Source organism: Engystomops pustulosus, chromosome 7 (assembly GCF_040894005.1).
Source record: "Engystomops pustulosus chromosome 7, aEngPut4.maternal, whole genome shotgun sequence".
Classification (NCBI taxonomy): domain Eukaryota; kingdom Metazoa; phylum Chordata; class Amphibia; order Anura; family Leptodactylidae; genus Engystomops; species Engystomops pustulosus.
The window spans coordinates 160,127,332-160,415,689 of NC_092417.1; the positions used below are offsets into that span (position 1 = coordinate 160,127,332).

General features: G+C 43.4%; 2 protein-coding genes and 1 long non-coding RNA gene across 5 annotated transcripts in view; 1 reads left to right on the forward strand and 2 right to left on the reverse strand.

Moving 5' to 3' along the window:
* KIF18A (kinesin family member 18A) overlaps window positions 1–8,841 on the reverse strand; it is a 56,772-nt gene extending 47,931 nt beyond the window's left edge. For both annotated transcript variants that reach the window (XM_072118563.1, XM_072118564.1), the window contains exons 1-5: window positions 8,484–8,841; window positions 7,185–7,342; window positions 4,458–4,562; window positions 3,765–3,875; window positions 2,497–2,694 (exon numbers count right to left, since the gene is read on the reverse strand). In XM_072118563.1, coding sequence (XP_071974664.1) covers window positions 2,497–2,694; window positions 3,765–3,875; window positions 4,458–4,562; window positions 7,185–7,342; window positions 8,484–8,808 — 897 coding nt within the window. In that variant the 5' untranslated portion in view covers window positions 8,809–8,841. The remainder of the gene's footprint in view (window positions 1–2,496; window positions 2,695–3,764; window positions 3,876–4,457; window positions 4,563–7,184; window positions 7,343–8,483) is intronic.
* A 14,394-nt stretch (window positions 8,842–23,235) lies between these two features.
* On the forward strand, window positions 23,236–170,718 carry METTL15 (methyltransferase 15, mitochondrial 12S rRNA N4-cytidine). 2 transcript variants are annotated; one of them, XM_072118566.1, is made up of 6 exons: window positions 23,236–23,462; window positions 32,798–32,972; window positions 93,820–93,956; window positions 138,532–138,723; window positions 143,686–143,765; window positions 170,130–170,718. In XM_072118566.1, exons 1-6 carry the CDS (start codon window positions 23,332–23,334, stop codon window positions 170,567–170,569), a joined length of 1,155 nt encoding a protein of 384 aa, XP_071974667.1. In that variant the 5' UTR covers window positions 23,236–23,331; the 3' UTR covers window positions 170,570–170,718. The 2 variants fall into 2 exon arrangements, with proteins under 2 accessions (XP_071974667.1, XP_071974666.1); XM_072118565.1 differs by having other exon boundaries at window positions 23,243–23,462; window positions 143,642–143,820; window positions 170,130–170,716.
* A 96,446-nt stretch (window positions 170,719–267,164) lies between these two features.
* On the reverse strand, window positions 267,165–267,866 carry LOC140069035 (uncharacterized). The gene is made up of 3 exons (XR_011848688.1): window positions 267,776–267,866; window positions 267,639–267,701; window positions 267,165–267,255 (listed from the first exon to the last, which is right to left on the reverse strand). It is a non-coding gene; the product is annotated as an uncharacterized lncRNA (long non-coding RNA).
* Window positions 267,867–288,358: the final 20,492 nt, after the last annotated feature.

Here is a 288,358-nt window from a genome sequence, read left to right on the forward strand (position 1 = left end):
GACCAGGGATATAACTAGCAGTGCACCTGTGTGACATCACATGACCAGCGATATAACGATTCTTGCACCCGTGTGACATTATATGACCAGGGATATAATGAGCCGTGCACCTGTGTGACATCATATGACAGGACGTAAACAACGAAGCAAGCAGAGATCTAGAAAACCATGATGATTTATTTCATAAAATATATTGGAAAAGTGCAGAACTTTTCATTACACAAACAATATTAATTATTTGCTGAAAGTGAACAAACTATTTAAGACAGTAAAGAAGTAGCATTACAATGAAGAACAGACACTCCGGCTCCATACGTTTCCCTCTTTGCAGCGCTGAAGTCTGACAAGCGCAGCCAGTGCTGGGCGAGTACAAACATCAGGAAAGCAGAGGGACGTGTAATGACAGCGGCGGAGACATTTACTGACAGACTAAAGGCAGTAAGTGGACACTTTGTGAGTGGGAATAACTACGTTCAGTGACTCCGCCGGGTCTTTGTTTCCGCTTCCCTATAAGATGCACGAACGTTGTCATACCCAGAACTTATCCTCCCGAATACATCTACAGGGACATCAAAGATCTTATATGTCATCATGTGGTCCATGGAAGCCCCTCTGACGTCACACAACTACATCTTATAATTATTCATTACTGAGAATACAATAAAAAAAAAAAAACTTCACAACAGGGAAAAGCCTCAATCACATGTATACAGCAAACGCCAACAGTGAGGGAAAGAGCGGGTGATTTTCATTTTCAATTTTGATGTCATCTATTGTCAGCAGTGATGTAATGATGGGTCAGTGTTATCTATATAGAGGTCATTGTACAGGGAGGGGAGGAGATAAGCTGTGACATCATCTATTGTCAGTAGTGATGTAATAATGGGTCAGTGTTATCTATATAGAGGTCATTGTACAGGGAGGGGGAGGAGATAAGCTGTGACATCATCTATTGTCAGTAGTGATGTAATGATGGGTCAGTGTTATCTATATAGAGGTCATTGTACAGGGAGGGGGAGGAGATAAGCTGTGACATCATCTATTGTCAGTAGTGATGTAATGATGGGTCAGTGTTATCTATATAGAGGTCATTGTACAGGGAGGGGGAGGAGATAAGCTGTGACATCATCTATTGTCAGTAGTGATGTAATGATGGGTCACTGTTATCTATATAGAGGTCATTGTACAGGAAGGAGGAGGAGATAAGCTGTGACATCATCTATTGTCAGTAGTGATGTAATGATGGGTCAGTGTTATCTATATAGATGTCATTGTACAGGGAGGGGGAGGAGATAAGCTGTGACATCATCTATTGTTAGTAGTGATGTAATGATGGGTCAGTGTTATCTATATAGAGGTCATTGTACAGGGAGGGGGAGGAGATAAGCTGTGACATCATCTATTGTCAGTAGTGATGTAATGAGGGGTCAGTGTTATCTATATAGAGGTCATTGTACAGGGAGGGGGAGGAGATAAGCTGTGACATCATCTATTGTCAGTAGTGATGTAATGATGGGTCAGTGTTATCTATATAGAGGTCATTGTACAGGGAGGAGGAGGAGATAAGCTGTGACATCATCCATTGTCAGTAGTGATGTAATGATGGGTCAGTGTTATCTATATACAGGTCATTGTACAGGGAGGGGAGGAGATAAGCTGTGACATCATCTATTGTCAGTAGTGATGTAATGATGGGTCAGTGTTATCTATATAGAGGTCATTGTACAGGGAGGGGTAGAATGTGACATCATATTGGCAAAAGTGCAAATTAGGTTTCGCCTTTAAGAATCATTAGCCATTTGCTGGCGGCCCCTTCCTTTAGATTGCAAACAAGCCACATCCTCCCTGCACTCACTACCGGCTCCTGACAGAAAGGACACAGAAGACCCTAGTCATAACTGTAGTAGTCAATGGTCAACCACCACTTGGAAACCTTCACCGAATTCCCAAGTTAAATTAATACTGACACTTGTATGCCATCATTTTCTGCAGTGAATTGTCTCAATGATGGATCTCCTGGCCCTGTAAAGGGACAAGCGGTACTGCAGCCCTCTTAGGACCTTTCATACACAGATGCCACCATCTACAAATACATTAGACCTAGGGGGTTGACATCAGACGCGGGTCACAATGTACCATAGAATGGGAAGGAGCAGGGGAGAAAATCCACCCTAGAGACCGACCATCCACTGAGATGGGCCATGGAGCAGCTCCCAGGAGTAGAGGAAATCGCCCAGATGTGAGAAAAGACATTACAGAGTCTATGCACATGCAGAGGAGTCTACATATCTGTGAAGATGGATACTCCATAGGATTTGCTTGTGATTTTTGAAAAGCTCGATGGAGAGAGGAGGGGAATAGTCACAGCATCCGGGTCTCCTACCTCCCCAGCTCAGCACCCAATGCAAATCCCTTGAACAGGTTTCTATTCTGTTGGTTGCATGTGGCCACAACAAAATATCTACTATTACTACAGCAGCAAGTCTATCTGCTCACCTTTGGATCCGCCAGAGCGTTAATGACGTTCCCCAGGGCCAGTAAGGAGCGGTTTATGTTTGTGCCTTCTCGTAGCCGCTCCCCTTTCGCGTTGGTGGCGCTCGCCCGCTCTGAACCCGCCAGATCGATGAGGCTCATCTTGGCGATTCGGACGTTTTGATTAATACTGGCGCTCTTATCTTTCTGTCTTAAGTAGATCTTAAAAAAAAAAAAAATAATCTTAAGTAATTAAAAGCTAATTTTTTTTTTAACTTTCTGATTGTATATTTGTTTTTGTATTTTCTTTATATGTTCTAGGGCGGCAGCCATATTGCCTGAGCTGCTGTTTGCAGCTTCTAGAGATCCGCTTTACAGCTGGGTATGGACATGCCCCATTCAAAGAACAAACTTTACCAGTGTAGGTACAAGACACAAATAGGGTCACCCATATTGTACTTACACTGGTAAAGTAGTCATCATCTGCAACGTTCTGTGTCCTGCTGCCTTCCGGGGGATGGAGGAAGCCGTGCCGTCATTACTCTGTGGAAACCCCCTCCATAATAATCACTCCTGCATCAGTGTTAGGAGGGGCATGGTTGGAGGGACATCTACACACCCCTCAGTCATAACCTCTGGTTATCAGGGAGGGGGCTTGCAGACAGTAATGATTGCACGACCTCCTCCATATGCTGGAGGTCGGCAGGACACACAAACTGACGGCGACTCTAATGAAACATTACCATTGTAAGAATTACACGAGTTACCCCAATACTGTGTTTTAGTTACCCTGGTAAAATTTGGTCTGCAGTCTTGCTGCCTTCCGGCGGATGGAGGAGGCAAGGCGGTAATTACTATCTGCACACTCGCTCTCCATCATGACCACTCCTATATAAGTGGTTAGGGGTTTGTGCATCAGCAGGCCCTTCCATCATAACTAGAGATGAGTGCGGGTTTGGGTAATCGTTGGGGGCATCAATTTGTCAAATTGGCTGTTCAGCCACCAATCTGGCAATATGTGGGGGTCAGGCTGTTAGACCTGAATGACGGCCTCGACCATCAAGTCGGATCACCACGAGTCATAACCACAGGTATGGAAGTTATGTTATTTTACTTACCTTGGTAAAGTTTGTTATTAGTGGCCAACCCCTTTAACGGGGGAATTGGAAAAATGAGATGTTATAACAAACAAAATGCCATAATGAATAATCAATCTTGAATATTCCGGTTTTATTCAATACATTGGTATTTAGAAAATCAGACGTGGTGAGGAGGCGATAAAATCATCTCACCTGAAATACAGCGTGTGATCGGGAAGAGGATGCGTTCATATCGGTGGGGTGCTGGGTCCGGTTCTTATTCCCGTAGTCAAGCAGTTGCAGAATGTTCTCGGCGGATTTCGGCTGTGGGCATTGAAAGGAGAATATATTTTAATTAAAAAAGGAAAAACAATATTCAAAATGAAAAAAAAAAAAAAAAAAAAAGAAGAAGAAGACTTCAAACAGGAATCCATCCATTTACTACAAACATTCCTAATCAATAGTTACTAATAATAATAATTCCATTATTAGCGCACACAGATTAAGCAGCGCTGCACAGAGCTTGCCAAATCAGTCGGCAATATTAAAAATTGATATATATATTTTTTTAATTAACTAAAACAAGACAAAGAACATTTTGTTTTGTATCAGTTCTATTTGTCCGTTTGTTGCAGCAGTTCAGACATCTCTTTACAGCAATCACATGCTTCACAGCTACCTGTGCTTTGGAGACGACTCATTGGCTTCTATGAGAGCTTTGTGGGCATGCTCTGTGACCTATTCAGAAGGAGATGCCATCCGCTAAGCATCCCTGCCACATGTGCATTCATTACAGTGCGATACTTTTTTTTATTTTTTGGCTGAGCATTGACGATCATCAATTGTCATTCATTGTCAGCCATAAACAACCTTGTCAGGTTTGACCCCGTCTCAGTAGACTCGTACCTCGTGCAGTGTCAGTCCCTGAACTACTACTCCTTTCTGAGAGTCTTCGCGAACAGCAAGAGGACCGGAATTTGCTAGGAGGTCACGGATTTGCTCATTGTACACCTATGAAAATGAAGGTTATTTCTGGAGGATAGATGCGTGTATATATTAATGTAGAACAATATGAACATTTCTGCTTAATTATAGTATGTACAGGTAGTCCCTGCAATACGTACAAGACATACAAGGTTCTGTAGGTTTGTTCTTAAGTTGAATTTGTATGCAAGTCGGAACTAAATATATTATAATTGCAACCTCAGACAAAGTTTTTTTAGTCTCTGTGACAACTGAATTATTAAAAATGTTGGGTTGTCATAAGAACCAGGATTAACAATAAAACTTCATTACAGACACCTGTGATAACTGTTATAGCTGTTTATTGTAGCCTAGGGCTAAAGTACAATAATTACCAACATACAGAGGTCCGTTTGTAACCAAATGTATCTGTAAGTCGGGTGTTCTTAAGTAGGGGACCTTCCTTAAAGTACTGTATATACTGAAGGATAAGTCGAAGTACCTCATTTTACCCCAAAATACTGGGAAAACTTGTTGACTGGAATATAAGCCTAGGATGGTAAATGTATTGATCATATTCGTCCGTCACAAAATGCCCCATGCAGCCCTGCCCCGGTAATGAAATGCCCCATGCAGCCCTCCCCCGGTAATGAAATGCCCCATGCAGCCCTCCCCCGGTAAGGAAATGCCCCATGCAGCCCTCCCCCGGTAAGGAAATGCCCCATGCAGCCCTCCCCCGGTAAGGAAATGCCCCATGCAGCCCTCCCCCGGTAAGGAAATGCCCCATGCAGCCCTCCCCCGGTAAGGAAATGCCCCATGCAGCCCTCCCCCGGTAAGGAAATGCCCCATGCAGCCCTCCCCCGGTAAGGAAATGCCCCATGCAGCCCTCCCCCGGTAAGGAAATGCCCCATGCAGCCCACCCCCGGTAAGGAAATGCCCCATGCAGCCCTCCCCCGGTAAGGAAATGCCCCATGCAGCCCTCCCCCGGTAAGGAAATGCCCCATGCAGCCCTCCCCCGGTAATGAAATGCCCCATGCAGCCCTCCCCCGGTAAGGAAATGCCCCATGCAGCCCTCCCCCGGTAAGGAAATGCCCCATGCAGCCCTCCCCCGGTAAGGAAATGCCCCATGCAGCCCTCCCCCGGTAAGGAAATGCCCCATGCAGCCCTCCCCCGGTAAGGAAATGCCCCATGCAGCCCTCCCCCGGTAAGGAAATGCCCCATGCAGCCCTCCCCTGGTAAGGAAATGCCCCATGCAGCCCTCCCCAGGTAAGGAAATGCCCCATGCAGCCCTCCCCTGGTAAGGAAATGCCCCATGCAGCCCTCCCCTGGTAAGGAAATGCCCCATGCAGCCCTCCCCTGGTAAGGAAATGCCCCATGCAGCCTTCCCCTGGTAATGAAATGCCCCATGCAGCCCTCCCCTGGTAATGAAATGCCCCATGCAGCCCTCCCCTGGTAATGAAATGCCCCATGCAGCCCTCCCCTGGTAATGAAATGCCCCATGCAGCCCTCCCCTGGTAATGAAATGCCCCATGCAGCCCTCCCCTGGTAATGAAATGCCCCATGCAGCCCTCCCCTGGTAATGAAATGCCCCATGCAGCCCTCCCCTGGTAATGAAATGCCCCATGCAGCCCTCCCCTAGTAATGAAATGCCCCATGCAGCCTTCCACTAGTAATGAAATGCCCAATGCAGCCCTCCGCTAGTAATGAAATGCCCCATGGAGCCCTCCCCTGGTAATGAAATGCCCCATGCAGCCCTCCCCTAGTAATGAAATGCCCCATGCAGCCTTCCACTAGTAATGAAATGCCCAATGCAGCCCTCCGCTAGTAATGAAATGCCCCATGGAGCCCTCCCCTAGTAATGAAATGCCCCATGCAGCCTTCCGCTAGTAATGAAATGCCCAATGCAGCCCTCCGCTAGTAATGAAATGCCCCATGGAGCCCTCCCCTAATAATGAAATGCCCCATGCACCCCTCCCCTAGTAATGAAATGCCCCATGCACCACTCCCCTAGTAATGAAATGCCCCATGCACCACTCCCCTAGTAATGAAATGCCCCATGCAGCCCTCCCTCAGAAATGAAATGTCCCATGCAGTCCTCCCCCACTAATGTAATGTTCTGGAGCCTCCCCCAGTAATAAAATGTTCTGCAGCCCCTCCTTGTATAAAAAAAAGAAAAGAAAATAACTTGTATCATTACCTTAAGGCACTCCCAGAAGCTGTTCAAACCACACAATGCTGATGGCCTTACTTTAGGATAAACCAATAAATCAATGGGGGTCTGGTGCAACAACCCCCCCCCCAAAAAAAGACCATAAGCTAGTCTTATACTTCTGACATAGTGGCAGTAAAATAAATAAGAGCAAAAAACTAAGAAGCCATCAAAACTGCACAGTCTCCACTCCAGAAACCTGCTGCTTGTGCCTATAGAGGCTTGAGAAATCGATTTGATGTAAATGACGCGCTCTTAGAGATTACTGCTACGGAGAAGGGGCCGACTATCACATTTCTCTCCATCAAAGGCCTTTCCAGCCAGGGACGTCTCATCCACAGACAGGCAGAGACGGGATCCTCTGAAACCCTTGCAGGTCCAAACAAGACCAGTATGAACACAACCATAGGCTGCGCCATTCAAATAGGGATCACAGCGGGAGCGTGATAGAATGTACAAACCTCCAGGTAAGAGACGGCCACGTTGCACACTTTTTCCTCTTTCATGCTCTCTATCCGGTTGTAGAGGTCCATCATTGTGAGATACATCACCCCAGGGTGCCCGGGAGAGCCCAGCATGGTGTGCGTCTTGCCTGCCCCCGTCGCTCCATAGGCCAAGACTAAACAAGAGAATAAAAACCAATATGTTATACAGGAAAACATCAGTGCATATTGCCAGTGGTATAGGTCAATGTGATACAAGGGTCCGAGGAGCACCTCCGCTGCGCTACGAATACACTACCGGACCAAGTCTGGCGCTGTACGTTACATAGACGCCATGACAATAGATATCTTTAAGGGGCATCAGAAATGTGAGTACTAAGCTTATTATTTTTATGTGCTCGGCATACTGGGGGCAGGGAACTGGCAGGCTATATACTGGGGGGCAGGGGGTTGGCAGGCTATATAGTGGGAGCTGGCTATATACTAGGGGGTTAGCATCCTATATAGTGGGAGCTGGCTATATACTAGGGGGAAGGGGTTGGCAGGCTATATACTGGGAGCTGGCTATATACTGGGGGGCTGGGGGTTGGCAGGCTATATACTGGGAGCTGGATATATACTAGGGGCAGGGGGTTGGCAGGCTATATACTGGGGACAGGGGGTTGGCAGGCTATATACTGGGAGCAGGCTATATACTGGGGACAGGGGGTTGGCAGGCTATATACTGGGAGCAGGCTATATACTAGGGGGCAGGGGTTGGCAGACTACATACTGGGGGGCTGGAGGTTGGCAGGCTATATACTGGGGGGTAGAGGGATAGTCAGGGCTTGCTAGCTATATTTTGGGGGGCGGGATGGATGGCTATATACTGGAGAAAAGTCATTTGCAAATTAGCATAAAAGAACCATTTATTGCCTGTGAGGAGTCAATATGAGAGGTTGGAGGGGGAGCTTTACTTCGGATGCTCCCCGGAAACAAGTACCTATATCTGCGGTGACTTTAATCATTCAAATCTGTCACAAGTCTGATGTGAACAGAGATTCTAATATTTAATATGACATCAGGCACGTTTCAGGGTGCTATGTAACCGAAAATAGGGGCGGCCGACTCTAAAAGGGACTCATTTTAAGCAAACATTACTCTTCTCTGCTCATTACCATGTGCCTTTGGAGGAGTTTTTTTTTGTGTGCGTTAAATAGATCAGAGTTCACATAAAAGAGGGACATTTCATCCCCTACCAGAGGGGACTGCTAGTTTAGTGGGGTACCTTTTATCACCAGTCTCGTGGGGTCTTGATGTTAGACGTGGGGCACCTACCAGTGCAGTTGTATCCGTTCAGGACACCGTCCAGTACAACCCGCGTGGTCTGCTCATACACTTCCTGCTGAGTCGAGTTATCGTCGAAGACGCTGTCGAACACAAACTTCAGGTCTTTGTTCTTCCTTTTGGTTATGTCCCGGTTGGCGCCGCTCCTGCCATGAAAGAAGTTGACTTCTTCGATTTTCGGGTCAAACACCAGGATGTGTTTATCCACCACTTGGACGACGCTGGTGAAATTGGCAAGTTTCTCTTTTTCATTTGGAGGACGGACTCTGACTACCACTCGTACATGGCTGCAGACGTCAGACTCATGGGCAGCCATGCCTTCATCCGAGGTGACCCAGGGAGGGGGGGGGGGGGGGGGCGGTCTGTTCTGTAAAATAATGAGAAACATCAATTAAAAATAACATCATCCTCTGCTGTGTTCATAGCATTTAATGATTTGCTTTACTGCAGCCTCATAGCCATAGACAGCAAAAGTCTGGAGCTATAAGACATCTATACATGCAGGGAGAGAGCAGGAGGAGCTGAGCAGATTGTATATAGCGTCCTATCTGCAGGCAGCATGTTATAGAGCAGGAGGAGCTGAGCAAATTTTACATAGCGTCCTATCTGCAGGCTGCATGTTATAGAGAAGGAGGAGCTGAGCATATTGTACATAGTGTCCTATCTGCATGGAGCATATTATAGAGCAGGAGGAGCTGAGCAGAATATACACAGTGTCTTATCTGCAGACAGCATGTTATAGAGCAGGAGAAGCTGAGCAGATTGTATATAGTGTCCTATCTGCAGGCAGCATGTTATAGAGCAGGAGGAGCTGAGCAGATTGTACATAGTGTCCTATCTGCAGGCAGCATGTTATAGAGCAGGAGGAGCTGAGCAGATTGTACATAGTGTCCTATCTGCAGGCCGCATGTTATAGAGCCGGAGGAGCTGAGCAAATTTTACATAGCGTCCTATCTGCAGGCTGCATGTTATAGAGAAGGAGGAGCTGAGCATATTGTACATAGTGTCCTATCTGCATGGAGCATATTATAGAGCAGGAGGAGCTGAGCAGAATATACACAGTGTCTTATCTGCAGACAGCATGTTATAGAGCAGGAGAAGCTGAGCAGATTGTATATAGTGTCCTATCTGCAGGCAGCATGTTATAGAGCAGGAGAAGCTGAGCAGATTGTATATAGTGTCCTATCTGCAGGCAGCATGTTATAGAGCAGGAGGAGCTGAGCAGATAGACATAGTGTCCTATCTGCAGACAGCATGTTATAGAGCAGGAGAAGCTGCACAGATTGTACATAGTGTCCTATCTGCAGGCCGCATGTTATAGAGCAGGAGGAGCTGAGCAGATTGTACAGTGTACAAGTAAAAGGCAGCGGTGCAAGAACTGGTTAATCTAAAAACACGTGTTGCTAAGACATAAATTTTGCCACTATAAATACTCGGAAACCCCCATTCTCTGGATCGGAGGGAGTCACACTCCCAGTCGCCTTCAATCTATCAGCAATGAGTCTTGGAAACTGATAACCAGAGAATGGAACAGAAAGCAGACAGCGCCAATCTCCGTGTAGTGGTCAAACCACGTAACTGCAGATTAGCTCCCATTCTTTTGGAAGGGCTCGATGTGTGATCTCCACCAATCTGATATCAAAATCATATTCTATAAATAGGTTTATCCTTTCTGTAACTAAACTGCTGTTGTGGTTTCATATTCCTTAAAACAATCAATAAACCAACAATTTGAATAATAATACGGTAACTGCAATACTTTATTATATGCAATAAAAAAGGGACATATTGGGATTTTCATATAAATACAACCCCCCCCCCCCCCCCCCCCCATGTGCCCTCGGGGAATATGGGGATTAGTAATGAGACTAGGAGCAGATTACAAAGGAAACAGCACAAAAAAAAAACAAACACAAAATATATTAAAAATGATAAAGGAGATAAGAACAGGGTTCATTGCCAAGAAGTTTCTTAGATGCCCGAGAGCTACAACCTTGACCAGAAATTGTGTGTAGCGTCAGCCCTGAACACATTCAACATTATTAGACACAAGCAGAATCCATAAATAAAAACATCGAAAATCCCCCAAAAAACAAGGAAATAAAAACAAAACAAAAGGTACAGACAGTAAAATGTTTCTTCCTTGTTAGATTCATGATATGGAGTGTAAAAACATTTTAGTTTGGGGTTGCTAGCTGATTGGGGAGTGTTTGAATGCTGGGAATATTCACTGATCACTGGAACAGGACCCCTAGAAATTCAGAGAATGGGGGGTCGTTTTCTCAATAATGGGTGGAGCTTGGGTCCTGTTGTTTTACAGGAATGTCAGAAATTGGCATTCGGATATCGCCGTCACTCTCATAGACAGTGAATGATAGTTCTGGAGATACCCCAGCGCTGTGCTCCGCAACTTCTGACACTTCCAAAGTACTGAACCTGGCGCTGCACCCATGTGATCAGTGGGGATTCCAGCAGCCAGACCTGCACTGATCATCCTGTGGGTAGAGGATAACTACCTAACTTGACACAGAGACTATAAAAACCAGAGGAATGAGCAGGTCTGGGCAAAATACACTTATGTCCTATCCATAGGTTGGTAAAAAAAAACTCATAGTGTCTGCTGTGATAGAAAATTTCCTAGCCGGTTGTGCTAGCTATCTGCATACGAATTCTTATGTGGAGCTTAAGTACATTCATGTTGCTGTACTAAAGAGATCCAGCACCCTCAGTCACCACTGCAGACAAACAGTGTGTGTGCACACCAATCTGGGCATGAGTCACTCAGGAACTCGTGATGCTTGGCTGTGACTAGGAAGGAAGCATCAATACATCATACGAGAGGGCTGGAATCATTTTGCTGTACTAAAGAGATCCAGCACCCTCAGTCATCGCTGTCATGCGCACACCGATCCGGGCATGCGCCGTTCAGCAGTTTCTGGGACCACGTACTGCCCTGACCCAGATGACATAATGCATTGATGCTCTGACTTTCAAGTGGAGAGGAATCAGAGCCCTCACATTCATGCAGACTGACGGCAGGATATCAGCGCAGGTACCAAGGCCCCATCTATCTATATTGCAGATTGAGTTACCATTACTTCAGTTGCCCCAAAAATCTTTTAATTTTTGTTATTTGTACTGATATATTGCCTGCCTAGTAGAGAAGTGAGGGCCTCCGGACGCACAGCACACACCAGTAGATGGGGGAATGTAAACTATTACTTGCTGGACCGAAACAACCCCTGAAAGAAGGGAAGCCAAAACATGTGGAGCCTAAACCCCAGCAAACACATTGTGAAATACCTGACTGCCTTCTAACCTCTCTCTTCCCTACATCACAGGTCTTTCTCCTACCGGTGTTTGCTTTGGATTAGCGGCCATATGTTTTAGGTTTGTTTTTCCTACGCTTGGTAATTCCTCTTGTGAGTTTGTAGGAGGATATTAAAAAAAAAAAAAAAAAAAAAAGGTATTATACTGCGTATCTTTAGTCTAGGCATCTGTAATAGAGATTAAAGGTAAAGCGCCAAGTACCGTTAATTACTGTGTGTGGGCGGGGTAATCAGGACTCTCCCTGTCAATCACTGTGTGTGGGCGGGGTAATCAGGACTCTCCCTGTCAATCATTGTGTGTGGGCGGGGTAATTAGGACTCTCCCTGTCAATCACTGTGTGTGGGCGGGGTAATCAGGACTCTCCCTGTCAATCATTGTGTGTGGGCGGGGTAATCAGGACTCTCCCTGTCAATCATTGTGTGTGGGCGGGGTAATCAGGACTCTCCCTGTCAATCACTGTGTGTGGGCGGGGTAATCAGGACTCTCCCTGTCAATCATTGTGTGTGGGCGGGGTAATTAGGACTCTCCCTGCCAATCACTGTGTGTGGGCGGGGTAATTAGGACTCTCCCTGTCAATCACTGTGTGGGTGGGGTAATCAGGACTCTCCCTGCCAATCACTGTGTGTGGGCGGGGTAATTAGGACTCTCCCTGTCAATCATTGTGTGTGGGGTATTTAGGGCTCACATCTAGGAGTCCTGGCATGAGTTACTATTCTTGTTTTCTTTTTTTTTTTGCCCCAAACCCTATAACTATTTATGAACCAGCTCATAACATTCCCTCCATCATCCCCTACCCTCAGACAATGTAGCAGAAATGACCTTAATCGGTTAATTAAAACGTAGACTAGAATACACACAATGCAATGTGTCCCGGGTCGCAGGCACACCTGTGCACCTCCATGACCGGCAGCATGGCTGCGGCAGGCTGACTTACCCCTCCACGCTCCAGCGACGGCTAATTGGCACTTGCCGTCCGCTGGCCTAATAAATAGCCGTCCTCTTCCTGTAACCCCTGCCGGATCTTGCCTGGTTACCACTGAAAAAGCATTTCTGACGTTCTGCATATTATCCATTGTGACCTCCTGCTACGTTCCTGATCTTGGTTCTCTGCCGCCTGTCTTCACCTTTTGCTACGACTCCGGTCCCGTGTCGCCTGTCCTGACCTTCTGCCTGACCACGATTCTGCCTGCCGACTCTGTACCTTGCCTTGGCCACCACCGCTGGCAAAGTCGCCCCTGTGGAGCAACCTGGTGGTATTCTGCCGCAGCAAGCTTTGCGGTGGGCTCTGATGAATACCGGGTGCCACTTACATTGTGCTCCCAGGTGTCGGCTTACATCATCGCTCACGGTGGTTCAGCGAGTCCACAGCCGCCAACACAAAAAGAAAACTGACCAGCAATCTGGAACAGTAGAAGAGGGTTTAGTCCATCTACACACAAACTTTTTTAGAAAGTTCTAATACATCTGCCCCCGGTATCTGCAGACAGGAAGTCAGTTTCTCTCTTCACTTCTATTGGAGCCTTGATGCTAGGTGACTTCCTGTCTACACAGGAGACGCTGTGGGAGAGAATCAGTGTCACATGACAAAGCTCAGGACCAGCGCTATCAGATATCTTACAAGTACAACTTACTTTACCAAGATCGACAGAGCTGAGAATAACAAAGGCTTATGCATAGCACGTAGTATATACACACTACAACGTCCCGGCAGGTAGTAACCAAGCAGACAACGAACCTGGAGGGTGCTGTAGGCAGGTGTGAGCTCAGAGCTACAAAGAAATCTGCTTTTTCACTGCATCTTTCAATGCGAATGAACATAATGCATCTCGAGTAACGTAAACCGCGACAAAACACCTATAGAGATTACGGCCATACGGAATATGTCGTTGGGAGGTAATGCTGCGCTATCAGAGAGGTGTTGGGACTGGCGGCGGTTCCACTTGATCGCTTTAATGAATTGGTTTTAAGTCTCCAGCTGCGAGTCTTTCCGCTGGGAGATGGAAGAGTCAGGAGAGAGGAGGCAAATGAAGAAGCCTCCCACACAGATCAGGGAAGTTGGCGTGTAAGCTGTAACGCTACGCGCCGTTGTGTACAATCGTCTTTGTGAAGTTTCGGGAAAAAACAACAACTGTGCTACTGCATGATGGGAGACTGCTGCTTACAGGAGCCATCCTGGCAAATCTTATGCTCTGTGCCATGGGTGGTGTAGGTCTAAGGCATTGGAATTCTGGGCATCAATAGTGAGGTCCAGAGGGGTAGTGGATGCTGCACAGCCTACTGCAGAGACTTCAGAATTAAAGGACATTACCACCAGGATGAAGTATTGTAAACCCAGCACACTGACCTGCAGGATCTGCTCTTCTTTTAGCGCCTTATGCCCTTGTTTTTATTAAAAAAGGCTTTCAAAATTATGCAAATAACCCCAAGGGGCACTGGTCTCAAATGACATCTATGGAGCCTGGAGCCCCTCAGGCTCCTTTGCATCATTTTTAAAGCTTTAAAAAAACAAACAAACATGGAGCTAAAAGAAGAGCAGATCCTGCCAGACGGGGCACACACCAGTATGTCATTGTGCTTAGTTTACAATCCTTCATCCTGGTGGTAGATGTCCTTTAAAGGGACTGAATATAAGTTAAAGCTGCACTACTACAAATGTCACTTTATAAAAAGTTTTTCCGTAGGCAGCCTGGTACAGCTGATCAGTGCGGGGGTATGGATAGGCAATTGGTAGCAAAGCCGGCAAAAGGGAATATCCCTTTAAAATAAATCAACTGTGTGAAATGCACTTAGTGGATCCTGATAATAGATCCCCCAAATATCCCTATACAGCTTTTACCATTTTCTAAAAAGTAATATGTTTTAAAACTTTATTTCATTTATATGCCAATAAGCTGCAGAGATGGAGTAGCCTCTGTAAGCTCCAGGCCTAAGGTTACTCCATGCTGTGAGCAGCCTCTGCAGAGCTGCCCCCTGTGGACCAGATGGCACAGCCCGCGCAGGCGCAATGGCTCCCAACGCCAGAGAGGTGCTCTGCGCAGGCGTGGGCCATGCCGCTGCGGCTCTGCGGATGCTACTCAGAGCCCTTATCCCCGGGCTCACAGAGGCTACTCCGCCCCCCTGGCAGCCTCTGCAGCTAAATAGCATATAATGGAAAACAGAAACATTTTAGGAAATAGTAAAAGGGTTATTTGGGGAATCTCACTTCAGGGTCTAATAATCAAGATTCCTGATTGTAGATTTCCTTTCTGCTAAACCCCACACCAAGAGCGGACTGTCTTTATCAAGATGTAGCAAAAATCACAAACCAAAGTTTTTTAACCTTATATTTATAGAACTTATATCACCTCTGCAGGGATATTCAGGGGTAAATTGGCTGTGAGTGCGATCAGCCTCGGACGCTTGCGCAGTGCACCTGGTGATGCCACCTGCATTACCGCGTATGCAGGTGATTGGGCAGTAAAGTGAGAGGTACTGCCCTCCACCTCACCAGATGCAATGCGCATGCGCTGGAGGCTCATCGGGCTCACCTTTATTTCTCTGCATAAGAGCAATGGCCAGAGGAAAGCTGAATATTTTTGGGATCCTAAACCCCAGCTGTACAGAGACATCAATTTTCAGACACTTTTTTTTTACTTCAGTACAACAACAGAGGTGTGGCTTTGGAAAAGGGAGTGGTTGCGAGTGAAAAGGGCCCTAAAAAAAAAAAAAATGTATGCATGGGCTTCTCCAGTCATAGCAAGTTAGGCTCTTTCCACAAGACAGGGCCTAACTTTCTGATGAATGGGGGTCTCAGTAATGATGCCGTGCCTGCTCTATTCATCTCTCCATTACACTGAGCCAACTAATAATAGGTGGAAAGTGACCAAGGTGTTTTCCCATCTAAACCATTTATCCCAAGGTTACATAATAAATAGATGAGAGTCCTTCCCCTGGGAGCCACATCTATCACAGAAAGAGGGGTCCGCTGACCACCTTCCCGCAGCCGGGGTGAACGGAGACTTTGCTGCCACCACTCGCCACGTGGGAGCATGGAACGTATAACCTCAGCGATGAATGGAGAATGATATAGGTTTCAGAGGTGGGACCGGCATCTATCATCCATTTATGACAAATCCTGTAATCCTGTCTTGATTTGGGATACCCCTTTAACGCAACACTAAATTTATCATCCGGGAATCGGGTGTAGACTGTCTAGTTTAAAGGGGTTTTCCCACGAACACCTGTGGATAGGGCCTAACTTGCTGATCAGTGGGGGTCTCAGTGCTGAGACACCCACAGATCACGAAAACGAGGAGTCCAATGGGGTCCCATGTACCTCCGTCAAACCCTTGTTGCTCCGTCAGACTAATGGAGCAGACGGCCGCACATGACCCTTCTCCTCCATTAATCTCTATGGAGCTGACGGATATTGCCGAGACCCCCACCAATCAGCAAGTTAGGCCCCATCCTTTTGTTCGTGGGAAAAACCCCTTTAAAGGAAACCTACCACTTGAAGTGGCAGGTTTCAGATGGAAATACTCAGGGTGAGCTGGTGCCGGAGCTTATTTTTGTTAGTGTTTTAAACCGCGGTATCGTGGTTTAAAACACTTTTTAAACTTTATAGCCGGCGCAGGGAGGTACGCGCTCGGCGCTTACCATGCGCGCGGCTACATAGGAAGTGAAGGAGAGCCGCACGCATGGAAAGCGCCGAGCGCGTACCTGCCTGCGCCGGCTATAAAGTTTAAAAAGTGTTTTAAACCACGATACCGCGGTTTAAAACACTAACAAAAATAAGCTCCGGCACCAGCTCAGCCTGAGCTGGTGCCCGGTATTTCCATCAGAAACCTGCCACTACAAGTGGTAGGTTTCCTTTAAGTTTTAGACACTTGATAAACTTGCACAAAGTTAAAAAAGAATTAAAACTTTATGGACATTTCCGTTCTGAATTTGGATTCTGTAGAATCGGGTTATACGTTCTTTGCTATTGGGATCATAATCCGCGTGGATATTAGATGGCGGCACGAATGGGAGCAGCCGCCATTACTAAGCGTCTGTGATGTATCCACAGGAGGAGCATCATCCCATGACTTAGCACGCGAGGCTCGGATACACGGCGTATCCGGGAAATGTTTTGATGTAGACAACCTCCTCCAGGTGCGGGGCCGCATCTCAATGCCGTCTCCATAAATATATCACCTAAAAAAAAAAAAAACCCAGGCGCTTGGCAAAGGACGGAGAGGAAACCTCGCGAAAAACACATCAATAATGCATGAAGAAGAAGAAGAAGGGAGATGCATCTGTAAATAGATCTATTATCTGCAGATCCCTCCGTCCGCCGATATTACTGCGATGGGGGAATCCATATTTCCCCGTAGGCTGTGACATTATTTTTAGCCGATATATTAATGGCACGAGGAAGAAATGTGCGGATAGGGGAAGGGATATCCCCAAATATTGCAATGTAAAAGGTGCATTGAAGCTGCTGTGTGAGGAGCGCGGTGTGGGCTGGTGACAGATACCACCCGTACATCCCGGGGGAGCAGCGGCGGGGGACGAAACCAGGGGCTTTTATAATGCAAATCTCTCCCTCCTAGAAGGGACTCATCAGGGATATCCCTGAAGAGAGAAAAATAAAGTGATTAATGGATGTGTACACGGGATCACAATCCATTTTCCAGACCCGATTAACCTGTGCCCTGCCGTTGGTGCGCGTCTAGTAAAAATACATTCTAATGGGGATGCCGAATAAATTGGATTGCTATAGCGCTGAATATCAGGGGCGCGCACTAAATGCCACTTTACAGCACAAAATGCACCCAACAAATTACACATACCACAGCACAAACCTATATACCACCCCAGAAACCAGATACTGCATTCACTACTGCATGCCCCCAGACCACGCAATAAATATGAAACCCTAGAGCAGACAAGTAATAATACTAGAGATATCCCTTCATGGCAGATGGTGGTGAAATACTGGAGACCCTTTCCCCAGAGCAGGCATCAAAATACTAGAGACAACCTAATTAACACCACTGACCCATCATTACATCACTACTGACAATAGATGATGTCACAGCTTATCTCCTCCCCCTCCTGTACAATGACCTCAATATAGATAACACTGACCCATCATTACATCACTACTGACAATAGATGATGTCACAGCTTATCTCCTCCCCCCTGTACAATGTCCTCTATATAGATAACACTGACCCATCATTACATCACTACTGACAATAGATGATGTCACAGCTTATCTCCTCCCCCTCCCTGTACAATGACCTCTATATAGATAACACTGACCCATCATTACATCACTACTGATAATAGATAATGTCACAGCTTATCTGCTCCCCCTCCCTGTACAATGACCTCTATATAGATAACACTGACCCATCATTACATCACTACTGACAATAGATGATGTCACAGCTTATCTCCTCCCCCTCCCTGTACAATGTCTTCTATATAGATAACACTGACCCATCACTACATCACTACTGACAATAGATGATGTCACAGCTTATCCCCTCCCCCTCCCTGTACAATGACCTCTATATAGATAACACTGACCCATCATTACATCACTACTGACAATAGATGATGTCACAGCTTATCCCCTCCCCCTCCCTGTACAATGACCTCTATATAGATAACACTGACCCATCATTACATCACTACTGACAATAGATGATGTCACAGCTTATCCCCTCCCCCTTCCTGTACAATGACCTCTATATAGATAACACTGACCCATCATTACATCACTACTGACAATAGATGATGTCACAGCTTATCTCCTCCCCCTCCCTGTACAATGTCCTCTATATAGATAACACTGACCCATCATTACATCACTACTGACAATAGATGATGTCACAGCTTATCCCCTCCCCCTCCCTGTACAATGACCTCTATATAGATAACACTGACCCATCATTACATCACTACTGACAATAGATGATGTCACAGCTTATCTCCTCCCCCTCCCTGTACAATGTCCTCTATATAGATAACACTGCCCCATCATTACATCACTACTGACAATAGATGATGTCACAGCTTATCCCCTCCCCCTTCCTGTACAATGACCTCTATATAGATAACACTGACCCATCATTACATCACTACTGACAATAGATGATGTCACAGCTTATCTCCTCCCCCTCCCTGTACAATGACCTCTATATAGATAACACTGACCCATCATTACATCACTACTGACAATAGATGATGTCACAGCTTATCTCCTCCTCCTCCCTGTACAATGACCTCTATATAGATAACACTGACCCATCATTACATCACTACTGACAATAGATGATGTCGCAGCTTATCTCCTCCTCCTCCCTGTACAATGACCTCTATATAGATAACACTGACCCACCATTACATCACTACTGACAATGCACACAACATATAACATAATATGACTAACACCACTGAAATGGGATGACATGATCCATATAATAACAATATGAAAAAGCAATGTATATGCATCTGCACAGATCACTGAAAAAAAACTACAGATGCACCATAGAACCAGTGGATCAGCGCTTGACGCAAGCAACGAGCTTATAGAGAAGCCATGCGACTCTGGCATTCTGGCATCCAGGGACAGTACTTGAGCTTTGAGTGGTCAGCTTTGAGAAAATAAGACTTTTCCTCACTCACAGCAAGCAGAGTTCTAGAACCCCAAGTTAGGGGCATTAGGAACTGACACTCCTCCTGCAACCATTAAAGAGTCACATTTGCCTGACTTTGGGGGAGATATTATTTATAGGTAAACGTGTGAAATTTCACATAAAAGAGGGAATTTTGCTATTGTTGCTATGGCAGCCCTGAGGTCCGACCAGGACCCCAGGGCTGTCCGCAGGCAGTGCCATTAATATGGTGTATATGACGTTGTGTTAAAGGCACAGTGCCGGCCTCTGCATGTGCAAAGGCGGACACTGCTAATACCCTGCAATACATCAGTATTGCAGAGTATTATCATGAACACGCAGTCAGATGATTGCTTGTTCATGTCCCATAGTGGAAGAAATAAAAATGTAAGTAAAAAAAAATTGTATTTAATAAATTAATAAAAAAGCCCATAAGCCCCAAAACATATAAAGAGACATATAATGCACAAAAAAAAGTCTAAATCACACAAACACCACATATATAGTATCACCACGTCCGTAATAACCCATAGAAAAAAGTAAATACCATGAACGCTGTAAAAAATAAACTAAAAACCCAACAAAAATGATTTTTACCTATTTAATCCCACAAAAATGCAATTAAAATGTGATAAAAAAAAAACATATGTACTCCAAAATGATATTGGTGCAAAGTAGAATATGTCCCGCAAAAAACAAGCCATCAACCAGCTCTGTAGTTAAAAAAAGTAAAAATGTTATGAAACTTGGGAGACGGCAATGAACAAATGATAGATTTTTTCCCCACATTAGGGTTTTATTTGGCAAATTTAGTAAAACTTAAGAAAAAATGTTAAAGTCTGGTATCCCCGTAATTGTATCGACCCATAGAATAAAGATAACAGGATTATTAGGCTATAAGGTGAACATCAACAAAAAAAAAAAAAAAAAAATCCAGTACAGAATTGATGCTTTTCTACTCCTGACCTAAAAACAAAGTTCAGAAATTTTCAACAATAGGTGATACCAACCCCAAAATGGTAACACTGGAAAAAGCATCTCGCCCCGCAAAAAAAATGCCGTCACATGGCCCAAATAACGGAAAAGTGAAAATTTTATAGCCTACAAAAAGGGCCAATGAGGAAACTAAAATCCTGGCAGCTGCAGGGTGCTCCTTCCCTTCTGCGCCTCGCTGTGCCCCCATAAAACATTGCAGAACAAATTGAATGGTGGGTTTTCTCTTTTTAACTTTTGGAAATGTGTAACGTTTTGGGCCAAATAAACTTATAACTGACAAAATTTGACCATTCTAAATTTCACCTACATTTCGATTTAATTACTATGAAGATCTCAATGGGTTAACAATCTCCCTAAAAACTGTTACGGATAGTTTGAGGGGTGCAGATTTGAAAATTGGTTGAAATAGGGTTTTTTTTTTTAATTAAAATATTCAAAATTTCAATAAAAACAGTATTTATCCCCAAAATAGTCAATTCTGAAAATACGGAAAAAAAAATCTATATTCTATTTGTAAGCCGTGCGACAACAAAATAAATTATCCAGACGTTTCAAAAATGATGAAAATGTAAAGTAGACAAATGGGAAATGTTATTCAGCAACTTATTTAGGTGGTAAATCGATCTGCCTGAAAACGCAATGATTTCAAAATTCGAAAATGGCAAATTTTTCCAAAAATTCATCAATTCTTCTTTTTTTTGTAAATAAACTCAAAACTTATCATCCAACATTTACCACTGAAATGAAGCACAACATGTGGGAAAAAAAACCCCTCAGAATCGCTTTTATACGTAACAGAGTTATAACCATATAAAGCGACACAGGTCAGAATACAAAAAATGGGGCTGCGGCTTAAAGGGAACCTACCGCCACCGCATGTATGGGACGTGAGGATAGCTCTTTTTTAGATCTGATCCTCACGTCTCCGCTATGTTTTAGAAAACTTTATTGCCCTAATATGTAAATTTTGTAAATCGGCTACTGGGGGGGTGGAGTAGCTGGACATGAGGCTACACATCGCGGCTACTCCACGCCCCCAGTAGGCTCTTTACTCCTCCTACCCTGACATCTTCGGTGCGCAGCTCCTCGTAGCTGCGCGCCCTGGTCCGAGAAGCCGGAGTTCTACACATCCCCAGTAGCCGCGGCCCCGGAGCTGTGGCCGCGCATGCGCAGAACGCCGGCTTCTCGGGTGATCTAAGGGTAGGAGGAGTAAAGAGGCTGCTAGGTTCCCTTTAAAGGAGTATTCTCGTCTGGGCATTTACATTCAGTTTCACTAATCTGCCATATATAAACATTTCTTTAATTACATGTTTTTTAAAAAAAATGTTCCTGTGTGAAGATAATTTCCCATAAATGTAGTCATATGGTCCCTTAGAAACGAGATGGCTTCCTCGGTTACGACCACCTCACATTTTGGCAGCGGTGGCCAGACATGTGCTATTGAGCCCTGCCTGACCTCCTGTTTTGGACCACGTGCCTGGCGAACTAACTTATCAGTCACTAGACATACACATATCTATATACATACAGCAGACCAGGTAACTAGGAGAGACAGGGCCCCAAAGCAGACCTCTACCCATATATATATATACACATATTTCTTTACTCACTCATGTAACAATCAAACCCAGTACATACACACATAGCTTACACCGGTCTCATAGACGGTCAGGGCCCTCACTGCTATTGTTTTTATATGACTGTTAATACTCTGTAATGTCCTATTTTATTTGTATATGTTCCTCAGAATATGTAAAGCGCTACAGAATATGATGGCGCTATATATATATAAAGATTATTAAACATACAGCATATAAAGCTATGCATCATACAGCGCCATATACAGTATACACACACACACACACGCGGCGCCATATACAATATATACGCACGCACGCGGCGCCATATACAATATATACGCACGCACGCGGCGCCATATACAATATATACGCACGCACGCGGCGCCATATACAATATATACGCACGCACGCGGCGCCATATACAATATATACGCACGCACGCGGCGCCATATACAATATATACGCACGCACGCGGCGCCATATACAATATATACGCACGCACGCGGCGCCATATACAATATATACGCACGCATGCGGCGCCATATACAATATATACGCACGCATGCGGCGCCATATACAATATATACGCACGCATGCGGCGCCATATACAATATATACGCATGCATACGGCGCCATATACAGTATATACACAGGCAAAAACGCAGAGTTCTGGTGCCCCCTGACACTGCGGGCCCCATAGCAGACTTTCTATGACATCCTTATGCAGAACCCATGTACATGCATTCAGATGAACAGAAGAGGTTTGTATTTAGCAGAGGAAATCTCTGCTGTGTGTGAACATTGCCATAAATAATGGTTCTTGCTTCTTATTCATGCAGTGTCGTTACAGCGTCTCCAAATATTTGTCCTTTTATTTCAGTGTCACTTCATATAACTCATATGTATCTATATACACCCAGCAGTAGTGGAGATAGCAGTGTACACAGCTCCCCTGCACAGCACTGCCCTCACAACTCCTGCCCCCTGCAGTGGGGCCACAGCCGAGGCCTCTCCTGCCCCTCACATCACACACACCCGTGTATCTTCTCACCCGTCTCTTCTTACGCCGCCGCCCGTTATAGCTTTCAAATCCGGCGCCCTTAGACGTTACAGCCGCGTCCTCCAGTAAGCGGCCGCCGTGACGTCACACAATGGGCGGGGCCTCCTTCCTTCATACGTCACCCTACCTAAAAATATTTTTTTACCTACGTGACTGCCCTCGGTACGTGCCCGGGATTGCGAAATCCCCGGTTATGTCATAAAATTCGATAAAAACAATATATAATGTTTTGCTTTCCGAGGCGGATCTGTGTAGTCCAATGCTTTGTTGCTTGGGGGAACTATTACGAGAGTGCACCGGCTGCGGTCCCATGTGTTAGCGACTTCCGGTCTGTTCTTCATCGTCTATTATTATAGTAAGTGTAGATTGGGACTGCATAGGGCGCGTTAACAGCAGGGTCTTGTTTACATGGTGCGGTTCTCTCTGTGCATGTTTTAATGCGGGGTTAAAGGGTCATTGTGCTAAAGACCTATTCACACACGCGTTTTTTTTCTTGTTTTGTTCAAAAATGATACTGAGTACACTATACTTTTTTGCAGCGTGTTCCAACTTTCCAGTAACAATTCATTGATAGGGGGTTGAAAGTGGACAGTTGTGTCTATTGTTTGCTGTTATCAGCCATTTAGTTTGAGGGAGCGTTCACACGTTGCGTTTTGTTTGCGTTAAAGCATGCGTCATAACAGCTCAGAAGAGGAGATTTGCCTAAACACATGATTTAACATCGCGTTGACGCATGAGTTTTGTAAATGCAATATTGACAGCAATGTAATACGGCAAATTCCTTAATCTCAGCTGCTCTGATGCGTTTGAAAACCCATGTGTTAACTGAACTTATGAATGCAGCCTCAAGGGGTGCGCTGAAAACTTTTAAAACCTAGAATAATGGTCAAATATTGTAAACGGCTCAATTGCTGGGTTGTTAACTTACACCTTCCGTCTACAGGGTCCGACCAGATGATTAACGTGTGACCTATAGAAATGACCTGATGGTCAGGTTTGACCTCCTGACCCAGACATTTTGGTAGCCAATCTGGCAAATTTACTCTCCTAGCAACTAGCATTGGCTTTTATTGGCCAGCCAATTGGAGGAAATATCTGGGTCAGGTGGCCGAACCCGACCAAAACACAACGCACCCTTAGGACGCGTTCACACGTGGCGCTTTGGTTGTGTTTTCATTGTGTTTAAAACGCATTACAACTGCTAAGGATAGGTGATTTGCCTAATTACATTACTATTTGCATTTGTAAACACACTGTTAACACATGTGTTAACACATTATCAACATATGTGTTAACATTGTGTTTACAATGTGTTTTGTAAACAGATCTCCTCTCCTCAGCTGTTGTACTGCGATTTAACTCGCAATGAAAATGCAACCAAAGCGCAACGTGTGAATGCGCCCTGATAGATATTGTTCTGTACCTAACTTTTTTCCTTTAGCCCCTTTGTTTCCAATAAATCAGTTCTCTTATTCTGAATTCACAGGCTGTTTATGTAAACACAATGTTAACACATTGTAATCAGGCCGAGCTCCTCCCCGCATACATTGAAATGCATTTCGAAACCCAATACAAACGCTGCGAGGGAACCTGGAAAAAGTTTCAGCAATACGCTGAATGGGTTCTCTACTTTTGGGTCCTGGACTGAAAAAGCGTAGTTAGCTGGAACATTAGGGGTCCGGATTAGAAACAAAATCATGTACAACCTGTGGAAATGGACAGGAATGGTTGCACAGATCCCACATGATGGGAGTTCTTGCATCATATTTAAGTTTGATGCAAGAACTCCCATCCTGTGTGATATATATGGGGTAAACATTCCACCCTCTCTGGTGCCCGAATAGCAGCTCCGGCACTGTGAGCTGTTGAATTACCAGCGCCTTATTCATCTGCTTTGTAGCGGAGGAGCTTCACTACTGAGCATGCACATAAATTGCAGCCACATTCATCTCAACTAAAATCCTGGAAGAATATTTGTAACCTGTCCCGGCCAACCACATGCAGGGTGCTTCCTGGACCCTACTGACAGTCGGAGTCCATTGAACTCTTCCATAACTAAAGGTGCAGCTTAGAAGTCCTCACTGCTCCCGATTCCTCTCCTGCTGCTCCATTCTGTGTTCTGACTCCTGGTGTTGGTTGAAAGTGAATCCAGGAAAGGAGTGTAATTATTTATTGTTTTGTCTGCTCTAGGGGGCCTCCAGTATTATTGTCAACTATGGGGTCTATCTATTAGTATATTATGTGCTCTGGGGTTTCTGTTATTATTGTATGCTCTAGGGGTTTTCACTGCTATTATATTCTCTGGGGTCTCTATTATTATTGTCTGCTCTGAACGCAGTATTTAGTATCTTGGGTGGTATTTATATTTTCTGGGGTGGCATTTTGTCCTGTACTATGGTTTTTGGGGCATCTAGGGTGCTGATTACTGATGCACCCTTTAAAGGGATCCTGTCACCAGGGACCTCATTTCCACTAAAGTCAGGTTGCAGAAGCTTATTACGCCTGCAGTGCACATCTGCCTTTCTGCCTTTTCTAAGCATTTGCATTAAAATATAATTGTGTGTTATATCTTACCTTGCACCCTGACAAAATCCTGGGGTAGTCCCAGGGGCTGGGCTTTGGTTTGGATGCATTTCAAAAAACAACGTGCCTTGTCTGTGCTGCTGACTCCTCAGCTCTCAGCCCCCACCTTTGTGCTCATGTACAGCTCCTCCTCCTTCTCAGAGGGTACAGCCTGGTGAGGTGACATCAGTGGGGGAGGGACATGATGCACAGAGCACAAAGATGGAGGCATCCTGCAACTCAGACAAGTCACATGTTTTTTGAAATGCATCCAAACCAAACGCCAGCCCCTGGTACTACCCCAGGATTTTGTCAGGGTGCAAGGTAAGTTATAACACACAATTATATAGTAATACAAATGCTTAGAAAATGCAGAGAGGCATTTTTGCACTACAGGTGTCATGGGTTTATATAATCTGTCTTTAGTGAAAATGAGGTCCCTGGTGACAGGTTCCCTTTAAAGTAAATCTACCACCAGATTACTGGTGGTAGAGTGTCCTAAATAGGCTGCTCGTTACGTTTAGGGGTTGGGGGGAGCTGAGTTTTACATATATTATGGCTTCTTTAGTGCCAAAATAATAACTTTGTAAAAGTGCTGAAGGCGGTCAGACTGACAGCGCCCAAGCGCCTCTCTGCTTCCCCGGACTTTAATATAGACACGTCCCTGTTGCAAACCTCCTTCTGCTGTTGGCTGGGAACTAAGAGAGAGCACATGCTGCACTCTCTCCACGCCACGTCTCTGACGTCACTGGCTAGCGGCAGGAGGAGGCTTGCAGCAGGGTTGTGCATAAATTTAAAGTCTGTGGAAGCCGAGAGGTTGGGCGCCGTCAAAATGAAGATGGCTCTTGGGATGCTGGAGGCAAACACTGCCCACATTAGCATGTCTGCCGCCTATCCTTCTGGCATTCAATTCCGACTGGACGAGCTGTTGAACGAGGTCAGCCACGGATGCATTGCCGCAGCAGCCATTGCTGCACTCCAGGGCAGTGTGCACAGTTTGTTCTAAGACTGCCACACACATTTATGGAGCCTGGGACAGATTTTGGTCCCAGTGACATAAAATGGTCTCGGCACTAGAAATATATCTGCACAGCTCCACAATATTAAATATGTTTCTCCTTTTCGAGAGCAAGTCAGTAACCAAGCCATTGCAAACCGAGACACTTTATGTAAATGTCCCCAATTCTCCAATTTACTGTTATTAACAAAAATGCTGAATTTCACAGATGAGATTCAAACCTGTCTCTATCAGTTCTGGTATACACAATTTGGTTGCCCTGGATCCAGTTGTAAATCTTCTGACTATGGCGGGATTCTTATTGTGAGTAGCTTCTCTTGTCTCCAGGATGCAGTGCTCTCTGCCTCTTTCCACTCCCCCCTGCATTACATGACCAGCTCAGACAGGCACTTCCTGTGTGCAGAGTTTACTCTACAAACTGCAGATGAAATAAGGTCTTTATCCAGGGAAGGGAGGCATATAGCAGAGCTGATTCTGTGTGTGTTATAGCTGAGATTTACTAGAGCCGATGTGTCATTGTGTTTTATTTCCATCTCATGGATCTCACCTTTTATCTCTGATCTGTCTCTTCTCTCTTTTTCTATATGTCAGATACTAGTGAATGATCAGAAATTAAATAAAAGTCTAAACAAACCTGTACCCTGATAATCTAAGCACATTGTCAGCACACAGCATCTCACAGCACTAGAGGGATCATGAAGTGTCTGCTTAGAGAGTCCGTGCTCACACTCTGGAATATTATATCTGACCATCACTGAGTAATAGGAGCTAAACAGCAATAAAGCTGTAAAGTAAAATTGTAAAGTAAGGGGTTAAAAACCGCACAAGATCGACCATATCACATCAAACATGCTACAAATTAGGCAAGTTTACACATACATTCAGCAGATTTTGCTATACATTATGTTACTAATAACATTGAATATGAATCACGTGAAATGTGTGCATATAAATCGTTGTTTATTAGGTCAATTTCTGCTGACGGGTTCTCTTTAAAGGAAATCTACCTTCAAAATCCATCAGGTTTAATCTGGGACACTTACCCATAGATCCAGGTACCGTGACTGTAGTAATTTTCTTATATTTATTATCCATGGCTTTCTTCCTTCCAAAATCAACTTTTAAAAGTATCCTAATAAGCCTAGAGGGCTCTGTGGGTGTTACCATAGCCCCTCTGTGCTGCAGATTCATAGGCTCTTACACTGTCCCCGTCCCCCCAAGAGTGAAGTGCTGATGGTGCAGCGTGAGGGGGAGACAGTATAACGGCCTGCGACACTACAGCAGAGAGGGGCTCTCGTAAAGCCCCCAGACTGACTCATAAGCATAATTTTAGAAGTTCATTTTAGAAGTCAGGAGGTCATGGATAACAAATATAAGAAGATTACCCCAGTCACGGTGCCTGGGTTTATGAATAAGTGTCCCAGGTTTATCATAGTTGTCCCACAAATCAGCTGTATAAAGACTAGGCAAGTGCTAGGGCTTTTTCACAGTCTACCAAGCACTGCGCCATGCATTGCATGGTGGCTTCTCTTGGTATTGAAGTTTATCACCGTTCATTTGAGTATACATGTCACCAATGGACATGACATCACCGGTCTGGATGCTACGACTGCTCCAGCTGATCGGTGGTTGGTCCAGTTGTCTTGACCCCCTTGATTCAGATGCTGATCTATTCTAATAAAGTTCAGGAACACCCCTTTAACACTAAAATCCTACTGATCATGAAGTAGAAGTTGTCTTTTTGAAGAACCACAATGTTTATTTTGATCTACCTGGGAGGGACTGTAGAACAGTTCAACGGTTTGTCCACTTTCAGCAAATAATTGAATATTGTTTGTGTAATGAAATGTTATACAATTTTCCAATATACTTTCTTTGTATCAGTTTTCTTGATCCCTGCTTGCTGTCATTCTATAGGAAGCTCCAGTGTTTACTTCCTGTGTATAAAACTTGTCCATGGTCATGTGATGTCACACAGGTGCACGGCTCGTTATATCCCTGGTCATGTGATCTCAAACAGGTGCACGGCTCGTTATATCCCTGGTCATGTGATGTCACACAGGTGCATGGTTTGTTATATCCCTGGTCATGTGATGTCATACAGGTGCACGGCTCATTATATATCTGGTCATATGATGTCACACAGATGCATGGCTCGTTATATCCCTGGTCATGTGATGTCACACAGGTGGACGGCTCATTATATACCTGATCATGTGATGTCACACAGGTGCACGGCTCGTTATATATCTGGTCATATGTTGTCACACAGGTGCACGGCTCGTTATATCCCTGATCATGTGATGTCACACAGGTGCACGGCTCGTGATAACACACTCTGATTACTGTAACATGCCCTTCACCTGTATAAGATCACATGACCAGGGATATACCGAGGCGTGCACCTGTGTGACATCACATGACCAAGTACAATTTTTTATCAATTAGTTTCTGAAAGGGGACAAGCTCTTTGACCACATTCATTAGAGGTAGGTTGGGGTCACCCTTTATTTATTCATCTGCATATATATCCATAGACACCAGTATTTGTTACACATACATGATGACAATGTGATACAGGGTGATGTGGTAGTGGTTTTCGGGGTCCCTATCCTAATGGTGATCCAGCAGAGCCGAGGACGGCAAACAGCACAAAGCACTTGGCAATAGCAGCTAATGAAATGTAGTAATTGCTTGTGCTGCAGTAAGTAGGAGGTGGAGGTGAGGCTACAAGATGCTGCTGCCGCTGCCGTAATGAGAGGAAGTTTGGTGTTTGAGCTATAAATGAGATGTGGGGGTGGTATATACAGTATATAGCGCTGCACATAATAGCTCCCAATGGACACATCAATTTCCTGGCACGTTTGGCTTCACTGTCAACAAGTCCAGTGTTGTCCTCACTTTCGACTTAAATTTTCCAGAAGAAATGAGCTACTTCTGATACCCCTGCCCTGTTTGTACCTGGGTGTAGTGCTCAGGAGGGTGCCGGGTGCAGGAGGGATGGTGGGTGAGCAGCCGCTGGGCTTCCTGTGCTGAGGGGTGGGGTGACTAGTGCCCACCCACGTCTTGCACCCGTATGTATGCCATTCCCAGCTATGGCCACATGGCTCTGACACAGTATGGTGGGGTATACACTAATTGTAATAGAACTCAACTCAAAAGGCTGAGCTCATATCACGATGCCTGCATGGTGGCCACAAGAGTACTCCACGTGGCACAAGCCTTTGGGAATGCGCTCGGACAAGCTGCAGGGGAGCAGTAGTCTGGTTTTCCATCCTTTTTTTGCAGTCAGGAGCAGCAGGGATAGTAGATGGTTTAGTGTCTAGCATCTTTTGGTCTCTGAGGCCTCCAGGTCAACGTTGGGTCTCCACAACCTCCAAGTCCTCTCTAAGTCACTGCAATCTCTCATTCCCCTCTAGGTCACTGCGGTCTCTTGGTTCCTTCTAGGTCACTGCAGTCTCTTGGTCTCCTCTAGGTCACTGCAGTCTCTTGGTCTCCTCTAGGTCACTGCAGTCTCTTGGTCTCCTCTAGGTCACTGCAGTCTCTTGGTCTCCACTAGGTCACTGCGGTCTCTTGGTCTCCTCTAGGTCACTGCGGTCTCTTGGTCTCCACTAGGTCACTGCATTCTCTTGGTCTCCTCTAGGTCACTGCAGCCTCTTGGTCTCCTCTAGGTCACTGCAGCCTCTTGGTCTCCACTAGGTCACTGCAGCCTCTTGGTCTCCACTAGGTCACTGCATTCTCTTGGTCTCCTCTAGGTCACTGCAGCCTCTTGGTCTCCTCTAGGTCACTGCAGCCTCTTGGTCTCCACTAGGTCACTGCAGCCTCTTGGTCTCCACTAGGTCACTGCATTCTCTTGGTCTCCTCTAGGTCACTGCAGCCTCTTGGTCTCCTCTAGGTCACTGCAGCCTCTTGGTCTCCTCTAGGTCACTGCAGTCTCTTGTTCCCCTCTAGGTCACTGCAGTCTCTTGTTCCCCTCTAGGTCACTGCAGTCTCTTGGTCTCCTCTAGGTCACTGCGGTCTCTTTGTCTCCTCTAGGTCACTGCGGTCTCTTTGTCTCCTCTAGGTCACTGCAGCCTCTTGGTCTCCTCTAGGTCACTGCAGCCTCTTGGTCTCCTCTAGGTCACTGCAGCCTCTTGGTCTCCTCTAGGTCTCTTGGACCCCCCAAGGTCTCTGCCCTCTAGGTTACAGCAACCTCTTCATCCCCTCTATGTCTCTGCAGTCTTTTGGTTCCCTCTTAGTCCCTGTGGAAGAACATTATAGAGGGACTCTCACTCTGGTTCCCCTTTTCTCAGATGAAACCATTAGCATACACACGCCCATATAATAGTGCTATACATTATATTACATTGGGCATGCCCCGGATACTTTGTGATCTATGGCCATATATTTAGCTGTGGGGTGAGAAGATCTCCTCCTGCCCCCTACCCCGGGCACAGCTTAGCCCCAGCCTGGGAGTTATGGTAATTCTCCTGTATTGCTGGTGTTGTATCTGCATATCCCCCAGTCACATCGTCTAGAATGAAAGAGAAGGATGACTCACGCTCCGCTCTTATATTCTAATTGTATATGTATAATTGAATTTCTGCTGTTAACTTTTCTCTGGTAATTTAATTTATTTAGCTTATTTGTATGTCATTTATTTTAACCTATTCTGTATCAGTGGGAAGTTGTAAAATAATAACTTTGTATTATTTTTGTTTAAAAGGAACTCGTGAATCTGAAACCCATTCTGCAGACAGCTTTTAAGGGGGCAGCCAGGATGTAGTCCTGCAGGCAGCATGTTATAGAGCAGGAGGAGCTGGGCACATTGTACATAGTGTCCTATCTGCAGGCAGAATGTTATAGAGCAGGAGGAGCTGAGTACATTGTACATAGTGTCCTATCTGCAGGCAGCATGTTATAGAGCAGGAGGAGCTGAGCAGATTGTACATAGTGTTCTATCTGCAGGCAGCATGTTATAGAGCAGGAGGAGCTGGGCACATTGTACATAGTGTCCTATCTGCAGGCACCATGTTATAGAACAGGAGGAGCTCAGCAGATTGTACATAGTGTCCTACCTGCAGGCAGCATGTTATAGAGCAGGAGGAGCTGAGCAGATTGTACATAGTGTCCTATCTGCAGGCAGCATGTTATAGAGCAGGAGGAGCTGAGCAGATTGTATATAGTGTCCTATCTGCAGGCAGGATGTTATAGAGCAGGAGGAGCTGAGCAGATTATACATAGTGTCCTATCTGCAGGCAGCATGTTATAGAGCAGGAGGAGCTGAGCAGATTGTATACAGTGTCCTATTTGCAGGCAGCATGTTATAGAACAGGGGAAACTGAACAGATTTTACGATGTGATCTAACTGAAGGCAGCATGTTATAGAGCAGGCGCTGCACACAATGTGCATGCAGATAGCATGTTATAAACTGCCAGATGTTGAGCAGATTGGGGGTCATTTACTAAGGGCCCGATTCGCGTTTTCCCGACGTGTTACCCGAATATTTCCGATTTGCGCCGATCGGATATTGGCGCTGGCATGCACGCGACGGAAATCGGGGGGCGTGGCCGAACTAAAACCCGACGGATTCGGAAAAACCGCCGCATTTAAAAATGGAAAATGTGTCGCTTGGGAAGCGCTTACCTTCACCTGGTCCAGCTCGGTGTATTCCGGTGCGTTCAGATGATTTTCAGCGCAGCAGCGCCACCTGGTGGACGGCGGAGGAACTACCTTCATAAATCCCGTCCGGACCTGAATCCTGTTCAGAGAACGCGCCGCTGGATCGCGAACGGGCCGGGTAAGTAAATCTGCCCCATTGACTCCTTATTGCATAGTGGCCGTGTTTGATATTGCAGCTTAACGTACAAAGTTGCAGTTATGGGGCACTGCTGACACTGCAAACAGTTGGACACGGAGGTGCCATATCCTGGACCCCTGTCGGTTTTATATTGACCTGTCCTAATGATGGGTCACCCAAATGTGGGTCCCAGGCAGAATGATCCGTCCATAATTTTTATTCAGGGATATTATTGTTCCACTTCTTTTTTTCATTGCAATAACTGCTATTTTTTGTTGTTTCTTATACAGTCAGATTCACATTGTGTTCTTGTTTTGCTTTTGTCTGCAGTGAGATGCATCCTTCAGTCAGACGGGCGGTGTGTGGAGTACTCAGCAGATTGCACAGCGCTCCGGTGCCGCCGAGCAGGAGGTTCTGCCAGACAGACGCATCTACAAGACAAGTTCTGCACCAGCCGGTGATGGTGAATGAAGTCATCAGCTGCCTGAGTCCACAGGAAGGCCAGGTGAGTGTCCCCTTAGTTCATACAAAACATGTTGGATGGGCGAACTTTAAGGGGTTTTACAAACTTCGATTGTTATCACCAATCTAGAGGATAGGGGATAACAATCTGATCTGACTGCTGGGAACAAACTTCCACCGATCCCGAGAATGGACCCCAAGCCCCGTTCTCACTAACTGATGGAGAAGCAGGTTGAGCATGTGTCCTCTGCCTCTCCATTCAGTACAATAGGAGTGTCTGAACCTGTGCTGAAGAATATTCTGAACTCTCATAGACACTGAACAGGAATTGCTGGAGAGAACGGAGCGCTGTGCTCAGCAATTTTCAGCAATCCCATAGTCTTGATTGTAGCGGTAGAGCAAATGCTCAAACTACCACTCCGTCAATTAATTGAGAATGGACCCCCTGTTCTCTAGATAAGTGGAGCTTATAACAGTTGTACCCCCATGATCAGATGTGGAAAAAGGATAGCAATCAAAATTTGTAAAACCCCTTTTTTTTAAGAAAAAACTTGTTTATTGAGCAAAAAACTTAGAATTGGCACTTACAAGCGTTACATCAAAATTTGCCCACGTATCAAAATATAAATCACAGAGTAATAACGGGTGAGAGGTAAATTATACATTGGAAATGCACAAAGTGCAGGTCACAAAAGGGCATCAAGCGAGGAGGACATGGCCGAAGCAGAGTAGACTTTTCATATGATACTATTCCGTTAACAAGGGTTTTCCATTGGGAACACCTAGGAGGGGCAGGGGTCCATCCAACGGAGTGCTACTGCTTTTCGGGCCATGAACAACGCCTCGCGAAGGAAGATCCTAGTATTAAGTCCACAGCCTCCAGGGGGAAGCCCATCAGGCCCATTCCCTTGGCTATGCTGGTGAGAGCCTCCTGCAGCTCCTCTAATGTAATAGGGGCGTCCAAAAGTTCCCGCTGCTCAGCGTCCAGTGTCCCACAAGGGAGATCCGCCAGGTATTCATCTATCTGTTGCGCGGAACGATCAACCTTGGAGCCATATAAATCCCTGTAGAAGGAGGGGAATACAGATAATATATCTTTAGTCGTGTTCACCAGCTCTCCAGAGTAATTTCTTATTTTAAGGATGGCTGGGGACGCCGTGTTACGGTAGATCAGTGTACCAGGAGACGACTGGACTGATTGCCCTCTTCAAAATGTTTTTTGGTTTGTAATAAAACATGTGACGCTTACTTTTCTCATACAGGTGGTGAATATACTTTCTCCCTGGTGTAGCCAAGCACTCTATTTTCTTCCATGGGGGCAGCTATGACCGCAGCTTCTAATGAACTGCAGCCCCGAGCCAACTCCTCCTCCTCCCCTCTAGCTGTGTCCGCCTAATATATGACATGGCCGACTGCAGGCTACCTCTCACATATGATTTGAGTGCTTCCCAATAATATGTGTAATTGTTGTATGGGATATAAGTGTCAGGTAGTGCAGGAGTGTGATCTTGGTCGCCCATTAGGCTCCGCCAAAATGGATGTATTTTACGTTTAGAGCCCCCTGTTGGTGGATCTTCCATCTGGAATATTGCTAAAATTCTAGAACTGGGGAATGGTCTGATGGGCCTGAGAGCTGGCCCTGTCATAGCCACATATATAATCTATACGGGACAGAGACTCTCTCCCTGGGGTGTAGCATGTAAATTCCCTAGGCATCTCCCCGAGGAATCGCGCCAGTAACAGGTGGTGGCTCACTGGTACCATGAAATTTGTCAATAGAACGAGTACAGTGTTCCAGCCCCCCATGCAAATAGTTAAGGAGTTAGGGAAGCCTGATACGAAGCGTGCCGCTTCATACAAAAGGGCCAGACCTGATGATGGTGGGATGTATAAGCATAAAATGACGTATGATTTACAGTTTATCCAGGGATGGGTGAGCACAAATCTTCCTTCGGGGTCTATAAGTACGGATCCCACTCCCCACCTAACCACTGTATGAACTAGCAAGGATTCTCCATGGGCGAGTGTGGGAAGTGTTGCATGTGCCGACCACTGAACCCAAGGACGGTACAGTCCATCTCTTAGGCCAGGGGACATGTGAGTCTCCAGCCGGCATTAATGAAAGAACCATGTTGCGTTTTCGCGCTTCCCTCATGTCTCTGACGTTCCGTGTTAGGACAGATAGTAACATAACGTGACATGATTAAACAGTAACGTTAAGCTTTTGGGCCTGTAGGGCATATCCAGCCTGGGATACTGGCGGTCCAGCATGCACCAATCAAACCCCGCGCCGCTATGAGGTGGCAGCGGTACTCACCGGACCGAGGGCGCACAGTTTTCCCAAGGGGAGGATATTACACGCCACATTGCTTCCCGGTCCATGCTACACATTAGGCGGACTAAGAAAGGACGAGCTCTGGCACCAGGTGGTGGTGGTTTGGCGGGAACACAATGTGCCCTTTCGCGTATGCGGGCGATAGTGCAGCGTTAGGAAACGCTGACTAGGTCGTTCCCCTCCGCCTGTTCTGGAAGTCCCAGTATGAGCACGTTATTGTGACGGAGCCGGTTTTCAAGGTCGTCTGATTTGAGGGCCCATAGAGTCGCCGCCATTTCCAGGGACCGCAGGCGTTCCGGCATGGGGGCCGTCAGGTCTTCCACCTGGGATATACAGGTCTCCGTTTCTTTGACCCTGTCCCTGAGCTTTTGCGGGTCCTGGCGGATCAGGCCCACATCTACTCGTACCTCGTCTATTTTAGAGGTGAGGGACGTGGTGGAGGTTTGGATGACCATCAAGAGCTGGCAGCATACCTCTTTGAGTACTTGAGGCGCAGGAGGAATGGCGGGAGCTGCTGGCTGTAAGGGGCCACCACCATCTTGTGAGCCCTTCCATGTATATTCTCTGAGCTTTGCAGCGGCTCCAGAGGCTCTGGTCTAGCTCATTCTCCGTGGGTAACGGCCGAGGCCATGTTTAGCTCTGCTGCCCGGCATTTTGACAGCAGGTTATCAGCAGGATTATCCGGTTATCGCTGGGTAAGTACGGAGCTCTCAGTCTTTGATACACCTGTGTGAGATCACATGACCAGGCATATAAGGAAATGTGCACCTGTGTGAGATCACATGACCAGGCATATAAGGAAATGTGCACCTGTGTGAGATCACATGACCAGGGATATAATGAGTTGTGCACCTGTGTGAGATCACATGACCAGGCATATAAGGAAATGTGCACCTGTGTGAGATCACATGACCAGGGATATAATGAGTTGTGCACCTGTGTGAGATCACATGACCAGGCATATAAGGAAATGTGCACCTGTGTGACATCACATGACCAGGGATATAACGAGCCATGCACCTATGTGCCATCACATGACCAGGGATATAACGAGCCGTGCACCTGTGTGACATCACATGACCAGGGATATAACGAGCCGTGCACCTGTGTGACATCACATGACCAGGGATATAACGAGCCATGCACCTGTGTGACATCACATGACCAGGGATATAACGAGCCATGCACCTGTGTGACATCACATGACCAGGGATATAACGAGCCATGCACCTGTGTGACATCACATGACCAGGGATATAACGAGCCATGCACCTATGTGCCATCACATGACCAGGGATATAACGAGCCATGCACCTGTGTGACATCACATGACCAGGGATATAACGAGCCATGCACCTATGTGCCATCACATGACCAGGGATATAACGAGCCGTGCACCTGTGTTACATCACATGACCAGGGATATAATGCGCTGTGCACCTGTGTGACATCACATGACCAGGGATATAACGAGCCATGCACCTATGTGCCATCACATGACCAGGGATATAACGAGCCGTGCACCTGTGTGACATCACATGACCAGGGATATAACGAGCCGTGCACCTGTGTGACATCACATGACCAGGGATATAACGAGCCATGCACCTGTGTGACATCACATGACCAGGGATATAACGAGCCATGCACATATGTGCCATCACATGACCAGGGATATAACGAGCCGTGCACCTGTGTTACATCACATGACCAGGGATATAATGCGCTGTGCACCTGTGTGACATCACATGACCAGGGATATAACGAGCCGTGCACCTGTGTGCCATCACATGACCAGGGATATAACGAGCCGTGCACCTGTGTGCCATCACATGACCAGGGATATAACGAGCCATGCACCTGTGTGCCATCACATGACCAGGGATATAATGAGCCATGCACCTATTTGACATCACATGACCAGGGATATAACAAGCCAGGGTCAGTCTTGACTCTCTTTCACTTGAGCTGACATGCAATTACAAAGCACAGCCATTATACAGAGAGGGGCGCTGTGTGCTCTATGTTTCATTCTCTGTTTACCATTGGCTGACAGCAGATGATCTGTGGGAGGGTTAGATGTTTGACCCCCACCAGTTTAATATTGATGACCTGAGAATAGGACACCCCCTTACTGCAAGAAATGTGAATTTGGGGGGAAAAATCTGTGCGCTGTAGCACTAAGGAGCCTTGTGTAGGGATGGGGGGCTTTTATTAACCCTTTCATACACCTACGCGTCCCACTTCTCACATTCCCACACTGTGTGTAGACCAGAGGAACAGTTTTATAAAGTTTAGCGCAGGAGTGTGGGCTGCCTTCACACATCTCATGGATATCAGAGCCAAACAAATTCATCATGAGATGCCAAAAGATGTAGGAAATTGATAGAATAAAAATATTTTCAGGGAATCTACAAGCAGTTGTGACCGCTGTAGATGGTTTTAGGTATTGGGCCCTGGAGGTCTGTGTAATCACACCTGTGTTTGTGTTGTTAGTCGCAAATTCCAGGATTGTAGCTGCTCTCTGGTGTACTGGTGTATGGGATTTTTTTTCCCTGTACACAGCTACTCCCCTCCCTCTGACTAAGTGCTGTAGTATTCAAACAGAAGCTGCTACAGCAGTGACTCAGAGCAAACTGATGGTTCTGTGCTGTTCTCCCGAAGGGGATCTCCCCACAGTGCTCCACGGGTCTACGGGTGTTGTACTGTATTTTGGAAGAAAGCAGCCATCTTTTCCTAATCCCAGACAACCTGGGCATATGAAGGCCATGTTAAATTAAAATAAATAAAAAAAAATCTAAAATAATATAATGTATTTTTAGGACTGTAAGACACACCGATTAAGGGTTCATTTAGACCAGAGCGCTCTTTGCTCCTCCTCCCTCCGTAGGCAGATCCTAGATTTTGCAATACAGGCGCACACTCACACCCAGCTCTGCAACATCCGCACACTCACACCGTGCTCTGCAACATCCGCACACTCACACCTAGCTCTGCAACATCCGCACACTCACACCCAGCTCTGCAACATCCGCACACTCACACCCAGCTCTGCAACATCCGCACACTCACACCCAGCTCTGCCACATCCGCACACTCACACCCAGCTCTGCAACATCCGCACACCCACACCCAGCTCTGCAACATCCGCACACTCACACCCAGCTCTGCAACATCCGCACACTCACACCCAGCTCTGCAACATCCGCACACTCACACCCAGCCCTGCTACATCTGTACACTCACACCCAGTTCTGCAACATCCGCACACTCACACCCAGCTCTGCAACATCCGCACACTCACACCCAGCTCTGCCACATCTGTACACTCACACCCAGCCCTGCCACATCTGTACACTCACACCCAGCCCTGCCACATCTGTACACTCACACCCAGCTCTGCCACATCTGTACACTCACACCCAGCTCTGCCACATCTGTACACTCACACCCAGCTCTGCCACATCCACACACTCACACCCAGCTCTGCCACATCCACACACTCACACCCAGCTCTGCCACATCCACACACTCACACCCAGCTCTGCCACATCCACACACTCACACCCAGCTCTGCCACATCTGTACACTCACACCCAGCTCTGCCACATCCACACACTCACACCCAGCTCTGCCACATCTGTACACTCACACCCAGCTCTGCCACATCCACACACTCACACCCAGCTCTGCCACATCTGTACACTCACACCCAGCTCTGCCACATCTGTACACTCACACCCAGCTCTGCCACATCTGTACACTCACACCCAGCTCTGCCACATCCGTACACTCACACCCAGCTCTGCCACATCTGTACACTCACACCCAGCTCTGCCACATCCGCACACTCACACCCAGCTCTGCCACATCTGTACACTCACACCCAGCTCTGCAACATCCGCACACTCACACCCAGCTCTGCCACATCTGTACACTCACACCCAGCTCTGCCACATCCGCACACTCACACCCAGCTCTGCCACATCTGTACACTCACACCCAGCTCTGCAACATCCGCACACTCACACCCAGCTCTGCCACATCTGTACACTCACACCCAGCCCTGCTACATCTGTACACTCACACCCAGCTCTGCCACATCTGTACACTCACACCCAGCTCTGCAACATCCGCACACTCACACCCAGCTCTGCCACATCTGTACACTCACACCCAGCTCTGCAACATCCGCACACTCACACCCAGCTCTGCCACATCTGTACACTCACACCCAGCTCTGCAACATCCGCACACTCACACCCAGCTCTGCCACATCTGTACACTCACACCCAGCTCTGCAACATCCGCACACTCACACCCAGCTCTGCCACATCTGTACACTCACACCCAGCCCTGCTACATCTGTACACTCACACCCAGCTCTGCCACATCTGTACATGCAACTCAATTTAAGGTTCTAACCAAGGGGAATATAGACTTTGCCGATTTTCTTACATGGATTCCTTACCCTCAACAGTGGTTTTCTTTCTTTACTGGACAGTCCCACTCCTGATTGATCCGCCATACACCTTTTTTCCTATATTATTATACACAATATTGTCTTCACGATTTGACACTTCACTGCATGCTTCACGAGTGGCACTGATTCACTTCACCGCACCTTGTTTTTATCATAGACTATGTAATATAATATTTTATATTTTATATATTTGTATTCATTGTTATTTGTGTACCTATTTTGCACATAAATTATTGCAATTCTTGTACCTATTTTGCACATTTCCTTTTATAAGTACTCCTGTATTATTGCACTTGTCACTTTTACTACAGGTCATTCCTGGTACAACTGTATATGTGGTTGCATAATATTTGATGTATGGCTTAATACTGTTATATTGCTATATGGGTCTTGTCCCATTCTAAAGACTCTTTAATACATCTTTTTATATTTAACATTTAATGGATGTGCACATGCATGAATTTAGTATTTATTCGGCATATAGCCCAATGTTTAGGCGCCCCCACTATTTAGGCATATATTTGTTAGTGTGTATATTTCACATTTTGTTGGATGTCCTTTTGCACTGTTTCTGCCCCGAGTTTGTACGCAAGCGCACTATACCCTTACCTTAATTGCGGCTCCCGTGCGCACATTTGCGATGTTTCGCGCATGCGCAATTATTATTACACGTGGCACTAGTTCAGTGGTGATTGGACAAGGCAGCTATTCTCCCCCCCTTCCTGTGATGTCATATATTCCCCTGTTATTTTGGATTTACTTAATTGATCCCCTAAGCTCATTGGCTGATAGAGATTTATAATCATTAGTGCACTTGTACCTGACACTCCCCTTGAGAAAGCCAGTCGGCGAAACACGTGTCGGGGTCACACAGTGTATTCCTCTCTCCACGGTATGGTAATTTGACTATGGCTGTCTTTTGAACTCCCTGCTTACATGCTCATATTTGCACATGGTTGCATTATGTCAGTTGTACTTACCATGTCTTCCATACCGGTTCCCAGTGTCTGCTTCTGATACTCTCCCTAAATCTTTTTGGTAATACACTGTTTTTAATACTTGGTGTCCATTTTATTGCTACCTCTCTATTTCTTTGTAATAACTATTGCTTTATGTGATGAATTAATAAAATACCTTTTTGAATACTTAGAAATTATTTGCGTACGTAAAAAATTTTTTTGGATAAGAAATACTTTGAGCATTGGATTATATAAGTGACACACGCACTGGTGTCCCTATCCTCAGCTCTCTCTCTGTTTGACTTCACACCCAGCTCTGCTACATCCGCACACTCACACCCAGCTCTGCAACATCCGCACACTCACACCCAGCTCTGCCACATCCGCACACTCACACCCAGCTCTGCAACATCCGCACACTCACACCCAGCTCTGCCACATCCACACACTCACACCCAGCTCTGCCACATCTGTACACTTAAACACACTTCTGACTACACTCACTCTCTCTGCTCTGCTACACATTCACTCACATGAACACGCTCAGTACTGCTACATGCATTCACTTCAACTTTGTATTATGTGCAAGATTTTTTTTTCTTGCTAAAAAGTGCGTCTTATTAGTCCCAAAAAATACAGGTACATTTATTTTTTATAACATAAATTTTTTTTTATAAAAAATGACAACAAATAAAAACAAATTCCTCTTTGCGTTGAATCTCTATAAGAAATGTGACGTATAATATTAGTAATATTTACTACTCTCCGGGAAGCCATCGCAGGGCTCTGTATACTGTGTGTATATACTAGCAGCCCCCTCCCCAGTACAGGGAAACATCTGCACTTCTCGCCCCATTTATTTTAATGACATAAATTGGAAGGATAAAACATCTCTGGCCCTTTCCAGCAGTTGTGACATATGGGCGTGCGAGGGGCTTCGAAACGTAAATGCGTCAAACGCATCGATTAAGCTTAATTACACATGAATCAAAGTGAAGGTCCCCCTGCTGTCATCCTGTCTTACCGACCCCCTTCCTGATGCACTGGAAACCCCCCAACCCCCCTAATAACGAGTAAGTTGTAGATTAGCGCGGTTTTCTATGTATAGTATGATATTATGTGTGTATATATTACGTTATTATATGTTATAGATGTTAGGTGTTTGTATAAATGGTATGTAGCTTCCTGTTATCCCCTGAGGAAGGCGCATACATGTAGCGAAACGCGTCGGGTCCACACGGACATGACCCTTTGTGCCCCCTATAGCCAAGCCTGTATGTTTTATGTCTTATGTATTGTGTTCTACCTATGGCACTGACTATTAATTACCTACATGCACTGTCCATAGGAGACTCTTCTTCTCCCCTTTACTTCCCTTCTGACCTCTCTGGATTATGTTTCTATTACAGTTATGCTAATGAACCCCAGAGCCCATCCATGTTGTAGCTTCAAAGGCTATTACACTGTGCAGGAGAACTTCCTCCCCTCCCACTGTGCGAGATTACATTAGAGGGAGGGGGACGTTCATAAACATATAGAAAGACTATTCAGCTTTCCCATCCCAGATGCCAATTACTGCTTTTGCATGGAAAAGCTGAGTCGGAATCAGACAAACAATGCAGAAACATTTCCAGCAAAGTCCTTTAGGAAAATATGAAGTGGGTTATAAAAAACACTTTATGCCATAAATATAAAAAATCTAATCATGAGAAAAAAAAAAAAGATGTGTTTTAAATCTAAACGATTCTTAGTTGTAGTCTGAGGGAGCTAGGGAGAGGTGGAGACCGTGTAATAGCCTGTGAAGCTGCAGCATGGAGGGGCTCTGGTAACACACCCATAGTCTCATTAGCAGCATTTAAAAAGTTGATTTTAGAAGGAGAAGGAGGCCATGGATAAGAAATATAAGAAGAGTAACATAGTCCCGGTGCCTGGATCTATGAGTAAGTGTCCCTGGTTTATCATGATCGAGTTTGATGGTAGATTTCCTTTAAAGTCAATGCCGTTACACCATAATTGAAAGTGGCCAGGAGGTCCAAAATTGCCGAATGTGTCAGCCTGGGGTCTTACAGCCCCCAATGGGCGGTGTGGGTTGGGATCATATATACAGTATTTTTCGGACTATAAGGCGCACCGGAGTATAAGGCGCACCATCAATAAATCCCTGCTAAAACATCTAGGTTCATATATGAGGCGCACCGGAGTATAAGGCGCACCATCAATAAATCCCTGCTAAACCCTCTAGGTTCATATATAAGGCGCACCGGAGTATAAGGCGCACCTGATTATAAGGGTGAATGACCAGCAGGTGGCAGACCTGTGCACAGTACAAGGCAGCTGTTGTCTGTAAGTACGGTTCATATATAAGGCGCAGTGGACTATAAGGCGCACCTTTGATTTCTGAGAAAATCAAAGGATTTTTAGTGCGCCTTATAGTCTGAAAAATATGGTACTTGTGTAACTTTGCTGTTACCACCTTGATCATTACTTACATGTATTTATCTATGTTTTCCTGATATGTAGCATTTGTGCTCCTATTTTTAATGCTGATAAGGATGTCCTTTCACAGATGACAGTAAAGAAGCAGTAATTATGAGTAAGCCCGACAATGAGTCTGTCCCTGTGGGACTAATCTAAGTGTAATGGTGTATTAAATACCTTCCTAATTGTCAGCCACGTCCCAAGGGTCCAGTTCATTGACCTTTAGACAAACGTGTGAATTTCCATTTTAATTTAGCGCTGCCCTGAAAAGAGTCAGCACAAACAAGTGTTCGGAGCATAGCAAGGGGTCTCTGACATGACTAGAAACGCGCTAACCTCATGGATAGACTGTTTCTACACCAAGTACACATATACACATGGGTGTGTCTCCTAATACCGGATCTTCTTGCTTCTAATATTTTAGTTTTTTGAGAAAAACAGGGTTTAATATGATGTAAATGAGCCTCAGGGGTACCTGTGTACATCACAGAAGCCCCTGAGGCTCAGTCATCTAATAATTATTCACGCCTTTATTCATCACTTCTTCCTGCCTCTTCCTTCCCTGAATGGACTTGTGAATAATTAGTGGGTGACAATGTCAGAAGGGGCTTCTGTGACATAGGCAAGAGCCCCTGGGGCAGAGAACGGCGATAGAGGAATTGAGCACAAAAGGTTAAAAATGTGTATATAAAGGACCAAACAGCTAAGGTTTTGGAAAGAAGAAATGTGTCCAGAGGATGAGAGGAGGAACTGGAGGCTTGTAAAGAAAAAAGAAAAAAGGGGTTGGACATGTGCCTTAACTATGGCCTTAACTAAGGCCTTAGACCTTAACTAAGTTGCCCATGTGCCTTATCTGCTAAGTGGATAATACCTGCATGCTAAATGAGTGATTATAATGCCTGCTATCTACTTTTGTACTGTGTGCGGACTCTCCGTGGATCTTTGTTAACATGTCTGAGCTCAGCTGAAGAGTAGGAGCTGTAGCAGGATAGTTATGACTAATCCTGCTCCCCTCTCCCATTCATAGTGTGGATGGAATGTCAGAGAGAGAGAGACACAAAGAGGCAGCGAATGGTATCAGCGCACACTCGCAGTCTCGGCTCTGAAGCCGGAGCTACTGTGCATGCGCAGAACCCAGCTTCGCAGATGAGTGCGCGCAGCTCCTTGTAGCTGTTTGCTGAAGATGAGTTGGTAGGGGGAACGCAAGAGGCTACTGGGGCGTGGAGTAGCCGTGCCATGTAGCCTCAGCTCTGGCTACTCCACGCCCCAGTAGGCTCTTTAGGAAAATTTGCATATTGGGAGAATTAAAATTTATAAAAGTTCTGGGCCACGAAAGAATTACCCCTAAAAAGGGCTATACTACTCTACATTAGAGGAACCTGCCGCCGGATCTACCTTATTAGGATGCTAAAAGGTGAATGTGGTGACATTTTTAGTCTTTTTTTTCATCTATTACTAGGTTGACTCTGTATTGGATGTATATTATTATACATTATGTAGATATATGGATAATATGCATTTTGTTATGTATCTCTATACATTACTAGAGTAAATAATAGACGCATAATACAAACATGTGTGTGTTTCTGCTCCATGAAGTGATTGTTATCATAAGTGGGTGACTCACTACTTGCCGTGCGCCGGTTGTTGGTGGAGATGTGAATCAGTGTTTGGTTTGCTGAGGTGTTCGGTAAATGCTCTCGAGAGCCCTTGTCCTGAACGCATGTGATTAAGGATCAAGCAAGTTGCTCATCGTCAGTTGGTCATGTACAAAAGTGAGCGAGAGGCGATGAACTAGTCGGGTGCAGACATATGAGGTATGTCGTATAAATGTTTTTTTTTTTTTTTAAATCAGGTGACCGGTTCCGAAAGCCTGTGCTATGCTGATTTTAAAAATGCTTTCCCGCATACTGCCACTACTTTCTAAAAACTTTTTATCTGTGGCCTTAATGCAGAGAAATCGTCACTGTTTTTCCTGTATAAATTAGGGACTTAGGTACACAATGGGCGCGGTTGCACAATGGGCGCGGTTGCACAATGGGCGCGGTTGCACAATGGGCGTGGTTGCACAATGGGCGTGGTTGCACAATGGGCGTGGTTGCACAATGGGCGTGGTTGCACAATGGGCGTGGTTGCACAATAGGCGTGGTTGCACAATAGGCGTGGTTGCTCAGTCTTGATCTACTGTGCTCTGCTCTACCTTTGATAGAGGCAGCAGGCCTACAATGCTCTTTTCTACATGCGCAGTAAAGCGAGGAGTACTGATCTCAGTTACAGCATGCACAGTGAAGAGAGGTCTACTGATCTTGGCACCAAACACACACAGTTCACATGCATACTGAAGCAAAGAGTACTGATTTCTGATCCGCCACACACACAGTGTGCATGTACAGTAAAGTGAGATTACCGATCTTGGCTATGGCGCACACACACAGTGCGCATGCGTAGTGAAGAGGCAAACTTCCCTTGGCTATGCCACACGCAATGCGCATGTGCACTGAACTACCGTGTACTGATATTGGCTCCAACACACACAGTGTGCATGCACAGAGAAGCGAGATTTACTGAGCTCAGCCACAAAGACAGTGCGCATGCAGTGAAGTGTGGTGAACTGACCACAGCTCAGCCACCAACATAGTGCGCATGCACAGTAAAGCGAGGTATACTGGTTTCAGCTAAGCCACACACATAGTGCACATGCACATTAAAGCGATGTATACTGGTTTCAGCTAAGCCACCCGCATAGTGCGCATGCACAGTAAAGTGAGGTATACTGATTTCGGCTCAGCCACCAACATAGTGTGCATGCACAGTAAAGCGATGTATACTGGTTTCAGCTAAGCCACCCGCATAGTGCGCATGCACAGTAAAGTGAGGTATACTGATTTCGGCTCAGCCACCCACATAGTGCGCATGCACAGTAAAGCGATGTATACTGGTTTCAGCTAAGCCACCCGCATAGTGCGCATGCACAGTAAAGTGAGGTATACTGATTTCGGCTCAGCCACCAACATAGTGCGCATGCACAGTAAAGCGAGGTATACTGGTTTCAGCTAAGCCACCCACATAGTGTGCATGCACAGTAAAGCGATGTATACTGATTTCAGCTCAGCCACCAACATAGTGTGCATGCACAGTAAAGCGATGTATACTGATTTCAGCTCAGCCACCAACATAGTGTGCATGCACAGTAAAGCGATGTATACTGATTTCAGCTTAGCCACCCACATAGGGCGCATGCACTGTAAAGCGATGTATACTGATTTCAGCTCAGCCACCCACATAGGGCGCATGCACAGTAAAGCGAGGTATACTGGTTTCAGCTAAGCCACCCACATAGTGCGCATGCACAGTAAAGCGAGGTATACTGCTTTCAGCTCAGCCACCCACATAGTGCGCATGCTCAGTAAAGCGATGTATACTGCTTTCAGCTCAGCCACCCACATAGTGCGCATGCACAGTAAAGCGAGGTATACTGGTTTCAGCTCAGCCACCAACATAGGGTGCATGCACAGTAAAGCGAGGTATACTGCTTTCAGCTCAGCCACCCACATAGTGCGCATGCTCAGTAAAGCGATGTATACTGCTTTCAGCTCAGCCACCCACATAGTGCGCATGCACAGTAAAGCGAGGTATACTGGTTTCAGCTCAGCCACCAACATAGGGTGCATGCACAGTAAAGCAAAGTCTACTGATCGCAGCTCCTCCGCACACTCGGCGCAGTGAAGTTAGGTGTACAATTCTCAGCTACACCGGAGGTCTACTGGCCTTGGCTTCACTACGCACTTGATTTATGGATCCGAAGCGGACTCCAGATCCCCAGTGCCTTCTTGAGAAATGACTAATACCTGTTGTTAGTTGATGTGAGGAAGATTTAATAAGAAAATATGATTATGAGATTGCCGAGAACAAATGACACTTTTGGAAGTTGCAAATTGCATACAAAGCACCGGATGACTCATTCACAATGGGGACAATAGGGAGAAGCAGAGGAGATGGGGCCTGAGATGAAAAACAAGTTGTTACACTGCACCCGGTGCTCCCTACATCTGTGTGTGAAGCCTCGGAGCCCGGCTTCAGCTGCTGGTAAGTCTTGGCGTCTCTCTGACAGCTCGCTCACCTTTCTGTTCAGACTGTACGTCACTCGGCGCGGAGATGGGACTGACTTTCAAGTACGGCTTTGAGTGGGCTGGATACGCAGTAGTAAAACAGACTTTCTTCCAGATGTGGCTTTCCCTCGGTTTAGACAGAAATTTTTATTTTATAAATTTTTTTCGGTGCTGTGTGTGGGCGACTACGTGGAGGAGAGATATTTTCCTCCGCTTTTGTGTCTGGGTTTTATTTGGAAGCAAAAAATTTGTGCTAGTGCTGTCTATAATCAGAATCTAATGAATAATATCATTATAAAATGTAGCGTTTATATAAGAGATCTATATTATATAATTGTGCGTGTTAAAGGACATCTGCCACCAGGATGAAGGGTTGTAAACCAAGCACACTTACATGTGTGCCCCCTCTGCATTTAGCTTCTTTTTTTACCAAAAAATATGCTTTTAAAATTATGCAAATGAGCCTGAACGGCTCCAGGCTCCATAGGTGTTAAAGGGAACCTGTCGTCAGGAGCCCTTTTTCTTGGCTCCCCCATTTTTCCACTAGAGAATAGTGTACACGTTGCCGAAGAGACTGTATAGTAAAGCTGTTTTTTTCAGAAAAAAAGATAAGTTAGAAAAGTTTACCTTTCTCTGTGCAGAGCTGTGTCCCTAGTCCCCTGGGATTGGCCAGTGAGGACATGTATGATGTCCTAAGGGGGGAAGTGAGGGGTGATATGGGTGAAAACGGGATGTTTTTTAAAATTTGAAATTGATGCCCCAATGTAATGGGGCTATGCCTGGTGTGATGAACAGGCCCGTCTGCACACCTCATCTGTGGTCCACCTGCCAGCCGCCTGCCAACACACCAAAAATGCAAGTCCCTATACACACACATGCGCGGCCGTCTGCTCCATTCATCTCTGGGAGCGTCGAGGGGTCCAATGGATGTACCTCAGACCCCATCGCACTTCCCGTTCTTGCGATCCGTTGGGGTCTCATCACAACCTATGAGCATGTTAGGCCCTAACATGTGGATAGGGCCTGACTTGTTTGGTGGGAAAAACCCTAGTACCTTGGGCAAATGTGTGCATGTCAGAATCCCTGTGTTTTGAACCTGGTCCTGTATCCATATCTGCCTGTCCCAATCTTGGACTCACTTTGATTATCCCAGGTCTGAGCCAGCACTACCCAACACAGAGAATACTCGGAGAGGTAGTGGCCAGATCCTTGACAAAGACACTTTGATATCTCCCTTGGGATTAGCCCAAAGGTAATCTGGGTGAAACACTGGGGCACATGTACTAAGGGCCGTGCGCCGGTTTTCTGACGGACTTTGCACGTTCTTTCTAGTGTAAACGGCTTGCACAGGTATTTAAGAAGTGTCCCTGCCAATATTGGGGCACATTTACTTACCTGGTCCCTGCGCGATCCCCGAGGTGCGTTGTCCGCCAGAATCCACATCTGCCGCAATTCATGAAGATCGTGCGCCCGACTTCCTGCATGTTAAATGATAAATCTCCCCCCTTCACTGTATCTTCTCTCCCCGACTCAGTTTGATTGACATGTCACGCCAAATTTGTGTTTTATGGTGTGTGTGCTAGTAATTTTTCATGAGGTTGCCTCGTGTTCCCCATGGTTAAGGGTAAAAAACTGATGATGATTTTCCTTTTATTTTTACATTCCATTTGTGCTTGACTCCGGACAAGGGAAAAATTCCCAGCAAGTAAAACATCCATTTTCGTGCCAGATTGTATTTGCACAGAGTAGCTGTCAACAAAGACACTTGAAAGAATCTTATTTAAATTGTTCAATTTTGAGAGTGACCTCTTGTGGTGGTGACCTGTGAATCCCATTCACGGAGGGAGAAGCGGAGGGTAATAGAGAGTCTTGTATGTAATAACTTTAAGGTTAGAGGTGTACAACTTCTTCAACTCAACTTTCTTCCCGAGAGGAGGTTTAGTTAATGGTGCAGGACTCATGTACACTGCTCGCATTCATAAGATAGAACATTCACTCCTACTTATCCGGGACCACAATGTCCTGAATATGTTATAAGGGTCATCCTACCTCCTAAGTAGTAATACACTGTGCACATAGAAGATGTATATAGTGACAGCCCAGTAGCTTCCACCACATGGAGGAGCAGGGAACATGTAATAAATGGTAGGAATCATAAGTAAACTAGTTACATGCAGTCTATAGCCTGTGCTTTGTGAGCACTAAGGGTTAATAGCTTATCTGGACAGAGCTGATACAGCCGATGACAAGTTGGGGGGAGGGGGCAGTGAGAAGAGCGGGGACAGAAAAACATCTGTAGAATCACACACTGGGATGGAGGGACTGATATGGAACAGGGAGATCTTGTACCTCACTATTTATGCAGGAGACATCTGCATACACATCCATCTGTGCTGCATTCACTGAAACATGACCTCTTCCCCTGTAAGCAGGGAGCAGCAGATCCTCCCCTCCTCCCAGGAAACCGATAGAAACAAAGTGTAAATAAAATACGGATTGATAAGGCTTATCAGCACATGGAGAGGAGGCAACCATTACAGCAATGAGGTAATCTGAGGGCTATAGCAAGTAAACTACTGCATAGAGGTAATAAAGATAATAGGCAAAGTAATTTTACATCCCAAGAGTTATTGATTATTGAAAAAATAAAAAACCTTTACAGTTACTCTTTAAAGAGAGCCAATAAGTCATGTCCCTGAACACAGGACCATCAATCACATCAGAGCTCCCTTGTGAGGCAAAGAGAGCTTGACTTCAGTGCTGAGCTCTCTACCCTTTTGACTATATACAGCCAACTCACTTTAATCGTGGTTTAGTGGGATCCATGGCCAAGACAAAACAATTTTTCATAGCATTGGTGATCTGACGTTCTCCATATAAAAGAAACTTCAACTAATCTTCAATTTCCTGTAGTGCAAGATGAAGATATTATTAAATATATCTAATACTGCTTTGTCACACCTTCTTCTACTCTACTTATGTAAACCTGGGAGCCAATAAGTCATGTCCATGAACACAGGTCGATCAATCACATCAGAGCTCTCCCGTGAGGTGAGGAGAGCTTGACTTCAGTGATGAGCTCTCCACCCCTTTGACTTTATACAACCAGATAATAACTCGGTAGATTTATTGGTTGACGTCACCACACTGGGTCATGAAATAAACATGATCTCGGAGCTACTTTTCAACACAACAGTCAACTTCTGCTGACAGGTTTCCTTTAATCACTATCTAATATCTAGGAATGTTAATGTTGTTGATGCATGGAATGTTCCTACCATGCCAGTCACTTCTGTAGGACTAATCTACGGCATACCTGCCATGCCTGCATAAGGAGTGGGAGGCATATACCTTTCTTCATACTGTTTCCCAGCTGCCTCCTTCTACTTGTTGAACAGAATACATTGAATTTAATCCTATGGCCCGAAAGTGTTTTTCTGTATGTGATTATCACGTGGGATGCAGAGTGTTTTCTATGAGTCATCTGGGTCGATTACAGTTAAAGGTTTGTTTTCATGCTCGGAGGATTGACGGAGAGAATAACACCTCCTGCCGCGGTTGAGTGGGACCCATGGCCAATACAAAACAATTTTTATCGGTGTTGGTAAACTAAAGTTCTCCATAGAAAAGAAACTTCAACTAATATTCAACTTCCTGTAGTGTAAAATGAAGATATCATTAAAAATATCTACTGCTACTTGGTCACACCTACTTCTAATCTACTGATGTGAACGTGTCAGCTAATTCTTAGCACCAAGTGATAGTGCAGTGTTGAACACTGTGATACTGTGTATAGGATTATATGACTTAGGGACATACAGTAGGTTTGTTCTTAAGTTGAATTTGTATGTAGGTCGGAACTGTATATTTTATCATTGTAATCCCAGCCAGAACTTTTTTGGTCTCTGTGACAATTGGATTTTAAAAATGTTGGGTTGTCATAAGAATCAATATTAACACTAAAGCTTCATTACAGACACCTGTGATAACTGTTATAGCTGATCATTGTAGCCTAGGACTAAAGTACAAGAAATTACCAATATCCAGAGGTCCGTTTGTAACTAGGGGTCGTCTGTAAGTCGAGTGTTCTTAAGTAGGGGACCGCCTGTATTCCTGAATTAAAGGTTAATTAGATTTTGATGTGATAGTCCTGATTAGCCAACCCACACACAGTGATTGACAGTGACAGTCCTGATTACTCCACCCACACACAGTGATTGTCAGTGACAGTCCTGATTACTCAACCCACACATAGTGATTGACAGTGAGAGTCATGATTACTCCACCCACACACAGTGATTGGCAGTGAGAGTCCTGATTAGTCTGCCCACACACAGTGATTGGCAGTGAGAGTCCTGATTAGTCTGCCCACACACAGTGATTGGCAGTGAGAGTCCTGATTAGTCTGCCCACACACAGTGATTGGCAGTGAGAGTCCTGATTAGTCTGCCCACACACAGTGATTGACCGTGAGAGTCCTGATTAGTCTGCCCACACACAGTGATTGACCGTGAGAGTCCTAACTACCCTGCCCAGACACAATGATTGACAGTGAGCGTCCTGATTACCCCTCCCACACATAGTGATTGACCGTGAGAGTCCTGATCACTCCACTCACAAACAGTGATTGACAGTGAGAGTCCTGATTACCCCGCCCACACACAGTGATTGGCAGTGAGAGTCCTGATTACCCTGCCCAGACACAATGATTGACAGTGAGTGTCCTGATTACCCCTCCCACACATAGTGATTGACCGTGAGAGTCCTGATCACTCCACCCACAAACAGTGATTGACAGTGAGAGTCCTGATTACCCCACCCACACACAGTGATTGACAGTGAGAGACCAGCCTGCCCACACAATGATTGACAGCTCAGAAAAGAGCTGCCCAGAATTCCCTTTCTATATTATATTATTTTCATAGCTTTTGAGCAAATGAAAGTGACTAGAGTGTCAGCTCACAATGGCTATTATATCTGCTAAGTACTTCTAATAGGTCTCAATTTATACTACAATACAATCTATATTTGGCAAAATAGCAATTACCTGCCACCTCCCAAAAATGGTATAAAGAATGATCAGAAATCAGTGTATTTGAAACCTATACCAATGGAAATTTTAGGCTATCTTGCAAAAAACAAACCCTCACATAGTTCTGATGAGATGCTCATCATCCAAAATGTGAAATAGCAATGTATTTTCCCCAGATAAAAACTAAATAATAAACTGTAGCTATGAAAACAAGCCCATAGAAAAATGAAAAAAAAAATTACATCACAGATCCCTACTTCTTGTAGAAACCAAATAGAACCAATACAGTGGAGCAGCAGGCACAATGGTAAATCATCTCCTAAAACCAAAAATGCCTCCAACAAAGTATGACATGTGCAGTATGAGGGGTCGTGTTGTCTCAGTATCTGTGCATGCCATTATATGGCAGTTTATGACTTAAAGGGGCGGTCAGGTCATAAGTTTTTTTCCTATACACTACAACTTGCTGATCGGTCATTTTTTGGTAACACCTTCCCTTTAAAATAGGTGTAGGATAGTATACAGCTAGATATTATGAGGGAGCATTTGTTCCATCATACAAGGCGTGACAACCCTTACAATAGTCCATTTGACCGGCGCCAGAACATTACATTCCTTTTTTTTTTTCTGTGGTCATTCTGGCTTTTTTCTTGCAGAAGGAGTCTATTTTTTTTTAAATAACTGCAATTTATTATTTAACTTTTTGGGGTAAGAAGAAAAATCCAAAAATAACAGCAATTCTTTCATTGCTATATTATTGTATTACAGGTTGCGAGCGGCTCAATAAGAGCTTGTGTGAGGGTTTGTTTTTTGTGGGATTGATAAAAGTTTTTTTTTGATGGTATCCTTTTGACATACCCTGACAATTCTTGCCAATGTATTGTACAATGATTTGTAGTACCGTATTTTTCGGACTATAAGCCACACAAAAAATCCTTTGACGTTCTCAGAAATAAAAGGTGCGCCTTATAGTCAAGTGCGCCTTATATGTGAACCCTACTTACAGACAACAGCTGCCTTGAACTGGGCACAGGTCTGCCACCTGCTGGTCATTCATCCTTATTATCAGATGCGCCTTATAATCCGGTGCACCTTATAGTCAGAAAAATACTGTATATTAACCCTTTAATATACAACATTACTGGGATTTTAGCCTTCATAGATTCTTTGGCAATTGTTACAAGCGTATTGAGCCTTTTTCTTCTTTTTTTTTTTTGATATTCCTTACCGTGCGAGAGTCCACTCTGCGACACTCATAACAATCGTCATGTTACACGTAAACCACCTGAGCGTTCTCTGTTGAAAATGTGAACTTACCTTTTAAAACTTTTTACCTTTCCATTCACTCTTTATGGGCATCTAAAAATAGCAAAAAGCCTTTTTTTTGCTTAGAAGGTCACTGAACTTAGCTTCTTTTTGATATTGCATCTACGCCAGTTCTTGGATATTTCTTTTTTTTTTTTTTTTCCGGTTATTACAAAAAAAAAAAAAGTCCTCTGTGCCGAATGAGTCAGCTCACTGAGTCATAGACAGCATGAAGCCTGTATTGCTCTAGACTAACTAATTGGAAACAGTCTCAAATTTAATTAAAGCGCAGTTGTCAGTTTCACCATTTCTGACTGACATCCTCCCGAAGTATTTTGTCTCGGGCAGAGTTGTATAATTGTTGTTTGCTGTTTACTATGTTGCGTTTAGATCATTGTCTGCAGCGATGAGGATAATCATCATCTGTAACCATAATGGTTTGCGTCGGCAGCTCCAGTCATCTATGATGTTCCAAGTCTTGAGAAATGAACTGTTATGTTTATTGTGAATCTTTTTTAACAACTCTGGGTCCATTAAAAGTGGAAACTCTACTTAGAGCTTCCAGACGCAACAGGGGACGTATCGCGAAGTAATGGTTGCTCGGTGGCCTGTGTCTACACGGTGCCATACCGTAAATCGGTGGTGGTGGTGGTGACTGGTTGCCGGCCTATCATCACAAGAGGCCATCATTCAGTAATTCTTGGCAAACCGGTTCTAAGGAGTTATCACAATAACACCCACATACCCCTATGACTCCACCACTACTCAGGTATCTTCTGACCCAACTCCAATCAGCTTGTGGTAATGTGTGCATATGGACATCCTAGGTGTAGTAAGCCACCTCCTCCTTTGGATTGTGCTCTCCTACTTGGGATATGGAATCATTTGCCTGGTCTTTGTCCCAACTGGTTGATCCTCTGGATATATATTTATTTCCCACCCCACTAGTTTCCTTGAGAAAAGGGCCTTGACACCCCAGGTCTTTGTCCCAATATTTCGGTTGATTGCCTACAGAGGTTATGCTTATTGCCCTCCTGAAACGATAGTAGCTTCCTTCAGAAAAAGGGCCTTGACACACCAGGACTTTGGTTAATTTCTGTGAAGGTTTATATAGATATCGACCTCCTGAAATAACCGATTCTTTGAGAAAAGGGTCGGAATGCTCTTCTGGCAAATCAATATCAATCAAAAACCTTTGCTAGTATCTTTAGTGTCAGCATTCTGGTAAGGACAGGAAGTGGACAGGGAGAGGACTTCCTGTCTGCTCAGGCCGAGATTTGAAGGGACACTGAGCAGCCTGGAGAAACTGTGACTCTTCCCTGCAGAAGTTGACTCATGTCTACTCATCCACATATCAGAAAAACAGCTGGAATTAAGATACAGAGCCTCAGTGGCAGATCATTTTAGGTGATGGAGAGGTCTTTTTAACCCTTTACCAGCAAGTATTACCGGTGTGATGGGTAAGATTTTGGTGACCTTCTTTAAAGTTATATTTACGTCCAAAACATGATCACAGTTTTTACTTTGATATATCATATATCTAACACCCACTCATAATGAGAAGGGGGAGTCAAATTCTCACTAATTGGTGAAGTTGAAGGACGAGATTGTGCCCTTTTCCTTTATCCAATACAATTGGAGTGTCGGAAATGGTCAAGCGCCGCCCTCGGCACCTCTGCCACTCTTTTAGACAGTGAATGAGACTACAGGAAAGGGGCGAGACCTGTGCTCCGGATTTTACAACACTCCCATAGTGTGTGAAATCTCATCCTAAAACTCCATCTACACCTGTGGAGTCGGAATAAAATCGACCGACTCCACAAATAGAAAATAAATTATTTCAATTAGTTCACTGCAGTATGTGCTGGTTTTTTTCATCAGAATAGGAATACCCTATAAATGTCTATTTTATTCCTGATTTAGGATGTAGTCTTGTAGTTGAGATGAATGTCTGCACCAATCTTAGAACTGCTAGAGTGACCAGGAAAACTGGATTAACGCAGGATTGGCCAGTGTATGTTGTCTCTATATACTGCTTTATGTTTTAGTTAGCTTTTCCTCATGTTCATGTTTGTAGAGGCTAGCTGCTCTAATGGATTGTATGCACTATACATAGAATATGTGGGGGGAAACAGTTTTATAACATCCCAAATGCAAAAATGCAGAAACACGTGAAAAAGTACTAAATGTATAGAAGCCAAATAGACTTATTACTATAAATGAATGAATCAGTTAAAGGAAATCAACCACTGAAAATAACAAAAAAAGGCTACAAATACTCAACCCCTCTCCACTTCATCTTGAAAACAATCTTATAAATAGCAGCATGCGGACAAGATGTCCGGCGCTCCGGACTGCTAATTATGCACACCCTCGTACCTCCCTCTCCCATGCCTCTCACGTGACTTCATCTCGCTCTCCCATGCTCCCAGCATGGGAGAGTGAGGTGCGGGGGAGTGCATAATTAGCAGTCTGGAGTGCCGGACATCTTGTCCCCATGCTGCTATTTATAAGATTGTTTTCTAGGTGATTCCAGCGTGTCAAGACTAGTGATGCACAGCTCCGGGATCAAGGTGAAGAGGAGGGGAGGTGAGTATTTGTAGCCTTTTTGTTCTTTTAAGTGGTTGATTTTTTTGTAAACACGCCCCATAAGGAGCTGAGCAGATTGTACATGGTGTCCCATCTGCAGGCAGAATATTATAGAGCAGCAAGAGCTGAGCAGATTGTACATAGTACACTATCTGCAGGCAGCATGTTATAGTGCAGGAGGAGAGACCAGGTTATACATAGTGTCCTATCTGTAGGCAGCATGTTATAGAGCTAGAGGTGCTGAGCTGTTTATACATTGGGGCTTATTTACAAAGGGTCCGCGGATTTAACTGGGGATTGTGTTGCATGCGATTGGATTGTGGCGCAATTGCGTTGGCTTTCATGCGACAGAAATCATCGGGCGTGCTGTTGGACGATCCGACTGATCCGGACTGAGCGCGGGATTTATTATTCAAATTGTGTCGCAAAACAATGCATTTACATACACCAGGAAGAAGAAGGTGAACTCCGGCGGACCTGAGCGGGGAAGCGACACATGCAGGATATCGGGCGCACAATGTTAGTGAATTGCGACATAGTGCGTTGACGTCGAACAATACACTTCGGGTGAACTTTGTCGGCCGGGTAAGTAAAAGTGCCGCATAGTGTCCCGTTTGCAGGCAGCATGTTATAGAGCAGGAGGAGCTGAGCAGATTGTACATAGTGTCCTATCTGCAGGCAGCATGTTATAGAGCAGGAGGAGCTGAGCAGATTGTACATAGTGTCCTATCTGCAGGCATCATGTTATAGAGCAGGAGGAGCTGAGCAGATTGTACAAAGTGTCCTATCTGCAGGCGGCATGTTATAGAGCAGGAGGAGCTGAGTGGATTGTACATAGTGTCCTATCTGCAGGCAGCATGTTATAGAGCAGGAGGAGCTGAGCAGATTGTACATAGTGTCCTATCTGCAGGCAGCATGTTATAGAGCAGGAGGAGCTGAGTGGATTGTACATAGTGTCCTATCTGCAGGCAGCATGTTATAGAGCAGGGGGAGCTGAGTGGATTGTACATAGTGTCCTATCTGCAGGCAGCATGTTATAGAGCAGGAGGAGCTGAGCAGATTGTACAGAGTGTCCGATCTGCAGGCAGCATGTTATAGAGCAGGAAGAGCAGATTGTACATAGTGTCTTATCAGCAGGCAGCATGTTATAGAGCAGGAGATGCTGAGCAGACTGTACATAGTGTCCTATCTGCAGGCAGCATGTTATAGAGCAGGAGGAGCTGAGTGGATTGTACATAGTGTCCTATCTGCAGGCATCATGTTATAGAGCAGGAGGAGCTGAGCAGATTGTACAAAGTGTCCTATCTGCAGGCGGCATGTTATAGAGCAGGAGGAGCTGAGTGGATTGTACATAGTGTCCTATCTGCAGGCATCATGTTATAGAGCAGGAGGAGCTGAGCAGATTGTACAAAGTGTCCTATCTGCAGGCGGCATGTTATAGAGCAGGAGGAGCTGAGCAGATTGTACATAGTGTCCTATCTGCAGGCACATTTAATAGAGCAGGAGGAGCTGAGTGGATTGTACATAGTGTCCTATCTGCAGGCATCATGTTATAGATCAGGAGGAGCTGAGCAGATTGTACAAAGTGTCCTATCTGCAGGCGGCATGTTATAGAGCAGGAGGAGCTGAGTGGATTGTACATAGTGTCCTATCTGCAGGCAGCATGTTATAGAGCAGGAGGAGCTGAGTGGATTGTACATGGTGTCCTATCTGCAGGCAGTATGTTATAGAGCAAGGAAGAGCTGAGCAGATTGTACATATTGTCCTATCTGCAGGCGGCATGTTATAGAGCAGGAGGAGCTGAGCAGATTGTACATAGTGTCCTATCTGCATGTAGTCAGCATGTTACAGTCAGTGTATGCCACCTGACAGATGTGTATGTTGCCCCACATGCTACAGCTTGTGTTACTAAGCAACATCTGGAGCCTATAAGCCAACGACACATCCCGATAATTATTCAGCAGGGAATATAATTTGCCATAACATACAACATTTTTCTTCGCCCCCCCCCCCCCCCCCTTCACGTAGCCGTCTAGCTTTCATAGCAGTGCACTTGAACTCCCACCATTTGGGTCAGCCGATCCTTTTATCCGCCACGCAAATGATATCAAAACCGCATCCTGACTGAGCGCTTGCGTGCGCCTCGAATAAAAATGTTAATTTGGCGCAAGCAAACAAAGGTTACGAAATTACTTGGAAGATTGACAGTAATTGCAGAGTGAGTGCGGCGAATGGAAATTACCATTCATTTACAAATTAGGTAATAGCGGCGCGATTGAGAAATATTTCCGATAAACAGTCTTTGTGATGACTAATGAAATTGGGGCATCATTAGACGGCGTGAATAGGAATCTTCAATGATATTTGACAAGCTAAAATGTTGCCTTTAAAGAGCCGCTGACAGGCGGGAGCGGCGTAATGCCTATCGCTCGCTGTTACAGCAATATATAACGGATAGGAACGCCGCCCGAGATGTGATTACAGCGAGATAAGACTGATGTACAACCACACACAGCATGGGCCCCACAATGAATGAGTTCATGGATTGCCGTCTGTTTGTCACAAAATAATTTAGTCAGAGTCGGGGATGTAACTCCTTGTATTAGAGATTTTACAATTTTTTCCTGTTCTATTGAAAAGGCGATCCAGTCTGCAGATAGCATGTTATAGAGCAGAAGTAGGGTAATGCATACAATGTGCTCAGCTATCTGCAGGCAGCATGTTATAGAGCAGGAGGAGCTGAGCAGATTGTACATAGTGTCCTATCTGCAGGCAGCATGTTATAGAGCAGGAGGAGCTGAGCAGATTGTACATAGTGTCCTATCTGCAGGCAGCATGTTATAGAGCAGGAGGTGCTGAACAGATTGTACATAGTGTCCTAGCTGCAGGCCAGGGGCGTAACAATCGAGGTCACAGGGGTTGCGACTGAGACGGGCCCATTGCCAGTCAGAGGCCCGCACCTGACCCCTGCGCTGCGCTGATAACTCCGCGCAGCACAGCGAGCAGATGTTTTAAATTGTGACAACTGCGGGCATTCCCGTTACAGCGCACGGACTGTTCTGCATCTGGTCCGTGCACTAGATCCGGGGGGCCCGGAGCTGTCACAATTCAAAATAAGAACAGGCCCCCGATCCGCCCACCGTCCCCACCCACCTCATGGATCACGTAGGCCGATGCAGGCTTAATGATGTATCTGCCTGCGCTGGGCCTGCTGAGGTCTATGACCCGGCACTTGTCCTGGAAGACGCGTCATCAGCCGTCGCCTGCGCCGGATCTCCAGATGAGAGAGCGCAAAGAGGAGCGGAATATGGTAAGAATTCTATTTTTTATTTTGCTTAAACATATGGGGCCCTGTTTCTATTTGGGGGGATATCACCTATGGGGGACATTTATTATAGCTACTGGTGGATGGGGGGGACATTAATTATGGCTACTGTTGGGGGGGGGGGACAATAATTATGGTTACTGATGGGGGGGGGATTAGTTATAGCTACTGGTGGCGGGGGACGTTAATCATGGCTACTGGTGGCAGGGGGACATTAATCATGGCTACTGGTGGCGGGGGGACATTAATCATGGCTACTGGTGGCGGGGGGACATTAATCATGGCTACTGGTGGCGGGGGGACATTAATTATGGCTACTGGTGGCGGGGGGACATTAATCATGGCTACTGGTGGCGGGGGGACATTAATCATGGCTACTGGTGGCGGGGGGACATTAATCATGGCTACTGGTGGCGGGGGGACATTAATTATGGCTACTGGTGGGGGGAGATTAGTTATAGCTACTGGTGGGGGGGACATTAATTATGGCTACTGGTGGCGGGGGGACATTAATCATGGCTACTGGTGGCGGGGGGACATTAATCATGGCTACTGGTGGCGGGGGGACATTAATCATGGCTACTGGTGAGGGGGGGCATTAATTATGACTACTGGTGGGGGGGGATTAGTTATAGCTACTGGTGGGGGGGACATTAATTATGGCTACTGGTGGGGGGGACATTAATTATGGCTACTGGTGGGGGGGGCATTAATTATGGCTACTGGTGGGGGGGACATTAATTATGGCTACTGGTGGGGGGGGGGCATTAATTATGGCTACTGGTGGATGGTGTTCAATGTTTTTATGCATACCGGGGGAGGGGGGGTTGTTAGAAATTTGGCCCTGGGGCCCAGAGGACTCTAGTTACGCCACTGCTGCAGGCAGCATGTTATAGAGCAGGAGGAGCTGAGCAGATTGTACATAGTGTCCTATCTGCAGGCAGCATGTTATAGAGCAGGAGGAGCTGAGCAGATTGTACAGAGTGTCCGATCTGCAGGCAGCATGTTATAGAGCAGGAAGAGCAGATTGTACATAGAGTCCTATCTGCAGGCAGCATGTTATAGAGCAGGAGATGCTGAGCAGACTGTACATAGTGTCCTATCTGCAGGCAGCATGTTATAGAGCAGGAGGAGCTGGGCAGATTGTACATAGTGTCCTATCTGCAGGCAGCATGTTATCGAGCAGGAAGAGCAGATTGTACATAGTGTCTTATCTGCAGGCAGCATGTTATAGAGCAGGAGAGGCTGAGCAGATTGTACAGAGTGTCCGATCTGCAGGCAGCATGTTATAGAGCAGGAAGAGCAGATTGTACATAGTGTCTTATCAGCAGGCAGCATGTTATGGAGCAGGAGGAGCTGAGCAGATTGTACATAGTGTCCTATCTGCAGGCAGCATGTTATAGAGCAGGAGATGCTGAGCAGACTGTACATAGTGTTGAAATAACAATTGAAATTTCAGCATTGATTGGTACTGTAACAAATGGATAAAAACGCTTCATTTCTACATCGTTGGAGTGCTGTAGGCGGTTCTAAACAATGACTGACTGTAAAGGGAAAACTATAAAGTAATAGCTAGGAGAGACTTATTATTTGTTGATGTCTGAAATAGATTTTATCAATTAATTTAAAATCACACTTTATGATGGGTCAGTGTTATCTATATAGAGGTCATTGTACAGGGAGGGGGAGGAGATAAGCTGTGACATCATCTATTGTCAGTAGTGATGTAATGATGGGTCAGTGTTATCTATATAGAGGTCATTGTACAGGGAGGGGGAGGAGATAAGCTGTGACATCATCTATTGTCAGTAGTGATGTAATGATGGGTCAATGTTATCTATATAGAGGTCATTGTACAGGGAGGAGGAGATAAGCTGTGACATCATCTATTGTCAGTAGTGATGTAATGATGGGTCAGTGTTATCTATATAGAGGCCATTGTACAGGGAGGGGGAGAAGATAAGCTGTGACATCATCTATTGTCAGTAGTGATGTAATGATGGGTCAGTGGTATCTATATAGAGGTCATTGTACAGGGAGGGGGAGGAGATAAGCTGTGACATCATCTATTGTCAGTAGTGATGTAATGATGGGTCAGTGTTATCTATATAGAGGTCATTGTACAGGGAGGGGAGGAGATAAGCTGTGACATCATCTATTGTCAGTAGTGATGTAATGATGAGTCAGTGTTATCTATATAGAGGTCACTGTACAGGGAGGGGAGGAGATAAGCTGTGACATCATCTATTGTCAGTAGTGATGTAATGATGGGTCAGTGTTATCTATATAGAGGACATTGTACAGGGAGGGGGGGGAGATCAGCTGTGACATCTATTGTCAGCAGTGATGTAATGATGGGTCAGTGTTATCTATATAGAGGTCATTGTACAGGGGGGGAGGAGATAAGCTGTGACATCATCTATTGTCAGTAGTGATGTAATGATGGGTCAGTGTTATCTATATAGAGGTCATTGTACAGGGAGGGGGAGGAGATAAGCTGTGACATCATCTATTGTCAGTAGTGATGTAATGATGGGTCAGTGTTATCTATATAGAGGTCATTGTACAGGGAAGGGGAGGAGATAAGCTGTGACATCATCTATTGTCAGTAGTGATGTAATGATGGGTCAGTGTTATCTATATAGAGGACATTGTACAGGGAGGAGGAGGAGATAAGCTGTGACATCATCTATTGTCAGTAGTGATGTAATGATGGGTCAGTGTTATCTATATAGAGGTCATTGTACAGGGAGGGGGAGGAGATAAGCTGTGACATCATCTATTGTCAGTAGTGATGTAATGATGTCAATGACAGTGTCAATGACACTTCAGTATAGAAAGGCAGAGGAGAATACAAGGGGCTAATAGAGTAATATTATCTTGAGAAGACAATGAATGTTGCAGACGAGAGTGGAAAGGGGCTCCCCAGCTATGGTTCTGCTATACTTTAGGCACAACTCTCTTTAACACCTTATTACGATACCATTCACAATTGATTGTCAGGGTGCAGTCTCTGGATCACAATGGAAAAGGGTAGGGATTGTATCGATTGGCGCACACAGGTATTCAGGTAGGAAACATGGGTATGTGGTCTATAACAGTTTTATCTCTGTCTCACTTGCACAATGGGGCTCATTTACTAACTAATCACTTTTGTCGGACTGCTCCACTTTTTCGGGATTTGTACGGCTTTGACAGGTATTTAACAGGGGTTTGTGCTGGGGATTGTGACCCACACTATCGGATTTTGGCACAGCTGCACTGCTTTCATGCAACACAAGTCAGGGGCGGGCCGTCGGACGATCCAACGGATTCGGACTGAGCGCGGGATTTAAGTTTCGAATTGGGGCGCATGACAATGCACTTACATGCACCGGGAAGAAGAAGGTGAACTCCAGCGGACCTGAGTGAGGAAGCGACACATGCAGGATATCGGCCGCACAATCTTAGGGAATCGCGGCACAGTGCATTATCGTCGGACAATGCACTTACCGGGTAAGTAAATTTGCCCCAATGTGTTTGTGGTCACAAGTGACCCCTTTCTCAGGTGTAAGAGACTGAGGCTTGGGTGAATATGGGGTAGACTCGAAGCCACCCCTTGTTCACCCAAGTATTTGTGAACCTGAAACGCTTTTCAATATTGAGACATCAATAAAAGTGTTTTAGACCACATACCCCCGTTTCCTCCTGACTACCGGTGTGCGCCAATCAATACAATCACATATTGTGACTTGCCCAGTTATGAATTAACACTCATTGAGAATCAATTTCTCCTGCTGTCGTGCAAATGGACCAGACTACAGGTACAAATGATCTGCAATTAGCAAGACGACCCATATGGAGAAGTCTTTCTGTAAGTGGTGTCCATAGACCATTTGTCTGTTCACATCTTTATTGGCTATTGTCACTTTTGTATTTTGTCATTGCTCTCCCCCCTAGAGGAAGCCTGAGTCAGTGACTACAAACAACAGGAGTTGATCAGGTAGTGCAGCTCATTTCTTTGGAGATCCACTTAGCCCTACATGCGGTAGCCAAAGGTACCCTGACTGCCATTAGGTATCAGGATGAGATCCTCAGACCCATTGTCAAATCACATGCAGATGCAGTGGGCTCTGGGTTCCCTGCTAGGCCTCATGTGGCTCTGGTGTGTCATCAGTTCTTGCATGATGAAGGTAGTGATGCTATTGACTTGTCTACCCGTTGCCCATGCCTGAATCCAATCGAGTACTCAGGCTGCCTTAGGGATGACTGATCCAGAGTTTATCTAGGTTTGGGAGGACATCCCTCCAGAGATCTCTCGCCTTATCAGGGAAATGCCCAGGCATGTAGGGAGATCATACAGGCACGAGGAGGCCACACTCTACTGTGTTACGTAAGGGGCATGCCCACACTTTGTAAGGAGGTCATACAGGCACGAGGTTGCCACACACTTCTGAACCTCATAAGGAGTATGCCCAGGCACGTAGGGAGATCATACAGGCACCAGAAGGCCACACACTACTGTGCTATGTAAGGGGCATGCCCACGCATTGTAAGGAGGTCATACAGGCACGAGGCTGCCACACACTACTGAACCTCATGAGGAGTATGCCCAGGCACGTATGGAGATCATACAGGCACAAGGCAGCCACACACTACTGTGCTATGTAAGAAGCATGCCCAGGCATTGTAAAGAGGTCATACAGGCACGAGGCTGCCACACACTACTGAACCTCATAAGAAGTATTCCCAGGCATATAGGGCAGTCATACAGGCATGAGGCGGCCACACACTACCGAACCTCATGAGGAGTATGCCCAGGCACGTAGGGAGATCATACAGACACCAAGAGGCCACACACTACTGTGTTACGTAAGGGGCATGCCCACGCTTTGTAAGGAGGTCATACAGGCACGAGGCTGCCACACACTACTGAACCTCATGAGGAGTATGCCCAGGCACGTATGGAGATCATACAGGCACAAGGCAGCCACACACTACTGTGCTATGTAAGAAGCATGCCCAGGCATTGTAAAGAGGTCATACAGGCACGAGGCTGCCACACACTACTGAACCTCATAAGAAGTATTCCCAGGCATATAGGGCAGTCATACAGGCATGAGGCGGCCACACACTACCGAACCTCATGAGGAGTATGCCCAGGCACGTATGGAGATCATACAGGCACGAGGCAGCCACACACTACTGTGCTATGTAAGGAGCATTCCCAGGCATTGTAAAGAGGTCATACAGGCACGAGGAGGCCACACACTTCTAAGCCTCATAAGAAGTATGCCCAGGCATATAGGGAGGTCATACAGGCATGAGGCGGCCACACACTACTGAACCTCATAAGGAGTACGCCCAGGCACGTAGGGAGATCATACAGGCACAAGGCAGCCACACACTGCTGAACCTCATAAGGAGTATGCCCAGGCATATAGGGAGATCATACAGGCACCAGGAGGCCACACACTACTGCGTTATGTAAGGGGCGTGCCCAGGCATTGTAAAGAGGTTACAGGCATGAGGCAGCCACACACTACTGAACCTCCTAAGGCAGTGATGGCGAACCTATGACACGCGTGTCAGCACTGACACGCGTAGTCATTTTTGCTGACACGCGGCCGCCCAGCGCCCGCTGTCCGCCCCCCTCCCTGTGTAATGTGCTACCCTTATGTTAATGTCCCGCCCCCGTCCTTGTGTTTCTGTCCCTGTGCAATGTGCTCCCCCTGTGTTAATGTCCCTGTGTAATGTGCTCCCCCTGTGTAATGTCCCGCCCCCCTCCCTGTGTAATGTGCTGCCCCTGTGTAATTGCTACCCCTGTGTTAATGTCCCGCCCCCGTCCCTGTGTTTCTGCCCCCTGCTTACCTGTCCGGCGCCGCTTTGGTCCGCCCACCTTCTGCAACTCCTCCGGCTCCTCCAGGCTGCAATGCGCGCTGCTCGTCACGTGACTGAGGCGACCTGACGTCAGGTCACGTCAGTCACGTGACCCGAGGCGTGCGGTGCAACCTGGAGGAGCCGAGCTGCCTGCAGTAAAGCTACAGGGAAGAAGACATCACTGGGTAAGTATGTAAGTTTATTATTATATTATATTTAAAGGGAGGGTGCTAGGGGTAATTTAGTAGTAAAGGGAGGCATCTAGGGGTAATTTAGTAGTAAAGGGAGGCATCTAGGGGTAATTTAGTAGTAAAGGGAGGGTGCTAGGGGTAATTTAGTAGTAAAGGGAGGGTGCTAGGGGTATTTTAGTAGTAAAGGGAGGGTGCTAGGGGTAATTTAGTAGTAAAGGGAGGGTGCTAGGGGTATTTTAGTAGTAAAGGGAGGGTGCTAGGGGTATTTTAGTAGTAAAGGGAGGGTGCTAGGGGTATTTTAGTAGTAAAGGGAGGGTGCTAGGGGTAATTTAGTAGTAAAGGGAGGGTGCTAGGGGTATTTTAGTAGTAAAGGGAGGGTGCTAGGGGTATTTTAGTAGTAAAGGGAGGGTGCTAGGGGTAATTTAGTAGTAAAGGGAGGCATCTAGGGGTATTTTAGTAGTAAAGGGAGGGTGCTAGGGGTAATTTAGTAGTAAAGGGAGGGTGCTAGTGGTAATTTAGTAGTAAAGGGAGGGTGCTAGGGGTATTTTAGTAGTAAAGGGAGGGTGCTAGGGGTATTTTAGTAGTAAAGGGAGGGTGCTAGGGGTAATTTAGTAGTAAAGGGAGGGTGCTAGGGGTATTTTAATAGTAAAGGGAGGCCGCTAGGGGTATTTTAATAGTAAAGGGAGGCCGCTAGGGGTATTTTAATAGTAAAGGGAGGCCGCTAGGGGTATTTTAATAGTAAAGGGAGGCCGCTAGGGGTATTTTAGTAGTAAAGGGAGGCCGCTAGGGGTATTTTAATAGTAAAGGGAGGCCGCTAGGGGTATTTTAGTAGTAAAGGGAGGCCGCTAGGGGTATTTTAGTAGTAAAGGGAGGCCGCTAGGGGTATTTTAGTAGTGAAGGGAGGGTGCTAGGGGTATTTTAATAGTAAAGGGAGGCCGCTAGGGGTATTTTAATAGTAAAGGGAGGCCGCTAGGGGTATTTTAGTAGTAAAGGGAGGCCGCTAGGGGTATTTTAGTAGTAAAAGGAGGCCGCTAGGGGTATTTTAGTAGTAAAGGGAGGCTGCTAGGGGTATTTTAGTAGTAAAGGGAGGCCGCTAGGGGTATTTTAGTAGTAAAGGGAGGCCGCTGCAGGACATGTTATTAATAAGGGGAGGCCGCTGCTGGACATGTTATTACAAAATTAGGTTTTTCCTAAAGGTGATACAGCATCCGAGTTATGCTCGTTTTTTTGGCGAATTTTGACACACCAAGCTTAAAAGGTTGCCCATCACTGTCCTAAGGAGTATGCCCAGGCATGCAGGGAGATCATACAGGCACCAGGAGGCCACACACTACTGAAGCTCATAAGGATCATGCCCAGGCATTGTATGGAGATCATACAGGCACCAGGAGGCCACACACTACTGAACCTCCTAAGGAGTATGCCCAGGCACGTAGGGAGATCATACAGACACCAAGAGGCCACACACTACTGCGTTACGTAAGGGGCATGCCCAGGCATTGTAAGGAGGGTCATACAGGCACAAGGCGGCCACACACTACTAAACCTCATAAGGTGTATGTCCAGGCACGTAGGGAGATCATACAGGCACAAGGCAGCCACACACTACTGTGCTATGTAAGGAGCATGCCCAGGCATTGTAAGGAGGGTCATACAGGCACAAGGCGGCCACACACTACTGAACCTCATAAGGAGTATGCCCAGGCACGTAGGGAGATCATACAGGCACCAGGAGGCCACACACTACTGAACCTCCTAAGGAGTATGCCCAGGCATGTAGGGAGATCATACAGACACCAAGAGGCCACACACTACTGCGTTATGTAAGGGGCATGCCCAGGCATTATAAGGAGGGTCATACAGGCACAAGGCGGCCACACACTACTAAACCTCATAAGGTGTATGTCCAGGGATGTAGGGAGTTCAGACAAAATATGGAGCCTCATTTTCTTGCCTTAAGGAATTTCCACTGACATTGGATCGGCCTAAAATTTTGAGTTTTCCCTTTTGATTTTGAGGATCATTCCAAATACAGTCCTCCACTGAATATTAATTTTGATTTTCCTTGATTAATTTTTATTGTTCCCAAAGCCCTCTTCTATATAATGAATAAAGAATAACAAGTAGAATATTTATTCATTGAGCTCTAGGATGCAGTATTTTAGTGTCCCTTTTATCGGACAATGGACTGGGGAACCTCTTTCCTTCTCTCTAATATTCGAGAAGAAGCCCATTTATTGAGCTGCCACCTTTATTATAAATGACATTTTTTGTTCCATATTTCTGTGTATATTTTTCATGTTCGACTAATCCAGCCACATAATTTATAAAATGGAGCCCTATTATTATTATTTTGTCTTGGTGAAGCAAAGCCGGCTCTTCATTATGTAATTGGATACCAAAGATAATAGCGCTGGAACAAAAGGCGCTGTCAAGAAGTAAGAGCCTGTGTGTTGAGGCCTTTGTTCTGTGATGGGGAGCACAATGGCGCGCTCGGTATTATCATGTTAACACGGTTAAATGTTTAATAGTATTTGTGGTACACAATGTTATGAAACTTCTGGAGAAATCCTGAATGGAACAGCCTAGAACCTATATGCAGGCAGTCCTCGGATTATGTACAAGATAGGTTCTGGAGGTTTGTTCTTAAGTTGAATTTGTATGCAAGTCAGAACTGTATAATTTATAATTGTAACCCCAGACTAAATTTTGACAATTGGATTTTAAAAATGTCGGGTTGTCATCAGAAGCAGGATTAACAGTAAAGCTTAATTGTAGACACCGTTAATGTGGCACGGTGGCTCAATGGTAGGCACTACAGCAGTGCAGCGCTAGGGTCCTGTGTACAAATCCCACCCAGGTCAACATCTGCAAAGAGTTTATATATTCTCTCCGTGTTTGCGTGGGTTTCCTCCAGGTCCTCCGGTTTCCTCCCACATTCCAAAAAAATACATACTGTTGGGTTGTTTAGATTGTGAGCCCCAATTTGGCATGCTTTATGCAGCGCTGCGTAATCTGTAGGCGCTGTACAAATAAAGAATTATTATTATTATAACTGTTACAGCTGATTATTGTAGCCTAAGGCTAAAGTACAGGAAATTACCAACATCCAGAGGTCCATTTGTAACTAGGGGTCGTCTGTAAGTCGGGTGTTCTTAACCCCTTAACGCTCTGCGTCGTAGCTCTACGGCACAGAGGTATAAGGAGTCTATGAAGTGGGCTCACGGGCTGAGGCCTCTTCATACAAGGGTGGGGGTTGTTGCACTTTGCAGAAAACCCCCACCGCTAATAACCGCGGACGGTGCTTGCACCGATCGTGGCTATTAACCCTGTCATTGCCGCCGGCAAAGTCGCCAGCAGCGTTTAAAAGCCGCCATCTTTTTTACGATCGCCATGGTAGCCTCGGGTCTTCTTTTGACACGAGGCTACATGGCTACTGGAGATTCGTTACAATGAGCCAGTGGCTCATTGTAATGAATGACCTGCAAAAATGCCATATATTGCAATACAGAAGTATTGCAGTATATGGTAGGAGTGATATGACCATCTAGGGTTAATGTACCCTAGATGGTCTAAGAAATAGTGGGGGAAAAAAAGGAAAAAAAAATAAAAAAAATTAATAAAATATAAAAAATTCAAATCACCCCCCTTTCCCTAGAACTGATATAAAACATAATAAACAGTAAAAATCACAGACATATTAGGTATCGCCGCATCCCAAAATGCCCGATCTATCAAAATATAAAAACGGTTACGGCCGGCGGTGACCTCTGAGGCGGGAAATGGCGCACAAATGTCCGAAATGCGACTTTTACACCTTTTTACATCACATAAAAAATGAAATAAAAAATGATCAAAATGTCGCACAGACCTCAAAATGGTAGCAATGCAAACGTCGGCTCATTTCGCAAAAAATGACACCTCACACATCTCCGTGCGCCAAAGTATGAAAAAGTTATTAGTTTCAGAAGATGGCAAAAAAACATTTTCTTTTTTGTACACATTCATTTAATTTTTGAAAATGTATTAAAACACAATAAAACCTGTATAAATTTGGTATCACCGCGATCGCACCGAACCAAAGAATAAAGCTGAGGTGCTGAGGTTATTTTGAGTGCACAGTCAAAGTCGAAAAAAACTGAGCCCACAAGAACGTGACGCACGTGCGTTTTTTTTTTCAATTTTTCCACATTTGGAATTATTTTTCAGCTTCGCAGTACACGACATATTAAAATAAATAACAATACGGGAAAGTAAAATTTGTTACGCACAAAATAAGCCCTCACACAGGTCTGTACACGGAAAAATGAAAAAGTTATGGATTTTTGAAGTTGGAGAGCGAGAAATGAGCGGAAAAACCCTCCGTCCTTAAGGGGTTAAGTAGGAGAACGTCTCTACTGACTCTTCTAGAAAGAACATAAAATAATGACAAAGACCTGAAGGCAACAAAGTGGCAACTGGAAGAGTCCCTGGGGCAGATTTGTCAAAAACTTTGGAAAGGAAGACAAAGTAGGGAATATAAAAACTCTGCTGAGCGATTTTATTGACCACATTTTTTTTTACCCCTTTTTGCTATTTGTGGGACCTGGATGCAGTGCCTTTACTATGCCTTGCAATGGTGCTCCAGGTCACATGATCTCCCCTTCTCAAGATTTGGAGTGAATATGGAGCATGTGACCTTGGGATGGATTTATGCTGCTATACTGAAGTCATCTGGCACCTTTAGTCACAGAAGATGGCGCATATGTATAGAGAGGCGCATGTGTTTGGCAAGTCAGTCCATCCTACAGTGACTGAGGGGGATGGATGCCTTCAGTTCAGCAAAAGGAATCCAGCCACTGGTCATTTGATACAAATATGCTACAAATCTAGGGAAGAACACCGTTACCTGTGAGTGGGAGCATAATTGCATAACAACATAAAGGTATTGCTTTCTGGTCCCTTGGACCAAAAAAAATTGTTTGAAAAAGCTGCAACGGGAAAGGGGGAAAAAGGTTGGTAAATGAAATCACTCCACAGTCAATGGATGAGACCACTTGGCCCAGTCATGATAATTCGCCCCCTATGGTTACAGAACACCAAAAGATTTTATTCGGACCAGGATCGGCTCCAGGTTTCAGTAGGCCCCTGGGCGACAGAGCCTCAGTGGGCCCCTTTACAGTGAACTCACATGGCAGCATTAAAAATTCAGAAACTAAAACCGTTCTCCTGTTCCCTAAAATATTCCCTAGGTTATAATCCCAAACAGCCCCCTGGTGGTTGTTTTATATACAGCCCCCTCATGGTTATTCTATATACAGCCCCTTCATGGTTATTCTATATACAGCCCCTTCATGGTTATTCTATATACAGCCCCCTCATGGTTATTCTATATACAGCCCCTTCATGGTTATTATATATACAGCCCCCTCATGGTGATTCTATACACAGCCCCTTCATGGTTATTCTATATACAGCCCCCTCATGGTTATTCTATATACAGCCCCTTCATGGTTATTCTATATACAGCCCCCTCATGGTTATTCTATATACAGCCCCTTCATGGTTATTCTATATACAGCCCCCTCATGGTTATTCTATATACAGCCCCTTCATGGTTATTCTATATACAGCCCCCTCATGGTTATTTTATATACAGCCCACTCATGGTCATTCTATATTCAGCCCCCTCATGGTCATTCTATATACAGCCCCCTCATGGTCATTCTATATACAGCCCCCTCATGGTTATTATATATACAGCCCCCTCATGGTCATTCTATATACAGCCCCCTCATGGTTATTCTATTTGCAGCCCCTTCATGATTATTCTATATACAGTCCCCTCATGGTTATTCTATTTGCAGCCCCTTCATGATTATTCTATATACAGTCCCCTCATGGTTATTCTATATACAGCCCCCTCATGGCTATTCTATATACAGCCCCCTCATGGTTATTCTATTTGCAGCCCCTTCATGATTATTCTATATACAGTCCCCTCATGGTTATTCTATTTGCAGCCCCTTCATGGTTATTCTATATACAGCTCCTTCATGGTTATTCTATATACAGCCCCTTCATGGTTATTCTATATACAGGCCCCTCATGGTTATTTTATATACAGCCCCTTCATGGTTATTCTATATACAGCCCCCTCATGGTTATTCTATATACAGCCCCCTCATGGTTATTCTATATACAGCCCCCTCATGGTTATTTTATATACAGCCCCCTCATGGTTATTTTATATACAGCCCCCTCATGGTTATTTTATATACAGCCCCCTCATGGTTATTTTATATACAGCCCCCTCATGGTTATTTTATATACAGCCCCCTCATGGTTATTCTATATACAGCCCCTTCATGGTTATTTTACATACAGCCCCCTCTCATCCTATGGATTCCTTATGTATAGCCTTATGTGGGCCCCCCCAGCAGCTCTGGGCCCAAGCACTTGCCCAGGTATGCCCAGCGCTGGCGCCGACCCTATATAAACTTGAATCTGAATAGAAATGTATGGTTGCTATATACACCGTGACCTCTCTACATTGCCTTTTGTACACAACTACAATACACTAGACTCCCCGTTAGGCCTGAATAATCCATAAAGTGACAGCTCCTATTTAGCAACCCCATAAAATCTACCGAGATGGGGAAGTACTAAATACTACCGCCATATACTTTACTGCCCATTTACTAGGGAATAAACGCAGCCTATAAATTAGTATATCTATTTTTTTTATTTTAAGCCGTTTAACATTCAGCGGAGAGATCCTTCTGCGTAACGCGCCGCGCCGTGTAGTATTAATATGCCGAGTCGTTACTTTAGTGGGTGTTGGATGGCAATACATTTTCAGTGCGCTCATAATAGGGGAACAGCTGTGAGATTTATACGGTGGAAGATCACTAAACAACTTGTAAGCTGAATCCAGCCATGAACTTCAGGTGACAGGAAAAAGACCCCCTACTGTATGTTTAACCAAATGAAAGTGATCCTGCTGCCATCAATCTCATTTTCATAGGCCGTTTGTTACCATAATAAGCTCCTCCAGAAAAACCTGTCCCCGGCTCCGTGAAATTGTTCTGTGTAATCGAGCTGGTGTAAACTAACTTTGTCCCAGGCTGCGGGATCGTAACATAAGTGGGAGTATTTAGCCGGGAATAGTGGACGCGAAACTTCTAAAGTTCCATAATGCGGAATAAGTAATAAGCAGATTGGGCTCATTAGTGTAATGTTCTCCTCTCCATTGTGATAGACTAGCTAATGCTTCCAGATGAATAGGTTTTAGCACTTGGCGACACAGAAGTCACAGAAAACTTCCCCGAATGGAAGAAATAACTAGAAAATGCAGAAAACGTTCCCTTTATTCATACAAAGTGTCGTTTTTTTTTTTGGATTACTTTATTGGTTTATGTAAAGGGACTAAATAAATTCGATTTTAATTTTATAAATTTTTGTAGATTTAAGTTGCTGAAGAGTCAAAAAGTAGAGTGTTAAGGAAAAATAGAAAAAAAAATAATTACAGGCAGTAATGTGCAAGATAGGTAGGTTTTTTTAGGTTTGTTCTTAAGTTGAATTTGTATGTAAGTCGGAACAGGTATATTTTATAATTGTAGCTCCGCCTGGCTTTATTAAATGCAGTGTGCATTCACTGGAGGCTTATGTGGACTCATCGGAGCTATGGATGCTTCCATAAATATAAGTATATCCCATTAAATATATTCAGGATAAAAAAAATCACACATTCTCTAATTAAATGGCTCACATTTACTAAGAACAGTTCATTCTGTACTATGTGCAGTTTGCCTGTGTAGTGTGCAGAGGGCGCCAGATTCAGGATTTCTGTGTTGCGCCGCATTTATCAGGGGTTTTTGGCGCACGCGATCAGATTTTGGCGCATTTGGGGCGACTTTCATCCGACGCAAAACAGGGGGTGTGCCTGTCGGACTATGTGTGGGATTTAAAATTCGAATTGTGTCACAAGACACGCACTTACAAGCACCGGGAAGAAGATGGTGAACTCTGGCGCACCTTGGTGGGAAAGCGACAGATGCAGGAAATCGGGCGCACAGCTACGTGAATCGTGCTGGACTTCATCTTCGTTGGACCGTCCGGATCGGGGATCGCGACAGGACCGGGTAAGTAAATTTGCCCCTATGTGTTTTATATCCATCTCATGGATCTCATAATTTCTGATGTCTTTCTCAGGTATTTGAAGAATCTTCAGAAGATAAATGAAAGTGCAGATACACCCTGTACCCTGATAAGCTAAGCACATTGCCAGCACACAGCATATCATAGCACAGAGGAATCTAAACCCCTGAACGCTGAGGCACTTTTTTCGTTTTTGTGGGGGTTTTTTCACTCCCCACCATCAAAAATCTATAACTTTTTTTATTTTCCATGTAATGAGCTGTGTGAGGGCTTGTTGTCCACATAATAAATTGCACTTCATAGCGAAGGTATTTAATATTCCATGGGAACTGGGATGCAGGGAAAAAAAATTAAAATGCAGTTTAATTGGAAAAAAATGCATTTGCACCATTTATTGTGGGCTTGGATTTTACGGCTTTCACTGTGCACCCCAAATGACAGGTCTACTTTATTCTTTTGGTCGGTATGATAACGGGGATACCGTTTTTTGTAGGTTTTATAATCTTTTCATACATTTACAAAAAAAATTAAAACCTCCTGTACGTTTTCAATGTTACCAGGACCAATGTTTTAAGGGCCTTTTGATCACTTTTTACTACTTTTTTTACATTTTTCAAAATGCCAAAAAAGCTGCATTTTCGACTTTTGGGCACTGTTTTCCGTTACGGATTAAACGCCAGGAAAAAACGTTATTATATTTTGATTGAATATTTTGGGACTCAGCCATACCTAAACATGAATATGATTTTAACAGTTTTTTTATCTTTATATCAGTTCTAGAGAAAGGGGTGATTTGAATTTTTAGGTTTTTTAATTAATTTTATTATTTTTTTATTATTTTTATTATTTTTCAGACCCCCCCTCCCCCCTAGGGTATTTTAACCCTAGGTTGTCTGATTGAACCTACCATATACTGTAGTATGGCAGTATATGGGGATTTTACACAGCATATCCAGGCCGGGTTACATGCAAGATAGGGTCCAGAGGTTTGTTCTTAAGTTGAATTTGTATGTAAGTCGAAACTGTATATTTTATAATTGTAGATCCAGGCAAAAACATTTTTGGCCCCATTGACAATTGGAGTTTAAACATTTTTTGCTGTAACGGGACCAAGGATTATCAATAAAGCTTCATTACAGACACTTTACAGTTGATTATTGCAATCTGGGACTATAGTAAAGCATTCAGAGAGCTTCACCAGAGGTGAAGTGTGGTGTCCTTAAGTAGGGGATCGCCTGTATGGCTATAATAGTAACACTTAATATCCCATTAGGCCTGAAAATAGAGGAGCTAGATCAGTGATGGCAAACCTTTTAGACACCGAGTGCCCAAACTACAATCAAAACCCACATATTTTTCGCAAAAGTGCCAAAGCCACAATTTAAGCAGTAACTCATTACTCCCTGGTCTGACACAGGTTTAAATTGTATAGGCATCTGAGGACACCAATACAGTAGAAAGAAGGAGAAGAAGTTTGGATCATCATTGTAGCTTCCTTCTAGGGTTCTAGGCTGCCTGTGACCTCAAGAGGCCTTGAGTCCTGTCTGGCAAACCCTACTCTGGGGTGATGGGAAAGGTGCCCATATAGAGGGCTCTGAGTGCCACCTCTGGCACCCGTGCCATAGGTTCGCCACCACTGAGCTAGATGATGGTCTTGTCTAGAATGTGTGGTCTTGATAGAATCTCTCAAATCTTGAGTTCGCCCAACAAGATTTACCAATCTCTGGGGCTCCAGGAGTAAGCCCCCTGCCATCTGTTACCTTTTCTCTATTTTGTGCATAGGGTAAATATTACAATGGTTGGACAATCCCTTTAAATCTCATAGACCGAACCTCACATCCTGTGACTTAAACCTATGGTCCAGTTGTGTGTCTGCAGAATTACCATTACAGATGGTAGTAAAGTTTTTGAGTTTTTCTGCTTCCTCTGCACTCGTGAAGCACGGAGCTACACTTCACCACCCATGACCTTTTGTTTTCCTTATTATCTTTTGCTTTTCAGAAGGAGCGGGCCTGAGCTTCAGTCAGACACCGCCAAATGAAATGTGTCCACTAATATTCTGTGGGTGATAAACACGGCATTCTGCAAAGTAATATATGATTTTAGCCAACATAATGACCTGTGGAAAATGAGATTCTTTTGTAGGCCTTGTTATGGGTTCATTCCTGACGACATCTGGAGAGATGATCTATTCATTTTGAAAGGCAGGTAACAATCTCGACGCCTAAATCTCATTCTGGCGGAACATGGGATTGTTATGTTCTTCTGTCCGGGCTACTGTTACTGAAAATGACAACTGATCTTACAATTCTGTGAATCCAATCTACAAGGTATCAAAGAGAAAACTTTGATGTCTGAGATATGAGAGAGTAATGTGCGTTGTGAAAGGGACTAGCGAAAAGTTCCAATCAACGCTGTCTTCTTCTCAACTCAACATATCATGAGATGCGTGACCTAAGACGACCAGCTTTGGGTGGGGTTTGTGATTATGAAAAGTCGGAGTCCTTTACCAATCCAAAAGGGCGGACACATCTGTGCTAGAATGTTCTTCTGGGTCCTTCATTTTCATAACCTAGTAATGATGACCTAGTCGAAGACCAGTAGAGGTTCACCACTAGACAAACCCAAAGTTCAGTTTTTCATGCTACGTCCACAGCTCTGTTCTTTGTGTCATGGCATTCCCCAGGATTGTTAGATGAGTGCTTGGTGTTGGAGAGGTTACACCCTGAATATGTCAGCACAGTTCTGTTTCGCTAAAATAGCGATACTATCACAAAAGAAGAAGTCTCATTTGCACCCCAGATATGTTGGATGCTCACATTTTGATACATACTCACATACTGCCCAATGATCCGCTTGGCTCCTCTATCCCGCTTTCTTTGCTTGTAACAACAGTCAGAGACGTGTCCATCCGTTTTGCCCGCAGGCTGACACTATTATGCGTCGGTTTCACAGTTGATGACGTCAAAGTGTGCGCTGACGGGCAGAGTGCATGTACACGCCTCTTTCTGCTGTTTCATGCATAGAAAAGAAGATAGAAGCCGCGCGGAGCACAGAAAGGTGAGTATGTAAGTTTATTTTTTATGTGCTGAGGGGCAGCAGGGTATTTCACTAGTATGGGGGAGGTGGCTTCAGGGGGCATTACATCAGTTGGCAGCTGGAGGAGGCTGGCTGCATGGAGCATTTCATCAGGTGGGAGGCTGGCTGCATGGGGCACTATTATGCGTCGGTTTCACAGTTGATGACGTCAAAGTGTGCGCTGACGGGCAGAGCGCATGGACGTGCCTCTTTCTGCTGTTACACGCATAGAAAAGAAGATATAGGAGCCGCGCGGAGCACAGAAAGGTGAGTATGGAAGTTTATTTTTTATGTGCTGAGGGGCTGCAGGGCATTAGTCATTAGTGGGGGGTGGCTTCATGCAGCATTACATCAGGTGAGGGGCTGGCTGCATGAAGCATTTCATCAGGTGAGAGGCTGGCTGCATGGGGCATTTCCTGAGGTGGGGGGCTGGCTGCATGGGGCATTTAATGAGGTGGGGGGCTGGCTGCATGGGGCATTTCATGAGGTGGGGGGCTGGCTGCATGGGGCATTTCATGAGGTGGGGGGCTGGCTGCATGGGGCATTTCATGAGGTGGGGGGCTGGCTGCATGGGGCATTTCATGAGGTGGGGGGCTGGCTGCATAGGGCATTTCATCAGGTGGGGGGCTGGCTGCATAGGGCATTTCATTAGGTGGGGGGGCTGGCTGCATAGAGCATTTCATAACTGGCAGGGGTGCTGGCTGCATGGGGCATAACTGGTTGGGGGGCTAGCTGAGTGGGGCATTTCATCAACGGTTGAGCTAGCTGCATGGGCAGTGTCATTACTGGGGGAGACTGAGACCAATGCATTTCCCACCCTAGACTTATACTCAAGTCAATGGTGCTTATTTACTAAGGGTCCGCAGATCGGGGATTCGGGGATTGCACGGTCGTGACAGGTATGTAGAAGGGGATTGTGGTGCAGCGGCGCCGGCTTTCATGTGACAGAAATTGGGGGACGGGCCATCGGATGATTTGACTGATCCGGACTGAGCTCGGGATTTAATATTAAAATTGTGTCGCATCCAATGCACTTACATGCACCAGGAAGAAGGTGAAGTCTGGCGGACCTGAGCGGAGAAGCGACACATGCAGGATATCGGGCGCACGATCTTTGTGAATCGCGGCACAGTGCATTGTCGTCGGACAATGCACTTTGGGTGAACTCAGGCGGCCGGGTAAGTAAATGTGCCCCAATATGTTTTCCCAGTTATTTGTGGCAAAATTAGGGACCTCGGCTTATAGTTTGGTTGACTTATACTCAAGTATATAGGGTAAAATGTGTAGTGGTCGAAAGGCTCACCTGAGCAACGCCATATGTTCAAATAGCATTCATCTCTGTGGGGTATTGCCGGAGCCTGTCTGTGCTACAGCTTCACTGATGTAACACTGTCTCCCCCTGCTCCCTCCCCACTATCACACAATGGGATATCTCCTGCACAGTGTAACAACCTGTGCAGCTTCAACACAGAGGGGCTCTGGTTATGAACCGTGCTAATGTGCCCGGGAATAACCGTTTTTTTGTTGGAATGCCCCTTTGATTAACTGGATACATTTTACGATAATAACTCTCGGAGACAGGTAACCCATTGACATCAAGCAGAAAATGGAAGTAGATTATTTTCTGGTAACTTATACATTTTGTGTATGTGACATTATTTATGCGCTCCTGCGTATTTACACACCACAAATGACCTCCCTGTTATTCACGCATCGCTACAGAACAGATCATCCTCATAAAAAAGAGCAGATTCCTGTCATTTGCTAAATAAATTCAGACTCTTCGAGTTTCCATTCATAAAGCAAGTAGCCGTCAGGAGGCCGTTACTGATGTCTCTAACATGGAACGAAATTGTAATGGAAAACATCAAATCCATCAGCAAAGTAATTGGAGAAAGATGGATTTTATGCCTTAAATATTGTTCTAATAACACTAAACAGGACTTTAAAGGGAAATTCATTAAAAGTTTCTTACATCTTTTTTTATACTTAAAGTGGATTTCCAGCTAAAACTATTCCAAATATGTGTCCAGGAACAGTAAAATTATGGGGTTTATTCTTAAAGGGATCCTCCAGTTTTGTGAAATCCGGGTTTGTTGATCTGTATGATGCTAAGAATTACAAATCAATGGAATACCTATGGAAATTTTAATGCTGACGGTTTTTCCCCTTTTTATTCAGGAGGATAGTATTAGGTGACCCTCACACCAGCAACGTTCCTTTATCCTGCTACGCAACGATTTGCACCTGTATTGCATCCTACATCTCTGCTTTCTGTCGTTGTGTAGGAAGCTTCATTGTTTGCTTCCTGTGTATGGAAAGCAGTTCCTGGTCATATTACGAGTCGTGTCACACAGTTGCACGGCTCGTAATATCCCTAGTCATGTGATGTCACACTGGTGCATGGCTCGTAATATCCCTAGTCATGTGATGTCACACTGGTGCATGGCTCGTAATATCCCTAGTCATGTGATGTCACACTGGTGCATGGCTCGTAATATCCCTAGTCATGTGATGTCACACAGGTGCATGGCTCGTAATATCCCTAGTCATGTGATGTCACACTGGTGCATGGCTCGTAATATCCCTAGTCATGTGATGTCACACAGGTGCATGGCTCGTAATATCCCTAGTCATGTGATGTCACACAGGTGCACGGCTCGTTATATCCCTGGTCATGTGATGTCACACAGGTGTACGGCTAGTTATATCCCTGGTCATGTGATGTCACACAGGTGTACGGCTCGTTATATCCCTGGTCATGTGATGTCACACAGGTGCACGGCTCTTTATATTCCTGTTTATTTCATGTCACACAGTTGCATGGCTCCGTTCTATACCTGGTCGTGTCAAGCATATATCTTTGGTCATGTGATGTCACACAGGTCCATGGCTCAAGATATCACAGAGAGCAATCAGAACTTTCTGTTATAACGAGCCGTGCACCTGTGTGACATCACATGATCACTGAACAGGAAGTAAACAATGAAACGTAATGTTGAATGATAGCAGGTAGATAACTAGAAAACAGTAAAGAATTGAATCAAAAAGTTTATTGGAAACATTAACCCAAACATTACCTAGACAACGAGCAGAACTATAAAGGAAAAAATGTCAGTAGGAACAGATACAATTGAGGTGTATGGAGAAAATCCACGGTGGGATGCAACTATACACTGGTGGACTTGGAGACGAGAAGATCTCATGGAGGACGGGTGAGGCAACAGGAAGAAGAATATTACAGATACAGGTGATGATAAACACAACATGGCAGCTAGACGCCCAAAGATTCATGCAGAACGTGCGCCAGAAATCCTGAATCTGGCGCCAAAGAAAACCCTGCAAAAATATATACAAGTAATGTGCAGTAAAGTAAAAATGTGCAAAAAAAAAAAAAAAACCACCCAAAATAAAGATAAATTTTTCCCCTGTAGTAGCAATGGACGCACATACTCCACCTCCTATGTTTTGTAGTTTTAGCGATTAAATTTGCGTTCTTTTAAAAATTCGCAGTTGATAAATCTGGTGTTGCACACTCACGTAAGTTGATATATGCCTGTATGGTGTATTTTTTCCACCATTGCATTTTTTTCTTACTAAAAAAAAACCTGCAAAAATGATGTTTGCGCAAAAATTTGCAAGAATTATATGCCAAGAAGCTACATGAGACCAATGATAAATCTCCCCCAAGTTATTGAAGTGGCACCAAGGCCAGGTTGTAGTGGAACACAGAGGATCAAGAAAGCAGGGAGGATCCAGTTAAACCGATTGAGGAATATTGTTGCGCTCTTCGAAGGACCAATCATTTGTCCAACCTCTGCTTAGTAACTTTTCTAGAAGAACTTGCTGAGACAAGGGGAATTGAGTAATCACAAGCTGGCAGAACAAATCTCAAATCAAGTTGTTCCCAGACAAGATTGTTTCAGTAAACTAAGACACAATCTATGTTTCTGGCTGTTACCCTTGGAATAATTCATAGGCAAACTGCAGAAATGTATCACGTTGAGAAATAGATGGCTGTCACAATATCGGATGGAATTGCTCGGAAGCGGTTACGGGTTACATATGATGGATGGGGTGCAGACACATAAGAGAGTGAGGGGACGATAATTATTATTATTATTTCCCTTTCCTACAGAGCGATTACAATGGGATTAGTATTGAGCCGACGCTCGGGGCCATATTTATGCTGTTCAATGTAGTGATGACAAAAGAATTTTTGACGATAAAAAAAAAAAATCTACCGTATATACTCGAGTATAAGCCGAGGCTGCTAATTTTACTACAAAAACCTGGGAAAACATATTGATTCGAGTATAAGCCGAGGGTGGGAAATGCATTGGTCACAGCCTCCCCATTATATAGCCTGCCGGACCCTGCCCCATAGTATATAGCCAGCACCTGGCCCCCAGTATATAGCCTGCCAGCCCATATCCCCCAGTATATAGCCAGCCGCCTGCCCCAGTATATATCCAGCCCCCTGCCCCAGTATGTAGCCAGCAGCGGGGGAAGGTGAATTTTGATATATTATTTTTACTTGAGTATAAGCTGAGTTTGGGTTTTCAGCACATTTGTTTTGTGCTGAAAAACAAGGCTTATACTCAAGTATTTATGGTAATTGGTGACTTGAAAGCTTTACTATCCGGCACAAGAAAAGTGGTTGTACAGGATTTTATGTCTTCAGTATGAGCCACCAATATCTGGTCATGGACGATCAGTTGTTTTGGCTCCTGCACAAAATCAGTAGAGGACTCCATGCTCGGTGTTGTGGTCTTGCATGGTTACAGTAGAGTTGACTTCTCCGATTTTTATAGAAACCAAACCTGCAGTTGCAATGCACGGCCGCCACACAGGGCAAGAAGAAATCTGTGTTGCGCTGGGCTGGAATAGCTAATGGGTGGGAGAGCAGGGTGTCAGCCCCTTCTCAAGTATCACATTCTAATTGCCTATGACTCTTTTGAGATTGTATCATCTAAACAATAACTATTTCAAATGTTCCAACATCACAAGTAAAACCCTTAGGAGCAACAGAAAATGTGAGCCAGAAGTTGAGTGGCTTGCCTGGTTATGAAACCTAGCCATGGATGTCCAGGTAGCACAAACCTGGTGTAGGCCTCTTCAACACCCCTCAGGGCCAATGGGGTGAATCAAGAAGAGGGGAGACCATGTGATAAGATCTCCTCTGGGACACTTCCGGCATGTGTAATGTCTTCTAGGAGTTGTATCGGCTCTTGTGCGTCAGCAGAGCAATTGAGCCGTATGTTCTGTGGGAACAACAAACCAGAACTTAGCCTATACTTAGACTCAGCCTCTTGAAACTTCCAATGGACCAACCAATTAAACAGCAGGTATTACACCATGTGATTTATAACGTAAACATAATTAGAAGGCATAATTAATACATTGCACAAATCACACACCTACTTGGACTACTAGGTGGTGCTTTTTCTAGATATGCAGCCTAAATATGGATATGGGCTTCACCGCAACAGGTCTACAAGGTTGATACCTCTCAAAGCTATCCCATTATATAGGTGGCTAGTGATTCAGGCAGGTCTAGAGACTCCAATGCAATGCAATGGTCACAAACATGCTGAGGTCAGGGCAAGTGGAATTCTTTCACAGACCAAATGCCCGTAAGTAAAGACCGGCAGCACAAATTATCGGTCTAAGACTAGTCGAAGTCATCTTGAATCGGAATAGAGGAGCAGAGTCAAACATGGAGGTATCACAGTAACGGGCACCTTTTGCAGGATACACAGTAGGACCTGAAGCTTCAGCACCTTCTGTTGAGGATCTACTTCTGGCGATAGTTAGTCATAGTAGGTTTAAGGACTACACAGGATAAAGTTGAGGTTTGAAGTTAAGAAGATTATAGAAAGTTTCAGAAAGTTTGTAGCTTAAAATCCTCGAAAGCTGAAATTTGAGATGTTTGCACTTGGTGTTGAACATTCTCCAACCTCAGCTTCTTACATCATCCTTCTGTGGCTTTCCTGTTAGTTGCTCTTCAAGTCACAAATAATTAAGTAATCAGCTACATCTTACTTAGGAAACATTTTGGAAGTGTCATAAACCCAACCTTCTTTGCAAAGTAGATTCATCTGAGCTCCGATTCTTGAAGTCTCCTCTTTACTCCAAAACTTCTCTTTTATTGTTTTATAGAAACGGTGGAATTATTTTTTCTTTAATTAGCATAATTAGCATTTTGAATAAATCTTCTTTTGTTCAAATTTGAATAGTCATAGACTGACTTGGGTTATAACTTTAAAATGTGTGTCACTATGGCAATTGCATATCCCCGTGTGCAATATTTTCCAGAAATGACTCCAGTATTTATGTACCAGAACATAAAAAAGATTCCTCAGTAGACTTTAGCTATAACTACCTTGGTATATCCGTACTTCTAGGTTAGGTGGGGGTCTAGAGAGTGAGACCTCTGTACACTTATTCCACCTGAATACAAATCACCAACGTCTTCTGAGATGATGGTAGTTTCCTTCTCCGTGTCTGACCTCTGACTTGTGCACCGGAACAATGAACAGCAACACACATAAGAAATGTAGATTTAAGATTTGCATGTAAATATGTGATATAGAAAATATGAAGGAATAAAAAAATGTTTTAATATGAGCTACAATAGGATCAGTTCAAATATCCACTTTAAGAGTCTTCAAAAATTTCAACTTCAAAATGTATTTAATTCAAAAAATGAGAACCTCCCCATTCATAGACTTTTGTGTTTTCAGATTAGTTAATGTGTTTAATCGGATTTTCTATAGCAAGATGGAATTCAGGAGTTTTCAGAGTGAAACTCATTTTATCTGGAAGTTTGATTTCCTCACTGTCCTGATGGGTGGAGTCTGCTTTGACTTATCCTTCATATACATCTCCATGAAGCCTCCCTGGCTGCCATTGACTAGCATTATGCATGGTCACGGTGCATGCAATGAACATACTGGGTCTTCTTTACTAAGGGTCCCGCGGATCGCACTTTCATCAGTTTTTAGAAATTTTCGGGATTTGCGCTGCTGGGACAGGTAATAAGGGGATTGTGTCTCGAATTTTGGCGTGACAGTCATGCAACAGAAATCGGGGGATGGGTCAACGGACGATCCGACGGATTCGGACTGTGCGCAGGACTTAACTTTTAAAAGGAAGAAGATGGTGAACTTCGGCGGACCTGAGCGGGGAAGCGACAGTTGCAGGAAATTAGGCTCACGATCTTTGTGAATCGCGGCACACTGCATTGTCACCGGACAACGCACAGCGGGGTTCGCGCCAGGCAAAGCCTCCCAGCTCCTTAGGGAGAGGTAAGCAGCACTCACCCCTCCCATCTTCAAATCTTATCAGAGAAAAGTGTTTCCTTCTCCACCTACTTTGGCTCTTCTCATCCTCCCTCCATCCTTTCTAACCCGCCTTCCATTCAATTTGTGTTGCATTTCATGTTACATCGCTAGAAAACACGTAAGAAGTTCTTCAAAGCGGTGCTCACCCGCTGATGAAAGACAGGCCGTAAACAAGGGATCACAACCCCCAATTTGCAGTCCGAAAACGCCACATGTTTGTGTGGATGAAAATAATAGCATATATTTAGTTGATAGTATATAATCGACCTCTAGCATGATATACAGTAACGATCTATATTGTATTGTAATGCCTCCCTATTACATTCCATGACCTATGCTTAATGTGCTTTTGACTTATTGCCAAGGTGAAATTGGTGGCTTGAGAAAAAGGCCTCCTTAATTCTTTGATTAAATCCCGTAGTCCATCTATTCACAGGGGCCAGCTCATTGTCAGGTCAAAGAACAAGGTAAGGAACTAAACACATGCTGGCACATTTGCTTTAAGATATATATAATTCTATCGGAAGATAAAAAGGAGACTCTGCATAAAACTAAGCGTCAGTTCTTAAATCATGCTGACGTAGGGTGTTAGTGATTTTACCTGGGTACTCAGCATGGTTCCTTTAACTAGACTACAGCTGGAAGACACACGGCCAGGAGCCGGGCTTTGTACCAGTGATAATTTTCTGAATAAGGGAAGGGCTATCTATAAATAAAATTTCCGATTTTTTTTTTTTTCGGTACTGTGGTAGGGTTCTTGGAAATTTATCCATTGATTGATCACAGCAATAAACGAAGTACAGCTTTGTTTAAAGGCAAACTGTCCCCTATCTACAACAAAGATGACCTGGTTTCAGGTCAGAAATCCAGTGACGTAACCTTCTGAATCACAGGAAGCTTGAAAAGGACATGAACCGTGATCAGGATCAAAAGGTGGTGGCATAAGGACATGCTCAAAGGCCACCATGGAGCCTGAGAGAGATGAACACCAAGCACTAAATCACTATCTGTGTGGACCAGCTGCTCTCACCCATGTGTGAGTCTGTGAACCCGGTGGGTCCTGTAGATGTCCATGCTGGCCCCACCGGATGTGACAGCAGGAGAGTTGCAGCTAGTAGAAGAATGTATAAACCCAAGGAGATGGAAGTGTCGGCGCTCACATAGGAATATTGTTTCATCATTATTTCTTCTTAAAATTACCATTAATTTGATAATAAAAGTAGTAAAAACAATGGCAGCACATTTCGGCCCCATACTGGAGCCTTCATCAGGCATATCCAGGGGCTGAAACTCGTGTGGAGCATGTGGTGAGTACCACGGGAGGGGGCCGCTGCAGCCTGTGTGCGCCTATATCTACTCATTTATTCTTCCTCTCCTCCACACCATCCTTCCCCTGCCTGCTCAATGCACGTGCCAGGAGTGGGGGAGGGAGCTAGATGACTGTGTAGGGAGGAGGCTGAGACACAGGCACACATAGCCTGCCTCAACCTCAGGACTCACCACATACTGTTGGCAGGGAGCCATGTAATACATATCAAACTATTATAATCTACTGAAATGATTGAGAATGCTGACTAAAGCATTTTTAACATCCGCACAGCATAGACTCTAGGAACCTGTCATCAGCTAAAAAATGAAATTCCTGCTGACTGGTTTGATTTAAGTTCTTTCTAAACTAATGGGAGGTGTGAAGTAGTGATTTACAACTTTTACTTTTAGTACAGAGATTAAATTTACTGAATAGAACTGTCTAGAATGAGCCGGGATTTCAACTTATAAGTTACATTTTTCCAAAGTATGTATGAATCCGCTCTTCCTGTTCTTCGTCAGGCTTTCGGAAGGTCAGACAACATGTCAAATGTGTCATAATTTCTTTAACGATGAAGATCATTTTTCAATTCATCCTAAAAGAAGCTGACCTGATACAAATAAGTTATGAGAAGCCAAATTAAAATTTATAGTAACATTAAAGTCATGATTTTCAAACTGCCTTCATCGGAATGACTTTATAGTATTTATGTGCTTTAAAAAATTTCATGATTCATCACCATATTTTTATTATAGCAAAGTTTATTTACTCCCCCACAAAGACTTTTCGTTTTTGGGCAGGTGGTAAAACCACATGAGTTTCTTTTTTTACACCATTAATCATGTAAATCTGTTTTGTGGGCCTATGTAAACAACATCAAATAAGCTGTTAAAATTAAAAGTTGTCAGAATCTGTAGTTAAAGTTTAGCATTTCTGGTGTGTTACAGAGAACTAAAAAAGCTTTTACTTGTCACAACGATGTTATGTAATTTTATTTTTTTTTTTGTTTTTTTTTGGTCATAAAAAAATTGTTTTTAATGCCCATTATTAACCCAACAAATTCTGAAGCCTGTTAAGATTTTTTGGAAGGCACATTTAAGGCTTCGGGCTATTCATTTTCTCAGAACTCAACACTGGTTGGTTGCTTTGATGCTCTGAAAATAATAAAACATTTTTAGTTGTGTTTATTCAAAGTTTTCAAATATATAGTAAAATTCAACATTAATTCATCAAACCCTACCAAGAAGAAGAGAATTGAAAGATGTACGTAGCAATAACCGGCAATAATGACGGTACATATCGATTGTTCAAGTTGCTTCTAGAGAACTAGTATTCTCGAAAACTCAACATCAGATCTACTCGGCCTCAAAAAGGTTTTGCCTGATTTCTTCCATCTTCTTCCAAACTTCATGAGAACATATAAGGAAAGCTCATCCAAACCAGCAAAAGACAAAAGGTCTGAATTGTGCCACTGGAAGAAAAAAAAAAAAAAAAAAAGTAGATACCGGTAGATCACACCACCAGTTGATTGAAAACTTTTATCTTGTTGACTCGTACACCTAAACCCTTTTTTGGTGTCAAGTGGTCAATCTAAAACATTGAGATTTGGGAGCTATGACAAAAAAACTAAGTATGCTGTAATCCTTTAAAGGGGTTGGCCACTTTTCAATAAATATGTTCCAATTATGTTCATATGTAGACATGTCTCTCAATGTATATGTATATGAACCTTTGCCTCTTTTGAGAGTTTCAGCGATTTCCTGTTCTCACTATGCCTCGCTCTGCTCATAAACACAACTTCCAGTTTTTCTCTCTTTCAGTCTGTTCTAATGGCGTCACCCACTGTGCCTCTTTCTCTCACAGTCCATCTCACTGACACTGGGAGGAGTCATTACTCTCCTCTAATAGGTGAGAAAGTAAAGTGACCTCTTGCACAGATGTTTTGGCTGTATAGAGACCTGTAGGACTTCCTTCTGATCTATCAATACTGCAAGGTGTAAAAACTTTCTGCTACCTCCATCTACATGTAGAGGGGTCCATCCAGCCAAACATTACCCAATGAAGGATGAAATTGGCAAAGGAATGACTCGGCTTCTATCCAAAACCTTACTGAGCATGATTACTGAGCATGAACATACAAAAAATAAGGTCCTTTAGATGTATACTGGACAAGCCTGGGATTGGGGGTAGGGGGTAGTCAAACCACTTGAAAAAGGTATTGGAAAACAATGAAACTCGTTGTGTACTATGACTTATAAAGAATTTAAATCTCCAACCCATGTGTTGTTTATTATTTGAAGAACACCCAACCCTCATCACTACTCTACGCAAAGTTACACATCAACATAAAGGTGATCATAGTTTAAAACAGGCCCATAAGAAGCCCTCTATGGGTGGACACAAGACCTATGCAACATCTGTAGAGTCATCAGGGGTATTTTGGCATGTATCAAAAACATCTCAAAAACATTCCATGAATCCGTCGTTTCTTTACCATGGAAACCTCTTAAACTCGAATTGTGGCACTGATACTCTCTTGTCTCGACTACTATAACTCCCTATTAATTGGTCTTCAACTTACTAAACTCTATCCTCTTCAATTCATTCTTAACACCGCAGCCAGAATGGTCTATCAGTCCCACTCATTGCAGTGGAAGTGTCTTGATCGCTCTGCAGACATTGGGGCAGATTTACTTACCCGGTCCATTCGCGATCCAGCAGCGCCTTCTCTGTGGAGGATTCGGGTCTTCCGGCGATTCACTAAGGTAGTGCGCCCAATGTCCACCAGGTGTCGCTGCTGCGCTGAATTCCGTTAGAGTTCACTGAAGTTCACCAAGCCAGGCTGGGTGCAGGTAAGCGCGTGTCAAGCGACACTTTTTTTTTTTTTTTTTTTAAATACAGTGATTTCTCCGAATCCGACGGGTTTTCCGCCCCCCCCCCCATTTCTGTCGTGTGCATGCCGGCGCTGATGCGCCACAATCCGATCGTGTGCGGCAAAATCTTGGGGCAATTCAGGGAAAATCGGCGCAAATCGGTAAAATTCGGGTAACACCAAGGAAAAACGCGATTCGGGCCCTTAGTGAATGACCCCCATTGTTCCTTGTCTCTTCATCTCTTCTCTTCAATATGGCTCCATAGTCTCTAATAATATAGCTTTCCCTTAGAAACGAAGGGGTGAGTTTGGGGAACCTTGACTGCTGAGAGACTAGAAGACTCTTTTTGCAAAGTTCTGGGTCATGCCACTAGAAGGACTATCCACAGAAGGACTATCCACTTATAGTAGGTACTCATGTCACCTACTTAGCACTGTTGGTAGTATCAAGGATACATAGCTATAGAGATAATAGGAAAACTTCCTTATTGGCCATGAGATTTGTCCTAATATTGTTGATAGAATATTGTGATTTCTTGGATGAAGGCCTCCGAGGTACAGATTCTCCCAGGTTCTTCTTATACCTAATTCTTCAGGTTTTTTGAGACCTCAGAACTTCATCCAATACCTTAATAATTTGTATATTATAATAAATAGTTGACATAATTTTGGATGGCAAGTAAGTAACGTTATGTCACCATAGCTGCCACACTAGTATATTTTTTGGTTAATAATATGAAATGTAAAATAAATCTTCATAATGGGTGTAAAACTACAGCTTACAATCCAGGCACTCGCTACAAATTAGATTTGGCTCTTCTAATTTCGAGAATCACTTTTCTTTGACAAAGTGCCCCAAAGCCTTCAATGCCAAAAACAACTAGGGAAAGTTCAATACTATTAAAATCAGGGTTGAAAATGTTCTTTGCTTCTTGATTGCAAACTGTATACTGTATACTAATTTTTTAAGGTTTTATATAAAAAAAAAATTTGCCTTTAATAATTGAAAATGTATAGAAAATCTACCATTAAAATCCATTATGATAAACCATGGACTCTTACTCATAGATCTAGCACTGTGACTCTGGTAATCGTCTTATATTTGGTTTCCATGACCTCCTTCCTTCTAAACTCAACTTTGAAAATTATGCTAATGAGCCCAAAGGGCTCTGGGGGGCGTTACCAGAGCCTCTCCCTGTTATAGCTTCACAGACTGATAAACAGAGAATGGAACTGGAAGCAAGCAGCTCTGCTCTTTGTCTAATGTTCAGACCAGCTTACTGCAAATCATCTCCTATTCATCTGAATAAGATCTGAGCTATATGACTCGCTTCCATCACTTCTCTGAGAATGAAGCTGTGTGGTTTGTATCCTAGTTTCTATAGGGGTGGTGGGTGCTGAACCTTTACCAAACTGATATTGAGGACCTATTCTATGGATATTTTGTAGCAATCTTGTAGCATCTCCCACCACAAACACTAAAACCTTTTACATTTCAAAACACCAACACGTCATATAAACGACCATTGTGGCGGCCATGGCCTTGCTGCAAAATTTGTAGGCAGATTACGGCCCCCATACTGGTGTATGGCACCGAACACAGTGAAACAAGTCTGAATTTCTATGGAGAGGGGAGGAGTGAGGACTACTCACCCCTCCTACCGGCTGTGTGCTCACGGGCGTCTGTATGAGGTCTTAAAGGAGCTTTCTAGTGATTTGGAAAAGGTAGGGGTATAAAACAACATAATGGGGCAGATTTACTTACCCGGTCTATTCGCAATCCAGCGGCGCGTTCTCTGCGCTGGATTCGGGTGCGGCCGGGATTTATTAAGGTAGTTCCTCCGCCGTCCACCAGGTGGCGCTGAAAAGCATCGGAACGCGCTGGAGTTCACCGGCTCGGGCTGAGTGAAGGTAAGTGCAAGCTCCGCAACAGATTTTTTGTTTTAAATGCAGCGGTTTTTTCCGAATCCGTCAGGTTTTCGTTCGGCCACGCCCCCCGATTTCCGTTGCGTGCATGCCAGCGCCGATGCACCACAATCCGATCGCGGGGCAATTCAGGGAGAATCGGCGCAAATCGGAAATATTCGGGTAACACGTCGGGAAAACGCGAATCGGGCCCTTAGTAAATGACCCCCATTACCTCTTTACAACTCCTGGCTCCTTTGTCTTTCTAGACGGTTCAGCAGTCATGGGACCTGCTTTAGCCAATGAGTGGAAAAACTTTCTTGCCATTTGAAGAACTTGAAAAAAAAAACCCTTACATCGTAAGATTTTTTAATTTTTTAAATAAACAGTGCTTTTTCTATGTATATTTAGTTCTATCGGATTGAGGTCTTGTATTTTACCCAGAATTGGAGGAGAAAGACCCAGTTGAGTACCTTGGTTCATGTAAGTAAGATCTCACCCCTCCATTCACACTGTGTATCAGTGTTTTTTTTTTGAGCCACTCTACTACACATGGCACCTATTTTTCATGTGCTACGAAATCAGCCATAACCCGATAAGTTCTCCTTACCGCTCTCGAAATTGTTTGACTTGGTTTGTTTGAGGTTTCCATATTTTACCTGCTATAAATTTTAAGTTAAATAGCTGAACTCGGAAGGTAACTGGGAATATCTTTTTTTTGTTATTCACCCTCTTAAATGGATTCTAAAATTCCTCTGGGTAAATCTGTCAGAAAGTCATAACTTAACTAAAGGAGGGTGAGTCATGCTATATAGAACCATTGTGACATTCAATTCTGTTATTTGCAGGGACATGGAGAAATAATGTGATTTTGTTATATCTTATTAAAAAGAATTGAACTTGATCGTGAGGCAACATTTTCAGAAGTCGTGTTTCGGATTGTTTGAAGCAATGTGGGAGTTTTTCAGGTTTTTTTTTTTTTTTTTGTTCTCAATAATTTTTTGTTACGTGCAGTTTTTTACAATTGGAAACTTTATTTTTGAACTTCAATTTCAGTTTTTTGCCACGTGGTTTAATCCTAACGATAAATATCATCATCCGAAACACCAACGCCAATTGTCCAAAGCATCTTGGTCTTCGTTGAGATACCACGACTCTTTATTAGAATGAATTTCTTGAGTTGTTTGAGCTTGTGGTGTAGATGTGAGAAGATCAGGTCTACAGCACCAGGCAGCTAAAAGAGAAGACCTTTGGCCATATACACCTTCAACTCCAGCTCTTAACAACCTTTAATAGACATTGCTGCACTGATTTCGATGAATTTAGAAATTGTTTGTTTGTAGATTCATTCCAAAACTATCAGTGCAGTTTAGTTAAGCAGTCAATGGGGCAGATTTACTTACCCGGTCCATTCGCGATCCAGCAGCGCGTTCTCTGCGGAGGATTCGGGTCTTCCGGCGATTCACTAAGGCAGTTCCTCCGACATCCACCAGGTGTCGCTGCTGCGCTGAGGTCCACCGTAGTTCACGATCCATTGCTGGGTGAAGGTAAGGGCGTGTCCAGCAACACTTTTTTTTTTTTTTATGCGGCGGTTTATCCGAATCCGTCGGGTTTTGTGTTCTGCCACGCCCCCCCCGATTTTCCACGTGCATGCCAGCGCCGAAGTGCCACAATCCGAACGCGTGCGCCAAAAACCTGTGGCAATTCAGGGGAAATCGGTGCAAAACGGAAAAATTCGGGTAACCCGCCATAAAAACGTGATTCGAGCCCTTTGTAAATTACCCACAATATGTTCATTTGGATCTATACTGTACAGAGGCTGATCCTGGCCTGGGACAAGGCCAAGAGACCACTCCACCTAAGACAAAGGTGTCTACATATTGCGCAACAAAATTAAAGACAAAGGCCCAGATCTATCAACCCCTCTGCGAGTAAGGGAAATTGGTGTCTAATGTCCAGGTCAATTTTTGCCATTCTGTTATGGGCTTCTTTAAATGACTATATTTTTGGAAACACTTGGCATATCAAAACAATTTTTACTTTGGTTTTTCATGACATGTGAGCCCAAACCTTTAGTGACCACCCATATGGGTTTTTACGTTAGTGACTTAGGGGCCTAGCCTAAGTTCTGCATAGGTCCCTCTTGCAGGAAAGAGCAGTGACTGTCATAAGACAGCCAGTCCCCTGCTCTTAAAGTCGGGATCGGATGTCATTCTGTTACGAATGTTGATATGTTAACCCGTTACGACTCATGATCACAGCATTGACCCTGGGATCTACATACCTGGCTAGGGAAGGGGGCTCCCTCCCTCCTTGCCCCAGCACCCTGTGGTCGTCTTCTCTAATGGACACCCGGGGGCCTAATGAAGGACCCTGGGTCTGTCCTCTGCATAGGCTGAAACTAATGCACTGCAATAGATGGTTATTGTTGTGCATTAATATGGACAAGTGATCAGGTGATATATAGGGACATACTGTATATACGGCCGCAAAAGTTTTTATTTCCTGCATTTGTAATGCGAGGCCGAGGGGGTTTCTATAAAAATAAATATAAAAACTCTGTCCCTTGTAAAAAAAAAACAATGCAAAGTCAACATATGAATCCCCCACTGCTTCCAGTGACTGTTGCAATGTAATAAGGTTAAGGGGCATGATTAGGGTAAGGGTTATTAAGTTTGGGGATAGGCTAGTGTAAGGGCTAATAGGGTTGAGGTTAGTGAGTTAGGAGGTTATTAGGGTTGGAGTTAGGGGGTTAGGTAGGGTATAGAAGGGTTGGGATGAAGCACATTTTCCTTTATTGGGAACAACAAGTTTTTAGGGCTGTAGATGTAACAGTTGTAAAAAAAATCATAATCATAAAATTATGTAAAATTATATGAAACTCTGGATAGCAATTTCAGTTTTTATAGATTTATCCTATACATCTTAAACATTAGGCCACAAAGAGCCAATGGATTTAATGTTAAATTCTTCCTCCAGCTGAAAATTGGTTTCTGCCCTCATCTGGATCAAGTATTAAAGGTTGAACTTGTTGGAGGTATAAGTTAGTGGGTTGGAAAGAACTACTACCACCAAACACACCTACGGGTGCCAGTACTAAATCTGTAAGTCCAGAAGATTTTTGAGCTTACATATTAAAGGGGTTGTCCCAAGTTAGGCCCTATATTCAGGATAGAGCTTAACTTGCTAATCGGTGGGGGTCTCGGTAATGAGACCCCCCCACACATCATGAGGGGTCTGATGGGGTCCAAGGTAACTCAGTCTGACCCCTCGTCACTCCCGAAATTAATGGAGCAGACGGGCGCGCATGACCGTTCTGCTCCATTCATCTCTATGGAGCTGACAGAGATCGCCGAGCGTGGCATTCTCGTGATCTGTGAGGGTCACATCACTGAGACTCCCACTGAACAGCAAGTTAGCGAAACATGGTTCGTGGGACAACACCTTTAATTCTGTATACAAAACTCAGACCAATTTGACTCTTATCCCAGATGCAAATTAATACTGTTGGTACAAGTTGTAGCAAACACGTGCATTATACTTTTCATTCATTCATTTTTTTCTTTCCTGGTCTAGACTATATTGGACATGACTTTTGGGGCAGGAGGCCACACCACATCAATTCTGAAGCAGGCTCCCAATATCAAAGTATTAGCGCTAGACAGAGATCCCGCTGCGTATTCAATAGCTCAGCGTTTGTCCTGCTGTGCTGGGTAAGTACAGTTTTTGAGAAGTCGCACTTTTTACGTGAAGTATACCAAATACCAAATATTTCTATGCCTTTAGTTTTGTTTTATGTCATGATTACCAAATACTGTTTAGCTTTCATGTTGTATACATAAAGTTTATAGGAACCAAGTAGAAAACACAAGACTTTCTTAATTTGGGATCTACATATTTGGACACAATGCAAAACAATATGGGCTAGAAGGCCAAAGAAATTAAAGGGCATCTACCACCAAGATGAAGGACTGTATGCAAATGAGCCTGAGGGGCTCCAAGCTCCATAGGTATTAATGAATTTTTGAGCCCCTCAGACTCATTTGCATACAGTCTTTCATCCTGGTGGTAGATGTCCTTTAACCCTTTCACGACCCGTGACGTAATAGCACGTCACGGGTCGGCCGCGGGTGCATGGAGAGGGCTCACGCGCTGAGCCCTCTCCATAGCCGGTAAGTCTTTGCTGCATATTGCAGCAAAGGCTTACCGGTAACACCCGCGATCGGTGCTAGCACCGATCGCGGGTGTTTTCACCTCGATCGCCGCCGGCAATGCTGCCGGCGGCTTCAAAAGCATGGCGGCGCGTGGGCGCCGCCATCTTTTCTGGGATCGCCGCTCCCCGTGACGTCATCGGGGAGCGGCGATCCGTCGCCATGGTAACCTCGGGTCTCGCGAAGACCCGAGGCTACTTCTGGTTAACCCATGCATTACAATGTGCTATCAGCACATTGTAATGTATGAGGAGTAAAATCCCCATATACTGCCATACTGTAGTATGGCAGTATATGATAGGATCGTGCAGACCCCCTAGGGTTAAAGTACCCTAGGGAGTCTGAAAAGTACTAAAAATAAAAATAAAAAAAAGTTAAAAGAAAAAAAATTATAATAAAAAACCCTAAAAACTCAAATCACCCCCCTTTCCCTAGAACTGATATAAATATAAATAAACAGTAAAAATCATAAACACATTAGGTATCGCCGCGTCCGAAAATGCCCGATCTATCAAAATATGATAACGGTTTTTCACTGTGTTTAATCCCGTAACGGAAAATCGCGCCCAAATTCGAAAATGGCACTTTTTTTGTCATTTAAAAAAATTAAAAAATTCTATAAAAAGTGATCACAAGGTCGTACAGTCCTAAAATTGATAACATTGTAAACGTCATCAAAATCCGCAAAAAACGACACCACTCACAGCTCAGTACACCAAAGTATTAAAAAGTTATTAGCGCCAGAAGATGGCAAAATCCCCAAAAAATTTTTTGTACAGGAGGTTTTAATTTTTTTAAATGTATGAAAACATTATAAAACCTATACAAATTTGGTATCCCCGTAATCGTACCGACCCAAAGAATAAAGTAGACATGTCATTTGGGGCGCACAGTGAAATCCGTAACATCCAAGCCCACAAGAAGGCGGCACAAATGCGTTTTTTTACCAATTTCACTGCATTTGGAATTTTTTTCCCGCTTCCTAGTACACGGCATGGAATATTCAATACCATCTCTATGAAGTGCAATTTGTTACGCAGAAAATAAGCCGTCACACAGCTCTGTACATGGAAAAATAAAAAAGTTATGGATTTTTGATCATGGGGAGTAAAAAATGAAAATGAAAAAACAAAAAAGGGCCAGGTCCTGAAAGGGTTAATACATCTTTTGAAGACCAAAAATTAGGCCAAAATAGAAAAGTCATGCTGGAAAACGATATACAGGCAGTCAATACAAGATAGGTTCCATAGGTTTGTTCTTAAGTTGAATTTGTATGTAAGTCGAAACTGTATGTTTTATAATTGTAGCTCCAGACTAATTTTTTTTTGCCCCGTTGACAATTGGAGTTTCGCATTTTTTTTGCTGTAATGGGACCAAGGATTATCAATAAATCTTCATTACAGACACCTTACAGCTGATCATTGCAGTCTGGGACTATAGTAACATCCAGAGAGCTTCACCAGAGGTCACAGTGGGCAGAGGGGTCCGTCTGTAACTAGGGGTCGTCTGTAAGTCGGGTGTCCTTAAGTAGGGGACCTCCTGTACCCCCTCCCTCATAAATTAGTAGCTTGAAGAACCAATAGTTCTGTGTTGAAATTATGTTAAAAGTTTGATAAAGTATTTGCTGTACCCTCTTTCAATAGTTGCCCTTCACTCCACCGGCCGAGTTGTCAGCTGTAGTTTGAACCTTCTGTTCCACCCGAGCATCTGGAATGATATTGTCACAATATTTTCATATAGTTTTCCCACCAACCTTTTAGTCCTCTCAGGCTTCCATAGTTTGGTTACTGCTGAATGAACCTTGAACCTATTGTACATAAATATATATTTATTTATTAAAATAAAAATACAATACATAAATACAAATATATTTATCATTGAATATTATACATTTTTATTTAACAGCCCTTTATTAACTACTGAAACATTTTTATATAATTTTAATAATTTTTTTTTCGTGTATATATCTGTATATCATTGTCCGAAAAGAAATTAGTCTTTTCAGAAGTATTCCGGAAGTCTGTGCAGATGCAGCTTTCCGAAAATGACACGTAACGTTTTCGTTTCACTGGGTATATTTTAAATAAAAAGCACTTTAACCATATTTTCCTGAGAATTTAAGGATAAAGTGGTTGTCCACTTTAGAAAATAATTGATGTTGTGTAATGAAAAGTCATACAATTTTCCAATATTCTTTGTGTATCAATTCCTCATTTTTTTTACATATCTCCTTGCTGTCATTCTATAGGAAGCTTCATTGTTTACTTCCTGTGGATAAAAACAGCTCGTTATATATCCCCGGTCATGTGATGTCACACAGGTGCACAGCTCTAATTACTCTCTGAGATATAGCGAGCTGTGCACCAGTGTGACATCACATGACCAGGGATATAATGAGCCGTGCACCTGTGTGACATCACATGACCAGGGATATAACAAGCTGTGCACCTGTGTGACATAACATGACCAGTGATATAACGAGTCGTGCACCAGTGTGACATCACATGACCAGGGATATAACGAGATGTGCACCTGTGTGACATAACATGACCAGGGATATAACAAGCTGTGCACCTGTGTGACATAACATGACCAGTGATATAACGAGTCGTGCACCAGTGTGACATCACATGACCAGGGATATAACGAGATGTGCACCTGTGTGACATAACATGACCAGGGATATAACAAGCTGTGCACCTGTGTGACATAACATGACCAGTGATATAACGAGTCGTGCACCAGTGTGACATCACATGACCAGGGATATAACGAGATGTGCACCTGTATGATATCACATGACCAGAGATATAACGAGTCATGCATCCGCATGACATCACATGACTATTTTCATACATGTAGCAAAAATAAACCCTGTATATCGTTCTCAGAGAGTTGGCTCCACACCATTCCTTCCAGTGGTTGCCCTGCATGACATTACTAGATTGCAGCCAAGATGGCAGACCCCATAATTATCGATATAAAGTAGAAAAATTTTCAAACTGAAAGTACAAAACAATTTAACGAGAAAATTTGGTTTTAATCGGCAACAAAAAACGGCAACACATTCACTTCAAGAAATGATACCGTATACATTTTAGAAAGAGACTTTCACTATTTTTTGCACTGTACATAGAATCTCATGTGTACAGTTGCTTTGTGAATTTAAACATTCTGCCACTTTTTAAAAAATAAAATAAAAATATGAAATACTCAAAACTGCAGACTGCTAACGGTTTCATATAATGGCATTGTATACTCTTTCATGATACTCCTGCTTTTCTGTGTCCTCTTCATTTCTCCTGGGAACACCAGTAAGACTTGGGGCACACACAAAAAATGCACATTTTGTTAAACTTTTAAGGTTTATAAATTCATGCAATATTTAAAACCAACACAAACTCCATATTATGAACATTGAAGACTGATAAGTAGAGATGAGCCGTTCCGAACTTCCCACTCGGATTTGAGGTTCAACGTGGACGTATTGCCGAATTGACTTCCAAACAGCCAATCTGGCATATTAACTCCCCTAGCAACTAGTCATGACTATGTTTGGCAAGGGGCGATAATTTGCCGGATTGCCAGTTCGGCAGCCAATTCGGCAATATGTACAGGTCATCCAGGGCGCACACAAACTCGACAGGGAAGTTCAGGTCTGTTCATCTCTACTGATCAGAAATATGAAATTGTAGGGAGATTTCTTTAGAATTCCTTTTGTTTAGTTCTGGTTTCCATCTTTATCAATAAAGTTTTAAAGGAAATCTACCATCACAATCAAACATGGAGATACCTGGGACCCTTAGTCCTAGATTCAGGCACAGATAAGATAATCTTCTTATATTTGTTATCTATGGCCTCCTTCTTTCTAAAATCAGCTTTTACAATTATGTTAATGAAGCATACTGTCTCTACCAGAGCCCCTCCATGTTGCTTCACAGGCTGTTACATTGTCTCACTTTTACCCTCAAGCCTTCCCCCTCCTTCTGATTTCTGTAATCTCATGACTCTCATGAGTGCTCCTGCACAGTGCAATAATCTGGGAAGCCAGGAACTTTGGACTCATTAGCATAATTCTAAAAGTTGATTTTTAGAAGGAATGGGGCCATGGGTAACAAATATAAGAAGATTGTCACAGTCACGTTGCCTGGATCTATGAGTAAGTGTCCTTGGTTTTTCATGATGGATTTTGATGGTAGATTTCCTTCAACAGAGATGAATATTTCATGAGTCCCTTCACACTCTATTAGCAGTGTACATCTAAGGTTTCCCAAAGGAACCATTGGTTATCGAAATGGGTATCCATCCACTAGAGATGGGACCAAAACATGGCCCAAGACTGAACAAAAAGTGTTCCATAACCTCTATTAATATATAAAACTCGAGATCTAATTCTCCAATAATCTCGTCTCGGGGAAGAGCTCGGTAAGGCGCGGTGACATTGCTATTTTCGGAGAGCAAAGGCTTTTCTTTGTACATATGTTTATTTGTTTCGGGCCACTGAAGCATTCACTGAGCTTTTATTGCGAGTCTTGAATTTAACACCATTTGCAGAACTATAAAGTACATTCTTGTTAGTGTGAGCATTTACCCCGTTGTGTGAGATTTGTGTGACATTTGACTGGAGGCTGATAAAGGATTTGCAGCAAATAACACTTTGTACTCAACAATGAGGTCCATTACTCCCGGCTTGTCTGTGTTCTCTTACTCTAGCATTTGTCCTGTAAGCCATGCACTCTCCAAACCAATGTGCCACGGCTGGATCTGACTGACATGCTGGTCTCCAGATGCTTAGGTGGATGTCATGTCCAACTACTTATAATGGATATTTGGTGCTAGGACCCTCAATCCTAGCTTTAAGGGTGTGGCGTCCAAGAGTTCCAAAAAATTAGTCGGGCTGAGGTGGGCTTTTTAAGTGGGCTACTGCCGATGTTCCGCGGTCTGTCTGACCCGGAACATCGGAAGGGCCACGGAAGCTGTGCTCGGGGAGCCTCCGGATGACCTAGATGACCTTTACCATATCCCAGCGCCTGATACAGTGCTGAGAGATAGGGACCGGTTGGGGTGGTCGGCCACCCGGAAGCTCCCTGAGCATAGCTTCTGTGGCCCTATAAACCAACAAGGGGCACAGATCACACGGACCGTAATGCAGAACATCGTAGGTGACAGAGGAGGTGAGTACACGTTTTAAAAAGCCTGCCCCAGCCCAGCTCTTAATTTTTTGGAGCTCTTGGACAACCCCTTTAATTATCCAAAATTGGGGACAAAATTATTGTTCCTTATACATACACCCATTATTACAAAATTACAACATACTGAGATATTGGGGCTCATTTACTAAGGCTCGTGGATCGCACTTTCGCCGGACTGTTCGCCGGTTTCACGATTTGCGCAGCTTTGACAGGTATTTAACAGGTGTCTGCGACGTGATTGGTTTTTGGCACATTGGCTTCCATGCGTCAGAAACGGGGGGCATGCCTTCGAACAATCCGACTGATTCGGACTGAGCGCAGGATTTAACTTTCAAATTGTGCCGCAAGACCAAGCACTTACATGCACCAGGAAGAAGATGGGGAACTCCTGTGGACCTGAGCGGGGAAGCGACACATGCAGGATATCGGGCGCACAATCTTAGTGAAGGCACAGTGCATTATTGTTGGACAATGCACTTTCGGGGAACTCCAGCGGCCGCGTAAGTAAATGAGCCCCATTGACTTAAAGGATTAATAAACACAAATAAATGGAAATTTGCCCAGCGCTCAATTCACTTCTTTAAGGCCTCTTCCACACTAGCGTTGCGTTTCACGTCAGGGTGCAATGCGTGAAAAACTGACGTTTTTGGCTGCATTTTTGTTCAATTTTTCCTTGGAGTAATTAGCGTTTTTGCGTTTTTCACGCGCGTGTTGTTAGCGTTTTTTTTGCGTTTTCGGCGCATTTTTCATGCGCGATTCAATGGGAGACTCGAGCATTTTTCAAAGGGACCATGGTTTGGGATTAAAATGTGTTATTTAATTGAAAAATAATGTCTTCTGATAAATTGCAAACATCTGCGATCTATTCTTCACTGTTCCGCGTGTATATTATCTCCCGACAATTTAGCAGATGTGAAGAACAGTGAAGAATAGAATAAAATCATTGTACACAGTGAACACAGTGAACACAGGATCATTTAAGATAAAAACACAGTGCAGAACACAGTGCAGAATAGATTACAGATGTTCGGCACATCTGCTTACTTGTCGGGAGATACGCGCAGAACGGCCCGAACAAAATAGCATGTGAAGAACAATATATATGTGTGAAGAACACATTGCAGATGTTTAAATACATCTGCAATGTGTTCTTCACACATATATATTGTTCTTCACATGCTATTTTGTTCGCACCGTTCCGCGCGTATCTCCCGACAAGTAAGCAGATGTGCCGAACATCTGTAATCTATTCTGCACTGTGTTCTGCACTGTGTTTTTATCTTAAATGATCCTGTGTTCACTGGTTTTATTCTATTCTTCACTGTTCTTCACTGTGTTTTTTTAATTAAATGATCGTTCGCGAGCAGGGGAAATAATGTTATTCTGGTAACCTAGCAACCCTTACGTTTAAAACGCATTGCACTCGCATTGCACTTGCAATGATTGCGAGTGCAATGCGTTCTTGATGCATCTCCATAGACTTGAATGGGGCGTGAAAATTGCGCGTGACTCGCAAAAATAGAGCATGCTGCGATTTTGACGCGCGTGCAAACGAACGCAAGCACGCGCGTCAAAAACAACGCTAATGGAGAAAGACCCATTGAATACAATGGGACAGAGTGCAATGCAAGTTCTGCGCGTCAAATGCACGCGCAGAACTCGCGCGTGAAAAACGCCAGTGTAGAAGGGGCTTAACAGTGGTGGATAGATTTCAAAGAAGGGCCGATATAAATAAATGTACTGGTGGTTGACGTTTGCACCAGAGCTTCATTGATCACTGGATTTACCAAAAGACCATACATTTTTCCTTTATTCTGTGGATACGGGATAAGTCGGGTTCAACAGGGGTCTGCAAGTGTCTCAAGTGCTTTATATGAAAGGAAAATTGACCATGTCTTTATAAACTGTGCTGTCCCAGAAGGTCGATAGACGTGAATGGAAACTGTTCAAGAATTTTTACCAGCTCTTGAGTCATATGAAACATTTGGGGCACTTTCCAGCTCCCAAAAGACTCGATCTGTTTTGTGGATACAGAACTTAATGGGGTTGGCCACTTTTCAATAAATTCCTTCCATTTCACATGTTTCTGCATGTATATGTACCTGTGTATTTGCCTCCTTCAAGAGCTTTCAACCTTTCCCTGTTCTCACCAAGCTGCCTTCTTCATATAATCACAGCTTCCTCTATCTCACTCCTTCATAGCGTCCCCCACTGTGGGTCACTTTTTACTGTCCGTCCTCATTGACAGATAGTGGACAGATACTGTAAGGAGGGGGGTCATTACTCCTCTTATTTATCAGAGCTCAGACATGTAAACAAAGAATCACAGCAAGTCTGCACACAGAACTCGCAAGTAAGTAGCATAGGTGTTAATAAAGCTCAGAGCCCCTAAGGCCTTTTTTTCTTAAAAGGGCATAACAAGATAAGAAAGCAGATCCTGCAGGAGAGGCATGCACCAGTATGTCAGTGGGCTTGGTTTACAATCCTTCTTCCTGGTGGTAGATGTCCTTTAAAAAAAAGACCTGTCACCATTTTTTACCCCACTAAACTAGCAGCCCCATCATGGGTATGAAGTGTCATTTCTAGAATTCTCTCTTTTATGTGGAATCTCATACATTTACCTATAAAAAAAAAATCTCCCCCAAAGTCAGGCAAATGTGACTCTTCTTATCCCATTTTCACATGAGATGAGTGGATGCAGGGGGAGGGTCACTTCAGACGCCCCTATCTTTGCTTCTGAAGCACCTAGAAACAAGCTGTGTGTCATATTAAAGATAAGAATCTCATCTTTCAGATCACATCAGGTTTATGGCTCTGTGATCTACAAAACCCGGAGATACAGGCAATTAAAAAAGGCATGAACTGGAACTTTATTTGCAGCTCACATTTCAAACTATGTCTCTAGCTGCCTGTAACTCTGGTTCTGTAGCTTAAAAACCCATAAGCCTGATGCAAACTGAAAGGTGAGATCGTTATCTTTAATATGACACTAGCAACTTGTTTCCAGGTGCTATGAAGGAGCTTCTGCAGTGACACTACCCCTGCAACCACTAATCTTGACTCATCCCGTGGGATATTAGTTGAGAGGAGTCAGATTTCTCTGCCTTTGGGCAAGAATTTTTATAGGCAGAGATTTCAAATAAAAGAGGGAATTCCACAAAGGAAATGCCATACCCTTCCTGGTATTTTTCAGTGTTTAAAACAACTTTTGAATTCCCAAACATCTTTTCAAAAGTCGATGGTCGTTTTACGCCGGGTAGTAGAGAAGCAAGATTTAAAGGAAACCTACCATTTAGAATGGCAGGGGTAAGCAGTAAGTACCGAGCACCAGCTCAGGGTGCGCTGGTGCCGGTACTTACTTTTGTTAGTGTTATAAACCGCGGTATCGCGGTTTTAGCACTTTTTAAACTGTAGAGCAGAAGGGGCTTCGGCGCTGCGCGCGACCGTGCGCGCGCAACATCTCCGCTATTTCCTATGTAGGCGTGCGCACGATCGTGCGCACGCAGCGCCGAAGCCTCTGCTGCTCTAAAGTTTAAAAAGTGTTAAAACCGCGATACCGCAGTTTATAACACTAACGAAAGTAAGTACCGGCACCAGCTCACCCTGAGATGGTGCTCGGTACTTACAGCCTACCCCTACCATTCTAAATTGTAGGTTTCCTTTAATACTGGGCCCGTCATGCTCCAGCATCATCCCCTCCATTTTCCGATGTTCTTTTTTGCTCGAAGCTCCATGGCCCCACTCACCCCTGCCATCCGGGGGAGACCTGGGACCTATTGGCTCATCAGAGCTCTGGTTGGCGGCCGCGGCATGTGCCTGCTCTAGCTGATAAGGCCCAGCTTTGGGTGAGGGAGGGCATCCTTCATTCATGGGCTCACAGGAGGCGCTGTAGACCGGAAACCAATCTTCATACATAGGATCACTATACGTGGAAGCCCAGATCTCCTTGCAAGTCCCTGCCCCCTAGTATATAGCCAGTGGCTGTCCCTCAGTATATAGCCAGTGCCTGCCCCCTAGTATATAGCTAGTCCCTGCCCCCTAGTATAAAGCCAGTGGCTGTCCCCCAGTATATAGCCAGTGCCTGCCCCCTAGTATATAGCCAGTCTATGCACCCTTAGTATTTAGCCAGTGCCTGTCCCCTTATTATATAGCCAGTGCCTGCCCCCCTTGTATATTGCCAGTGCCTGTCCCCTTAGCATATAGCCAGTACTTGCACCCACAGTCTATAGCCAGTGGCTGTCCCCCAGTATATAGCCAGTGCCTGCCCCCTAGTATATAGCTAGTCCCTGCCCCTATTATATAGCCAGTGGCTGTCCCCCAGTATATAGCCAGTGTCTGCCCCCTAGTATATAGCCAGTGTATGCACCCTTAGTATTTAGCCAGTGCCTGTCCCCTTATTATATAGCCAGTGCCTGCCCCCCTTGTATATAGCCAGTGCCTGCCCCCTTAGCATATAGCCAGTGCTTGCACCCTCAGTCTATAGCCAGGGCCTGCACCCTAGTATATAGCCCTCAGCCCCCTATGCCCAGCCTTACTGACGCCCCCGCAGGTCCTCTTCTGTCTTCTGAAGCTCCGCCTTGGGGTCCACCCACACTGCCTTCGCTTATATCATGACGTCATTGGTAGTTGGTAAAAATCCTTAATTTAGTTTTTTAATCCAAGTCTTAGTCACCATATGGCTACACACACAGATCCAATGTGCAGCAACTAGCTCACCAGATCCCAGTTTCTTTTAAAATAAAAAAACATTTTAGTTACATTTTAGGTTAATTTATCAAGATTTTTTTTTGTTTTGAGGTTTTGGATGAATTGTTTTCATGTGACACTCATAGGGTCTTCACACATTTGGTAGATGAACCTACAGGCAGAGCCTTGGTGCTGTCCATGTAAAGCGTTTAGATTGACATTGATGTACATTTTAATGTGGTGTAGGGGGCGGGCGCGCACCCCTGTCTGCACACACCACACCGCTTCATCACAACAGATCACATCAAGCTGGCGCGTTCATCGTGATTAATCATGTGCCGGAGCACGTTACAGCCAAGTCACGGCTTTGAGGTTGAATGTGATGTCATCCATCAAGATGGGAAACCCTATTGATTTCAGAAAATGGCTTACGGGGTCAAACTCATTTTGTTCTGATTTACAGGGGTTTTTTTTTTTTTTTCTCCTTAATTAAATACTTTGAATTTAGCATATACAGCTCGTTGTCACACATTATCGAAGGTTTCTGATTTACTATCCCTTGTGTCGTCCAAGTATTCCTTGGAAAGGTTCCTATAATTTATATTGTGGCGCTGGATGGTAGGAAAGATTGTGATATTACAGTGTGAATCTGTCTTACCACTCATTTTAAAGGGGTTGGCCACTTTACCATGTTTTCTGTAATGTGTAAGTGCAGGGGGCAGGGTATTAGGTAATTTACTAGTATACATCTATTAATAGTTCTGCTCTGCTTTCTTGATATGTAAAGTGAAGCCCCTGTCTTTTACCTCATCAGACAGACATTCCTGACTATAAAATGGCCGCAGATGGAGGGTCATGTGATCTCTTACTGTCCATGAACAATCGCCCTGTATCTATGAGGAAGTGTCCCTGGTTTATCATGATGGATTTGATGGTAGATTTCCTTCAACACTCTCTGCAAAGGGGATATAGAAAAATGAGTCACAGCAGCTAGGTCTCCTCTTACCACCATGGACAGGACAGCAGATTGTAGCAATAAATGAAGATCACAAATCACCTGCTGACTAGAAATAAAGATTGTTGAAGGCTTGCTTAGTATTCTATGGAGACCTAAAGATGACGTCTTATCAGTATTACCTCAATTTATTTAAAGGGGTTTTTGTCATCTGGGTGTTCACATTTAATTTAATTTCATCATATGCCATATATATATATATATATAAATATATATATATATATATATATATATATATATATATATATATATTTCTTCAATTGGTTATTATTAATAAAAATGTACCTGCGTGAAGATAATTTCAGATAAATATAGCAATGTTTTCCCTTAGACATGAAATATGCCCTTGGATTTGACCACCCTTGCCCTCTGGCAGCAGTGGCTTTAGGCGCCTGAGCACCTGGTCTTCCAAACCACATGACGGCAGAAACTCCTGGATATTTCATATGCAAAAAAACAATATGTTTATTTGTGCAATCACTGCAGCAGCGTAGGTCGTATCCAAGGTCAACCATCTTGTTCTCAGGGACAACACGGCTACATTTATGAGAAATGATCTTCACACAGGTAAATTTTTTTAATAACATGCAAGAGAAGAAATGTATGTGTGTGTGTGTATATATGTATATTGTAGACGGCTCAAATTAAATGTCAATTTCAAGATGAAAATACCCAATTGATGGTAAAAAAAAATAAATAAAAGCCCATTCATTATGAGACTATGTGTTCTGCAGCACCTGTATGTAATATCTGCCTGGGATATTGTGTCTACCTTCTTGTCTCTTTCTCTTCCTCGTTCTTCCGCTATCCACCACCCACGTAGGACTGGGGCACCTCGACCATCAGCTCTCCTGCTCTGCGTATTTCTTTGTGTCTGCAGAGAACCTCTTTCTTGAAAGTGTTACTTTCCTGAGCTATTTCTGTTTTGCTGTCCTAAGCAATGAGCTCCTTTCTGCATACATAAAATAGTAAGGGGTCATGGAAAACGATGTATTGCCACCGGCACTTGAGAACTAGACATTGTTATCTTAAGACTATATGTATTTCCTGTGCAGTGTTAGGAGATGCCTACATTACCCCCAGCCAAATGTCAATCTAATTAAAGCAGATCAATCATATAGCAGAAGAATATATCGGGATTGGTGAGAACGTCGTTGCGTGTTTGTTGCTGGAAGAATATATTTACTAGGCCTGCAGTGCTATGAATAAGTGTGTGCTGTCACCTGTCTTGTGTTATCGCCATTTAAAGGGGTTTTCTGGGGCATAGAAAAATTGGCGTCATATACCGTATTTTCCGGGCCATTAGGCGCACCGGAATATAAGGCGCATCAGTCTGATGTGCCTTATATATGGAATTTATCCATATATAAGGCGCATCGGACTATAAGGCGCAGGGTGGCCGGGGGCGTGGCGGAGTTCCGGGGGCGTGGCAGAGTTCCGGGGGCGTGGCAGAGCGGAGACGGAGCGACCGGAGAGGTGAGCGGGGAAGGGGGTCCTTTCAGGGGGGAGGATGGCAGCGGACCATACTTACATGGGTCCCCGCTACCAGAGACAGCAGATCTCCTGCGGGAACTGCAGACCGATGCGGCAGAAGTTGTTCGTGCCGCGTGGTCTGCAGTTCCCGCTGGAGATCTGCTGTCTCCGGTCTCCGGTAGCGGGGACCTATGTAAGTAGGGTCCGCTGCCCTGCTCCATACATAGGGCGCACCGGACTATAAGGCGCACTTTGGATTTCTAAGGAAATCCTAGGCTTTTATGTGCGCCTTATAGTCCGGAAAATACGGTACTTTATATTATACTAGCCTCACCACTCCACTACAGTTCCAGAGTTTCCACTGCATACCGGAAGTACACTTGGGGGGGTGGGGGGTAGTATTTAGTCATCCACCAATTGCCCAAGTTCTCCCACTTAAAAGATGAGCGTGGCCTGTAATTGACATCATAGGTAGAACCTCAGCTATGAGAGACAAAATGTGAAAAAAAAATCCAAAAAATCACATTTTATAGGATTTATTTGCAAATTATGGTGGAACGTAAGTATTTTATCAATAACAAGAATTCATTTCAAAGGTTTTTTGTAAGTCTTCACAAGGTAGGTACAAACTGTTGCTGGTATGTTGGCCTATTCCTTCATGTAGATCTACTCTAGAGCAGTGATGTTTTGGGGCTGTCTCTGGGCAACATGGACTTTCAACTCCCTCCAAAGGTTTTTGTTGAGATCTGAAGACTGGCCGGGTCACTTCAGGACCTTGAAATTCTTCTTAGGAAACCGCTCCTTCGTTGCCCTGGTGGTGTCCTTAGCTTGAGATCATTGTCATTCTGAAGGACCCAGCCACGTTTCATCTTCACTACTCTTGCACTCAAAATCTCACGATACATGGCCCCATTCATGGCAGAGCAGCAGCCTCTCGTCATGATGTTGCTACCTCCATGCTTCACAGTAGGTCTGGTGTTCTTTGGAGGTAACTCAGCACTCTCCTCCAAACACGACAAGTTGTGTTTCTACCAAACTATTCTACTTTGGTTTCTACTGACCATATGAGATTCTCCCAGCATTCTTCTGGAGCATCCAAATGCTCTCTACCGAACTTCAGAGGGACCCGGATATGTGGGGACACATCTGGCACTGCAGGATCTGAGTCTCTGGTGGTGTAGTGTGTTACTGATTGTAGTCTTTGTTACGTTGGTCCCGGCTTTCTGCAGGTCATTCAATAGCTCCACCCATGTGGTTCTGTGATTCTTGCTCAACGTCGATCTTGTTGACCCCACGGGTATATATATTGCATGTAGCCCCTGATCCATGGAGATTATCAGTAGTCTTGTAGGTCTTCCATTTTCTAATATCCAATAGAACAATTACTAAATAAGGAAGGGGGGGTAATCATTATAGTCTGTGATTGGGCGATTAGGAAATCCCAACTACTTCCTTCTTCCTTCAGCTCACGACAGGAAATAGCTGGGAATGCCCAATCAGATAATTGATAAATAAAGAAGGGTTATCCCTGTGGCCAGGGATGGGTTGAGTAGCAAATCTTAGTCACTTCCTGCTCACATCTGCTAAAAGGAGGAGCAGCCAGTCATTGGCCTAATTGTTATCATCACAACCATTTATTGGTTGAATAGAAAATCCTACCTACTTCCTGCTCCTATCAACTCAAAACAGGAGGTTGGAAATGATAAGGTGGGTTATCACTATGACCAATGAGTGGGCAATCTCAGTCACTTCTTGCTCACATCTGCTAAAAGGATCAGCAGACAGTAATTTTCTTAATGGTTAGCACCACATCCATTGATTTGCTGAATAGGAAATCCTAGCAACTTCCTTGTCCCATCAAATCACAACAGGAAGTAGCTGGAAATGCTCAATTAGCCGTCACTAAATAAGGCAGAGTTATTCCTGCAGCCAGTGATTGGCTGAGTAAAAAATCTTAGCCACTTCCTTCTCCCACCCACTAAAAGGAAGAGTTGGTTTAAGCGGATTATCAACACAGCCATTGGTTGGCTGGATAGGAAATCTTAGCTCCTTCCTGCTCCCGTCAACTCACAACAGGAAGTAGCTGGAAATGCCCAATCAGGGCAACATCCAATGGTAATTAGTTGTATAAAGGGTTAAAAGAACGTTTAAGGACTCTTAGGTGGGTTACGTTCTTATATTCATTTGGTATTTTGGTTGTTCTGTTCCGTTTGTGGACAGAACTATAAAAATAACCTAAATAATTAGCCATTGTGAGTTCTATTGGGTTTCCGTTGGCTGTTTTTTAACAGAACCTGCCACAAGGAATCCCAACAGATCCTCCAATGCAGAAGTAAACCCTAAACACTCTATATCAATATAAGAGCATGCAAAATTCCTTTAAAGAAAGACGACCAATCCCATTCCAATGCTTATGGAGTTCCTACAACTCTCTGCCTCCAGTTTCTTATCAGCATACAGGAAGTGTCCCCTTAAAGGAAGCCCATCATCAAGAACAGGCAGAATAAATCAATCTCACCCCCCACCCACCTCTACTGTGCCTTTGTTGAAAAGTGCAGCGCAGATATCCCAGCTTAAATCGACCTCCTTCTGCCAGTAAAATTGTTCCCTGAACTTTTTCTGCCTTTGTCTATGTTGGCCCCGCCCAATGATATGTGGCTCCGCCCATCACCAAGTGTCAATCTTGGGTGCGTGAAATGGTGAGAAGATCTGCAGTTTCCCACACAGTGCTAACTACTAAATACGCCATGCAGTGAGAGGGGACTTGAAGAGACACCAAGCTGTCCAAAGAAAAAGGCGTGATTAACTGGCAGCTGGGAGAAAACTTGACTCTTCTATTCAGAAGTTGACTCATCACTACTCATTCCACTGCATATCATAAAAATGGCTGCAATTAAGTTACAGTGCCTCAGTGGCAGATAATTTTAGGTGATTTTTGGGAGGACTTTTAACCCTTTACTAGCAGGTATTACTGGTGTGAGGGGTAAAATTCTGGTAACAAGGTCTTCACTAAAGAATACTAGAGGGAGCATTTACCTGCCATAGCCAATGACTGTCTGATGGAGTCTTAATTATTAGTAATTATTATTAATATTAAGTATCATAAGCATCCTTTTCCTCGCGGCCTCAGGAATCCCGCTACCCCTGTTTTTATAAACCGCGCAAGCGGATAATGTTTAGAGGCCGCAAATGTTTTTCAAATCATCTGTGTATAATGATACAGGATTTGTGACAAAATCTCACGATTTAACAAGGGGTTGGCTGAGGCAGCTTTATAATAAACCGGCCCCAGGGCAGAAGGGAGAGCCTCGTCGCGGCACAAATGTCAGGACAGCCGCCCATCCATGCGCAAGCCGGGGGGGGGGGGGGGGGGGATTCTCTCCGATAATTGTCTGCAGACTCAGAAGGATGTATTTTTTTTTTTCTTCTACTATGCATTTTTAATACCGGCACTATTACTTTAACAAGGAGAAAAAAAAAATGGGTCAGGTCTTGTTATCTATGCAGTGCGTGGGTAGGAATCCTTTGACGAGCTTTCTGGGGAAGCCTCTGACTTGGGAATTGCGGCTGAGATTGTAGGAGAACACAGATAGATTTCTGTCAGTAGCGACGGATAATACGAATCAACCCTTTCACGCCCACTGAAAAGAGAGGCACGGAAGGTGCGTGATATCCACCAATTAACCAGTATCATTGCAAACTTTTAAGGCTAAGGAGCCTACGCAAGAGCCTACACACAGGAGACAATGTGTTCTTTTTTTTAATATACTGCATAGTATCAGAAATCATGGCCCAGAAACCGGAATTAATGAATCCTGCCGAGTCCCCATATTCTGTCGCTCTTAACGTTTAACACGTTCACTGCCCGGGAGAATACAGCTCTGCAATGCCGAGTAAATAGAAGTGGGTGAAGGCAAATGTAAGCAGATTTTTTTTGGCTCATTTGAGGAAAGTTTTACTTTTCGGGTGGGGGGGGGGGGATTTTTAGGGATGTTGTCACACACCTACACGGTAGTAGGTCGTAGAAAAGTGCTAATTGGAAATAAGAAATATGGGATGCGATGTGGGAGGACGTGTTAGCAGTTTAGGCAGATAATTCATTTTGGATTCAAGGGAATCAGTCGCCAGGTTCAGGCTGCTCTATTTTTGGGCAGCGTACAGTAGTCACAGAGGTCCTGATGCTAGTGCTGTCATTTGTAAGTGTTTGTGGACCCCAGTACTTAGTCTTGTATTCAGAAGTAGCTTTCCATCCCTGTTCTGCAGCAGCTGATTGACAACCTGCTCTCTACACTCGGTACAGGGAGAAATCTGTCAATCAGCAGGTGGGCGGGGCAGCAGCATCTTAATGCTACAAAGTTGCATGAACTGATCACTGATTTCACTTTAGGGAACGGGAATTCCGGCTCTTCTTAGTGAGCTGGCTCATTAGGCTCCGCTCACTAAGAAGAGCCGGCTCTTCTGGCTCCTGAATGGCTCCCTATTAAATATACACTCACCTGCCACTTTATTAGGTACACCTGTCCAACTGCTCGTTAACACTTAATTTCTAATCAGCCAATCACATGGCGGCAACTCAGTGCATTTAGGCATGTAGACATGGTCAAGACAATCTCCTGCAGTTCAAACCGAGCATCAGTATGGGGAAGAAAGGTGATTTGAGGCCTTTGAATGTGGCATGGTTGTTGGTGCCAGAAGGGCTGGTCTGAGTATTTCAGAAACTGCTGATCTACTGGGATTTTCACGCACAACCATCTCTAGGGTTTACAGAGAATGGTCCGAAAGAGAAAAAACATCCAGTGAGCGGCAGTTCTGTGGGCGGAAATGCCTTGTTGATGCCAGAGGTCAGAGGAGAATGGGCAGACTGGTTCGAGCTGATAGAAAGGCAACAGTGACTCAAATCGTCACCCGTTACAACCAAGGTAGGCAGAAGAGCATCTCTGAACGCACAGTACGTCGAACTTTGAGGCAGATGGGCTACAGCAGCAGAAGACCACACCGGGTGCCACTCCTTTCAGCTAAGAACAGGAAACTGAGGCTACAATTTACACATGCTCATCGAAATTGGACAGTAGAAGATTGGAAAAACGTTGCCTGGTCTGATGAGTCTCGATTTCTGCTGCAACATTCGGATGGTAGGGTCAGAATTTGGCGTCAACAACATGAAAGCATGGATCCATCCTGCCTCGTATCAACGGTTCAGGCTGGGGGTGGTGGTGTCATGGTGTGGGGAATATTTTCTTGGCACTCTTTGGGCCCCTTGGTACCAATTGAGCATCGTTGCAATGCCACAGCCTACCTGAGTATTGTTGCTGACCATGTCCATCCCTTTATGACCACAATGTACCCTGTAACATCTGATGGCTACTTTCAGCAGGATAATGCGCCATGTCATAAAGCTGGAATCATCTCAGACTGGTTTCTTGAACATGACAATGAGGTCACTGGACTCAAATGGCCTCCACAGTCACCAGATCTCAATCCAATAGAGCATCTTTGGGATGTGGTGGAACGGGAGATTCGCATCATGGATGTGCAGCCGACAAATCTGCGGCAACTGTGTGATGCCATCATGTCAATATGGACCAAAATCTCTGAGGAATGCTTCCAGCACCTTGTTGAATCTATGCCACGAAGAATTGAGGCAGTTCTGAAGGCAAAAGGGGGTCCAACCCGTTACTAGCATGGTGTACCTAATAAATTGGCCGGTGAGTGTAGAATAGGGAGCCGCAGCCCACTCAGTCACACCACTCCACTGTTAACCCGATTGTTTCGGGTTAAAGGGGGTGTGGTGAGGCAGTTAGGGGCGGGGTTTAGTAAGCCATCGGCTCACTAATGGGAGTCGGCTCCTGTCGTTCTCAAATGACACATCACTATTGCGTTTGGTTTCCAAAGCAACTAATATACAGTATTTTGATGAAAGCTACAGTATCTACATGACTAAGTGACCCAGAGCTTCAGTCGGCTCTCTGTCACTCTACCTTATGGAGACTTTGCCAAGGCTGCCTCCATAGGCGTGTGGAGACTTACAGACCTTGATGCTCCCTTGGGGAATTCTGGGAATTATGCAGATACGTTTTCCAGGATGGGATAAGGAAAACATTGCCTCTTGACTACCTTCTAAGGCAGCCCTCTTAACATCAAGCATGATATTTTCAGAAAGTCAAAGGAACAGATTCCCAACTATAGACAGCACTGTTTTGATGTGATTGCATCTTGTCAGTAGAGTGTAGGGAATTGTATTATCTAAGTAAGAGGCTTGTGGCTAGGACAGGGAAACTTTGCCATTGTAGGCCACCTCCTCAGGCATGTGGAGACTTGAAGCCATGGAGGCCCCAATATGCAAATATGTAAATATATTTTCCAGGATGGGATAAGGAAAACATTGCCTCTTAACTACCATGTAAGACATCACGCATGAAATGATGGGGGATAATAGCCAAATCAGTTCATCTATTCCATAAGGAGCATGTTCCCAACTGTAGACTGAGCAGTTTTGATGTGATCACATCTCATCAGTACAGTGTAGTGAACTGGTTTAGCAGAGTGAGAGGCCAAGGACTAGTTCTGGGAAGTAAGAAGACTCCTTATGGAGACTTTGCCATTTAAAGCCGCCTCTGTGGGCTTGAAGAGACTGGCAAACGTTGATGCTTTATGTTGCCCAACCGTTTATTGCTTTAGCTTTCATTTCTACTGAGACTTGTAGAACCAGGTATACCATCAGTGGTATATGTAACCTCTATTACTACTTCTTCATACACCCTTAATGGCACCATGAAGTACAGGTTAAAAATACCAATGTTAAAGGTGTTGTAAAATGATCATAAGTCACCTTCAGCAACTTCCACCCAGAAGTTGGCGTGTTATTACATAGCTGGCCAATGAGATGTCACGCCAGAATGGAACATCCCAGTATGACTCTTCTCCTTTTCAACATGCCAAAGTTATTTTTCTAGGTCCAGAATATTGAAGGACATTATTGTGGCCCTGTATCCTTTGGTGATGGTTTGTGAGCCTATATCCTCATGACAGTTTCCCCTTCATCAACACCTTCATAAGATGGCATTCACTATTAATGGAGTTCTTTAGGAATTCTCTTGATTCCTATATTGTATAGATGCTTCCGATCCCTGCACCCATCTGGAAATTCCAGGGGTCACAGGACCTGCTTTGGCCAATAAGTGGCCTCCCTGGACCTGGAGACAACAAAGATGATGATGTCCTATGGTCAGAGGAAATGATGTCCACTGGAATGAGGAGGCCACTCATTGGTCATAGTTGGTCCGGTGACTCCACTGAACTTCTGGCCAAACCCACGACTGAAAACTGGAAGTACTGGAGCGACTTAGGAGATGGATCAGACCCCACTGAGTTTTCCAGAAATCCCTTGGACATAATGGGCCCTGCAGACCGCACTTTCGTCGGACATTTTTCATTTTGCGCCGCTGGGACAGGGATTTAAAATGGGGTTTTGGCGCACGCGATCAGATTTTGGCGCAATTGTGCCGGCTTTCATGCGACACAAATCGGTGGGCGGTCGACGTATTCGGACAAACCGCAGGATTTAACGGAATTTAAGCCAAGCACTTAAAGAAGGGAGTCTTGCATGTGTGAAGTACTCAAAGTCAACGTTCTAAAGAACATTGGGGCACATTTACTTACCCGGTTCTGTCGCGATCCCCAATCCGGAATGTCCGACGAGGATGAAGTCTCATGTGATTCACCAAGATCGTGCGCCCGATATCCTGAATGTGTCGCTTCCCTCGCTGAGGTCCGCTGGAGTTCTGCTCCAGGTCGCTGAGGTCTGCTTGGCTTGTGACACAATTTGAGGTTTAAATCCTGCGCTTTGTCCGAATCAGTCAGGTTGTCCGACGGCCACGGCCCCCGATTTGTGTCTCATGAAAGTCGGTGCGATTGCGCCAAAATCCAATCGCGTGCGGCAAAAACCCCTGTTAAATGCGGCGCAAATTGGAAATAGTCGGGAAACCCGACAGAAATGCGGTCTGCGGACCCTTTGTAAATGTGCCCCAATATCTTTATGAGATATGTTTTGTTCTCTTCATGGAAAAGGCTTATTTTAGTACAACAGTCGACTTTTCACTGTGCTATATGCTTGTTCTGCCACATTTTTAAGTTTCCACAATGGGTGTTCTCACCAATCTTCGAGGCAACCCTCCATGTCGTCTTATTGCCATCACTTGCTATAAGGTGGTCTGTTTCCCGTTGCGGAGTTGTTAGCACATAGGAGGCTGCAGCCTGCAGTCGTGATGTATAATTCACAATACGTTTTGTCATGTCATGAGCTGTAGATTAGATGATGCGTGCCTACCTGTGTGTGCATACTATTTGTGCGGAGGGTGATGCATGGAGTGTTCACATATTAAAATGAGATGAGATGTTCCCCGCTGATAATATATGCTGTAGGCATCCTCCCTCATAGACAACTGACCACATTAGTATGCTGGATCTCCTTGCAGCGCTATTGGATTTTCTGAGTCACCCTAGTTTTCTAATTAATCAACTCCGAGCACACAGGAACTCATTCATCAAGCCTAACAAATTGCAGAGAAGCTGGATAACTTGTTTGTAGATCTGGATGGATACATACAGTATAACAAGCACAAGTCTGTCTAGATGCATCGGGCTTTCCAGCTGATGTGGTCATTGTGTAGGAGGCGATCACTGGGAACGAAGGCGCATCAAGTTCTCGTATGAGCCGCGGCAAACATTGATCCACAACATTACTTTGTCTCGTACATCCAATTTTAGGCTTTCAACAACCACAGCCTTTAACCTGTGTGGTGAAGCCTGTCTGATTCTTTAGGGTTAGTTCACATGGCGGTATTTGACTCTTTTGGGCTTTTCTGACACAGTAGCCCAATGCTCTTTACGAGTAGCATCAACCGAAAATCTTACTAACAACATAGGGCATATAGCTTCTTTCTGTCTCTCAGTGTTGGCCTCCCATTGACTTGGGAGAGGACTTTTTGCCATATTTTTTTCTAATCTGTCATATGAAGTGTCTATTACCGGAATGGTCTCTAAACTTTTTCTAACCAGGGACCGGCTTTCTGCACAAAATTTGTACAAATGGATCAGTAGGCAAAATATTAGGTTCCTACATTAAAGTACATACCCTATTTCGAGCAGCCCCCCTTCTAATTCTCTCTATGCTGCAGCCCTACCCTTATAATGCCCCCTTTTCTGCAGCCCCCCTTATAAAAACCCATTTTTCTGCAGCCCTCCCCTTCTAATTCCCCCTTTTCTGAAGACCCCCCCCCCCCTTATAATTCTCTCTATGCTGCAGCCCTCCCCTTATAATGCCCCCTTTTCTGCAGACCCTTTTATAATAAACCCTTTTTCTGCAGCCCTCCCCTTGTAATGCCCCCTTTTCTGCAGCCCCTTTTATAATAAACCCTTTTTCTGCAGCCTCCCCTTCTAATTCCCCCTTTTCTGAAGACCCCCCCCCCCCCTTATAATTCTCTCTATGCTGCAGCCCTCCCCTTATAATACCCCCTTTTCTACAGCCTTCCCCCCTTAAAAATTCCACATCATTTTGTGTGGAACACGTGACCATGACTTATTGGTATAAATATGTGCAACAGCTTGACGAGCCATGAGTAGGGGTGGCTAGTACACCAGAAACGTGTCGGCTTTTTACTTGATGTGTTCTCTGTATTTACAAATGGATTCATAAAGGAACAAGCTGTTTTTATTGATGTTTCAATTCTTTTTCTTTGATGTCAATATTGGGTTCTGCTGGAGGACTTTACATATGTGCTGAGGACAAAACAGCAAGGGGCTAATTGGGTGAGCTGGAGAAACCATTTTTACAGTGACTCCCTTATAACCCCCCCTTTTCTGCAGCCCCCCCTTATTGTTCCCCCTATCTGACCCCCCTTGTAATTCTCCCTTGCAGCCTCCCTTATAATTACCCCTTTTCTGCAACATCCCTTAAAATTACCCTTTTTCTGCAGACCCCCTTATAATATGTGCAGTGTACCCTTTTAATACCCCCTTCCCTGAAGGCCGTTCCTTTATAAGCCCTGTAATGGCGCACCACCCATGCCCCTTTCTTTTGTACTTTAAAAAAAATGATCCTCACCTTTCCCGGGTCGCCTCGCACCCCTGTTCCCTATTCTGAAGCCGGCAGTCGCGATGGGATAAGATCAATGTACCTGGCGACCTAGGAGCTGCGCACATTCATGGAAGAGAAGAGGCCTTCTGCGGGGGAATAAGGAAAGGTGAATATCAGTTAGTTTTTGACAAAGTTATATCAACTGTCCCCTGACTGCTCGGTCGCAGCCTAAAACCCTGTTCCAAGGTCTAGCTGTTTGGGACTGCTGGCTTAAAGGAAATCTACCATGAAAATCCATCATGATAAACCAGAAACACTTACTCATAAATCCATGATGACTGTGGTCATCTTCTTATATTTGTTATCCATGGCCTCCTTTCTTCTAAAATCAACTTTTAAAATGATGCTAATGAGCCCAAAGAAATCTGAGGGAAGGTTGTTTCCAAAGCACCTTTGTACTGTCGCTTCATAGGGTGTTAAACTGTGCAGGAGCATGTCTCCCTCATCACTTCCATCTCAATCCGCCTTCTGTATTCTCATACACTGTGATGCAACAGCGCGGAGGGGCACTGGCAATGCCCCCAGATCCCTTCTGTCTCATTAGCATAATTGTCAAAGTCGATTTTAGGAGGCCATGAATAGCAATAAGAAGATTACCACAGTCACGGTTTCCCTAATTTATCATGATGTATTTTGATGGTAAATTTCCTTTTTTTTTTTTTTTACCCTTGGACCATGTGATTCTGGCTCATTCTGGACCAACAAACCCAATGGGGCAGATTTAATTACCCGGTCCCGTCGCGATCCCGCGTTGTCCGACGGAGATTCGGGTCCGGTGCGATTCACTAAGATCGTGCACCCGAGTTCCTGCATGTGTCGCTGCTGCCCCGAGGTCTGCCGGAGTTCACCTGCTTCTTCCTGGTGCATGTGAGTGCTTCATCTTGTGACCCAAATCCTTTTTTAAATTCCGCCGTTTGTACGATGGCCTGCCCCCCGATTTCTGTCGCGTTCAAGCCGATGCACCAAAATCTGATCGCGTGTGCCAAAATCCCGTGGCAGTTCAGCGCAAAGCGGAAATCGTCTGGAAACCCGGCAAAAATGCGTCCGACGGACCAGTAGTAAATGAGCCCCATTGACTTCAGTGGTTGAGTTGGTCCATCAAAAAAAGGGTCCGGTTTTAGTTGTGAAACCAGAAAAAAATATGCTTTGGTTTTTCAGGTTTTTTGCAGTGTTTTTTTTCCCCTCCCGGTACAGAAAACTTTATGTGTTTGTACATTGTTACAAGTCACATGAATGGCGAGTCGGGAGCTCTTCCTCCTGCAGGCAATATGCTGCCTTGGCGTAACCTTATGCAAGAACAAGAAATGGCTGTGCTGTTTAGGAAGACTTTGACCTGCCAAGCGCTAAATACAATGTGATTCATGTACCGTCAGGCAGAGCCCATCTGCCTTCTTAATTAATAAAAAAAATGCTACAGCCTTTGCTATGCTATTTTTAGGCAGGCGAACACGATAATAGATTTTTGGCACATTTAACTAAAACCGTGCTTTCACTTGAAATTTACTTGAGCCGAGGCCAAGGAGAAAAAATATTGCAACGTGGAAAATACATTTTGACCCGTGTCCAAGACGTGGGCCATGTGTCAGGGCACTCTGCTTAAGTCTGGTTCACAAACGAATTGTATGCCAAACACTGACGTGTGGAAGGTCCTCGTGCGTTACTGAGTTATTTGCGTAAGACCATCTGTCGTTATGAAACTGACCGTAAAAAGAGAAAAAAAACCCACAAAATTTATTTTATTTGAGCAAAAATGTGTAAAGGGATCTGTCAAAATAAATAAAAAATTGTAAATGTGTTGGGTTTTTTCGCTTTTTTTTTTTTCATCTAATTTTACCTGCAAAATAAGTCTTGCATGTGGACAGCATCTTTACAGTGAAAATATCCAGTAGCCAGCAGTCACAGTGATGACCCCAGTAACCAGCAGTCGCAGTGATGTCCCAGTAGCCTGCATTCAAAGGAATGACCCCAGTGGCCAGCAGTCAATGGAATTCCCCCAGTAGCCAGCAGTCATAGGAATGACCCCAGTAGCCTGCAGTCAGAGGAGTACCTCAAGTAGCCAGCAGTCAGAGGAATGCCACATAGTAGCCAGCAGCCAATGGAATTCCCCCAGTAGCCAGCAATCACAGGAATGCCCCACAGTGGATATCAGAGTACTGCCCCACAGTAGTCAGCAGTCAGAGGAATTCCCCCAGTAGCCAGAAGTCATAGGAATGCCCCCAGTAGCCAGCAGTCACAGGAATGCTCCCAGTAGCCAGCAGTCAGAGGAATCCCACACAATAGCAAGCAGTCAGAGGAATGCCCCACAGTAACCTGCAGTCAGAAGAATTCCCCCAATAGCCAGCAGTCAAAGGAATGCCCCCAGTAGCTAGCAGTCAGAAGAATGACCCCAGTAGCCAGCGAGTAGTCAGAGGAATGGCATACAGTAGTCTGCAGTCAGAGGAATGCCTGAAATACCCGGCAGTCAGATTAATACTCCCAGTAGCCAGCATTCAGAGGAATTCCCCATAGTAGCCAGCAGTCACAGGAATGCCCCAGTAGTCAGCAGTCACAGTGTTAGCCACAGAAGCCAGTAACCACAGTGATACCCTTCACTGCACCTCCAGTGCTGATGGATACATAAAGCGTCTTAGGCCTCCTCATGTATCTGGCGGGTGCTGGGAGGGTGGACAGTGTAACAACTTGTGAAGCCTCAACACTATTGAAACACTCCCGGAGCCCCTCAGGGTCCACAGTATAATTTTAAAAGTTGATTTTAGAAGGAAGGAGGTCAAGATTACCCCAGTTACGGTGCCTGGATCTACGAGGAAGTGTCCCTGGTTTATCAAGATGGATTTTGATGGTAGATTTCTTCCAAGGACATTTCAGATCAGAGGTCTGAGAATCCACATGGGTATGAGAAATTTGGTTTTAATACAAAGCTAATAAGTGTATATACAAGAGAAGCCTTGGTCACCAGTAATCTACACATGTCTGGAATATGATGCATGTTAATCCACCATTAAGGTCATATCATAGGGTGTAGACCCCTGAACATCAGCCTCTGGTTGGCCCCCGATCTGTTCAGCTTTAATCCCTTGTAGTGTTACAACAATATTATCTGAATTTATTTACAACTAATACAAAAATAATTCCCATAAAACTCAATATTGGTGACTGTAAGATCTCAAATAAATGTATTTAGAGAACCCAAGCTTTACCTTCTGTGTATAATCTCTTTAGGTCTTAAGTGTTTTGCGACTTGCATTGAAATGTGGATTTTATTAGACATCGTTATGATATTGTGGAGGTCTGGGATATGATTTTGCCCCCGTTTCCGGGAATAAAGTCCATAGAAGCAGAACTATGATTGAGTGCCCTTTGTCACCATTGCTGAGCAGCTACATCCCCTGTATGATATATGGCAAACAATTTGGTTTAACTTGTAGTTTGTTTAATTGTTTGCCCGTTCTGGGCTTAAGAGTCCAGTAGGCGGAGTCACTAAGTCACTGACCATAATCATTGAATGAGTATGCATGGAAAAGACATCCCACTTTTCATCTTATATGAATTCATATCTCAGTCCCACCTGCTCTATCACATATTGCCTGCAGACAGGACACTATGTACAATCTGCTCAGCTCCTCCTGTTCTATAACATGCTGCCTACAGTTAGGACACTATGTACAATCTGCCCAGCTCCTCCAGTTCTTTAACATGCTGCCTACAGTTTGGACACTATATACAATCTGCTCAGCTCCTCCTGCTATATAACATGCTGCCTACAGTTAGGACACTATGTACAATCTGCCCTGCTCCTCCTGCTCTATAACATGCTGCCTGCAGATAGGACACTATGTACAATCTGCCCAGCTCCTCCTGCTCTATAACATGCTGCCTGCAGATAGGACACTATATACAATCTGCTGAGCTCCTCCTGCTCTGTAACATGCTGCCTGCAGATAGGACACTATGTACAATCTGCTCAGCTCCCCCTGCTATATAACATATTGCCTGCAGATAGGACACTATGTACAATCTGCTCAGCTCCTCTTGCTCTATAACATGCCTGCAGATAGGACACTATGTACAATCTGCTCAGCTCCTCCTGCTCTGTAACATGCTGCCTGCAGATAGGACACTATGTACTATCTGCTCAGCTCCTCCTGCTCTATAACATGCTGCCTGCAATCAGGACACTATATACAATCTGCTCAGCTCCCCCTGCTCTATAACATGCTGCCTGCAGATAGGAAACTATGTACAATCTGCTCAGCTCCTCCTGCTCTATAACATGCTGCCTGTAGATAGGACACTATGTACAATATGCTCAGCTCCTCCTGCTCTATAACATGCTGCCTGCAGGTAGGACACTATGTACAATCTGCTGAGCTCCTCCTGCTCTATAACATGCTGCCTGCAGATAGGACACTATGTAGAATCTGCTCCGCTCCTCCTCCTCTATAACATGCTGCCTGCAGATAGGACACTATGAACAATCTGCTTAGCTCCTCCTGCTCTGTAACATGCTAATTGCAGATAGTATACAATGTTCAATCTTCACAGCTCTTACTCAGCATTCGAATTACTACTTCAGACAAAGTTCTTGGCACTGCCAGTGATAGAAGCGCATTGCCAGTACATTTGCCGGGACCACCATTTCATTTCAAGTGTGTGTGTGTGGGGGGGGGCAACAATGGACCTTTATTGCTTTTCTTATGTTCAGTATGGGTCCCAGAAGTTTGGTCCCCCCTTAATGAAACACTATTTTCATAACCTATGGATTGTTTCGAACTTATGGACACAAGAGATCTGTGCAATCATACATTTGTCTGTGATATTATTAGAAGCAGGACTATGAATTATGGATTTATATTCCTTGATTGTAGCTGGACTTAAAGAGCTGGTGGAATTTCCTTGCACTGCTGTGTTCTCTAAGATCTTCTTTCATACTAAAGAGTTTGTATGTTCTCTCCATGTTTGTGTGGGTTTCCTCTGGATCCTCTGGTTTCCTCCCACACTCCAAAACATACTGGTAGGTTAAACAGATTGTGAGCCCCATTGGGGACAGGGACTGAATTGGCAAACTCTGTGCATATGTTGTCCGGAATATGTTGGCACTATATAAATAAAGGAATTATTATTATTATACCTCTTCCCTGTACCATAATATTTTATAAGAATCCTGGTACACCGAGCTAAGCATCAAAGTGTTCCATGTCCAGCTACAATACTGGAATATAAATCCCTATTTCACAGTCCTGCTGCTACTTACAACACACACAAAGGTATGGTTACACAGTCCCCCAGGGAAAATACCTAACACTGTCTGCAGCTTTAGATCGTCAACACTGGCCAGAAGAACAATCAATGACGATTGAATTTCCCAGGGTTCTAATATTTTGAATACATTCTTTTTTTCTGCCGGAGACAGTAGAGAACCTTCCAGATGATTATCTCTACACAAAATAAGTGTAGAATTGCAATGATCTCATTAAGGACTATTAGCACCGGGGAAAGCCGCTAAGGTTAAGATATTCCGCCCCCGAGTCTTCCGAGCGATTCCCATCCCGTGGTCTCACTTGTTCTATATATTCCTAATGTAAACCTCGGAGTATTAATACTTCTCCGGCGCGGCTCTTCGTTTGTGTGTATTACTTTTGCATGTTGATCAAATGCTTCCTTTCATTTAGTCTTGACTCCAGCCATCAGTTAGATGATAATTTTTTTCGAGCCGCTTTGACGCACATCTCAAAAGAAAGGTCATCCTGTGGAATATTTTAAGTCTCGATGGCAATTTAAGCAGAGCCTCGTGAAAGGAAATACTTTGTGATGCATTTTCAGGACTAAGCAAACATCCCCTGATTATTGGTTTTCTGATGTTGTTTCGCTCCATAATTAAGTTTCAGAGATACATCAGGTTGCCGGGGATTGATCGGGCTTTACATAGCTTTTGCGTCACTTTTTTTTTTTTTCTTTTGCAAATTATGTGCTAAATGTTTACCACCGGGTGAAATATTGACTGATCAAAATAGCCACAGAGTTCATTCTAGGTGCCTGATGCTCATGGATGTACCGGGATCGCAGACCACGGCTTCTCGTTAAGGAGTATTTATGGTTGGGGGCTTTTTGGCTAAAATTAAAATAAAAAGATGATTCTCTATGTTTGTCCCCATATCTCTCCCCCCAGTTATGTCTTTTCCCCCAATTTTTTTTAAAAAGAAATCTACAATTTGTTTTCATGCATTATGAACCAAACATACCTTGAGAATGCTGTAGCGACACTGATGCAGAAACATATCTTGTTTAATCCCTGAACCGAGTAGTTTTGCTCAAAACACAATTATAAAATTCAGGACCTTGGGAAAGATGGGTGCAGACTTGCTTCCGTACATTAGGAGACATTTATCATACGCCGGCCCGCCGCTGCATATTTGCAGCTTTATCAGGAGGCTTCCCCCTCTTGATGTATCGGGCAGGCTGCCGTGAAGCGTTTAATTTACGCCAGACAGGGCCCGGCGTAGAAATAAACACAGACGCCGACTTTTCACATGACTCCGCCCTTCACGTCCCTTCACACCCCACTGGCATGAAGGTGGCAGATTGGGACAAATAATCGCAAGTCCTAGCAATAAGATAGCAGTTGCAATTATTTCAGAGGTCCTGATAAATATGCCCCACTACTTTCACATACGCAGGAGCTTCTTGAACTGTCCAGACAGGACTAATGAACCTGAGCTGTATGACTCATACACAGCAGCTGGGGGATGGTGCAGCAATTGATTACTTCTGCCTGTCAGGGACAACACAGTGAGGACGTATTCTTGGCTTATGCTGGGCAGGACAAGGCTGGAGCAATCTCTCAGTCGCTACCCTCATTTTATAATAATAATAATAATAATAATTCTTTATTTATATAGCGCACACAGATACGCAGCACTGTACAGAGTTTGCCAAATCAGTCCCTGTCCCCAATGGGGCTCACAATCTAAACAACCTAACAGTATGTTTTGGAGCGTGGGACGAAACCGGAGTACCCGGAGAAACCCACGCAAACACGGAGAGAACATACAAACTCTTTGCAGATGTTGACCTGGGTGGGATTTGAACCCAGGACTCCAGTGCTGCAAGGCAGAAGTGCTACTCACTCAGCTACCGTGCCGCCCTTATTTTTGCTCTGTTTCCTCCACCATTGTTTTCTATACTCTCTTCTCACATTTTCTGTATTCCCCCATGTTTCTGTACCCCACACTTATTTTTTTATGCCCACGTTTTTGCCCCCCTTTGTTGCCACATACTTATTTCTCTATGTCCCCATCCTTGTTGCTCCCCATTTATCTTTTTATTCACCCGCTTCTGCACATGTGAAGTGAATGTAAGTCAAGGATGCAGAATCATCTCCTTCTGGCTCTGTCCAAAATATCTGATGTATGGGCGCCGGGTGTTAGTCCCTTATCGATTTACACCATGGATGACCTATCTCGGGGATAGATCAACAAAATGAATTGGCGGGAAACCCCTTTAATGGCCAGCTAACTATGATCTTAAACGTGATTATATTATGGTAGGAAGGGTAACCTAAGGGTAAGCTAAATTTTATCTGCCCAAATATTTTGTTCTGGATCTCGTTTCCAACTCCGAGCACTGCTGAGCATGCCTGTGTGTGATGGAGTCAAGAGGAATGGCTCTTGGCTCGAAGCTATTAGGGTGCTGTTACACGTTCCACAACGGGGGTCGGGATTTTCACGCACAACCATCTCTAGGGTTTACAGAGAATGGTCCGAAAAAGAAAAAACATCCAGTGAGCGGCAGTTCTGTGGGCGGAAATGCCTTGTTGATGCCAGAGGTCAGAGGAGAATGGGCAGACTGGTTCGAGCTGATAGAAAGGCAACAGTGACTCAAATCACCACCCATTACAACCAAGGTAGGCAGAAGAGCATCTCTGAACGCACAGTACGTCGAACTTTGAGGCAGATGAGCTACAGCAGCAGAAGACCACACCGGGTGCCACTCCTTTCAGCTAAGAACAGGAAACTGAGGCTACAATTTGCACAAGCTCATCGAAATTGGAAAGTAGAAGATTGGAAAAACGTTGCCTGGTCTGATGAGTCTCGATTTCTGCTGCGACATTCGGATGGTAGGGTCAGAATTTGGCGTCAACAACATGAAAGCATGGATCCATCCTGCCTTGTATCAACGGTTCAGGCTGGTGGTGCTGGTGTCATGGTGTGGGGAATATTTTCATGGCACTCTTTGGGCCCCTTGGTACCAATTGAGCATCGTTGCAACGCCACAGCCTACCTGAGTATTGTTGCTGACCATGTCCATCCCTTTATGAGCACAATGTACCCTGTAACATCTGATGGCTACTTTCAGCAGGATAATGCGCCATGTCATAAAGCTGGAATCATCTCAGACTGGTTTCTTGAACATGACAATGAGGTCACTGTAATCAAATGGCCTCCACAGTCACCAGATCTCAATCCAATAGAGCATCTTTGGGATGTGGTGGAACGGGAGATTCGCATCATGGATGTGCAGCCGACAAATCTGCGGCAACTGTGTGATGCCATCATGTCAATATGGACCAAAATCTCTGAGGAATGCTTCCAGCACCTTGTTGTATCTATGCCACGAAGAATTGAGGCAGTACTGAAGGCAAAAGGGGGTCCAACCCGTTACTAGCATGGTGTACCTAATAAAGTGGCCGGTGAGTGTACATAGTCTTGGTATAAGTCATGCGACAAAAATACACTATGTGCTAAGTGGAGTAAGGTCAGTCTTCCCTACATGCCATGTTTCGCCTATAGAATATAGGCTCATCAGGGGAAATAGGACCTATTGGGAAAACAACAAAAAAAGACACCAGGGTCATGAGGTAAGGTAAGCAGGAGTATAGGTATGATAAAACCAATAGTTGGTGCTTACCCTTACTGTATTGAATAAATATATATATGCAGCATGCCTAGAGAAATCGGTTTGGGTGCACCGTAAGTTGATGTAGTCAAAAAGTGAAGCAAGGTCACCACCATGGATGGTGCAGGTGGAGACCAACGTGTAAAAGTAAATACCAGTCATGAGGTCTAATAAAATACAAGGCCATGGCTGGATTTTTGTATTATTTAAATCCATTGTTTATTTCACCTATCATTTATAGCTTTGACAGCTGGACAGTTCTACGCACATCATGGGTTAGTAAGAACATCTTCGTCACAGTTTTCCATAGCAACAGACCATTCTTTGACGTTCCTCCTGCTTAGCAGAAAACATCGCTGGAAGAGAAGTTCACTTCAACCGTTCCTTATATATTATTATTCCATGATTTTCGTTGGGTTATCACACCACCCTTAAGACAACAACATAGGTATAAAATTTGACATATTGTTGTAGGTTACTACAAGGGGGGTTTCACTGCAATTTTTTAACCTGTTTATTTGAGCCAAAGTTAGAACAGGATCCAGCAAGAAAATAAAGGTCTTCCTAAATTTTTCCGATTTTTTTTTTTTTTTTTGTTTTGTTTTTTTAAACCTACTGCTGGTTTTGTCTCAAAAGCTTAAGTGATGTGCACCCCCTCATGCTCCACACCCCACAAAAAAACCAAGCTACACAGTGAATGGAGTGGCAGGACTCATGCTTGACCTACTGCTCCATTCATTAGTGAGAACTGGACCCCCCCTCCGACACTTGGACCTCCCCCGATCTGATTGCTATCCCCTTTCCTGTCCAGATAACAATGAAGCTTGGTTCAACCTCTTTAATTATTTTGGACTTTCAAGGCTACCAGTGTTGTCTTTTGTCCCCCTACCATTTAACTCAACCGTACCGTGTGGGAGAGTCATCCATAAAACTGTGCCAAATGGGTTCAGCCAAAGTCTAAATGGTATGTCTTTGGTCTCTCTTGTACTACATATATTTTTATACCCCCCCCCTACTTTCCTTTGCCCTAGAATTCTATTACATACACTTGGTGTATAGCCAGTTGCAACTTTTTTTTGGGGTGAGTGAGTTTTCTACAAAGAGGATTATCCTGTAGGTAACAATCATGGATCATTTTTTCAGCACATCTAAATTTCAAGGAACCCTTCAGGCAAAGCATATACATCACTATGTTGTGATGGCACTGTGCCTAAGGGGCAGTACATGACACGGACATTCTAGTGAATTCTCAATCTGTGTTTCATGCTTCATCACCTTCGTACCCTGTGCTAGTCATGACATAAAGATTCCTGAAGTGCTATTCTAACATGTCAACCTACTAGCCAAGCCTAGAGTATAAAGTTTATGCATTTGACCATATCTTATCCTTCACTATTCATAAATGGCGTTTCAGATTGCCTGAACATATAATATCCCATCAATGTCTAATTGGTGGAGGACAGACTGCCGGTTGAGAAAACAAAAACATCTGATGCGACATAACACTATCTCAACTTACGAAAGCAGTTGTTGATTCTTACAGTGGTCGAACCCTTGACAATCAGTGATTGATGGCATTTCCTAGAGATTTGTCCTTCATTTCCACACTTGGGTAACCTTATTATGAAAAATTTATGAAGTTTTTTCAATAATGAAGACAGGAAGATTGTTTGGGATAGGAATTAATTCCAAAAAGTTATGGCCAGGATCAATCAATATGGCTGTACCAACCTTCTAATATTGGTTATGCATGGTTTGTAGACAAAAGGCAGTAGCTGACCTCCCTTCCGCGGGCTGTACACTGCTCTCTTCGAAGCTGCGGGGGGGCGTGGGGGGGGGGGCTGTGGTCTCAATCAAGGACTGGAAGGTGTGGCTGAGCAAGAGACTCAAGCATAAGCTGGAGAAGATACTGATCGGACTCCCCTCAGGTCATGTGCATACAGCTTAAGGAACTGTATGGAGAGGAACAATATAAGGATGTAGTTTGTAGTTGTTTTTGTGTGTGTGTGAGGTTCCCTTTAATAAGTAGAAAATAAAACGCGAAGTAGTCAACTCCATTTTCAGTGTAGTTGCCAAGCTGAGTTGTTGCATTTGAGCTACCATTCAAGTCAAATGATCTGCACTTACAGCATCTGGCCACTACACAGATATCAGAGCTGCCTCCTTCCTGTTCCATTCTCTACGTATCAACTACCGAATACAGTTGCTCGATACGAGTGTCGGGTGACTGAATTTGAGGACTTTTTTTTATTTTTTATAAAGGAATATTTCAGTCTCCAAAAAACCCTTTAAATGGAAAAAAATATATTTACTTGACCTTATACTGTAGGTTGCATTTACTTATAGGATTTTTCATATTTTATCTTTTTCTTTAATTATATTTTTGTACAAAATTGTAGTACCGTAATTTTCGGACTATAAGGCGCACGCAAAATCCTTTGATTTTCTCAGAAATCAAAGGTGCGCCTTATAGTCCAGTGCGCCTTATATATGAACCGTACTTGCAGACAACAGCTGCCTTGAACTATGCACAGGTCTGCCACCTACTGGTCATTCATCCTTATAATCAGGTGCACCTTATTTATGAACCTAGACGTTTTAGCAGGCATTTATTGATGGTGCACCTTATAATCCGGTGCGCCTTATATATGAACCGCGATGTTTTAGCAGGCATTTATTGATGGTGCGCCTTATAATCCGGTGTGTCTTATAGTCCGAAAAATACGGTAAACAAAGTAAGATAATTAACACCAAAAATTTCAAAAAATATTTCAAACCTCAGACTTGGGAGACACATCCTACGAGGACGGTTACCCAGTCTGCTTAGTCATAACTACAGTTATGTCCTTTTTTTTTTGCGTTAGCCCAACAGCATTTTATTTGTTCCGTTCGACCAAGCCGTAATATTTTGTAAGCGGTAGTAAAAGAATATATCCTTTTTTTTTTTTTTCTTTTTCCCTAGAACCGAGCCATTAGGGCAGCGAGTGACAGAGGATCCTATTTTAGTATCATCTATCACCCTGGTTAACGTTTTGCCGGGCATAAATCGCATAATGTGAGGTTGCATAGCGACAATTTAGTTCGCTGTACATTCTATTTTTGTAACTTTATTTAAAACTGAAATCTAACTTGCTGTACCTGAAACCCCAAGTGAGCCAGTTATTGGAGTGTAAGAAACCTCTGACGTCAGAGCAGTTATTTATTCCACTGGAGACCATTAGCAATGCATTACCCTTTGGCACTTTTGTTTTCAGAAGCCTAGTTAAAATTTTATGAATGGTTTTCACCAATTATTATTTATTTTTAGCACCAGAAGAGCAAGTGACTTGTGTATGTGTGTGTGTATATACGATATATATATTATACAGGGCACATTTATATACATGAAAAGACGTAACGGTGAGAGGTTTTTTGCTCTACATACGCTTTGCATTTTCGATTTTTGCAGCATCTGGGTTTGTCAGAGGGATTCACATGTCGTATTTTCGTTTTTTGGCTTATTTTTGCTCATCTTCCCACTAGGTCTAAAAATACCCATCGCTCTGCCGCGTACGACATGAGGGTCCCTTCAGTGCTAAGTCATTGTACGGTATCCAATTTTAACTACAAAGAAAACCCCACGGCTCATGTCTGTTTTGGAAGGAGATTTTTTTTTTTTTACCCTTGCAGCGGGTGTAGTCGTACATTCAGGTAATGTGCAGTTGACTTAAAGGGGTTCTCCACTCATAGGAAGGTAGGGTCTATCCAGAGGATGCTGATTGTGATGGGACCACCTGGATCTCAATAACAGGGGTACGTTGCGCTCGAGATGCAGAGAGAGCAGGCACTCGCGCATGTGCCGGCTGGTTGCTTCATCTCTATTGCGCTGACAAAGATTGCCGTTGTACGGCCCTCGGCTATCTCCATCAGAGCCATAAACGTAGCAGCCAGTGGCTGCTTTCAGAGCACCACAGGGCTACAACATACAACAGGGGCACATGCGCAACTAGCTGCTCCGGTCATCTTGAGGGCATCGGGGGTACAATTGATCTCTGTTGTTTTATCACTGAAACCCTCCACTGATCAGCAAGTTAGGCCTCGTCCTGTGGATAGAGTCTATATTGCCATGATTGGACAACCCCTTTAAGTTCCTGTGAACCAGCTCCATGTTTGGGTAGAGGCTATCTTTTCTGACTTATAGATATAGCTCCCTAACACAAACAGTCCGGTTGTGGAGCAGCACAGCGAGTATAATGGATCAAGTCCAGTGGGGGGTGCACGCCTCCCAATAGAACAATAGAACATAACATCAAAAAACATAAGCGCGAGACATTTTGGATTACTAAGTTGGATACGTTGCAACCCCATGGGTTGAACGAACAGTGCTGTTTCAGTGCATTTTTGTAAGGATTCTTATGTTTTTTGATGTTATGTTCTATTGTCAATAAGATGTAATTGCTGTATTGTTGTTTATAGAGGGTTTTGTAAATGTAGCACTATGTAATTGCTCCTTATGTATTTAAACCCTTACCTGACCGGCATTGCGCATGTCTGAGGAAGGAGGGGTTACCTCCGAAACGTCACAGGACACACCGGGCGTTCGGTGTCTCAGTGGAGCCAGGATTCCATAGTGTGGACTTTTAAACGTGGACTTAAGCATATTGAGCCAGGAACTGGTGATGTATATATATGCCTTCATGTCCGTTGTCATCCAAGATTAACATAAAGAAATTGGTTGGATTGCACAGTTGGTCTTAGTATTGTTTGTATGGGGCCCCGTCATCCTACCTGACATACTAAAGTGTGGAGGATGTGTACCATTATATACTTATTATGCTGCACATTGTACAGCATAATGTGTATATAACATACACTCACCGGCCACTTTATTAGGTACACCTGTTCAACTGCTCGTTAACACTTAATTTCTAATCAGCCAATCACATGGCAGCAACTCAGTGCATTTAGGCATGTAGACATGGTCAAGACAATCTCCTGCAGTCCAAACCGAGCATCAGTATGGGAAGGAAAGGTGATTTGAGTGCCTTTGAACGTGGCATGGTTGTTGGTGCCAGAAGGGCTGGTCTGAGTATTTCAGAAACTGCTGATCTACTGGGATTTTCACGCACAACCATCTCTAGGGTTTACAGAGAATGGTCCGAAAAAGAAAAAACATCCAGTGAGCGGCAGTTCTGTGGGCGGAAATGCCTTGTTGATGCCAGAGGTCAGAGGAGAATGGGCAGACTGGTTCGAGCTGATAGAAAGGCAATAGTGACTCAAATTGCCACCCGTTACAACCAAGGTAGGCAGAAGAGCATCTCTGAACGCACAGTACGTCCAACTTTGAGGCAGATGGGCTACAGCAGCAGAAGACCACACCGGGTGCCACTCCTTTCAGCTAAGAACAGGAAACTGAGGCTACAATTTGCACAATCTCATCGAAATTGGACAGTAGAAGATTGGAAAAAACATTGCCTGGTCTGATGAGTCTCGATTTCTGCTGCGACATTCGGATGGTAGGGTCAGAATTTGGCGTCAACAACATGAAAGCATGGATCCATCCTGCCTTGTATCAACGGTTCAGGCTGCTGGTGGTGGTGTCATGGTGTGAGGAATATTTTCTTGGCACTCTTTGGGCCCCTTGGTACCAATTGAGCATCGTTGCAACGCCACAGCCTACCTGAGTATTGTTGCTGACCATGTCCATCCCTTTATGACCACAATGTACCCTGTAACATCTGATGGCTACTTTCAGCAGGATAATGCGCCATGTCATAAAGCTGGAATCATCTCAGACTGGTTTCTTGAACATGACAATGAGGTCACTGTACTCAAATGGCCTCCACAGTCACCAGATCTCAATCCAATAGAGCATCTTTGGGATGTGGTGGAACAGGAGATTCGCATCATGGATGTGCAGCCGACAAATCTGCAGCAACTGTGTGATGCCATCATGTCAATATGGACCAAAATCTCTGAGGAGCTTCCAGCACCTTGTTGAATTTATGCCACGAAGAATTGAGGCAGTTCTGAAGGCAAACGGGGGTCCAACCCGTTACTAGCATGGTGTACCTAATAAAGTGGCCGGTGAGTGTATATATGCTCTATATGTGTTTATAAATGTGTGATTGTAACTTGCATGTGTGAGTATACAAATATGTATATTTCTTAAGTGAGAAGGGGGGCCCCATGTAGAAGCCTGCTATGGGGCCCTGCTTCTCCTAGTTACGCCACTGACAGAGACTCTGCAATCTGGGTGATGAGGATGGAGATTTTGCGTCAATTATCTCTCAGGACCCTTGGATAGGACAGCAAGTTCAGTTTGATGAGACTCCGAATTCCCGCCCCATTCTGTTTCTTCAAACCCAAAGGCATGATGGGAAATGTAGGTAGCACAAGTCATACAGAGAGCCTCTATCTTATTCTTTAATGTTGCACCGCTCCGTTGCATTAACGATGAGATGTGTGGGGCGGTTCCCGAGGGCTTCCTCGAATCAAACATGCTTTTGGCGCAATGGACCAAAGGACAGCAAAATTGACCATGTATGTGTGAGAGGACAGTGTCCTCGAAGAATGACAGAAGGTCCAGAAGAGAGAGGGTGCATATCTGAAGTGCAATGTGGGACGTAGAGCTGGAGCCAAGGAGCTCTGGTAACGCCCTCTAAAGCACTTTAGACTAATTTGCCTATTTGAATGACTTTTCGGAGAAGATTGGATCAAAGAAGGAACTACAACGGTGTTACATTGGTTTAACGGTTAGCTTCGTAGGTAACCTCTACCAACATAGCCAAAAACGTAGGAATGTGAATCACAGGGAATGTATATAAAGATATGATAAAGTCCTTCACGACCCCCTGTTAAAACCAGAACTTGTTCTATTTAGTTGCGTCTACACCTCATTATCTGGCTACGTGTTATCAGGCAGAAGGGTTGTTGCTAGGGCTGAGCCTCATCGGAACGCATGTCGCTTTATACCTCATGTTCGCCTATGAGTCACTATGAATGTGGTGACCCTGATTTTCATTCTTCAGGCTCAAAGATGAGAACATAGCAATTCATTTGACATACTTGTACACGCCTGGGCTTTTGAGATATTTTAAGATACTTAACATATATACTTGTAGGCACAGACTATTTACAGAAGCCTCCAATTATGGCTATCGTTACATTTGCTTTCGAGAGCACTCAACTAAAAAAAAAAAAAATAAATCTTGGATCGAATGGAAAATAAGTGATATTTTTGATTTCCATATGTTTCTTCCATGTTTTACAATTTCAACGAATAATTGGTAACATTTCAGATTAGCATTTTTTTTTCAATGCTGGAATTAATTTGAATTTTTTTTTTATTTTTTCAGCCACACCTCCCACCCTTGTGTAAGGTAGAATGATGGAGACATAAATACTGACAGTGTTTTCCCAGGAGTTTTTTAATGAGATGAAATGGGGCCTTTACATACTTCAACATGTCCAGCAAAAAGCAAACCCTCATACAACTACAATAACAGAGAAATTATAGAAAAGTTACGAACCACCCACTCTAAGGGCCCTTCAAAAACAACTATAAACACACAAAGAAAAAAAAATGAAGTAGCGACACAAATTGAAAAACTACAAAAAGAATCTTTATTTAAAGGGGTTATCTGGGATTTTTTTAAAAATTATATATGGCTGGTGAGGAAATAAAAACAATAAACCTTTTATACGTATCTATTTCCACGCTCGCAAATGAAGACAACAGAGAGCGGCACTCACCCAGAAATCTTCTTTATTCAATTACTGCATAGGACAGGGAGGTGCAGCACAAGAAAGGCTTCGGCGACGGGCCGTTTCGCGCACTCCTGCGCTTCGTCTAGCCGTATATTTCCACGCTCGCGTTCAACCGTGGCGCCGCCCGTCATTGTTTGTATACAGGGTTTGGCTGCCTGTTCTGAACCAGGGCACACTGGAATAGACCATATACAATCAAAAAAATCCAATAAAGGGAAAGGAAAACAAATAATGTAGACTCATAATAAATTCATTTAAAAAGGAAAAAAATGGCACAGGAAGGCAAGTATCTTTGGTAACTCATGAAAAGTGAAGTCCTTCATTGGGCATTGCATAGTCAATATAATTAGATAATTAGTACAGCATAAACAGAGCAACCAAAGAGAGAGAATTAATATAGGATTCTCCAGCACGGTGGCTCAGTGGTTAGCACTACAGCCTTGCAGCGATGGGGTCCTGGGTTCAAGTCCCATCCAGGTCAACATCTGCAAAGAGTTTGTAAGTTCTCTCTGTGTTTGTGTGGGTTTCCTCCAGGTCCTCCGGTTTCCTCCCACACTCCAAAACATACTGGTAGGATGATTAGATTGTGAGCCCCATTGGGGACAGGGACGGATTTGGCAAGATCTGTGCAGCGCTACGGAATCTGTGTGCGCTATATAAATAAAGGAATTATTCATATTATTCTTACCACGGGTCTGACTGAGACTGGGATGGTGTCAGTAAAAGTTTGCAATTGTGGTTTAATAAATATTTTTGTTGTTTTTAATTTTGGTCAATATTTATATTTTTTTTTTTTTGTTTGAGCGTACTCATAGTTCAACAAAGGTTGGCATTGTTGTACCATTGTGTGAGGTGAAATGGAGTAACCAGATCCACTCCATTATCGACTTATATGACAGAGGCTTGTTTTTCCTAACGGAGTGACAGAGTGTTCCACGTCTATCTAGCCGAAGCATATTTGGGAAAGACTCTCTGGCATAATAAGCATCTCTGTCAAATCCCATGCATGTGCCAATTGGCCCTTTGTCATTACTCACTACCCCTGGCATCAGGAGAAGTAGTGCGCATGCGCCAATTTTGTGAAGCCAGAAGAACCTGCTTGTACTGCCGGATTGCTCTTACTTCTTTGTGGAATGCAAGGATAAAGAGAAGTGAGCGCATGCGCCAGCTGGCAGACAGGTGGATCAGGTTAAGGAGGTGGGCACATGTGCACTGGTCCTCCAGAAGCCAAGAGTAATAATGGTTGTTGATTCAGAGGCCAGAAGGAGCTGTAGACTGAACGGCAGCGAAATGGAAATGTTACTAGGTGTAGCTGATCACCCTGTTCCCTCACACATATATAGTAAGGGCTATAAAAACTTCACTTTTACACCTCCCGCAGGTTATTGATGGGCTTAATTTTAAATATGCTTTTTTTTTAATATCACTTTATTGACACATGGATAATGTTACAGAGCCTACTATTCAAATTAACCCACCCAAAATAAATACTTCATTAAAAACTATGATTAAAAAGCATTGCCCTTATCCTTAAACGGTTCCTATCTATGGTAGCAATTTAAGAAAAAAAAAAATATGTAGACTTATATGCAACTTACATGATGTGAGTCCAATCGTATTTATTGCTCCCTGCACTGCCCAGCCTCACTGCTCCTTATTGACAGGTCTCCTGCTACGTGCTACCGGTATGGCACTAGTACTTAGGGACCATCTGCCTATACTTAACTACTGAGGTATACAGCCTCTTTTACTTTCTCTAGCAGACACTGCAGCAAATTCTGCACTATCCCTTGCTGGAATGTTGAGTGAGACAGGTAGACAGACAGGGGTTTTGTGTGACACAGCTCTGCTGCATCATTAAGCACTTTTTCAGGCTATATGAATAGAAATCAACCTCACTGTCTCTCTCATTCATGAGAGGGGACTGGGTTAGCAGTGTCAGTGAGGAGGTAGGGTATACAGACTCTATACTGCAGCTCCCTGCCTCCATTACTGGAACAGAGTGCATCGATAAAAGTCTTTATTTGTAGAGGAATGGTGGCTTTAATCCCATGGATAGAGGCATCATTGGCGCGTGTATAAAATGTATAAAACCATCTAAAAGGTACTATGTGTGGGGGTCACTGGGGACAGGTTCTGTTTAAAGGGAACCTGTCAGCAGTAACCACTACTACTATGTTGCATCTTAACATCATTTCCAATCATGTTTCTTTCATGACCCAGTGTGGTGGCATCATCCAAAAAAAAAAATCTACTTTGAAGTGAGTTGTAAATGTATATAAATTCACAGAGGCAGAGAGTTTAGTACTGAAGTCAAGCTCTCTCTGACTCTGAATGCATCCACTGCTGTGATTACTATCATGAACTGCACTTCTGGAGAGTCGGTTATGATGTACCTGGACGCAGGGCCATCAATTACAGTGCACATAGTACTCTGAGATAGACGAGAATTACTTCATTGCTAAACTCTCCGACCCCATGACTTTATACAACCAATTTACATCTGGGTTCAAAGTTGATTTTCTGGATGATGCAACCACACGGGTCCATGAAGGATACATGATCTGGAAGCTGTTCATCTGCTTGATACCTTACTGGTAGTGGATTATTAGGCCAAATTCTACTGACAGGCTCCCTTTAAATGATGTTTCTGCCATAGGAGTCAGTTTAAAATGGAGGCTTTACATGCCCAATGTCCTTGAAGGGCTAAAACAGGCCAGTCCTGAAACGTTTTAACATGTCTTTATCCCTTCTTATTCTGTTCATCCAAGTCATAGCATGGGTGATGAGTTCCCCAGTGGACATTTTAGGATGACCCCATACATCAAAGACGTTTGTTTTTTGAAGAACATAAAGCTGTTTTTCTGACATTAAGCAATAGAGCAATGAACTTATTCCATCAAAAAGGACTTTGAAGCACAAACTATACGTTATGCCCTCATGAATGATGGTCCTGTTCTATGGCACTCATCATATAGTCATCTACGGAGCTACAAAGGCCGATTTATCATCTCCTAATAAGACAGAGACGGAATTGTCATCTTAACACATGGCAGATCTCCGTAGATACATCCTGCAGATATAGGATAAGAATGGGACGTTTGATGGCTCTTGAGACATGGGCTGTGTTTTAGGTCCTCCAGCTCTTGACGAAAGTCACGCCAGCCTTGGTCTTGAGAGACACGTTGGATATCTTTGGGCGACAACATATATAAGTCTCTACAGAAATATTTTATGAGGAATTGAGACCTGGAACCAAAGTCCATGGACATCTATGAAGCTGTTCTCCTTCGGAATGCATCATGGAACGTCCAGAAGATTCTGATAGAACAAGTGTCACCCTTATCTTCTCCATGCCATGCGTGATAATCCTGGCTCTGCTTCATTATCATTCCTCGGCATGTTTGACATCGCTACAGACAGTAGAACTTTTGTTTTAGGAAATACAATTGGTTAAGAAAGACGTTTAGTATCTCCACTTCTTTCATTCCGGGGGACATCACTGGGCTTCATTCATGGTGGGCAGACTGAATAGCCACTGGCGATGTGTATTGGTCGACTGTCACTCTGGACAGTTTTCCACTGACAGCTTCATTTGTGCCCTTGTTTTTCTGCTTATTAAGTCACTAAAGTTCACTGGTGACTTCCTTCTGGTTTGTATTTTTGTACATATAATTAATGTCAGATGTGACATTTTAGGATTGTTGAAATGGTTGGAGTCCACTATATGTACTATTCCTGTAAAGAAAATCTACCATCAAAATCCATCATGATAAACCAGGGACACTTACCCATAGATCCAGGCACCATGGCTGTGGTAATACTCTTACATTTGTTATCCATGGCCTACTTCCTTCTAAAATCAACTTTGAAAATTATGCTAATGAACCAGGAGGGCTGTACCGGAGTCATCTCACCTTTCCGTTTCGGCACTAGTGGAAGAATGAAGTGCTCCTGAAAATTGTAAACACCTTTAAAGCTAGAGGTCTCTAGTAACACCTCCCCATAGTCCTTCTGACTCATTAGCATATTTTTCAAAGTTGATTTTAGAAGGAAGGAGGCCAGGGATAGCAAATATAAGAAGATTACCACAGTCACTGAGCCTGGATCTATGAGTAAGTGCCCCGGGTTTATCATGGTGGATTTTCATGGTAGATTTCTTTTAAAGTCTTCATTGATAAAGATGGCAACCAGAACTAAGCAAACTGAATTGTAAAAGAAAATCCACCTATAATTTTATATTTCTGATCAGTACTTAATGTACATAATTTGGTGCTTGTGTTGGTCTAAAGTATTGAAAAGTGTGAATTTATAAACCTTGAAAGTTTAACAGAATGCTTGATGAGCATGCAGCGTTCTTTTCCTATGGGGTTTTTTGGTAGATAGGAACCCTAATGTTTTACAAACATTAAAGGACACTATATGCAATTTGCTCAGTTCCACCTGCTCTATAACAAGCTGCCTGCAGATAGGAAACTGTCTATAATCTCAGCTATCCTGCTCTATAACCTGCTCCCTGCAGATAGGACACAATGTACAATCTGCTCAGCTCCTCCTGCTCTTTAACCTGCTACCTAGAGATCAGACACTATGTACAATCTACTCTGCTCCTCCTGCTCTATAACATGCCACCTAGAGATCGGACACTATGTATAATCTGCTCAGCTCCTCCTGCTCTATAACATTCTGCCTGCAGATAGGACACTATGTACAATCTGCTCAGCTCCTCCTGCTCTATAACATTCTGCCTGCAGATAGGACACTATGTACAATCTGCTCAGCTCCTCCTGCTCTATAACATGCTGCCCGCAGATAGGACACTATGTACAATCTGCTCAGCTCCTCCTGCTCTATAACATTCTGCCTGCAGATAGGACACTATGTACAATCTGCTCAGCTCCTTACATCTGCTTTCCTTTCCATGTCTTAATCCAGGTACAGTATCCAGCCATTGTTGGGAAGATTTAGTGAATGCGAGGATCTTCTGCTTTCTGTGGGAATCCAACCCGGGGAAATCGATGGGGTTCTTATTGATGCTGGGTGCTCATCCATGCAGTTTGACCAGCCAGAACGAGGTTTCTCCCTCAGTAAGGATGGCCCCTTAGACATGAGAATGGATCATCACAGGTAAGTACTTTCACCAGGTAATTTCTCTTGCTGTCTATTACTAATCCTGCTGGAGACTAATTTAAGGGGTGGAGCTTAACCTCAAACTCAAGCATGATAAACTAGGGACACTTACTCATAGATCCAAGCACAGTGACTGTGGTAATCGTCTTATATTTGTCATCCATGGCCTCCTTCCTTCTAAATCAACTTTTAAATCTATGCTAATGAGCCCCCCTCCCACACTGTGTGTTACGCACCGGCACCGGGATTATTAATACTGCCAAACAATGACTTTTGTGCCACTATAGTTTTTATTAACATTTGCAGCTATAATGTTTGGATTGAACACTTATCATAGAAAAAATCTTTAAGGGATCTCGTCACCACATTTTTCACAAATACAAGTAGTGGCAGCTTACTATAGAGCCCTAGTAACTATCATACACACTTCTTTTAGCTAAAAATAGTTTCCCGTAGATCCGCATAATGTTATAATCTTGCCTGGTATCTATGCATCTTTGAAGCGAGGTAAGGGGGCGTGGCCTAATGTCATGTGCCCGGGGTGACATCATCACAGGTGCTTCAGCTACTTAACATTAGCGAACTGTACGCCATGGACATATCTGACCACATAAAACAATCACTGCAGCCAACATGGACTTTCACTCTTCTCCATGCAGGCCGCTGTGATTTCATGTGATATAATATGCTGTGATTTTATGAGATATATGCTTGGTGTACAGTTTTCTAATGCAAAAAAGCTGAAGGACCTGCAATGTCACCCTAGTCACATGACATTACAACTGCATACAGATATAGGATGGGGAGGAGCTCGACTTGTTGTAGCCATGCTTAGATACCAGGTAAAACTATAAAGTTGAATATATTTGAATCTCAGGGGAACAATTTTTAGCTAAAAGAAGGGGGTCAGTTAGTGACTAGGGCTCTATGGGCACCTCTCACTACCTGTATTTGTGAAAAATGTAATGACAGGTTCCCTTTAACCGGGGGTCTTCATTCAGTGTTTTTTCTAATAAATGCCCAGAAATGATCCAAACTCCAATAAGTTGCTTGTTACGTTAGCAGGGAGCTGCCTGCGCTGTTCTCCGCATTGGAGAATTGTCAGGCCAATTTATGAAGCACGTATCATGCACAGAAAGATGGCAGAGGAGCAATGTGAGGGGACAGCCGCAGTCAAAGTCCAATTATAAAGTTTTGTTGAGGAAAGAGAATACCCCCTCCCACCTTTCCTTCATATGCCGAGAGCGTGTAATAACAGTTCTCTTAAATTCCTCCTCCAGTGTGTAGGCTGCAAACATAACAAAAATAGTCAGTCGAGCAAGTTTTATTCCCATGAGTACATAAAACAAGTCATCCTAGCAATTAATAAGGAGATTACGGATCCAAATTTAACTCTTCAAGAATTTCCCAACAACAGAAGGCGAAAAGTAACCCATTGTTTGAATTAGTAAGAGGCCTCCAGCTAGAAACTGCCTACAAAGGAAAATAAAATAAAAAAATAATAAATCAGGGACATCTACTCATAGATTCAGGCACAGTGATGGTGGTAATCTTCGTATGTTTCTTATTCATGGCCTCCTTTCTTCTAAAATCAACTTTTAAAATTATGCTAATTGGCCAGAAGAGCTCTACCAGAGCCCTTGCGTACTGTAGCTTCACAGGTTGTTACACTTTCTTACCCTCCCTATTTTTTTCCTCTTTTCTATTACCTGCTGTAGTCTCACAGCAGCGGCACACAGAGGGAGGGAAGATGTGCGGAGGAAGAGAAAGTGTAACAGCCTGTGAAGCTACAGCATGAAGGGGCTCTGATAACAACACCAGGAACCCTTCTGGCTTATTAACATAATTGTTAACATTGATTTTAGAAGGATGGAGGCCAAGGATAACAAATATAAGAAGATTACCACAGTCTCAGTGCCTGGATCTATCAGTAAGTGTCCCTGGTTTATCATGATGGATTTTGATGGTTGATATCCTTTAACTCTATAATGGCCAGTTTTAGTATCCTAGAATGGGCACATTAGGCCCTTCTATAAACATCCTCTGAGCCTATGTTTCACCATAGTCATAGACTCTTTACTGTCAGATTAGTAGGGCTATAGAACCAGCTGCACCAGATATTATGTTGGTTTAGCCAATAGGTAACGGTAGCGAGATCCATGGAATGGGACGTTGATCTAGGGTTTGCCATTGGGAAGTAATTCTTGTTAAAGTTCCCTGATGAGGAGCACAATGGGTGGGTTTATTGCATGGAGAAGACTCCTTTTGAATTATATCCTGTCACGACATGGACCTAGTAAAGTCTCAGACGTAGACTTATAGGAGAACTATGCAAAAGATAAGATCAGAAATGCAGCTTTATTTCTTTTTGGATGAGAGCTTCTTTGCATATACTTTTTCCCGGGAAGCATTGACTTCTCTAGAAGACTTCCTGCGCCAACTGGTGGTCTCAATAGATCGAAGTTGTATCCTCATATGTTTCTTGATACAAGGATATTTGAATAGATACCCCACCAAAAGGCCACCTCTTCTCAAAGTCTTCTTTCCGATCTAACATTAATGGTTAGATTTTCAGGTTCCACCATAAATTCGACCTACCGGTCAAGGCCATGAGACAAGGCCACACCCTAGAAGACCAATACTTCCCATGCAATTTTTGTTTCTCTTGAAGCGATTTCCCTATATGAGAAAGTAGTGACAAGACAAGTGTAGTTTTTCACAACCCGAAAACATATTTTTCATGGACTTTATTTGCATTTTGTATGCTGCCAAACTATTCTACGATGATAAATAGCTTTATGCTGCTTTATAGGTTGTCTTTAGTAACAATGGTAAAGGTAAATGGTACCAGGATGCACAGCATAAAATATATACATGATTGTTCCTTTCTTGGCTCAAGAGGTTCCCGAAAATTCATAGCCTGATTAATTTCTATCCAAGAGGGTATGTTAGAAAGGACTCTTGTGTAATTGGGCAAAAATATTGCATGTCGATCTATAGGTTAACTGACGTTTTAAGCTCCTGATGACACATCGGAGGCAAGAGGGTTGTGTTCCTTTCCCGACTTCATACCTCATCCTGCCCTGTTTATGCCCACTAGATGGGACATGCCGAGTCACATGATGCTCTTAAAGAAAACCTACCATTAAGGGAATCGGAAGATGATCTGATGGTAGATTCCACTTAGCTGCTTTTGCCTTAATTTGTAATTTAATTATCCTGGAGCCTTAACCATCTTGTCAAAAACTTTATTTTAGTAATATGTAAATTAACTGCAGAGGCTATTGGGGGCGTGTACTAGCCTGGCCGGGCACTGGGAGCTAAGGCTAATCCACACCCCATAAGCCTCTGCAGTTAATTTACATATTACTATTGGGGGCGTGTACTAGCCTGGCCGGGCACTGTGAGCTAAGGCTACTCCACACCCCAGAAGCCACTGCAGTTAATTTACATATTACTAAAATAAAGTTTTTAACAAGGTAGGTTAGTTTCCAGGATTATTAATTTATAGATTAGGGCAGAGGCAGACAGGAGCAATCTACCATCAGATCTACTTCTGATTTCTAGATCAGATTTGTAGATTTCTAATGGTAAGTTTCCTTTAACCTTTAGTTCACTTCCTGGGTACATTTTAAGTTAACTTTTTCTTGTGTGAGAAATGTGGTCAAAGTGACTTCACAGGAGCTCAGTGAAGTTTATTTGATGCTATTTCATTTTTAGGTAACAGCACTGCATTACTTCAAAAGTTTTTTTTAAAAATTAATCCGTGGTGCTCCATAAAATTTAAACATATTGTAGTTTTAAGTTATACTGTGTAAAAGATTCGGGCAAGCTTCCAAAATTATGAACAATAAGAATGCATTCAAAATAGTAGGGTTAAGTGGTTTTATATGGATATGGAAACCCCCCCAATAGCCTGGGGTAAGAAATAAAAATGGCCACTCATTTGACCCCCCAGAACTTCCGGTACCAAAGTCCCAAAAACAATCCTGGAACAGGGAGTGAGAGTTGGGTTACTGTTCTTTTTTTATTGTACCCAGTCCCAAGCTTCCTAGAGGGTTTTCATTTTCATGGAAAAACCCTTCAATAAAGTATTGTTATCAGTTAACAAAATCAAAGTGAATGGCCTAAAGATAAAAGTAAATCAAATGAAAATTGATAGGGGCACTCTGGAAATCAGGATATGGCCACCACACGACCCAGATCTTAACATCAGCATGTCTGCCTGGGAGTGGAAGAAGAGAATTTGAACAAGCCAAAGTTTAGAAGGCAAAAGTTGGTCACACCAAATATTAAAGTCTTTCAAGAATCCTGGAAGCCGCGGCAGGGGTGACATCCATCATTGAGTTGGTCTTCCAATCTTTGGCACTGAGTTGACTGGTCAGAAGTGCATTGAGTCACCAGTGACATCCTATGGTGGGCAACGCCAAAGACTGGAGGGCTACCACAATGACGGAACACGGGAGCTGAAGTAGGATAAGTAGTTTTTTGTTATTTGATTAAAAAAGCCTAATAAAATTTACTCAATTCAATTTTTCAAGGCATTCTTACCTTACCGAATCCTTTCCACGTCTGCCTAAAACTTTTGCGCAGTTCTGTATCTATGTCCGGAATATAACTCTAAATTCTGCCAAACCGAGCTCTGCTCTATCCTCAAGACTGATGGTTTAAATCCCACCACGTAAAAGTTTTGACAAAACTAGAAACTCGAAGGAGGTGGATTAGAAGGTCTATTTTTGATTTTGGTAGGGTTGCTCGGAGTTATTTTAGACTCTCCGAGGCACACCTATGCTGAATAAGTGGGTATTTGTGTATGTGTGTGTGTTTTTTCCTTCTTATGTCTCTGTGCTATGAAGCTTCACCTCTTGTCAATGAAAACCGACGTCAGGAACTAATTGGCTCTCCTTGTGCGTAGGTATCCTGACATGCCCACCGCTGCTGATGTTGTGAATGCTTTAGATCAACAGGCACTTGCGTCTATCCTGAAAACATACGGGGAGGAGAAACACGCCAAGAAAATAGCTTCAGCCATCGTACAGGCACGTAGCATATACCCCATCACCAGAACGCAGCAGCTCGCGAGCATTGTTTCAGGTACCCTCATTAATTCTGTACTGTGTCTGGGAAAAAAAAAAAAAGAAAAAAAAATATTAATCCCCAAGTTCCCAGAGGGATCTATTTGTCCTGGAAATCATTCAGAATTTAATCCTGTCTATTCCTCTTTGATGTCAACCGTGCTCTTGATTTGTTATTATATTTTGATTATATTTTTGATAGTTTTTTTTTTTCTTCCACCATCTTTTACTGATCAGTCGTAATTGTTTACATAAAGATTTAACATGGAGAACGCACAAAGACAGAAGATGCAGCCACGAGAGCAGATGGGAGACTTGATCGCTATGGCTGCTTAGAAGACGCGTTTGCATTTGTGGCTCAGCCTTGTCATTGTTTGCCTGATTCGTGATTTATCATAAAAAAAAAATGGCAAAGGCTGTTTGCGGGCTGAGTTATAGCGTGACGTGTTTCCTATGACTGTGAGGGCTAAAGACGATTCAGTTATATGTGGGGGTTCGTGTTCTTGTTTTAAGTTATTGTGGGAGATATTTAATGAAGCATGAGAAATGTGTACCGTATACCATAATTTACATTTTAACTATACAAAATCCATCAATAGGGCATAATAAATACTCACTAGTCATCTTTACTTTCTAAATCCTGACAGGACTACTTGGAGAGAAAGTAAGAGTCCTGATTACCCCGCCCACACACAGTGATTGACAGTGAGAGTCCTGATTACCCCGCCCACACACAGTGATTGACAGTGAGAGTCCTGATTACCCCACCCACACACAGTGATTGACACTGAGAGTCCTGGTTACCCTGCCCACACAAAAGTGATTGACAGGGAGAGTCCTGATTATCCCTCCCACACACGGTGGTTGACACTGAGAGTCCTGATTACCCTGCCCACACATAGTGGTTGACAATGAGAGTCCTGATTATCCCTCCCACACACAGTGATTGACCCTGAGAGTCCTGATTACCCCACCCACACATAGTGATTGCCAGATAGAGTCCTGACCACACACAATGATTAACAATACTCTCTGTATGCATGCAGAAGGCTAATGGTCATACTGTGTTGGCAAAATCATCAATACCTCCTATTGCCCCTTCTAGGAGTTCTGTCAGGATTTACTATTGCTCAAGATCGCATGCTCGATGTTCTGTCAGACATTAGGCATGGCCAGGTAAGGATTCTGGCACACTACCTTTGATTCTAGTAGATGCTCTTTGCCCTTCGCATGGTTCAGGGTTACTGCTCATGTCCCTGTGGGTTCCAATGGAGTTTCCATCAGGGACATCTCTGAGGACTCTAATGCGTGAAGGCAGATGCTAGATCAGATCGATTTTGTGATTCCATTACAGTAGATCCCAGCAACAGGTGTAATGATGCCATATGTGATCGAGGCATGATCAGATGACACATTCACACACTAATTCCAGTGGTAGTTATGTCCGTTCCATTTATCCCTCTGCTTTGTCACCAAATGCCCTTGTGACTGCTATCACTTGAAATTGACAATGGAACCATCCACCCCATCCACCACCATCGTACACAATGGGGCACATTTACTTAGAAAGTCGGAAACTGCATTAAAAGTGATATTTCAATGTATAATGCTGGGTGATTCACTAAAATTGTGCACAAGAAATCAAGAATGTGTCGCTTCCCCGCACTGATCCGACAGAGTTCACCAACTTTTTTGTAGTGCAACACAATTTGCAGGGTAAATATGGCGCTTGGACCAACCGACGATACGCCCCCCTTATTTGTGTCACGTGGAGACTAGCGCAGCTGTGCCACAAAAGGGTCACGTGCAACACAATTGCGGCGCAGACACTTCTTAAAAAACCGTGCATGCCGTTTTAGCCATGAAGAACGTGCACAGTCTGACAAAAGTGCATAGCGAGACCCTTAGTAAATGTACCCCAGTGAGTATTCTAGCTGTCCCTGGCTCATAGACTTCTCAGGCTTACATAATCCAGTGAGTAACCATCAGTTAAGTTGTTTGTTCACTTCACACCATTGTCTCTCTTCTTTCTTCTTTGTTTCAGTAAGGCTTTATCCAAAAATAAAAGTCAAGAAGTTTGGATGTTTTGCGAAGAAATTACCCCCCACTTAGACTTAACCTTTATATAAGACTTGTGCTGCCAAAGTTATTCAAGTAGAGATGAGATCAGGTCCCTTGTTAAATAGGAATCAATTCTACTCTTTATGTGTATCTGATTTTTAGAAGACGGCTGGAGACCTGATCTTGATGACCCTGCTCTTCCTTAAGATGGCGACCAATTTTCTGCCAGATGCCTCCTAAGAGTTGATGATGGAGAGGTATTTTGGCCGTCAAGAAAAAAGGTTATGCTCTCTTCCCTTTCAAAGTCAGTTAATTTTTAGCCCCGATCTAGAAAGTCCTCACGCTAGCTATAGATCAGGGTCTGATTTGTATAAATTCAGCTCATCAAGGCCCACCAACTAAAAGGACACTGTTCTTAAAATAAAACTCAGGAACATCATAAAAAGTTAAACCGCTCAACAAATGTCTTTCCTACAAAAAGAATTCATCATTGCCCACCGATCCTCTCGACAACAATTTGCTGAGATGCATGTTATTTCCTTTACGAACCCTTTGGACCACCAGTATTAAAATAAACCAAAGTCACCTCATTTCCCCAGCGTGAATCAAGTGCTGGACTCTTCCCAGTGCGCCAGTCTCTGTTATCATGCGTTTCAAAGGTCAACATTTGCAGGTCTTCCTTTTGCAATATTTTCTTCAATTTTTATGTTTACAAAGTTACTGTTGGAAGCAGTTTGTAACCTAAAATGGAAATTTATCATTGTGGTTCAGCATTTAAAGAACATTCTGGTGGTAGCGGCAGATAAATGAGGTTCACCTCCGGTCCACTTTTGCTTAGAATGATCACCTGGGAAAAAAATGTCAGATCCGAAAATACTGGTGGCCTAGTTAGAACATTGGAACAACATTCTTCTCTTTGACCCCATTGGTAAAAATCCCCCACATGATACCTGCCTATTGTACCCTGAATAATATAAGTCAGTAGTTTCATGATTGAGCCCTTTGAATCCCCACGGAAGGGCAGGGATGCTCCTACAGGTCAGTTACAATACTTTGGCATGTGGCCTCAGAGTGTCACATCTCAGTCATGAAATTTCCAGGAGCTTAGGCAATTTTAGATGAATCATTGACTTATTCTGATCCATTTGAGTCCTGGACTCGATGAAAAACCACTGTAGGTCAAGTACAAAATTTGGTATCAAAGATTTTTACCTGGACAGAACAGTGGGGCACATTTACTTACCTGGAACCTGCGCGATCCCCGAGGTGCGTTGTCCGCCGGAATCCACATCTGCCCCGATTCATGAAGATCGTGCGCCCGAGTTCCTGCATGTGTCGCTTCCCCGTTCAGGTCCACCGGAGTTCACCATCTTCCTCCCGGTACATGTAAGTGCATGTCTTGCGACACAAATTGCTTTGATGAATACCACGCGTAGTCCGAATCCGTCGGATCATCCGACGACCCGTCCTCCCGATTTGTGACGTGTGAGAGCCAGTGCGATGCGCCAAAATCCGATCGCGTGCCCCAAAAACCCTTTCTAAATGCGGCGCACATCGGAAATCGGCGGGTCTGGTGCGGACCCCAGACACTTACTAAATGAGCCCTAGTGTGTTTTCTTTATCATTGCCATCCACTTGCAAAGAGATTCTTTAAAACTGACATTTCTTTCTAGGCAGACTTCTTCAGCTGACAGCTTCAGGTTTTTTCCTCTTAAACAATGACAAGTCCAATGACCCACCTTTGATTAAAAAAAAACTTTACCTTTGTGTAGAAACTAAAAATGAATGATATCAAAAAAGTTCTACAGCCTAAGTTATTATACCATAGTAGAAAATACTGTACAGGCAGTCCCTGGGTTACGTACAGAATAGGTTCCTTAGGTTTGTTCTTAAGTTGAATTTGTATGCAAGTCGGAACTGTATATTTTATAATTGTAGCTTCAGACAAAAACATTTGTTGACATCTTGGAGTTTAAAATGTTTTTTTCTGTAATGGCACCAAGGATTATCAATAAAGCTTCATTACAGACACCTTACAGCTGATTATTGCAGCCTTGGACTAAAGTAAAGCATCCAGAGAGCTTCACCAGAGGTCACAGTGGGCAGAGGGGTCCATCATTAATTAGGGGTCGTCTGTAAGTCGGGTGTCCTTAAGTAGGGGACCCCATGTATCTCAAAAACCTCTCTGAAATCTAAATCATAGATCCAGGCACAGTGGTATGACAGTGGTAATCTTCTTATATTTGTTATCCACGGCCTCCTTCTTTCTAAAATCAACTTGTAAAATTGTACTAATGTCGCAGAAGGGGCTACCCTAGCCCCTCTGTGTCCTGGTTTCACATGTTGTAACAGTGTCTCACCCTCCCCCCTGCTCACTCAGTACTAGCCTGTAAAGCCAAATAACAGAGAGACTAGGGTAGCCCCCTAGGCTCATTAGCATAATTTAAATAGTTGATTTTAGAAGAAAGGTGGCCATGGATAACGAATATAAAAAGTTTTTCTTTAACACCGCTCCCTTGACTTTACACCAAGCTGCCCACAGATGGGACACAACTTAAGCATGGTAGGTTACCTCCAGCCATAATCTTTCTGAATTTAGCATGAAGTCTACCTGTTGAGCATAACCATCTTTTTGTAAGCTGCATCATGTTCCCGCGGGCAGCATTTCTCAAAAGCTTACACTGTCGTGATGCATTTCTTTAAGTGGAATGAAAACTTCGGACTAAATCCGCTTTTGCAGGGCACACGTCAGCACATTCAATTACCTGCTGAAGAAAGTCAATGGTCAGGTGTAGACCACAGTTTTGATTGGTTATGGGTGAGTCATAGTCTTAATTGCCATGCCTTGTGACCGTGCGCTTCCTCTCTTGTCATTATAAACCCCTCGGCTCATCTCATGGAACATGCTGTGTTTTTAAATGTGTCTACTAGGGTGTTGCTGGCCAAGTTTTGATCCGCTATCTTTTAACTCTTTCCCAACCCTCCCAGCTGTATCTCGAGGCTCGGAGCAAGGTACTTGGAAGATGAATGTGATTATCTGCATGGTTTACTCGTTCAATAATTAGTGTCTGTCCCCCGTCGTCCTCGCGGCCGTGATCTTTGTGATGCAGTTTGAACCAGATTTCAAATTAGCGTAATGGGAAAACAATTTGCAACGTCAAAGTTGATCAGATTGAAAAAGTCCTAATTAATCGCACTGTGGTCACCAATGTCTTAACAACCATTGATTAATAAGAGTGGGAATCGGTTCCCGTCTCATTAGCCTGTCTAAATAGGCTGTTGATACTAAACATGTATGTGTAATTAGGTTTCTGTACATTCATGGTATATTAGCACATTAGCTAGAAGTCGAAAGGCTTTTAGTGAATAATATTGAATCAAGAGCTCTCATACAGTTACAAAATACTATAATTGTATTTCTAGATCTGCAACATTTCATTGCTGTCACACTACAAAGGGACCGCATCACAGGATTGCATTTGGCAGTGGATTAAGGACCCACTTAGGCACCAGGATGGTTTAGCTTGGGCCAACCCCATGGTTGTTATCCAAGTGACCCTGTCTGCTTTCACCTCTTGGTCTCCATACTTTGCTGCAACTTTATTCCCAGAACTCTATCTCTATGAGTTGTCCTAGTAATGGAGGGATTAATGGCAGATATCCCAGGTGACTACAGTGGAAAGCACCAAGGGATCCATAAAACAAGAGCCACAGACAGGCCTTGGTCAGTGTAGACCGAGTCCAAGGAACACAGTATTTGGAAACTGAAGAACCAGAAACACTTCATCACTCTCTTCTAGAAATGGCTACAAATCTGTTGAATGTCAGGTAGCTACAGTCCCGAAGGTGTAATGAAGGGGATGTGACTTCGTCCTGTACTCAACATCCCATGGGTGTTAACCAAGTGTCCTTGTCCGTTTTCAGCCCTTGGTCTCCATATCTTGCTGCAACTGGATCGATCTGACTCTATCTCTCTGAGTTGTCCTAGTAAGGGTTGCATGGGTGGTTGGTAGCCCAGACAGTACAGGTGATGCCAGTGCTAAGCACCGAGGCATAAATCAAAGAAGAGTCGGAGACAGGCAGCGGTCAGGGTAGACAGATTCCAAGGAATACTGTATTTGAAAACAGAAGAACCAGTTTGTCTTCATTGCTCTCCTCCTGAATTGGCTACAGTAAAGCTTTGTTTTACTTCAAATCCCAAAATTCCTCTGACAGAGGACAACGTATTGGAGGTGTGGTAGCTGCAGTCCTGAAGGTAGAATGAAGGGGATGCAGTCAGCACCCCATAGGGGTCATCCAAGTTACCCTGTCCATTTTCAGCCCTTGGTCTCCATACCTTGCTGCAACTGGATTCCTAGAGCTTTTTTTTTTTTGGAATTCTCCTAGTACTGGTCAGATTAGTGATAGTTAACCCTGGTGGGCTAGGTGTGGACAGTGCAGACCACCAAGGTTTCAAGCAGAGTCCCAGACTGGCCAGGGTCAAGGCAGACAGAGTCCACGGAACACAGTATTTGGAAACAGAATTACCACTAACTTTTCATCGTTCTCCTCCAGAAATAGCTGCAAATTGACAACCAATCCCAAAATTCCTCTGACACAGGACAATGTGTTAGAGGTGTGGTAGCTACCGTCCCGAAGATGGATTGAAGAGGATCTGACATCAACCTGTAGTCAACACTCCATGGGTGTTGTCCAAGTGACCCTGTCCATTTTTAGCCCTTGGTCTCTATACCTTGCTCAAGAAGAAAAGAGTCACAGACAGGATATGACATCATCTCCATACTTAGCTGCAACTGGATTCCTTGAACTCTGTCACTCAGAGTTGTCCTGGTACTGGAGGCATTTGTAAACAGCTAGCCCAGGTGGGTGAGGTGACGCCAGTGCAAAACACCAAGGAATCAAGCAGAGAAGAGTCACAGACAGGCCGAGGTCAGGGCAGACAGAGTACAAGTACAATACAAAGATCAGGGCAGGCAGCAACGATTGAAAGTCATTCAAAGTAACCTAACCACAAAGCAGAATCATATAATAAAGCTTGGAACAGGATAACAGTGACTCTTCATCGCTCACCTCCAGAAATGGCTACAGAAAAGCTCTGTTTGTCTAAATATACCAGGATGCCTCTGACACAGGACAATCTTTTGGAGGAGTGGTTTTAGTGAGCGAAAGAAGGGGATGTGACAACATCCTGAATTTTTTTTGGTGTCTGATGGTGGTCAGCACATGAAACAGAACAGAGCAAACTGTAGCTGGATAGAGGCAAAGGGTAAAAATAATAATAAAAAAAAGTTTTAGCAATATTAACATCTGTTAAATTCATGAAAAAAAAGTTTGAGTTTCTCTTCAAGGTCTATGGTAGTTACAGAAATTGTGAATGTGCCATAAATATGTAAGATGAAAATATCCCTTGAGGAATTTCAGATTTTTGGCCCGGCATGACCCTTTAAATAAATGATTTTTGTTTTCCTAGGGTTGAAGTTTCTTTTGTAATGCTGTTTAAACGATTACATCTTACAGAAGCTGATACTGTAAGCTGAAAGAGAATAATCCTCAGACAAGTAATGTGTTAATTCCCCAGCGCTAGCTCTGAAAATACATCTCTTACGAGGCATGAGTGATTGGTTTGGTCTTGGGACAAGCTAAAGAAAGACTGTTGCTTCTTCATGTACCAAATCAGTGTGATGCGTTCTTGGCCAGCCCTCCGGCAATGTGAGAATAACTCCTCTATGATGTCCAACTCGGTCAACTTGCGCTTCAGTTGCGTCTTAAAATTTTTGTCTGCTTTTTATCTATATGTCATATACTATAGTGCCCTATCATTTTTAATAATTCCAAGTGGAAACAATGGGAGATTATAATATAGACGGTTTGGAAGGTAGTCCGGAGTCCAAGCCTTTTAGGGGATCCATGGCCACCCAAACTAACCAACTTTACTGAGAAGGACCTTCACCCATGAAATCCCCCTGCATGTGTTTCTGCTCTCAATACACATGTACAGAAGAGATATTTGAAGACCCTCCAAAGGTCCCAAAACTGCAAATTCAAAGCAGCAGAAGGGATGGATTCTTCCATTCCCCAAGAAGCTGATTCTAGAACCATATATAGGAAGTGAATTCCAGACTTGTAGGCAGTGGCATAACTAGAAGCTGATGCCAGTGCAAAGTCTGTGCCAGGCCCCCGACTATAATGTATAGTAATAGTCTTCTCATATGGGAAAGTGACCCCATAAGGGCCCCCTAAACCTCTTGGGCCCAGGTGCGATCGCAACCTTTGCACCCCCTAAAGTTACGCCCCTTCTTGTAGGGGTTATAATTTTCATGCAGCCCATGACAGTCTTAATCTGCCCCTGAGTGTGAACAATATAGAAGTTCGGAATCCGAAGAATGTAGACTAGTGCTAGCACTTACAGACAATTCTCCAAGGGAAAGGGTATGCAAATGAGCTCTCGACCATAAAGGAAGAAAACATTTTGTAGAGGAGAGCCACACTACAATTTGATGTTGTAAAAATAGAAAAAAAAATAGCAATTTCTCTGTCAATTCTTTAATGTTTCCAAGATCTCTGCTTTGGATCTACTTTGTGTAGATATATACCTGTCCATGGTCATGTGATCTCACACAGGTTCTCGGCTAGTTATAATACACTGTGTTATCAAAGCTGTGTGATGCTAACGAGGCATACACCGGTGTGACATCACATGACCATGGAGCGGTGTTTATCTACAGGAAGCGTAGTCACAGTAGAAGCCAAGGTAACGAATGCCATCTGAAGGCATGTTTAGTTAAAAAAAAAAGCCACTTTCTAAGTGGTAGATTCCCTTCAAGTATTAGGATTTGGAAGTGAAAGATCTGTCTAGCAGATCACTTCCATTAAAGGAACACTCCGGTCAAATCTAATTCATTGAATAATACATGGTGCAGGACTTGAAGGGAGGAGCATGACTCATTTTCATTGTATTCCTAGAACTTTGCTAGAAATGAAATTCCTTTTCCTCCGTTCCGGCCCTGCACATGGTATACGTCAGTAAGTTCGGACTGGAGTATCCCTTTAAGAATATTGCATAAGAGTAGTCTAATTTCACCTTTAAGCCTATAGGCACACCATATACATTTATATGGTTTAAGAAAAAAAGGCTTTAAAAATTATGCAAATTAGCCTGAATGGCTCCAAGCTCCATTAACAGAAATCAACCACTTTAAAAAAAACATCTAAGGATACTCACCTGCACTTCTCTTCATCTTGATCCTGGCGGTGTCCACTGCTGTGCTTAACACGCCTGGATCACCTAGAAAAGAAATTAGCAGCACGGAGCGCAGGGACAAGGTGTCCGTTGCTCCAGGTTGCTAATTTTGCACGCCCTCCCACCTCCCTCTCCCATGCTCCCATCTTGTCCCTGCGCACTCTGCTGCTAATTATACGTTTCTTTTCTGAGGGATCCCAGCGTGGCAAAAAGGATTGCAGGTGAGTATTCTTAGATGGTTCTTTGTTTTAAGTGGTTGATTTCCTTTAACAACTATGGAGCCCAGGGGCCCCTTTAGACTTGTTTGCATACATTTTAAAGGCCTTTTTTTTAAAAAAAAACAGAAATAAGAAGAGCGGAGGCAGAGGGGGCACACACCAGTATCTGTGTGCTTAGTTTACAATCCTTCATCCTGATGGTAGACGTCTTTTAAAGGGAACCTGTCACCAGGTTATGCCTTTGTGGTGCATCTGAATAATTCCACCGATTTTTAATTGTTTCTTTAACATTACCTGGCTCCATACCTGACACAAATTGTCTCTTCCTCAACTTCTCCTCCCGTCATCCTCACTCATTACCCTCCCTTCCCTCAGGCTCTTCCCTGCTCCCTACGCTCGCTTATGTCAGCTCACTACCAGAAGCAATTCTCGTTTGAACTGTTCCCCCTTCCCGGGACTCACCACACACTGCTGGTAGGGAGTCAGGTACTGTTAAAGTCATGGCAAAGGCTATTGGAACCTGTCATCATGTAGAAATGACCTTCCTGATGACAGGTTTCCTTTAAAGGAAAGGATACTATCAAAATCAAGCATCTCACACAGTGGGAGACGGGTAAATGCTCCTTACAAGTGCTGGCTAGAGAAGGTAACAGCCTCCAGAGGCTTTCTGTCTCATTAGCATAATTTGAAAAGTTGATATTACAAGTAAGGGAGCCATGGATAACAAATATAAGAAGGTTCACACAGGTCATGGTGCCTAGATCTATGAGTAAGTGTCCCCGGTTTATCATGATGGATTCTGATAGTAGATTTCCCTTATAGTCGTCTTCCCTGATTCAGAGTGGCGCAGTTTAGGCGAGATGTTTATCCTAGAGAAATCTACGGGTAATAAGCCGCAGCACTCGCCTCTACGGTGGGAAGCCCTTATGCACGCCTGGAATGAAGTGATTATGTTCGCCTGCTCCATTTGTTTCTTGTCCTTATCAGTTGTCATGTAAAACCGTCTCTCCAGCGTATTGCTGTGACTGAGCCGCTTGATAAGAGCATTATCTACATTTTGACACATTAACCTACACAACGGCACGTTGTACTTTCTGCCATGCGAGCTCCGCAAAAAAAACCTTCTTTCGACTCTTATTTTCCTTGAACCAAAAAAAAAAAGCTTTTTTTTTTGTTCCAAATAAAATCTAATCTCCCATTTTGGTTTAATTGTTTAAAAAACGAAACGCAAAGGAAACACGACGGATGCGGCTTAATAGTAACGCTGGCCCAGAGCAACAATTAAATGTATGCACGCTCAAAGCCGATTACACATCAGCTGTGATGGATATCGCATTGTGCCGCCCGCACGCTGTGACAATATTTGCCCGGCCTCGGAAATCATTTGCGCTCTGCCTTTTTTTTTTTTTTTATTGTTAGCTGATTGCTAAATTACATGTGCCATTCCTACTGCCATGATCCGGCAATGATTTAACAGATGCCTGGAATAATATGGAGAATTCGAGGAGGAGACGTCAGCACAAGGTTCATTAAGTTGCTGCTGGCGAAGCGAAGACGGCGACGAGGAGAAGCTTCTGTCATCGTTGGCGATTCTTCCGGAGAAGAAGCTTTAGTAAACATGTCCAACAAGAAAAAAGTTAAAAGGAAACGGATGGTGTAAATCCCACCGGTCTATTTTCAGTCTTCTAAATGAATGGAACTCTATTCTGTCCCATGGAGTCTCAATCAAGTGAATGAAACTTGTTACGTTTCAGGTCTATAGGATTCAAGGATCCCGCTGAAATTCTGCATCAATGGAGCACAGCAGGTGTGACATACATTGCTGACAGGAAAATATTAGCTCTGCCTATCCTCTACTCTTTGTTACTTTACTTTTCTTTCATCAATATGGACGTTTGTGGAAATAGAACAGTAAGACGTATACCAGGAATTCATTGGGACGCGAGCGGGTTGACATTGGCGATACTTTGGTTGACTATAGAAATGAAACATTGTCAATGACACCTTTCGTCAATGACTCATTATCTTGTTAGGTCCTGCTGTGTTCTTGGCACCTAATATATCGTCCCATCGAGTTTTTCATATAACTTTGAAATTTGAGTATGCCATTGGGTTGTTATTGAAGAGTGAGAGTCTTCAAGTATAGACCTCTGTTCACACTGCCGCATAAAAGGAGCTTCACACTGATTGTGTTTGATATACACGTATAGAGTCATCTTTAAAGTTGTGTTTTAATGAAAGGTGTAGCCATTCTTAAAGCATAACTGAAAAGTTATAATGATTTTACCGAATTCTCATATTTGATTCCTCCTTTAAAAACAAGAGAGATACCCATATTGTTCTGTTCGCCCTTTGCTATCCAGAGTTATGGCATTTTCAGTTCTGAAAGTGTTTGACAAAAATATTTCTCAACCAGAGGTGAAGTGGGTGGGGACTAATGTCTTCTTGTACTTGCCCTAAAGTTGAGTCCAATTCAATCTGCCCACAGATCGCATGATGCCTTTTGTTCTCTCTCTCAAAGTAATTTAGCCTTGAATCAGTTAAGATTCCTGCAAGTAAATCCACTGCACAGTGCAGATACAGGATGTATATGGTGACAGCCTGGCAGCTTCCATCACATGGAGGAGCAGGGAGCATGTAATGAGGAGAAGAAATCATAAGTAAAATGGTTACATGAAGTGTCAGTTCTGAGGGAGCACTAAGGGTTAATGGCTTCTCTGCACCGAGCTGAGTGCAGAGTACAAGGTGGGGGAGGGGTACACCATGAGTTGGAGAGGATGGAAGAACTGATAGGGAACAGGGGAGATCTTGTACTTCACCATTCTGTGTAGGAGACATCTGTATCCACAGTCCTGAACATACTCAGCTATGCTACATACACAGAGAGAGCACCTCCTACTCTGTGAGCAGGGAGCAGCCTCCCCTCCCCCATGAATCCGTAAAGTTTGTTTATAGAACGGACTCCAAGACTTGTCAGCACAGGCAGAGGAAGGAGCTACTTCAGCACTCAGATAATCTGAGGGGGATAGCAAAGAAATACTGGATATAGGTAACAAAATAATAGGCAAAGTTTTTCTATATCCCAATTTTATCTTTTTATTTTGTTTTCAAATGATTTTGTTGTTGGATCTTGTTTTCAGATTTACATTACAGGAAATGTACCATCAAAATCCATCATGATACACCAGGGGCAATTACTTATAGATCCAGTCACTGTGACTGTGATAATCTTCTTATATTTGTTATCCATGGACTCCTTCCTTCTAAAATCAACTTTTAAAATTATGCCAATGATCCAGAAGTGTTATCGTTTGACATTTACTGCCTATGTAAAGTACCAGAACCAAGCTTCTCGGGGAATTAGAGGGGTCCCTTCTGTCAGCTTTCAGTTCTGAAGTTTGAGAACCTTTGTAGGACCTTCAAAGGTCCTGTAAGATATGTTGTAAAAAAAAGTGTGTTGAAAGTTGACCTATATGAATGGGGATTGCGGGGCTTGAAGTCCTTCTCTTTATTATCACTACATCGAACTTGGCCATGGGCCCCCTAGAAGCCTTTGGCTGCCGTCTTGTAGTCTACACTTTATAGCAGTTTTTCTCTGTGATCTATATCTCCAGTAGGTGGAGACCTACCTGCTTTGAATTTTGATAGCAACTCTACTAGTTAGATGTGAAATTGAAGACCATTCAACAGATCCAAGTTCCAATACCAGATTCAGCTAATGGACAGGGAGGGAGTGGGCACTTCTTAATTTCTTGGGCCCCAAGCAAGGACATACCTGCCCCCGACCATGTGCACAACGTGTACGGTATAACAGAACCATGAATCTATTTCTCCCTGCTCTGGCCTTAGCTGTAGACTGTATTCATGTCCTGAGGATGCCAATACGGTATAACGCTATATCACATGTTGATCTCTGTGGACTTTGATACTCTTGGGTTAAAAGAAGAATATCTTTCCTATTGCTGATCTCATAAGATTGCCTGAAATCTTTGAAAATAATACATTACATGACACCTAGTAGGGGATCAAGATTATCTTCATCTAAAAATACCAGGTTGGCCTTGAGTCATCGGGTTTATGCAACCTTATCTTTTCATCAAGTATCGAAAGCCTCCAGCATCTCCGTCGTGAGACTTGCCTTGAGACTTTTGGAATCGCCAACTTTCACTTCAGTTTATGTAATTCTTTAACTTTGAGAGTTCAAACTTGCTGTTCCACTTTCGTAACAACTCTTAAAGGGAACCTATCAGATGGGTGTTTCTGCCCTAAAATTGCCCCAGCTTGTGCAGAGTCATGTAATGGCCCCTCCTTTGAGGTTCCTCACTAAAGTTTCTGCTGAAAAGTACAGTCTAGTCTAGTCTACAGGCATGAAGGACAAGTTACTGTTTGATCTCTGCCTGATTGCATGACCAGATTAAGCTGCCACCACCCTCTTAAAGGGAACCTGTCATCAAGAACAAGCACAATAAATCTTACTTATACCCCACTGTGCTTATGTTGAAAAGTGCAGTGCAGGTGTCCTTGTTTAAATGTGCCTCCTCCCACCACTAAAATCGCTCCCTCTTCTTCTATGTTGGCTCCGCTCACCACCGCTTGACTCCACCCAGTGTCGGACTGGCCCACCAGAGTACCTGAGGATCCTCCAGTGGGCCCTGGCTCACCCCAATACTGAACCCCATTGGTCCATCAGAAAGCAACAAAATTTGAAGGTTGCTAGAGTATATTTCCTGGCGGATGATTAAGAGTGGGCCCGCAGATTGATTTTCTCTGGTGGGCTAAAGGAAACCCAGTCCAACACTGACTCCACCCATCGTGGGGTGCATGAAATACTGACAAGATCTGTCATCTCCAACATAGTCCTCACCATGCAGTGAGAGGGACAACATTCTGTTAAGGACAGGAAATGGACAGGGAGAGGTCTTCCTCTCTGCTCGGGCTGAGATCTGAAGAAACACTCAACTGTCAATCAAAAGAATGAGGCGGGGTTCAGTGGCAGTCTGGGAGAAAACATGACTCTTTTCCTCCTCTTCTGACTCTTTGCCATTTTTCTGATATACAAAAAAGTATACAGAGTGGTACAGTGCTTAAGTGGCAGATCATACTAGGGGATATGGGGAGGACTTTTAACCCTTTACCAGCAGGTATTACTGATGTAAGGGGTAAAATTCTACAGATGTGCAGATCTTTCATCTAAGCTCTTTTGCGGCTCAGGCATAATGGCATGAACGGGTCATGAGAAGGTCAATTACTCAAATTGTCTGTAATGGTTTTGATGTTGTTGTAGGTATCTCCAGTATGATACACATTCATATATAGTTTTGTAATGTTGAGATTCTGTAACATTTGTAAATGATTGATTAAAATGCCTAGTGGTGGGCAGGCCTACTTAGTGATGGGTAGTATCTGCTTAGCTTCTTCTGCTCTATAACATGCTGCCTGCAGATAGGACACTATGAATAATCTGCTCAGCTTCTTCTGCTCTATAACATGCTGCCAGCAAATAGGACACTATGTACAATCTGCTCAGCTCCTTCTGCTCTATAACATGCTGCCTGCAGATAGCACACTGTGTACAATCTGCTCAGCTCCTCCTGCGCTATAACATGCTGCCTGCAGATAGGACACTGTGTACAATCTGCTCAGCTCCTCCTGCGCTATAACATGCTGCCTGCAGATAGCACACTATGTACAATCTGCTCAGCTCCTCCTTCTCTACAACATGCTGCCTGTAGATAAGACACTATGTACATTCTGCTCCTGCTCTATAACATGCTGCCTGCAGATAGGACACTATGTACAATCTGCTCAGCTCCTCCTGCTCTATAACATGCTGCCTGCAGATAGCACACTATGTACAATCTGCTCAGCTCCTCCTGCTCTATAACATGCTGCCTGCAGATAGGACACTATGTACAATCTGCTCAGCTCCTCCTTCTCTACAACATGCTGCCTGTAGATAAGACACTATATACAATCTGCTCAGCTCCTCCTGCTCTATAACATGCTGCCTGCAGATAGGACACTATGTACAATCTGCTCAGCTCCTCCTGCTCTATAACATGCTGCCTGCAGATAGGACACTATGTACAATCTGCTCAGCTCCTCCTTCTCTACAACATGCTGCCTGCAGATAGGACACTATGTACATTCTGCTCCTGCTCTATAACATGCTGCCTACAGATAGGACACTATGTACAATCAGCAAGGGTCCTTATGATCTATAACATGCTGCCTGCATATAGGACACTATGTACAAAATTTTTTCTTTACCTACTTTATAGTATGCCGCCTGAGGATTAAGCTATATATTCATCCATATAGGTTTAAAGAGGTTTACCTGAATCAATCAAAAAAAAAAAAAAAAACATGCAACTACCCATGAGGCATGTCTGGTATTGCACATCAGTGAGGAGCTGTATCTTCCTTGCCCCCTTACAGTTTGAGCACATAAATGAAGTTGAGATGTAATACCAGACGTAGCCCACGGACAAGGGTGGCGCTGTTTCTGATGAAAATGTTTAACTCTTGGCCAATCCCTTTCAAAGTATTTCCATGACTATCTTTCAGGTTTTTATTATTTTAACAGACCTCATTTTTGCCTTGAATAACTTTTCCCTTATGATCCCATTCAGGTTAATGGCAAATTACTTGTCCCAAATTGAATAATATAACCCCCTCCCCCCCCCATACCTCCGATTCGCTATAGTCCTAGCTGCGATCCTTGAACTGTGAAATTCCAGCCTCTTTACTTCCCTCATATGATAATAATTGTACAACTCCGGCACATAACTTCGTCTACGAGCTTAATTGCGCCTCGAGGCTTCATCATGATGGGTTTATCAAATTAAAAATCCCATGGAGAATGGATTATTACGGGAATAGTTAGTAGTTAAATTTAAAGTCAAACCTGAAGCTCTGATATTAAAACTTGAAGATTATCTCCATAAGATTTTTTATTTTTTTTTTAATTTTTTATTTTTTTTTTCTGTCCTTTATGACAACCTAAATATGTAAAGCCGGCTATAGCTAAGTTCATGGACTTTAATTAACAGTTAGAACATTGTAATATCACTAGAATTTTAGATTGGTGAGAATCCAACACTGTATTAAGCAGCCAAGACAAAAGGACATGAATTGCGTCACTGAGACTTATTAAATGCGATGCAAATTCAATAGTCGGATTCCTGCAAACAGGTGCGAGAGACGAATTAATTTTTAAACTCTACCACTCTCTCTCACTCGGGGGATTTTAATGCATCACATTGACAGCCCTAGCACGTTGACAATTTCATCCACAAGCATAAGAAGAAAAAAAAAAATCTTTCGACGCGTTACGGCAGCAGCGACGGCTTCTATTATTCTAGTTTAACCCATCCCATGCTTTGTTGTTTGAGGCAAATCTGGAAAAAAAAAGGGTTAAGGTTGCAGGAGGGTTAAAGTTGCAGGATGGTTAAAGGTGCAGATTGGCTAAAGGGTACAAAACCGAGCTTAATGTTAATGTTTGTAATGTTATACGATTTGCATAGCTTCACTGCATAGAAAAGGTTAAAAATACTGCACAATGTCCTTTTTTTCTTAAAAAATAAAAACAAATAGAACTCCCTCTTGCCAAATTGAACTCCATCCTGTCTAAATTGAACTCCATCTTGCCAAATAAGACAACTTGGCTTGCCAGATATCTAACTCCTATTGTTTGATATCCATCACAAGGCAAATAAGGGAATAGGTTAAGGTTGCAGGAGGGTTAAGGTTGCAGGAGGGTTAAGGTTGCAGGAGGGTTAAGATTGCAGGAGGGTTAAGGTTGCAGGAGGGTTAAGGTTGCAGGAGGGTTAAGGTTGCAGGAGGGTTAAGTTTACAGGAGGGTTAAGTTTACAGGAGGGTTAAAGTTTCAGGATGGGTAAAGCAGCAAAAGGTAAAAGGGGTAAAATTGGGCTAAATATGTATATGTGTAATGTTACAAGTCTAGGATATCCTCACTGCGTGGAAAAGGTTTAAAATACAGCATTATGTCCTTTTATTTCTGTAATAAAAAAATCAAAATTTAACACCATACTGCCGAATTAGGCAATGAGGCTTATCATATATCTACCGGTATCTGCGTGCAATATCTCTCCCTTTCATGCCCTATGGTTTGATTTCTATCACAATGCAAATAAGACAAATAAGAGAAACGGTTAAGGTTGCAGGAGGGTTAAAGTTGCAGGAAGGGTAAAGTTGCAAATAGGTAACAGGGTACAAAACCGAGCTAAATTATCATCTGTGTAATATTATAATACTAGCATCGCCTCATTTCGTAGAATCGGTTAAAAATACAGCACAATGTGCTTTTCTGTGTAAAAATCTAATAAGTTTATGTAAATGTAACTCCATCCTGCCAAATAAGGAAATGAGGCTTATCATATATCTCCATGCATTCTCTTCCTTCCATGCCCTGCTGTTTGATACCATCACAAAACCAGTAAGACAAATAAGGTAAAAGGTTAAGGTTGCAAGAGGGTTAAAGTTGCAGGATGGGTAAAGCTACAGATAGATGCAAAGGTACAAAACCAAGCTAAATTTTCATCCGTGTAATGTTCTAAGACTATCATAGCCTCAATGCGTACAAAGAGGTTAAAAAAATACAGCATAATATCCTTTTTTCTGTAATTATTATTATTTTTTAAATCTAAATCTAAACTCCATCCTGCCAAATAAGACAATGCGGCTTATCAGATATCTATCCCCATGCAATATGTATCCCTCACATGCCCTATTGTTGGATATCCATCAGGAAGCAAATAAGAGAAAATGTTAAGGCTGCAGGAGGGTTAAAGTTGCAGGATGAGTAAAGGTGCAGATTGGTGAAAGGGTACAAAACCGAGCAAAATTTTTATCTGTTTGATGTTATAAGACCAGTATAGCTTCACTGCATAGAAAAGGTTAAAAATAAAGCCGTGTCCCATTTTTCTGTAAGATTAAAAAAACAGCCTAAATTTAACTCCATCCTGCCAAATGAAACAATGCGGCTTATCAGATATCTTTTTCCTATTACTTGATATCCATCACGAGGCAAATAAGACAAATAAGGGAATAGGTTAAGGTTGCAGGAGGGTTAAAGTTGCAGGATGGGTTAAAGTACAAAAAAGGTAAAATGGTTCAAAATCGAGCTAAATTTTTGTCCATGTAATGTTATACGACTGTGTAGGAAAGGTTAAAAACACAGCGCAAGGTCCTTTTTTTTCTGTAAAAATTAGAAAAATATATACTGTAGATTTAACACTATCCTGCCAAGTAAGGGAGCTAGGCCTCAAAAATTTCATTAAAAACAAATTTTTAAATCCTATTGTCAAGGAGAGGAAATGGTACAGCAAGTGCCATTCCAATCTAGAACTGAAAATGTTAATTTCTGCTGCTGGGATTTCACATCATTCATCTCAGCAGCAGCAGGGATTTTTTTTTTTTCCTTTTTTTTTTTATGAATGAAATCCATCTTGCTGGCTCTGCATACAAATACTCCTCTGTTATCATTGTGTTCTATTAGGCAGCAAGAATCTGTTTAACTTGTAATTTAATTTTCTTTGGTGAGTAACCATAGCCGGCCTGCAGGGTGCGTCTGATCTGCCCTGTAAGAGCTTAACTCTTACCGTGCTGCAGATTTTCTGTGCAAAAGTTTTAGGCAGGTTTGAAAACCCGTTTTTAAGCTTTTCTTTAAAAAAAAAAAAAAAAAAAAGGAGTATATTTCCATCAATTACCAAAATACAAAGTGAATGAACGAAAGAGACATCTAAATCAGATCAGTATTTGCCTTTATAAAAGCATCAATTCTTCACGGAACTGGCACACAGGTTTTGGAGGATCTCGGCAGGGAGGTTGTTCCAAACATCTTGGAAATCTGTTTCTCTCTCCAAGTTATCCCAGACAGACCTAATGATGTTGTAATCATTTGGGGGGTCCCATCATCACTTGCAGGACTGTTCTTCTTTATGCTGATGCTGAAGATAGAAGAGCTGCAGTACCCGGCTTGTCCACTTCTTAGTGGACAAAGTCTAACAGCTGTAGTCAGGCCTCTAACAATCTTATTGTTACGACAAGTTACTGGGCACCAGAAAAACTTCACAACATCTTCCCTTTTGGAGATGCTTTGACCAAGTCCTATTAGTCTCTTACCAATAGGTTTAACTACCCAACAATAGCCTCTCAGAGCCATTTTAGAAGGTAGTGGGAGAAACACTTCAACTATTTTCCCCTCCATGCCAAGTGGCAAAAATTCTTAAATGTACCCAGGATTGCAAAATAGCAGTGTTATTAACAAAAGAAATCTGCATTTCATAGATTTTATTCTAACCTGTCACTATCAGTCCTCCTGTTGTATATTTTGGTTGTCCTTGGACACGACCATATACTCAGTTCTGACTATGAACGGGCAGGTCTTTCTGTCTGCTCAGTTTCCTGTCACATGACCAAATGGCTCCTGTCCTGCAGGAGAAAGGGAGGGAACAGGAGGCAGAGAGCACTAGAGCCAGAGGCACTTCTTGTCCAGCAGCATGCAGAGGAGACCAACTCTACAGACTAGATAATCCCTTGATGCAGGGGGTGGGGGGGAATAGCAGAGCTAAATGTTTGTTTTATTGATTAGGTGAGACAGTAGTGTTGAGGGTGCCATCTCTCTTTTTCTATGTGTCAGATATTAGTAGTACCTTCAGCAGCTAATTGAAAGTGTAGATAAACCCTGCCCCATGATAATCTAAGCACATTGCCAGCACATGGCAAGAGGACGATGTGTAAGTGCGTAGCACAGAGGAATCCTAAAGTGCCCTCCCACAGAGCTAAATATTATATTGAACAGTTAATTCAGTGATAGGAGCACAAGCAGGAATAAAACTGGCCAAAATTGCAATAACGGTGGTCATGTTAACATCAGTAGGAGATTTGGGAACTTTCTTTCATAGGCAAACCCCTTTAAGATGGGAATACCCCTTTAAGAACATTTGACTTACAGACGACCCCTAGTTACAGGCGGACCTCTCTGCTCACTGTGACCTCTGGTGAAGCTCTCTGGATGCTGGTTATTTTAGCTGAACTTTAGACCCAGGCTGCTAGAGTTATGGGATTCACACTAAAGCTTCATTGTTGACACTTTTGATGAGCTGCCAAAATGTTGAAAACCCAATTGTCACATGGGCAGCATTTTTTTGCGTAGTTTTTTTGCTTATTTTTGTTATGCTTACAAAAATACCCTATCCGACTTACACACAAATTGAACTTAAAGGGGTTGGCCACTTTAAGCGTAGTATTCATTTTGTGTAAGGTATTGTTACACAGCTCATATACCCCAAAAACATGGGGGGGGAGGGTTGTATTAGCGAGACCTCCAATGGAGATATGTTGGGGTCTGATGAGACAGTGCATAACATAAGGATGCCAAAGAGGGACAATCCATTTGTCATGTACTGTCCCCTCAGGCCCTGACATAACACAGTCCATCAGTTTTGGGCGGAATGTTCTCTTTTCGATGGCATTCCGAGCGCTATTACATGATTTTGCTGTGTTTTGTGTTTGTACTTAAGCAAAGGAAGATAATACAATAATATATACCGTAATATAGGAAGATAATACAATAATATATACCGTAATATAGGAAGATAATACAATAATATATACCGTAATATAGGAAGATAATACAATAATATATACCGTAATATAGGAAGATAATACAATAATATATACCATAATATAGGAAGATAATTCTGAGTTATATAATAATTGTGTGCTATCTGCCCTCCACCCCCATCAATTCTATTAATCCCCTCTCCCAAATAGTTTGCTACAATTTGGAAAACTGTGCAATCATGTAGATGGGTCGGGAGCTCTGTCCGGATACATAAGCACTCACATTCCTCTGACTGCGCTCATGCCCACTAATCAGGCATCCCGGAATGGAAAATCCTCAGGAGAGGACAAAAATTCACTCGTCTCTGGCTGCAGAGCACAACATTTCTGAGAATGGTAGAAAGCTCTCCGAGATGAGATTTTTTTTTAACGTCAAATGCTATTCACCCTTTAAACTTCTGCAACAATGCCTCCCTATTTATGACACTTTACCGATATACTACATATTAGTATATTAATGAAACTTGCCTTATGTGACTTGTGTGTCGGTCAATTCGTGTCTTGTCTCATGATATACAAAATGAATATTTGGCACATCGTTAAAGGGGTTGTACACTTTCAGCAAATAGTGGATATTGTTTGTGTAATGAAAAATTATACAATTTTCCAGTCAGGTTTTCTGCCTTCTGTCTTCTTCTACAGGAAGTTTCATTGTTTACTTCCTGTGGGTAAACACCAGTACCTGGTCATGTGATGTCACACAGGTGCATAGCTCATTATATCCCTGGTCATGTGATTTCACACAGGTGCACGGCTTGTTATATCCCTGGTCATGTGATGTTACACAGGTGCACGGCTCGTTATATCCCTGGTCATGTGATATCACACAGGTGCACGGCTCGTTATATCCCTGGTCATGTGATATCATACAGGTGCACGGCTCCTTATATCCCTGGTCATGTGATGTCACACAGGTACACGGCTCTTATATCCCTGGTCATGTGATTTCACACAGGTGCACAGCTCGTTATATCCCTGGTCATGTGATGTCTCACAGGTACACGGCTCTTATATCCCTGGTCATGTGATGTCTCACAGGTACACGGCTCTTATATCCCTGGTCATGTGATTTCACACAGGTGTATGGCTCGTTATATGCCTGGTCATGTGATGTCACACAGGTGCACGGCTCATTATATATCCCTGGTCATGTGATGTCGCACAGGTACACGGCTCATTATATCCCTGGTCATGGGACATCACACAGGTGCATGGCTCATTATTTGGATGATCACGTGATGTCCTACAGGTGCACAGCTCGTTAGAAAACACAATTCTGATTACTCTCTATGATATAACGAGCCGTGCACCTGTGTGACCTCACATGACCAGGGATAAAACGAGCCATGCACCTGTGTGACATCACATGACCAGAGATATAACTAGCTGTTCTCCTGTGTGACATCACATATCAGGGATGTATCGAGCCGTGCACCTGAGTGACATCACATCACCAAAAATATAATGTGCGGTGCACCTGTGTGACATCACCAGCGACCGGTGTTTATCCACAGAAAGTAAACACTTAATTTTTATATAAAATGACAGAAAGCAGAGAACTGGAAAACCGTGAGTTGATACAGAAAGTAGATTGAAAAATTGTATAATTTCTCATTACACAATCAATATCTTGAATGTTTGCTTTGTCTATGAATAGGGCGCTACAAAAGAAAGGTAAGTGCACTACCCAAATGCCATAAAGAACTCCTCTGATTAATATTGCTCTTGCTACATCCATTTACTATTCTGTCTGTCTATCTAATATCAATCTATCTGCCAATATTTCATCAATTTAATTTAGTAACTTAAAGGGGTTTTCCAGGAATTTGGAATGTGGGGGCTAGCTCCCATTTCCCGTCTCTCCTTACTACTTCCGCTTTTCAGCCCCACACTTGGCCTGAAGTTCTGGACTCTCATGGGAATCCGTTCAGCCAATGAATGACCTCCTCAGAACACTGGGCAGCTAATCCATGGGGCGTCACTTCCTGTCTTGTATCCAGGTCCAAGGAGGCTGCTCATTGGCCAAATTGCATTCCTTGACCCACTGGAATCTCCAGGGTAAGCACACTTTGTTTGAACTATCGGAACAGTTAGTGAAGGATTGACAAGAAATTGATAAGCTTTTCCAGCACCTTTTCACCAAAGAGAGCTGGACTCTTCTCAAAAACATTGGTTAACGGTAAAACATTGGATAGACCTAGAAGCAGAATGCTACATCCAGTGGTGCCGGGTAACAATTATGTAGCTTCTATTCACTTTACAGTGGGCAGAGCCTTCGGATTCCATGTCCATTACCGGTTTAGGTACTGGAACAAGTGACACTAAGAGGTCTAGAATGATCTGGTTGGGAGGAACCATTGTACCTTAGTGTTTTTTTTAAAAAAAGCTCCTTATGAAATGAGTCATTGGGGGAGATTGATTATTCCCTCTCTGGCAGGTTGCTATCAGAGAAAGCACATGAATTCCTCTCGCCACAAGTTTTTGGGCATCTCCGACACGCACAACACTTTTGGCATGTCGGGGTGGAGATCAGGCAGCACAGTGGAGGGTGGTCATGGACGTGAACGTCCAAACCACCAAAATTGCAATAGTCTCTGCCAGAAAACCGGCGAAGACTATAGCAAAAACCTCAACCAGTTTCCATCTTGTCTACTGGTAGGAACTGGCAGAGTTTGCACCCATATCCACTAAGAGTCCAGAGCCTCTTAGAAGATACAGGCGCCACGGTGTCATGGGGGGGGGGGCTTTAAAATTGGCATTCAAAACCCAAGTGTAAAAGAATTCCTCCAATTTTGTTGAGATCCCTTTGGAAATACCATTTCTTGACATTCTGGGCCCTAGATTGGGGCCTACAGCGGATGGTGTCTACTCCGAGCATCTCCTCTGGAACCAGCCGATCCATGCATTACACAGACCGTACATTTGCTTTCCATGTAATGCACCGTTTCTCCTGTGGTGGCGCCTCAGTAGTATCCCATCAGATTACAGGAGCCTTCTAAAGCTCAGTCTGCGATTGGCTTATCATTAAAGGAACCTCTTAACTTAAAGGGATGGTGTAAACTGGACATCCCCTTCACAGCAGATTAGAAACTTACTAAAACATATGATTATAGTAAAAAAATGGTAAAAAGCTGAAAATGATTTTAGCCTATAAAATAATTTCAGAAAGAAACACAAAACTTATGTTTAACTATAATAATTCCTACATTACATGATGGTAAATGTTGGACCTCCAAACCCCAAAAAGCCATGACCTTCTTAAAACCCATAGTAACCCTTAATAAGACATATGTAACATATTTGCTATCACATGTGATTTCCATTGTGATTTGATTGCCACATTCTTGAGGTCCATTTTCACCGTCTATATAATGGTATCTATGTAATATCTTCCTTCTGTGGGGTATTACGTTATATGGATATAAGACATGAATAGTCGAGGTTTCATGCGTATTGCATATGTTATGCTTCAGGAATGATGTACGTAGAGTAAATGGACTCACTGTAAATGTATCAAACCTCAACTCCTTTATGGCAAAGGCAAGAAGAGCAATTCTACACGAATAATGAATATTATAGGACAATGTGTTTATTGTACCATACTAGGGCACATAGAAGGGGGGCACCCTCTGTGACAGGACATATAATGTCTATTTTGGATTGTGATGGCCCATCTTTTGAGCTAGGATTGTCAAAAATAATTAAAATAAAAGAGCATAACTCAAGTGGTGTGTCACTACTAGAAAAACCCATAATTTTTTGATTTTTGTCAGTCCTCAACTTAAGACCACCCAACTTACAAATGACCCCCTGGTTACAAACTGACCTCTCCGTCCACTGTGACCTCTCTGGATTGTGGTAATCTACTGTTCTGTTATACAATATCTGCAATGAAGCTTTATTGTTCATCTTTGTTCCTTTGTCAACCGAAATTTTTAATATCTTATTGTTACAGGACCAAAGAAAAATTTGTCTGGAGTTACACCGGGGCTAACTTACCTTCACTAGAGAAGGGCACTGTGCTACTCTCTCAGCGGGAGAGTTTCCTTGACTCCAGATGCTATCAGCAAAAAAAGGCTTGGCGTGTCACTTCTGACTTCTGTGCCATAGGTTAGCCAGCACTAATTTAGGAGCAGCTTCTCTGGTGCAACCAGCACCCGATAGATCATCAACAGGACAAATCATAAATATTTTAGTTAAAAAAAAATGCCACTCCCTTTAGTAGAAAAATAAAAGATATGTATGAGATACTAAAAGTACCTAAAAGACCAAGTTGACTATAATCGTCTTTCGGGTGTCCTTCAAGTCCTGGAAGCCTTCGACACCGTGGGGCAGATTTACTTACCCGGTCCATTCGCGATCCAGCGGCACGTTCTGTGTGGAGGATTCGGGTCTTCCGGCAACTCACTAAGGTAGTTCCCCCCATGTCCACTAGGTGTCGCTGCTGTGCTGAATTTCGGCGGAGTGCACGGAAGTTCACCAAGCCAGGCCGGGTGCAGGTAAGCGTGTGTCAAGTGACACTTTTTTTTTTTAAATGCGGCTGTTTTTCCAAATCCGTGGGGTTTTTGTACGGCCACACCCCCCGATTTCCGTCGCGTGTGCCGATGCACCACAATCCGATCTCGTGCGCCAAAACCCCGGGGTAATTCAGGGAAAATTGGCGCAAAACTGAAAAATTTGGGTAACCCGCCGGAAAAACGCGATTCGGGCCCTTGGTAAATGACCTCCAGTGTGAGCTAAGCCTTACCTGTATGGGGACTAAGTCTTTTTTTTAGATTTTATGGACTCCACATGGCTCCATCTTCCAGTTTTATCTCCCACCACTCAACAAAGGCCAAAAAAGACAGATCCCTGAGACAGTCTGGGAACTTTTGTCCGATTAGTGTTAAACCTTTTTATCTTTTGATCATTTTTTGGTTTTCCACTGTCCAATTTCTAAGAAAAGAAAAGTTTCGGGCCAAAACTGTTGTAGCCAATCTTATTTTTTACGAGTGAGCAGATTTTATCATGACTATTGAACTTTGGTTTGTGCTAAATTTGTTTACTTGGATATGAAGTCGATTCAACAGGCCAAGAATAAAGAGAAGAAAATCAATGTTTTTTTTTTTAGTATCTCGAGGAGTCCAAGGCTTTTGATGTTTTTTCCTTTCTGTTTTTCAGGTGTTTGTCTTTACGAGCGTAAAGATCTTCTCCAGCGTCCAGCACATGTGGCGACCAAAACCTTTCAAGCTCTCCGTATCTTTGTGAATGATGAACTAAACCAACTCCATGCAGGACTCCAGACAGCTCAGAAGTTTCTACGACCAGGAGGAAGACTGGTTGCCATTTCATTCCATTCTTTAGAAGACCGGATAGTTAAGAGATTTTTATTTGGAATACCCATGGACGAAAAGCCAAATCTCAGTGCCAGGCATAGGATTAGACAAGGACAGAGGGATTTCATGGATGTAGACGACGATGAGCAGTTCACAAATCCTCCGCCTAATTTAGCATGGAAAATTTTACAACGAAAGGTGCTTAAACCTGAGCAACAAGATGTTCTTGAAAATCCTCGAGGAAGATCTGCCAAACTCCGAGCTGCTATAAAACTAATGGTTTAATGCTATTTAATTTATTTCAATTTCTACATGCTTGAATAAAATAAAAAATTTTTACATTTAGATTATTTTAAATGATTACCGGTAATTGAATTCTGAATTATTATTATTTTTTTTAAATATTTTCTTTACCACATTTACTAAATAAATACATTGGATTCTTGTTCAACTTCTTTGACCCCTTCTTCAGCGCCGCTGACCTTAGCATAGAGAATCAGTGTTCATGTTCTACCTATATTCCTCACAATGGTCATGTGGGGAAGAAGCAGAGTTACACAACCCTCTTTGGGAAAATACCACCAATAATAAGAAGTTATAGCATCTATTAACGTAAAGTCTATAGATGCCTTAAAGGAATTGTCTTCTTTGGACAATCTATTTGGTTTTAAAGGGATACCTGACCGTAATATGAGAATTATAGATAATTACTGAGTTAAACTGGGAGTAAAAACATCTGAAAAAATGGCTCCTGGTGTATAATAAGGGAGGATGTGGGGGATAATGGCTATTAATATGTAATAAAGGGGATGGGGCTGAAATAATGTTATATAATAAGGGAGTGTACTGGTATGTAATAAGGGGTGTGTGTGGGAAATAATGGCTACTGGTATATAATAATGGGGGGCTGCTGGTATTTAATAAGAGGTGGGGGATAATGGCCACTGGTATTTAATAAGGGGTGGGAGGAGAATGGCTCCTGGTATATAATAACGGGTGGGGGGGATAATGCATGCTGGCATATAAAAAGGGGCTTGGGTGGATAATGGCTACTGGTATGTAATAAAGGGGAGGGGGAAATAATGTCTCCGGGTATGTATTAAGGTGGTGAGGGGGTAGGGAGGATAATGGCTCCTGATATATAATAAAAGGGGGGAATAATGGCTACTGGTATATAATAAGGAGGTAATGGCTCCTGACATATAATATGGGAGGTAGGAAGGGGGGAAATCATGGCTCCTGGTATATTATAAGGGGGGGATGGGCACTTCTGGATGATATATTAATAACGGGCTCCTGGACAGTAAATTATAGGGCGGGGAGCTAATAGGCAGTATATTATAGGGATGGGGGACCTCTTGGATGGTATACTGTACCAAAGACAATAGGCTGCTGGATGGAATATTTATAACTGGGGGCTGCTGAACAGTGTGCTAACTAAATTAACCAGTTAGAGGAGCTGCTATGCTACATATTAATTCCTGGGGCACTACTGACTACATATGGACAGGTGACGGTGGCTGCTCTGCTACTTTAATTATTGATGCAGGGTTACATATAAATTAATGTGGGTACTGCTTTGCTAAATATTAATAAATGGGGGTAAACATATTAATAAGAGGATGTTGCTGCAGTATAACAATTAGTGGGCGCCGTGAATAAATTAGGAGATAGTTTTTATTTGTGTGACATTACACTGTAAGTGACTGTGGTGTTTTTAGAGGCGCAGTTTCAGGATGTGCTGCACGGAGCTGATAACGTCTTGTGGTGAATTCTGAAGCCATGAGTTCTGGGAGAACTTATCAAAGTAGAAGAAGAACCGTTATCTGTGAGGAGCCACCAAGATGAAGACCAGGACAGATCAGAGGTAGAAGGTCGTAGCTACAACTGATTTATACAGTACGTGATGTCTGTATCTGCTTTATAGCAGCCTTGGTGTGCAGTAATTTTTTACTGCTATATAGGTATGTGTAGTGTATTCCCAGCTGGTATATATTTATGTATGTGGTGTATTGAGTACTACAGTATTATTAGTATTGTACAGGTATGTGGGTATTGGTATATATATATTTACGTGCATTTATGTTTCTTATATATGGTGTGAGTGTATTTGTATGTGTAGCGTGTGTGTAGAATATATATGGGGCAGTGTTTGTAGTTTATGTGTGCATATATATGTGAAGTGTATATGATATATGTGTATTTTGAAGTCTTACGTGCAGGATGGGGTCTACAGCGAGGATTTAGGTATATGGGGGGCCCCGTTTCTAAGTTCCTACCGTCGCCCACTGCGGTCTTATTACACCACTGAGTATTAGGAAATCTACTTTGTACCTATAAAACTAACATTAGTTTTGTTCCTAATCTTAAAGAACATCTACCACCAGGATGAGGGATTGTAAACCAAGCACACTGTCATACTAGTGTGTGCCTCACTCTGACAGGATCCACTTTTCTTTAATCTTTTTATGCCCTTTTTAAGAAAAAAAGGCTGTACATGTCATGCAAATGAGCCTGAGTGGCTCCAGGCACCATTAACATAATTTTAAAAGCTTTTTTATGTTGTAAAAAGAACAGGGTATAAAAATCTAAAAGAAGAGCAGATCCTGCCAGAGGGGGCACACACCAGTATGTCAGTGTGCTTGGTTTACAATCCTTCATCCTGGTGGAAGATTTCCTTTAAAGAAGAGCAGATCCTGCCAGAGGGGGCACACACCAGCATGTCAGTGTGCATGGTTTACTAACCCTCATCCTGGTGGTAGATGCCCTTTAAGTTAATGTTATAAAAATGTCATATAAAGTACCATTCTAATATTTCTCGTAGACTTCCCCACCACCGCATATGCACAGCATTTTGTCTTGCTTCGCTGCCTTTTCTAAGCCATTGACTTGATGAACACTCGGTATTATACCTCCAATCATAAAGCCATTGAGATTGTAGCCTGTCATTTGTCATACAAGGCCTGTAAATAAGACAATAATATGTATAGTCTTAACCATAAGCGGCTGCTTAAGAAAAATGAAATGTCAAAATATTTCAACACTGGAGTCTTGCCAATATAAAAGCAAACACATTTATAGTATATGGCGCATTTGCATACCACAAAGAATGTATTTCTCAGCCACAATAGAGGCTGGAGGTTGATGGATGACACATTTGATAGCTCAGGAAACATATTGCTGTAAAAAGAAGGAAAAATTTGAGTTTTCGTACTGAGTCGCTGGATCCGCAAACATTTTTCACATAAACAAAGATTTTTTTTTTTTTAAACACAACTCGTCTCACATTTTCAAATAAATTTAAGGCACCATGTATTTATTTTTATTCCATTTAGGCCCAATTTAGGCGAGTGAGGGGGACGTACAATCATGGGGCCGTACATACATCCCCCATAGACGGCAATAGGTACACGGAGCACATGTGTGGCACCGTACCGCTCGATACACGTGGAAAAGACAGAAAATGTCCTATCTTCCCCCATGTGCACAGCTGTATGCCATGCATCTCTATGGAGCAGGGAGGGGTCACCCCTCCTCCTCTCCAGCACGCCCGGATACGTCCGAGCGTGCATACATTTGTCTGAATTTGTCCTTATTGTGAGAATTTTTGAAAATTTGCTTTGACTAATTCATCTTAATAGAGCAACCGACAATCTCAACCCTAAATATTGTGAGAATAAGGCTTCTTCCTCACCGGAGGAAGGAAGGTGGAGAGAGCAAGATGAGTCGTAACTCTGCTACTTCAGCTCCTCCTATTCCGCAGAGCTCAGACATGTAAACAAATATCCATGAAGAGTTTGCAGAGGGCACAAATGTAAGTAGCAGAACTACTGAATCACATTCTGGGATTATTATTAAGGCAGTAAAGGCACATGGGCAACTTATGTAAAAGAGAGTCCTACGTCTTTAAGACATAAAAGGTGGTGACCCATTTAGTACATCTTTGAAGGCTTTTTTGTCAAATAATTTTTTGTAAACCTACCCAACACAAAGCTTAATATTGAAGTTTTTTTTTTAACCTGGAATCGCGGTATATTCTTCCCTCATTGTCATAGACTTATCTTCAGACGTCCTGTATCTGGAAGAATATATCACGTGGGCAGTGGGTTAGCAGAACCCACACAACATATTACAGCTACAAACTATGGAAAACTCAAAAATATCAGGAAGAAAAAGAATCAAGGTGGTGACCTTATTCAGACCACCTGAGGGCTAAAGAGCATTACATCCTTTATAACAGTGATGGCGAACCTTTTAGAGGCCGAGTGCCCAAAATGCAACCCAAACACTTCTGACTTGAAGTGAAGTGCCAACACAAAAATTTTACTAGAATAACAAGGTTTTAATTGAGAAAACGAGCCATAGAGAGACGCCCCCCCCCCATATACGTAATATAGTATAAAATGCATACAGCTTGTCACCATGTAGTATAAAATACATACAGAATGCTGCCATGTAGTATAAAATGCATACAGCTTATCGCCATGTAGTATAAAATACATACAGAATATATATATATATATATGTATACACATATAAACACCTACATATACACATCACATACATAAACACCTACATATACACATCACATACATATACACCCACATATGCACATCACATACATATACACATCACATACATATACACATTACATACATATACACATACATATACTCATTACATACATATACATATTACATACATATACACAGATAAACTTACTTTATTTTCTTTTATTCTACAGGAAGGTTCTCCAGGAATGCATGCAGGTTACGCTGTATGCATTCTCCACTCCCACCTGGAGCGGAGGAGAGGGGGGCTACGGAGCGGAGGAGAGGGGGGCCACGGAGCGGAGGAGAGGGGGGCCACGGAGCGGAGGAGAGGGGGGCCACGGAGCGGAGGAGAGGGGGGCCACGGAGCGGAGGAAAGGGGGGCCACGGAGCGGAAGAGAGGGGGGCTACGGAGCGGAGGAGAGGGGGGCTACGGAGCGGAGGAGAGGGGGGCTACGGAGCGGAGGAGAGGGGGGCCACGGAGCGGAAGAGAGGGGGGCTACGGAGCGGAAGAGAGGGGGGCTACGGAGCGGAGGAGAGGGGGGCTATGGAGCGGTAGAGAGGGGGGCTACGGAGCGGAGGAGACAGAGCAGAGCGGAGCGCCCCGGGATAATTTTGCATGCGCAAAAACTCTGCGGTTCTGTCTATGGAGCGGCACGTAGTTCCGCCGCTCACATAGACAAATTTTTGCGGGCAGAGGCTTACCGGCGACGGTACGCGTGCCAACAGAAACGGCTTTGCGTGCCGTCTGTGGCACGCGTGCCATAGGTTCGCCATCGCTGCTTTATAAGAAGTCCATTTTTGGATTGATATTTATCACATAGTTATGCTCATCATACAATTCAGTTGCTTGTTAAATGACTTTACCCCAACTCTTAATAGAGATTGTTCCCCTGATTCAAGGCCAGAGCTTGTCAGCATGCTACTGATGCGGCTTCGAGGGCCTACCAGTTCGATACAAAGGAAGTGGGCTTCTATTGAAAGAAATTTGTGTCTTAGGAATTTGCAAATGGACTTACAGCGGTGGGCCCCAAGAGCAGATTTTTATTGTTGGGCCCTAGGTCTCCCAATCCAAAACTGATGAGGTAATCTGCCTTCACGGACCTGCATGTATCTGCTCTCCCAGGTCAGGTGAGAGATAAGAGATAAGCTGTGAGATAAGAAACGCTCATCGGGTCACTTCCTTACTCCAGTTTCTCCAAGCCGATTCATTGGGGCAGATTTCTTTACCCGGTCCCGTCGCGATCCCGCGGTGCGTTGTCCAACAAGGATTCGGGTCTGCCGTGATTCCCTAAGCTTGTGCGCCCGAGTTCCTGCATCCGTCACTTCTGTGCCGATGTCCGCCGGAGTTCACCTGCTTCTTCCCGGTGCTTGTAAGTGCGTGTCTTGCAATACAATTCTAAATGTTAAATCCCGCGCGTAGTCCGAATCCGTCGGGTTGTCTGACGGCCCGCTCCCACGATTTCTGTTGCCGAGGCAATTCGGCGCAAAACTGAAATCGCCAGGAAACCTGTCGAAAATGCGTCCAACTGACCCTTAGTAGATGAGCCCCATTGAGTGATCTCATTTCTTACAAACTTTGGGTAATTTTTCCACTCCATATAATTTTTATGCTTTCTTTGCCTTCCAAAATCCCTGTTACTATATATCACATCGAGAGAAGGAGAGAATAGACAGTACTCGCAACACCGCCATCTATGTAGAGTAGTTGCACAGACTTTACCTATTGTAGCAGACGGTGACTATTTGGACCATTGCCTTATTTAGGAATGACCAATATATAAAGTGCCTATAGTTTTTAAGGAAAATAGAATGCATTGCCATATATTAATGTTAAAAAAATACAGAATGCATGGAATTTATTTCTATTATACTTGAGTTTAAACATCTGTTAAAATCTGCAGTTATTGCGCAAATCTTTGGATGGACGAGAAGCTCACCACATGCGGCGAACCAGAACTTTGCCTGCAGCCATGTTTTGAAGGCTAAGAAATACTGTCATTTATAAGTCTACTGCTGTGTACTGCATGATGGTTATAGTAAGTGAATAAAATGTGTATGCTGTATGGCAGTGGTGGCGAACCTTTTAGAGACTGAGTGCCCAAATTGCAAACCAAAGTCAACATATCTATCACAAAGTGCCAACACAGGAATTTAGCCCAATATTGCCATCAATATCACTATACAAGGGCCAAATAATACTGGTACATGATGACCATCACCATTACAACAATATAAATACCACAATACTGATAATAAAGACTACTATACAAATAATATGATAAAATAATATAACTAACCTAGAGCAAACAGTGATTCATTTTACCGCTATACAGGAATAAATAATACAGTGATAAATATTACAACCATACAGAGATAAATAATACCACTGATGAATATTGCAGCCATACATATAGGGATTAAAATTACAGCTATACACACAGGGATAAATATTACTGCCATATATACGGGAATAAATATTACTGTCATATATACAGGGATACATATTACCGCTATACATACACAGGGATAAATATTAAAATCATACATACAGGGGTAAATATTACAGCCATACACACAGGGATAAATATTACTGTCATATATACAAGGATACACGTTACGGCCATATATATACATATAAAAAAAAACAGCTCTGGGAAATATTGGCGAGGTCACGTATCAGAACCACGCTTACTGTCATTGTTTACTTTTGGCCACTGTCTAATCGGTGATCTCTGCTGGATTGCCCAGGAAAGTGGTGGAGTGACTATAGGTTTTTTAATTATTTTATATGAAATTCTAATACAAGTGTGAATAAGCTTCCACCAGCCAGTGTTGTTGTGGGCATAACTGCTGTCTGCAGATAAGGAAACTACAATTCCCAGCAGATCCATAGGTCCCTAAGGGCATGTTGGGAGTTGAAGATACACACAGGAAAAGAGGAATAGTAACTAGCTATGGAGTGTCAGTCCTCACCTTTATAATCCCCTGCCACTCTCTGTAGTTTCTGGAGGAGGGTGGATGCCAGGGAACTGCTGTGTGTATAGCTGTACAGCTACAGCCCGGGAGGCTGCTGCTAGTAGGATGAGGGGGCAGGGCGCAGCACTGAGGCAGAGCGTGCACTTACCCCACTGCTGCTGGAGAAAATCACTGTCAGTGCTGCTCTGGGAGCAGACATTTAGCGTCACAGGAGCAGCACTGACACCTGTAGCAATGATTTGATGGGCAGGCATGCTGAGCAGGGAAGGAAGGTCCCGGAGGATATCATGAGAGCTGCCGTAAGTCCTCTCCCCTCTCTCTACTTGTATCATAGGCTGCTGTGTGTAGTAACAGCAGCAAAGAGAGTGCTGCCACTTGTTTTAAGTTCATTGGTCACAGGACACCAGTACAGTTAATAGCACAGTGAAGCCCTGGGGATTCTCTGCAGCTCGACCGTGCTGTAGCATCTCCTGCCTGGCCGGAGCTCTGATTATGAACTGAACTTGTGCCTAGGGACAATGCGCGTGCCGACAGAGAGGGCTCTGCGTGCCCTCTGTGGCACGCGTGCCATAGGTTCGCCACCACTGCTGTATGGTATATTATAATCACTATTGTATATAGGTTCTGTGTTAAAATATATAAAGGGAAGGATTGTCCCGTTTTTGTCTAATCTCTATAGATTCTGAAGAACTTACTAGTGTTGTGAACCATAATGGGGGAGTTCATAGTTAAACATGGAATTCTATGTACCGTATTTTCCGGGTCATAAGGCGCACCGGACTATAAGGCGCATTACTAAAAAAGGCCTTATATATGGAATAATTCCATATATAAGGCGCACCGGACTATAAGGCGCAGGCTCCGGGGGCGTGGAGGAGGTCCGGGGGCGTGGAGGAGGTCCAGGGGCGTGATGTGAAAACCAGCGGCTCTCCACAGACCCGTCAAGAGGTGAGCGGTCTCCCCAGGGAGATGGGGAAGGGGGTCCGTTCAGGTGGAGGAGGGCAGCGGACCCTACTTACATAGGTCCCCGCTACCGGAGACAGCAGATCTCCAGCTGGAGATCTGCTGTCTCCGGTAGCGGGGACCTATGTAAGTAGGGTCCGCGGCCCTTCTCCACACATAAGGCGCACCGGACTATAAGGCGCACTTTGGATTTCTAAGGAAATCTTAGGTTTTTATGTGCGCCTTATAGTCCGGAAAATACGGTATTTTGTAGTTTTTCACACACTTGTATCTTTGGCTACAATATCTACATCATGGAGACATTTGAAAAGGCCTGAAAAAAAAACATTTTTAAGAATTGGCCTTCAACTTCAAGAATGGCTCAAACTTTTTTATACATATAATACTAACTTCCAATCTTTTAATTTACTCAATCTCTGCTCAGTTGGAGCCCTTCCAATATGACCACCAGTCCAGAGCTTGTGTTCGTGTGTAGGCCAAAAGCCATTCTTTCCTATGAGGCCGACATCCTGTGAACTACGGGCAGGGGTGGATTAGGATTGCCATGGACCATGGGCTGAAGTAACTTCAAAAGATCTGAAATGGCTCTTGTATTGAGAGCATGAACAGATGTTAGGGGGTTTCATGGGTGAAGGCACTTCTGAGTATAAAATTTGGTGGGTGATTTGGGTGGCCATAGACCTGGGCTACCATCCAAATCACCTCTATTATAATCCAATGGTGTTTATAGAAAATCCCTCCTGGCTGCTCTCCAACCCATCCCCATCTCTTTTGGCTCCACCTTCATTGTCCCTCTGTACTTCCCTGCATTGAGGGTTATGGTCAAGTAATTGCAGAGCCCATATAGTCATTAAAAGCCGATTTATAAAACTCCTTACTCCACCTTTCTACACTATCTGTGTGCTATGTGCAGAGTTTGCTTCTCACTGCCTCCTGCTTGTAAGAGCCTATGGAGAAACTAATTACAACTTGCAGGTGGAGAGATCGGCTCAATCACTTAAAAGGATTTATCCCATGTTCAATGTTTATCTAAAGAATAGGGAACATTATGATGGGGGTTGAGGGTCTAACCACCGGGATCTCCACCGATCACAAGAACAAGTTGCTGTTTAATTTACTGTATATACTCGAGTATAAGCCGACCAGAGTATAAGCCGGGACCCCTGATTTTACCACCAAAAACTGGGAAAACGTATTGACTCGAGTATAAGCCGATGGTGGGAAATGCAGTGGTCACAGCCTCCCAGTATACAGCCAGCAAGCCCGCAACCCAGTAGTATACAGCCAGCCCACCCCCCAGTAATATACAGCCAGCCAGCCCCCCCCCAGTAGTATACAGCCAGGCCGCCCCCCAGTAGTATACAGCCAACCAGCCCCCCAGTAGTATACAGCCAGGCCGCCCCCCAGTAGTATACAGCCAGCCCGCAGTTTGCCAAGCACATAAAAAAAAAAACCTTGCATACTCCCCTTCAGGCAGTCCCCGCGGCTCCTCTTCTTTCTTCTCTTTGTTGTAACAGCCAGCAGAGACGCGTCCACGTGATCTGCCGGCCGGCGCACACTGTGACGTCGTCAGCAGCGACACCGCCACTTCATAGTGTGTGCCAGCTGTGTGTGTCAGCAGATCGCATGGACGCGTCTATAGTGGCTGATACAGCATAGAGAAGACCAAAGAGGAGCCGCGGCGAGCATCGGGGCGCCGGAGGGTGAGTATGTAAGTTTTTTTTAAATTGACTCGTGTATAGGCCAAGGTGAGGTTTTTCGGCTGAAAAACTCGGCTTATACACGAGTATAAGGTGATGAAGCAGCTTGTCTAAAATGTGTCTTATTCAATGTCCGAGAGAGCCAGAGATGGACAGATTCCGTGCTCGGTTATTTTTAGCAATCCCATTGACTAGAATCATGGATTTAAGATTACAAGCAACTCACAAAAATGGGTATAACCAAGTTTCAACTTTTGCGTCACCAGTTACAAATGTCATCAGACAAGTAAAATCCAGCTTGATCAGTGTTGGTAAACCCAGTGGTAGATGTCTGTAGACCTTCTGGCAGCCTTAAAGATATTAGATTTTCGGCGAGTTGTTGTGATTCTAAGGTCTCAAAATCTGAGATAACTTGAACCTGAACCACAGAAGCAACCAAAGACGGGCAGAAAAATTACTGTAAAATAATCTTATTCACCCACAAGATCTCTAGATATTTCTTCTCATGTGGTTGCCCAATGTTTATGATGATGTTTGTATTTCTGAAACCAAGAATGAACATGATAGTCATGCGGAAATGTAGGGAACCTTATTAACACGGGATGTAGCATTGTTGGCGCCAATCATGGTATGACCTGGCTTTACGATCATTTGTCACTCAAACACCCGTCAAGGCACTGCTACTGTTTTCCTTAAATTTTAACCGTACATATTTTTTGGGGTTTTTTCTCTAAGGTTGCCAACCATTCTTCCTCCGTCGGTAACTGAGAATGTAGGATCGGCTCCAACTTTTTGATATGTAAACTCCTTTTACTGTTATGAGTTTCTTTCTTCTTGCGGTTTTGCTTTATTTCCATAGCGGCGACTTGACATATCTTATTAAAATCTAAACACTTAGCAGTTTTCAAAAAGTCTATGTAATATTCCTTTGATTCCATTGGACATGATACACCACCGGACTGTATGACTTGTGTCTGCATGTGGTTTGGGCTGCGGCAGGCAGCAATGAGTGTTGACAGGTTAGAGAGTCTAATAGTTATTCATTGAAATGAGTACTATCACTTCAACTGGGATAGCCAAGAAAAAAATGTTGTTTAATAAAACTTTTCAGCTTTTCTTGATAAAGTTCAATTCCTTTTCATATCTTGAAAAATAAGGTTTGGGGAAAATTCTGTTTCTAGATTTTATATACCTTGGTATAACTGTTTTATAGGAAAAATGAGCTTCTTTTTCTAATGCTAGTGTTACTGAACAGAAATTAGATGTAAAGTTAGGAAAGACATGGACTTTGATCCCTAAAGCTTGTCTTTACCTACTTGCCGATCCTACTCTAAAGGTAGGTGACAACTGGTCAATGTTCATGGAGACAGAAACAGGACAAATCAAACACAGAACAATAGTGGTCAATGCCAAGAGGACAATGCATTACAGAATCATTAGACAAACGAATGGTCAGAAGGCAGGCAGGAGTAAAAAAAATGTGAAATTACAGAAGTCCAGAAAACACTAGCAAGCTCTAAGAGAGACTTTTAGCAAGCACTTGGAAGTGGGTAGAGTTCCGGTCCAGAAAGTGATTGGATCAGCTTCCCCTGATATCCAGACTAATCTGGCTAGCAGGGGAAAAAGCATCCTTTGATCACAGCTAGCTTAACTGCCTGCAGCCCAGTACAAAGTCAACAGGCAAGCAAGGTGGAAATCAATTAAGACAGGAGTATTTAAACTAGCGTAGCACAACAGGCAGCAGTGCCTCTTCTGCTCTACTTTACAGGGTATACTCTTTGTTTCATTGGCTTAAAAACTGTATGGTGTAGCATATATTACCATAATTTTTCTTTTTAAGGAAAACTTGGTACCAAGTGCATAATGCTGCATGTCACTGTCCCTGTACCCTTGACCAATTTGGGTTTTGTTCTATTTTTTTTTAATCTGTGAACACATCTAAAGATATGGGCATATAACTTTATATCTTAACTAGTTCATACTAGTCAAGGGGGAGGGAATCTTAGTAAATGAGCCCCATTGTGTCCATTATATAACTTTTATGGGAGACCAAGAGTTCTATGCAATGCTTACTCACATTTTCAGACCAGCATGGGGTATTGTGTTCCCCATATCACCAGTAGAAGCAACAGAAGGGAGGGGTTCCTCACAGCACTACTAGAAACAACCAAAAATGGTATGCTTCCCAGGTCATGACACCAGCAAGTGGCAGTGTCTACCTCCACAACAAAAAACAGATTGAGGTTCTTTTATTCCAAACCCCGTTGTCAGGTGCCAAAGAGAATACGATTCCTGTCTGTAGAAGCCAAAGTTTCTCACCACTCCAATTGAAGATAATGGTGGCTACCGTGGACAAGTAATTTAACATGATTTTCAGAACCGCTAACCTCACTAAGTCTTCAGACTTGGAGTACAAGCAATTGACCTAATAAACCACTAACAGCATATTGTCAAGCAGTGTAACACCTTCTAGTTTTTGTTTCTTTCATGTCCGAGTGTGCTGGCATCATCCAGAAAATCAACTTTAAAGGTAGATGTAAATTGGTTGTATAAAGTCAAGGAGGCGGAGAGTATAACACTGAAGTCAGGGTTGAGAGCTCTGAACGCCTCCTCCTCTGTGATTGACATCATGCATCAGACTTCAGGAGATCTGGTTAGTGATGTCTCTGGATGTAAGACCATGAATTACAGTGGAGGGGTTGTTCTGAGGAAGAGAGAGCTTGACTTTAGTGTTAAACTCTCCACCTTCTTGACTTTATACAACCAATTTGTATCTCACTTCAAAGTAGATTTTCTGGATGATGCCACCACACTCGGTCATGAAAGGCACATGATCTGGAATGTGTTCAGCTGCTTCACAACATACTGGTTGAGGTTTATTAGGTCAATTTCTGCTGACAGGTTCCCTTTAAGATGCCTGTATAGTTATAAAGGACAATTTTATTGTTCAGCTGCCAGTCCCCTTACCTCAGATAGAACGTGAGACTTTCCCGGTTGTTTGCTATGAAAGCCAGGCATAACACCACCCATGTTTAATTCTGTTAAGCGGTGAATTAATTGACAAATTGTCCATAAGACAGAACAGTATGTCAGCAGCTAAAATGTGCCACGCTTGTGATTCCAGGCTTCTTCTAGCTTCAGGGGGGTCATTTCACCGCTGTTTAGCATGGAGATTCGTTTTACATTGATGTGCATTAGTCACAAAGTGAAATTGAAAAGTAAAAGCCTTACAAATTAATTTTCACGATAACGACAATATAGCAAGTATTGAAGTTAACAACTGGAACAGATAGGATAATGTACAGCTATTCTAGCGCACGAAGAACCCATCCCCAACCAGAACGCCTTTAGGGCTTGTGTCTCCTGTGTTGATGAGGCAGCAATTACCTTGCCTGTCGGAAAACTTTATGAGCTGTGGAATATTGCAGGGTTCGAAAAAACCTTTCAGATAGAAGCCGATGGCTTTTAGAGGCACTTTTATTTTTTAGTCTCTCGAAAGATGTTGAGGAGGATGTTATATGTGGAATGTTATCATATAATATTATACTGTCTAGGAAATACTACGAGACCTTTTGTGAGATGACTGATCAAATGACACTGAAATATGGTCTGCTATAGACGTGGGCTTCTCCAGTATGTATAGTGGAGGAGAACCAAAAATCTGCTGCATTTCCTCTTGGATGAAGATGAGGTCTTCTCAAAGAGGTGGCTTTTTGAAGATGTAAACAGTATATAAATTTATATTTTAGATAAATTGAATACCTGTTAGTAGTGATGAGAGGGCCCATTCAGGTTTGGGATGGTCGAGTTCTTCCCGAACCCTGAACAAAAGTTTGTTTTGGATACCCGGGCCCGAACGGTTCTGCCACCTGTAAATTTAGGATTGTAGCACTGCCATTTTCCCTTGGGACGCCACATCCCATGACGTCTTGGCCTGGGGTATTTAAAGAGTTAACGGCGATCAGAGCCAGCACCAAAAGCTGCTTTTACCAGTTGGGGTTGAGGCCGGGGTACAGGGACGAGGACCAGAGTATTGTGGTTTTGGTTGGCTCAATACTTCCTGTAAGTCTACCCCAAACTTTGCTAGCACCGATCTTGGGTGTTGCTGGTTGAGGTTGATGCCAAACCTGGACCTTTGGGGACCCGAACCTGTGATATTTGGAACATACCTGAAAATTGCGGGTCAGGTCTGCTCAACGCTGCCTGTAAGTCTTGCCATGCAAATTGGAAGGACCTCAGGTTGTGGACCTACTGAACCACCTAAGTTTGAATGTTGCCTATACACAAGGAGATTTTCTGAATCTTCAGTGACTACCCATTAATATCCTATACAGGAACCTACTTTTTTGCTTCAAAAATGTCACTTAGCCACTACCCTCTGGAATAGCCCAGGTGACCCAGTAGCCCAGAACAGTCAAGGTACAAATGAAGGTACAAACCCCAGGGGTCAGCCAGAGAATGGCCAGGAGCAAGCCAAGGTCAAGTCAGATAGCTTTCTTATGTAGACAATTTCTTTGGAAGCTCCAAAACTTGGTCAAGAATCGGCAAGACTCATCATGGTAGATTAGCAGATCAGAATCTGGATATATAAGTAAGTTGCCATTTTTTAACTAAGTGTGTTTAGGTTTGAAGATCAAGAAACACGAACAGACACAAACGACTGAAAGGTTTGATTTATTTTAAGAAACTTTATTTTAGTCTTTTTGTTTTTTGGGTCTGGCCTTTCCTATTTTAAGCATAAGTTTATAAATTGCTGTTATTTTTGAGGATTACTTAATGAAAATTGAAATGGGAACATTTTAACAGCTGAGAATAACTACCTCATGAGTGAGGTTCAGGGAATAATCCGACTTCAGCCTATTATAGCATTCTATTACCCAGAAGCCTGAGACTGCTGCAAATTGAGATTGAAATATCAAGTTTTCATTACTTCTTCCATATTAACCTCACTAAACTGGAAAAAAATCTATTGAAAGCTGTAATTCATGAGCAGAAATATCTCATCTGTCCAGGAGACCGACTACTTAATAAAAGAGAGAACAGTATTACACGTGGACAACGAAGCAAGGGGCATCTGTCAATTTGAAAAAATTAAAGGGGCGGGCTTGTCTCATTATGGAATCTATTGAATTTCATGAGAAACAATTGACAACATTCCAAGATATTCAGGCTCTACCAGGGCCGGAACAAGGTATTGTGTGACAAGTAAAATTGTGCCACCAGTGTAAAATTGTAGCAAAAACGCGACAGTATCAGGGCTGAGGGGAAAACTGTAATGCTCCCCCTCATTAAAAATCCACAATGGGGCCTACCAGCAGTACATAAAGCGCAAATAGAAAAATATGCCCATACTACATGCATAGATGCAAACCTGAAATGTATATACCACAGATATAAATATATACCTGCAATGATTGTTGCATACACATTAATATATTCCAGCAATGAATATACCAAACACATATATACAAATATATACCCGAAAGTAAAATATTGCAAAAATAAATCACCAATAAATAACTACAGATAAATATATACCAGCATTACATGTACTGCACATTTGGGCTACACACGGACACAGACATCACTTACTGTTAATACTTCAATCCTAGAAATCCAAGAAGTATGCCAAAGCACATCGAGTAAAATAGAGAAGGCTTTATTTCATCTTTTTAAAAGCATAAGAGTAGGTGGGTTACAGGGAAGAAAAAATAGCCCTTACAGCACTTACTGTTAGGTTGCCTGTGTCTCCTTCTATGTCTGTGTTGGCCTGGCCCATACTGCTCTTCGTCCTGTAGGCTCCTCATTGTTATCAATCCATCTCCATCAAGTAGAGGACTTCTCCCAGCCGTGACTTATTACTGCAGCAATTGCCACCCTGGTGATTGTGGCCTCTGGAGAACATCTCCACACTCCAATCACAGTAAATATAATGTCCCCTAGGTAACAGATAAGTACTCCACAATGTGCCCCCTGCATATACATATAAGACAATGTGACCCCTCAAGATATTCTAATATATACTACCATATAGTTTCACTCTCATTAATTCATATTCAACACCAGCACCTCCTTATTTATTTAGACACAGCTGCATTCTCCCAGAATATAGGTAGCTGAGGTCAGCACATCCCCCCCAGTATATAGGTAGCCCAGGCCAGCACATGCCTCTCAGTATATAAGTAGCCCAGATGAAGCACATTCCCCCAGTATATAGGTACCCCAGAAGGCACATGCCCCCAGTATATAGGTAGCCAAGGCCAGCACATTCCCCCTTAATATATAGGTAGCCCAGGTCAGCAAATGTCTCCCAGTATATAGGTAAGCCAGGCCAGCACATGTCCGCAGTATGTAGGAAGCCTGGCAAGTACATTCCCCCAATATATAGGTAGCCTAACCCAGCACATGGCCCCCAATCTATAGGTATGGTTATGCCCAGTGCTGGCGCTGGCCCTGTGTCCAGACGAGACTGCTACCCCGACAACATTGTGTGCCCAGAAGTCAAGCTCGAGTCACTTTGACAACTGTATTTGCAGTAATGAATCTGTTCCCATTCAGACAACCTAATTGTTCCAGACTTCGTCACTTTAAGAATTGTGTAATTTCAATTAACTGGGGAAAAAAAAATGAACTGTCAATGTTTTATGTGCCATGAAATTGCCCGGCTCTTTAATCTCACTTAAGATGCTATTAGGGACAGTATTTAACAAGTAGCATTCATGTGTGACATGCTGAACGCTCACCTTTGCTCTGCCTTAGGATTTTCATCTGCTGGAGTGGCAGGCCATTCATTATATACCGTTTTTTTTTATCCTTGTGAATATAAACGTTTAAACGTATTACAGTTTTTTTTAATTCTTTTTGGCGAGAGGAGCAAACTAATTAGAAAAATGTTAAGAGGGTTGTGACGGCTTTCTTCTAGATGCAGCTTCATACCTGTCCATGGTATTGCACCTTTCGTTAGGGGATTTTCCGGGTCACTTTACTTCTAACGACCTACTGCTTCTCCCACCAATCAGCTTAGTGCGATGGTGCTGGCATGCTGCTACACTATGGGCGGAGCAGGAAGGAGATAGCTCTGTCCTTGCGCTATTGCAGATTAAAGGGAACCTGTCATCAGGAGCCCTTTTTCTGGCTCCCACATTTCCTCATTGTTTGCCAAAGCATTTTTATAAAAAAAAAATGGGGTTTTCCCAATAGAAACCGATAAAAAATGTCCATATCGCTCCTATTTGAAATGGACGCATGGCGAAGGTGGGGGGACCACTCCTCAATGGCCACTCCCATGGGACACTGCTCCGCAGAGAGAGAGGTAAACTTTTACCTAACTTTTCTTTTTATCAGAAAAAGCTAGTTTTATTATAAAAACACTTTGGCAATGTGCACACTATTATCTATGGGGACATGACGGAGCCAGAAAAAGGGATTCTGATGACAGGTTCCCTTTCAGCTGTCATAGTAGGGAGTCTGTAGTTCGTTGATCGGCCACGGTGCTGGGTGGCGATCCTACATAATCAAAAATGGATAGGTCAATGGTATTTTATTAGCCCCCCCCCCATAAACCAGTGAAACCTCATACAACTTCTGATGATGTAGATTCATTTAAAGGGGTTTTCACACGAAAGAAAATTTGGACTGAGCGCCGGATTTAACATTCGCAATCCAATGCACTTACATGCACCAGGAAGAAGAAGGAGAACTCCGGGGACCTGAGCGGGGAAGTGACACATGTAGGATATCGGGCGCACGATCTTAGTGAATCGCAGCAGATGTGCATTCCGGTCGGACAGGTAAGTAAATGTGGGTGACAATATGGTTACAACAGCAGGGTACAGGTGTATATACACCTTCATCTGGCTTTTGACAATGTACTAATACACTGACACATAGAAAGAGAGATGAGATCAGGATTAGTGATAAGCAGACCCAGAACCCCCATAGACCGAACTCCCACTATTTAACACCCTTGATCAGTGCTGGCACCAATCAAGGGTGTTAACACTTTAAATGCAGCGACAAAACTGCCAACAGCAGCCATTATCACTCCCCATGACGTCATCAGGGAGCAACGACCTTCGGGAAAATGGCAGCGAGCACTAGTCTACATTTGGCTTTGCCAGCGGCGTTTAAATAGTTAATACTTGCAGTCTGTGGCATCACTGATCAATGGCAGTGGGGTGAGCCGATCCCCTAACCGAACCTATAATTTTGATTGATTTCTCCGTTCTGGGAGACCGAACCCGTAATGTTCAGCATTGAATGTGTCGGCTCATCACTATAAGAGACTCAAACTCAATATATATCCAATGTTATATCAGGTCACCCTAGCAAAACCCTTTACAGTCTGCAACCCATACCTCGACCATTGGGTGGACACATATAGGCACAGATACTGCAACATATCATCTTGTCATAGAGTATTGTGAAATCACATCATTTTGTAAAGCTGTTCATCTTGATCCTTCAGAATATGTTGCGCCAAGACAAGCTGTAAGGAAGTACACATGACCCTCTTTCATCAGACAATGGACACATTTACTTACTCAGTCCGCGAAGTTCACGATAATGCACTCTGCCGCGATTAACTAAGATTAATATCCTTCATGTGTCGCTTCCCCGCTCAGGTCCACCGGAGTTCACCGTCTTCTTCCCGGTGCATTTAAGTGCATTGGATGCCACACAATTTGAATCTTAAATCTCGGGCTCAGTCCGAATCAGTCGGATCGTCCCATGGCACACCCCCTGATTTCTGTCGCATGAAAACCGTTGCTGATGTGCCAAAATCCGATCGTGTGCGACACAATCCTGTTGGAGGCACCTGTTAAATACCTGTCAAAGCTGCGCAAATCCCAAAAACGCCCAACAGTCCGATGAAAGTGCGATCCGCGGCCCTTAGTAAATGAGCCCAATAAACTCCTCTCTCTGTGAAGGAACCAATCATAGGGCAGCATAGTGGCTACGTGGTTAGCACTACCTCTGCAAAGAGTTAATGGGGCAGATTTACTTACCCGGTCCATTCGCGATCCAGCAGCGCGTTCTCTGCGGTGGATTCGGGTCCGGCCGGGATTCATTAAGACAGTTCCTCCGAAGTCCACCAGGTGGCGCTGCTGCGCTGAAGTTCCCCGGAACACACTGGAATACACTGAGCCGGGCGGAGTGAAGGTAAGTGCAAGCTCCGCGACACATTTTTTTTTTCTTTAAATGCGGCGGTTTTTCCAAATCCGTCGGGTTTTCGTTCGGCCACGCCCCCCGATTTCCGTTGCGTGCATGCCAGCGCCGATGCGCCACAATCCTATCGGGTGCGCCAAAATCCCGGGGCAATTCAGGGGAAATCGGCGCAAATCGGAAATATTCGGGTAACACGTTGGGAAAATGCGAATCGGACCCTTAGTAAATGACCCCCAATATGTTTTCTCTGTGTTTGTTAGGGTTTCCTCCCACACTTCCAAAACATACTGGTAGGTTGATTAGATTATGAGCCCCATTGGGGACAGGGACCGATTTGATAAGCTCTGCGTAATCTGTGTGCGCTATATAAATTATTATTATTTACATGGGCAGCGTATTGAATTTTGTTGAAAAGAGTGCAATACCTTTTTTCTCCTGCGGTTGTGCTGTAGGGAAACCAACCACTTGATAATCTCGTTATCCTCATGGGACTGTCTGAAGTACGATACTAGGAATATAATGTATTCTAATTGCTAAATATCATGTCTGTGAAATAGAGCACGACACGAAACATAATTATGAAACTTTTCCAACCTTTCCCTTCTGGAAGTTGGTTTTTGTTTTATTAAAAACATAAGAAGACTTAAAGACTTATTAAAACCGTCTGCGGAGAACGTGTGTGAGATACTCTCTCGGCCCTTCCCCGAGCTTCTCCTCTCCGTGTTTGTGATCCAATTGATAGCAGGACTTTAATTTATTGCATCAATTGGATATTGCGTGCGCCTAAATATTCCATGGGATTAAAAACTAATTGAGATTTGATAAATAACTCACAATGGAGATATTATTTCACCTCAACTCTTGTTATGAAGCTAATAATTAGAATTTGAACAAAGGGGGATGACTCAATTTTTTGGCAGAGAAAAAAAAGAGTTGTAAAAAAAAGTTTATAAAAATATTAGTAATACTAAAAACAGAGGAGTGTTTATGTGGGCAATGATGGTTTTTTTACATCCCGAAGATTAAAAACATCTTTCTTTCTCATTTCTACCTACTTGACAACAGTTATTATTTAGAAACTTCTGGAAGAGTGGGCGGCCATTCATAGATTCTGTGAATATGGTAAAAAACTTTAGATAACCCTTCTGAAAATTATTTGCTGAGCAGAAAAAAAGGAGGTACAAATAGGTATAAGGTATAAGATAAGTTCAAAAGGGGCCTTGTTGCTTTTTGGGAAAGCATGGCCATCAGCTCCATAAAGATGAATGGAGAAGAATGGACATGCATGGCGATCTGCTCCAGTTATCTCGGGAGCGACGAGAGGTCCAACAGCGGTACCTTGGACACCATTGGCCTCCCCGTTCTTGTGATCTGTGGGGGTATTATCACGGAGACCCCCACCGATCTGCAAGTTAGGATAGGGCCTAACTTGTTTGGTGGGAAAACCCCTCTAAGGACACCCAACTTAGAGATGACCCCTAGTTAAAGACAGACCTCTCTGACCACTGTGACATCTGGTGAAGCTCTCTGGATGTTACATTAGTCCTAGGCTGCAATGATCAGCCTTAATGGGGCAGATTTACTTACCCGGTCAATTCGCGATCCAGCGGCGCGTTCATTGAGGTGGATTCGGGTCCGGCCGGGATTCACTAAGGTAGTTCCTCCGATGTTAACCAGGTGGCGCTGCTGCGCTGAAGTTCCCCGAGGCCCGCCGGAATGCACTGAAGTTCACCGGCCTATTCTTAGTGAAGGTAACCGCGAGTCCCACGACACTTTTTTTTTTAAATGCGGCGGTTTTTCCGAATCCGTCGGGTTTTCGTTTGGCCACGCCCCCGATTTCCGTTGCGTGCATGCCAGCACCGATGAGCCACAATCCGATCGAGTGCGCCAAAATCCCAGGGCAATTCAGAGAAAATCGGTGCAAATCGGAAATATTCGGGTAACACGTCGGGAAAACGCGAATCGGGCCCTTAGTAAATGATCCCCAATGTGTCTGTAAGGAAGTCAGGAAATTTAAAAAAAACTATTCTCACTGGGACAAAAAAAAAATTTGTCTGAAGTTACAATAATAAAATATCTGTCCCGACCAAGCAACGACACTTTTAAATATGTAAAAAACACACAAGAAACAAAAAACCCAAAATAGAAAATTAAAGCAGCGATATCCCTGCAACATCTTGATGCGTGGCAGCGTCATAGAGCGGGTTAGTCATGTTCTGTAGCAAAAATATCTTTATTTTCCCGAAAACAAGTTCAGTCAATCAAATCGTGAAATTCTCAAGTTGTTATTTTGTCGTTAGATCCTCCGCTCTTCTCTGTTTCTCCAGTCAATATGATGTTGCACAAAAGCTTCCGAGATTGCATTTCGTTGGTGTATTAAATCTGGGCTGACAACTGGAAGTTTTAGGAAAATTGGAAGAATGTTCTGTAGATTTGGCCGGATGAAGTCGTAGGCAGTTACTTTTTATCTCATTTCGGTAAAAAAGACGACTGTCTCGACAATTTCGGGCAATCTTAAAGCAGCTGTGGATGTACGTAAGATGTAGCACTAGAAGATATTTTGTCTCTAAACTGAATTTGCACTCATTGTCCCCTAAAAATACAGCATAAAGTGGGAAATGTTGGAATGAAAATTTCTATGTGTGACTGTAATGATAATACAATTTAAGTTTAACAATACTATGCGGGCTCTAGGAGGGGCTCTAGTCTGGCCTCCAATTGTAATGTATGGTTTATAGTACTAGTCTTCTCATATGGGAAAGTGACACCTCAGGGGCCCCCTAAGCCTCTTGGGCCTGGTTGCAACCACACCCTCTGCCCCTGTTATGCGCCTGAATGCCGGTTCTATATAGTTTGCCCTCACATGTTGCTGCTGGGCCTATAGATCTTGCGCACACATACATTGCCGAAGCTGGTTCCATAAATGATCGATTGGTGGTAGCTCTGGGCAGGTCACAGAAGTTTTGCAGCCTGGACGATGGACAACAAAAATGTATGAGCTACTCATTCTTGTTGACAGATCAAGCAATCCTCTCTATTGGTGGCCCACTTAGGCAGCTCAGATCTTTTACTCCAATTGAGTGGTTAGAACGTTTCCTTCTATGACTTTAGTACCTTTCCAGACTTTGTTATGGTCAAGCTCTTCCTGGTACTTGAAGTACTTTCTGGATTATGACTCCGCTGCTGACTATTACCTCAGATACCATGTCTGGTACTATCACTTTACTCCAGTCCTGAACCTCTAGCTTACCCAGGACTACACTTCTGGACCATCCATTGTCCTGATGAATAAATTGTGACTCGGCCGCGACTCCCAGGCCTCTTAACATCGCGGGCCCCTTAGCACTCGCCAAATCTATCAGGAGGGCACGGCATGGATAAATTGTGACTCAGCCGTGACTCCCGGGCCCCTTAGCAGCCACAACGCTTGCTATGGCGGTAGTAATGCCACTGGACCAGAGTAGACAGACTTACGCTACACGTAATTTTCAATCCAGCATTAGACTTCGTAAATCTGACGCAGAGAGGGTACCAATGAGGGCAAATCCACTTCTTAGTATAAAGTAGGGGTCCTCGAATGTAGTTCATACTATAGAAATATATTAGAGTCAATCTGAAGATCCAAACTTTTTCAGTCTGCAATAATGGAGGTAATAGTGAGAGAGGTAATTCATTATCTCTGACATGGAGGCCTAATGATGTTATGTCTCCGCTTATCTCTGCTCGCGACATGTTAAGGTTGGATGCGGTAAGCAGCTTTCACACGTCGCTGTTTTTCTCATTATTAACAATCTTTTACTAGAAAATGTGTTTGGTCACAGCGGTAGTGTTCATTTGGCTGGACGTTGCTGTAACTTTGTATGAGGGTCTGTAGACCCTGGCTTTTTATACAGGACGCTTTGAGATAATTACATAGACATGTATGTATCTGACATGTGGGCTGGGTAATACTGCAAAGCACATACGTAGGGGAGAGGTGCCTGGATGTGCTCAGTCTGGGGAACAAGGATCATATGGAGGCCTAATTTTACAGACTGGACACTGTTTCGGGGGAAAATGTCACCTGGTTACCAGGGACCACAGAAGGAGGTGCGGACAGGGCTAGATTGTCATTTAGGCCTAGGTACACTTCCTGTCAAGGAGGCCCCGGAGTCATGCTGCAGTGATAAGCTAAATTTCCCTCACCTCCTTTTAACAAGGATTTAAGCACAGGTGTAGCAGCCATAACAGCCCAGACACCTGACAACACAAATTAAACAATGGAGGGTATGTACCACTATATGCATATTATGCTGCAAATCGTACACATCTTCCACAGTACACAGATGAGGTGGAGACTCTGATAAGAAATGTCGGGGGAGGGGGCAGTAGGATGGTAGGACTGAAATATCTCATCTCTACATCAAGCTATCTATGGTCTTCCCCTATGATCAACAGCTACTGGCTCCCACTGCCTGACAGTGTGTATATACAGACATGCATATGAGTGCATAAATGTATAGATGTGTATATACTCTGGGTATATATGATGTGTATATTCTCTATATCTTATGTGTAATTACTGTATGTATGAGGTCACTGTACTCAAATGGCCTCCACAGTCACCAGATCTCAATCCAATAGAGCATCTTTGGGATGTGGTGGAACGGGAGATTCGCATCATGGATGTGCAGCCGACAAATCTGCGGCAACTGTGTGATGCCATCATGTCAATATGGACCAAAATCTCTGAGGAGCTTCCAGCACCTTGTTGAATCTATGCCACGAAGAATTGAGGTAGTTCTGAAGGCAAAAGGGGGTCCAACCCGTTACTAGCATGGTGTACCTAATAAAGTGGCCGGTGAGTGTATACTGTATGTGTGTATATACTTTACGTATAAGTGTATAAATTAATATTTCCGTGCATAAATGTGTTCTTATGCGTATGTAAATGTGTGTAAGAGTGTATAAATGTGTGTGTATGAGTGTATACATTTACTTGCGCGTATACAAGTATATCAATATGTGTTTGTATAAATGTGGGTATATAAACGTGTGAGTATACAAATATGTATATTTTTTTACGCCCATTCAGGAGTCTGCTATGCACCCCCACCACTCCTAGTTACGCCCCTGCTTTCAACGTATTGGTGTACCCAGCTTAGATGATTTAAGACTGAGGCATAGCAGTTTAACATAAGTTACTGCTCAAATTCTAGTGTTGATGCTTCACAATACAGGTGGTCCCCTACTTAAGAACATCCGACTTACAAGCGGCCCCTAGTTACAAACGGACCTCTGGATGTTGGTAATTCACTGTACTTTACAATGATCTTCTGTAGGAGTTATCACAGGTGTCTGCAATGAATATTTATTCATAATTATGGTTCTTATGACAACTCAACATTTTTAAAATCCAATTGTCAGAGAGACCAAAAGAACATTCTGGCTGGGGTTACAATGATAAAATATACAATTCCGATTTACATACAAATTCAACTTATGAACAAACCTACAGAACCGATCTAGTACGTAACCCGGGGACTGCCTGTACATGAATTGATTTAGGTTGTAAGTCTGTATGATGAGGTACCAGTGGTCCAACTTCTAGCAAATATATATAATACTAACATTTCTACAGGTCCACAACCTCAACAGGCACTTTATGCCATAATCAACTTTAACTTCATCAACTCCAATATAGGCATAAAATCTATTGAAGCTTTAACCCCTTCCCGAAATTTGACGTACTATTACTGCATGGCGGGAGGTGCGTTCAGAATGGAGCCCGCACCAGAAGCTGCGGGTGTCGGCTATATATTATAGCCGACACCCGCCTCTAACACCCGCCATCGGAGATTTCTCCGATCGCGGGTGCTAACCCCTGACACGCCGCGGCGCTTACCGGGGGGGTCCGGCACTCCGATCGCAACCCCCGGGACTGCCGGTGCCCGGGGCTGCGCGATCCTCCTTGCTGTAGCCGGGCCTTCTGGCAGGACCCGGCTGTAACACACTGAGCATGCGCAGCATGTTACATTACACGGTGTAATACATCTGTATTACACTGTGTAATGTGAAGAAGAGCTTGAACAAGTGAACAGTGGATCGCTTGTTCAAGCTAACCTGTAAAAGTTAATGAAAACTGTTAAAAACATTAAATAAAATCATTTTTTAATAAAAAGAATTAATTAAATAAAGTTAAAGTCCCTTAAACACAAATATTCCCTATACACATGCAATAAAGTGAAAAAAACACAAAATCGTCAAAAAACCCCACATATTTGGTATCGCCGCGTCCGTAACAATCCGTACAATAACTCAGTAACATTATTGGACACGCTCGGTGAACGGCGTAAAAAAAACCCCATAAAACACGCCAAAAATTTACATTTTTCATAAAATCTCTACACAAAAATGTTCTAAAAAGTGATCAAAAAAGTTATGTGCGCCAAAATGGTACCACTGAAAAGAACAACTCAACACGTAAAAAATAAGCCCTAAACTAGCTATGTCAACCAAAAAATATTAAAGTTACGTCTCCGAAAAGATGGCGATGCAAAAACAAATGAGATTTCCTCTATATTAGTTTTTATCCAGTAAAATTGTAAAAATAAATGAAAAACTATATAAATGAGGTACCACCGTAATCGTAGTGACCTATAGAATAAAGATAATATAGTATTTTTAGTGTACGGTGTACAACCCCCAAAAAATACGAAAAGAAAGTAAACCAAAATTGACAATTTTCTTTTCACCCATACATTCAAGAGTTAATAAAATCTCATCAATAAGCTATTGACCCACAAAAATGAATTATTTGTAAAGTGCATCTCATGTCGCAAAAAATAAGCCCTTATATGTCCAAATTGCCAAAAAAATAAAGATTGTATAGCCAATGACAATGCATAATCTGCTCTGAATGGCGCAGGTTTCATTCGATGCCCTGGCGTGTGCCCATACATCAGGTTACCACCACATATGGGGGATTGTTATACGCGGGAGAGATTGGGTATCAAATTTTGTGGAGCGTTTTGGTATTTTATCCACTGAGAATTTTTACATTTTTTGAAAAACACATTCATTTAGCCAAAAAAGTTTTAACAAACTTCATAAAAGTTGTATCACGTACGTTGTGGGGTGTAGTTTCTATAATGGGGTAATTTATGGGGTTTTACTTTTATTTAGGCCTCTCAAAGTGATTTAAAACCTGAGCAGGTCCCTCAATAGCAGGATTTTGCGTTTTTTATGAAAATGTGAAAAATCGCACCTAACGTTCAAAGGCCCATAACATCCTACAAAAATAAGAGTATGAATAAAAAACCATGTCCACATAAATTAGACATTTAGTGAATGTTAGTTATTACATTTTTTTGCGGTTATGACTATGTATGGAAAAAGTAGAACATTTTGAAGTTCGAAAATCAAGAATTTTTCCAAATTTTCACCATATATGTGATTTTCTCATAAATAAACGCAACACATGCCACCAAAATTTTTCAACTAACATGAAGTACAAAGTGTCACGAGAAAACTATTTTAAAATCACTTGGATATGTTAAAGCGTTTCAAAGTTATAACCACTTATAGTGATAAAGGGCAGATTTGAAAAAATGGGCCGTGTCAGGAAGGTGAAAAGTGGCTTCAGCGTTAAGGGGTTAATATATTTAAAAAATGTAAACAAATTTCTGGATTGTTTAAAGTGTTGGAACGTCAATAAATGGAGGTTCTAAGGTAGTTGTAACTATTACCCCTATTAGGTCAACAAGTAGTTGTTCTACCATGGTCAGTAGAATATCTAAGCCCTCTTATTTTGGGATTTGGCTAAATCTGACTGTCCTTCAGAAGGCAATGGTGCACCAACATGGAAGCATGTGACCTGCCTCTCCATTCATGCAAGACACATGTCTTATGATTTGTTGGACCTTCCTATATCTATAAGCCGGTCCAGAGCAAGCAAACCGCTTGACCATTTATGACCTTGGCTTCAGCTCTTAAGGTGTCCAGTTCTGATGCCTATACCACAAGGTGGTTACTGTATCTGTAAGATATCAGTCCCGCAATGTGTTTATAACTAACACTCTCCGACTAGTGTGGCTTTTGGTTTATAATTAATGAGAATGTGAATATGGATATTTTAACCAATGACATTTTCCTAACTTTGATCTAGAATTTAGAAGGACAAATTTGTCGGAAGACTGTGTTCTTTTCATTTTATAAAGTTCATGCTTTTCCTACAAATTAAAGTTGTGTTCTTATTAGTGTGTTCCAAGACAAGTAGACTAGGTAGATCCATAATAAGCACTGTGTGGTCATACACAATATTCTCACAAATATGGATTTTCTTGTGTCTGGCTTTTGTAAAACTTGAAATGAACCATACACATGAAACATGAGCCGGGGAGAAGGGTGATTCAGATAATTTTGTACTATGAAAAACTGGGTGGTATGAGCCAGAGCAAAGGGGTATAAGCTAGAGCACAGACGGTATAAGCCAGAACACGGGTGGTATGAGCCAGAGCACAGGGGTATCAGCTAGAACATGACTGGTATGAGCCAGACCACGGGGGGTATGACCCAACGCATGTGGGGTATGAGCCAGAGCACAGGGGGTATGAGCCAGAGCACGGGTGGTATGAGCCAGAACATGGGGGTATGAGCCAGAGCACAAGGGGTATGAGCCGGAGCACGGGGGCTATGAGCCAGAGCACAGGTGGTATGAGCCAGACCATGGGAAGCATGAGCCAACCGAATGGGGTATGAGCCAGAGCACGGGGGTATGAGCCAGAGCATGGTGGTGTGAGCCAGAGCACGGGGTATGAGCCAGAGCACGGGGAGCATGAGGCAACCGAATGGGGTATGAGCCAGAGCATACTGTAGGTGGTATGAGCCAGAACACGAGGTATGAGCTAGAACACGGGGGGTATGAGCCAGAGCACGGGGGTATGAGCCAGACCACGGGGGGTATGAGCCAGAGCGCGGGGGTATGAGCCAGAGCACAGGGGGTATGAGCCAGAGCACGGGTGGTATGAGCCAGAACATGGGGGTATGAGCCAGCACATATGGGATATGAGCCAGAACAAAGGGGTATGAGCCAGAGCAAGGGGAGCATGAGCCAACGCATGTGGGGTATGAGCCAGAGCACGGGTGGTATGAGCCAGCACATATGGGATATGAGCCAGAACAAAGGGGTATGAGCCAGAGCACAGGGGGTATGAGCCGGAGCACAGGGGGTATGAGCTGGAGCACAGAGGGCTTATGAGCCAGAGCACGGGAAGCATGAGCCAACCGAATGGGGTATGAGCTAGAGCCTGGGGGGTATGAGCCAGAGCACGGGGGGTATGAGCCAGAGCACGGGGAGCATGAGCCAACCAAATGGGGTATGAGCCAGAGCATACTGTAGGTGGTATGAGCCAGAACACGAGGTATGAGCATGCATGATATCATCACTAAGGGTCCGGCACTGGAATCTATAAAAAAAAATATTTGTGTGCTCTGACATCATTGTGTTATTATCCCTGTCCTGTAACATCACTGCATGCACAAGGCAAGATCAGAGGAGGTAAGGATGAGTGAGTTTGGCTTTTTCACTTTTTTTTTCTTGAAAACCCACTTTCTATAAACCTTGGTAGACACGAAAGAAGATGTCTGCTCAGCTTCTAGTGGTTTCATAGCTGAAGATAATAATCAGTAATATAACCAAACTCTCTTCTACTTCTTCTAATTTAGAGCTACATTTGCCTTTTCTTTTTTATGTCTTATAGACCTTTTGCATGTTTTTGTGCCCTTTTTGGCTCTGATCACCGGGATCTGTCACGCTCTTTGCGTTAAACGCAGTTATATATTTTACCGTAAGGTAATGGCAGACTTGCCAATACATCAGTTGCACAGTTTAATGAGTTGAGCATTTAAGATAAGCCTTGAAGGATTGAATTAAAGGTCTTCATATTGATATTTAAAGACCCTTAAGGATTGAGTCCATGTTATTTATCCACTTAATCACAGGTGACTCATAAACAGTCACATCCAGTTTTCCTTTTGGTCGTGACCCTGACTTGATGTTTGTAGCGGGTGCTGATAATGTTCACTCCCTCCTTGATTCTTAAAGGGGTGTCGTTTCAAGAAAATGAAGCTTATTTTTTAAAAAAAAATACTTTCTATTCAGGCTTTAATGTAGAAATACATTAAAAAAAAAAAAGAAAATACCCCCCCCCCCCCCCGAAATATTGTGATCAAAGGTTTTCCGAGTTTTCAGAGGTTTGCATAACCCCGCCTCCTTGTTCCTGATTGACAGGTCTCACTGCTAGGACATGCTGCTATATGGGACGGTCTGGAAGTATTCAACTACAGACCTATACAGCTCTTTTTACTTATTAGGGTTAGAAAAACCTGTGACATACGTTTCTTGCTGGAACGTTAAGAGAGAGTTTTGTTACATCATGAAGTACTTGTCATGTCACATTCCCAGGGTGATGTCATTTAAGGTCATTCAACCAGTAACATTAACATCTACCCAATGCATGTATCTGATCACATGAAATCACTGCAGCCTCCATGAAGGATGGGGACGAGTAGAAGTCCATGGAGGCTGCTGTGATTTCATGTGATCAGATGCATACATGACATCGATGTTAATGTTATTGGGTAAATTAAATGTTACTGGGTAAAGGACCTTAGATTACATCACCCTGGTCATATGACATGAAGTGTTGAATAGTAGGGGGGGGGGAGTACATGTGAGGTGCTGGATGAGCAGGACATGCCCCCTCTAATAAGATAAAATTGATTTCATAGGGATGTGAGGGAAACTATTTTTAGTTAAAAGAAGGGAGTCATTTCGTTGATAGTGTTTTACCGGAACTTGTTACTAGCTGTATTTGTGAAAAATGTGGTGACTGATTCCCTTTAAGAAGAATGAGAAGAGGATGTACAGTATTTGAGGGAAAGAAAAAAAGGATACTGCTAAAAACCATAGGGGTACATTTACTTACCTGGTCCCGCGGAGTTCACGAATCTGATGAAAGTGCAATCCTCAACCCTTAGTAAATAAGCCCCATAGTGTCCAAAAGAGCAAGTCCTCAGCCAGCTTACCTTGGTCCTTTCTCCTGAGATTTCAATATTACCACAAACGCACAATATTGCAAATGAACAATACAGCTTGTCTCATAAAAAAAACAAGCTTTTATATGACTACAACAGCAGATTTTGGAGGTGGATTAAAAAAATATGAAATAACAAGGGTTTTTTTTTTTCGGAATGTACATATTGATGACCTATATAATACTATCCCTTTAAAAGGAAAATGTCCATAGCACTTGTGAGGATCTTGGGATGGTACTAGGGGTACTGAAACCGTGTTTACATTTTTCACTCTTTGTTTCCTTGTAGCCAATTGGTAAGATAAAAAAGTTATTTTTTCTTGCTCAGTAATGTACACTCTGCCCACATCTTGACAGAAAAAAAACGAAATGTAGATACTTTTGCTAATTTATTAAACATGAAAAACTGAAATATCACATGGTCATAAGTAGTCAGATCCTTTTTGTGCCGCTCCGTGGCGAACTAAACGGTGTCAGTCACGGCTCACACTAGGGAGTGTAAACAGCCCTCCCCGTCTGGTCCCGATAATGGGTCTACCTACCTTCTGACCGTAACATTGTTTTAGATACACTCGGCCTCTCTACCTCTGTGAAGCCCCTGATGAGTCCCCTGATTGGGATGAAACGCGTAGGGCGGGGTTAGAACTGTAATAGGGTCAGATTGGGACTGCCCTTGTGAGGGCGGGAGCAAATTATTTTGGGTGCCAGGACATAACATGGTCTTATTAGGGTCTCCATTCATCAGTGTGGACCCACACCTTCAGAGCCACTGGTATCCTGGCACAGCGTCGGCGATGGTAAGATTGTTCCATTTTTACTATGTGTGGATCTTCCCGCTGGCTTGTATTTCCTTGGATTACAGTCCTGTGAATGGATATACCACAAAAAGTGCTTTTGGATGATGATAGATTACACTTGATTGATTTGCATTGTGGTTATTTCATGTCCTATGCGCAGGTGTACTGAAGAATCCCCTTTTTTGTGTGATGTCATTAAGGACCTACATCGTTACCAGGTGTATCTATGACTAGTGATGCTTTGTTGATTTGATCTCTGTGTTGGTCCCTTGGATTTATTCCTGTTAATGAATAAATAACATTTGAAAGTGAAGTGAGCTGTCATCATTCCATTTCTTTGTGATTTGTGTAGTTGTGTCGTTTTGGAGCACTTGAGTTCTATATTTTATTTATAGTATATTAAAAGCTAAGTTTTATATTGGTTCACCTGTGCTATACAATTGACACTTATATTTACTTCACATGCTGCCCATTTCCTTCTGATCCTTCTTGAGATGGTTCTGCTCCTTCATTGGGGTCCAGCTGTGTTTAATTGAACTGATTGGACTTGATTAGGAAAGACATATATATAAGGTCTTGATTAGGAAAGACATATATATAAGGTCTTATATAGACACCTGTCTATATAAGACCTTACAGCTCACAGTGCATGTCAGAGCACATGACAGAATAATGAGGTCTAAGGAACTGCCCAGGGAGCTCAGAGATATACACTCACCGGCCACTTTATTAGGTACACCATGCTAGTAACGGGTTGGACCCCCTTTTGCCTTCAGAACTGCCTCAATTCTTTGTGGCATAGATTCAACAAGGTGCTGGAAGCATTCCTCAGATATTTTGGTCCATATTGACATGATGGCATCACGCAGTTGCCGCAGATTTGTCGGCTGCACATCCATGATGCGAATCTCCCGTTCCACCACATCCCAAAGATGCTCTATTGCAGTGATGGCGAACCTTTTAGAGACCGAGTGCCCAAACTACAACAAAGACCCACTTATTTATCGCAAAGTGCCAACACAGAAATTTAATTTGTGATTTATACTCCCTTCTCTGTCACAGCTTTCATTGATACCAGCACCTGAGGACACCAATAAAGCAGAAAATAGTCCCATGTACAGCTGTCACTTTAAAATAGCTCTGTGCACAGCAAGTCCTGGGCTGTCTGGGACTGCAGGAAGATACCTGGAGTCATCTCTGGTGATGGCCTGAGTGCCCACAGAAAGGGCTCTGAGTGCCACCTCTGGCACCAGTGCCATAGGTTAGCCATCACTGCTCTATTGGATTGAGATCTGGTGACTGTGGAGGCCATTTGAGTACAGTGAACTCATTGTCATGTTCAAGCCATGAGATGATAAAAGCAGAGCTGATCCTGCCAGAGGGGGCACACACCTGTATGTCAGTGTGCTTGGTTTACAATCCTTCATCCTGACGGTAGGTTTCCTTTAAAAAATCAGCGAAAATATCTACATTTTTGTTTTTTTTCTGTGAAGATGGGGTACAGAGTGTACATTAATGAGCAAAAAAATAACTTTTTTGTTCTCTCCAACTGGCCGGAATGAAACAAAGAGTGAAAAATTTATAGGGGTCTGAATACTTTCCGTACCCACTGTATATGGACAGAACGGCACATTTTAGGAGTCATATTGTCTGCATTTTACACAAATGACAACCAGACTTTACAAATGTAATTAATTATTTGAAAGAAATATTCAAAGGACCAGAAATTCATTACAAATAATTTGTTATGGCCATGTGTCCTCCAGGACACCATGATTATACCAGGACATCAAAAGCCTATAATAGTAATGACCCACTGGGTGTCATCAAAGAACGGCAAAAGGAGCTGCCAGTTGTGCCGTTTTATCGATGGTTATTTGGGCTGGGATTACCCGATCCCCACAAGTCCAAATTCATTTTTTCAGAATTTTTAGGACACCCACTTGGAAAGTGATCTAAGTGTCAAATATTACCCAAACTTTGAGAGCAACGACATCTATGGGACGTCTGGAAGCCACCGGTTCTCTACTCCTACACATTTTTACTTACATAAATTGTCTGTCTGTTGCCACAATGAGGGGGCAGAGGAAATGTATGAGATTATATGACTGCAGGTCACAATAATATAAAGGATTTCTTTCTAATTTGTAATCCTCGCAACACAAAGGGTCTGCACTGTGAACATACACAGAATACACAGCTCAAACATTAAAGGGAACACTAAAATACCACATCCCAGAGCACAATGAATGAAATATTCCAGTTGCAATTCTTTATTCATTACATAGTGGAACCCATAAAAATGGTCGGTAAAAATCAAAATTAATATCCCATGGAGGTCTGGATTTGGAATGAGACTCAAAATCAGAATGGAACATCAAAATTCAGGCTAATCCAACTTCAGGAGAAATGCTTCAAGACAAGGAAATAAGGCTCCTTAATGTGTGGCCTCCACATGCCTGTATGATCTCCATACAATGCTTGAGTATGCTCCTGATGAGGCTAATTAGTGTGTGTGGTCTCCACATGCCTGTATGACCTTCATACAACTTCTGAGTGTGCTCCTTATGAGGCACATTACTGTGTGTGTGGCCTCCACATTTCTGTATGACCTCCATACAAAGACTGAGTATGCTCCTTATGAGGCACATTACTGTGTTTGGCCTCCACATGCCTGTATGACCTCCATACAACCTCTGAATATGCTCCTTATGAGGCAAATTACTGTGTGTGTGGCCTCCACATGCCTGTATGACCTCCATACAACCTCTGAGTATGCTCCTTATGAGGCACATTACTGTGTGTGTGGCCTCCACATGCCTGTATGACCTCAATACAACCTCTGAGTATGCTCCTTATGAGGCACATTACTGTGTGTGTGGCCTCCACATGCCTGTATGACCTCCATACAACCTCTGAGTATGCTCCTTATGAGGCACATTACTGTGTTTGGCCTCCACATGCCTGTTTGATCTCCCAACAACACCTGGGCATGCTACTTATGAGGCTCACTAGTGTGTGGCCTCCACATGCCTGTATGACCTCCCTATTACACCTGGGCATGCTCCTGATGAGGCAGCTGATGTTCTTGTGAGGCATATTCTCCCAGACCTGGATTAAAACATCAGTCAACTCCTGGACAGTCTGTGGTGCAATGTGGCATAGGTGGATGGAACAAGACATGATGTCCCAGATGTGCTCAATTGGAGTCAGGACTGGGGAATGAAAGGGCCAGCCCATGGTTTCATTGCCTTCATCTTGCAGGAACTGCTGACACTACAGACACGCAAGGCCTAACGGTGTTATACATGAAAAGGAAATCAGGGCCCACTGTACCTGTAATTGATCTCACAACAGGTCTGAGGATTGCATACTGGTGCCTGATGGCAGTCAGGGTACCACTAGCTAGCACATGGAGGGCTCTGTGTACCTCTGATGAAATGCCTTCCCATAACGTTAATGATACATTGCCAAACCGGTCATGCTGGAGGATGTTGCAGGCAGCAGAATGTCCTCGTCTGTCAAGTCTGTCATGTGTGTCCAGAATGAGCCTGCTCTCGTACGTAAAGAGGACAGGTCATCAATGGCAAGTCTGCCAATCATGGAGTTCTCTGGGAAATGCTTATTGCCCTACAAGGGCCCTGGCACTACTCCTCTTCTTTTTCCTTGACTCCTCCATGTCTCCTGGTATACTGGCCTGTCTCCTAGTATCTGCTCCATGCTCTGGACACTATGCTGACAGACACAGCTAACCTTCTTGCCACAGCTCACATTGATGTGAGCCACCAGTGGGTTGTAGACACCACCTTGTGCTACCACTAGGGGTGAGTGCAAAGCCCAAAAGCCCAAAAGGATGAGAACAGAAAAAATTTCTGTGGTCACCACCTACAGAACCAATCCTTTATATGTATCGTCTGGCTAATTGCTAATCATTTCTACCTGTTGTCCATTTGCACAACAGTAGAAGAAACTGTTTTATAGTCACTGTTGATTCATAAGTGGTTGATTCATAAGGTTGATAATAACATGATTGTATCCAAGGTTGATTATATTTTTACTGGAGCAATACAAAACTGCCAGAGGGTCTGAGCAGATTTATGCTAAATAGTGTCCTATCTGCCGGTAGCATGCTGAAGAGCAAGAGAAGCTGAGCAGCTTCTATGCAGGCAGCATGTTGTAGGGCAAGGGAGCTTAGCACATTGTACATAGAGTCCTATCTGCAGGCAGCATGTTATAGAGTAGGAGGAGCTGAGCAGATTGTACACAGTGTCCTATCTGCAGGCAGCGTGCTATAGAGCAGGAGGAGCTTAGCAGATTGTACATAGTGTCCTATCTGCAGGCAGCGTGCTATAGAGCAGAAGGAGCTTAGCAGATTGTACATAGTGTCCTATCTACAGGCAGCATGTTATAGAGCAGGATGGGCTGAGCAGATTGTATATAGTGTCCTATCTGCAGGCAGCGTGATATAGAGCAGGAGGAGCTGAGCAGATTGTACATAGGGTCCTATCTGCAGGCAGCATGTTATAGAGCAGGAGGAGCTGAGCAGATTGTATATAGTGTCCTATCTGCAGGCCGTATGTTATAGAGCAGGAGGAGCTGAGCATATTGTACATAGTGTCCTATCTGCAGGATGTATGTTATAGAGCAGGTGGAGCTGAGCAGATTTTAGTCTCATGTTTGATTACATTTCTCTCCGTACATCCGCTCGTCTGAGTTGTCAGCTTTGGGTTTCCACTTAGGGCCTCCCCTTGTTACCACAATAAATGTGTAATAATTCAATTATATGATCATCATAACCACCGCGTTCCCACCACTCTGCGCACATTCTACCACTCTCATGCCCTGGGAATTACTCTGCGCTCTGTTACTACACTTGCCGCAGTTTAATTACCTTATAATTGGATTGTCATTGCTTTGTTCAATAATAGTTTCCCCAGCAAAATGCAATCCTCGACGTCGGAAGATTTTGCTTAAACAAATACAAGGAGACAATGGTAGGAAATCAACTGACATCTCCTTCTGCAAAGAAAAAAATGCTGTGGAATATGGGAAATATTTTTAGCTGAGCGAAAACTCAGTTTATTTGACAGATGACTCTTGCTCGCTATAAAAATATTTCTGCCTGATTTGTTAACAACCCTTGTTAAATTCGGATGCATTGTCCTTGATCCATAAAGATCTAAAAGGGAGGGGGGAGAAGGAGCGTCTGGCTAGCTGCTATGTAAATCAGACCGAGTCTAATTTTATGCCGCCGCTGGTAAAAAAAAAATAGATTTCTCAATGAACCACTTTAAGGTTAGAACTTTTTGAATGATTTTTTTCTCGATGACGCAAGGAAAAGCTACGGAGAATTACATCAAATCTAGCGAAAGAGCCTAAGATGTTGAAACACAAGAAGCATCCAGCTGGGAGACCTGCTATTTGAAGACGTGCTTAAAAAAACACAGAGAGAGACACAAGGAAAAAAAAGATAAAGTAACAAACAAAAAAAAAATACTTAAAAAAAGTAAAAGTAGGAATAACGAGCTACTGGACGACTTCGGGGAATGTCTGCCGACTGATATATAGTAATAAGCAGAGAAACAGAGCGAGCAATGTAGAGGATAGGAGCGGGCAGGATTAAGACTATGAATGGACGCCGATACTTGAGAAAATCAAATCCTACTCTGAGAAGGTGAGTTGTTGGATTGAAACTTTTTGAGAGTCTATGACTTCAATGATGATCTATGGAAGAGATTTCAATATTGGAGCCATATTAGAAGGTTCTTGTTTCAAAGGCTCTAGGACCATCATGGATTCCTTATGTACAGCCTTATATGGGCCCCCAGCAGCTATGGGCCCCGGTGCTTGACCATGCCCAGTGGTGGCGCTGACCCCGGTTACAGGTTCTGTTTGAGGTCCTATTGGTGACCAACCGTCATATGCCATGGATCCCTACATCATTACACCTGCAGGGGGCAGTGGGACACTTTTTAAATTTCTAGAGGTGACTGACTTTTGTATAGGACGGGTTTTTCAGATGATCTCACCCGTTGGGGGATAGTATGTCCCTCATGTCATTACTAGGGGTGACCAACTGACCTATGATTTCCAATATTATCACATCAGCAGGAGGCAGCAAAGGTGAACAACTGTTAAAAGGAAGTTCTCCCCAGATCATCCAACCAGCAGTAGGCAGTTTGCCCCTTGTATCATTACTAGGGGTGTATTTGTATATAGTGGGTCCCCAAATCATCACACCACCAAGGGACGATGTGTCCCTTATATCAGTTTTAGGGGTGACCAACTGTCACATTCTATGGTTCCCCACATCATCAAACCATCAGGGGATGGTGTGTCCCTTGTATAAGTGCTGGATTGTTGGTCTATTTTAATGCCCTGCTTTCTGTGACTGTGACTATTGGCTTCTGTTGTGGCACTGTAACTATTGGCTACTGAGGGGGCACTAACACAGTTGTCTGCTGGTTGACACTATGACTATTTGCAACCTTGTGGGGATACTGTGACTATTTGCTATTACGCGAGGACACTGTAACTATTTGCTACTTTAGGGGTACATACTGGCCATACTGTCCCTGGTGATCCATATGTTCAGCTCTGTGGTTGCCCTCAAATTGCTGATTGTAATGGTAATGCTATATGAATGTAACCACTTAACAGCTTGAGTAGATACATTTATACGGCAATAAAGTGACTTTTGGCCACTAGACTGATGTGGCCCCCAAGGGAAACCTAGGTTGTCACCCTTGTTTTAGAGAATTCGATATAGTGGTTGAAACATTACTGATCAGACATTCTCTCCTTGATTGACCTCTATAAAGATGACTCACATAAATGCCCCCACTGGCACTGGCAAAATCTCAATGACATGTTTTAAAGGCTTTTCAATTTGTGGCCTCAAGGGTATGTTCCTCTTTTTATTAAAGACCCTAACATGGCACTATTATAGGTTTTGAAGGCCTCTGGCAGGATTTCGTGGTAGTGGACCCACTGTACCACCGTGAACGATGACATAAGCCGACACCTGGGAGCGGAGTCTAAGTGGTACGCAGGAGGTCGAGACAGGCAGCACATGATCAACATCAGAGGCAGAGCAGAAGGTCAGGGCAGGCAGAGGAGAAGCAAGTTCAGGAACAGAACCGGGTTGTCAACGGGAAAGCAGTCTAAACGCGGAAGGTATGGGACACAGCTCTTTCAATGGCATGGAAGCACAAAGATCCGGCGGAGCATGAGGGAAGAGGTTGACTATTCGTAGAATGCCAGGTGGCCAGCGGAAATTAGCGGTGCGCTGGCCCTTTAAATCACAGTCGGCCGGCGTGCACGCGCTGGAGCAAGGAGACCATCCCTGGAGCATGGCAAGGTAAGTGAATCTGCTGCTGATGTGAGGGGGCATAGGGAGGCACACAGGTGCACCTGTGACCTGGGACATGAGTCACAGGAGCACCCGTGATAGCCTTCAGTCAATGGGGCAGATCACCTGTGTCCGATTTCTGGTAGATTAGTGCCACATCCCACATATTTAGACCAAGACTTTTAAACCAATTGTCTGGTCCTTTTTTTTTGACTCGTCTGACAGAGGGGGGCATGAGCTCAAGAAAGGGGGCATTTTCTTCAGAAAAGGGGGTATGGATGGGTGGGAAATAGTCTGTGCGCCAAAAAATAAGGCGAAAAATTTTGACTGGATTAAAGAAGGTCTAAAAGTAGAACTCAACAGTCTTAGACTGCAACATATTCAGTAGCAGCAAAAGACTAGAGTTGTCAAACTCTACACTGTCAGAGCCTTCGACACATTAATGAATTCCCCCCACTGAGACAATGATTCCCTTTAAGATCTGTTATCATTCAGTCACATTTCCAAGCTGGTATTTGTATAGTAAAACTTTATTAGGAGTTGTCAGTTTGGTCATGAACCACCAGAGACAAACCCAAGAGGTCGATAACTGCAATGACGGTTACTCTTCCGTCCGTCATGTGAATTACACCACCTCTGACCACCCGCTATCTGTGTGGGGCTTGTATTGATAGTGATTTTTGTCCTCTTGGCTAAAAAAAATAGCTTTCGGAGCCAAATGGCAGTAAAATACAGTCAAGGTAATAAATGACAAAACCACATCAATGGTGATTCATTACTGACATCAATTTCACCAGAGGAACACCGGCCCAGACACAGATGAAGACATTATGCACTCGCCCGGTGAAGCCTGGACACATATTTTATTGGAAAAATTGATTGAAATTGAAAAATACTGTAACCGTTTTTGCGATGACACGCTCTTAGGAACTCTGCCCAGATTTAATTAGAATGAAACACAGCAGTTGTTTAATGCTCACACTGGATATTGACTCCTTTTTTTTGGATCTGTTTGGCCGTCAGATCATGTTTCAACTAGAAATGAGGGAAAATCCTGTCAAAAAAAAGTTCAACAGGGAAAAATACATTTTTACATGTGGAAATTTACTGTGCCTTGGTGAATAAAACGATATTTCTCACAATTTTTATTTGTGTAAAATCATTTATGACAAGATAAATTATGAGGTAAATGTTCACAATTCTGAGGTAAAATTTTTGATTTCTGAGGTAAATATTAAAAAATTCTGAGACTTATGAGTAACGAGGTGAATGTTCAACATTTCAGGATAACATTTTAGAGGTATTAGGTAAGCTTAAATTTTTAGAAGAAAATTTCAACATTGTGAGGTAAAAAAATTTAAAAACTCACAAATTTGACGTTTGAACTCTGAACTGGATTGTTAAATGCATCTGTTTATTTTCTCTCATTGGGGCACATTTACTAAGGGTCCGCACACCGCATTTCCGTCAGGTTTCCTGACTATTTCCGATTTGCGCTGCATTTAACAGGGGGTTTAGGTGCACGCGACCGGATTTTGGCGCAATCACACCGACTTTCATGTGACACAAATGGGGGGGCGTGGCCGTCGGACAACCCGACTGATTCGGACTAAGCGCGGAATTTCAAATTCAAATTGTGTCGCAAAACTTGCACTCACGTACACCGGGAAGAAGAAGATGAACTCTGGCGGACCTCAGTGGGAAAGCGACACATGCAGGCTATCGGGTGCACGATCTTGGTGAAGCGCGCCGGACTTCATCCTCGTCGGACAGTCCGGATTAAGGAAGTAAATGTGCCCCATTATGTCTGATTTATATATTCTGAATGTGCTAAATGATCTAATAGGATACGATAACAATCACATTTTGTTAGTTTTTTTTTTAACTCATTAATATCTTTGAAAAATCCTGTCGCCTACTTTTACCAGAGATAAAAGCCGTCTGTTTTCTTTTAAAAACAACTTTAATATTTATGTAAATTAGGCTGAAGGAATCTGGGGGTTGTTACTGGAGCCTTTCCAGCACCTCCTACAGAACGTCTATTCCACCCACTGCCTCCTCCAGCCCTCCCCTTCTGATGACAACTGCTGTCAGTGTATTGTTAAACATAGCTGCTGCAGAAGTCACTGCATAGTACAAACCTATAACAAAAGTGTATTTTTACACTAAATTACATACAAATAAAAAATGAAAAATCAGGCAGCGAGTCTGATTTACGTTTATACAGTATTGTGCAGCTGTTGAAACATACATCGGCACATACATCAGGGGATTCTATAAATGGGGACTAGATGTATGTGAGGGGACTAGAGAAAAACGACTATTATAATGCCCTGTTTTCGCTGGCTGTGACTATTGGCTACTGTTGGGGCTCTGTGACTATAGACTTCTGTTGGGGCTCTGTGACTATTGGCTATTGTGACTATTGGCTACTGTTGAGGCTCTGTAACTTTAGGCTTCTGTGGGGGAAATGTGACTATTGGCTGTTGTGACTATTGGCTACTGTTGAGGCTCTGTGGCTATAGGCTTCCGTGGGGGAAATGTGAGTATTGGCTATTGTGACTATAGGCTTCTGTGGGGGAAATGTGACTATTGGCTATTGTGACTATTGGCTACTGTGGGTCCACTGTGACATATAAATAAAAAATTAAAAAAAACCCAGGCAGTCAGTCTGATAGATTTGCTTCTATACGGTATTTGGCAGCTGGCTTTGTAATGTAAAACACAGTTGCTGCAGAAGGAAAAAAAAAGCTAAAGCTAAATTTTTTTAATACTAACCCATGGAATGAGTATAGATACACAAAAATCTTATAATGATGATGAAATCATGAGAGTAACCACAAGGATTTATATGTACCAAGTATAAAGTGTCCAGTGCCATGGATCAGGGTTACCCATTCACCTACCTTGATGAGTATGATACCGGTAGTATCATCTGGAGTACAGACGGTCCCCTACTTAAGGACACCCGACTTACAGACAACTCATAGTTTAAGACGGACCCCTCTGCCCACTGTGACCTCTGGTGAAGCTCTCTGGATGTTACTTTAGTCCCAGACTGCAATGATCAGCTGTAAGGTGTCTGTAATGAAGCTTTATTGACCATACTTGGTCCCATTACAGCAAAATAATTTTAAACTCCGATTCTCACTGGGGCAAAAAAAATTTTTTTGTCTGGATCTACAATTATAAAATATACAGTTTCGACTTACATACAAATTCAACTTAAGTACAAACCTATGGACCCTATCTTGTATGTAATTCGGGGACTGCTGTAGTACAACTATAATAATAGGGTGGTGTCATAATGTTGCTGCAGTAGCTTCACCCCATATATGAATCAATAATCCAGGATAGCTTTCCTAGCCAAGGTGAAGTCGAGCACGTATCTTACTGTAATACTTCTGAATCTACCGCTCTAAATCCTGATATCTATTCACATTCCCTTTGATTTTCTGTGTATTAAAAGTCAATGATAAAGCAACAGAATTGAAAGTTTGAAGTGTATTCTATGTTCCGCGACATCTACATAGAGATTGCTTTTTACTCCGCAGCAATGTAAATACACCGCAAAGCCGTTTCGGCATGATATTTGTTTACTCTGACCTTGCGTGACTAAAGCCAATGTGATAAGTACAGGGAGTCAAGAGAGAGGATGGAACATTTCTTTCCCGTTCTAGTGGGATTCTATTATAATGGGCTTTATGTGAAGAAGTAACAAAACACGAGAGAAAACTCCATCAACAGAGAAAAATAAATAGGCTCCTCGGGTGTGCTGAGTGGACACATTCAGGTTCAGTTTTGTCGAGTGTGGACGAACCGTTAAAAAAAGTTAGGTTTGAGTACCCGACCCTTCATGAGAACACCCACCGGTAACACCCATGAACGGTGCTGGCACTTATCGCGGGTGTACTGCCGGTGTCATGGAGCAACCATCAGGTCTCCTAATGAAAATTTTGGTAGCAAATTTAGGGCCCTCTCAACCCTACTACTTGTATCAACGACTCTCCGATTCTTTTGATCCTTGGTACCTTGTCCCAGCCGGAAGTGCCAGTAGGTTATGAGACTCGTTTCGACCAATCAGCCAACAATGGGATGACACAAGAGGATGTGACATCTTATGAAGAAGATGATCTTTCATTGGAAGAACTAGGTCCCGGGAACCGGTGGCACTTCTGATAGAGATGCAGAAGACCAAGGTACCAGGAACCTCACCAGGTTTTTCATGAATTCTTGGAAATCCTCTTTAATACTCACCCTGAAACTCTGTGTTGTGTTGTTTAAATGAATTGACATCTAGGTGAATAAGGGGAGTCCCGAAATTAATTTTAATGACATAAACAGTGGTAACATCCAGTTGACAATTTATTCTTACGGGAGGAATAACACAGGAGAAGCACAGAAAATATCTGTATTGTATTATTCCGCTATTCTGGTTATAACAACAGATATTATTGAAGGGGTTGGCCACTTTACCTCATGTTTTTGTAATGTGTGTGTAAGTGTGTGGGGCAGGATATTAGGTAATTTACCAATATACATCTATTAATAGTTCTGCTCCGCTTTCTTGATATGTAAAGTGAAGCCTCCTGTCTTTTACCTCATCAGCCAGACATTCCTGACCATAAAATTGCCACAGATGGAGGGTCATGTGATCTCTAACTGTCCATGAACAATCGCCCTGCCAGGGCCTAAATCTTATATTCATGAATACTATCATAAGGTCCTATCATAAGGATGATTGTTCATGGACAGATAGAGATCACATGACCCTCCATCTGCCGCCATTTTATGGACAGGAATGTCTGGCTGATGAGGTAAAAGACTGGAGGCTTCACTTACATATCAAGAAAGCAGAACAGAACTATTACTAGATGTATATTGGTAAATTACCTAATATCCTGCCCTCCACACTTACACACATAAAAAAAAAATATGAGGTAAAGTGGACAACCCCTTTAAAGAATATAAATATGAAGATTAAGCAAACCCTGACAAAAAACCATGAAATATTTATAAAATGTGTGATTGCCTTTTCAAAAAACAAAGCATGAACCAATAGTACAATGTTTAAACGTGAGTAATAATACTACATTGGCCTTTAAATAATTGGTATTCTGAATTATTTAGCAGTTTTGCCCTCAGCAGACTATTTCTCTAATGATCAGTTGTCTCAGAGCAGGTGAATGGAGACTTGCTGCAATGATGACTTCATAGCAGACATGTTCATAATTGCCCACTAAAAAGTACCAGAAGACCTGATGGTAGACTCTCTTGGTAGTACCCAAAGGTCAAGTAGAAGAGGTACCATGCCTCTGAATTTTTTGGGCTCAGAAAGAGCTTTGACCAACCCCTAGCTTTGCCCACGAAGTATATTTGTGAACATTGGGGCAGGTTTATCAAGTGTCTGAAAGTCAGAATATTTTCAGTTGCCCGTGGCAACCAATCACAGCTCCCCTTTAAAATATTCATGAGCACTGGTAAAATGAAAGCTGAGCTGTGATTGGTTGCTATGAGCAACTGGAAATATTCTGTCTTTCAGACATTTGATAAATCTTCCCCATTGTATAATGTTTCCTTTTTTTGGTAGCCTCTGCATCGTAGTGCCCCTTTTTCTCTATCCCGAACTTATTGTAGCTTCTTCATTTGAAATAATCCTCCTCAGTTTATGATGCCACCATCTTTGTAGCCATCCATTTTTGTATTGCTCCTTTTTCTTACCCCAAAATGGCCATTTATAGTTGGGGAAGAGACAGCTGTCAGAGAGCTAAGTCCTCAGTAAAATTTCTGTCCCCCCTACTCACTGCGGCTGCTGCTATCATGAAAGTTCAATGAGCTGGGGTGGCCACTTCACTACAAACGGAGCTGTTGCACTCAATTTAACATCAATCAAACCCCATTTTGGAAATGCTCGTAAACTCATAAGGTGCACACATGTCTTGTCTTGTCTGTACGGATTTAGTATGATGCCGTCACCCTTGTATAAGCACTCTCATCCGGCATCATAGACATTGCAGTACGGAAAAGATAAACTGTTGTGAGTGGTAAATTATAGCCATTCCCAGCTCCTAGCATATTATCTTGTCACTAGAAAAGTCTATTGTAGAGAAAGCTGCAATTTCTGGGATTGTTGTGATGTTGTGTTATAGCTGATGTGGTAAATCAGTCCAGCACTTACTCAGCTTTTATAGACATGATAAAACATATTCTCCATCCAGTCCCACAGAATACACTGCAGGTGCATCACAAATGTGTATCCTCATAGCCTCCAGCGGGTGTAACTATGGCACATGGCACACACAATGCTATGTGCCTTCACAGGTGTAATGTATAAAGGTAAGCGGCCCAGGGGCATTCATATCATTGTAAACCAAACTTTACATTCATGTGTCTAAAGGTTTCTCAGTACACCTGTCCTATGTGGAGTCTACTACTCTCTATCTGTGCTACCTGTACTGTACTGCCCTCTATCTGTACTACACATGTACTGTACTGCCCTCTACCTGTACAACACGTACTGTACCTCCCTCTACCTTTACTACATGTACTGTACTGCCCCTAGCTGTACTACATGTCCTGTACTGCCCTCTACCTGTACTACATGTACTGTACTACACTCTACCTGTACTATATGTACTGTACTGCCCTCTACATGTACTACATGTCCTGTACTGCTCTCTACCTGTACTACATGTACTGTACTGCCCTCTTCCTGTACTACATGTACTGTACTGCTCTCTACCTGTACTACATGTACTGTACTGCTCTCTACCTGTGCTACATGTCCTGTACTGCTCTCTACCTGTACTACATGTACTGTGCTGCCCTCTACCCGTACTACATGTACTGTACTGATCTCTACCTGTACTACATGTGCTGTACTGCCCTCTACCTGTACTACATGTACTGTACTGCTCTCTACCTGTACTACATGTCCTGTACTGCTCTATACCTGCACTATATGTACTGTACTGCTCTATACCTGCACTATATGTACTGTACTGCTCTCTACCTGTACTTCATGTCCTGTACTGCTCTCTACCTGTACTACATGTGCTGTACTGCCCTCTACCTGTACTAAATGTACTGTACGGCTCTCTACCTGTACTACATGTCCTGTACTGCTCTATACCTGCACTATATGTACTGTACTGCTCTATACCTGCACTATATGTACTGTACTGCTCTCTACCTGTACTTCATGTCCTGTACTGCTCTCTACCTGTACTACATGTACTGTACTGTCCTCTACCTGTACTACATGTGCTGTACTGTCCTCTACCTGTACTACCTGTCCTGTACTGCTCTATACCTGCACTATATGTACTGTACTGCTCTCTACCTGTACTTCATGTCCTGTACTGCTCTCTACCTGTACTACATTTACTGTACTGCTCTATACCTGCACTATATGTACTTTACTGCTCTCTACCTGTACTACATGTACTGTACTACTCTCTACCTGTACTATATGTGCTGTTCTGCCCTCTACCTGTACTACATGTCCTGTACTGCTCTCTACCTGTACTACATGTCCTGTACTGCTCTCTACTTGTACTATATGTCCTGTACTGCCCTCTACCTGTACTACATGTACTGTACTGCTCTATACCTGCACTATATGTACTGTACTGCTCCCTACCTGTACTACATGTACTGTACTACTCTCTACCTGTACTAAATGTCCTGTAATGCTCTCTACCTATACTACATGTCCTGTACTGCTATGTACCTGTACTACATGTACTGTACTGCCCTATACATGTACTACATGTCCTGTACTGCTCTCTACCTCTACTACATGTCCTGTACTTCTCTCTACCTCTACTACATGTCCTGCACTGCCCTCTACCTACTACATGTCCTGCACTGCCCTGTACTACATGTTCTATACTGCCCTCTACCTGTACTACATGTCCTGTAATGCTCTGTACCTGTACTACATGTTCTGCACTGCCCTCTACCTTTACTACATGTCCTGTACTGCCCTCTACCTGTACTACATGTTCTATACTGCCCTCTACCTGTACTACCTGTACTGTACTGCCCTCTACCTGTACTATATGTACTGTACTGCTCTCTACCTGTACTACATGTCCTGTACTACTCTCTACCTGTACAACATGTACTGTACTGCTCTACACCTGCACTATATGTACTGTACTGCTCTCTACCTGTACTACATGTACTGTACTACCCTCTACCTGTACTACATGTACTGTACTGCCCTCTTCCTGTACTACATGTCCTTTACTGCTCTCTACCTGTACTACATGTCCTGTACTGCTCTCTACTTGTACTACATGTCCTGTACTGCTCTATACCTGTTCTATATGTACTGTACTGCACTCTACCTGTACTACATGTCCTGTACAGCTCTCTACTTGTACTACATGTCCTGTACTGCACTCTACCTCTACTACATGTCCTGTACTGCCCTCTGCCTGTACTACATGTAGTGTACTGCTCTATACCTGCACTATATGTACTGTACTGCTCTCTACCTGTACTACATGTACTGTACTACACTCTACCTGTACTACATGTACTGTACTGCCCCCTACCTGTACTACATGTCCTGTACTGCTCTCTACCTATACTACATGTCCTGTACTGCTCTCTACCTATACTACATGTCCTGTACTGCTCTGTACCTGTACTACATGTACTGTACTGCACTCTACCTGTACTACATGTCCTGTACTGCTCTCTACCTCTACTACATGTCCTGTACTGCTCTCTACCTCTACTACATGTCCTGCACTGCCCTCTACCTGCACTACATACCCTGTACTGCCCTCTACCTGAACGACATGTTCTATCCTGCCCTCTACCTGTACTACATGTCCTGTACTGCTCTGTACCTGTACTACATGTTCTGCACTGCCCTCTACCTGTACTATATGTCCTGTACTGCCCTCTACCTGTACTACATGCTCTATACTGCCCTCTACCTGTACTACCTGTACTGTACTGCCCTCTACCTGTACTACATGTCCTGTACTGCCCTCTACCTGTACTACATGCTCTATACTGCCCTCTACCTGTACTACCTGTACTGTACTGCCCTCTACCTGTACTATATGTACTGGACTGCCCTCTACCTGTACTACATGTCCTGTACTGCCCTCTACCTGTACTACATGTACTGCAATATACTCTACCTGTACTACATGTACTGTTTTACTCTCTACTTATACTACATGTACTGTACTGCCCCATAGCTGTACTACATGTACTGTACTGCCCTCTACCTGTACTACATCTACTGTACTGCCTTCTACCTGTATTACATGTCCTGTACTGCTCTCTACCTGTACTACATGTAGTCTACTGCTCTCTCCCTTTACTACATGTACTGTACTGCTCTCTCCCTTTACTACATGTACTGTACTGCCCTCTACCTTTATTACATGTACTGTACTTCTCTCTACCTTTACTACATGTACTGTACTGCTCTCTACCTGTACTATATGTCCTGTACTGCTCTTTACCTGTACTATATGTCCTGTACTACCATCTACCTTTACTACATGTCCTGTACTACCATCTACATTTACTACATGTCCTGTACTCCTCTCTACATATACTAAATGTCATGTACTGCCCTTTACCTGTACTACATTTACTTTACTACCCTCTACCTGTGCAACATGCACTGTGTCAGCCCCTACTTGCTCTCCATGTACTAAGATGTGCGCTGCTGTAATACCAAGCATATCCATTGCTCTGTTCTTACATGTACTCCTTTTATATTATATACAGTATATTGATATTTTCATGTCCTCTCTCAGTGGTTAATTCCTATTATATATATTTGATAAAATCACAAGTGCAATCTTCAACCGATAAAAATCTGCTCTTAAAGTTGGATCAATTGTTTTGTCTATTCCTCGTGTTTCTCTTGTCTATATTGATCACACCAGTATTAAGATGTCACCCGTGGACTCGTCTTTTCAGGCTGCAGGGCTCCTCTTTTTTGCAGGAAGATTGCATTGTACATTCAAAGGAGAAATCTTTGGAGGTGATAACCCCACGGCTTCTCTGTATGCCTTAAGTATGAAATCAATAGATGATAGAACCTGGAGGAGAAGGATGAGAAGGAAATGAATTCCCGAGATTACGTCAAACGATAACCTATTGTCAGCTGCTTGTGTAGTCACGTTTCATTCACAGGTATTTTTAGATAGACTTCAAGGATCATTATTACATTAGTTCGTTCCTGTAGATGGTTTAAAATAATAGGTAGGTCAAAAAGGGCACATGGTGCAGGTGAGGGTTCCTTGACTCCACTAAGGGGTCCTACTTGTGAGTCCAGGTCCTACCTCATTGCTACTTCTATCATGTTAAAGAGATAAAAATAGGTCCATACATGAATTTTTTTCAGGTGTTTTTACTGTCTAGCACCAGAATATTCTGCAGTGATACATGTTATTGTCACATATTGTGATGCCACAGCCAAAGGAAATCTACCATCAAAATCCTTCACGATAAGCCATGGACACCTACTCATAGATCCAGGCACCACAGTAATCTTCTCATATTCGTTATCCATGGCCTCCTTCCTTCTAAAATAATTTTTTTGAATTATGCTAATGAGTAAGAAGGGCTCTGGGGGGTGTGTTCAGAGCCCCTCAATGCTTTAGCTTCACAGGTGGTTGCAAGGAGCAGAGCAGGTCTTCCTTCCCCATGGACTTCTTGTTGCTTCTAGAGCAGGGGTTGGGTGAGACATGTTTTGCTCTTTGTAACCTGTGAATCTGCAGTACTGAGGGGCTCTGGTAGTGCCCCCAGAGCCCTTCAGACTCATTTCCATAATTTTCAACATTAATTTTAGAAAAAAGGGGGCGATGAATAACAAATATAAGAAGATTACCACAGTCATGGTGTCTGGATCAATGAGTAAGTGTCCCTGGTTTATCATGATGGATTTTGATGGTAGATTTCCTTTAACTTTTTTTTCCTTTTTGAGTTTCAGAAGCCATAATTTTTATTCTTCAGTTTACAGAAAATTAGGAGGGATTGTTTTCTGTGTGACAAATTGTACTTCCTAATGGCTCTCTCTCTCTCTCTCTCTCTCTCTCTCTCTCTCTCTATATATATATATATATATATATATATATATATATATATATATATATATGCCATAGATATGTAAGCTGGAAAAATAATCCAAATATGATCAAATTTACCAAAAACGCATTTGTTTTCTTGTGTGCTATCTTTTTATGGTGTGCTTCAAAAGACACCTCACGGAGATAACACATTTATATAGGTTTTATTATGTTTTATTACATTTAAAGGGAACCTGTAATCAGAAATTAACCTAATTCACCATGACCAGTATGTTGTGAAGCAGATTAACACCTTCCAGATCATGTGCGTTTCATGGCCCAGTGTGGTGGCATCATTTAGAAAATCGACTTTGAAGTGAGATGTAAATTGGTTGTATAAAGTCATGGAGGCGGAGAGCTCAGCATTGAAGTCAAGCTTTCCTCACCTCAGAATGATGGAGATCTGGTTAGTGATGCATCTGAATGCAGGACCATCAATTACAGTGAAAAGGTCTTCTGAAGTGAGGAGAGCTTGACTTCAGTGTTAAACTCTCCGCCTCCTTGACTTTATACATATACCAAATTACATTTCACTTCAAAACTGATTTTCTGGCAATGCAACCACACAGGACCATGAAACAGACATGATCTAGAACAGAGGTCCCCAACCTTTTTTGCACCAGGGACTGGCTTTAAGCTAGACCAGTTTTCCATGGCCCGGTGGGGGTGGGAGCGGGGCTTTGGTCATATGGGGTGGGGTTATGGAGAGGTGGAGCTTATAATATAAGATATCAGGGAGTGTCCGGACCAGATCCATCATATCGGTTTGGTGTAATAATAAAGCAATACAAAATGCATACAGTGTATCGCCATGTAGTATAAAATGCATACAGCGTATCGCCATGTAGTATAAAATGCATACAGCGTATCGCCATGTAGTATAAAATGCATACAGCGTATCGCCATGTAGTATAAAATGCATACAGCGTATCACCATGTAGTATAAAATGCATACAGCGTATCGCCATGTAGTATAAAATGCATACAGATTACCGCTATGTAGTATAAAATGCATACAGAATACCGCCATGTAGTATAAAATGCATACAGAATACCGCCATGTAGTATAAAATGCATACAGAATACCGCCATGTAGTATAAAATGCATCCAGCGTGCCACCAAGTAGTATAAAATGCACACAGCATGCCACCAAGTAGTATAAAATAGATACAACGTACCGCCAAGTAGTATAAAATGCATACAGCGTATCGCCATGTAGTATAAAATGCATACAGAATACCACCATGTTGTATAAAATGTATCCAGCGTGCCACCAAGTAGTATAAAATGCATACAGCATGCCACCAAGTATTATAAAATGCATACAGAATACCGCCATGTAGTATAAAATGCATACAGAATACCGCCATGTATTATAAAATGCATACAGAATACCGCCATTTAGTATAAAATGCATCCAGCGTGCCACCAAGTAGTATAAAATGCACACAGCATGCCACCAAGTAGTATAAAATAGATACAACGTACTGCCAAGTAGTATAAAATGCATACAGCGTATCGCCATGTAGTATAAAATGCATACAGAATACCGCCATGTAGTATAAAATGTATCCACCGTGCCACCAAGTAGTATAAAATGCATACAGCATGCCACCAAGTATTATAAAATGCATACAGAATACCGCCATGTAGTATAAAATGCATACAGAATACCGCCATGTAGTATAAAATGCATCCAGCGTGCCACCAAGTATTATAAAATAGGTACAACAGTAGATACAGCATATACACACACACACATACATATATACACACACATATTACATATATTTACACATATATACATATATTTACACATATATACACATATTACACATATATACACATATTACACATATTACACATATATACACATATTACACATATATACACATAGATAAAGTAACCTTACCTCTCTATTGTGTTCCTGGAAATTTCGGTGCCTTGTCCTGCAGGGGTGGTGGCGAGGTGAGGTAGCCAGGAGCGGGTAGGTCGTGAGAGCCGGGAGGCTAGGGAGCCTGGAGCTTAAGCGGGGGCAGGGGGAGCAGGGAGCCGGGAGCCGAGAGCCGGGAGCCTGGAGGGGGGGGGGGGGCGTTAGCGGAGCCGGGTTAAGACGGGAGTGAAAGGGGAGCCGGGAGCCGAGAGCCGGGAGCGGGTAGGTGAAGGGATCGGTAGGGGAGCGTGGAGCTTCAGCAGGGGCAGGGAGCCGAGAGCCGGGAGCGGGGGGCAGAGGGAGCGGAGGGAGGGGTAGGGGCGCGTGGAGCTTCAGCTGGGAGCGGAGAGCGGGGGGCGGAGGGAGCGGAGAGCTCGCGGCAGTAGCGGCACCGCACAGCGGCACATCACGTCTTGTACCGGGGGGAGGCAGAAGTTCCCCCGTGGGCCCCGTGTGTTGTGTGAGGTGCGGAGATGAACCGCAGGACCTTGGCCTTCAGAGGCGGCGGAGGCCTGGCCGCGGTGTCGGGGGCCCCGTGAACAACAATGGCGCTGCTCTCTGTGGACGAGGCCTCGGCCTGGAGCCTGAGCCGACAACTCAACGGGGGGAGCGGAGCCGCGGCCCCCTGCGCGGACCGGCTGATAAACTGCAACGGCCCGGTCCTGGTCCGCGGACCGGCGGTTGGGGACCTCTGGGTGTTCAACTGCTTCATTACAGACTGGTAGTGGTTTATTATGTCAATTTCTGCTGACAGGTTCCCTTTAAATGTGAAAAATTAAAATGTGCATCTTTTGTACATAATTTTTGCTATTGTTTCACAATATTCTGAGGCCAATTACTTTTTCATTCTTCTGTGTAAGGTGTCATTATTTTGCATGATAAGAAGAGGTTCTCGTTGCTATAATTTTAGGAACTGTACGACCTTTTGATCACTTTTTGTTAAAATTTTCACGCTGGGGAAAAATTGTTTTTTATATTTTGATAGCTAGGCCAATTTGAGATGCTTGGATATTTGTTTGTGATTTTATTTTTTATTTGTGTTCTAGGAAAACATTTTTCTTTTTTACAATTATTGTACTGATTACCCCCTGAGGTAATTAAACCTTAGGAGGTCTGATCACTCATAGCATATACTGCAATACAGGCAGTCCCTGAGTTATGTTCAAGATAGGGTCCGGAGGTTTGTTCTTAAGTTGAATTTGTATGTAAGTCGAAACTGTATATTTTATAATTGTAGATCCAGACAAAAAAATTTGGTTCGGTCGGAAGTGTAACACTCACAAACCCTATAACCAATGGGCTGAGCAGGTCCCAGTGACATCACTTCTTATTGTTACTCCCATCGCTTCCAGCACAGATGACAACGATGCATTTTTTTTTCTTATAATTGCTACAGTTTCCATGGTAAATAGGAAAGGTATTTATCCAAAAACGGTGGACAAATACTAGGATCAAGCCCGCCAGTGCAAGAAGATGAATATATCCTTAAAAAAAAGATGGTTTTGTATCTATTATTTCAAAATACAGACTACATAGGTTTGATTATAGTCTTACTATGGAGACATATAATTCTAGATAATAGTTATATACACACAAACAATGTTTGTTCCTTGAGGTTGTGCTGATAACTGTCATTTTGTTCCATTTTAGTCTGAACACTGGTGTTCTCTTTTTTTAGCAGCCTTGATTGATTTCCACCACTTTCATCTGTCTCCTGTGAACTCTGCTCTGGTTTACTAACAGTTAATCTGCTGTGATGGACAGAATATCACCCCACTTTCATTGCATCCCTGTATGATGTCAGAGAATTGGTCCAATCATCTTGTGAAACTGGGCTATGGCATCTCATAAAAAGTTTTGGGGACTAGAAGTCTTTGCTTGCTATAGTCTTGTACTGAACTAGCTGTGTTCATTCTGTTCTCTATATTCTGGTATCTTTGACCCTTTGTGGTATTCTGGTATCTCTGACTACCTATCTGCCTAGTGATTGTGTTCTTCATTGTCCTCTTGGTACTGACCTATATTTGGTGACTATCATTTTCTATTTGTATCTTCTCGACCTTGTCTCTGTGTTTGTACTTTGGCTCAGGAAGGGAATATCCACCAGTTGTCTGCTACCACTTGGAGAAGGTAGAGACATTAGGCAGGGACAGTTTGCAACGGGGTTTAGTCTCAGGGCCAGGTATTTTTGTCTGTTTTACCAATCTGTTCCGTCCCACGACAATCCATAACAGTAAAATTATAGGATGCAAATGATGGACTTTTTTTTCTATTAATCGGTCCCTCCGAAGTGAGAGGAAAGACGGAAAAAAAATATTTTTTGAGCCTAATAAATACGTTGTAAAAATTAAATCAGTATTTCAAAAGGAATATGTTTTTAGTTGTGGCTGTTGCTCGTGGCTCACAGTTTTCCAGATATCCTTTATTCCAGACGTTAACTTTTTTTCGGTAACTGACACCTAACTCTTTGGCTTCACAAAAACTTTGCCAAGTAAACATAAGTGCCAGGGATCCTTCTCAAAATAAACTTATTATGGCTACATTGAAAACTACTGCTTGGAAAGGATCACTTCAGGATACGCATATCAGCGCGGTAAAATGAGTACGCAATGTACTGGGGAGCCACGCAATGATTCTCTTGCTTGCTGTCATGGCAAGTATATGTCTAAATTAGATAGTGCTTTCCTTGTCATATATTTGTAGCATTGCCAATCACAAGCCTTATCATGTCTACATCTGCATCTTGGGTAAACGTTACTATGGGAACAATTACCATGCCTTAATTGATAAACGTGAAGTCTTGTAGCCCAGATGTAACACGAGCGTAATAACGTTATAGCTGCAAATTAGAAATGTAAAACTCGACAGACGAGTACTATAAAAATTGTGTACGATGTATGTAAAGGCAAAAAAAACCCGAAACAAAACAAAAAAAACCCCGTTTTTTATGTGGGCAGTCAGAAACAGGGGCTCTTATAAAACAAGCCTGATATTTCCTCCCACGCCGGCTGCCTCGAATGCGTAATTACAAGCAGAAACTTTCCTTGGCCACAGATTTATTCTCAATAAAAAAATATTTGGTACGAGAGGCTGTTAACATGAAGCACATCGTTTCGAAAGGGGGGGGGGGGGATTTAGAATCTGGAATGACTTTGTTTTAATGGAATTCTTTGAAATTTGGATATGTGGCCTCAGTGTGCCATCCATAGTATTCATCAGTCCTGCCTTAAAGGACATCTACCACCAGGATGAAGGATTGTAAACCAAAATCTACCTGCAAAACCCATTATGATACACCAGGGACACTTACTTAATCCAGGCATCGGGGCTGTGGTTATCTTCTTATATTTGTTATCCATGGCCTCCTTCCTTCTAAATTCAAATAATGAACCAGAAGTGCTATGGGAAGGCATTACCAGAGCTCTTCTGTGTTGCAGCTTCACAGTCTGATACACTGTCTGATCCTCCCCCTGCTTTCTTGCTACTTCCTCCTCCCTCTGCTTGCTGTAATCTTATAGGATAAGTACAACTGCACAGTGTAACAGCTTGTAAAGCGAGCTCTGATAATGCTCTGGTAAGAGCTCTGGAGCCCTTCTGGCTCATTAGTATAATTTTAAAAGTTGATTTTAGAAGGAAGGAGCACATGAATAACAAATATAAGAAGATTAGCACAGCCACGGTGATTGGATCTAGGAGTAACTTTCCCTGGTTTATCATGACAGATTTTGATCCTTTAATCTCCTGTAAATCAAGATCAATCAAGATCAAAATGAATTGAGAACAAAAGAAAAAGATCAACTTAAGGATGGCTACAACTTTCATTAATATGTGGCTACACTTTCATCAGAAAGAAGAGAAATTGTTCTTGGGCTGTACTAAAATTGTTGTCTGAGTCAAGAGACTAAACTTTGTTACTTTTACTGCCTATAAACAGTACCAGAACCAAGCTTTTATGTTGGAGGAGCTCCAAAAGTCATGGAACAAATGTCTTATAGAGTTGGCCTACTTGAAAGGGCTTTCAGCAGTTGAGGTCTTTATTATCTCTATAGGGCAGTGTCAGGCTTCTGGGGCAGTGACCCCCCTGGAGCATCACGGACGATGACACAAGCCGACACCTGGGACCGGAATCTAAGTGGCACCTGGTCTTCACCAGAGCCTGCCGCAAAGCAAGCTGGTCTTGTTGCAGCGTGGTACCACCAGGTCGTTCCACAGGCACGACTTGTCCGCGAGGTACAGAATCAACAGGCAATATCGTAGTCGGGAACAGGCCGTTGGTCAAGATAGGCGGCAATAGAACGAAGTTAAGGACGGAGCAGAGGTCAGGGCAGGCAGCGGAGGAGTGAAGTCAAGAACAGGTCCAGGGTCACAACGGGATATCAAAACACAAGTACGAGGCACAGGGAACAACTTTCTCATCAGTAATAGCATGAAGATCTGGCAGGGAATGCTGGGTGATGCCAGGCTTTATTCATTTCCTGAACGGGGCCAGCACCAATTAGCGGTGTGCTGGCCCTTTAAATCTGTGAGTGTCGGCTGGTCAGCCAGGAGGGAAGCAGGAAAGTGGAGAGGTAAGTGAGGTCCTGGGGGAGGGGGGAGGACCGGCGCCACAAACAGGGCCACGGGTGCGCAGGGGTGCCCGTGACAGGCAGTATCGACTTGGTCATGGGCCCCCTAGAAGCTTTTGGCTTGGGCTGCTGCCCATATTATAATCTGTTACTTCTTGTAGTTTTCACTTTCGAGCTGTTTTTCTCTACAATCTGTATCTCTACTATCTCTCTTTTGGAAATGACCAGCTGCTTAATTTTGATGATAGATTTTCTTTAGCCACTAGCCGCCTCAGGATATTAAATTTAATTTTTTTTTTACAAAAAAATCACCACCAAAGTCATATGCAAATGAGCAATCAGTAGACAATGGCAGTATTATTTTATTAGCCATGTTGTACGTATATATCTGCAGAGCAATCAGACAATGTATTTCCTTACATCTCTATTAAAATGGAGGTTTGGAAATCTTCCATTTATCTTATTTCCTTGAAAATTCAGCCCAAATGTTTAAGAAAAATGCCAACTGGAAAATTCAATTGATATAAAATGACAAGAATGTTCTCCATATATTTTTTTTTTAGAAATGGCAGTATTATTTCTGGATGTTTCTTGGCCCTATAATAATATTTAAAAAGGCAAAAATAAAGAAACTCAATGGATCTTGTAAGATACTAAATCTTAACTTCTTTGATCTAAAGACTGGTCTTTGAAGATTTCTTTGCTCTAGAGACTGTTGCTGATGCAAGAGGTCAGGAGGTCCGTATGGGAAGAGGAACGACTAATATACAAACCCATAAAGCTATGAATAAATTAATTGAACAGAACTTTAATATTTAGATTTTATGATTAACAAAATTTTATGGACTTTCTAAAGCGGGTCCAATTATCTCCAAGATGGCTGCCATCTACAACTACAACTCCCATGGTCCCGCAGCTCCTTCCTCTTATGCTCTACTCCCAGTGATGATGTAACAGACTATCCTGCTCTGTTACCATAGTAATTATGTGTAACTGCCGTCACTGCACATTATCTCAATGAGATTACGTCTCACCACAACACTGACCATACTGGATGCTTTCAACCGAATACAGCCAATCAGAGTGATGATCATATGACCTGCCCAGGCAGGTGTAAGACATGTGATGTGGACATGTGACCAGCGGCCATCTTCTGTCCTGTGTGTCCTCTACAGGGACAAAGTCGCAGGACTGATTAAAGGGCCAGTAGCATTTGAATTCTTCATTACATGGTCTGACAAACCTATGTATGTAAGTTCTTTTATGGTTTCTTTATCCCAATTTATCATCCATCATTTTATTTCCCTGTGTTAGGACTGTTGGTCCCTCTAGATACCCTCCAAGCAGTCTCTACGCAGGATATGTACCTTGGCCCCCTCACACATTCCTGCTCCCTTCTTCCATGTGCACCACTGATTCCTCACTACCATTTATGATACCCATTCCGTCCAGTCTAAGTCTCATGGCTTTTATATGTTGAATAATAAGCAATATACCACTTAACCTAATAATGAATACAAGTATCATGCTCATAATACCTGTTACCATATGTTGTGTGCTTGATATAGCACCAGCTCTCCCCCTATTATATTCCTGACCCTTTTATCATATTAAGCTATTCCTGAAGTGGGTGGTACTTCCTGGTTGTGATATCAGCACTGAGGCCAAAGCACTGAGGGTATTCACATGCTTCAGGACAGCATGTTTGTTATTGGATGACTTGAAGCATGTGATGAGTCACATTCTTGTGACATCAATCAAGGTCCTGTGCCAGAGCATTTAGGCCTTTCACATGAATCAGGGCAGGATGTTTGTAATTGGATGACCTGAAGCATTTGATGATCTGTTTTCTAGCACTCCTCTCTTACTGCCCCTCCCAACAAGCCTCCTCTCTTCTTCAGCTGTCCTGTACGGATCCCCATGGTTACCAGGAAGCATGACAAAGGAGATTAGTCTGTGGGGACCAGATAAAACATCTGCTAAACACCTGCAGATAACTAATTGGAGTAAATTAGAGAATTGCTTATTTTTGCTTAGTGCAGAGTTAGGCAAATGTTTTTATACTTTATAGTTGAACTTTAATAAACAAGACTATGACTGACTAGGCTGTCAAAACTGACTATGACTTACTAGATTGACTTGGCTGTCAATAATACTACACGACTCTGAAATGTGGAGCCCACATCATCGCTTCCAGGACTGCTTATTCTTCTTTAGGTTGAAGATAGTACTTGGTGATATACTGTATGATCACACTGTATTATTGTTAGCAATCTCCTTAGACTTATCAACCAATTGTGCCCAGTCCGGCCGTTTTATTCAAGAACTTTTGATATTGAAAACAAAAAAACTCAATGTTTAGTGTGATCACCCTTTGCATTCAACACAGAATCAAGTATTCTAGGACACAATTTTTGAAAGAACTCGGCAGGGGGGTTGTTTCAAACATCTTGGAGAACTACCAGGTCCTCTGTAAAGTTCGACTTGCTCCAATCCTTCTTTTTATTCTTGTTACTAAACGATGATGTGATCGGGGCTCTGCGGAGGCCACATCATCACTTCCAGGACTGCTCATTCTTCTTTATGTTGTAGATAGTACTTAGTGATATATGAGCACTGTATTATTGTTAGCACTATCCTTAGACTTCCTTGATCAGAGGCCAGTCATCCAACACCCATTTTGTAATGGAGACCCCCCCCCCCGCCTTTCTTCCTCGAAGAATGAGGCAAGTGCTATGTAGAGCCTGCAGTGTACTCATCACTTGTGTGGCTATTCACGGCTAAGCAGAACCCATGCATAGCATAAATGATCAATCTCTTTGTTATAGAGATAAATCTTAGCTAATAAATGGTATATTTTTCTTCGGAATATATATATATATATATATATATATATATATATATACATCTCCTGTAACCTTCTGCAGTCATCGGCTGCATTGTACCATGTACTATTCTTCTCAATCATCTCAAAGAAACAATTGGACGGAGACCATTCTCTGTGGCAGATCTCTTGCGTCAGAATATGTTCTGTAAAAGTCATTCACATTGCACTACATGTTCTCATGAAAAAAAAAAAAAAAAAAAGATATTTTCTCTTTATGAATCATATAGAGAATCTGCGATCTGACTCACAGATACTGTGCATAGAATACAATGGTGACCTTGTGGGTTTTATTATATATCTTTCTAGCAGTCAGCAAGCAACATAACATGGAGTTTCATCAAAACCTTTATTAAACTCCTGAGTTAGTACTAAAGGTTTGTGATGTTGGGGGTGAGTTCAGTCCGGTACTGAACAAGGGCTTGGCCCAGGGATTGATCGAAATTTGAATAATTATATTTTTTTACTCTGCTGTGATCTTGTGCATTGAGTATTTTCATCAACGTTGTGAAAGGCAGTTTATAGCTTTCCTGTTTTCAAATGATTTCTCATTTTAGAGAAGTTATTTTTCGATTTTTTTTCGAATCACTGGTGCACCAGGGGCGGGGCCTTGTTTACTCCTGTTTTCTACTTGTTATGCTGCCCAGCATCATCCAGGACCAACCGTTTATAAAAATCACTTCCAAACAGAAGGAGATAAAAAAAATTGCACATGAAGGTATGGACACACCCCCAAGGATCTGCATAAACTCATCTGCATAAATGAAAAAAGAAAATTAGATGACCAAACACTAGGCAATAGGAAAAAAAGTTTAAAATGTACAGTCAGTAGTGGATTATAGGCGGTTTGGGCGGTAGCCTGGGGCCCAAGGCTTCTAGGGGGCCCATGACCACCCAAACCTCCCACCAAATTTTAAATTGAGAAGAACCTTAACCCATCTGTTCCTGCTCTCAATACACATGTACAAAAGAGCCATTTCAGGTCCTTTGAAGGTCCCCCGAAGGTCTTGAAACCACAGATTAAAAAGCAGGCAAAAAGAATGTGGGACATTCCAGAAATGTAGTATTCATACACCAGAGGGCCCATGGCAGTGTTAATCCACCCCTAGATCCAGTAGATTTGCCTTAATTTTATAATCTATGCCTTTTTTTTAGCAATTATTCTTTCACATATAGTGCAGCAGTGGGGTTATTAAGATTAAAATCCTTGGGGGTATGGGAGACAGAACCTAAAAAGTAGAAAACAGACACAAACTTACCTCTGTGGAAGGAACTTTTCAGTTTTAGTCACATCTCTCTATCATCCCATGAGTCAGTTCTCATTGGACCAGAAGTGAATAAATCCCACCCACTGTGATTGAGAGAGCTTATGTGTAAGGCCAAAGATTGGCAAAGATGTCACATATGATGTACGTGACATGATCACTTCCTGTCTGATGGAACTTGAAGCTCTGGAGAGCCACAAATGAAACTGAGGATGCCCTCTGGAGAGGAAAGTATATCTTTCGTTTCATTTGATGCCAGTTAAAGGGGATTTCCAGCAAGTTGATTGTCTTGTTCAAATCTATTTTATTTGATGCGCCAATCATGGCTTGTCTGCCATCTTGGTTTCTGCTTACCATCTGCCTCCTGCTTGTTAGTGTTTTTTCCTTGTCAGATCTTACAAGCAGGAGGCACTAGTGATCCATTTGATGCTGCATCTCGTAGACTCGCAGAACACAGAGATCCTATAGATGGAATGTGTGGGATATTCTAAAACTAAGGAAACTCCCCCTCCCTCCCCCCAGAAAAATAACAAAAATAATCTAAAATGACGGTTACACTTTAAATGGAACCTGTCACCAGAAGGCAGAATTTCACTGGTGGCAGGTTCCAATAGACACTGCAGATTACATTACATAGCAGTTAGAATAGCATATGTGTTCCCCTCCATGTCATATCCTCAGAATAAGCTTACCTGGCTCCCTGCCAACAAGTCCTGGTCAAGTCCTGGGTGATGCCTCTTTTCAATTTTCCCATTTGTATAAGTCTCTGCTTGGCCCCGCTGGAAATTATTCAATTATTTCCCCTCCCACATCCTCCATGTCCTCATCCCTATCTCCATGATGTCAGCTCACCGCACAGGAAAACTCGCGCCTGTGTGGTGAGCCGTACACCCTGGCGCCTATGCAGATTGCTGCTCGGTGGCTTGATGTGCCTCATTTAAAAGCGCAGAGAAGACGCACATGCGCAGCTTGCTGTGAGACATATTGAGCCGCCGAGCAGCGAACTGCTGTGTTGGCCTGATTACCGTATATACTCGAGTATGAACTGACCTGAGTATAAGCCAAGACCCCTAATTTTTAACAAAAAAAACTGGAATGCCTTGGTCACAGTCCCCCCAGTATATAGCCTCCCAGCTCCTGTATTATATAGCCAACTAGCCCCATGTAGTATGTAGCCTGCCAGCCCCTGTAGTGTATAGCCTGCTAGCCCCTGTAGTATATAGCCTGCTAGCCCCTGTAGTATATAGCCTGCCAGCCTCTGTAGTATATAGCCTGCCAGTCCCTGTAGTATATAGCTTGCCAGCACCCTTTAGTATATAGCTTGCCAGCACCCTTTAGTATATAGTCTGCAGCCCCCCCCCCTCCCCAGTATATAGCCTGCAGCCCCTGCTCCAATATAATGCCTGTAGGAAAAAAAAAAAAGTGTACTCACCTTCTGTGGCCCCTCCCCAGCAGGTCCTCTTCTATACATCGATGCTCCGGCATTGGCTCCGTGTTCCTGCAGTTCGTCGCAGGCACCATGACCTCAGCCACTCACTGACTTCATAGTGTGTGCCGATGCCGGTGCACACATTAGAACGTCAGCGTGCGGCTGACGTCACGATGCCTGCGAAGGACCGCAGGAACACTGAGCCGATGCTGGAGCAGCGATGGATAGAAGAGGACCTGCCGGGGGATCGTCGGAAGGTGAGTACACTTTTTTTTTTTCTTGACTCGAGCATAAGCTGAGTTAGGGTTTTTCAGCACATTTTTTGTTATAAAAAAACTCGGCTCATACTTGAGTATATACTGAATGTCAAGAACTTTGATTTTAGATGAAAATTTTTGAATAAAAAAATATTTAGTCTGGATATGTCCAGGGCACTGAAATGGTTATAAATGACAAACTTTTCACTTTGTTAATACAAAATTAACAAAAAAAGGAGAATAATACACCTTTAATATGGATTCAGTCATCAAAAAAAATCCATCAATTAACTTTTTACATGCCAAAATATCAAAAGATCTTTGAAAAATATCTACAAAGAAATCACCAACTATTGGAAAATAATTTAATATGGGCTAGACCACAGCCTAGAGTTTCTAAAACAGGCAAAAAAGTTTGAGATAGAAAAAGTTAATAACCAAGGAAACTCTTAGATAATATCTTAAGTTAGTCTATTTATAAGTAGATCTGGAAAACAATAATTTTAATTAACAGAAAAACAAACAAATACCGTATATACTCGAGTATAAGCCGACCCGAGTATAAGCCGAGACCCCTAATTTTACCACCAAAAACTGGGAAAACCTATTGACCCGAGTATAAGCCAAGGGTGTAATATACAGTCAGCCCCAAGTGGTATACAGCCAGCCAGCCCCCCTAATGTATACAGCCAGCCAGCCCCCCTAATGTATACAGCCAGCCTGCCCCCCTAATGTATACAGCCAGCCAGCCCCCCTAATGTATACAGCCAGCCAGCCCCTCTAATGTATACAGCCAGCCTGCCCCTCTAATGTATACAGCCAGCCTGCCCCCAAATGTATACAGCCAGCCTGCCCCCCTAATGTATACAGCCAGCCAGCCCCCCTAAGTATACAGCCAGCCTGCCCCTCTAATGTATACAGCCAGCCTGCCCCCAAATGTATACAGCCAGCCTGCCCCCAAATGTATACAGCCAGCCAGCCCCCCTAAGTATACAGCCAGCCAGCCCCCCTAATGCATACAGCCAGCCAGCCCCCCTAATGTATACAGCCAGCCTGCCCCCCTAATGTATACAGCCAGCCAGCCCCCCTAATGTATACAGCCAGCCAGCCCCCCTAAGTATACAGCCAGCCTGCCCCTCTAATGTATACAGCCAGCCTGCCCCCCTAATGTATACAGCCAGCTTGCCCCCCTAATGTATACAGCCTGCCCCTTCATGTATACAGCCTGCCCCTTCATGTATACAGCCTGCCCCTTCATGTATACAGCCTGCCCCTCAAGTATACAGCCTGCCTCCTCATGTATACAACCTGCCTCCTCATGTATACAGCCTGCCTCCTCATGTATACAGCCTGCCTCCTCATGTATACAGCCTGCCTCCTCATGTATACAGTCTGCCCCCTGTATGTTGAGCACATTAAAAAAAATGAACTTAATTCTCACCTTCCGGCGATACTCACCCCCGATCCTCGGCGCCGGCTTCCGATCCTTGGCTGTGCTCTCGATCCTCGGCTGTGCTCTCGATCTTCGGCTGTGCTCTCGATCCCCGGCTGTCTTCTTTCTTCTTTTGCCGGGGGAGTCGCGTCCATGCGATCTCCCGCCGGCGCTCACTATGATGCGGCGGTGTCGCCGCTGATGACGTCACACCGCCACATCATAGTGAGCGCCAGCGGGGAGATCGCATGGACGCGACTCCCCCGGCAAAATAAGAAAGAAGACAGCCGCCGGGGATCGAAAGCCACCGCCGGGGATAGGAAGCCGGCGCCGAGGATCGGGGGTGAGTATCGCCGGAAGGTGAGAACTAAGTTTATTTATTTAATGTTTGATTGTTTAATGAACTTTGGGAGCCGCCGCCGGGTATCGGGAGCCGCCGCCGGTGGATCCGGGCACCGGAGGGTGAGTATTAATTTTTATTTTTTTTTAAATTGACTCGTGTATAAGCCGAGGCGAGGTTTTTCAGCAAATTTTTTGTGCTGAAAAACTCGGCTTATACACGAGTATATACGGTACATAATATATGGAATAAAATAATCCAATGATAATTGAAAATATGAGCTTTGTTTAAAAATGTCCACAATATTATGACATTAGGAATGACATGTAACTGGTAAGAATACTCTTAATTACTGTATATACTCGAGTATAAGCCGACCCAAGTATAAGCCGAGCCCCCTAATTTTACCACAAAATACTGGGAAAACCTATTGACTCGAGTATAAGCCGAGGGTGGGAAATGCATTGGTCACAGCTTCCCCAGTATATAGCCAGCCAGCCCCTGCCCCAGTGTATATAGCCTGCCAGCCCCTGCCCCAGTGTATATAGCCTGCCAGACCCTGCCCCAGTGTATATAGCCTGCCAGACCCTGCCCCAGTGTATATAGCCTGCCAGCCCCTGCCCCAGTGTATATAGCCTGCCAGACCCTGCCCCAGTGTATATAGCCTGCCAGACCCTGCCCCAGTGTATATAGCCTGCCAGACCCTGCCCCAGTGTATATAGCCTGCCAGACCCTGCCCCAGTGTATATAGCCTGCCGCCGCTGCCGGACAGATCGCACAGAAGATATACAGGAGTCGCCTGAAAGGTGAGTTTAGATATATTAATTTTTTTGACTCGAGTATAAGCCGAGTTTGGGTTTTTCAGCACTTTTTTTGTGCTGAAAAACTAGGCTTATACTCGAGTATATAAGGTAATAAAAATAAGTGTTGTAATCCTAACATTATTAGCCGTGACTCTGTGTTGAGCTGTTATGAAATATTTTGTTGACACTTTAAACCGCGTCCAGATGGGTTTATGCGAAATTGTTTCCTTGTATTAGAGGAAAAAGTTAAAAGAAATATGTATTCAGAAAATAGCTGATTGTTTGTTTGTTTTAATTTTTCTTTTTTTAAACTTGATTCAAAATTTTTTTGGGTGATTCATTTTTATAATTTTGCATGTTTCTAGCTACGGTATATTAAATAAAATCCCCAAACTTTTCAATATTTAGTTTGGTGCTTGGACCTCATAGTATGTCACTTCCTGTTCTGTGAAGATCACTGTTACACCCGTCTCGATGTCATCCTGTGTTTGTGGCTGAGGAGGGGCTGATTTAGTCTTTTTGCCTTTGTTGTGCATTGTCAGTGTGAACACAGGCTTAGGTTTCTGGCTTTTTGGATTGGATTTCACCATCATCTCCTCTGGCAGCTCTGCTTTGGTCCGGCAATAGTTAACCCCCTGTGACTGACAGAGCTCTGCTCCAATCATCTGGGGCAGAGAATCTGACTTCCCATAATATCCTGCTCACATTTAGTTCAGCGCTAATTTACATAATTCTTGGATAGCTCCTTACCTGGTTAGAGACTCTTATCATTGGGGCAGATTTACTTACCCGGTCCATTCGCGATCCAGTGGCGCGTTCTCTGCACTGGATTCGGGGATTTATTAAGGCAGTTCCTCCGACATCCACCAGGTGGCGCTGATGCGCTGAAGTTCCCTGGAACGCACTGGAATACACCGAGCCGGGCTGAGTGAAGGTAAGTGCAAGCTCCGCGACACATTTTTTTTCAAAATGCGGCAGTTTTTCCAAATCTGTCGGGTTTTCGTGCGGCCACGCCCCCCCCCGTTTCCGTCGCATGCATGCCAGTGCCGATGCACCACAATCCGATCGCGTGCGCCAAAATCCCGGGGCAATTCAGGGGAAATCAGCGCAAATCGGAAATATTCGGGTAACATGTCGGGAAAACGCGAATCGGGCCCTTAGTAAATGACCCCCATTGAGTTCCTGGCATCCTGGTCTCAGCTTCTGTTCAGACTTCCCCTTCATTTAGTGATTCTGTACTTAGTTGCTCTCTCTCTTTTTTGACCTGACTTACTTGTTTGTATAGTTTTGTATTGTCCTTGTCCACATGTTTTGCACTTTGCACTGTTTACAGTGGATCGAGCAAGTAGGTAAGGTTTGTTTGGGTTCAGAATCAGGGTTCACGTCTATGTCTATGTTTTTGCTATTATTTTTTAGAAGTAATGTCATTATTATCTTAAAGGACATCTACCACCAGATTACTGGTGGTAGAGTGTCCTAGTTAAGCTGCTTGTTCCGTCTAGGGGATGGGGCACTGTTTTTACTACTTTTTGGGCATCCTTAATAACAAAATATTAACTTTGTAAAACAGCCGGACAACTTTTAATTTATGCATGCCCCCTCCTGCTGGCTGCCTCCTGCTCCTGGCCGAGGAATTTGGATCCGACTGGTGACGTCAGAGCCGGGGCGTGGAGAGAGCAGGACTTGTGCTCTCTCCTAGTTCCCTGACCGGGAGCAGGGGATGGCTTGCAGCAGAGTCGTGCTTGCCAAAAAAATTGACATAACCTTCTCTAACGTATCAATGAATTGGAGAAAATTCCTATGCGATCTGTGTGGTGACAACTTCTAATAAACTTTGGAAAATTGAGGAAACTCAAAAAAAAAAAATAGAAAAAGAAGACAGAAGGCAAAAAACAAACTACGATTACAACCTGGGGAGTTGATCAAACACAATCAAAAAGGTTATAATATCAGAAAAAAAGTTATAAAAAAACAAGAAATACACACGAAAAATATGCCTTTAACGTTTGTTTTAAAGGGGTTTTTCAGATTCCAAATATTACTTATCTATCCATAAAGTAGGTCATCAATACTATATTGGTGGGGTCAGCACAGCTCCGTTCTCTGTGATGTGGCCAGCCCTGGAAACTGCAGCTCAGCTTGTTTGAATGACCGGTTGTGGTACAAATCCTAATAATCTGACATCGTTGACTTATCCAATGTATTGGCTTTGGAGTGATGTTGTCAAAGAGAATCTCATCATTGACGTGTCCATGCAGGTGGGCAGGAGATTCAACTCTTGGTCGGAATGTGATCTTCAGCCAAGTTAGAAGAGGGCATCAGTGATTTGACTTGGGAGGGATTTAAGGAGTGAAATGGGTGGGGCTTAGTTTGGTTGGGAGTGAGGTGGGAGTTATTCATGAGCTTGGAGGGAGTTTAGGTGTAAACATAGTAGATGGTGCCTAGTACGTTGTATGGGAACCTAAAGCAAAGAAGGGACATGTGTTGGGGTCTAACTGGATGCTACCAAATACAGAGAATATTAAAAAATGGAACTTTCTCCAGCACCAGGAGCTGTACCTGAACATTTTATAACCATTGGGGATGACACAAGTCAGGACATTTACCCCCCAAGTGCTGTGACCTACAAGTGGTGGTGATGGCCTATGGAAGAGACAGGGCCTAGTATTTTATTTTTTTGGCGTAGTGGTGTTTAGGGTGCTCTTAGGTCGAATTTATGGACCAATAACCATCCTGTTATAGCTGAGCTACTACTATCATCTCTCTCTATATATATAGATCAAAATGTTATATTTATCAGCTCGATGTGTTAGCGGAATCCTCTTCCAATTGAGTGAACTTGTGGTTGCGAGCCAGCACGAAAATATCCCATTAAAAGCAACAAAGCTGTAATATATTAATTTTAAAGTCCAGGAACACAGGATCAGCACAGGGAGAGAGGGAGATTGGTTTTTATGTTCATCATTGTGCTAAAACATATGTAATTATATCATATACCTCGCTATAAAGCCTTTATAAATAGCACGAAGGTGACTGAAAAACACATTAAGCTTTATGGACACATTGTTATGCTCAGGATATAGAGAAACCACAAGATTTCTGGCGCCAATGGAAGACCTTTCAGTTGAGAACGAATTGTCCTGTGGTCTTCATTATTTATAAACCACGAGTACAACCGTCTGCTGCTATCAAGAGGGTCAAGTGTTGGAAGTCTCGCTGGGTGCGGCAAAGAAATACAATAACGTCAACTCCTGCCATATTTTAGAATTAAACTAAAGGTGGTACATAGGTAGTTGTCATATCCAGAGCAGAGGTTCCTTCATCCCATCACATAAAATTATTTTTGGGTACCTCCCTTCATCATCTACTAAAAAATAGATCCTGCTAGCATCTAAATTAGATTGTGTAATACTGGAGTCTAGTATTAGAGAAGATCCTGGGCCCACCGGAGGATCCCCTGATTCTCCGGTGGGCCAGTCCGACACTGTACCGAGGTCATATAGGAAACCAAGATCTACTGAAATTTAGCATTGGTGAGCACAATTCTTTGTGGCAGCTATTTGTCATGCATACCCTACTTAAGATTAACTGACGACCCCTCTGCCCACTGGGACCTCTGGTGAAGCTCTCTGGAAGCTTTACTTTAGTCCCAGGGTGCTTTATTGATAATCCTTCTTCCTATGACAGCACAAAAATTTTAAAATCCAGTTGTTACTGGGACAAAAATGTTTTTGTCTGTAGCTACAATTATAAAAAATACAGTTCTGACTTACATACATATACAATTTAAGAACAAACCTAAAAGAACCTATCTTGTACATAACCCGGGGACTGCCTGTACTTTATTTTTTTTCAAAAATTATCTGTACCACAGGCTATACAGTCATGGCCAAAAGTTTTGATAATGACACAAATATAATATTTTCATATGATCTGTTGCCCTCTGGGTTGTCAGATGTTTTTATCACATACAGAAATACAAGTGCAATCATATTATGAGTAATAAAAGCTTTTATTGACAGTTAGAATGAGTTACTGCAGCAAGTCAATATTTGCAGTGTTGACCCTTCTTCTTCAGGACCTCTGCAATTCTCCCTGGCAGCTCTCAATCAACTTCTGGACCAAATCCTGACTGATAGCCGTCCATTCTTGCACAATCAGTGCTTGCATTTTGTCACATTTTGTTGGTTTTTGTTTGTCCACCCGTCTCTTGATGATTGACCATAAGTTCTCAATGGGATTCAGATCTGGGGAGTTTCCAGGCCATGGACCCAAAATCTCTATGTTTTGTTCCCTGAGCCATTTAGTTCTCCCCTTTGCTTTATGGCAAGGTGCTCCATCATGCTGGAGAAGGCATTGTTGATCACCAAACTGCTCTTGGACGGTTGGGAGAAGTTGCTCTTGGGGGACATTCTGGTCCCATTCTTTATTCATGGAGGTGTTTTTAGGCAAGACTGTGAGAGAGCCGATTCCCTTGGCTGAGAAGCCGCCCCACACATGAATGGTTGCAGGAGGCTTTACAAGAGGCAGGAGACAAGACTGGTGGTATCGCTCACCTTGTCTTCTCCCAACAAGCTGTTTTCCAGATGTTCCAAACAATCGGAAAGGGGATTCATCAGAGAAAATGACTTTACCCCAGTCCTCAGCAGTCCACTCCCTGTACCTTTTGCAGAATATCAGTCCCTGATGTTTTTTTTTTACACCAGGCCTTGCTCCAAGAGACTCCGCAGTCTCACAGTGCGTGCAGATGCCTCACACCTGCCTGCTGCCATTCCTGAGCAAGCTCTGCACTGCTGGGAGCCCCATCCCCAAGCTGAAACACTTTAATGAGACGGTCCTGTCAAGAGGAGATTCCACTGATCAGATTAGACATTCATGCTTTCCTACTAGTGGCCAAAAGATGCATTATGAACCACTGGATAAAGGACTCCTCCCCGACAACTGTGGAGGTAGTTAATCAGATGAAGCACTTGATTAGACTAGATAGGATAGAAACACTTAGACATAAGGAAAAACAAACCAAGGGCTTTTTCAGCAAATGGAAGCAATTTATTGTTTCGCACATGACCAGACAAGAAATAATAGAACTAGTTACCCCTTTCAAATTAACAACATGGTATAACACAGGAATTCTGAAGGGAAACCTGGGTAAGCTACAGATATGAGGGCCGCAAAGGAGGATAATGACAGATGTGGAGATGACATCCCCAGTGAACCGAGCAGCGGGTCAAAAGAAAGATCACTAGGAACAAGATGATGCAGGCCACCCCCTGTGCACTAAGGACGCAAGGAAAATGGAAAATGTAATTGACATGTAACCCATAAGATATCTGATACATTGCCAAATGTTAAAACGTTTGCAAGGAAATGTCTTGTATGTTGAATTTTGTTAGAAAACCAAATAAAAAGATGTTTTAAAAAAAACAAAGAGACAGTCCTGGCACTTGCTGGTCCTTCTTGGGCGCCCTGGAGCCTTTTTGGCAACAATGGAAGCTCACTCCTTGAATTCCTTGATGATGCGATAGATTGGTGATTGAGGTGCAATCTTTCTAGCTGCGATACTCTTCCATGTTAGGCCAGTTTTGTGCAGTGCAATGATCACTGCACGTGTTTCTTTAGAGATAACCATGGTTTACAGAAGAGAAACAATGATGCCAAGCACCAGCCTCCTTTTGAAGTGTCCAGTGGTGTGATTCTTACTTAATCATGACAGATTGATCTCCAGCCCTGTCCTCATCAACACCGCACCTGTGTTACTGGAGCAATCACTGAAACCACGTTAGCTGCTCTTTTTAAGGCGCCTGCAATGAAGGTGAAATGTGTTTTGGGGGAAAAAGTTCATTTTCTAGGAAAATATTGACTTTGCAATTAATTGCTGTTAAGCTGATAAGTCTTTATAACATTCTGGAGTATATGCAAATTGCCATTATAAAACCTTATGCAGTAGACTTTGTAAAAATTAACATTTGTATAATTCTCAAAACTTTATGGCCATGACTGCAATCTATCTACCGTATATACTCAACAAAAATATAACAAAAAATGTGCTGAAAAACCTCACTAGGGGTCTCAGCTTATACTCGGGTTGGCTTACTCAAGTATATACGGTATCTATCTATCTATCTATCTATCTATCTATCTATCTATCTATCCTTTAAAATTGCTGACACCATGCAACACTGTAACAAATATTCGTATACATACGATGGTCCGTCTATTGTTCCTGTGTTGCTGGTCTGTGCCCCGCTGTTTATTTGACTTCTTTCTTAACCACTTTATGTTCTCTTTACACGTAATGGCAATCTGTAGCATCACACAGAGCCATAGAAATAATTTTCTGTGGTCCTAGGTTGCCTAGCAATGTCATGTATCTTCTAACTTCTGGCCATTGTTTCGCCCTGGGATCTCCCAGGTGACTGCTGAGTCATCACTATGCATTGACTTTAAGTGTCCCTCTTGTTTATCCCTTGGACTGATGGACTGAAGGACCTTTTTTAGCTTTTAATCATAGTAACAAAAAAAAACACATCACAACCTCCGGAATCTGCAATACTAATTCTATGGAGCAGCATCCATGTACAGTATATTTCTAAGGCATGTTATCCCATGTATGAAGACGGGTCTGTATTGTACTTGATATAGCCATTTCACTCTTCTTTAGCACTCACTAACAACATATCACACCTGTTGTCCGTGGTTTTGGCATGTGATGACCTTCTTTCCAGAATAACATAATTTTTCTATATTCCCTTAGTCCTATATTTGACCTTTGGCCACTGATGTCATCTTTCTGCTTGCCACACCTCTCTTCTGGTTGTGGGCCCTATATTATGGAGAGCTGTGGCCCTTTAATAGACTCCTAACTTCAGTCACCTTCTAGCCAGTCCCATGCACCTGTGGGTTGTTTAAGGCTGCTTCTCCCAGCTGCCTGGGCAAAGGGTTCCAATGGTTCCTGAGCAAAGGGTTCCAATGGTTCCTGAGAAAAGGGTTCCAATGGTTCCTGAGCAAAGGGTTCCTCAATATTGTAATTGGATCTGCATTAACTGTTCCTGCCAGGACCTACAGACTATGACTGAATTCCACCACAACCTATATTTCACCCACCGGAAGAAAACAATGCATGTTTCCATTGGAATTAAGTGAATTAAGCAAACAGAGATGTTAAAGGGGTTGGCCACCTTTCAATTAATCTAATACATAAGACATGTCTCTGCATGTATATTTACCTGTGCCTTTGCCTCCTCTGAGTTTCAGCCTTTTCCTGTTCTTCCCATGCTGCACTCTGCATATACACACAACTTCCTGTTTCTGACTTCTTCAGGCTGTCCTAATGGCGTCTCCCACTGTGCCTCTTTTTTTCATAGTCCGTCCTCACTGACAAACACATGGAGAGGGGAGGGAGCAGGGTAAGTCATAACTTTCCTGCTACAGCTTCTCCTATTCATCAGTGCTCAGTCATGTAAACAAAGATCCATGGAGAGTTTGCAGACAGCACTGCAGTAAATATCAGGACTGCTGAATAGCTTAATGAACATTCAGGGATTATTTTTAAGGCAGCAACATGCTGTATACAGCATGTATTTGCAATAACTGGAGCATCCCTCCAAAACAAAACTCAAGGATCCTTTTGGCAGAAGCAGCCTTATCGTAACTCTCAAGTATTCCACTTAACACAGATTATCCACTTGTATGAGTGAAATTGTGGGAATATTCTGAGTACCTCCGACATCAGGCAAATGTATAATTTATCATCTGGGTTTACTATAGCAACAAAAGAAGTGGCAAACAAGTAAATAGAGAATGAGAGACTGCACAGCGAGTGGTATTTGCATGCTTCGGGGGACTCCGAAGAATGAATTTGGAATCACAGGGACTCATTAAAGATCTGCCTGCTTCTTACATGTTTGGCTACAGTTGCTGTGTTAAGTTACTGATCCATTGTTGGCTGCAGGGCGACATGGGCGAGGAGCGCGAGCTGTGCAACAAGAACATTCCAAGATCCATCAATCCTGTGAATAGCTGGGGTGCCTGGATTTGGTAATTGGATTGAACTTTGTTAAATTGAATACTACGGACATCACCAAACTATGTTCAATGGAGATTTCATAATAAGAATATGATAAATAATAGATGGATATTAAATGATATATAGGTAGATGATACAGTATACCAAAAATATCTGCAGCACCACAATAAAAGTAACTGTTATTGGGGTGCTAGCTCGGGTGGGCAGCACGGTGGCTTAGTGGTTGGTACAACAACCTTGCAGAGTTGGGGTACTTGGTTCAAGTCGCATCCAGGTCAAGATCTGCAAAGAGTTTGTATGTTCTCTCTATGTTTGCATGAGTTTCCTCCAGGTCCTCCAGTTTCCTCCCACACTCCAAAAAACATACTGGTAGGTTGATTAGGTTGTGAGCCCCCTTGGGGATAGGGACCGATCTGCCAAGTTCTGTGCAGCGCTGCATAATCTGTGTGCGCTATATAAATAAAGGAATTATCATTACAGGCATCCCCTACTTAAGGACACCCGACTTACAGACGACCCCTAGTTAAAGGCGGACCCCTCTACCCAATGTGACCTGGATGCTTTACTCGTCTCCCAGACTGCAATGCTCAGCTGTAAGTAATGAAGTTTTATTGATAATTAAGGCATACCTCAACCAAATATAGTATACAATGGCAGAAATGACCAATGTAAGGAAACACAACCCCAAGAGGCCAAAAGGCAGACATCCAAACAGCCGGAATGACAAATAGTGCAGCCTAATCCAACACTCTCAAACATCTACATCAATCATCTGTCTGCAGCCCTGGAGTCCTCCTCCACACCAGAACTCACTCTTTGACATCGAGGTGAAATTTCTTCTACATGCATTTGACATTCTGCTGTTATCACCAACTGAGAGAGGTCTCCAGGACAACCTGAAAATCCTGGTGAAATTCAGCATCATTAGCACTGCCCATCAATCTTTAGAAGACCAACAACATGGTGTAAGAAAAACAAGAGCAGCCGGGCTTTCCTCCTTCACGATGCCCACTAACAGTTACAGACAAGTACACCTACCTGGGCCTTAAAATCCACCAGTTAGGAAGCAATCCAGGTATTCAGAGACAATTGGGCACATTTACTAAGGGTCCGTCGGACGCATTTCCATCGGGTTTCCTGAATATTTCTGGCTCCGGCACTGCCCGAGCTTTCATGTGGCCTGAGCTCAATTTAAAATTCATATTGTGTCACAAGATCAGCACTCACATACACCAGGAAGAAGATGGTGAACTCCGGTGGACCCGAGCAGGGAAACGGCACATTCAAGAAATCGGGTGCACACAGTGAGTCAACTGCGACAGCTCCGAATCCTTATCAGACATTCTTGATCAGCCGACGCAACGGGATGGGTAAGTAAATGTGCCCCAATACCTGAAGAACCTACCATGCAGTCATGAAATGATTGTACAAAATCAACTGTCTGGTGACAGCCTGGGCAAGTGTCTTTGACTGCATTGTATCCCCCATCCTTCTGTATGGTAGTAAGATTTCGGGTCCACACACATACCCAAACTGGTCAAGGCGGGACTCCAGTCCAACAGAAATATTGTACTTAGAGTTCTGAAAACACCTTCTCCAAGTACATCGGAGCACTTCAAAAAGTGGTTATGGAAGAGAACTAGGCAGATTCCCTGTACATATAACAGTAAAGAAGAGGGTGCTATCATTTCTGGCTCACCTACAGACCAGCAACCGGCATTTTTTCCACTATGCAGCCTGGCAGCAGCAGGGGGTCCCTGGAAACCTGGGACCCACAACACAGACTCAAGCATGGACAAACAAGCAGCTGACCAAAGCCAAAATCTTGGTGATGATAAAGAAGGCCCAGGAGGAATATATCAGTGACTAGAGGACAACCATAGAGTTATCTCAGAAGCTGACCATCTACAGAGAGACTTAAGACTGTCTTTGTACATGGAAAAACTAGCGGACCCCAGAGACCAACAGTTCCTGAGCCGCTACAGACTGAGTGCCCACAACCTGGCCAGGGAGGCAGCAAAGACAGACATATGTGCCCAGGAAAAGCAGACTATGCCAACAATGCCAGGACACCACCGAGGATGAGGTCCACTTACCGCTACACTGTTCCAAATACTCATCAGTGAGAGACACTCACTTCAGGAGACTCTCACATCTCCTCCTGGATTTCAGCTTCATGGAGGAGGAAGAGAAGGTCCTTATCCTGCTAGGGAAGAGGAGATCACAGTGGCCATAGTGTCCAAATATGCCACTGCCTGCCACAGGCTGAGAGACATGTGATAATGAGGACTACTATAACCCACCACACCCCACATCCCCCTTCAATCTGTTCCCTATGACCCCGAACCCATCTCCCACATTCCATATTTGTGGAATTCTTAGGCAATGCTAACTTGCATTTGGTCCTGCCAATAAAGCTTATGTTATGTGATTTGATATTCTCGAGGGCAGTTATGAAATTTTGGGGTCCCCATGCAGATATGTCTTTGGGACCAACCTAAAGCAAAACACTGCCCCTTTATGTGACACAACATTGCCTATGTTTGCCTATCATTGCCTATGATTTCCTATGGTCCATGCAGTTGCAGGGTGGAAAATCAAACCCCGGATAGATAGATATAAAGAAAGATAAATAAAAGTAAATAGGTAGATAGATCTGAAAATATGATGATAGATAAATGAGATAGATAGATAGATAGATAGATAGATAAAATGGAAAAAGTTCAAGTCTGCACAGTAAAGTGACTCCTGAGAAGGAGGGGTGCAATGCCTCCAAGGATTTTGGCTTGATCCTGGTTTGTAGTCAACGAATGGAAAAGGCAGGCAGCACTCCAAGGTTCAAATCAAACATGAATGATTTTTATTGAAACGGGTAGCGACATTTCGGTGTTGGACACCTTTTTCAACACCGAAACGTCGCTACCCGTTTCAATAAAAATCACTCACGTTTGATTTGAACCTTGGAGTGCTGCCTGCCTTTTCCATTCGTTAGATAGATAGATAGATACAAATAGGAAAGTCCAAAGCAGCACAGGTAGGTAAGGGTGCAGCAGCCGTAGGTCCCTTGGCCAGGGTCCGTTCAAGTAGATCCAGAGAAGAGGCAGCGAAAAAGCATGGAAAAGGTGTGCTTCTATGCCGAAACGTTGCACATGGAATAAAGATTCACCCTATTCCACTTACTACAGAGTGCTGCCTCTTCTCTGGATCTAGATAGATAGATAGATAGATAGATAGATAGATATGAGATAGATAGATAGATAGATAGATAGATGATAGATAGATAGATAGATAGATAGATAGATAGATAGATAGATAGATAGATACATAGATAGATAGATACATAGATAGATAGATAGATGATAGATAGATAGATAAATAGATAGATAGATAGATGAAATAGATAGATAGATGAAATAGATAGATAGTTTCATAGTTTTTATTATTTTGTGGTTAAGTTGTTATAGTATTTCTTGAGAAAATCATGTCTCATGTTCCAGTAATACAGGCGTCCGGAAGGTCATTGTTTTGGTCCATCTCGGTGGTCCAATTACCGCTCTGTTGTCTGATCTCATCACATGGAATCATTTGGCGGATCTTTAATTGTTCCTGTCTGTCCGGCACTCTGGAGGATTCACCAGACTCATTCATGAGAGCACTTTGTAAACATTTGTAAACACCCTCTTGTCTTCTGAACGAGACACAAGGAAATTGATCTAAATATACTCAAGACGCCAGGATCAATGGTTCTGGTTCCTGCACGTGTCTGCGTTGCAAACAGGTGACTTAAAGTGAATGTGACTGAAGGTAAATTGCTGTAAAAGTATCAATGGAGTCTTTGTGTCAGTGTTTACCGTCAGCATTCATAGTCTTTACTATTCATGTAGAACATTACACATCTATAGTCGTATCATCCTATGACATTACAGCTAATGAGTTACTAGAAAAGTCACAGAAAATTTTCACTTCACTTTTTCAAAGGCTTTCAGTAGATCACGGGCCAGATGTATCACTGTTCTGCAATCAAGTCTCGTTGTTGGGCCTCAATTCTGCCACATTTTTGCTCCAGAATTATCACAAGCTAAAACCATCTGTGATGAGTTGAGTTCCTGCCTCTTATTAACTACTTGACTTTAGGCGCAGTTTAGGTGCAATGTTAGATTTGGGCACGATTCACGTAGCTCGTGCAGCCGATTTCCTGCATCTGTCGCTTCCCCGCTGAAGATGCGGTCCGCAGAACCTTAGTAAATGTGCCCCATTATGTCCAAAGTTACACCCCCTTAACCCTCTAATGATTCTTCCAATCAACTACTTGGACAATAAGGAAACTAAGGCTTAAGGTGGATGCCTGTCTTTTCAGATTTCAGAAAAGGGGGAGATGGAGGCTGTGTCCTAGTAGGAACAGGAGCAATTCCCCCTCCCACTGTGTGAGGCAGAGGTAGGGGGACGTGCTGAGGGAGCAGGGAGGAGTGCAAACAGTGCAACAGCCTGTGAAGCTACAGCATGAAGTGGCTCTGATAACACACCTCAGAGCGCAACAGGCTCATTAGCATAGTTTTAATAGTTGATTTTAGAAGGAAGGAAGCCATGGATAACAAATATAAGAAGATTACCACAGTCACCGTGTCTGGATCTATGGGTATGGGGCCTTAGTTTATCGTGATAGATATTGATAATTGATTTCTTTTGTTTAGGTATAGCCTGGGACAAGCCTCCCACTACACAGGTCTGGGTACAAACCCATAAATATGGGACAGCTTGGAGGTATGCCTAGCATAAGTAGGCACTAAGAATGTATCCATTCCAGGGATAAACTAACTCATGCTGGTGGACCCCAATATCTGGGTGTGTTTTATTGGGGCAAATGATGTACATAGGAAATATGTAAAAACATTTTCCATTTTCCGTTTGCGATCCAGCGGCGCGTTCTCTGCGGTGGATTCGGGTCCGGCCGGGATTCACTAAGGTAGTTCCTCCGCCGTCCACCAGGTGGCGCTGCTGCGCTGAAAAGCATCTGAACGCACTGGAATTCACCGGGCTGGACCAAATGAAGGTAACCGCGTCCCAAGCGACCCTTTTTTTGTTTTAAATGTGGCAGTTTTTCCAAATCTGTCGGATTTTCGCTCGGCCACGCCCCCGAATTCCGTCGCGTGCATGCCAGCGCCGATGCGCCACAATCCGATCGCGTGCGCCAAAATCCAGGGGCAATACAGGGAAAATCGGCACAAATCGGAAATATTCGGGTAACACTTCGGGAAAACGCGAATCGGGCCCTTAGTAAATGACCCCCAATGTCTCTTTTTGCTACCTTGTAATGCAGCCACCTTAACATCAAGCATGACCTTCAGGATGCTTGAGATGATGTGGGATTAAAGCCAAAACGGTATATCTATTCCAGAAGGAACAGATCCTCAACTGTAGACAGCGCTGTTACAACATGGTTGGGTCTCTTCAATACAGTGTAGGGAACTGGTTTGGCTGGTGAGAGGCTTTTGACTAGGGTTGGTAAGTAATAGTTCTCCTTACATTGACTTTGCCAATTAAGGCCGCCTTGTAGGCATATGGACACTTATAGCCATTGATGCTCCACTAGGGGATTCTGAAAAAAATTTCAAATATGATTTCAAAGATTGAATAAGAAAAACATTGCCTGTTTTTTCTACATTGAGTGAGATCCCTTAACATCAAATGTGGCTTTCAAGAAGCCTAACAACATGATGAATCCCCTAGTGGAGACAATGGCTACAAGTCTCCACACACCTACAAGACGGCCTTAATTGTCAAAGTTTTCGTAAGGAGAACTCTTATTTCCTGACCTTAGTTAATAACCTCTCACTCAGCCAAACCAGTTCCCAACACTGTACTGAAGAGGTGTAACCATGTCGAAACAGCGCTGTCTTCAGTGGCAGAAAGGAAATATGTGTGTGATGTCCGTTTTGGATAACATGGAATTGTTGTCATGAAAAAGAAAGTACAGTTGGGAATCTGTTCCTTCTGTAATAGATATACATGTTTGGCTTTAATCCAACATCACGTCAGGCTTCCTGTAAGTCATGCTTGATTGTTAAAGAGCTGCCTTATAATCTAGCAAAAAGGGGCAATGGGGAAGATTTACTTACCCAGTCCTGTGGCGATCCCCGATGTGCGCACTCCGACAAAAATTAAGTCCGCCGCGATTCTTCGAGATTGTGCGTCCATTTTCCTGCATCTGTCGCTTCCCCGCTGAGGTCCGCCGGAGTTCACCTTCTTCCTGGTGTATGTGAGTGCATTGTCTTGCGACACAATTTGAATTGTAAATCCCATGCTTAGTCCGAATCAGTCAGGTTGTCCGTTGGACACGCCCCTCGATTTGTGACGCATGCAAGTTGTCGCATTTGCACCAAAATCCGATTGCGTAAGCCAAAAACCCACTTAAATGCGGCGCAAATTGGATATATTCAGAAAACCTGACGAAAATGCGCCGTGCGGCCCCTATGTAAATGTGCCCCAATGTTTTATATAGCTTCCTGGAAAATATATTTGTATATTTCCCAGAACCCCCTAGTGGGGCATCAATAGCTATAAGTCTCCACACACCTACAAGATGTCCTTAATTGGCAAAGTAAGGAGAGCTCTTACTTCCTGACCCTAAAATGTACATAGAACAGTTTTAGAAGGATTATCTTTTATCATTAAGCTGAATCCACATAAGTGAAGGACTGGAATAATCTGACTATATAACAAACACCTCCGGCTCACAGTCACACACACTCTGTCAGCACAAGTCAGGTCATTCCCCTCATTAAACTTTCTGAACAGAAACCAAAAAAGTTGAACGAGTCTTAAAATAATTGAATTTGTCAGATGTATTGGACTCAGAGAAAGTCTACCATACATAGAAGGCATGTTGCTAAGTAATTAGTGTCAGACTGGCCTACCAGAGCATCAGAAGATCCTCCGATGGGCCCAGACTTTAAGCCAATGCCGGGCCTCAGAGGTGCACACGAAGACAACCCAACTTGAAAGCTACTATGACATATATGTTTGACTGGTTGATGGAAAATTTTATCCCAGTCCTTTGGCACAACAAAGCTTAAAGGGATGTAACATTACTCCACAATGGTCCTTTACAGCAAAAATGTACCTCTCCCGTATCTCCATCCCCTCCATGGGGGAACCTAGCAATGTCTGAGTTGGAATAACAGGTAGCAAGAACCCAGCACCTCTGCAAAATGCTTTGCCTCTTCTTCCTAGATATGCACACACTCTTTGGGCACATATGGGGAGATGTATTAGAAGTGTCTGAGAGCGGAACTGTCCTAGTTGCTCATGGAAACCAATCAGAAGGCAGCATTTATTTTACCACAGCTGTTTATAAAATTACAGCTGAGCTCTGATTGGTTTCCATGGGCAACTAGAACTGTTCTGTTCTTAGACATTTCTGATTAATTTCCCCCATATGGTGTTCACCATGGACAAGGTACCATATGTTCGTAGCAAAAGGGATCCATAGAAGTTTAGAAAGTTTGTTGGGAAATTATATTAATGGTTATGAAAATTTAATAGGTTGGCTACCATCACTTTATACCAATCAGTTGTATGATTTGACATAAGCACATGGCATGTCGGACTGGGGTATGGTGGGGCCTACCAGGGGGGATTAAGGGGCCTACCATACCATACAAATAAGAAATAGAACATGTTATCCAAATGGGTTTGTCTTCTTCTGGACCTTTGGGGCAGATTTTATGATCCTGGGCCTACCAGATGATTCTCTAGTGCTCTGGTAGGCCGGTCCGACATGACATGAAGCAGGAAGTAGATGGCAACATGCTATATGTAGTGGCCAGAAGCCATAACTGAACAAAATAGGTCAGGGAGCTAACACATGCCCTGTGCTTATGTTGGCAGGAAAGCTTTGTCATGTGTTGGCCACTTACTGATCAGATATTGAGGATAGGCCATAAAAATAAATCTTGAACGACTCCTTTAAGACAGATACTAGTGTTAACCTGTAACTTATTAACAATGTAACTTATTGGTCAATCGCAAAATTCTGGTGCAACTGTCATGCACATTAAGCCACACATTTTCAGACCTACCACGCCCCATTTCCAGCAAGCCACACCTCTTGTCATAATGGATTAGGCATAAAAATTCCCTATCCGATATATTTATTGACTTAAAGGGGTTGTCCAGAACAACAACTTTTCTTCATCCAGGGGATAGGAGATAACTTGTGGATTGGTCGGGGTTTCAGTGGTGGAAACCCCATGGATCATCTAACAGGGTCACATGTGCTCTGCTACTCTTTTCATCTCTACAGCACTGATAGCCTACTTCCATCACTGCCACACACAGTGAATGGAGGGACTTGACCTACTGCTCCATTTATTTGGGGTACACGGATCTCCATTCTTGTTATGCACTGCTGAGACCTCCCCCAAAGTTTTTCCCTATCCTGTAAATGGAGGACAATTTGTTGTAACTGAACAACCCCTTTAAGCTTGGTCTAAACGTGATGCAAAAATGCTGCAAAGTTGGTGCCACGCCTCTTTCATAAATAGCAAAAATATCAAAATATAGCAAAAAATAAATACAAAAAAATAGCGAAAATAGCAGAAATAGTGGCAATATACATAAATAGCAGATAAATTAAAAATACCAAAAAATAAAAAGCAATAAAAACCCTCAAATATCCATAAGTAGTATATATATATATATATATATATATATATATATATATATATATATGTAATTTATAAATATTTAAAAAATTTGGAAAAATTGCAATGAATAGCAAAAATATATCAATAAATAAATATCAATAAATAGCAAATATAGTAAAAATACAAAAAAAAGCAATAAATAGTTAAAAAACCCTCAAATATCAATAAGTAGTAAAAATATATTTTAAAAAAACCCAAAAATTAATAAATAGCAAAAAAATTTTAAAAAATGGCAATGAATATCAAAAATATCAATATAAAGCGAAAAAATAAGTACTAAAAAAATCAATGCATATCAAAAATAATGACAATATCAATAAATTGCTGATATAGTAAAAAATAGCCCAAAAAATAAAATTAGCAATAAATAGCGAAAAATAAAAAAACTAAATTTGATAACTAGCAAAAAAAAGTGTAGAAATGGCAATGAATAGCAAAAATATGAATACATTGCAAAAACACAAAAAGTAATAATTAGAGATGAGCGAACATACTCGTCCGAGCTTGATGCTCGTTCGAGCATTAGCGTACTCGAAACTGCTCGTTGCTCGGACGAATACTTCGCCCGCTCGAGAAAATGGCATCTCCCGCCGTTTTGATTTTTGGCGGCCAGAAACAGAGCCAATCACAAGCCAGGAGACTCTGCACTCCACCCAGCATGACGTGGTACCCTTACACGTCGATAGCAGTGGTTGGCTGGCCAGATCAGGTGACCCTGGAATAGACTAGCCCCTGCCTGCGCTGCTCGGATCATTCTGTGTCTGGATGCCGCTAGGGAGAGAGCTGCTGCTGGTCAGGGAAAGCGTTAGGCTGTTCTATTAGAATAGTGTTAGGCAGGAGTGATTCTCCAAGAACCCAACAGCCCTTCTTAGGGCTACAATAACGTTATACATTTTTTTTTTTATTTGCAGCTAGTACCATATTGTGAGGAATTTGCAGGGGGACTTGCTACCGTTTAGCTCTTAGTGACGCACATATCCACCTCAAACACCAAAGTGGGACAATTTATTAGGGGTTTGATTTCAATTAGGCACAGTCTGCCAGTTTCTTTTTATTTTACGTTTATTTTTTCATAACTCAGCGTCATCTCATCAGTGTGCTTTCATACTTGGCTAGAAAATAGCCATAGGAGAATCCAAACGGATTACTTAGGCCTACAATAGCGTTATATATTTTATTTCTGGTTGATCTGCTGGTGGCTGGCCTTGCTGTAGTGCATCTACTACCATATTGTGAGAAATTTGCAGTGAGACTTGCGACCGTTGTGTTTAGCGCTTAGTGACGCACATATCCATCGCAAAGACCGAAGTGGGACAATTTATTAGGGGTTGGATTTCAATTAGGCACAGTCTGCCATTTACTTTTTATTTTACGTTTATTTTTTCATAACTCAGCGTCATCTCATCTGGCATAGCAGTGTGCTTTCATACTTGGCTAGAAAATAGCCATAGCAATAGGATAGCATCGTTTGGTTTTAAAAACTAAAAAACACAAAAAAAAAAACACAAAAAAAAAGTAAAAAAAAAATTAAAGTTATAACTTTCATTTTCAAAATGTTTAACCCGAGGGCTAGGGGTAGAGGACGAGGGCGGGGACGTGGGCGTCCAACTACCGCAGGGGTCAGAGGCCGTGGTACTGGGCGGGGTGAGACACCACCTGCTGATGAGGGAGCAGGGGAACGCCGCAGAGCTACACTCCCTAGGTTCATGTCTGAAGTTACTGGGACTCGTGGTAGAGCACTGTTGAGGCCAGAACAGTGCGAACAGGTGATGTCGTGGATTGCCGATAATGCTTCGAGCAATTTGTCCACCAGTCAGTCTTCCACGCAGTCCACCCATGTCACCGAAATCGGCACTCCTCCAGCTCCTGCACCTCAGCCTCCTCCCCCCCAGTCTGCCCCCTCCCAGGAAAATTTGGCATTTGAACCGGCATACTCTGAGGAACTGTTTTCTGGACCCTTCCCACAGTCACAAACCACTTGTCCGGTTGCTGCTGAGCAATTTTCCGATGCCCAGGTTTTCCACCAGTCGCAGTCTGTGGGTGATGATGACCTTCTTGACGTAGTGGAAGAAGTGTGTAAAGAGGTGTCCGACGATGAGGAGACACGGTTGTCAGACAGTGGGGAAGTTGTTGTCAGGGCAGGAAGTCCGAGGGGGGAGCAGACTGAGGGATCGGAGGATGATGAGGTGACAGACCCAAGCTGGGTTGAGAGGCCGGGTGAACACAGTGCTTCTGAGACGGAGGAGAGTCCTCGACCAGAACAGGTTGGAAGAGGCAGTGGTGGGGCCAGACGGAGAGGCAGGGCCAGAGCTGGTGCATCAGCGCCAAATGTGTCACGTAGTGAAGCTCCCGTGGCGAGGGCTCCCGCGGCAAGGGCTAGATTTTCAGACTGTGGTGTGCAACCTTTGCCAAACCAGGATCAGCAGGGGTTCCACCACTACTAGCTTAACTACCACCAGTATGCGCAGGCATATGAATGCTAAACACCCCACTCAGTGGCACCAAGCCCGTTCACCTCCGGCCGTGCACACCACTGCTCCTTCCCCTGTGTCAGCTGATAGTCAGCCCCCTGCCCAGGACCCTGGCCCAAAAACCCCATCGTCGCCTCCACGATCCTCCACAGCATCCACCAGCGTTCAGCTCTCCATACCCCAGATGCTGGAGCGGAAAAGGAAATATAGTGCAACCCACCCGCACGCCCAAGCCAATAATGTCCACATCTCCAGATTGCTTAGCCTGGAGATGCTGCCCTATAGGCTGGTAGAGACCGAGGCCTTTCGCAACCTCATGGCGGTGGCCGCCCCTCGGTATTCGGTCCCCAGCCGCCACTACTTTTCCCGATGTGCCGTCCCAGCCCTGCACCAGCACGTGTCAGACAACATCATCCGTGCCCTGACCAACGCCGTTTCTGACAAGGTCCACCTGACCACGGACACGTGGACGAGTGCTGCCGGGCAGGGCCACTATATATCGCTGACGGCACATTGGGTTAACTTGGTGGAGGCGGGGACCGAGTCTGACCCTGCGGCTGGTCATATACTGCCGACGCCGAGGATTGCGGGGCCTACCTCGGTCCAGGTCTTTCAGGCCTACTATGCCTCCTCCTCCTCCCACCCCTCCTCCACCTCCTCCTCCGAACTACCATCCGTGGGCATGGCGCCATCAGTCGGTAGCTCTAGGCACAGCAGCAGTGCCGTCGCTAAGCGACAGCAGGCGGTGCTCAAACTGCTGAGCCTAGGCGATAAAAGGCACACCGCCCAAGAGCTATTACAGGGCATTCCACATCAAACTTATTAACTTTGTCGCCACCCTGCTGTGTAATCCACAAAATATACTGGCAAACTTTTATCATTTACCGATATTATTTCAGCGCTTCTTGCGCATCTGTTTACATTCCCCTCACCCGCCATATCCCAAACTTATAAGAACGCTACTACACTTGATCTTATACAAAAGGTTCTTAGAAGTGCTGTTTGGGGAGTAGCCTAGAGACAGGGGCTTGGATTGGCGAAAGCTCGCCTGGCAGCGGAGCGCCAGCTCCATCCCAAGATCCAACTAACATAGTTTTAACTGCAGCACCTTTAATCTACTTCTAGTTCACTGCCTCCATACATGGTCCCCTTATCAAACGAGCTGTGTCAGGCAGAATTTTCAGGTGTTTCACCAGATACATAGTGGAACTCGCCGCGTCTGTCGCCGTCATGCTGGAGACCTGCAGTTGCAATCATAGAAGCGCAATATGGATGCCCCATACTGTCGCTCTTAATCATGGAAGTCCTCTCCATGGCTGCCTCCCCTTATCAAACGAGCTGTGTCAGGCTCATTTTTCGGGTGTTTCACCAGATACGTTATGGAACTTGGTCACTATGTCGCCACCATGCTGTGTTATCGACTAAATATACCGTCAACCTTTTGTTCACAGAGGAAATAATTTCAGCGCTTCTTGCTCACCTCCTTTGGTTCCTCTCTGCCACCCATTGGTTTGAAGCCTGAGTCCATTTAGGGTATGTCGCCATGCCACTCTCTAGCCTGCCGCTGCTGCCGCTGCCTCTGCATGCCGTCCCCTATAGTGTCAGGGTCAATTATTGGATGTTTTAGATGCTATCTAGCTTCATTCTGTCACTCTGTCATGGCCATGCTGTTGCCCATAATTTTGGCATAATGGTGCGATTAAGCAGCCTCAGAGGCATCCATGCATGCTGCCCCTGCTGTTTCCTGTCCATTTCCGTGGTGTTTCCATCCTTTTCTGAGGTTTCCAGGTGTTTGGCCAAGCTTCCCTGTGCAGAGCCTTGGTCCCCTTGAAAAATGCTCGAGTCTCCCATTGACTTCAATGGGGCTCGTTATTCGAGACGAGCACTCGAGCATCGGGAAAAGTTTGTCTCGAATAACGAGTACCCGAGCATTTTAGTGCTCGCTCATCTCTAGTAATAATATCAATAAGTAGTAAAAATATCTGACTACTAAAAATAACAAGAGATACAACCAAATAGGCAAAACAACAAAACTATCAATAACTAGTTATAAAACACTTTTTTTTTGCTTTTTGAAACATTATTTTCTGCAAGCCAAGGAATCTCAGAATCACTGACGATAGAAAGAAAAAATATCTATTTTCCTTTCCTTTTTTTAGCTTTTTTTTTTAACAGTTTTGAGTGGGAGAGTGTAAAAGGCGATGCGGCAAAGATAGAAAGGCTGAATTTACACACAAATAATATATATATATATAAAAGAGTGTTGCCTCTTCTTATTTCGGAGAGGCTATTGATAAAAGACTGAGCGGCGGCTCGCCAGTGACCTCAGTCCTCTGTGAAGAGCAGGGGGATGCAGATGAAGAGCAGATAAGGTTTGCCTAGAGTTAGTGATCTGTCGGTAGCTCTGAGTCCCTCAATGACGTTCGCCAGGCCCCCAAAGGGAGCTGGTGAGTCAGAGGGAAGGAGGCATTGAGATTGCTTGAACAACCATTAGCACGTCATTGGTAATCCCAGCGACACCTTTTGCATCGTGGCATTTGTCTCAATGTACTCGGCTCGGGTCTGATTGTATGTATTATTTAAGGGTTTTTTTTTTTTCGCTGCTTTCTGCAGATGGGTGTCGGAGAAGTCTGACTGATTGCTTCCTTGCAATGCTTACTAACACTTCATGAACTTGCCAGGAGAATGCATATGGAGCTGCCGATCAGGACAGATTTAGCAGCGTGAAATAGAAAAATAGAGAGAGAACTGTTGCATTTAACCGTTTCTGGGGGGGGGGAATTGTTTACCGGGTGAAATTGTCTACTCTGAAGTAGAGAATCTGCAATGTTCTATCAAGATACTGAGAGACTCTATATAGGACTTTATATAGATATTATTCCCTTGTTTTGGTTAACATATATTAATTCACTGACTCAAACTGACAATAAGTTCCATAACTTATCATAACAAATTCTGGAACTAAAAAGATAATAAAATTACTTTTTTGATGTATATTAAAGGACATCTACCACCAGGATGAAGGATTGTAAACCAAGTACACTGACATACTGGTGTGTGCCCCCTCTGGCAGGATCTGCTCTTCTTTAAGCTTCTTATGCCCTGGTTTTTACAAAATAAGGCATTAAACATTGTGCAAAGGAGCCTGAGGGGCTCTGGGTTCCATAGGTTTTAATGGAGCGTGGAGCACCTCAGGCTCATTTGCATAATTCATAAAAAAATAAAGCCTTTTTATGTGATGTGTTACACTGCTAGTGTTATTGGAAACTTCCAATAACACTAACAAACACTGCTGCGCTGTACAGTATGAGGGGGCAGTCCGAGGTGCTGCCTCTTGCCCGGACCGCCTCGCCCACTCCATAGGCCGCCCGTGACTTCCGAGTGTCATGTGGCAGTTACCGCCCCTAAACCCGCCCCCTTATGAATACACTGGACCACTTTGTGAGTGGTCCGGCGTTTCTAGTGTACAGCGGGGCAGTGTTTGTTAGTGTTATCTGAGGTTTCGGATAACACTAGCAGTGTAACACTGCTGGGACTGTTTTAGCACTAGGAGCTGTTTACTTTAGTCCTGATTACCCTGCCCTCACACAGTGATTGGCAATGAGAGTCCTGGTTACCCCACCCACACACAGTGATTGACAGTGAGAGTCCTGATTTCCCCACCTTCACACTCTAATTGGAAACGAGAGTCTTGATTACCCTGCCCACATGCAGTGATTGACAGTGAGAGTCCTGATTACCCCTCCCACACACAGTGATTGACAGTGATAATCCTGCTTACCCCGCCCACACACAGTGATTGACAGTGAGAGTCCTGATTTCCCCACCTTCACACTCTGATTGGCAACGAGAGTCTTGATTACCCTGCCCACATGCAGTGATTGACAGTGAGAGTCCTGATTACCCCTCCCACACACAGTGATTGACAGGGAGAGTCCTGATTACCCCTCCCACACACAGTGATTGACAGTAAGAGTCCTGATTACCCTGCCCAAATGCAGTGATTGACAGTGAGAGTCTCTGATTACCCCGCCCACACACAGTGATTGACAGTGAGAGTCCTGATTTTTCCGCCCACATACAGCGATTGGTGATTTAGTATAGTGGTTGTGCTGGGGAACTGCAGCTCCTCTCTTATTGGACAGAAACTGAACAGAATAATGGAGGCTCTTAAGTTGTTGAAATCTAGCCAATCATGTTCAGCCCTTATCATCATATGTACCGTATATCATATTCTACAGCTGCTGCCATAGCTACCATTTTATGGATGAGTCCTTTAAACATTATCAACAGGTTGTTTAAGTTTCAGAAGCAAAAAGAAGAGCTTTATTTCCAAAAAAAAAAGCCAACATGTGGGATCGGTAATGTTCCCACAGTCGGACTTTTAAGCCTAACGCATTTTAGCATTGATTGCTTTTTGGTTTATTTAATTACGCTGCATTGCAGGATACAAAGCCGTTCTGTAAAGTCACCACAACCCAGCGAGATGTTTTTATTTTTTGTTCTCCAGTCACAAATGAATATAAATCTTACCCCCCCGATTCTGACAAACAAATCTGCCGGAGATGGAGAAAAGGCAAAAAAAAAAAAAAATTCCAAGAAGGGGTTAAGAATCAATGGTCTTATGTTCTTTATGTTGAGTCACGGCGTAAAATCAGTAAAAGTGTTTTATTTTATTTTTTTTTGCTTGTGTGTTAATTAGAAAGAGTTTGTGACACGGTCCTACCTGGGTATCTTCTGGGAAGGGTTGATGTATGACTGCCTAATGATCAAATCAATTAATTCTGAGAGGTGGCTAAGAAGACATGATCCGAGGTAGAGAAAGAAGGAATTAATCAGAGGTGTAAATGCATGAAGAATACCGCAGCCTGCCAGGAGGAAAAGCAATTACCATGATGTGACACCAAGTGCTATGCGCCTATATACCATATCCATAGTACAGACACGCCGCATCCATGCCAGCTTGGCACTGCACATGGTAAACATGCCAAGTCTATACCCGACGCCTAATGTCCTTTTTGTTCTGAAGATGTGTCACTGCAAAGTCATTCAAAGACGGTGGATACGTCCAGCATGGGGTGGGGGGAGAATAATAAAGTTGCATGTTTTCAAATTTATCACTATACCACTCAGTTATCTTCTATCTATTGTTGTACTATCTATATATCTATTTATGTCATATCTATATCTATCTATCTATCTATCTATCTATCTATTATCTATCTATCTATCTATCTATCTATCTATCTATCTATCTATCTATCTATCTATCATCATCTATCTATCTCATATCTATCTATCTATCTATTATCTATCTATCTCATATCTATCTATCTATCTATCTATCTATCTATTATCTATCTATCTATTGTGAGAAAGTAAGAGGTATTGTGTGGGAAAACCGCTATCTGTCACATTTGTAATGTCCGTACTGGGCCTGCTTATTATGGAGTAGGGGTAGGCTGGTAGTGGGACTCCTACTCCACCCGGGCTTCGGTCCTGGGTTTGTGAATTGCCCACAGGTGCGGGGCACAGGCCTCGTTAGGGCCTGATTTAATCTACAGGCCAGAAGCAGTAGGAGAGGCCCTACCTGGAGAGCTGAAAGCGAGATTGCATTCTCACAGCAAAGGTAACTGAGGGTCTCCTGTCTTGCTGCTGGCCAAGAGCGGGTGCCAGGCAGCCTCGTACCCGGATAGCTAGGGTCCGCCAAATGTATTAGACAGCGCCTAGCCGGGCAGGAATTACTTTTGTAATGTTTTTGCATGTGCCTAAGCCAAGGCTGAATTTGTGTTCTGTGTTGCAAGTGTGAATAAACACTTAAGTTGGACTTTAAACTTGCATGTGTCCCTGCTTCCTGCACTGCTACCAGTCAACTACCAGAGCAATTCCCCACACTATCTATATCTATCTATCTATCCATCTGCAGAACATATTTGTTCACATAATTTATCAATAAAAAATATCTATCCATCTTTCTGCAGATTATATCAATCTATAGTATGTATTTATCTCAATAATATCTATGGGGGAGATTTATCAGAAGTGTCTTAGAGCAGAACTGTTCTAGTTTCCCATGGCAACCAATCAGAGCTCAGCTTATATTTTTCCACAGCTGTTTATAAAATGAAAGCTGATCTCTGATTGGTTTCCATGGGCAACTAGAACGGTTTTACCTCAGACCCTAATGATAAATCTCCAGTATATGTATCTGGAGGGATCTGATAGATGATAGCCTCTTAGTGGGAGAATCTGATAGTTGATAGACTTTTAGTGGGAGGATCTGATAGTTCATAGCCTCTTAGTAGGGTAATTTGATAGTTAATAGCCTCTTAGTGGGGGATCTGATAGTTAATAGCTAGAGATGAGCGAGCACTAAAATGCTCGGGTGCTCGTTATTCGAGACAAACTTTTCCCGATGCTCGAGTGCTCGTCTCGAATAACGAGCCCCATTGAAGTCAATGGGAGACTCAAGCATTTTTCAAGGGGACCAAGGCTCTGCACAGGGAAGCTTGGCCAAACACCTGGGAACCTCAGAAAAGGATGGAAACACCACGGAAATGGACAGGAAACAGCAGGGGCAGCATGCATGGATGCCTCTGAGGCTGCTTAATCGTACCATTATGCCAAAATTATGGGCAACAGCATGGCCATGACAGAGTGACCGAATGAGGCTAGATAGCATCTAAAACATGCAATAATTGACCCTGACACTATAGGGGACGGCATGCAGAGGCAGCGGCAGCAGCGGCAGGCTAGAGAGTGTCATGGCGATATACCCTAAATGGACTCAGGCTTCACCAAAGGAGGTGAGCAAGAAGCGCTGAAATGATTTCCTATGTCAACAAAAGGTTGACGGTATATTTAGTCGATAACACAGCATGGTGGCGACATAGTGACCAAGTTCCATAACGTATCTGGTGAAAGACCCGAAAAATTAGCCTGACACAGCTCGTTTGATAAGGGGACGACATGTGGAGGCAGCCATGGAGACGACTTCCATGATTAAGAGCGACAGTATGGGGCATCCATATTGCGCTTCTATGATTGCAACTTCAGGTCTCCAGCATGGCGGCGACAAATGGGCCGAGTTCCACTATGTATCTAATGAAACATCTGAAAATTCTGCCTGACACAGCTCGTTTGATAAGGGGATGATGTGCTGCATATCCTCTCGTGCTCCAGCGTCTGGGGTATAGAGAGTTGAAAGTTGCGCATGGAGACATTGGTGGACACTGTGGAGGATCGTGGAGGCAAAATGGACAGGAAACAGCTGGGGCAGCATGCATGGATGCCTCTGAGGCTGCCTAATCTTGGGATGGAGCTGGCGGTCCGCTGCCAGGCGAGCTTTCGCCTGTCCAGGCCCCTGTCTCTCGGCTCCTCCCCAAACAGCACTTCTAAGAACCTTTTGTATAAGATCAAGTGTAGTAGTGTTCTTATAAGTTTGGGTTATGGCGGGTGAGGGGAATGTAAACAGATACGCAATAAGCGCTGAAATAATATTGGTAAATGATAAAAGTTTGGCAGTATATTTTGTGGATAACACAGCAGGGTGGCGACAAAGTCAACAAGTTTGATGTGGAAGCCATGAAAACAACCCAAAATTCTGCCTGACACAGCTCATTTAATAAGGGGACGATGTATAGAGGCAGTGAACTAGTAGTAGATTAAAGGTGCTGCAGTTAAAACTATGTTAGTTGGATCTTGGGATGGAGCTGGCGCTCCGCTGCCAGGCGAGCTTTCGCCTATCCAAGCCCCTGTCTCTCGGCTACTACCCAAACAGCACTTCTAAGAACCTTTTGTATAAGATCAAGTGTAGTAGTGTTCTTATAAGTTTGGGTTATGGCGGGTGAGGGCAATGTAAACAGATGAGCAAGAAGCGCTGAAATAATATCAGTAAATGATAAAAGTTTGCCAGTATATTTTGTGGATAACACAGCAGGGTGGCGACAAAGTTAACAAGTTTGATGTGGAAGCCATGAAAACAACCCAAAATTCTGCCTGACACAGCTTGTTTGATAAGGGGACGATGTATGGAGGCAGCTATATGGACGACTTTTGGAGGCAGCTATGGAGATGACGTGTTGAGGTAGCAATGGAGACAATTTAATTTGGATAATGCCTGTATGTGGCAGTCCAAAAAAGTTTTCAAACCAGAGGAGCAGGTAGGTGGCCTTCCAGAAAAATTTAATAGATTGAGTGCCTGTATGTGGCAGTCCAAAAAAGTTTTCAAACCAGAGGAGCAGGTAAGTGGTCCTCCAGAAAAATTAAATATATTGAGTGCCTGTATGTGGCAGTCCAAAAAAGTTTTCAAACCAGAGGAGCAGGTAGGAGGTCCTCCAGAAAAATTAAATACATAGAGTACTATAGCTAGAGCCAGCTGGGCCTGGCAAAAAATAGCCAGTTTCCTCTGCTTTAGTGTACAAAGAGGAGGAGAAGGAGGAAAATGAGGAGGAGGAGTGCATAAATTATTCAGGTTGAGCTTCCTTCACTTGTTGGAGAATGAAAATCCTGAGAAATCCAGACTTTATTCATCTTGATAAGCGTCAGCCTGTCAGCGCTGTCAGACGACAGGCAAGTACGCTTATTGGTGATGATGCCACCAGCTGCACTGAAAACCCGCTCGGACAACACGCTAGCGGCAGGGCAGGCAAGAACCTCCAAGGCGTACAGCGCCAGTTCGTGCCACATGTCCAGCTTTGAAACCCAGTAGTTGTAGGGAGCTGTGTGATCTTTTAAGACAATGGTATGGTCAGCTACGTACTCCCTCACCATCTTTCTGTAAAGATCAGCCCTACTCTGCCGAGACTGGGGACAGGTGACAGTGTCTTGCTGGGGTGACATAAAACTGGCAAAGGCCTTGTAAAGCGTACCCCTGCCAGTGCTGGACAAGCTGCCTGCTCGCCTACTCTCCCTCGCTACTTGTCCCGCACAAGTACGCCCTCTGCCGCTAGCGCTGTCAGAAGGGAAATACTGTTTCAGCTTGTGCACCAGGGCCTGCTGGTATTCATGCATTCTCACACTCCTTTCCTCTCCAGGGATGAGAGTGGAAAGATTTTGCTTGTACCGTGGGTCCAGGAGAGTGAATACCCAGTAATCGGTGCTGGAATAAATTCTTTGAACGCGAGGGTCACGGGATAGGCAGCCTAGCATGAAATCTGCCATATGCGCCAGAGTCCCAACGCACAAGAATTCACTCCCCTCACTGATCTGACTCTCCATTTCCTCCTCCTCCAACTCCTCTTCTTCTGCCCATACACACTGAACAGTGAAGGACTGAACAATGGTCCCCTCTTGTGTCTCGCCAACATTCTCCTCCTCTTCCTCCTCATCCTCCTCCACCTCCTCCGATATGCGCTGAGAAACAGACCTGAGGGTGCTTCGGGGGAATCTTCTTCCCCCGTCTCTTGGGACGAGGAAGCTGACTGACCTGACTACCAGTTCTGGTGGAAGTTGACATCTGGCAGTCTACAATCGCTCTGCGCTGCTGGTAAACTCTGGATAACATGGTTAATGTTGAATTCCACCTCGTGGGCACGTCGCAGTTGGAGGCGGCACTGCACTGCCCTGAGAGTGGCAGCATCTGTGCTGGTCTTCCTGAAATGCGCACAGATGCGGCGCACCTTCGTGAGGAAATCAGACAGATTGGGGTATGTCTTGAGGAACCGCTGAACTATGAGATTTAACACATGGGCCAGGCATAGCACATGTGTCAGTCTGCCGAGTTGCAGAGCCGCCACCAAGTTACGGCTGTTGTCACACACAACCATGCCTGGCTTCAGGTTCAGCGGTGCCAGCCACAGATCAGTCTGCACCGTGATGCCCTGTAATAGCTCTTGGGCGGTGTGCCTTTTATCGCCTAGGCTCAGCAGTTTGAACACCGCCTGCTGTCGCTTAGCGACGGTACTGCTGCTGTGCCTAGAGCTACCGACTGATGGCGCCATGCCCACGGATGGTAATTTGGAGGAGGGGTGGGAGGAGGAGGAGGCATAGTAGGCCTGAAAGACCTGGACCGAGGTAGGCCCTGCAATCCTCGGCGTCAGCAGTGTATGACCAGCCGCAGGGTCAGACTCGGTTCCAGCCTCCACCAAGTTAACCCAATGTGCCGTCAGTGATATATAGTGGCCCTGCCCGGCAGCACTCGACCACGTGTCCGTGGTCAGGTGGACCTTGTCAGAAACGGCGTTGGTCAGGACACGGATGATGTTGTCTGACACGTGCTGGTGAAGGGCTGGGACGGCACATCGGGAAAAGTAGTGGCGGCTGGGGACCGAATACCGGGGGGCGGCCACCGCCATGAGGTTGCGAAAAGCCTCGGTCTCTACCAGCCTATAGGGCAGCATCTCCAGGCTAAGTAATTTGGAGATGTGGACGTTGAGGTCTTGGGCGTGTGGGTGGGTTGCACTATACTTCCTTTTGCGCTCCAGCGTCTGGGGTATGGAGAGCTGAACGCTGGTGGATGCTGTGGAGGATCGTGGAGGCGAAGATGGGGTTTTCGCATGGGAGGTGTTTGGGCCGGGGTCCTGGGCAGGGGGCTGACTAGCAGATGACACAGGGGAAGGAGCAGTGGCCAGAGGTAAACGGGCTTGGTGCCATTGAGTGGGGTGTTTAGCATTCATATGCCTGCGCATACTGGTGGTAGTTAAGATAGTAGTGGTGGAACCCCTGCTGATCCTGGTTTGGCACAGGTTGCACACCACAGTCCGTCGGTCATCTAGCCCTCGCCACGGGAGCTTGTCTATGTGAAACATTTGGCGCTGATGCACCAGCTCTGGCCCTGCCTCTCCGTCTGGCCCCACCACTGCCTCTTCCAACCTGTTCTGCTATAGGACTCGCCTCCGTCTCAGAAGCACTGTGTTCACCCGGTCTATCAACCCAGCTTAGGTCTGTCACCTCATCATCCTCCGATCCCTCAGTCTGCTCCCCCCTCGGACTTCCTGCCCTGACAACAACTTCACCACTGTCTGACAACCGTGTCTCCTCATCGTCCGACACCTCTTTACACACTTCTTCCACTACGTCAATAATGTCATCATCACCCACAGACTGCGACCGGTGGAAAACCTGGGCATCGGAAAAGAGCTTAGCAGCAACCGTACAAGTGGTTTGTGACTCTGGGAAGGGTCCAGAAAACAGTTCCTCAGAGTATGCCGGTTCAAATGCCAAATTTTCCTGGGAGGGGGCAGACTGGGGGGAAGGAGGCTGAGGTGGAGGAGCTGGAGGAGTGCTGATTTCGGTGACATGGGTGGACTGCGTGGAAGACTGACTGGTGGAAAAATGGCTAGAAGCATTGTCCACAATCCACGACATCAACTGTTCGCACTGTTCTGGCCTCAACAGTGCTCTACCACGAGTCCCAGTAACTTGAGACATGAACCTAGGGAGTGTAGCTCTGCGGCGTTCCCCTGCTCCCTCATCAGCAGGTGGTGTCTCACCCCACCCAGGACCATGACCTCTGACCCCTGCAGTAGTTGGACGCCCACGTCCACGCCCTCGTCCTCTACCCCTAGCCCTCGGGTTAAACATTTTCAAAATTAAAGTGTAAACTGTAAATTTTTTAGTTTTTTGTGTTTTTTTTTGTGTTTTTTTTTTTTAAACAAAACAATGCTATCCTATTGCTATGGCTAGTTTCTAACCTACACTGACAGCACACAACTGGATTTTGTGCTGTGCCTGATGACTTTGAGTTATAAAAAAAAATAAACGTAAAAAAAAATAAATGAGCAGACTGTGCCTAATTCAAATCAAACCCCTAATAAATTGTCCCACTTAGGTGTTTGAGATGGATATGTGTGTCACTAAGAGCTTAATAGAACGTTTCCAAGTCTCCCTGCAAATTCCTCACAATATGGTACTAGCTGCCCTACTAGTGCCAGCAAGCCCAGCCACAAGCAAACAATAAAAAAAAAATATATAACGCTATTGTAGCCCTAACAAGGGCTGTTGGGTTCTTGTAGACTCACTCCTGCCTAACAGTAAGCTAATATAACACCCTAACGCTATCCCTGCAGCAGCAGAAACTCTCTCCCTAAGGGCATCCAGACAGAGAATGATCCGAGCAGCGCGGGCAGGGGCTAGTCTATTCCAGGGTCACCTGATCTGGCCAGCCAACCACTGCTATCGACGTGTAAGGGTCCCACGTCATGCTGGGTGGAGTGCAGAGTCTCCTGGCTTGTGATTGGCTCTGTTTCTGGCCGCCAAAAATCAAAACGGCGGGAGATGCCATTTTCTCGAGCTGGCGAAATACTCGTCCGAGCAACGAGCAGTTTCGAGTACGCTAATGCTCGAATGAGCATCAAGCTCGGACGAGTGTGTTCGCTCATCTCTATTAATAGCCTCTTAGTGGGGGATCTGATACTGGATAGCCTCTTAGTGGGGAATCTGATAGTTGATAGCCTCTTGGTGGGGTAATTTGATAGTTGATAGCCTATTAGTGTGAGGATCTTATAGTTATTAGCCTCTTAGTAGGATGATCTCATAGTTGATAGATTCTTAGTGGGGGATCTGATAGTGGATAGCCTCTTAATGGGTGGGTTTGATATTTGATAGACTCTTAGTAGGGGGATCTGATAGGTGATAGATTCTTAGTGGGGGGGGGAGATCTGATAGTTGATAGCCTCTTAGTGGGGGGATCTGATAGTTGATAGCCTCTTAGTGGGAGGATCTGATAGTTGATAGCCTCTTAGTGGGAGGATTTGATAGTTGATAGATTTTTAGTGGGGGGATCTGATAGTTGATAGCCTCTTAGTGGGAGGATTTTATAGTTGATAACCTCTTAGTGGGAGGATCTGATAGTTGATAGGCTCTTAGTTGGGGGATCTGATAGTTGATAGGCTCTTAGTGGGGGGATCTGATAGTTGATAGACTCTTAGTGGGGGGATCTGATAGTTGATAGCCTCTTAGTGGGGGGATCTGATAGTTGATAGGCTCTTAGTGGGAGGATCTGATAGTTGATAGAGTCCAAGTGAGCTGATAAACTCACTATAATCACTTTCTGCCATCATTATTCATGAATTAATATAATGAGATGCAATATGGCTACAATATTGCAAAAATAAGCCAAAAACAGGTTCTTACCTCCTGGACCCGAGTCAGCATATTTGTGACAGGTCATGCTATTCCTTGTAGTGACTAAACAACGAGGATACAGTCGTCTCCCTGTTATGGACCTATAAATGGAACATTTAATAAGGCTTGGATTTCACCAGCATTACTAACGTCATGATTCGCAACAAATTAAGAGCGAAGCCAAGAAAACATATTGAAAATGTATTTTTGAAATGTTTTGTTCCTTGTAAGTGAGAGCAGTGGGCACTATGTGGGGGTGGCAGGGCTGCTTTTGGATGATATGTCTGCCAGAAATAAAGCAGATTTTTGGTAAACACGTTGTCGAAAAAAATAGTCTTAATTCAAAAAGCACAAACTTTCTCTATATTTTACTCATGGCTGAAGAAATAGGTTTTCTTCAGCAGATTTTACAATTATCTAATACATTTTTTTTCCTACTTAAAGAAAATCTACCACGGAGTATAAACAAAATTACACTACATACCTAATGTCCTCTTCATCTTGATCCTGGCACTAGGCTTCTTTAATCTTGATATTGCGGAGTTGCCTGAAAAAAGACATAAAAAGAAGTCTGGAGCACGGGGACACGCTGTCCGAGGCTCCAAGCTGCTAATTACTCACCCCTCTTGCATGACGTCACCTCCCTCTCCCATGTTGAAGTCATCTCACTCTCCATCTTGCAGGAAGCATGAATAATTAGCAGCCTGGAGCACCGGACAATGCATTTCTGCAATCCGACATCCTGTTTGTTAGTATTTTTTTCAGGCAATCCCAGCATGTCAATCTTAAAGAAGACCACCACCCGGATCAAGATGAAGAGGAGAGTATGTACAGTTTAGTTTGGGTTATACTCCGTGGTAGATTTTCTTTAATTTGGTATCGATCATTCTGAGGATATTTGAAGAAAAGAAAAATTTGAGAAATAATGCAACTCTTTGCTACACAAGAAGAAGCCATTTTGAACTGTCATGGATCACTAGTTTCTTAAAGGGACCCTGTCACTAGATTATACCTTACAAAACAAACAGCCCACACAATTAGGGGTTCAAATGTCCTTTTTAGAGTTCCCTCTATTATGTGAATTCTCACCCATTTACCTATAAAAAAATCTGCCCCCAATATCATATGAAAATGATCAGAGGAGAGTTATTTTCCCTGAGATGAGGAAAGTTTAGAGGTTGGAGGAGGAGTGTGACTTTATATGCCCCACTCTATAGTCCCTAGAAAGATTGTGCTTGGTATTTTGGTGTCATATTAAAGATTAAAAATTCATGTTCCAAATCCCAGGAATTTCATGGTGGTGTGAACTAAGGAGCCAGTTAAATACACAGTTTGAAATGTGAGCTGCAGATTTAGGCTACATTCACACTGAAGTATGGAGGACGTATATATGGCCGACGTATATACGGCCGATATACGTCCTCCATAGACGTCAATGGGCACACAGCGCCCTACGGGAGCGGTACGGTGCAGCACACGTGCGGCACCGTACCGCTCCGTACTCGGAAAAAGATAGGACCTGTCCTATCTTTCTCCGTAGTACGGCGCCGTGTGCCATTAATTCCTATGGAGAGGGGTGGGGGTGAGCTGAAAGCATAAAAGCTAAAGCTGAGACATTACCTTCTGGAAACAAAACAAGTTGGGACCCTCATTGATCACCACAATGGGGGACAAAGATTTCCCCTAAGAGCTTCCATTGTGTAAATTCCAGGACCAATATTAAAGGACATCTACGACCAGAATCAAGGATTGCAAACCAAGCACACCGACATACTCACCTGCGCCCCCCTCTGGCAGGATCTGCTCTTCTTTTAGAATTTAAGGCTGCAAGTATGTTTAAGTATGCAAATGAGCCTGAGGAGCTCCAGGCTCCATTAATGTCCATGCTCATTTGCATAATAAAAAAACAGGCAATAAGAAGCTTAAAAAAGAGCAAATCCTGCCACAGGGGGCACACACCAGTATATCAGTGTTCTGGGTTTACAGTCCTTGATCCTGGTGATAGATATTCCTTTAAAATTGGAATATCTTAAACAAAATTGAGATTAGAATAGAAGGTTTGGTTAAATAATATACCCGGGTCTGATGATACTCCCCTTTAATCCAATACAAATATGAGTATGTATTCAAGGCTCGTGCCCAGGGTGGTGCTCAGGCAAAGTATAATGTTTACAGCACAAAGCACATAAAATTCGACCATACAATGTCAATACAGCAAGGAAATTACTCTTGGAGTGCTGGACACATTTCATACTGTATACTGAGAACTGTTTATGGAATTGAAATGAAAATGTGATGAGATTTCTATCTCCTACTTTATTTGTTTGCATGTTTCAAGTGAAGTGAAAATCTAATCTGCTAACAATAGAACTTCCTCCGAAGCGTGTCTGGATCGCGACCAATTTTACAATGCTGGCACACGGATCAAAAAGCGGTTCATGGCAATAAGTGCTCAGAGCACTTTTACATAGGGGGAGCACAAAAGACCTCAGTTTTCAGACATGGTCCAAAAATGGCTTATATACTTCTTACATCCACACATTAAAAAAATTGTCTTTATAAAGAGGGAGGAAGTAGGAATCTTTAAATAGTCCACATCATTTTCTATTCAGAAGTATGAATAGTCAATGGGAAATTTTGTAAAATATAGCTCTTTATGTTAAGTATCAAAAGTTCACTAATTGTAAGCGTATAGTTGTGTCTTAGAAGAATTATCACCAAGGCCGCTATATGTTAAAGTTCTGTTTGTTACCGATATTGCTATACAGCCCCCAAGGCACAAAACGTACTCAAATGCAAAAGCCCATGGCACAAATAGCCAATCAGCACCCCATTGTGTCATTGTGGGGTCACCTTGGGTCTACGCAAGATCCTCCGGGCTACCTTATACGTATCACCCAATGGCTGTCTATCAGTTGGCCATTTTGCACTGCAATAAAGAGATTTGGTTAAAAAACAAAAAGATCCAAAGAATACACTACTGTTTTTTTTTTATTTTTACAAAATGCCCCTTTGGGCCAGTGCCACAACAAGCACCCAACAACATTACACCATGTAATTGGGAGGGTGTCCATGGTCTGAGGGGGAAATATCATTGGCACACCACTGAGGCTTTCATGTAGGATTTGTTGTGGTCTATGTCTAAAGATAAAAAGTGATTGGTCATTGAACATAAACACTTCAAATCCTTCTTTACCTTACACAAATTAATTTTTTTTATTCAGAGGAGAGTCTGGAGGTCTATGTGCAAATCAAATATTTGGCCAATCTGCGTAAATTGGATTCTGACAACTTTTCCCACTCTTACTTCTGGCTCAGTAGTACCACTATGCCTTTTTTTTTACTTTGCTTTCTACCTTTCTGGAGCCTATTTTTCAATGTAGTCAGAAACCTGCTTTAAAAGGAACCTGGAGTAAAAAAACGGGAGAAAGAAGCTAACGGGGGGCGCTAATAGGCCAAATCATATCTACAATAGTGATAAATAGCTAAAAATAATCTGAATTGAAAATATTTTATTATATAAAACAACAAACAGGGATAAAAATAAATGTGTAGGTAACGTTTTTTCGGTTATAAGAACCTATTGTAGAAACAATTTGGCCTATTAGCGCCTTTCGCGCTGCTTTAGCTGCTTACTCCCATTTTTTTCCATTTTTTACTCCACTGGGTATTTTGGAGCTGTGGGAGCTGCTTAGACCAAACTATCCATCTACTCCGGCTATTGGCTTCAATTAGCCATACGATCCGGGCCACAAACTGCACTGTAATAAGGTGCTTTCAGGTGAGCAGTACTCTCTTCTCTCACCAACCATTGATCCAAACAGTATTACACGAGGCTCCGTCCTCTCTTGTTGTTTTTTTGTTCTTTCTACTTAAAAGGAACCTGCCATTGAATTCAATCTCACAGATATAAACATATTTTTTAAAAATAAACATATTTTTTAAAAAACAGCTATTAGAAAGCAGTGCAAATACACATTTGGGCGTACTCCGGCATATTTATAAATCTCCTCCACAGCCGTGCTTGAGGGAAGGGGGAATGAGGGAGCTGCCTTTTCTTCAACAAGTCACACAACAGCCAACATCTCCCTCATGAACGATAAGGAAACAAGGAGCTGAACCCAGTGAAGAGAAAACACGCTTCTTGTTTGGTGGCTGGTAACTTTTTTTAAAAGTGATTTTAACTAGATCTGAGCTATGGATTTTTAGATGAAAGCAAACATGGGGCAAAGTACGAAGACTTCTGTGGGAACCTGTCATTGGTGAACACCTTATGACAGGTCTAAGTCTTTAACCACCTCCATAAACTCCAACTTTTTAAATAGGTGCTACTCCACTTAATCTGGTGCAGTTTACATTTTCTCTCTGGCCTCCACTATTCCCAAGCAATCAATCCTTTTATTTTTGGAACTCTATTGCCAGGTTACCACCCATCTGACAGTAATGATCATAATTGTCACATTGGGTACCAAAAGTATGCTAATTAGGCTCCATATTGTAGGATAGGTGGTCCTGGGCTGGTGAGGACATCTTGGTCACACCCATGTACAGTAGTAATTGGAAGATTTTAACATCAGATTACCACCCATCTGATAGCAAGGGTCATAATTGTCATATTGGGTACCAAAAGTATGCTAATTAGGTTCCATAATGTCTGATGGGTGGTCCTGGGCTGGTGAGGACATCTTGGTCACACCCATGGACAGTAGTGATTGGAAGATTTTAACATCAGATTACCACCCATCTGATAGCAAGGGTCATAATTGTCATATTGGGTACCAAAAGTATGCTAATTAGGTTCCATAATGTCTGATGGGTGGTCCTGGGCTAGTGAGGACTTGGTCACGCCCATGGACAGTAGAGATTGGAACATTATGATATTGATTACTCAGGAACGTTCGGAATTCAGAGAAAATTACAACTATTTCAGAATCGGTTGAGCGACACCTATTGGCTTGGGGTCGATGAAGGTGCTTCAAGATCCTTCCAGTAGTAGAGGCACTGTGACATTGGGTTGGGTTACAACATTGAAACCGAATGTGTATTTCCCGCCGTTTAGTATAAATGGAGCCTATATAAACATAATCATATTCCTGTTTTTTTAATCTTCCTCAGTAATTTTTTTTCTCCAGTTCCTTCAGATTTAACACGGTAATTGTAATGTAGGAGCAAGTTGTTTGGAGATGTAATTTACAGCTAATTAAAGCTTAACTAAATTCACATGTCTGTGAAAGAGAATAGCGAAATTAAATACAATGTGAGCTGCGCCATACACATCGAGAGTAACATTTGCAATTAGGGAGGTGGAAAATGGCAAAAATTATCTAGCACATTATTAAAAAAAATAACTTTTATCCTCATATATGACAAAATGGTTGGTAGAACTATAAGTTTGAGGTGGTAATTAATACTGAGATGGATTATAACGCGGGTTATTAAGGCTCCATCTACTATGTTATGTATCCGTGTTTTCCGGTGGAAGCTATAGGCATGGTAATTGGGATGACAAAATACTTTCCAAAAGATTTTTTAAATAAAACATAATTATAAAGCTATTTCAAGTGTGAAACTATTTTTTACCAGTCTCCCCATAATTTATAAGCTTTCCAAACATATTGGAGGTCATTTGCTAAGGGCCTGAATCGCGTTTCTCCGTCGGGTTACCCGAATTTTACCGTTTTGTGCCGAATTTCTCTGAATTGCCCCGGGTTTCTGGCGCACGCGATCAGATTGTGGCGCATCGGCACCAGCATGCACGCAACGGAAATCGGGGGGCGTGGCCTTAACAAAATCCGACGGATTCGGAAAAACCACCGTATTTTTTTTAAAAAAGTGTTGCTTGACACGCGCTTACCTGCACCCACGATAGCTAGGTGAACTCCAGTGAACTCCGACGGACTACAGCGCAGCAGTGACACCTAGTGGACATCGGGCGCACTACCTTAGTGAATCGCCGGAAGACCCGAATCCTCCACAGAGAACGCGCTGCTGGATCGCGAATGGACCAGGTAAGTAAATCTGCCCCATTATTTTACTCCGCATTGGTCTTTTACGTGAAATGCCATCTTTTCTTTATGCAAATTACGAGTGGATCCGTGCCTGTGGTGCACCCCATATCAGTCATTGGGGGCCATTTATCTTTATTTTTCTTGCTTTTTTTTGGGCGCATTGAAATTTTTGCAACTTTTTGGGGATCTTTTGAAATGTGCACTGAATCCTGCCGGACATTTGTTTATCTTTTAATCCAAATATGCTAAATGTCGCAAATGACATTTGTCTTTTCAAATTATCTAAAATTTGCATCATTTAGTGGCGCAGAAAAAATCCAGACAAAACTATACATAAGAAAAACTTAGCAAATGGAAAGCAGTGAATTGAGACATTTGTGTGACATTTTTGAGACATTTCTAACAAATGTTGCAAAAAAGAGATCTGAAAGAAAAAACACAAGGAAAGTAAAGCAGATGGAAAAAAAGACAGGCAAAAACAAGCCAAAACAAACAGAGATAAGATAAATGACCCCCATTATGTTAATAGGTAGTGTTAATAGGACCACCCTAAATGATAATTGGTGACAAAAATGGAAGAAAATTGGAGCACTAGTAGGATTAGCTCCACCCCTGGTGCTCCAAAAATCTTAATTCCATAAATTGAAAAACTGAATTTCCTCCAAAATTACAGATTGCTGAGAAAAAACGCTGTTTTTCCTTGAGGGGCGACCTTGATGTGACAATTTTTACAGTCTGACATTTTACTACTCTCACTATTCTGAATCCTAGTCTATTTGTGGACTTATAATAGTATCTTTGCATCTTATCGGTTTTTTATCAAGTCTAACCCCCTCTTATGGACTGTCCAACAATATATCGGGGAGGAGACTCATGAACTGAAGATTCTTCTAAGTTATTTAGGAGATTCCTCCAATATGGATTACGCTTCATTGTACCTATGAGGGTTCTTTTTACCTACTGCATTGTCACACATATCACTAGTCACCATGTTTTCAGAGTATCCATGTTTACTCTGAAAACATGGTGACTAGTGGTATGTGTGACAATGCAGTCTTTGTATGTATGTGCCACCCATGTCCCCATGTTATATGGGTTTAAGACGTAAGGTCCCCATGGGGCTTCCACTATTATTTAGGGATTCGTTGCCACCTAGTCCTGATAACTCCTCCACCAACTTATCGCCATGGTGCTACATCTTATAGCCATGGTGCTACTGTTGTGGGGGTGTCATTGGGTCTCCTCAAATCTGGGAATAGATGGATTCCATACATCACACCGTCCAACCCCCAGCCGCATCACATGTGGGGTGAGCGTTTACTCTGCCCAAATGGACCAGGGCAACAATGCACATGTGTTTTGTGGATCCTGATTCCACGATTGGTGGTCGTGACACAGGTTTTGGAGGGGAGGAGCCAAAAGCACCTTGATACCTGTAGGTATCCAAAGAGGACTTAGGGTTGTCTCTACGCACAGGGCAAGTCTACTATTTGGGGTGGTATCCTGCACTCACTAGCACACCCATGACTGTAAAAGGAGGCCATGTCTTTATAGATTCAGCGTGCACCATGCTCGGGTACACCGCTAGCATCACGGCATGGTGTGATTTAAAACTCCCCTGATGATGAATATATTATGTAGGGTCAGAGAGTTTGAGAAGTCGTAGTGAGTGTAGCACCATTGAGCATATTCAGGAGTGAGCCGGTTAGGAGACCAAATAGCTTGGCAGAAGACAGTCTTTAGGCAGTTCTCCATCTTTAAAAATAGGAGTAAAAAGTGGATGAAATGCGAAATGTTGCATATTGAATGGGCTTGGGACACAGATTTTATGGTATTTGTTGTGTTTTATCTCCTTGCCACAATCCACCAGTTAATGATATTTTCCTTGAGGTGTGATGTAGGTGCTAGTAGACTTCTTTTAATTCCCTAATAAATGGGGGACATTTATCATAAGTCTCTTAAAGCAGAACTGTTCTGGTTGCCCAGCCAGAGTTCAGCTTTCATATTCCCACAGCTGTTTGCAAAATTAAAGTTGAGCTCTGATTGGTTTCTATGGGCAACTAGAACAGTTTTAGCTCTGAACTTGATAATTAATCTTCCCCCTTGTCTGTCATTGTCTGTTACATTTAGTATAGACCCAGTAAAATAGGAAAAGGACCAGTTAGGTTCCACTATTTTATATTTTGAGGTTTCTTCAACGGACATTTCACTATGTAACTGCCAGCTCTTTCTCTCTCTCTCAAAGCGGGGAAATCCTAGCACGTTTTCAGCAACAAACTATATATAAAAGCTCTGCAATGTGACAAGGACTACAGAATGTGGAATCTACTCATCTATTCAGAGCCTTTCACAAATTCCAGATGACTATCAATATGTGTCCACCTCCGCATCCCTTTTAACTCTTGTGACCTTGAACTTTACTTTTCAATGCAGTCACATAACTGGTACGTGGGGAATCAACATAATAATGGATAATAGAAAATACTTCACCGTGATATTGCGTCACTGCATTGTACCTATGTATACTGTGCATGTCAACATCGGAAACGTATGGAATTAACTAGAACAAAGAAGAACATCTCCCAAGGGCTGAGTACTGTTCAACGCATCTCCAGACTCTGGAAAGGGAGAAGGTAACATTGGGTAAAAGGCCTGCAGGGCCTGACTACAGGCATCCACAATGTTAGATGTTAAATGGTTTTCCCATTAAGGGCATCTATCCCCTTATCGAGAGGATAGGGATACGTTTCTGATTTCCAGGGGTCTAACTTAATTCCATAACAATGGAGCACTGGATGAAAAACTTTTATTCTACGTGAATTTGGAAGTGGGCTATAGGGCAAGTTGATGCCAAAATTTGACAATACAGAACAGCTAATGGGGACTTAAGGAAATTGTCCTACATGAGAGAACTTGTTGAATGGAAAACTTCACACAAGACACACTAACTCTTAGAGACTGGGGGTCATTTACTAAGGGTCCGATTCGCGTTTTCCCGACGTGTTACCTGAATATTTCCGATTTGCGCCGATTTCCCCTGAATTGCCCCGGGATTTTGGCGCACGCGATCGGATTGTGGCGCATCGGCGCTGGCATGCACGCGACAGAAATCGGTGGGCATGGCCGAACGAAAACCCGACGGATTTGGAAAAACCGCCGCATTTAAAAAAAGAAAAGTGTTGCGGAGCTTGCACTTACCTTCACTAGGAATAGGTCGGTGAACTTGAGTGCCTTCCGATGCTCTTCAGCACAGCACCTGGTGGACGTCGGAGGACGTCGGAGAATCCACCGCAGAGAACGCGCCGCTGGATAGCAAATGGACCGGGTAAGTAAATCTGCCCCACTGTCTATAACTATTCATCGGTTGTATCCCTGTAGGTACAGGTTTGTTCAAGCTCATCTGTTGAATTTGCCAATGTCTTACAGCATCTGTAGTGCCCTGGATCAGAGGAGCATTGAACTTTGGACATTTAAACATTTACCCTATGTGAACTCAGCACTTTACTTTATTTTACATCAAGATTAAACTTGCAGTAATCTATAGTGTTTTGTTATGTACGTTCTGATTATTATTACTGTATCTGTATAGACTAACTAAAGGGTTAATGAACATTGAGAGAAATTTCTGACTGTATATCACTAACTAAAGAGAAGACAGTAATTTTCCAGCTATAGTAGAGGTTGTTTAGCAGAAGATAAACATGCTTATTTACCAGAAAAGCAGACAGTCTGACCTTTAGAATGACAGGTGCTGTCTGGAAAGTTGTTTACACTTGCTCCCATAGAATATTATGGGGATTTAATATAAGTGAATGGGCGAACACTTTATCATTGTTTTTGTGCTTAAATGTAACCACTCCTCCCCTAGTAAAATGCATATAAGTTGAATAGTCCCGGTCCTTAGTGTCTGCAATTAGGGAACAGAGCTTGGAGAAGAAAACTGCCAGTCTACCAGAGCATGCATACTTATTTCTCATTGGGGTGCATTATGCCCTACCATCCCTTCCAGAGAGCATAAACACCTCGACTGTGCCTGGCAGACCCAGCATAGCATTGGGGACACCCCTAACCTTGGCCCTGCACATCCAGCAGTTGGTCTCAAGCTAATTATCTTAGAATGTCTCAGAAAGCATGTTCTATGACAACTAGGAGCTTAACTTGAGTGGCAAATTGGGTCCTTAAGGAGTCCATAAGGTGTCTCTGCCTCATGCGATAAATGAATGATAAATTTAGAATCTGGTTGTCACTTGTCTCATATGAATACTGAGGCTACCCTTCGGTCTAACTGGGAGTATCAGAAAGTGATATTACAACTTGTAGCTGGAGGGGCACGTGCAATCCCTGTCGCGATCCCTGAGGTGCGTTGTCCGACGAGGATGAAGACCTAAGTCACTAAGATCGTGCGCCTGATATCCTGCATGTGTCGCTTCCCCTCTGATGTCCGCCAGAGTTCGCCTTCTTCTTCCCGGTGTATGTGAGTGCATTGTCTTGTGACACAATTAGAATTTTAAATCCCGTGCTTAGTCCGAATCAGTCGGGTTGATGTTTAAACCCCAAGTAGCCTACAGTCTCCTGCACCAACTGAAGGACTCCCTTAGTGGCATCAGATTGTCCTCAATGAACACTTTCAGTGCTGGCACACGCTCGGTTGGGAGCTCCTCAAGATGTCGTCAGCCTAGGTGAAGTAGGCCTGAAGTAAGCATAGTCCTTCTCCCTCACCAACCACCACTGGTCTGTCCCTCGCTTGTACTTCCCAACCCCCTGCACTCACTGGGGACACCTCCAAACCCAGAATTGTCCCAGGAATCTGAGCTCTCCACAGGAGGAGGTTCCTCTATGGTGGCACAGTTTGTCCGGTCAACTTCTAGAACCTAGTGCTGGAGCAGGGTACGTTTTATTTATTTCCCTTTATTACCTCAGCCCCAGGGGTTTTTCCGAGATTCCCAGAAAACCACTTTATTGCATGTCATCCCTTTCCAACCCTCAAAAACCCCTTTTAATTTATTTTCAATACAGTGAGTAAAGCGTTGGATACCACCAGTGTTCACTAAGATTTATTTTCATGTCCTTACATCATCTATTACTATTAAATGAAAATTACAAGCATATGTCCTTTCCTAGAAACACTGTTTGAAGGCAAAATTAAAACAGTTAAACGTATAATTTATTGGTTTCTACAGCCGGGTCTTCTGATTCTTACTTCGGGATGTAAATCAAACATAAAGACATGTCTACTCCATATCAAGCCGAGGATGATGACTAATTACCCTACAGTTTGCATACTTTATTCTAGATTTGCTCTGTGTTCCATTAAAAACATGTGTCACTGCTGTCATCAGAAATATCATCTGTGGCTTACTTGTGTAGAGCCACGCTCCATGTGGAGCCATGTTTGGCATCTATAGTCTGCTCTAGTGATACTGGCAATTTGCCTTGTCATTTGGGTTCATGCCAGTGAACACATTAGCATAATTTAGGCCAGATAGAGACCAAGCATGTATGAGCGTTGTACATTCTACCTCTGTATGCTATGCTTGTGGTATAGATACAGCTGTCGACTTATGCTACAATTGATATACATGCATATATATATATATATATATATATATATCTATATATATATATATATATAGATATATATATATATATCTATATCTATATATATATATATATATATATATATATATATATATATACAGTGTCAGGCTGGTTTCTCTTAGGCCCACCGTAGAAAAATAATCCGGGCCCATTCTTAATTTTCCGCCAGGAAATAGATTCTAGCTGCTTTCAAATTGGGTTTCTGTTGGACATCTATGGTTCAGTATTCAGTAGGGTTGAACCAGGGCCCACAGGAGGATCCTCTGATATTTTTTGTTAACCCATTCTATTTTGTTACTTTCTATCCCGGGTAACGCCGGGAGCTACAGCTCGTCTAATATATAGAGCTGAGTGTATGTGTATGTATAAAGGAATCTGTACCGTTGTGTTTACAATCACCAAATTTTGCACAGTTGTTTCCTGTGACTCAGAGAACATCATAGACAAGGGTTTGAGCTGAAATTTTCACCCCATGCTTTCCAAAATACACTTACTAACCACCATATACAGGAGTTATTGTCTGCTGCTGCTGCTGCTGCTGTGGCAGTTGAAAGCTGAACCGTGATTGGTTGCTGTTGTGCCACAGGTCATTAATATGAGTTCTGAGCTGTGATTGGTTACTATAGGTAACCATGGAGCTAATATGGATAGGAATACAGAGTACAGAGGTACGGGGAGATTTTTAAAAAAATGTCAGAGGTAAACTGTTCCAGTTTCCCATGGAAACCAATTAGAGATCAGCAGTAATTTTATAAACAGCTGTGCAAAAATGAAACTTGAGCTCTGATTGGTTGTCATGGGCAATTAGGAGACATTTGGAGACAGAGACAGTCACTGGAATGAGTGTCAAAAACAGTCAATGGAATCAGAAGTTTTTAGAGACAGTCACTCAAAGAGACGGTCAGAGACAGTCACTCAAAGAGATGGTGCTAGACGGTCACTCAAAAAGACAGTCACAGACAGTCACTCAAAGAGACAGAAAGAGACATCAGAGACAGAGAAGGTCAGAGACAGAGGCGGTCAAAAAAGTTTATAAAAAAGAGACGGTCAGTAACAGAGAAGGTCAGTGACCAAGACGGTAAGAGACAGCCTGAGACAGCCTGAGAAAGTCTATAGATACATATAAAATATTTTTTGTCAACCCATTCTATTTTGGTATAGCTAAGAGCAGTTATTTACTATCCCAGGCAATTTCGGAAGCTACAGCTAGTGTGTGTGTATAAATAGCACACGAATAGCAGATTAAGGACACCCAACTTATAGATGACTCCTAGCTGCAAAAGGACCTCTCTTTCCACTGTGACTTCTGGGGAAGCTCTCTGGATATTGGAAATGTACTGCATATTAGTCCTAGGCTGCAATGATCAACTGTAAGGTGTCTTCAATGATGCTTTATTGATCCTTGTTCCCATGTCAACCCAAAATGTTAAAAATCTAATTGTCATAGGGACCAAAAAATTATTTGTCTGGAGTTACACTTACAAAATATACCTGTTTCAGGCACCATAGAGAAATTCCATTTTTACTCACTCCTCAGTCCTGGTTAGACTTCTCTATTGTACGTTTGCATTTTGTCTTGACTCTTGCTTGGAACTAGTGACTGTTCTATATTCCCTATGATTTTGAACCTGACCGCTATCTTGATTTTGACACTATTAGTTGATCCCGCTTTTGTCTGTCTGTGTCTGTTCTGTGCACATACCCATAGGGAGAGATTAATCAGAAGTATCTGTGGTACAACTGTTCTAGTTGCCCATGGAAACCAATCAGAGCTCAACTTTGATTTTATAAACAGCTGTCAGGGAACGGAAGCTAAGCTCTGATTGGTTGCTTTAGGCAACCAGAACAGTTTTGCTCTATGATACTTCCGATATGTCTTCCCCATATTATATAATTGTTGGTTGTTTCAATACTAAGCTGCCATTCTTCAGCCAGCAAATCAAATCTGAATCTTTTTTGCTTTTTCTAAAATGCTACTCATGTCATTTATCCCAGAGTTTAGGAGGAATGATAGGTAAGTAAAAAAAATAAAAATATCATAAAAAATGAACAAAACTGATCATGAAAAAAATGGTTTTAGAGGGTTATATAAAAATTTTCATAATTGGAGTAACATAGGTTCAGACCAAATAGTTTTAGACCTCAGCCAAATCTTCTAAAAAAATTGACAAAGTTTTTGAAAATCAAATCTTGAATGATTCGTTCATCTCTAATGTTCTTAATGGTTCTACTCTTTGCAGGGACACGTTGCTTATCACAGTTCACCACGGCTTAATCAGCTGGTTGTTGTCGAAAGGGTAGCTGTTTTGGACTCACAATTACATAATGGGGCACATTTACTTACCCGTCCTGACCCATTCCCCGAAAGTGCATTGTCCGACCGGAATGCACTGTGCCGCGATTCACTAAGATCGTGCACCCGATATCCTGCATGTGTCACTTCCCCGCTCAGGTCCGCCGGAGTTCACCTTCTTTTTCCTGGTGCATGTAAGTGCATTGCTTGCAACACAATTTTAATCTTAAATTCCGCGCTCAGTCTGAATCAGTTGGAACATCTGATGGCCCGCCCCCCGATTTCTGTTGCGTGAAAGCTGGTGCCGCTGTGCAAAAATCCGATCGCGTGCGACACAATCCCCAGTTAACTACCTGTTCCAGAAGCGCAATTCGCAAAAACGGAAAATCCGACAAAAGTTCTGTCGACAGGGTAGCTGTTTCGGACTCACAATGACATAATGAGGCACATTTACTTACCCGTCCTGACGCGTTCCCCTCAAGTGCATTGTCCGGCCGGAATGTACCGTGCCACGATTCACTAAGATCGTGTACCCGATATCCTGCATGTGTCGTTTCCCCGCTCAGTTCACCTTCTTCTTCCTGGTGCATTTAAGTGCTTGATCTTGCGACACAAATTGAAATTTAAATCCCATGCTCTGTCCGAATCAGTCGGATCGTCTGACGGCACGCCCCCCGATTTCTGTTGCATGAAAGCCAGTGCAGCGGCGCCACAATCCGAACGCATGCAACACAATCCCCAGTTAAATACCTGTCCCAGCGGCTCAAATCACAAAAACGGAGGATCCGACAAAAATGCGTTCCGCGATCCTTAGTAAATAAGCTCCAATGTGGCTGATAAGGTCTGAAAAGAGTCTCTACACCCAAGTGACCCAAACGTAGACCACTAAATGCAGCCAATGCTAAAAGTAACAGCAATCTAGAATTTTCTCTGCCATGAAATGAAACTTATCTTTGTTTCCAAAGCAGATCAAATAACTCCACATTCAGTTATTTTCAGTTATTTTTCAGTTATCGTTGTTTGTATTAAAATTTATAACACCAAAAAAAATCGGTGACACTATTTCTTTCTGTACGTCAGAGGATCTGTTTGGATAAAAATTTCACATACGTGATATTTATATATCCTGTTCAGCCTGTGTTGTGAAAAGACACAGACAGAAAGAAGAAGCATAAAAATATGTTAATTGGAAGCGAAGCTAGAAAAATACAGGAGAACGTACATAGAGACAGAGTGGGAAAATACAAGATTTTTTAATTAACAAGTTCTAGCGGGAAACATTTTTTTTTTTCAGGCATAGGGATGAGTCATTGATGCGTAATTTAAGTTTGCTGATGTCCAGGAAGAAAGGGAGGTGTGGACTTAATAAGAACTTAAAGCTTCAGAAAAAATAATTAAGTGTAATGTTGTCCTTTCTAAGATTGTTCATTAGTTTTATGTTTTTTGTTTGCTGTAGCTTCCAGTTTGAGATGTGTCCTTGCAACTGTTTAAAACTGTGATTGTAAAGGATAACTACTTTTCATTTGTCTAATGGTCGCTTAGATTGATATTTGCTTTGTGCTCCATTGTTAACCCTTGTAGACCAAAGCTTAATTTAGGCCTTTGTTCTGTGAGAGGGCAGATCTACAGATCACGACGATGAAATGAGGTCAACATGTCTTCCACCACCCATCCTTCTGATGCAGCTTTCAACCTGTGAGAGATCCTGAAATAAGGTTAGGTGAGCATTTTCTAACTTATTTTTATTTGGACAAGACATCTTGACTTGTAGGGACCCTTTCGGGGGACTACCCATCTTGGTATAGTCTTATGGGAAATCTTGTCTCGGTTCAGTCATTATGGGGACAGTGGTTGTATTGTAGTGTTTATGTTGTCACACACTCTGCTTTGAGCTAAGGGCCCTCAGGTTTACATAATTTGTTAGGGGGCTACAATATTTCAATTGATATAAAATTTTAAGGATCATTATAATTGGTAAAACTACTTTGTGGGTGCTATTGCTTCTAGAGGACAATATCTGCGGAGCACAATTAAAGGAAACCTACCATTTGATTTGATGCATTATGAAGCAAACATACCTTGAGAATGCTGTAGCTACACTGATGCAGGATCATATCTTGGTTAATCCCTCTGCTGAGTGGGCTATGGCTTCTTCAGCGCTTGCTTCCGCACTTCTCCTAGCAGGTGAATTTTTCTCTGCAGGAGAATATGATGCAATAGCTTTTCTCCTTGCCAAAAAGAATAATCAATTGCTGCACTATCCCCCAGCTCCTGTGTATGAGTGATCCAGCTCAGGTTGATTAGTCATGCATGACTAACCGCCATTTGTGATTCCAAGCTCCGTGTAATGTGTCAGCCAGCCTGTCCCAGCTTTCCCAAGGTCCTGAATGTTATAATTGTTTTTTCAGCAAAACCACTCAGCTCAGGGATTAACCAAGATACGATCCTGCATCAGTGTAGCTGCAGCATTCTCAATGTGTGTTTGCTTCATAATGCATCATATCAAATGGTAGGTTTCCTTTAAATTTGATTGTCTCCAAATTTATTTATTTTTGTCTGGCCCACATCTGTTTGTCACGGTTAATATTTGATGTACTTTAATAACACTGTCCTGATTTTATCTGTATAGCTCCATTATCATTGAGGGAACCCTTAAGTAAATCTTAATTTATCTTAATCCATCAATAGACAGTGCGGATATTAATTAAGGAATTTGTTCCAGTTCTTTGGAAGGAAAAAATGTTAAACATTTTGGTGTACGTCTGTTTTGGTCAAACTTTTTAGATTTTATGCCAAAATCTAAAGAGACTGCATTTATTATTTTCATTTTTCTGTGTCTTTTCTGATGAGGACTTATCAGAAAGTGGAGTGACCCCAAGTCATCGTCTCCCCGTGCCGTGCCCCTGTTTATTTGCAGGGGCACGGAAGCTGTGCTGAGTCCACTTCCGGCAATTGAGGTGGCCAGCCACGCCTTCACAGCCACTGCATCATGTACTGAACTTCTGTGCCCCTGCCAACAAACAGAGACGGCAGCACGGGACACAGGGAGCGATGGAGGAGGTGAGTACAATTTTGTTTTTTTTTAAATCCCTCCCTGGCCCACCTGCAGAATTTTTAAAGCAGTCGGACAACCTGTTTAAAATTAATAAAATGTTTTGCTAATTTTAATATAATAAAATTTTGGTGTATTTTTGGCCAAAATTATATTCCTGGTGAACCATAAAACAGGCTCATTACTTAGAATCAGCAACTGTCAAACATCTGGTGCATTATATAACTTCGAAAAACTCAATGTTAGATAGTTTTCACAGCAAGAAAGTTCAAGCACTGCTCTTTCCAATAACTATGTGCCTGCCAACTTGCCCACACTGTGCTTACCTGCAGGAAACAACTGGACAACAGCCCCTACTTTGGATGTGTGCACAAAACAGATAAATAATCAAAAGACAGACAGACAAAAGTGAGGCTCAGCTAATTGCATCAAACCCAAGATGGCAGTGAGTTGGGAATTGTGAGGCAAATAGAACAAGTCACAAGTTTCAAGAGCACGAGTCAGAAAACACAGCAAAAGTACAATAGAGAAAGTAGATTTACAAGGGCCAGGGGAAAAGTCTAACCAGCACTGAATGGAGTAAAAATGGATTGCTCAACATGCCAGTCCATAACGCTAGCTGCGCCTGAGACACGATGAATACTAAGCCCTCTGCCAAGCAAAACACCTGGTGTGGTACTATCCAAAGTAAATTAATTATGAAAATACAAGCAGTCCCAAGGGTAGGATCTTTAAGTTTGTTCTTAAGTTGAATTTGCATGTAAGTTAGAACATGCATATTTTGTATGTATAAATACAGTCAAAAAAGTGTTGTTTTTTGGGGAGTTCCAAAAGTATTAACAATAAAACTTTATTGCAGACAACTCTGATAACTCTTACAGTTGATCAGGGGTAGCAGCCATAGCAGCTGCTATGGGGCCCACAGTGTCAGGGGCCCCCGGAACCTGGGGTACTAGATGTAAACATGCTATATGTGTGTATATGTGATCTGTAGATGCTCTAAAGGTATGTGCATATGTGATGTGTATATGCTGTATGTCTGTGTATATAATGCATGGGTGTATATGGTACTGTATGACTACATGGTGTGTATATACTGTATGCATATTTTCAAAGGGGTAAGTGGGACCGCATTCAAAAGTCTGCTATGGGGCCCTGTTTCTCCTAATTTCCCCCTAACAGTTGATCATTGTAGCCTGAGGGTACGCAGAGGACCGTCTGTAACCAGGGGTCATCTGTAAGTTAAGTGTCCTTAAGTTGGGGACTTCCTGTAACATTTTTATTGTAGATTTTGAGCAATTGCTAAAAATTGTTAATTTTTGATTACTTCATACAAAAGTAATTTGTTTTCTGCCTGCAATAACACTCTACAACTTCCCTTACCGACCATAAAAAAGAAGTAGACTTTAAGAAAAGAATCAAGAAATCTCAGTAGCAAATAACGGTGCTACATTGATTGAAAAACTTGAAGGATCGTCACGAAGATTCAGATCTGACTCATCTGTCGGAGAAGAGATGCAGAAGTGCGGTAATACATTTAAAACTGATTCATTAAAAAAAGTTCTAAAGATTGAAAGAAAAATTAAATAAGGGTTTCAAGCCGTCATCATCATAAGATCAAGCTGTCACGCGGGCTGTGCACTGAATTCATCCCCAGTAGCTGAATGCCTTTGTTTCATACTGAACAAAAATAATTTTTAAAAAAACATAATATAGGACATATAATACAGTAAGTGGGTTTGTGGTGTTTGCATAGAGTAAAGCTTCGTGGATGGTTGGTAGTAGACCAGACCAAGTAAAGAAGATACTGTCCATTTTAATGTAGCTGTAGTGTCACGGGTGTCCCTGCGATCCATGCTGTGGATCACAGGCACACCCATGCCCCTCTCAGTGGCGGCGCTGCTCCGACCCGCACTTACCTCTCCACGCTCCCGCTCCTGTTCAGGCTAGGCCGTGTGCATGTTAAAGGCCAAGCGCATCGCTGATTGGCACTGGCATTTCCGGGTTTCCCATAAAGACTGGCGGCTCCCTTCACTCCCCGCCGGATCTTTGAGCTTTTTGCCATTGAGAAAGCTTCCCTCCTGCGTTCCTGTTCTGCGCTCCCTCGGACTTGACCTAGGACTTGACCCTGAATCTGCATCTCTGCTGCCTGCCCTGACAACCTGCTTGTACCTGACCTCGAGCCTAGACTCTGATTCTGTACCGCGACCTTGGCTTCCACCGTGGGCTAGTTGCACCTGTGGAACAGGCTTTGGTGAAGACCAGATGCCACTTAGACTCCGGTCCCAAGTGTCGACAAGTACCATCTCCCGTGGTGGTCCAGACGGTTCACTGACCGAGTCCTGACATGTAGTAAACTATTTACCATATATAATCCAGTGAGTACTATTACATAAATAAGTAAATCTATAATTATTCTGCCTACACTACATATGTAGATGTGACATAAAATACCTCTTTTTTCTACCCTTGATGGCTGGGGTGTAACTAGGAGAGGGTGGGCCCCATAGCAGACTTCTAAATGGGGCTCCCTTCCCCTTAAAAATATAAACATATCTGTATACTCACAAATGTTTATAAAATCACACACATTTATCCACTCATATAGACATTTATACACTAATACATACAGTATATACATCTTATACGCACATACAGTTTATACACATCTTATACACACATAGAGGGATATTTATCAGGCCCTCTGCGCCACATCAGTGATGTATAAGCCCTGAAATAATTGCAAAAGCTAACTTATTGCTAGCACTTGCAATTATTTTGCACAATCTGCCACCTTCATGCCAGAAAAGGGGGGGGGGGGGCAGGAGAGCGGTGGGTGCAGCCGGCGATGGTGCGGGGCATTACTTTTTCTTCAAAAGACCAATTGTTGATCCAGTTGTTCTTGAAATTGGTACATAACCTCCTCTACTCCTTTAAAACATATATTTTTTTAACAAAACCTAACCATAACCCTTTCGAAAAAAATGGTATTAAATGAATAAAATGTGATAGGACCTTTTTCTAAAAATATCACTGTTCTAGAGGAGCAACATCGGTTTTGGAGCATCATCGGTTGGGACCATTTCAATTCGGACCTGAAACAAATCTTTTGAAAAATTGAGGGAAACTTTAGCAAATTGAATTTTCAGTGATTCTCTCATCTCCACTCATGTCTGTTCTGGACATGTCCATTGACTTAATCCCTAACCTTAACAGTCAATCAGATTAATTGCCAGAAAATTGGCAGATTCTCATCGAAACTACGAATCGATTCACTTGCTTTTAAACATGATGTCAACACTCTTGGCCCATCAGTATCATTAGTGTTGGAGATCAGAAGCCATGGCTGAAGCTGTGTGCCTTTAGGAGATTTTTCTAACAAAAAAATTGCTCTTTCAGGGCTTTTACCCAGAATAAGAAGACCCACTTTTAACTCAACAATGTACTGCAGAAGTTGAATCATTTTCAACATGTACATACAGGTGGAACATAGTCATGATCAAAGCAAACATCACGGTGGGCATGCAGGAGGCAACCTCCCTCCTGGTGTTTGCTCACGTTGCAATAACATGACCTAGACATCTCTGTAGAATTAAGGGAATTGTGACCCTTGGACTGCTTTCTCCTTCCTAAATATACTAGTATAAAATACTTGAGAAGGCTCAAACTACTCATGGAGAAGAAATATGGCACAACTTGATTTGGACCACCTGTGTTATGATCCCTCTGTCTGGTGGCAGTGGTGGCAAACCTGTGGCTCGGTGGCACTTAGGCACATAGTTTTCCAGAAAGAGGGTCTCAAAGCATCCTCCCATGGTCATAGGTAGCCGAGGATTGAGCACTATTTAAAGCAACACTTCTTCGGCTTCCTAGCACTGCAGAGGTGTGATCAAGGTTGGATTATCATTGTAACTCTTGCCCCCAGATTTCTCCTTCCAGGAGGGACATTACAATGATCTGAATACAATTGCAGGATGTGGCAGAGCGGGGAGCAATATGTTGCTGATTAAATTGCTGTGTCAGCACTTTGTGATTTACAAGTGGGTATTTGGCTATAGTTTTGAGATTTGGCTTCTAAAAAGTTCACCGTCACTGTTATAGATACTCGTTGCTGTCTTGGCGTCTAGTGGCGGAAGTTTTCGAATGCTGCTTTTTTGGAATGGGAATCTTTAGGGACAGGTATACCTAAAAGTTTTTTTTTTGCATGAAAAAAACAATTGCATATCTTTTATGAAACATTGGGGCACATTTAC

What these genes read in the sequence shown, in the direction of transcription:
- METTL15 (XM_072118565.1), top strand. Translation starts at nt 23,332, where the DNA reads ATGTTTTGCTTTCCGAGGCGGATCTGTGTAGTCCAATGCTTTGTTGCT. An exon ending in TGAGTCCACAGGAAGGCCAG is followed by an intron (nt 32,973 to 93,819) that starts GTGAGTGTCCCC and finishes TTCCTGGTCTAG; the next exon opens with ACTATATTGGACATGACTTT. An exon ending in GCTCGCGAGCATTGTTTCAG is followed by an intron (nt 143,821 to 170,129) that starts GTACCCTCATTA and finishes TCTGTTTTTCAG; the next exon opens with GTGTTTGTCTTTACGAGCGT.